The 288,358-nt window shown below is 41.1% G+C and overlaps 1 protein-coding gene and 1 non-coding gene across 3 annotated transcripts; both read left to right on the forward strand.

The window, feature by feature from the left end:
* The first annotated feature begins 14,233 nt into the window (after positions 1-14,233).
* LKAAEAR1 (LKAAEAR motif containing 1) lies at positions 14,234-178,021 on the forward strand. 2 transcript variants are annotated; one of them, XM_053710062.1, is made up of 4 exons: positions 14,234-14,364; positions 87,061-87,416; positions 173,549-173,671; positions 176,579-178,021. In XM_053710062.1, exons 2-4 carry the CDS (start codon positions 87,096-87,098, stop codon positions 176,639-176,641), a joined length of 507 nt encoding a protein of 168 aa, XP_053566037.1. In that variant the 5' UTR covers positions 14,234-14,364; positions 87,061-87,095; the 3' UTR covers positions 176,642-178,021. The 2 variants fall into 2 exon arrangements, with proteins under 2 accessions (XP_053566037.1, XP_053566115.1); XM_053710140.1 differs by lacking the exon at positions 14,234-14,364 and adding an exon at positions 56,716-56,768.
* A 75,510-nt stretch (positions 178,022-253,531) lies between these two features.
* Positions 253,532-253,642, forward strand: LOC128646405 (U6 spliceosomal RNA). Its single transcript, XR_008400329.1, has one exon. It is a non-coding gene; the product is annotated as a U6 spliceosomal RNA (small nuclear RNA).
* The last annotated feature ends 34,716 nt before the right edge of the window (positions 253,643-288,358 follow it).

Genomic DNA, 288,358 nt, shown 5'->3' on the forward strand with positions numbered 1-288,358 from the left:
CCAAAAGAATATCCAGGTCGCAAGCAGAAATCAGGATACCAGGGTGGGCAAGGCAATACCAGTGGTGAGGCAATGGTAGGGTTGCCAGCTATCCACCACAAATATACTGGACAATCTCTTGGTGACTAGGCACAATGGTAGATGAGGTCACACAATGCTTCATCCGAAAAATGGAGCGATGTATATTTTTAATATGTATATACAGTATATATATATATATATATATATATATATATATATATATATATATATATAATTTTTACAACTGAACAGTCATTTTATCCCATGGCTGCCAGTAACATAGAAATAAATTATTTTACCTCATCGGCTGCGTCACCCCAAATAAACAGTAGTGATTTGAGTGTCTTATTATTATTATTTATTTATAAAGCGCCAACATATTATACAGCGCTGTAACATTAAAGGGACAGTAAACAATAGCTTCAACCTTCAATTTGTTTAAAGTATGTGTGCTATAAATCAAGCTAATGTGGCTGCAATACTTATAAGGTTATACAGGGAGTGCAGAATTATTAGGCAAGTTGTATTTTTGAGGATTAATTTTATTATTGAACAACAACCATGTTCTCAATGAACCCAAAAAACTCATTAATATCAAAGCTGAATAGTTTTGGAAGTAGTTTTTAGTTTGTTTTTAGTTATAACTATTTTAGGGGGATATCTGTGTGTGCAGGTGACTATTACTGTGCATAATTATTAGGCAACTTAACAAAAAACAAATATATACCCATTTCAATTATTTATTTTTACCAGTGAAACCAATATAACATCTCAACATTCACAAATATACATTTCTGACATTCAAAAACAAATCAGTGACCAATATAGCCACCTTTCTTTGCAAGGACACTCAAAAGCCTGCCATCCATGGATTCTGTCAGTGTTTTGATCTGTTCACCATCAACATTGCGTGCAGCAGCAACCACAGCCTCCCAGACACTGTTCAGAGAGGTGTACTGTTTTCCCTCCTTGTAAATCTCACATTTGATGATGGACCACAGGTTCTCAATGGGGTTCAGATCAGGTGAACAAGGAGGCCATGTCATTAGATTTTCTTCTTTTATACCCTTTCTTGCCAGCCACGCCGTGGAGTACTTGGACGCGTGTGATGGAGCATTGTCCTGCATGAAAATCATGTTTTTCTTGAAGGATGCAGACTTCTTCCTGTACCACTGCTTGAAGAAGGTGTCTTCCAGAAACTGGCAGTAGGACTGGGAGTTGAGCTTGACTCCATCCTCAACCCGAAAAGGCCCCACAAGCTCATCTTTGATGATACCAGCTCAAACCAGTACTCCACCTCCACCTTGCTGGCGTCTGAGTCGGACTGGAGCTCTCTGCCCTTTACCAATCCAGCCACGGGCCCATCCATCTGGCCCATCAAGACTCACTCTCATTTCATCAGTCCATAAAACCTTAGAAAAATCAGTCTTGAGATATTTCTTGGCCCAGTCTTGACGTTTCAGCTTGTGTGTCTTGTTCAGTGGTGGTCGTCTTTCAGCCTTTCTTACCTTGGCCATGTCTCTGAGTATTGCACACCTTGTGCTTTTGGGCAGTCCAGTGATGTTGCAGCTCTGAAATATGGCCAAACTGGTGGCAAGTGGCATCTTGGCAGCTGCACGCTTGACTTTTCTCAGTTCATGGGCAGTTATTTTGCGCCTTGGTTTTTCCACACGCTTCTTGCGACCCTGTTGACTATTTTGAATGAAATGCTTGATTGTTCGATGATCACGCTTCAGAAGCTTAGCAATTTTAAGAGTGCTGCATCCCTCTGCAAGATATCTCACTATTTTTGACTTTTCTGAGCCTGTCAAGTCCTTCTTTTGACCCATTTTGCCAAAGGAAAGGAAGTTGCCTAATAATTATGCACACCTGATATAGGGTGTTGATGTCATTAGACCACACCCCTTCTCATTACAGAGATGCACATCACCTAATATGCTTAATTGGTAGTAGGCTTTCGAGCCTATACAGCTTGGAGTAAGACAACATGCATAAAGAGGATGATGTGGTCAAAATACTAATTTGCCTAATAATTCTGCACTCCCTGTACTTACCATCCATCTGGTTGTACTCCCGGCCACCCACGGAGTTCATGTTTTTTTCATCATCTAACAGCGGGGAAGCGCTGTCAATCAAAATGTGACAGCCCGCCCTGTATTCCTATTCCCAGCGCGCTCACAGCCTACTTCAGCACATGCGCTAATGTAGCGCAGCTGCTCACTGTACAATGAGTGAATTGCAATTAAAGCCTGTAAAGTTTGGTTTAACCCTTTAAGTGCACATTTGTATGCACAAACAGACTTGTCATGTATACACCTCATAAAACAAAGACTGTGTTGGGAGCATTACTTCAGTGTGATCTGTTCCATTCACCCTGTGGTGACTGCAATACCTGTTCAGTTTTGTTTTACAAATAATTAACTGTTGCACGTTTATGTTGCTTCCTCTTCCTCATACGCGAAAGATTGTGACATTTCCAAGGAACAGAAAGCCACTGGCAGATCACTTCACCTCTAAACTGAGAAACCTTTTGTAGTGTATCCAACTAAGTGCCCTCATTACTGTTACTGCTTCTCTATAATGTATTACTGCACTTAAATATCTTAGTTTACTGTATTATATCCCTCCTGTTCTGTTTCATGTGACTAAAGAAACCATTATGTTTTTAAAGCTGAACTTTTTTTTTACATTTTCTTCTGCAACTCCTAAAAAAATCACAGAGGACCATTGCAGCACCAAAAAAGTACAAGCACACCATACAGGATCATTTTCACTGCACACGGAACTTTCAGAGCCAACAGAATTACAGCATATAAAAATACCAGAATTGCATATAGAATCATAAAAGGAAAGAAGAGTATCCCACATAAATACTATGTTTTCTGAAATGTCAGTAACAAAAAAAATCACCTGTTTGGTGTCCGGGGCTTAAAGAGTACACTCACCCCTTACACCAAAATACAAGTTCATATATTCATACAAGAGCACTTGCCTGATGTGCTGTAAGAAAGCAGCCGTCCATAGAAGAATCCGGGAGTACCCAAAGAATCTGTACTGTTTAGAGGATGAGAGCTTACTCAGCAGGCATCCATTGCCAAACTCCAATCAGCGTTTCTGTGCGGACTTCTGAATTCGGTGTTCTAAAGAAACTGGTATACCATAGGAATGTGTATACCACCTCACTTCTGGTGATGTATTATCAGCTGTTGGAGGGGTTTGGCTCTCACTGCGCATGCGCAAAAAGCCCAACCTCATACAAACAGCTGTTTAAGGCCATTTCATTGACAACAATGGGTAGAGGAATTCTATGGACCATAATCTGCAATGAGCATGCACACACGGCAATACTCCTCAGTGATCCATCATGCGCCGCCGACTTGCAGAAAAAGGTGTCAGTTGACACCAAAACATTTGTCAAATTATGGTTTTAATTTTGTAATAAAGGCTATATATTTCTATTAAGTCCGGTGAGTGCTCCAATATTTTTTACATATGCACTACATTTATATAGATTCATTCACAAATATGAAAAGCACTCTTCAAAATTCCTTATCAACCAGTTATATAATAGTAATATTCAAAAGAAAACTCAGTATTCCATTAATTTCTTGAAAATATCATATTTTAAAGCAAAAAAGCAGTTTTCTTTTGAATATATATACCGGTATATATATATATATATATATATATATATAAACATTTGTCACATTAACGAAGTGACCTCAGTGCGCGCATGCGCAGTGAAGGCTATTAGCCTCTATAAATTATGATTACGGGCCATATATTTCCTCGACCCGTTGCGTAGTTTACATCAGCTGTTTGGAGGAGGTTGGGACTCTTGCTCATGCGCATTGAGCGCCACACCCCTCCAGGAGCTAATTCACGTCACCAAAAGTGACGTGGTATACACATTCTTACGCGGTATACCAGTTTCTTTAGAACACTGGCGCTCAGCTTGAGCGAGTGTGACATCACACTGACGATAATGAAACTGGAACACAGGGGTGCTGAGAATCCCCAGAGGGAGAGGAGACTAAAATGACTGGTAATGAGTAGCTCGAAGAAAGGTAGGAATAGTCTCTCTCTGGTAAAAATGTAATTCTTAATTAGGCAACAAAAATCTCTAAAAAAGATCTGGTTAAACTGAAACCATCACGGATATTCAGTTACAGAGTGCATAGGAGGGCGTAGCACCTGCTGGTTGACATGTTTTGGCGAAAGCCGTAATCATAACCAAGGTATCCCTTTCTCTTGGTATCTTTATTTGAAAAGCAGGAATGTAAGCTTAGGAGCCAGACCATTTTGGTTCAGCACCCTGGGTAGAGCGTGCTGATTGGTGGCTTCATTTAGCCACCAATCAGCAAGCGCTACCCAGGTGCTGAAACACACATGATGAAAGACTATCGTGCATAGAATAAAGTCCAAAAAATTCCACGAGTATATATAATATAGGCTGTTTACAAGAATAATGTGTCCAAATCAAATCTCTTCTAGGATCAAGATAGTCCCAATACTCTTGGTACATTATAACCAAATGAAAAATAACGTGTACAGATAAAAAGATAATATATGCATCCATTTTTATTTTTCCTGCTTTTGCTATAAAATAATTCTAATTATTGTGCTTGTTTCATTCACCTCAGAGAGGGACATGCTTCTTGGATGAGGAGGCTTGTGACTTAGTAGAGGAAATCTGAGGGTAGTGTCATGTGATGCCATGGGCAGAATTAGGCTGACAGTGGGCAGAACTAGATGGGGAGCAAATTGTGGCTATTGGTTCTCAGAAACTCAGGACTTTTAAAAGGTCCTGGGGATCTGCAGAAGGGAGAGCTGGGCAGAGCTCCCAAGCCATCACAATCCTGTAAGAGAGTCTGAAGCACATGTGAGTATTCAAGTGGTCTATTCATTGATTGTAAAATTCTGCTGATTGTGTGAAAGTGGCAATTTTAATTATTTTAAAAGCATTTATTTTGTATGCAGATTTCTTGCATTGTACCTCTTAATTTCTGATATACTGTATACTAAAATAAAATTGACTGTCCCTTTATCAAAGGCTAATAGATGTATTCACAACAGGGAGTGTCCCAGACCACTGTCTGTTACTGCTTTCTGCACCTCAGAGACCCAAGCCACACGTGAATAGCTCGGTGTAACACATCATAATACCATATCTGGCATTCCAGGAAATTCTGGATTTCTTACTCTTTCATGACTGGGTAGATTAATAGCATGAACAAGCAATGCAATAACATGAACATCTAGCACTGAGCAAAGAAAATGAAAGTTCCTGTCATCCTGTAATCTATTTTAAATGTTATATATACAGAATTAATTAAAAAAAAACAGCTTCAATGCCATAAGAAATTAAATCCATTCATCAATGTCAAAGTCCCCTAAGGCAGCAGAAAATGGATCCTATTTATTGCAATGTGGTTTATAGGACACACAGAATGTGGTGTGTAGTTTTGTATACACATACAACTGAAGTATATTTATAGAATGGCATTAAAGCACAGCCTCCTCACATACCATTTATTTTGCTTCTATGTTTTCACTTAGCTCAGTTCTCTATCCCACATCTCTCTTTGTCTTTCCATCCTTGTATTTCAACCAAAACAGTACTGTAACCAAATAGTCTGCAATCAGCTGAGCTTGCAGAAATGCATACTGTTGTATAATGTATCTACCGATCTACAGTATGTCCAAAGGTTTGAATCAACTACCACAATATGCTTTTATTTAATCAATCTGATAAAATATACAGTATTTCACAAACAGAAATACAACACTTCCTGTTATAAAGTAAAAAAAAGTGTGTGTTAGTAAATAATAAAGATAAAAATTTCTCAATATTTTGTATGACCACCATTTGCCTCAATGACTGTTTTAATTCTGTATGGCATTGAATCTACATGTGTGGGCTGAATTTTACAGTCCACGTTTCTCCAGCACTACTTTAGTGCATCCCAGGGAGTCTCTAGAGAGGTCATAGCATTTTTCAACTTTTTCTTTATCAAATGTTCCTAAACATGTTTATAGGGCAGTTTCTAGAGAACTTGGCTCCATTATAAAATGCAACCTTTCATGTCTCAGTGTCACCCAAAGACATCTACAAGCATTGGCACACACACAGGCACACATAGACATCCACAAGCACAAACATCCATATGGACAATCAGGCACAAAAACATATAGAAAGACAACCACATATACATTGAGATAGATGTTTTGCGGTAAAAAGTTTTAAAAGTTTCATTATAATGTCAGCAGCTGAGTGATATAGTGATGGATATCTGTTTTCAAACTGGATTTCTCAATCCCCTCACAATACTTTTACTCTGGGATTTGACTTTGACACAGATTCAGCAATGCAGAAAACAGTGCACTATCCCCCTGGCTTTTACAAATTTCCTTTTAATATAGACACAGGCTCAGCAATTTAGGACCCAGATATTTTACAGAGTATTATAAGTAAAAAAGGCTATAAATAAAAAAAATCAAAGTTCCTAATGTGCCCTGTAAATAAATCTAATATTTAAAAAATTGGCACTTTTAACAAGTATGAAAAATATAAAAAGTTGATTTATGAACAGAGGCCTCAATAAAGAAAATGTTTGGACTCCCATACAGTTGAAATATTAAGAAAGAAGCAATGATGCAATACCTAGAATGTCTAGACTCTCCCAACACAAATAATTACATTTTTTAAATATATTTTTTAGATATTTGCAGGACAGTAATTTCTCCCTTCCTTAAAAAATATATAAAGACCAGTGATTGGTCATTTTCATACTTTTTATATAGAGAACAGGGCAGACTTTTTTTTTTACAGAGCAGTAACTGCCCTATTCATACACTGATTTAGCAAATCTAGTCATATTTAACCCTTTTACATAGGCTAGATGCAGAAATCTAACCAATTTCATAAATTCCTTAAACTTCTTTATTTAGAAGCCAATATACTTTAATGCTATCACCACATAATAAATACTTAAATGCCTAGATTACAAGTATATATTAGCACTGTTGAGAGCAAACAATAGTCAAGTTAAATCAATAGCGTTCTTAGGGCTCTATTTATGAAGCAGCGGATGCTGCTTTGGAGGCCAATCGTTTCAGGCTCGCGATCATAAGACCACTGCTCCATAACTTGTCCTCCACCTTTTATGCGGATTAAAATCATCCCAGTACGATTGAAATGATTGACAGCCCCTGCTAGCAGCCAGTGAGCAGGGGGCGGCATTTTCACTAGAAATACTTGTGCAATGATAAATGCCGACAGTGTATGCTGTCAGCATTTAGCGATGTTGAGGGGACACGATTCACTGTAGCGAATCATGTCCACTCGACTGATAGTAAGTCTACCCCTTATTCTTTTGTTCCTATTACAAATTGAAAGCCTCAGGTGCTTGAACATCTGGAGGTCAGATAGCACAGCCTCTCTAACTCCCTCACCTCAGACTTCTATGGGGCACGCTACATAAATTCAGTTCTGGCTTTAGCTGGAGCGCTAACCTAAATGTGTGCTCAGTAAAATTGAGTTAAAGCCAAATAGTCTAAATACATTTTGTTCTTCACCATAAATTTTTTTTTTATTTTAAGACAATATGTGTAGATGTTCACAAGCAGTTAGGAGTTATTTGATGAACTTTGTAATAAAATGATTTACTGTGATGATTGCTATTAAACCTCTGACATTGATTCTAGCATTTTCACTACTACTTACTTCCTGTCTCCGCCCTCTTACTTCCTGTTTTTTAAAATCCACCCCCACACATCTATCTATATGTGCAACACACACATATTCTACATCTTTCCACTCTTAAAGAATATATATATATATATATAAATATATATATTCTTTAATATAAAATTATATATATTCTTTAATATAAAAATCAGACCGAGTAACAACCAGTAAGGCTTATGAGTCTGAAACTTCTTGCCTGGAACTGTCCGTGATTTTTTTTTTAATAGAGTGTTACATCCATTTTGTGAAGTATCATTGTCAATTAGCGCCACAGCACATGGCCGTGTTTTGGGTTCTGAAAAAATGGCACAGATGAGGTGGTTTTAGGACAGTATGATTCAGCTACTTGTAAGAGGTAACGGCGGTTCCCTTCATAGGTCTTACCATTTGAGTGGACAACACAGCTGTTGGGTTGGCAGGCCCTTTCAGAAACCATAGCCAGTTTGTCAAAACCACGCGTTATCTCCATTATTTCCACCTGCACTGGCTCCAGAGGTGACAGGCATCTGGCAGATTTGCCATGACTGATCTTTTTTCTTGGAGCACGAGTAAAGCGACCTGAACATTAGTCTCAACTCTTGGCAGGAGAAGAGATAAGACCACAGGGATCAGAGTCCTAGTGAGTCTTGACAGTAAACGCTACACTAGAGAAGGCATATCATCTATGGGTGTGTTGTGCAGGTTGAGTAGAGCCGTATAAATGTCAGAACCATCATGTGTGCATTTCTCTGGGAGATGCTTGGCCAGGCTGACACCACACTATCAAAAAGATTTATTTCAGGTATTACATCACATTTAGTACTTCATGTTCATCAGTGTCAAAAACAATTACCGGCACACAAATGTAAATATAAAAGGGGAATTTAGTACCATATTTTGACCAAAGCCTGCTCCCGTTCCAATCCATACAAATTTCTGTAGAAAAACACTGTGTAGTGTTTTAGCTTCTTTTCAAAGCTAACCTGTACAAAAGCCACTGTTTGAATTGTGTGAAACCGCACAAATTAATAAATAACAGCACGATCAAGTTAAACACATCAAATAAACAAATAAATAAGAATAAAGCAAATCACTGGGTTTTCAAGTGGATGTTCTCAAACTTCCACAGAGGTAAAGATACACAGCTAAAACAGAATTAAAATATTAAGCCTAATTAATTTAATATTAATGATGAGTTATCGCCTTTTTTTTTTTTTGGATTGCCCAGGATTTTGTTTCTATAAGAGCTCCACATGGTGTCTTTGGAAAGCTCATTACCTGCTCATTTTAATGTTATATTTAAGTTCTGTGGTCTGTTGAACCTTTGTAACTTTATGGCTGTCTAAATATAACTAAATGCACATCAAGGCATCGTTGCTATACTGTTAGAGAGGCTGGAAGTGATCTCGATCGCTTCGAGCTTTTAGATTAGCCGATGACCTACAGGGTACGTCCTTGGTCGTTAAGGACCGTTTTTTGCAGGAGGTACCCTATACATTCGGTCCTTGAGGGGTTAATAAAGTGGTGCTTTTGGATTTGAATATACCGGGTGCAAGGTTAAATTTGCTGATTATATACATACATACACACACACACATACATATGCTTCATGTGACTCTGATAAGTAAAAGATGCTTAAATTCTTCTAGAAAAAAAAATGTGGAGGAAGAATGTTTTTGAGGTTTTTTTCACACTAAAAGGATTCTTCCATTCAGGACTGCCATATATGGGGGGGGAATGTAAATATATATATATATATATATATATATATATATATATCACAGAAATTGATTAAACTCTCCAACTGGACTGTTATTCACCCTATAACCCTGCAAAATTCCCAGCCCTGGCTGCTCAATAGCACAGCCAGCTGCACAGTTTTCAGAGACTCAGCCAGTTATCCTCAGACAAGTCTGGGTATAAAGCCCATAGGGAAATTTACAAAACAAATTAATCAACACAACACACAGAGACAGTCTGGAAACTTTCTTGCAAGCACACAGCTAGTTAGCGAGTTAGTTACTGCATCTGGCCAAATGGGTCAGCCCCAGGACCACATCAACATCTCTTCCCTCCTGGGTCCCTATCTACAGCCAAGCAGAAAACAAAAGGGTGCATAGGCCTTATGTAATCTCCCTTGACACATCCAAAACACAAAAATGGACTGCACTCTCAAACATATATATATGCGCGCAGGTTTAAAGGATGTGTACCCAGTCCAGTCTGAGAGTGTAGTCTACTTCCGTGTTTTGTATATGTTTTGTATATGTCTAGGGTGATTACATAAGTCTGTGCACCCTTGACTTGTTCCCAGTTTGTTTGATTGAGAGCTAGACCTGTGAGTAGGGTTGTCACCTCAGCCATGTTTTCCTGGACACTCATCATATACCATATCAAAACTGTCCAATCAGTTCCCCTACTCCCATGAATGCCAGCTAAATGCCACAATATACCAGGCAAGATGCAAGACTCCCTGCCCCCATACATTTCTTGAGAGATATCACAGCTCACTTTAACATATATATATATATATATATATATATCCTATATTATAAAAGGCCAAGGCCAAGTGTGTTTGTCTGAAGCCGTCATGCGCAGTAGAGACAAACACACTTGGCCTTAGATCCTCGCACGCGCACCTCCGAGCTGAGAAAACACCTCGCAGTGCACAGCTGAGAATAGACCTTCGCACGCACATCCACCCGACCTTGCACGCGCACCTCCGCAATTGACATAGCAGCGTGAGGATTAGGAGACTTTGAGAGAGAGAGAGAGAGAGAGAGAGAGACCTCTGTACTGCACAACATGGCCCGTGTGACTAGGACTAGTATATATATATATATATATATATATATATATATATATATATATATATATATATATATATATAAGGTAAGTGAGTTAAGTCCAGCACCATAGGTTTTGCAAATTTTCAGTCTGTGTGCTCATCACCAAGGAGTATCAGCCAAACTCCAATATATACAGTCAATGTAAGAAGCAAGGTAACAGCACCACAGTACAAAATTCTTCTTTTATGGGTGAAAAATATTCTTTATTAAGGTATAGCAACCATAAAAGCAACGTTTCGGACCTACATGGTCCTTAATCATGCATATGTTAAAAACAAATGAACAGACATTAAAAAGGGTATCAGAACCAATCAGGTTTTGATTCTCAATGTTAATTGATTTAACCCATACCTGTCCAGGTTTCCAAATTTCATTAACACAGTGACCTCTAGTGGTACCAGAATGTATTCCATCATTAAAAAACATAAAAACAAACACAAATCATAATCTCTATTCAGACCATATGGGTGTAGTGTATTTAAGCGTTTAATCCACCATACTTCTTTTAGTATAAATTTTAATTCCCTATTGCCCCCTCTTCTGTGGTGAGGGATATGGTCAATTACTTGAAAGCGAAGTTGACTTACTGTGTGACCCATATTGGTAAAATGTGCAGATACTGGAAGTGATAGGTCCATTGATTTAATAGATGCTTTGTGTTGACTAAACCTATCCCTGGTGGCCTGGGTGGTCTCGCCAATATAGCAAAGGCCACATGGGCATTTAAGTAAATAAATTGCATAATTGGTTTGGCATGTATATAGCCCATTAATTGTGTATTGTTGTCTTTTATCATTTTGTGCTAAAAATTTCCCTTTTATGACAGAGTTACACTGAGCACCATGTAGACAAGGATAGCAACCTTTATTTGGTGTAGTCAGATAATTAATATTAGAGGGTTTAATTGTACCCACATCAGCCTTTACTATGTGGTCCCTAAGATTTTTTACCCTTCTATACGATGGCGTAGGGGGTAGTTTGAAGGATTCAACCTCTGGATTGAATTTTGACAAAAGGTGCCAACATTTCCTCACTATTTTAAAGATGTCATTACTTTTGTCACTAGGTTCCATTGAAAGCACCAATCTATCTGTTCCTTTCTCTGTTGTATTTTGTTTTTTATAATGTATTTTATCCAATTCTTGAATACTTTTATTGACACTTTCCCTTGGGTAACCACTTTGGATTAATTTATTGCCCATAGATTTTAATCTTTCTGGCAATATCTCCTGATCTCTAACTATTCTTTTAGTACGCAAAAGCTGGCTCCTTGGTATAGATTTAAAAACAGTTTCAGGGTGAAAACTTTCATATTGCAACAATTTATTTCTATCTGTTGGCTTTACATATAGATCTGTACTTAATGTGTTGCCATATTTATATACAGTTGTATCTAGAAAGTTAATCTGTTGTGTAGAGAAGGTCAGTGTAAATCTTAGGCCTGTCATTGAGGCATTGATGTCCTCAACAAACTGTAGCAAGGACTCCAATGAGCCCCCCCCCCCCCATATGCCAAAAATATCATCTATATACCTTAACCACAGCTTACAACAGCTGATTACTGTAGACAAATTTGTTCTCAAAGCCAATCATGAACAAATTGGCATATGAGGGGGCTACATTGGAGCCCATAGCAGTTCCCCGCTTCTGCATATAATAAATGTCTTGGAAAAGAAAGTAATTGCAATACAGGACAAGTCTCAACATATCAAAAAAATCAATCTGAGATATATTATATAGACCTCTATAACTCAAAAAACTTTTTACGGTCAGTAGGCCTGCCTCATGGGGGATAGAGGTATACAAATTTACCACATTCAATGAGAAAATTAACCATGTCTCCTCTATTTCAATCCCTGTGAGTTTTGTGAGGAAATCATTTGTGTCTTTGATGAAGGATTTTTGCTGTTTAACAAATGGGAAAAGGACTTTATCCAGAAAAATGGAAACATTGGAAAATATAGAATCTGTGCATGCCACAATGGGGCGTCCTGGTGGGTGAAATACATTTTTATGAACTTTGGGCAGTGTGTAAAAAATTGGTGTTATAGGATATTTATTATACAGAAAATCATAAACCTGTTTAGAAATAATATTATGGGCCAAAGCTCTATTGAGTATACCCTTAAGCTCTTTTTGTATTTCATTTAGGGGATTATGATCCAATATTTCATAACCCACCCCCCATCTGATAACTGTTGTAAAATTTCCTGTATATAATAGTCAGTGTCTAGCACTATTATTGCTCTGCCCTCATCAGCATTTTTTATGGTGATATTTTTGCTGTTTTTCAAAGTAGATATAGCCTCCCATTCCCCTTTAGTGAGGTTATGTTGTCTTGTATATGGATTTAGTCTAGTTTTCTTCATAAGGGTGGCAACATCTTGTTGGACAAAGTTAACAAATGTTTCTACACCTGAGTTGCTTGTTGGGGGTACATTTGAGGATTTTTTTATGCAAGTTTAGCATTTTAAGATTCAAACATTCACTCTGCATATTATCTTCATTTATTGTATTTGATTCACCTACATTGACTATATTTTTACCACCAAACATAGATTTTAACCTTAAAAGCCTGAAAAATTTGTACAGATTTTTGTCCATTTCAAACTAATCACAATCTTTCACAGGGTGATATGAGAGTCCTTTCATTAAGAGACTGTGTTCATTATCTGAGAGCTGATATTTTGAAATATTAATGACCAAATTTTTTTCAGCATCTATCAGTGAACTGGCGTTAGGTATTAAGGGGTTAACCTCAGACAATATATTATCTGTTGCATTAGCACAACACTCTAAAAGGTTAACATCGGGCAGTTCAATTCCCCTTATTAAATTTTCAGAAGGTACTGAGATGTTAATAACAGGCAGTTCGTTCACTAATATTGCGATAGACAATAGGGGGTTAACAACCGGCAATTCATTTACCTCTATGGTTGTTTTCTCATACCCCGGCGGTATCTGGCTCCTCTCCGTGATCGCTGCGGCTGCCCTTGCTGATTCCAGGAGCTCCGTGTGTTCATCCGGTATTCCCTTTGATCGGCAGTGATTCTGCCCTCCCCTCCGGTGTCTCCTTCTGAGCCTGTGTCTAAAAAACTCTCACCAGATGATGAGCTCTCTGCCTTTTCCTGTGCGGTTGCAGTTCTCTGCTGTCTCCTCCAGCGTGGGCCCTCACGTGATCGTGACGTCTGGTCATGTGACCACTGGTATACTCGATTATTTGCGTAATCCATTTCGTCCCTTGTGAATTTGATTCTTTTCCTTTCTTCAAGATCTAAACGATATTGTGCCAGTAATGCATCTACTTCTTCCTTGGTGGTTTTCAGCATATCCAAGGTGAGTTTTGTTTCCATTGATCGTTCCACATCTGCTTTTCGATTTCCAGCTGTAGGCATTCCACAGTCAGGACAATTAAGTCAAATGAGCACTTGTTCAAAATGCTCTCAAACTTGCTTTTATAGATTTCATTATTAGACAGAATGGTGGGTCTTAATTTAACTCTTAAGCCTCTAGGGATCCTCTTGATGCAGTAATACTCTGCAAGTGTCACAGAGTGTAATTCTAGAGATATTCATTTTCTTTTTGTTCTCTCATACTCTTTTTTTGTGTCCACTTCTGCAGTATTCCTTAGAAAGTTCCTTGATCCCAGGGCCAGAGAAGTAATGCGTGCTGCATCAATGTCTGAATAAGAGAAGGCTGCTTATCCTCCATTGAACTTTCACTCACTACAGGTGCTTGCGACTCTGCTGATTCCATAGACAAAAGGTAAGTGAGTTAAGTTCAGCACCATAGGTTTTGCAAATTTTCAGTCTGTGTTCTCGTCACCAAGGAGTATCAGCCAAACTCCAATGTATACAGTCCATGTAAGAAGCAAGGTAACAGCACCACAGTACAAAATTCTTCTTTTATAGGTGAAAAATATTCTTTATTAAGGTATAGCAACCAAATTTCATTAACACAGTGACCTCTAGTGGTACCAGAATGTATTCCATCATTAAAAAACATTATAAAAACAAATACAAATCATAATCTCTATTCAGACCATATGGGTGTAGTGTATTTAAGCGTTTAATTAACCATACTTCTTTTTGTTTCAATTTTAATTCCCTATTGCCCCCTCTTCTGTGGTGAGGGATATGGTCAATTACTTGAAAGCGAAGTTGACTTACGGTGTGACCCATATTGGTAAAATGTGCAGATACTGGAAGTGATAGGTCCTTTGATTTAATAGATGCTTTGTGTTGACTAAACCTATCCCTGGTGGCCTGGGTGGTCTCGCCAATATAGCAAAGGCCACATGGGCATTTAAGTAAATAAATTGCATAATTGGTTTGGCATGTATATAGCCCATTAATTGTGTATTGTTGTCTTTTATCATTTTGTGCTAAAAATTTCCCTTTTATGACAGAGTTACACTGAGCACAATGTAGACAAGGATAGCAACCTTTATTTGGTGTAGTCAGATAATTAATATTAGAGGGTTTAATTGTACCCACATCAGCCTTTACTATGTGGTCCTTAAGATGTTTTACCCTTCTATATGATGGCATAGGGGGTAGTTTAAAGGATTCAACCTCTGGATTGTATTTTGACAAAAGGTGCCAATATTTCCTCACTATTTTAAAGATGTCATTACTCTTGTCACTATGTTCCATTGAAATGAATTAATATTAATTATCTGACTACACCAAATAAAGGTTGCTATCCTTGTCTACATTGTGCTCAGTGTAACTCTGTCATAAAAGGGACATTTTTAGCACAAAATGATAAAAGACAACAATACACAATTAATGGGCTATATACATGCCAAACCAATTCTGCAATTTATTTACTTAAATGCCCATGTGGCCTTTGCTATATTGGCGAGACCACCCAGACCGCCAGGGATAGGTTTAGTCAACACAAAGCGTCTATTAAATCAAAGGACCTATCACTTCCAGTGTCTGCACATTTTACCAATATGGGTCACACAGTAAGTCAACTTCGCTTTCAAGTAATTGACCATATCTCTCACCACAGAAGAGGGGGCAATAGGGAATTAAAACTGAAACAAAAAGAAGTATGGTGGATTAAACGCTTAAATACACTACACCCATATGGTCTGAATAGAGATTATGATTTGTATTTGTTTTTATAATGTTTTTTAATGATGGAATACATTCTGGTACCACTAGAGGTCACTGTGTTAATGAAATTTGGAAACCTGGACAGGTATGGGTTAAATCAATTAACATTGAGAATCAAAACCTGATTGGTTCAGATACCCTTTTTAATGTCTGTTCTTTTGTTTTTAACCTATGCATGATTAAGGACCATGTAGGTCTGAAACGTCGCTTTTATGGTTGCCATACCTTAATAAAGAATATTTTTCACCTATAAAAGAAGAATTTTGTACTGTGGTGCTGTTACCTTTCTTCTTACATGGACTATATATATATATATATATATATATATATATATATATATATCATATAAAATAATTTTTAATTCTAAAAATATAAAAACTATCGACTAGATTACAAGTTTTGCGTTATGAGTAAAAAAGCAGCATTAAGGCTCATAATGCTGCTTTTTCACTACTGCTGCTATTACGATTCTTGTAGGTACAGCTGTCCCGCACACTTTTTTGGCCGTACCCCAAATTAACTTACGCAATTTGCGTAAAGTCTTTTTTCAATGGGACTTCCATTGTGCCGGTATTACAACCTTTTTTTTTAGGCCAAAAAGTGAGCGGTACAGACTATCCCTACAAAGCTGTAGCATAAAACTCAAAACTAAAGTGCTAAAAAGTACACTAACACCCATAAACTACCTATTAACCCCTAAACCGAGGCCCTCCCGCATTGCAAACACTAAAATAAAATTATTAACCCCTAATCTGCCGCTCCAGACATCGCAGCGCATAGAATAAACATATTAACCCCTAAACGCCCGCACTCTCACCGCACAAACACTAGTTAAGTATTATTAACCCCTAATCTGCCGCCACTAACATCGCTGCCACTTATCTACATTTATTAACCCCTAATCTGCCGCCCCCAACGTCGCCGCCACTATACTAAATTTATTAACCCCTAAACCTAAGTCTAACCCTAATCCTAACACCCCCTAACTTAAATATAATTAAAATAAATCTAAAGAAAACCTACTATTAATAACTAAATAATTCCTATTTAAAACTAAATACTTACCTGTAAAATAAACCCTAAAGCTAGCTACAATATAACTAATAGTTACATTGTATCTAGCTTAGGGTTTACTTTTATTTTACAGGCAAGTTTGTATTTATTTTAACTAGGTAGAATAGTTACTAAATAGTTATTAACTATTTACTAACTACCTAGCTAAAATAAATACAAATTTACTTGTAAAATAAAATCTAACCTTAGTTACACTAACACCTAACCTTACAGTACAAATAAATAAATTACCTAAATTAAATACAATTAACAAAATTAAATACAAATACCTAAATTACAACAACAAAAACAACACTAAATTACACAAAATAAAAAACAAATTACAAGATATTTAAACTAATTACACCTAATCTAATAGCCCTATCAGCTCTTTTACCTGTAAAAAAAAAATACAACCCCCCCAATAGTAAAACCCACCACCCACACAACCAACCCCCCAAATAAAACCCTAACTAAAAAAACCTAAGCTCCCCATTGCCCTGAAAAGGGCATTTGGATGGACATTGCCCTTAAAAAGGAATTTAGCTCTATTGCTGCCCAAACCCTAATCTAAAACTAAAACCCACCCAATAAACCCTTAAAAAAAAAAACTAACACTAACCCCTGAAGATCCACTTACAGTTTTGAAGAGTCAACATCCATCATCAATGAAGCCGGGAGAAGTCCTCAACGAAGCCTGGAAGTGATCTTCCAGACGGGCAGAAGTCTTCATCCAGACGGCATCTTCTATCTTCATCCATCCGGCGTGGAGCGTGTCCATCTTCAAGACATCCGGCGCAGAGCATCCTCTTCTTCTGATGACTCCCGACGAATGAAGGTTCCTTTAATTGACATCATCAAAGATGGCGTCCCTTAGATTCCGATTGGCTGCTAGAACTCTATCAGCCAATCGGAATTAAGGTTGAAAAAATCCTATTGGCTGATGCAATCAGCCAATAGGATTGAACTTCAATCCTATTGGCTGATCCAATCAGCCAACAGGATTGAGCTCGCATTCTATTGGCTGATTGGAACAGCCAATAGAATGCGAGCTTAATCCTATTGGCTGATTGACTAGTTTTTTTCAACCTTAATTCCGATTGGCTGATAGAATTCTATCAGCCAAACAGAATCTAAGGGACGCTATCTTTGATGACGTCACTTAAAGGAACCTTCATTCTTCGGGAGTCATTGGAAGAAGAGGATGCTCCGCGCTGGATGTCTTGAAGATGGACTCACTCTACGTCGGATGGATGAAGATAGAAGATGCCGTCTGGATGAAGACTTCTGCCCGTCTGGAGGACCACTTCTCCCGGCTTCGTTGAGAACTTCTCCCGGCTTTGTTGACAATGGATGTCGGCTCTTCAAAACTGTAAGTGGATCTTCGGGGTTAGTGTTCTTTTTTTTTTAAGGTTTATTGGGTGGGTTTTAGTTTTAGATTAGGGTAGCAATAGAGCTAAATGCCCTTTTAAGGGCAATGCCCATCCAAATGCCCTTTTCAGGGCAATGGGGAGCTTAGGTTTTTTTTAGTTAGGGTTTTATTTGTGGGGTTGGTTGTGTGGGTGTTGGGTTTTACTGTTGGGGGGGCATTTGTATTTTTTTTTACAAGTAAAAAAGCTGATTTCTTTGGGGCAATGCCCCACAAAAAGCCCTTTTAAGGGCTATTGGTAGTTTAGGCTAGGGGTTTATTTTATTTTGGGGGGCTTTTTTATTTTGATAGGGCTATTAGATTAGGTGCAATTAGTTTAACTATCTTGTAATTTGTTTTTTATTTTGGGTAATTTAGTGTTTGTATTTAATTTTGTTAATTGTATTTAATTTAGGTAATTTATTTAATTGTACTGTAAGGTTAGGTTTTAGTGTAACTAAGGTTAGGTTTTATTTTACAGGTAAATTTTGTATTTATTTTAGCTAGGTAGTTAGTAAATAATTAATAACTATTTAGTAACTATTCTACCTAGTTAAAATAAATACAAACTTGCCTGTACAATAAAACTAAACCCTAAACTAGATACAATGTAACTATTAGTTATATTGTAGCTAGCTTAGGGTTTATTTTACAGGTAAGTATTTAGTTTTAAATAGGAATTATTTAGTTAATGATAGGAAGTTTTATTTAGATTTTTTTTAATTATATTTAAGTTAGGGGGTGTTAGGGTTAGACTTAGGTTTAGGGGTTAATAACTTTAGTATAGTGGCGGCGACATTGGGGGCGGCAGATTAGGGGTTAATATATGTAGGTAGGTGGCGGCAATGTTAGGGTGGCAGATTAGGGGTTAATAATATTTAAATAGTGTTTGAGATGTGGGAGTGCGGCGGTTTAGGGGTTAATATGTATATTAAAGTGGCGGCGATGTCCGGAGCGGAAGATTAGGGGTTAATAAGTATAATGTAGGTGTCGGCGATGTCGGGGGCAGCAGATTAGGGGTTAATAAGTGTAAGATTAGGGGTGTTTAGACTCGGGCTTAATGTTAGGGTGTTAGGTGTAAACATAAATTTTCTTTCCCCCTAGGAATCAATGGGGCTGCGTTACGGAGCTTTACGCTGCTTTTTTGCAGGTGTTAGACTTTTTTTCAGCCGGCTCTCCCCATTGATGTCTATGGGGAAATCGTGCACGAGCACGTACAACCAGCTCACCGCTGACTTAAGCAGCGCTGGTATTGGAGTGCAGTATGGAGCTCAATTTTGCTCTACGCTCACTCCTTGTCTTTTAATGCCGGGTTTATGAAAACCTGTAATACCAGCGCTGTAGGGGAGTGAGCGGTGACAATAACGTGCAAGTTAGTACCGCACCCCTCATAACGCAAAACTCCTACTCTGGACGTATACTTTTTAATAAATGACAGACAGATCATCATATTACAAAAAGACAAAAAAGTGAGGTGTTATAAACAGGAAAACCCAAAAGTAACAAAATGTATTTATTGAAGGAAAACAACTGTAGGATGACAGAGTGAAGTACTGACCTTAATTAATGGGACATTCCAGCCAAAATTTAAATGTCCATAGATGAATTACATCTTTGAATATAAACATATTTGCAATATAAATGTATTGGCCAAAATGCTTCTAGCAAAAGTTATCACTGTTTTAGTGTAAACATTTGTCTCTGCATGTACATGTGAAGCATTGCTGGATATTCTCAGTGCCCCGGCATTTTAAATATTGCAGCTGCTCAGAGCACCAGCTGGGCTTGTATCATGTTGGCAATTAACAAATTAATTTATTTGAGCCAATTAGTGCAGTGTCTGCCACAATTCACGTGCGTGCTCACAATGTTATCTATAGGGTTTACCTAAACTAGCTCTCCCCTGCTGTGAAAAGCAAATACAAAAGCATGTGATTAGAGGTGGCCTTCAAGGGCTTAGCAATTATCATATGAGCCTTCCTAGGTTTAGCTTTCAACTAAGAATATTAAAAGAACAAAGCAAAATTGGTGATAAAAGTAAATTGGAAAGTTGTTTAAAATTACATGCCCTATTTGAAACATGAAAGTTTTTTTTGGACTTGACTGTCCCTTTAACAGGTCCTAACGCTGCTTTTTCCCTACTGCTGCTATTACGGGTCTTGCAGGTTTAGGGGCACTGCACACTTCTTTGGCCTTACCGGAAAACTACTTACATAAACTTCGTAAAATCTTTTTTCTATGGGACTACCATAGCGCTTATATTACGAGTCTGTCTTGGGAGGCCAGAAAGTGAGCGGTACACCCTACCCCGTCAAGAGTCCTAAAGCATTTAGAAGTCAGTAGTTAAAGGGACACTGTACCCAAATTTTTTCTTTCGTGATTCAGATTGAGCATGAAAGCAACTTTCTAATTTACTCCTATTATCACATTTACTTCATTCTCTTGGTATCTTTATTTGAAATGCAAGAATGTAAGTTTAGATGCCGGCCCATTTTTGGTGAATAACCTGGGTTGTCCTTGCTGATTGGTGGATAAATTCATCCACCAATAAAAAAGTGCTGTCCAGAGTACTGAACCCAAAAAAAGATTAGATGCCTTCTTTTTCAAATAAAGAGAACGAAGAGAAATTGATAATAGGAGTAAATAAGAAAGTTGCTTAAAATTGCATGCCCTTTCTGTATTACAAAAGAAAAAATTTGGGTTCAGTGTCCCTTTAAGAGTTTTATGGTACAACGCCGTAACATAAAACTCATAACTAAAGTGCTAAAAAGTACACTAACACCCTTAAACTACCTATTAACCCCTAAACCGAGGCCCTCCCCCATTGCAAACACTAAAATAAAATTATTAACCCCTAATCTGCCGCTCCAGACACCACCGCTACCTACATTATATTTATGAACCCCTAGTCTGCTGCCCCCAACATCGCCGACACCTACATTATATTTATTAACCCCTAATCTGCCGCCCCCAATGTCGCCGTAACCTAACTACACTTATTAACCCCTAATCTGCCACCCCCAACGTCGCCACCACTATAATAAACATATTAACCCCTAAACCGCCGCACTCCCGTCTCGCAAACATTAGTTAAATATTATTAACCCCTAATCTGCCGTCCCTAACAATCTAATAGTCCTATCAAAATAAAAAAAGCCCCCCCAAAATAAAAAAACCCTAGCCTAAACTAAACTATCAATAGCCCGTAAAAAGGTCTTTTGCTGGGCATTTCCCCAAAGTAATCAGCTCTTTTACCTGTAAAAAAAAAAATAGAAACAACCCCCCAAACAGTAATACCCACCACCCACACAAACAACCCCCCAAATAAAATACTATCTAAAAAAACCTTAGCTCCCCATTGCCCTGAAAAGAGCATTTGGATGGGCATAGGGTGAAAACTGCTCTTTAGCACCGCATAGCCTCTAACGCAAAACTCGTAATCTAGCCATCAGTTATTACCATATACTAGAAGCACCTTAGGCTCTCTGAGCAAGTTCTGTGATTAAAATGCTGGTGCATGGTGCATACTTAAATGCACTTTTGAAACAGCTATAGCTTTTAATAGAAGCATTTTTGCTAATACATGTATATTACAAAAATGTTTTTATTCCAAACTGAAATGCATCCATGTAGAATCCAATGTTGGCTGGAATGTCCCATTAAATCAGTCTATCTAATCCACATATATAGAAACAACATCAGCACAGTTTTATTCTCTTTCATTTTTCAGTGCACATAACTAAGATACTCAGAAGTGTCTGGACCCAGTAGATCTCACTTTATATCTTGGGTGACATAGGAGTGAACTCAGCACTGAATGTTTTACAGGAGGGAAAGTACATTGTTTATTATACAGACCAGAAGAGGTTCCTGCATAAAAAAGGCACTAGCATTTCCTTTTTTTGCACAGGGGCACCAGCTAGTGACAAACACATTACTTACTGAGAGCTGTAGTAATAAAGCATGCTCTGCAGTCAATGTTGTTAACTTGTTAAAAAGCAGTAAATTACCAGATCACATTAAAAACAAAATAAAAAGTTCAAATAAACTGCCAGCAAAATGTGGGAAGCTATTATCATTACCAGCACTCCTCAGTCACAACAGTCAACATTGTTAATGTTATGTTCTCTGTGTAGTCAAGATTAGAACATTCAGTTGTGTGCTGTTACCTTGTGTCTGTGTCTTGCACATATCACTGAGGCGCTGCAGCAGGTACTTTAGACAAACTTTTATTCAGCTACAACAACATGGCTTCTTCACTAACAGGTTTATCAGTAAAACTAACATGGCTTCTGATGATGTCACAGAGACCCAGACACACCCACAGGGTGTGGTGAGCTGAGCTTAAAGCTGCAGCACTTTTAACATATAATGATGAGACAAGGTTAGTGCAAAGATACAGTAAAAACTGCAGTAATCTTAACATCCCCTTTTTGCTCAAAAAAATTAAAAACAAATATAAAAATAAAGAACAGACAATGGATAATATTGTAACATATAACAAGTAATAGACATACATGTTTATAACTGAACCATACACTTAAACTTAGAACAGTTTATCTCTATAGTCTATGTGCACAAGACCTAGGTTGCAGCCTAGATTTTAGTTAGTTATGTTTTCTGCGCTAAGTCTGCCTTCGGATTAAGTCATTCCTTGCTGAATAATCTCTTACTGAATCCTCACATTGCTATCTGGAAAGTGGCCTTTTGTGTCTAGAGGGCCGTAGAGTATTTTGTTCAGGAGAAATTGTCTGTGGAGGAGTACCAAACGGTTGTTGATCACCTGTGATATTTTGTTGTTGGACAGAATCATTCTGAGGTTGTGTTCATTGTATTTTTATCCTCAGAAGACTCAGGTGGGCACCAAACTCCATGCAAGATATCCTCACCATCTGAATCCTTGGATATTTGTGTAGCTGGTTGAGATCTGTGTCTCATTTGTCAACTTGAACCATTCTGTTGCCCATGCCTTGTATTATGACAGCTGGAATCCATTTATTCTGGCCATGGTAATTTCTAACCCATATGCTGTCATGAAGAACAAATTCCGAAACACTAGAAGTGTTAAACTCTTGTTTGGAATGTTCTAGTCTAACTTTATCTTGTTTGGAATGTTCTAGTCTAAGTTTATCCAGTGGAGTTCTCAGGCGTCTTCCAAACATTAACATTGCAGGTTATAGCCCAGTAGTGGCATGGGGTGTGTTTCGATAGTTAAACAAAAAGTTAGAAAGGGAGTTTGGATTAAATTTTGATTTGTGAGAGACAGCTATGTGGCGTTTTAAAGTTTGTACAAATTTTTCAGCCTGTCCATTAGAGGCTGAAAAATATGGAGCTGTCTTACAGTGTTTGATGTTATTTGTAGTTAGAAATGTTTCAAATTCATGTGATATGAACTGTGGACCATTGTCTGAGACTAAAGTTTGTGGCAGTCCAAATCTTGTAAACATACTGGAAAGAACGACAATGGTTTGTTTTGTTGTAGTACTTGACATTTGAACTATTTCTGGCTACTTGGAATGGGCATCCACAGCCACCAAATAAATGTGTCCATCCACTGGCCCTGCAAAATCAACATGGATTCTTGTTCAAGGTTCATTTGGCCATGGCCAAGTTTTTGAGGTGTCCCTGCTGGGATTCTGCTGTGTCTGTGCACATGCATTGCAAGCAGCTACATAAGAAGCAATATCTGTATCCAATTTAGGCCACCAAAAATATTCTCATGCTCTTTGTTTCATTTTTACTGCACCCTGATGTGAGCTGTGTAGTAACTTTAATGCTAATGTTTGCAGTAAAGTCGGAATTATCACTCGTGACCCCCTAACAGACAGCCAGAGTCATGCACAATTTCCTTCTTCCTTGTAAAATATGGTTGAAGGTCAGAGCAAACTGCTTTAGGCCACCCATGTTGAACAAAAGACTTAATTTCCTGTAAGGTAGAATCAGAGCATGTATAAGTAGCAATCACTTTGGAATTTAGATTTAAAGGCTGTGGAGGGGTTTCTATGATTTCCGAAAATGCTGTCATGTGATGTACCCTTGGTAATCTTTAAAACATATCCACATTCGTATGATCACTGTGTCATCGATATTTAAGGGAGTAGTTGTAAGCCACCAGCTGAAGTGCATAGCGCTGAAGTCGAGCAGCTGTTGTGTTGGAGATACCCTTCTGAGGGTGCAGAATGGACAAAAGTGGTCTGCCATATATATACTGTAAATGTGGAATTTCTTCACAGCCCAAATTATTGCTAAAGCTTCCAGATCAATCTGGGCATAATTTCTCTCAGATGGAGTTAGAGATCTGGATGCAAAAGACACAGGACATTCAGAACCATCGGGCATAATGTGTGAAAGTACTGCACCCAAACCATATGGTGAAGCACCACAGGCTAATACCAAAGGCTTCTTAAGGTCATAGTGGACAAGGAGTCTTGATTCCAGAAGAAGTTGCTTAGAGCGTTCAAATGCTCATGTACATAAGTCAGTCCAGGCCAACTGGTTTTTACTATCTAAAAGGCGGTGTAGTGGATACAGTAAATGAGCCAAATTTTATAAAGATCTGTGATAGTAATTGAGCAACCCCAAATAAGAACATAGCTGAGATACATTAACAGGGGTGGGAGCATGAACCAGCGCTTTCACTTTTTCAGCAGTTGTGTGGAGACCAGTCTTGTCCACTACATGTGCACAATATTCTAAACTCTCGCGGAAGAACTCACACTTTTCCATGTTAACTTTCAGTCTGAATTCCTGTAGGCGCTGTAAAACAGCTTCAACATTGGCTTTATGATCAGCATCATTTTCACCAGTTAAGCATGTCATCTAACATACAGTGGGTATGTGGAATACCTGCCAGGATCTCATCCATTATCCGTTGCCACACTGGAGGTGCTGGGGCAATTCCAAACACCATCCGTGCATACTGAAAAAGTCCTTTGTGAGTGTTGATAGTTAACAGGTGTCTGGAGTATGGATGTACCTCTAACTGTAAGTACGCTTGATGCAAGTCAATTTTTGTAAATATTTCACCCCCTGCCAGAGAACTAAACAATTCTTTAATCCGTGGTAAAGGATACTGATCCACAAGTAATTGAGGGTTAAGGTCCACTCTGAAATCTCCACAGATGCAAATGTCCCAATTTTTTTCTGACAGGAACTATTGGGGAAGCCAATTCACTAGTAGAAACTGGAATAATAATACCCTGATTTCATAGTCTTTCTAGTTCTGCTTCAATTTTAGGTTTAAGTGCAAATGGTACAACTCTTGGTTTACAAAATTTTGGAATAGCATTTTCTTTTAGGTGAAGCTGAAACTGCTTGTCTTTCACTAAACCTAAGGTCCCATCAAATACAGTCTTATATTTGTGCTTTAGTGAATTAATCCAAGAAGAATTTGAATTGCCACTTTGGTCCAGTAGTTTGTTAAGTGGTAACTGTTGTGGTAACTTTGGCATGCCCAATGCTTGGATCCAGGATCTGCTAAACAAAGGTGGTCCTCCTTTAGGTAAAATGTAGGGCCTTGCTTTTTAGTTATACCATTAAATGTCACTGTAGGTGATACACACCCAATAGGCTTTATTATTTCATTTTAATATGTTTGCATGGTGACAGCTGATGGTTCCAATCATCAGCTGTTATAACAGAGACTGCTGCTCCTGTATCAACTTCCATAATGAGAGGTTTACCTTCTATATTCACCTTTGCTTGCAGTTCTGGAATTGTATTTTTAAGGTTGTAGATTTGTAATGTGTATAATGGTATGTCTTCCTCTGAATCAGTGTGTGGTGTATCTACTTGCACATGAAAAGCTGCACGTGACTTGCTGCCTTTCTTACTTTTATCATATCATTTTTATAATAGGACAGAGTCTATTATCATCCCTAAGAACACAACTCTTTTCGCTGGAACCAGAGAACTCTTTTCCACATTTACCTTCCACCCGTGAGACCGGAGGAAGGATAGTAACATATTCATGTGAGAGGCTGCCTTTAAAAAGGAAGGAGCCTGAATTAGAATGTCGGCCAGATAGGGGACCACTGCTATCCCCCTTGACTGGACCACCGCTAGAAGGGCCCCTAGAACCTTCGAGAATATTCTGGGAGCTGTGGCCAGGCCGAAAGGCAAAGCCACAAACTGAAAGTGACGATCCAGAAATGCAAACCTCAGAAACTTGTTATGATCCCTGTGGATGGGAACATGTAAGTAAGCGTCCTTCAAATCTATGGTCATCATATACTGACCCTCTTGGATCAAAGGAAGAATTCTCCAAACGGTTTCCATCTTGAATGACGGAACCTTGAGTAATTTGTTGAGACATTTTAAGTCTAGAATCGGGCGGAAGGTTCCCTCTTTTTTGGGAACCACAAACAGGTTTGAGTAAAAACCCAGACCCTGTTACAACTTTGGAACCGGTAAAATTACCCCCAGGGTCGAGAGGTCTTTGATACACCTCAAGAACGCTTCTCTCTTTATCTGGTCTGCAGATAGTCTGGAAAGGTGAATCCTGCCCCTGGGGGGACAACTCTTGAATTCTAATCTGTAGCCCTGAGACACAGTTTCCACCGCCTATGGGTCTGGAGCGTCCCTTAACCAGACCTGAGCGAACTGAGAAAGTCTGCCCCCCATTAGATCAAGGCCTGGATTGGGGCAACCCCTTCATGCAGACTTAGAGTCGGTAGTGGGCTTCTTGGCCTGCTTGCCTTTACTCCAGGAATGAGTTGGTTTCCAGGCTGGCTTGTTATTATCCTGTTTAGATGAAGATGAGGAAGACTTTCCTCTAAAGTTGCGAAAGGAACGAAAATTACTCTGACGTCCCTTCGGTTTGCTCCTCATATCCTGGGGCAGAAAAGACCCTGTAACGTCAGAAATTATTTTTGGTCCAAAATAAGCTCTTCCCCTTGTAAGGAAGAGCCATCAGTTTATCCTTAGATGAAACATCAGCTGACAAAGACTTCAACCATAAAGCCCGTCTGGCCAAAACAGCAAAAACAGAAGCCTTAGCTCCCAATCTGAGGACCTGAAGAACTGCATCAGCAATATAGGAATTGGCGAACCTGAGAGCTCTGATTCTGTCCTGAATCTCGTTAAGAGGCATTTCCTCCTGTAGAGAATCTGTTAATGCATCAAACCAATATGAGGCAGCACTGGTCACCGTAGCAATACAGACCACTGGTTGTCATTGGAGACCAAGATGTGCATAGATCTTCTTAAAATAAGCCTCCATCTTTTTATCCATAGAATCCTTGAAGGCAAAACTGTCCTCAATAGGTATAGTAGTCCTCTTGGCCAGAGTGGAAATGGCACCCTCTACCTTGGGTACAGAAGAACAAACTTCCGTAATGGAGGAATCTACTGGAAACATTTCCTTAAACACAGGAGACAGTGTAAAAACCACTCCTGGTTTCTCCCACTCTTGAGCTATGATTTCCTTAGCCCTATCTGGGACCGGAAAAAACTCTGAAGAGGAAGGAACATCAAAGAAACTATTAAGTTTGCTGGACTTTTTAGGCGTTACTATTGCCTGAGTATCAGAATCGTCTAAATTTGCTAAAACCTCCTTTAATAGCACCTGGAGGTGTTCTAGCTTAAATCTGAAGAAAGATCCTTCACTATCAGAGAAAGGCATTACACTATCTGAATCTGAAATCTCACTTCTGAGCGAGAATCCTCCTTATCCTCTGATCTTAAAGGAAACTGAGGGTCAGCATTAAAAACAGATACCCTGGTCTCTGAAACCTTAGATTTCCTCTTGCGCTTCCCTGAAAATCTGGGAAACTAGGCTAAGGCTTCAGATATCGCTGAGGATACCTGTCCAGCAATCTCTGCCTTTAAAAATGCTCCACTGGGAGTTAAAGGGACAGTCTAGTCCAAAATAAACTTTCATGATTCAGATAGGGCATGTCATTTTTCAAATTTACTTTTATCAGCAATTTTGCTTTGTTCTCTTGGTATTCTTAGCTAAATGCTAAACCTAGGAGGTTCATATGCTAATTTCTTAGACCTTGAAGGCCGCCTCTAAACTGAATGCATCTCAACAGTTTTTCACCACTAGAGGGTGTTAGTTCATGTGAATCATATAGATAACACTGTGCTCACCACGTGGAGTTACCTAGGAGTAAGCACTGATTGGCTAAAATGAAAGTCTGTCAAAAGAACTCACATAAGGGGCAGTCCGTAGAGGTTTAGATACAAGGTAATCACAGAGGTAAAAAGTACATTAATATAACTGTGTTGGTTATGCAAAACTAGGGAATGGGTAATAAAGGGATTATCTATCTTTTAAAACAATAAAAATTCTGGTGTAGACTGTCCCTTTAAAGAGGAACCGCAGGACACAGTCTAAGCTGCCATATAGGCTTGGGATGAAATAGGGGAAGGGCCCTGGCATTACCTGGACAACATCCTCCTGAGAGACATAAGGCGTAACATTAAACAACTTGTTTTTACACTTAAATGTCTGTTTTACACAGGAAGAACAGAACTGCATTGGAGCTGCAATTTTTGCATCTAAACACAGTAAACAGGGATTAAAATAAGTGGACTCCAGAGATAACTGATAATTATCCTCTATTCAAATTCTCTAGCATTAATGCTCAACCAGAATTTAGCAGACAAAAAGTAATTAAGTCTTTAATAAAAGTTTTAATAAAAATACAGGTAGCCCTCAGTTTACGCTGGGGTTAGATTCCAGAAGGAATGGTTGTAAATCGAAACCATTGTAAATTGAAACCCAGTTTATAATGTAAGTCAATGGGAAGTGAGGGAGATAGGTTCCAGGCCCCTCTCAAAATTGTCATAAGTAACACCTAATACATTATTTTTAAAGCTTTGAAATGAAGACTTCAAATGCTAAACAGCATTATAAACCTAATAAAATAATCACAAAACACAGAATATATCATTAAACTAAGTTAAATGAACAAAAACATTTGCTAAACAGCATTATAAACCAAATAACATAATCACACAACACAGACTTCACTTGCATTTTACAGTTCTTTCTATGCATTCCAATCTGGACTGATTTATAGACAGGAAGATCTTGTTCCTTTGAAATCTGCTCGATAGCTCAGGTCTGGTTAAACTAATTAATTTCAGCTTGCTTGGCTTTGCTGCAACACAAGCGGACAGCTCCACCTACTGGCTATTTTAATAAATGCACTGCTTCTCAATGCTTTTCAATAGTAGTCACATGACTGGAAAAAAAGGTTGTTATTCTGAAACGGTGTAAATTGAACCGTTGTAAAACGAGGGCCACCTGTACCTCCCTCCGCACCTCAGTATACCGAGGTGCCCTTACCACCACTTGCGGATCAACCCTGCAACATATTCACTTGCGCTCCTCAGGCGCTCCACACTACACAGCAAGAAAATCACACAAAGCAGAGACGGGCAGGCCCGATGACGTCACAGACATCAGAAGGCACAAAAACATTCCCGTGGTTTAGACAAGAAGGTGGGCGAGGTTGAAAAAACCGCCCGCAATCTGAAAATAAACAGTTTAAACTAACAAAAAACTGAGCAGCCAAAAAAACACACAAAAAAGAGCCCTGAGACTCTTAAGTCCCACATGTCTCTCCCAAACCTGTGCCTGCGAGCATTTCATAGTACAACACCCATCCCATAAGTGAACTATCCGTACCTTACATTATAATAAACAGGAACTCTTAAGTGCCCCTCTCCCATAGAAAGGAAAATAACACTTACCTGTTATGCTGTCTGACATGACGACAGCTCATAATATGAGAGGACACATTCTCCTCACAGCGACTAGGATAACATCGATAGCCAAGTAACCAACTTAAATATCTAAGATCAGGGCAGCCTAGGTAGAGAAACGGAGCAAGCACCACTTTACAAGTTCCCCATCGCTTTAAAACCACCACAGCTCGACTGCAAAGACTAACATGGGCTAGGTTATACCCTTGCAGCTTGATTGAAGTCTCAATCTTCTTTAAAATATAATTTTAATTACACACTAACAATTCCCCTCCTCCATGCACATAGAGGCAAAGAGAATGACTGGGGGTTATGGGTAGGAAAGTGATACTTAAAGGGACAGTCAAGTCCAAAAAAACTTTCATGTTTCAAATAGAGCATGTCATTTTAAACAACTTTCCAATTTACTTTATCACCACTTTTGCTTTGTTCTCTTGGTATTCTTAGTTGAAAGCTAAACCTAGGAGGTTCATATGCTAATTGAAGGCCGCCTCTAATCTAAATGCATTTTGATAGTTTTTCACCATTAGAGGGCATTAGTTCACGTGTTTCATATAAATAACATTGAGCTCTTGCACGTGAATTTACCATGGAGACAGCTCTGATTGGCTAAAATGCAAGTCTGTCAAAAGCACTGAAATGAGGGGACAGTCTGCTGAGGCTTAGACACAAGGTAATTACAGAGCCCTATCAAAATAAAAAATCCCTCCCAAAATAAAAAAAAACCCTAGCCTAAACTAAACTACCAATAGCCCTTAAAACGTGTATAATTATAACTGTGTTGGTTATGCAAAACTGGGGAATTGGTAATTAAGGGAGTATCTATCTTTTAAAAAACAAAAATGCTGGTGTTGACTGTTCCTTTAACAGTTTTTACTGTGGTGCTCTTTGCCTCCTACTGCTGGTGAGGAGTGGTATCCCCAACAGTAATTAAGATGGACCCATGGACTCACCACATCTTTAGAAGAAAGTGTTTGTTTTTTTCAAATTACTCATCATATTTTATAAAAAAAAATGTATAGTAAATTATAAGATATGATGAAAATAATGGTCTCTTTAGAAAGTCCATTTAATGTCGAAAAAAACGGTATATAATATGTGTGGGTACAGTAAATGAGTAAGAGGAAATTACAGCTAAACACAAACACTGCAGAAATGTAAAAATAGCCCTGGTCCTTAAGAGTAAGACAATTAAAAAATGGTCTTGTCATTATGGGGTTAAGGGGCGGGTGGCAACCCTATCTGTGAGTGCTATTGAACCCCCAGTGTCTTAGGATGTGTACCCAGTTCAAGTCTGAGAGTGCAGCCCCCTTTTGTGTGTGTGTATATATATATATATATATATATATATATATATATATATATATACATACATACATGCATACATAGTCCTAAAGCCCGTTCACACGGGACATTTTTTGCAGTACAGCGGTCCCACCCCTAACGCTCTCTCCCTCCCCCTCTCTTTTGCTTCCTCTCTCTCCCCCCTCTCTTTTGAGCTCTCTCCCCCCTCTCTTTTGAACTCTTTCCCCCCTCTCTTTTGCGCTCTCTCTCTCCCCCTCTCTTTTGCTCTCTCTATCCACCTCTCTTTTGAGCTCTCTCTTTCCCCCCTCTCTTTTGAGCTCTCTCTTTCCCCCCTCTCTTTTGAGCTCTCTCTCTCCCCCCTCTCTTTTGAGCTCTCTCCCCCCCTCTCTTTTGAGCTCTCTCCCCCCCTCTCTTTTGCGCTCTCTCCCCCCTCTCTTTTGCACTCTCTCCCCCCCTCTCTTTTGCGCTCTCTCTCCCCCCTCTCCTTTGCGCTCTCTCTCTCATCCCCTCTTTGAGCTCTCTCCCCCCTCTCTTTTGAGCTCTCTCTCTCCCCCTCTCTTTTGCGCTCTCTCTCCCCCCTCTCTTTTGCACTCTCTCTCTCCCCCTCTCTTCTGTGCTCTCTCTCCCCCTCTCTTTGGCGCGCTCTTTCTCCCCCTCTCTTTGGCGCTCTCTCCCCCTCTCTTTTGCGCTCTCTCTTCCCCATCTCTTTTGCGCTCTCTCCCCCATCTCTTTTGCACTCTCTCCCCCATCTCTTTTGCGCTCTCCCCCATCTCTTTTGCGCTCTCTCTCCCCCCTCTCTTTTGCACTCTCTCTCTCCCCCCTCTCTTTTGCACTCTCTCCCCCTCTCTTTTGCGCGCTCTCTCCCCCCTCTTTTTTGCGCTCTTCCCCATCTCTTTTGCGCTCTCTCTCTCCCCCCTCATTTGTGCTCTCTCTCCCCCTCTCTTTGCGCTCTCTCTCCCCACTCTCGCGCTCTCTCCCCCCTCTCTTTTGCGCTCTCTACCCCCTCTCTTTTGTGCTCTCTCTCCCCCCTCTCTATCGCTCTCTCCCCCCTCTCTCTCCCCCCTCTCTCCCCCCTCTCTCCCCCCCTCTCTCTCTCTCCCCCCCCCCTCTTTCTCTCTCCCCCTCCTCTTTCTCTCTCCCCCTCTCTCTCTCTCCCCCTCTCTCCCCCCCCCCCCTCTCTCCCCTCTCTATCTGCCCCCTCTCGCGCTCTCTCTCCCCCTCTCTTTTGCGCTCTCTCCCCCCTCTCTTTTGCTCTCTCTCCCCCCTCTCTCCCTCTCCCCCCCTCTCTCTCTCTCCCCCCTCTTTCTCTCTCTCTCCCCCTCTTTCTCTCTCTCTCCCCCTCTTTCTCTCTCTCTCCCCCTCTTTCTCTCTCTCTCCCCCCTCTTTCTCTCTCTCTCCCCCTCTTTCTCTCCCCCTCTTTCTCTCTCTCTCCCCCTCTCTATCCCCTCTCTATCTCTCTTCCCTCTTCATCTCTCTCTCGCACAACTGCACCCAGCCACGCCCCCTTCATGGCCATTCATGTCTGGCCACGCACCCTTCATGCCCTCCACGCCCTACGCTCACGTTCGGCCATGCCCACTTCTGCCGCAGATCAGCTAGGGACTCAAAGGCCAGGTGTGTTTGTCCTCGTGCTGTCTCTACTGCGCATGACAGCTTCGGACAAACACACTTGGCCTTTTATATTATAGGATATATATATATATATATATATATATATATATATATATATATATATATATATATATATATATATATATATAATTCTCCAGTGTAAAGACGGCAATCATTGGGATTCAAAAGATAAAAAGTAACTTTTATTTAGAACATGTTAAAATTAGGGTTGCCATCTGTGCGCTATAAAAATACCGGACAACCTATAGGTGACTGGACACGGGTTGTAGCTGGGTTCACACAATGACCCCACAAAAGCTCAACCTTAGGTCCCACCCTTGATCCCACCACATATATTTTTCACAACTAAGCAGTCATTTTATCCCCTTGGTTGCCAGTAACACATGTACGATGTAGTGATGTGACCCCTTAGGCTACCAGAAGTAAACACCCAGCAATGATTGAACAAATCCCATGTTTGCTTAAAACACATATAATAGAAAATGAACAGTGTAACTTCTTTTTGAGCCATATTTCTAATGCTTAAAGGTCTAGAAGGCCCTTTACATTTAGCTGACAGGGGTCTTTAAATGTCCAGTATTTTAGTACAGATTGTACTGGACAGCCTGCTAAAATACTGGACACCCTATTTATATGGTTCAGATCAGCTATAATTAATATAAAATTTATACAGACATAGAGGCTCCTAAATGTGGGGACTCTCCTATTAAATAATGACAGACCTAGCACCTGTAGTTTCTTAGCTACACTGCGCAATTACATATGCTAATGTCATGATCCGGTGTACATGCGCTCAGAACACAGACCCTCGGGGCAGTGGTAGGGACTTGAAGACACCGACCCCTGACCCGGGGAAGAGTATCCTGGACGTGGATAGATGATATTCTGTGATTCATAGTTGCTAGAAGTTATTGTAGAATAAATGGAGAGTGTAACATTTGTATACAATATATTCTGAGTTCACTGTGACTTATAGTTAGTTAATAGAAGTAACTGCAGGATTCAATGAAAGAAAAATATAGCAAAGTGGAATGTTCAGGCTTCAGAGTAATCTGGTAAAAGATTGATACTTAGATGCAAACTAAGGATTGTTGCAGGTTCACAGTACATAATATTATATAAAGCTGTATGTCAGAGTTAAAGCACAGCTGCACAGGTACTTAGACAAGCTGCAAGTTTAGGCATTAAAGGGACACTGTACCCAAATTTTTTCTTTTGTAATTCAGAAAGACCATGCAATTTTAAGCAACTTTCTAATTTACTCCTATTAACAATTTTTCTTCATTCTCTTGCTATCATTATTTGAAAAAGAAGACATCTAAGCTTTTTTTTTGTTTCAGACTCTGGACAGCACTTTCTTTCATGTAATTAGCAAGAGTCCATGAGCTAGTGACGTATGGGATATACATTCCTACCAGGAGGGGCAAAGTTTCCCAAACCTCAAAATGCCTATAAATACACCCCTCACCACACCCACAATTCAGTTTTACAAACTTTGCCTCCTATGGAGGTGGTGAAGTAAGTTTGTGCTAGATTCTACGTTGATATGCGCTCCGCAGCAAGTTGGAGCCCGGTTTTCCTCTCAGCGTGCAGTGAATGTCAGAGGGATGTGAGGAGAGTATTGCCTATTTGAATGCAGTGATCTCCTTCTACGGGGTCTATTTCATAGGTTCTCTGTTATCGGTCGTAGAGATTCATCTCTTACCTCCCTTTTCAGATCGACGATATACTCTTATTTATATACCATTACCTCTGCTGATTTTCGTTTCAGTACTGGTTTGGCTTTCTACAAACATGTAGATGAGTGTCCTGGGGTAAGTAAATCTTATTTTCTGTGACACTCTAAGCTATGGTTGGGCACTTTATTTATAAAGTTCTAAATATATGTATTCAAACATTTATTTGCCTTGACTCAGGATGTTCAACATTCCTTATTTTCAGACAGTCAGTTTCATATTTGGGATAATGCATTTGAATCAATTTTTTTCTTACCTTAAAATTTGACTCTTTTTTCCCTGTGGGCTGTTAGGCTCGCGGGGGCTGAAAATGCTTCATTTTATTGCGTCATTCTTGGTGCGGACTTTTTTGGCGCAAAAAATCTTTTTTGTTTCCGGCGTCATACGTGTCGCCGGAAGTTGCGTCATTTTTTGACGTCCTTTTGCGCCAAAAATGTCGGCGTTCCGGATGTGGCGTCATTTTTGGCGCCAAAAAGCATTTAGGCGCCAAATAATGTGGGCGTCTTATTTGGCTCCAAAAAATATGGGCGTCGCTTTTGTCTCCACATTATTTCAGTCTCATTTTTTCTTTGCTTCTGGTTACTAGAAGCTTGTTTATTGGCATTTTTTCCCATTCCTGAAACTGTCATTTAAGGAATTTGATCAATTTTGCTTTATATGTTGTTTTTTCTCTTACATATTGCAAGATGTCTCACGTTGCATCTGAGTCAGAAGATACTTCAGGAAAATCGCTGTCTAGTGCTGGAACTACCAAAGCTAAGTGTATCTGCTGTAAACTTTTGGTAGCTATTCCTCCGGCTGTTGTTTGTATTAATTGTCATGACAAACTTGTTAAAGCAGATAATATTTCCTTTAGTAATGTACCATTGCCTGTTGCAGTTCCTTCAACATCTAAGGTGCAGTATGTTCCTGATAACATAAGATATTTTGTTTCTGAATCCATCAAGAAGGCTATGTCTGTTATTTCTCCTTCTAGTAAACATAAAAAATCTTTTAAAACTTCTCTCTCTACAGATGAATTTTTAAATGAACATCATCATTCTGATTCTGATGACTCTTCTGGTTCAGAGGATTCAGTCTCAGAGATTGATGCTGATAAATCTTCATATTTATTTAAAATGGAATTTTTTCGTTCTTTACTTAAAGAAGTACTAATTGCTTTAGAAATAGAGGATTCTGGTCCTCTTGATACTAATTCTAAACGTTTAGATAAGGTATTTAAATCTCCTGTGGTTATTCCAGAAGTTTTTCCTGTTCCTAATGCTATTTCTGAAGTAATTTCCAGAGAATGGGATAAATTGGGTAATTCATTTACTCCTTCTAAACGTTTTAAGCAATTATATCCTGTGCCGTCTGACAGATTAGAATTTTGGGACAAAATCCCTAAAGTCGATGGGGCTATTTCTACCCTTGCTAAACGTACTACTATTCCTACGTCAGATGGTACTTCGTTTAAAGATCCTTTAGATAGGAAAATTGAATCCTTTCTAAGAAAAGCTTATCTGTGTTCAGGTAATCTTCTTAGACCTGCTATATCATTGGCTGATGTTGCTGCAGCTTCAACTTTTTGGTTGGAGACTTTAGCGCAACAAGTAACAGATCATGATTCTCATAATATTATTATTCTTCTTCAGCATGCTAATAATTTTATCTGTGATGCCATTTTTGATATTATCAGAGTTGATGTCAGGTTTATGTCTCTAGTTATTTTAGCTAGAAGAGCTTTATGGCTTAAAACTTGGAATGCTGATATGGCTTCTAAATCAACTCTACTTTCCATTTCTTTCAAGGGTAACAAATTATTTGGTTCTCAGTTGGATTCTATTATCTCAACTGTTACTGGTGGGAAAGGAACTTTTTTACCACAGGATAAAAAATCTAAGGGTAAAAACAGGGCTAATAATTGTTTTCGTTCCTTTCGTTTCAACAAAGAACAAAAGCCTGATCCTTCATCCTCAGGAGCAGTTTCAGTTTGGAAACCATCTCCAGTCTGGAATAAATCCAAGCCTTCTAGAAAGGCAAAGCCTGCTTCTAAGTCCACATGAAGGTGCGGCCCTCATTCCAGCTCAGCTGGTAGGGGGCAGGTTACGTTTTTTCAAAGAAATTTGGAGCAATTCTGTTCACAATCTTTGGATTCAGAACATTGTTTCAGAAGGGTACAGAATTGGTTTCAAGATGAGACCTCCTGCAAAGAGATTTTTTCTTTCCCGTGTCCCAGTAAATCCAGTGAAAGCTCAAGCATTTCTGAATTGTGTTTCAGATCTAGAGTTGGCTGGAGTAATTATGCCAGTTCCAGTTCTGGAACAGGGGATGGGGTTTTATTCAAATCTCTTCATTGTACCAAAGAAGGAGAATTCCTTCAGACCAGTTCTGGATCTAAAAATATTGAATCGTTATGTAAGGATACCAACGTTCAAAATGGTAACTGTAAGGACTATCTTGCCTTTTGTTCAGCAAGGGCATTATATGTCCACAATAGATTTACAGGATGCATATCTGCATATTCCGATTCATCCAGATCATTATCAGTTCCTGAGATTCTCTTTTCTGGACAAGCATTACCAGTTTGTGGCTCTGCCGTTTGGCCTAGCTACAGCTCCAAGAATTTTTACAAAGGTTCTCGGTGCCCTTCTGTCTGTAATCAGAGAACAGGGTATTGTGGTATTTCCTTATTTGGACGATATCTTGGTACTTGCTCAGTCTTTACATTTAGCAGAATCTCATACGAATCGACTTGTGTTGTTTCTTCAAGATCATGGTTGGAGGATCAATTCACCAAAAAGTTCATTGATTCCTCAGACAAGGGTAACCTTTCTGGGTTTCCAGATAGATTCAGTGTCCATGACTCTGTCTTTAACAGACAAGAGACGTCTAAAATTGATTTCAGCTTGTCGAAACCTTCAGTCACAATCATTCCCTTCGGTAGCCTTATGCATGGAAATTCTAGGTCTTATGACTGCTGCATCGGACGCGATCCCCTTTGCTCGTTTTCACATGCGACCTCTTCAGCTCTGTATGCTGAATCAATGGTGCAAGGATTACACAAAGATATCTCAATTAATATCTTTAAAACCGATTGTACGACACTCTCTAACGTGGTGGACAGATCACCATCGTTTAATTCAGGGGGCTTCTTTTGTGTCTCCGACCTGGACTGTAATTTCAACAGATGCAAGTCTCACAGGTTGGGGAGCTGTGTGGGGATCTCTGACGGCACAAGGAGTTTGGGAATCTCAGGAGGTGAGATTACCGATCAATATTTTGGAACTCCGTGCAATTTTCAGAGCTCTTCAGTCTTGGCCTCTTCTGAAGAGAGAATCGTTCATTTGTTTTCAGACAGACAATGTCACTACTGTGGCATACATCAATCATCAAGGAGGGTCTCACAGTCCTCTGGCTATGAAAGAAGTATCTCGAATTCTGGTTTGGGCGGAATCCAGCTCCTGTCTAATATCTGCGGTTCATATCCCAGGTATAGACAATTGGGAAGCGGATTATCTCAGTCGCCAAACGTTGCATCCGGGCGAATGGTCTCTTCACCCAGAGGTATTTCTCATCTAAACAAGAAACTTCCCAGGTATCTGTCCAGATCCCGGGATCCTCAGGCGGAAGCAGTGGATGCATTATCACTTCCTTGGAAGTATCATCCTGCTTATATCTTTCCGCCTCTAGTTCTTCTTCCAAGAGTAATCTCCAAGATTCTGAAGGAATGCTCGTTTGTTCTGCTGGTAGCTCCGGCATGGCCTCACAGGTTTTGGTATGCGGATCTTGTCCGGATGGCCTCTTGCCATCCGTGGACTCTTCCGCTACTACCAGACCTTCTGTCGCAAGGTCCTTTTTTCCATCAGGATCTCAAATCCTTAAATTTAAAGGTATGGAGATTGAACGCTTGATTCTTGGTCAAAGAGGTTTCTCTGACTCTGTGATTAATACTATGTTACAGGCTCGTAAATCTGTATCCAGAGAGATATATTATAGAGTCTGGAAGACTTATATTTCTTGGTGTCTTTCTCATCATTTTTCTTGGCATTCTTTTAGAATTCCGAGAATTTTACAGTTTCTTCAGGATGGTTTAGATAAAGGTTTATCCGCAAGTTCTTTGAAAGGACAAATCTCTGCTCTTTCTGTTCTTTTTCACAGAAAGATTGCTAATCTTCCTGATATTCATTGTTTTGTACAAGCTTTGGTTCGTATAAAACCTGTCATTAAGTCAATTTCTCCTCCTTGGAGTTTGAATTTGGTTCTGGGGGCTCATCAAGCTCCTCCGTTTGAACCTATGCATTCATTGGACATTAAATTACTTTCTTGGAAAGTTTTGTTCCTTTTGGCAATCTCTTCTGCCAGAAGAGTTTCTGAATTATCTGCTCTGTCTTGTGAGTCTCCTTTTCTGATTTTTCATCAGGATAAGGCAGTGTTGCGAACTTCTTTTGAATTTTTACCTAAAGTTGTGAATTCTAACAGCATTAGTAGAGAAATTGTGGTTCCTTCATTATGTCCTAATCCTAAGAATTCTAAGGAGAAATCATTGCATTCTTTGGATGTTGTTAGAGCTTTGAAATATTATGTTGAAGCTACTAAGTCTTTCCGAAAGACTTCTAGTTTATTTGTTATCTTTTCCGGTTCTAGAAAAGGCCAGAAAGCTTCTGCCATTTCTTTGGCATCTTGGTTGAAATCTTTAATTCATCTTGCCTATGTTGAGTCGGGTAAAACTCCGCCTCAAAGGATTACAGCTCATTCTACTAGGTCCGTTTCTACTTCCTGGGCGTTTAGGAATGAAGCTTCAATTGATCAGATTTGCAAAGCAGCAACTTGGTCCTCTTTGCATACTTTTACTAAATTCTACCATTTTGATGTATTTTCTTCTTCTGAAGCAGTTTTTGGTAGAAAAGTACTTCAGGCAGCGGTTTCAGTTTGAATCTTCTGCTTATGTTTTTCTTTAAACTTTATTTTGGGTGTGGATTATTTTCAGCAGGAATTGGCTGTCTTTATTTTATCCCTCCCTCTCTAGTGACTCTTGCGTGGAAAGATCCACATCTTGGGTAATCATTATCCCATACGTCACTAGCTCATGGACTCTTGCTAATTACATGAAAGAAAACATAATTTATGTAAGAACTTACCTGATAAATTCATTTCTTTCATATTAGCAAGAGTCCATGAGGCCCGCCCTTTTTTTGGTGTGGTTATGATTTTTGTATAAAGCACAATTATTCCAATTCCTTATTTTATATGCTTTCACACTTTTTTATCACCCCACTTCTTGGCTATTCGTTAAACTGAATTGTGGGTGTGGTGAGGGGTGTATTTATAGGCATTTTGAGGTTTGGGAAACTTTGCCCCTCCTGGTAGGAATGTATATCCCATACGTCACTAGCTCATGGACTCTTGCTAATATGAAAGAAATGAATTTATCAGGTAAGTTCTTACATAAATTATGTTTTTTTATTGGTGGATGGATTTATCCACCAATCAGCAAGGACAACCCAGGTTGTTCACCAAAAATGGGCCGGCATCTAAACTTACATTCTTGCATTTCAAATAAAGATACCAAGAGAATGAAGAAAATTTGATAATAGGAGTAAATTAGAAAGTTGCTTAAAATGTCATGCTCAATCTGAATCACGAAAGAAAATTTTTGGGTACAGTGTCCCTTTAATTACTGTTTGTGCATTTAGATGCAAACTTGGTTTGTTGCAGGTTCACAGTACATATTATTATAAAGAGCTGTATGTCAGTAATTAGCAGAGCAGCACAGGTGAAAGTTAAGTTTAAGACATCAATTACTATTTGAACATATATTGGAGAATCACAGGAAAGCTTTTAATTGAACACATAGATGCAGAGTTCAGAATATGTTAACATATTTGCAGCAGGATATTTCAGCAATGACAACTTGTAGCAGATAAATAGTTATAAAGTTCTGAGTAAGATGCTGTTGTAATTATAGAGTGATGGTAAGCAAAAGCATAGTTGATTTATAATAAAGTTCAGAGATTGTTAAGTATCTGTGTCCAGGAAACAGAATGGAGATATTTTTGATACTTGCGGTTTGATGATATTTTGCATAGGTAATAGAAAATGCTGTATCTTGGAATAGTTGCTAAGTTCATGCAGGAAACAGTCACAGACCTCTGTTCAGGATCACACTTCAATGTTAATGCCAGGCACATTAGACCTGAGAAGGCTTAAAAAGAGGCTGAGGTAATCAGGTGTATGAATGATTAATCAGGCAGGCAGGCAAGCTGAATGTGAATACTGCCCAAATGCAGCAGTCAGAGAAGGATTTCTTAAAGGGATAGTGACATTAGGCTGAGATATGTTACAGCTAATTAGTATGGCTGGTAACCCCAGAGGTAATCACATGACATGATCCTGAGGCTCAGCCATTGCTCTGTAGATATTACCAGACCAAAGCAGTTCAGGTCATTTTAATAATCTATTCCCAACATATAAGCACTGGAAACTCAGGATTTATAAAGGGACAGTAAACACATTGTAATTAGAATGCATTTCTGTTACTGTCCTATAGAATAACATATCAGCCAAGTGTAAACATGTGTTTAACAAAATAAAATCCTGTTTACTGCAATTGGTTTTCAATAGAAAAACTGCACCCTATACTCACCTTATTTGGAGGAGCCAAATAAGTTTGAGTTGGCAGACAACAATCATTGCCATTAAGTTAGTATAAAGTGAATTGTTTTGCAGTTGTTATCTATTAAAGCCAATTAGGAAAATATTTGTTGCAGAGTTATCTCTGAAAAGTCAGCAGGATGCCGTTCCAACTCAATGTACAATTTTCAGAGCTAATTACATGAAAAGGGGCAAAATAAATAATGAGTATATTCCAAAGTTGTTTTATTATGCATAATTAAACATCTTATGTTAAAGCTACACTAATAACAGGCTAAACTGACAATCATGGTATAATGTGATGCCTGGTTGTCATAGTGACAGCCTTAGGGGAGTGGCTTATGTGATGCAGCAGTTATGTCACAAAAACAACTGACAACACAATGCAGCCACCCTCATAACTGCTGCTCACTTTACTAGAGTTGCCAGACTGATCCTGCTGAGCTTCAGTAATTACTGACATTTAAATATTAGTTATCTAATATCTTTATTTCACAGCTAGCACATTACATTACAGCTTGGCTTTACAACTACAGCTCTGTATATGTGCTGGTGAGAAGAACAGTGACTACCTCCAACACAATGCAAATGGCATCCGGTGGGAGCTGCAGGTATGAACACCAATTACTACAGGTAGTGTTACCATGATCACCCCAACTCAGTAACTGAATAATGCTAAGTCATCTTTTTATACACTGTAAAATAATACAGATAAAATACAGAAGTAATAGCTTTAACTTTGTAGCTTCCTATGGGCACCAGTACTCTGAGACAAAACATAGCATACAAACCTTGCATAATAATAATAAATATTATCTTCACACCTTTATTTAAAAATAAATATAATTTATTAAAAATAATATAATAAATATAATATTATTAAATATATTTTTTAAACATATTATAGCATTATAAGCATTATAGCCAAAACTGTAGGACACACCAATGCCTTTCTATGCTTCCTCTACATATCTTTATAAGACTTGCAGCTGGCAGTAAAGGCTTTAAAACCAGCTTTAAGTTTGGTAAGAATTACTGCCTCATTAGTCTGCAAATGCTCTAAAGCAAGGACTTCTAGTAAAGGCCTAGAATATAAACCCCACGGCATGGGTCTGCAATTTATACGCTGCACACTCACTCGTACTGGGACCCTCATTAAACACTGTACTGTGAGGTGCTGCATCTGATGCAGCTGTTTTTTCCTGCTTGACCCGGATGAAGAAAAGGCAACTGGGGATCTGAAATAAATTCAGATCAGACTGATGCACATCTGGCCAGCAGTATTCGCGCTGATGGCAGATGTCCTCACGCTGCAAACCAACTGGTGCGGGGACCCACTGTACTGTAAGGTGAAGCATCTGATGCAGCTGTTTGTTCTGCTTGACCCGGATGAAGAAAAGACAACAAATTCAGATCAGACTGATGCCCATCTGCCAGCAGTATACGCGCTGATGGCAGATTTCCTTCAAGGATTTTTATATTACTAAACTGTAAGTATCTAAGGTAAGATTTTCTGAGATTAACAAGTTTGTAAGCTCTTTGAGCAAGGCATCCCATTACCACATTAGATTGTAAATACAGATCCTGCTCCAAGAGCCTACAGACATGTGCAGTGAGGTCAGATCATTCCTCACATTTCTGTCACGCTTTTTCTTTACTTTCCCATTTCATAGAAATCTTTAGCTTTAATTTGGTTCTGTATGTTTAAAGCTTTCTGTACTTTTCAAGGCTTATTGATATAAAATATACAAATCATCTTTGTGACACTAGAACTTGAGTCATAACACCAACAATAAAGCATAATTACACTTACACTGCTATAACTTTAATAAACTGATATTAAATCAAATTGAATGGCTTAAATCCATTCTTACTGCACATATCTGTATAATGTAATAATGTTAAGGATCTTGGTGAAGACCAATAAACACCTTGCAGCTGGTTTACAATTTTATCTGAGAACTGCAGAAACCTGGAAAAAGGACTACTATATCTGTGAAACTAAACCTGAATGTCTACAGTCACCGTGGGACAAGTACTATTGTTGGATTTTTGAAGCAGAGAGTCCTAGTGAAGCACAAGATTTGATAGGTCATGGGATGGTCCTGTATTTTATACCTCAAATTAGAAATTGAAAACAAAAGTGCATTATAAGGTACAGTGTGTCATGCACCTATGTTCTTGCATTGGATGAAAAATCCTTACAAGATGTGCATAGACTGATTCATATCTGGCAAGTAGTATAACGAAGACTGGAATACTCTATGGCAGTGGCAGGAAGATTGAAGATTTCAGAGGGACTAGTGTTATGTCACATGCTGAGTGCAGTCTTACATCAGGGATTTATTTTATTTCTATACACTGTAAGTACCCATAGGTAAGTTCTCCCTAAATACAAGATTGTAAGCTCTTTGAGCAAAGCACTGAAACACTAGATTGTAAGCTCCTTGGAACAGGGTCTGCACTTACACTCATGGAAATCCTTTAGAGCAGGGACTCCCATTGTACCAAATAAATGTATTGTTGTTAATAGAGTGAGATAAACTCTCCATTTAGTTCAGCAAGGAATAAATATACAATGCATAGAATATATAAATTATCCCACAGAGTATTACTAATTCAAAATGAATTTTAATATGGCACCCCTAATGCTCCTTTCAGTTTAAACCAGTAGTATAGCAAACTGTGAAATACATGAGGCTTAAATAACACAGCATCAACCATAGGCAGCCTTTTTCGCTACTTTGGAACTCTTTCTCACTCAAGTCATTATGGTTGATGCTGATGTCCTCGAGCATTCCACCCTTTGCTACAGGGCTGCCCATTATATTGAAATGGATTTTGAATTGTAAGTGTTGCAATTTTGCACAGATAAGTATATTTATTTTTTGCTTTGATTAATACAATGGAGGAATGAGCCCCAAACGGGCCAAACAGGCTGTCTATGGTTTGTGCTGCTGTTCTGCTCAAGCATTAATTTCACGCTTTGTAAGTGTGGTTACGAAAATTAATGTAATCATCAGCAAAACTGGCATATAGCCGTAAACCTAAAATCAATGCTTGAGTCCAATAACATAGCACCTACATCATACTGAAGAGCCCCAACGAGGGCGAAACAACCTGCCTATAGTGAAAAAACACTTTACATTTGTAGTATTACAATATATTATTCCCCTGCAAGACACCACTCTTTTTGCACTGGGTTTGTATGTAAGCAGAACTATCATAGAATAATAAGGCCTCCATATATCATAAGATTCGAGATTTTGCCTGATTTCCAAGTGCCCTTGACATAGTAAAAGTGTTCCTACCTAAAACTATTAAATGGTCAGATGTTCTGCACATATCTGCAATAAATATGTTTGTATATTTAAATATGAGGACACAAAGAATATCTGTTAATGATAGCAGCAACTGGATCACCCGAATCACCCAGCAGCAACTGGATCACCGAAAACTCCTAGCAGTTATGTCCATGATTAATTCAGTGCAGGCCTCCATATACCAAGTTGCCTACAAGCTCATCATACTGTAACACACCTAGTAAAGAAGGCTTATTTACAGTATACTGAGAACTTGAAAAACAGCCCTATTAAAACTCAGAAATGAGCTATTTAGATATTTTAAATTGCTCTTTTATCTGGTGTCAGATCAAAGTAATTGCCGAAGAAAGAGGATAACTACATTATTTGTTTACAAACTGAATAATAAAGTATGCATTTTTGCACATGTCTAGTAAATTCTTTGCCTTGATAAAAAATATAATGTTCTAATTCTTGAAAGCATTTATTGTTAAATGTTTGCAGTACACTACAGGTTACATTGTATGGGACCTACTAAAGGGATATATAACCAATTTTTGTTCTTTCCGGATTCAGATAGAATATTACAGGCAATTGTAAATGATTTTCCAATTTACTCCTATTATCAAATGTGGTTAATTCCCTTGATTTACGTTGCTGAATTTACAAAACACATCAACATTTAAAAGTACAGTTACACTCATAATAACACTGATACAAAAATATTAAATATAAATATAGCATTAAAAAGTTATAAGGGCTCAAAGATATGAGGTCTCAGGTGTTATATATATATTTAAAAAAAAAAGACTGAAAAGGGCTTTAACATAGAGATACATTGATACACATGCCTAAATATGTATATGTATGTTTATGTATGTGTGTATACAGTATATATATATATATATATATATATATATATATATATATATATATATATATATATATATATATATATATATATATATATATGTGTGTGTGTGTGTGTGTGTGTGTGTGTACATATGTATTTATATTTGTATATATGTATTTACAGAATATAAACACTTAAATACATATGCATACATATATAGACATATATATATAAGTGCATTGGAGCCCTTTGCAGTTAAGTAGATGAAAACATGTAAAACATATTTATGTAATATTTATAAGTGTTTAACTGTGCATTTACTATATAAATCTCACATTCCAATGTTTTTGCACAATGGGGAATATGTTCTATGTATTTTTAAATAGATATTCCTATATATCTGTATATATCTAGACCTATATATAATCAAGTTTATATACATATATATGTGTGTATATATATATATATATATATATATATATATATATATATATATATATATATATATATATATATATGTGTATGTATGTATAAATATATATTTGTGCAAATATCCATCAGATATACATTTAAGTATCTCTTTAAGAATACATAGAACATATTCTGATATCCGCAGAACATTAGATTATGAAAGGTGCAATATTATCTTCTTATATGCTTTTAAATAACCGACATCGTGTTTGTGTGACTTGTGGGTGCTAGGTATTTTTCAGCTACATTGAAGTCTATGGGGGAATGCGATTTTGTATTCGCAACTTCTCAAAGTCTATTTTTTACTGTGACATTATGAACATGAGAGAGCAAACTTTTTACTTTCAACCCGTAATATGAGCCTGAAACTCTGAGAGCAAAAAATAATTAAGCAGTCATTTTATCCCCTTGGTTGCCAGTAACACATGTACAGAGCAGTGATGTAACCCCCTTGGCTGCTAGAGGTAACGAACCCAGCAATGATTGACCACCCTCATGGTTGCCTGTAACACATATAATAGAAAATGCACAATGTAAATTCTTTTTGAGCCATAGTTTTAATGCATAAAGGCCTAGAAGGTCCTTTACATTTATCTGACAGGGGTCTTTAAAAAATACTGGACATTTGGGGGGGCGGAGCCAGCAGGCGGCCAAGATGGCTGCTCTCTGTTAGAGCTCCTAACGCAGAACGAAGAAAAACCCGCATAAAGCTGGTCATAGGAACATATACAGTGGCCAGATGTGAAGGAGAGTTTGGGAAACCTGCCCGGACCTAAATGATACCAATCTGAGCAGAAATCTCCATATACACGAATTGCAGGGTATTTAACATTGCCTGAGGCTTCAACGGAGGTGATAGTGGTGGCAGGAAAGCTCTGGTCTCTAGTCTGGGCTCATAAGCCACTATATACTTGAATGCACAGATCTCTGCTGTAGAAGGCCACACAAGTGACATGAATCAAGCATAGGAGCGACTGTCAGGAGCACCGTGGCCTCAAAGACGTAGTGAGTACATGCGGCCATGATTGCAAACAAACTTATCACATAACTATGTGTAGGTGCGGACATGATGGAACCGATATAACTGTGTTGAGTATGGTGCGCACGGCAGATGACCTAACCTGAGAGGCAAAACAAGCAAAATTCACACTGCTTGGTTGTACAAAACACCTTTTAATGCAATGTCCAGCTGCACACACTATAACGGCATAAGCTTATATAAAGGCTCTATGGGGGCGGAGCCAAGCACCATCAGGAATGACCGCTCAATAAAGAAGACCAAGGAGAGCCTAAAACATGCAAACACTGCACACAACTATGCAGGAAAGTTGAGCGGTAACACCCTGAGCCCAGCAACTACACAGAAACATCATCCTTACAGTCCTGTCTGGGCAGCATACCTGCGATCTACACAACAGCTGACCGCCACAGGAACAAGATCAATGGTGGTTTCTAGCTGCGTCACAGCGCCTCTAGCACTAATGGCATTAGCCCAGACCTACTTATTCTACCGCAAGCGAAGAAGCCGTGTGGGGCAAGAAACTTAACCCTGCGTATGGCTTTATCTCCACACTGCATAGCTCCAAACAGCTGTAGCGACACTTGAATAAAATACACTTAGTGCCTGCCTGACTTCAGTTGTAGATGATAGTTATGGATCCGGAGCGCTTCTTAATTAAACTCTACCGGCTGCTAGACAGACATTATGCTGCCCTAGAGATAATACTGTATACAGGGCTCTAACATACCAATGACCACATTCGTGAACTGTTCAACCTACATCTACTTTCATGGGGGCTCACTACTCACCCCTGATAACAGCGGACCTATACTTTTATTTTTGGTTTATGTCGCTACCTGTTTAAATATGGCTTCCACAGAAAGACTAATATACCCTGATGTTCGCCCATGGCTTAAAAACTGGGGACCTTATATATAAAATACACTGTTGTTGCCTACTATAAACTTGTGTATGATGTCTACTCCACAGCTTAATGGTACGTAGCTGTGCAGGACTTCACATGGTAAAATATTTCTGTCTAACTGCCCAGGTTGTGTTAGACAATGTGCTAGTATGTCATGATATTTTTAGGGAGTTCTATACAGTCTCATACTATGACGATATTGTATCTGACAACATGTGAGGCTTTTAGGTATACTGTCCCTTAAATACTAGCTCCCATATATTGCCGACACCAATGCCTTTCGCACTCAACATAGCTTAGACATGATATACGCTATTTAAATTTGAGTTTTTCTAACTACATTTATATTATATATATGTTTGCTGATGTATTTAGTCTGATACGCCACTTACTAGTTAGGATTGATGGCTTCAGTCTCAAACCTATTGTTAAGATATTTATTGTTTGAATGTTTGTTGAGATATTTCACATACTTTAAAAAAATCCTACATAGACTAGTCTATAGAGTTAAATGATAGGTGCAGTGTGTGCTAGGTGCTATATATGCTGGGCTCTGTTTGTACTAGATATTGGGTGTGTTGGGTACTGTAGGTGCTGCGTGGGCTAGGTGCTGCGTGTGCTAGGTGCTGCGTGTGCTAGGTACCATGTGTGCTAGGTGTTTCGTGTGCTAGGTGCTGCGTGTGCTAGGGGCTGCGTGTGCTAGGTACTATGTGTGCTAGGTGCTGCGTGTGCTAGGTACTATGTGTGCTAGGTGCTGCATGCACTAGGTACTATGTGTGCTAGGTGCTGCGTGTGCTAGGTACTATGTGTGTGCTAGGTACTGCGTGTGCTAGGTACTATGTGTGCTAGGTGCTGCGTGTGCTAGGTACTATGTGTGTGCTAGGTGCTGCGTGTGCTAGGTACTATGTGTGTGCTAGGTGCTGCGTGTGCTAGGTACTATGTGTGCTAGGTGCTGCGTGTGCTAGGTACTATGTGTGCTAGGTGCTGCATGTGCTAGTTACTATGTGGGCTAGGTGCTGCGTGTGCTAGGTACTATGTGTGCTAGGTGTTGTGTGTGCTAGGTACTATGTGTGCTAGGTGCTGCGTGTGCTAGGTACTATGTGTGCTAGGTGCTGCGTGTGCTAGGTGCTGCGTGTGCAAGGTGCTGCGTGTGCTAGGTGCTATGTGTGCTAGGTGCCGCGTGTGCTAGGTGCTGCGTGTGCTAGGTGCTGCGTGTGCTAGGCACTGCGCGTGCTAGGTTCTATGTGAGCTAGGTGCTGCGTGTGCTAGGTACCATGTGTGCTAGGTGCTGCGTGTGCTAGGTACCATGTGTGCTAGGTACCATGTGTGCTAGGTGCCGTGTGTGCTAGGTACCATGTGTGCTAGGTGCTGCGTGTGCTAGGTACCATGTGTGCTAGGTGCTGCGTGTGCTAGGTACCGTGTGTGCTAGGTGCTGCGTGTGCTAGGTACCATGTGTGCTAGGTGCTGCGTGTGCTAGGTACCATGTGTGCTAGGTGCCGCATGTTCTAGGTACCTTGTGTGCTAGGTGCCGCGTGTGCTAGGTACGATGTGTGCTAGGTGCCGCGTGTGCTAGGTACCATGTGTGCTAGGTGATGCGTGTGCTAGGTACCATGTGTGCTAGGTGCTGCGTGTGCTAGGTACTCTGTGTGCTAGGTGCTACATGTGCTAGGTGCTCTGTGTGCTAGGTGCTGCGTGTGCTAGGTACTATGTGTGCTAGGTGCTGCGTGGGCTAGGTGCAGCTGCGTGGGCTGGGTCCTGCTGCTTGGGCTAGGTGCTGAGTGCCCTAGGTACTGCGTGTGCCAGGTGCTGCGTGCGCTTGGTACTGTATGTACTAGGCGCTGCGTGTGCTAGGTCCTGTGTGTAGTTCCTAAGCAGTCATCTCCTACAACTAACCCTGACATTATCTAATAGTCTTGCCTCTTCTTTAAAATAATCACCCACTCCTTTTGTCGTCTAGTATGTTTGCAGAATCTGCTCCTCAATTTATGTGATTGATTTTATTTATATATTGTAAAGCAACTTATACAAACTTTGCTCTTTGGAGTACTAAATTTAAATTTATTCTACACGCCTCATCCCCCGCTCCCCCCATAGCTAGAGCCCACGTCAGGGTTCAACCTAGGTGAATTACTTTCACCTCAATTCCTTGCAATTTACTTACGACTTACGATGTATCAATGTTTTGATGGCTATTGCAACCGGACCTGCGTGTCCGAACCTTTTCTTTGTGTATGTTTGAACAGGGGTCCTGCTTGTCCCCAAGTGTTACCTTTCATTCTAAAACTGAATAAAAATTCATTAAAAAAAAAAAAAATACTGGACATTTAAGTGTCCAGTATTTTTGTACAGATTTTATTGGACAGCCTGTTAAAATACTGGACTGTCCGGTTGAATACTGGACACTTGGCAACCCTAGTTAAAATAAGGAAAGGTCCATATTTTAACAATATGTTTTAAATAAAAGTTATTTTGTATCTTTTGAAACATAGTCAGTGGCCTCTTTACATTGGAGAATTATGCATTTGAAAAACAGACTTTGCACCCTAGTTTTTGCTATGTGAGTTGGATATTGGGAGTGCGGATCCTTTTTGGAATATATATATATATATATATATATATATATATATATATATATATATATATATATATATATATATATATAGCAAAATGTCGAAATGGCTGCAGCACTCCAAGTTGTATTTTAAAATTTTATTACAAGCAGTGACATACAGGCGACGTTTCGGGCTTTTGCCCTTTCTCAAGCCAAGTGATTAGTAAGTTGTCAATACACATTTTATAATTTGTGGTGGGATTACCGTTCAATTTAGTATATATTTTACTTTCTGCAACGCAATTTTGAAGCTGGCATATTAAGTGAAAATGAATTATCTTTTCTAACTACTGACCATCCCATCATACTAGTTTTGTACTTGCTCCCAAAGGTGCATAAAACACTTGTTAACCCACCAGGCAGGCCCATTGTGTCTGCCCGTGGTTCAGTGCTCACCAATTTGGCTGTCTACGCTGACTCACATTTACAGAATGTGGTTAAAAATACAAAATAGTATCTAAAGGACTCACCAAGTCTTCTTAGAATTCTTAAAGAATTCTCTGACCTACAGATTAATGACATTCTGGTCACCATAGACGTTGACAGCCTCTACACTGTTATCCCCCATCTGGGAGGTGTGGAGGCTGTCAGGTCCATGGTGACAGATAATATACACTACAATGGACCACCAGTAGAATTCCTATGTGAATTGCTATCTCTCTGCTTGAAGAAGAATTACTTCAAATTCGAGAGCAATTTCTACCTACAGACAGCGGGGACTGCCATGGGTTCGAAAGTGGCACCCACGAACATATACATGGCTTGGTATGAGCAAGAACTCATGAAGCCCTTTGATCATCCATATAAGAGGTATTATACTCGCTATATCGATGACGTGTTTTTGATATGGTGGGGCAGTGAAGCTATGTTGCGTGAGTGGGTGTCAGGTCTGAACTCCATGGCAAGCCCCATCAGGTTCAAACTGGAATTGGACCAAATGAGTGTACATTTTTTGGATTTGAATATTTTTAAGGTTGATGCCTGCGGTGAACTTTGGTTCGGAACATCGTTATACACGAAACCGACGGACCGCAATTCACTTCTTGATGCTAGAAGTTTTCACCCCAGGCACCAAAAGAAGGGTGTCCTCACCTCACAGCTCACCCGCATAATCAGAAACAACAGCGAGATACCCCAAATGCATACCCAGATGGAGGAAATGGGGAAGAAGCTTTTGGCAAGAGGTTACACCACAAATGAGATACGTGATGTCCAGGAGAAGCTGCTACATACAGGTACTACTGTGAGTACTGGGACTCTGGACATACAGCCTAAGGAACAGTTGAATATGATCACAACATATGTTCCCAATTGTAAAAATCTTAATGGAGCAGTAAGGAAACATTGGCCCTTGGTTTAAAGCGATCCCACCCTGCCGTTTCAAAAGATGTCGGCACCTAGGATGGTATACTGCAGAGCTAAAAACTTGAGGGATATCCTTGTTAAGGCTGATCCAACTACACACTACAAAAAGGATACCTGGCTGAAATCTTCAAAGAAGGGCTGTGTCACCTGTAATGGTATGTTGAGGGGTGATACCTTCCAGCACCCACATAACAACCACAGATTTAAAATCCATCATCACCTGACATGCACTAGCACCTATGTCATATACATCCTGATTTGTCCATGCTTCAAGGTGTATGTGGGCAAAACAGTCACCACCTTTCGTGAACGAATGGCCAACCACAGGTGTGCCATACGTGAGGCCCTTAAACAGGGTGAATCGGATCAGCCGGTAGCTCGGCATTGCATTGAATTTAAACATACTGTTTCAAGCATACGCTGCATGCTGATTGACCAGGAACCCCCTCCAACTAGGGGTGGCAACCGGGCTAACAGATTACTGCAACGAGAGAGTAGATGGATTTATCGCCTTGACACATTGGCACCTAAGGGGCTGAATACTTACTTGGTCTTTAGCCCATTTTACTAAGTAGCCATCCTTAAGTAAAGATCTGGGTAGGCTGTATTATAATCTTCAAAACTTTCTTATCTGCCAAATTACTAAAATAGACGCAATGGGGTCTCGCTGTCAATCTATGTTTCTAACATACTCCTGTTAGGCTTGATTTTTAACACTTCAAAAATTTTGGTACAATGTTGTTAGATATTGCTCTTCTCTATTATATACTAATAGGGTTTTATTGACAAGGTTTTTACCATCTATTTTCTATCATTAGGTCTATCATGTGTACTCTCATATCCTCTTTGTGCTTTCTAGTATGCTTTATTGCACTATATGTGGGCTTCGTGTTATGGTTAGTATTTATGTTTCTTTGATGCTTTGTTTTAGCATGTCCAATGTTAGGGCTTTTTCCCCCTACACAGATTCTGATTTAAGTCCATAACACGATCACCACATTCATCTGACTGCTATTGTTCTATTTCAGCCCGTTCACACTACGCGCTGTTTGTTTATAGCAGTTGCTATGACAACCACTGAGCTATTCTGCTGTGAGTGTAAGGTTGCGCATGCGCGTGAGTCTGAACGGACATGACGTATGTCTTTGCCGCCGCCGCCTCCTGTACACGCTTGCCCTGTTGCTGTGGTTACGGTGGTAGCCACGTCTTGATGTTGAATACGGCGTTGCGTGTCTGTGACGCACATGGAGCTGATCTCGATTGCGGTGGTTTGGCGGTAAAATATCTTTTGTATATGGTGTATTTAAGGAATGCCAGTTTTATTGTTTGTTAGGTGGTTGAGGTGCTCTGTTGTATTTTTTAGGGTGACATTTGACAAAGGCACAAGATATGTGCCGAAACGTTATGTCTTTTTAAGTATCCTATACTATAAAAGGCCAAGTGTGTTTGTCCGAAGCTGTCATGCGCAGTAGAGACAGCACGAGGACAAACACACCAGGCCTTACAGTCCCTAAGTCTCTGTGCGAGCAGAAGTGGGCGTGACTGAGCGTGAAGGGGGCGGGGTCGATCGTGGAGGGCCTTGAAGGGGGCATGGCCGAGCGTGAAGGGGGCGGGGCCAGGCGGCCGTGCAGACTGAGACTCTGAGAGCTCAAAGCAGCTCAAAAGAGGGGAGAGAGGGGGTAAAGAAAAGATAAGAAAGGTGAGAGAGAGATCAAGAGGGGAGATAAAGAGAGCACAAGAGAGACAGCAAAAGAGAGGGAGAGAGACAGCAAAAGAGAGGGGGAGGGAGAGCAAAAGAGAGGGGGAGGGAGAGCAAAAGAGAGGGGGGAAGAGAGAGAGGGGGAGGGGGGGGAGAAAGAGGGGGGGAGGGAGAGAAAGAGGGGGGAGAGAAGGGGGGGAGGGAGAGAAAGGGGGGGAGGGAGAGAAAGGGGGGGGAGGGGGAGAGAGAGGGGAGGGAGAGAGGGGAGGGAGAGAGGGGAGGGAGAGAGAGGGGGAGAAAGAGAGGGGAGGGGGAGAGAGAGGGGAGGGGGAGAGAGAGGGGGAAGGGTGAGAGAGAGGGGAGAGAAAGAGGGGGGGAGGGAGAGAGAGAGGGGAGGGAGAGAGGGGAGAGAGTATAGAGAGAGAGGGGGGGAGAGAAAGAGAGGGGGAGAGGGGAGAGGGAGGGGAGAGAGAGAGATAGACGGGAGAGAGGGGGGGAGAGAGAGCGTAAAAGAGAGGGGTGAGAGAGAGCGCAAAAGAGAGGGGGAGAGAGAGAGCGCAAAAGAGAGGGGGAGAGAGAGCGCGCAAAATAGAGGGGGAGAGAGAGCGCAAAAGAGGGAGGAGAGAGAGCGCAAAAGAGGGGGGGAGAGAGAGAGCGCAAAAGAGGGGGGGAGAGAGAGAGAGCGCAAAAGAGGGGGGAGAGAGAGAGCGCAAAAGAGGGGGGGGAGAGAGAGAGCGTAAAAGAGGGGGGAGAGAGCGCAAAAGAGAGTGGGGAGAGAGAGAGCGCAAAAGAGGGGGAGAGAGATAGACGGGAGAGAGAGAGAGATAGAGGGGAGAAAGAGATAGAGGGGGGAGAGAGAGCGCAAAAGAGAGGGGGGAGAGAGAGCGCAAAAGAGAGGGGGGAGAGAGAGAGCGTAAATGAGAGGGGTGAGAGAGAGAGCGCAAAAGAGAAGGGGAGAGAGAGCGTAAAAGAGAGGGGTGAGAGAGAGCGCAAAAGAGAGGGGGAGAGAGAGAGCGCAAAAGAGAGGGGGAGAGAGAGCGCGCAAAAGAGAGGGGGAGAGAGAGCGCGCAAAAGAGAGGGGGAGAGAGAGAGCGCAAAAGAGGGGGGGGAGAGAGCGCAAAAGAGGGGGGGGAGAGAGCGCAAAAGAGGGGGGGAGAGAGAGAGCGCAAAAGAGGGGGGGAGAGACAGAGCGTAAAAGAGGGGGGAGAGAGAGCGCAAAAGAGAGTGGGGAGAGAGAGAGCGCAAAAGAGAGGGGGAGAGAGAGCGCAAAAGAGAGAGCAAAAGAGAGGGGGAGAGAGAGAGCTCAAAAGAGAGGTGGAGAGAGCTCAAAAGAGGGGGAGAGAGAGAGCGCAAAAGAGGGGGGGGAGCGCAAAAGAGAGGGGGGAGAGAGAGCGCAAAAGAGGGGGGGAGAGAGCGCAAAAGAGGGGGGGAGAGAGCGCAAAAGAGGGGGGGAGAGAGAGAGCGCAAAAGAGGGGGGAGAGAGAGAGAGTAAAAGAGGTGGGAGGGAGAGCGCAAAAGAGAGGGGGGAAGGAGAGAGAGCGCAAAAGAGAGGGGGAGAGAGAGCGCAAAAGAGAGAGCAAAAGAGAGGGGGAGAGAGAGAGCTCAAAAGAGAGGTGGAGAGAGCTCAAAAGAGGGGGAGAGAGAGAGCGCAAAAGAGGGGGGGGGGGAGCGCAAAAGAGAGGGGGGAGAGAGAGAGCTCAAAAGAGAGGGGGAGAGAAAGCGCAAAAGAGAAGGGGGGAGAGAGAGCAAAAGAGAGGGGGAGGGAGAGAGCGCAAGAGGTGGGACCGCTGTACCCTGCAGAGAGAGGAGGGGAGAGAGCGCAAAAGAGAGGGGGGAGAGAGAGCGCAAAAGAGAGGGGTGAGAGAGAGCGCAAAAGAGAGGGGTGAGAGAGAGCGTAAAAGAGAGGGGGAGAGAGAGCGTAAAAGAGAGGGGGAGAGAGAGCGTAAAAGAGAGGGGTGAGAGAGAGCGCAAAAGAGAGGGGGAGAGAGAGCACAAAAGAGAGGGGGGAGAGAGAGCGTAAAAGAGAGGGGGAGAGAGAGCACAAAAGAGGGAGGAAAGAGAAAGCGTAAAAGAGGGGGGGAGAGAGAGAGAGCGCAAAAGAGGGGGGAGAGAGAGAGCATAAAAGAGGGGGGAGAGAGAGCGCAAAAGAGAGTGGGGAGAGAGAGCGCAAAAGAGAGTGGGGAGAGAGAGCGCAAAAGAGGGGGAGAGAGAGAGCGCAAAAGAGAGGGGGGAGAGAGAGAGCTCAAAAGAGAGGAGAGAGAGAGAGCTCAAAAGAGAGGAGGAGAGAGAGAGCTCAAAACAGAGGGGGAAAGAAAGCGCAAAAGCGGTGGGGAGAGAGCAAAAGAGAGGGGGAGAGAGAGAGCGCAAGAGGGGGAGAGAGAGAGAGCGCAAAAGAGGGGGCAGAGCGCAAAAGAGAGGGGGGAGAGAGAGAGCTCAAAAGAGAGGGGGAGAGAAAGCGCAAAAGAGAAGGGGGGAGAGAGAGAGCAAAAGAGAGGGGGAGGGAGAGAGCAGGAGATGGGACCGCTGTACCCTGCAAAAAATGGCCCGTGTGAACGGGCTTTAGGACTAGTTTGTAATAAAGGATGCTCTTATTATAAAGCCCAGTGAGTGCCTGCTTTCTTCCTGGACATTTTATCTATTACTAGCAGTGAGTACACCTTGGCATTCTTCATGGATGGGGTAAGCTTGTGCACTATGTACATTTTGCATACACTAAATAAAATTTAGCATATAAGTATGGATTCGGACAAGTTGTGAACTTGTGCACTTCCTGCTTGCTGTGTATCTATCCAACTCTAGTCTCTGGCGCTGCTTCTCTAACCACGGAGAAGGGACTCTGCTTTAGAGGAGGAGGGAGTCAGGAAGAGGTGTTTGCTGTGACAGGCCGCACAGCTTCAGCAGGAGGGTGAATAGAGATAGACAGAGAGGAGGGAAGCTGGACGAGCAGTTGTTTTGTGACAGGCAGCTCCTGTGTCTAAGGTACTGCAGCGAGAAGCAATTCATATTATTACTGAAAGCATTCCTCTTGCTGCGCATGGTAAGTTCTCCTGGTTCCCAGTAACACCGGGGGATATCAGGTGACCGGGAGACAATGTAATTAAACGTGTGTCACACAGTAGGAAAGTTTGAGTTGACAAGACTGATCCCTTAATCTTATTGGCCAGAGGAATGCCAGTAATTACAAGAGTGGGGTGGGATCAAATGTTGCCTTAGTAACTAAACTCCACGGCAACGTTTGTCAACAAGAATCTTGATGAGGTATGCGGTGACTGTGAGCTGTAAAAAAGGGAGAGGAGAGTAAACGTCAATGTGGAGAAGGAAACAAACAATATAAGGTACCAGAAGTTGGAAGTAAAATAAGCTAGGGATTTTGGGGTGTTGTGTCGGTAGCAAAAAAATCAAGATGTGGGTGTAGATGGGTGTAAGGTAATAGGCTCCATATAAGTGGCATGAAAAAAAAATGCAAGGCGTGACAATAGTCTTAGTGCAGGGACAGGGAGAATAAGGTGAAACCATAAAAGGAGGAAAATGAAGCCTTGCATGGGAGATCTAACAACACTGAAAAGAAATTGAAGGGACATGAAACCCATTTTTTTTCTTTCTCGATTTAGGAAGAGCATATCATTTGAATCAACTTTCTAATTTACTTTTATTATCTAATTTAGCTTCATTCTCTTGATATCCTTTGTTGAAATGCATATATAAATAGGCTCAGTAGCTACTGATTAGTGGCTGCACATAGATACCTGGTGTGATTTGCTCACCAATGTGCATTGCTGTTTCTTCAACAAAGGATATCTGAAGAATGAAGCTAATTCAATCATAGAAGTAAATTGAATGTTGTTTAAAATTGTTTTCTTTAGCGGAATCATGAAAGAGAGAATTTGGGGTTTAATGTTCCTTTAAAAAGATCAGAAACTTAAGTTAAAATAGAAAATATATCTCAACTCAAATAAAGAGCCAGGGATCCTAGCTTGATGGAAGAGAGAGAGTAGATCAATGAAAACAGGAGATAATGAATCAGATATAAATAATACCAAGCAACAGCAGAGAATCAATAGACAGCAAGAGAAAATTTTCTCAAGGCAAATATAATATAGGAGAGAAGGCAGAATGAATATTGACCCTAGACTTGTGTGTGTTTATTCCATGCAAATGGGTTAAATACACATTAGAAATACCACTCTGGACTCTCAGAGCAATGCTGGTCTAGAGTGGGAAACACCGCTGATCTAATCAGCACCACTAGTTTCACATCTAAATCATGTGACTTGCACTGCTGATTGGATCAGCAGCATTTTCCACTCAGGACCAGCAGTGCTCTGCTAGTCAGGAGCAGTAGTTCTACAGTGTGTTAGATTATTAGATTAGAGCATGTCATTTTTTTTTTTTACTATAATGACTTTAATAATGAATAATATTTTTATTTTTTTTACTATTATTATTATTTTTATTATCAATTATTTGTAATGTGTTGCTAAATTTGAGCAGTCAATATATGACTAGGGTTAATAAGAAAATCAATCCAGTGCTACTGAATTTTGCAGCACTACACAAATGATGATAATAATCAATGATAATAATAAAATACAAATACATACAAACTAAACTAAATAAACAAAGACAAGTTGAGGAGTGCTCTGCTCCGGATTAATTAATTGTATGGGCGATTTAATTTTAAAGTGAATGTAAAGTTTCACGACTGAGTGCCTGGTTTTTAAAAATACTATTAAAAACAGGGGCACTTTCATTCATGAAACTTTACATTTCACCGGTTTTGTTAAAATACTTAGCTTTCCTTCTTGCAAGCCGGAGCAACGATTCCCCCCCCCCCCCCGCCCGACGCTCGTTTCTTCATACGTCAGCAATGAAGAATCCAGCTTCCTCCAATCATAGCGTGGCCTCAGGCAATGTCTGCTCTGTGGGGAAGATGTGATTGGAGGAAGCCGGATTCATCATTACTGACGTATAAAGAGACGAGCGTCAGGCGGGGATTACGCTGCTCCGGCTTGCAAGTAGGAAAGGTAAGTATTTTAACAAAACCATAAAAATGTAAAGTTTCATGAATGAAAGTGCCGCTGTTTTTAATAGTTTTTTTAAAAACCGGGCACTCATTCGTGAAACTTTACATTCACTTTAAAGTAAATGTCAACTTTCAAGAATGAGTGCCCGGTTTTTTAAAATACTATTTAAAACAGGGGCGTTTTCATTCATGAAAGTTTACATTTCACCCGTTTTGTTAAAATACTTACCTTTTCTTCTTGAAGCCGAAGAAGTGATTCCCCCTCCTGCCGCTCGTCACTTCATACGCTAGCAATGACGAATCCGGCTTCATCCAATCATGGCGTTGCCTCAGGCAATGATTTCCCTGGGGGGGAAGCTGAGATTGGAGGATGCTGTATTGGTCATTGCTGACGTATGAGCAGCAAGAGGGGGAATCGGTTCTCCGGCTTCAAGAAGAAAAGGTGTTTTATCAAAACCAATGAAATGTAAACTTTCATGAATGAAAGTGCCCCTGTTTTTAATAGTATTTTTAAAAACCGGGCACTCATTCTTGAAAGTTGACATTTACTTGAAGTTTCATTTTACTTTCAAATGGGTTGGAAGAAGAAAGAGAAAATAAATAAGTCTAGAAAATAAAATAGAGATACTGTATATATCTGAGCTAAAGACCAGAAAATCAAGCAATCTGATCCTTAGAGGACAGTGAGAAGAGGAACATTAAATGAGTTACCTAATTGTAGAGAGGACACTATGGTGAAGGATATAGGAACGCATTCTGGAGTGAAAGAGAGAGCAGAAATATATGTCCTAAGAGACAAAGCAATGGAACTTGATATAAGAATTCTGAAGACAGGGTAAGCTGAAGCCTGGTTGTCACAAATATTGTTGCAGAGACAGCATCAAAATCTAAACGCAGCGAAGGGGGTAAGTAGCGCAGCAAATATAAATATATATGTATATAAACATATACAGTATTTGTGTTAATATATGTATATACACATATTAACACATAAATATAAATATGTCTATATGTATATAAGCATATACATATATATTTACTGGGAACACACACTTCCCATAGACCGCAATGAAAAGGTACTTTTCAGTGCTATTTTTTAGCACGCCGGCCAACTTTAGCCCCAAAATACTGCCTAGTGCAGTTATTTTATTAAAAATACTAATAAAATACACTAAACTGTATTTTAGGGGCATTTGGTGCAAATTTATAAAATTAACCAGATAAGTAAACTTTCATCCATGTACAAGTGTTAGAATATATGATTAAAACTATTGTTTTATTATAACAAAAAATATGTTGCCATGTATAAACACATATATGCTTCATTCCATTGGTCTTCAGTCCGGTCTGTCCGAGAACCTTTAAAAGCACATCGTGGGGGGTGGGACCCATGGTTAGGTTCCCAGAGATGTTTGCGGCGCCCAAGACTCTGATTAGAACAGAGCTCTCTGGAGCATATTTGCCCTTGGCCATTATTGCATAATATGATTGGTCCGTATCTCCATGAGGTCACCGGATGCACAACCATTCGGCTAATGTTGTCATTTTGTTGCTAGCGCCTTGTCTACAGACACCTCTGGATGAATTATAAAGCATTAAGAGTTCCATAAACTGTCCTACAAGCTTCATGATTAGCTGTATACCCCTTACTAGTAAACTGATTGGAGGAATTATATGTCTACCTATACATGTAGGCCAAGCATTATCATACAGGGGTGAGACCTAAATATAAATGTAAGAGAATATGGACCTAGTGATTTTTTATTTAATCTGCCTAAATTATTATAGACCTAAATATGAAGAATATCTTAAAGCTTATGTATAATTGATTGGAAACTCAAACGTATATAGGTTCTGCAAATATATATATTTTTTTAAATTGATGCAAAGGATCCAATGCACTGAAAGGCTCCAAATAATAATATTTGTGAGTTTGACAGAGCATACAATTTTAAAAAAAAGTTTACAGCTCTATTATCAAATTTGCTTAATTTCCATGGTATTCTTTGTTGAAGAGATACCTAGGTAGATGTCTGGAGCACTGCATGGCAGGAAATAGTGCTGCCCTCTAGTTTTGCAAGCTGCCACATAGTGCTCTAGTCACCTGCACATTCCTGAGCTTTTCAACAAAAGATCCCAAGAGAACAATGAACATTTGAGAACAGAAGTAAATTAGAAAGTTATATAAAATGATATGCTCTATCTGAATCACGAAAGAAACATTTTGGGTTTCATGTCGCTTGTATATCGCTCTGTGTTTAACCCTTGCAAGGGGATTAAACACATAGTTAAAATAATCTCTAGAGCAGAAATGCACTACTGGGAGATAGCTAAACACATCTGGTAAGCCCATGACAAGAGAGAGATGTGTGAAGCAACCAATCACCAGCTAGCTCCCAATAGTATAGGACATATACACATTCTTTTTAACAAAGGATACTAGGAGAACAACTAAATTGAAAATAGAAGTGAATTTACGTTTCTTAAAATGACATGCTCTCTCTGAATGGTGTAGGTTTAATTTTTACTTTTTTATCCCTTTAAGTTAGAATTTCTTTAAACAGCCAAGATTTGTGGCCCTGAGTAAGCAAATACTTTGGCCAGTCAAGTGTTTTAATAGTCCCTTAGGTCTGTCAATTATCCTGTGTGTCTCAAAGATCAATGTATTTTAGCCTAGAGGTGGTCTTTCTCAAGATGATGCAGCACAGTAATACATTTATTTGCAGGTTAGCCCAGAGGCAATAATATAACCCAGCCATTTTTTCTAACCTTTCAGTATTCATCTATCTATCACACTTTGCAGCACATGGTTTCTAATCTCTGCAATGGACTTGTTTCTTTTTTCTACCAAGTTAAACTAATTTACACATTTCTGAAGCCCCATATTTATAATCATTTGCAAAATAATTTAAAATTTAAAGTGTATTTGTATAGAAGCTTATATTTATATTTATATCAATAGAACTAAAAAAAATCTATTATGGTACCCAGATTAGTCCACATCATAAATTGTAATTAATCCATTTGTAGTAAATATCTTACTGACAAGTTAAATGAGTTATGATCAATCAACAACCAGGGAGACCTATTATTTTAATGGCTCCCTCACAGAAACCAAACACACTACAGACACCTTTCTAAAACAATATGTCTAGTAATAGTTTTGATAGCAACGTAATGCGCCACACACCATTCTCAAGAAGTGCTAGTCATACAAAGAATTAACTTTTTATTTACATATTTTGTCTTTTTTGCTATGAACCTAAAAATCCCAAGTAAAACTGAACATAAGAAAAATAAGAGCAAAGTAGATCTTGGTTTCTTAAATGTCCTAATAATTAGTAAGGTAAGGTGCATATATTGTTACAAAAGCTTCTTTCTCAGAGTGCAGTATTTCATAAATCAGAGCATTTAGCTTTAAAGGGATATACAGCTACAATTAGATTATGCTCTAATCCAGGGGTGTCAAACTGGCGGCCCGTGGGCCTCATGCGGCCCTCCACCTGTTTATATGCGGCCCACGACACCTCCATGAAAAATATTAAAAATAATAATTATACTATGCTTATTGCTTAAAGAGCGAGCGCTCTTACTGTTAGGGATGTGCATACGTGCAATGTTCATTCAGCTCTCCATTACAATAACTGTATCCTTTTGTTCCTGGGATTGCGATTCACTTGTATAGGGAGCAGCTGCGCTACGGTAGCGAGATCATCAAAGCTCCTGAAACTTTAAAGAACCACGTTGTTAAAAAACAGATACGTGGAAAATGATTTATTGGACACATGCAGCAGTATTTTATGTATGCTCATTACTATGGCAGCACTGATTTCCTGTCCATTCCATAATTTTCTCTATAAACTAAAAATCATTTACTTTTTATTTGATAAATATACATTTTCAAATGGGTAAATAAATTCTCGGCAGCTATCACTGCATGCGGACAGCATTGTGATCCACTGTTTATAATACACAGGAAATGGTATACTATATATAGCAATGACAAGATATGTAGGTAGTGTGCGGCCCACAGGAGTTGCACTTGTATGGAAAATGGCCCAAGACTCAAATAAGTTTGAGACCCCTGCTCTAATCCATTAGAGCATTTTCTCTTTGCACTTATACTTGTCTATAATTATTTGTTAAACCTCTTCAAATGTGATGGGCTGCTATTCACATATACAGACCCTGATTGACTCAGAGGCTCTGAAAGAGCTGATTTAACTCTGAATTACAGCATTTACTTATTGTAGCTTTATGTCCCTTTAAACTACTGGATGTTTTCTAAGGAAGACTAAAAACATGCTCTTGTGTGTGGTGATATAAATTTAAAAGCTATGGACAATTTTATCTGTACATTATATAACAAAATACTGTAATGCCATTTTTATGTTATAGGAAAAAAATGTGAAAGAAAAATTACTCAGCTAGTTTTGAATTAGATATTAGAATTTATTTTAAAGGATAGTAAACCCAATTTTTTTCTTTCATGATTCAGATAAAACATGCAATTTTAGGCAACTTTCTAATTAACTCCTATTATCAATTTTTCTTCATTCTCTTGCAATTTTTTTTTAAAAAAAAAAGCAATAATCTAAGCTTAGAAGCCGACCCATTTTTGGTTCAGCACCTGGGTTGTGTTTGCTAATTGGTGGCTAAATGTAGCCACCAAACAGCAAGCACTATCCAGGGTGCTGAACCAAAAATGGGTTGGCTCCTTAGCTTAGATTCCTGCATTTTCAAATAAAGATAGCAAGAGAACGAAGAAATATTTATAAAAGAAATAAATTAGAAAGTTGCTTAAAATTGCATGTTCTCTCCCCCAGTATCTCCTTCTGTGTCACCCAGCACGCTCGCACGTAATTTTTTTTTTTCTTTTGTATGGATAAGTATATCACTTCACCATCACTCACGGGCAAAAACAATTTAGGCATGGCAGCCAAAAACAAGGACCGCAGGAATAAGAACCCTCCAGGGAGACTTGCAGATCCCTCTACAGAAACGACTCCCTCAAAATTCCAAAATTTATCGACTCCATATGAAACACAAAATCTCGTTGCCAATATACTAGAAGCCATCACTCCAAAATTTGACTTATTAAAAAACGAAATTAGACAGGATATCTCACTACTGACCCTGGAGGTCAGACAATTCTCTAAAAGAATTCAAAAAGCAGAGCAGAGAATTTCAGACCTAGAAGATACAACAAGCTCAGATTTTTCTAAAATTGAAGGTAATCAGTCTGAGATTTCGAAACTCCAAGCTAAAGTCAAAGATCTAGAAAATAGATCAAGGAGGAATAACCTCAGGATTATAGGCTTTCCAGAGTCAGCTAAACAAGAGGAGCTCATGCAGGTTATGACACATGTTATGCCGCAATTGCTAAAAATCCCCCCAACACAAGCACTCATTCCAATTGAAAGAGTTCACAGATTGGGGAGAGCTCCTGATACCTCAACCAATCTGACCAGACCCAGACCAATTATCGCAAAATTCCTGAATTTTCAGGACAAAATGTTGTTCCTTCAATTCTATCGTAAAAACCAACCCATTTTTCATAACGGAAATAAAATTTTGTTATTTCAGGATTTCTCTATAGAGACCTCCTTAAAGAGGAGGGAGCTCTCCCCGGTCTATGGCAGGATGTTGAAGCTGGACTGGCAGGTCACTGTCATTTTCCCAGCCAGACTCAAGCTCATACTTGAAGGTCAAACGTTCTTTTTTGATTCGGCAGCTGAAGCTGAGAAAAAAATAGCTGAATATGGGGCTAATTGATAAATTCACACTAGTTAGACAGATAGCAAGAAATAATGACTGTATTTGTTATTATGCTGCCTTTAGGGGCAGGTTTTCTTTGCCTTTTTTTTTTTATCTCTCTCTCGCTTATCTCCCCTCCTTTCTTCGTTCTCTCTCCTCCACCTCCCTTTCCCCCTGTGTCCGCCCCCCACTCCCTAGGATCAACCTACACACAATTATTGCCCTTTAGAGGCACACAAACAATTTTATGAATAAAGATATTAAAATTACCTCATGGAATATAGGTGGGATTGTATCACCCATTAAACGAAAAACAATCTTGGCACACCTACAAAAAATCAATACCCTCATAGCGTTACTCCAGGAAACACACCTTAACACAGAGGAATCGCTAAAACTGAAATCTTCCTGGGTGGCCGAATGTATTTTTGCTCCCTCAGCGAACAGGAAAAAAGGAGTGGCAATTCTTATAGGGAAGAAACTAAGCTATGAAAAATTAGACACATTGATCGACCCGGACAGCAGATTTATAATATTAAAATTGAAAATTTTAAACTCGATATACACCATATGTAATCTGTATGCGCCCAATATAATCCAATATTGGTTGTGGGATTCTCTCCAATCGAAAATCTTGCAAATAGCGGAAGGTCACGTAATTATAGCAGGGGACTTCAATATGTCCCCACGAGCCCCATTAGACAGATTGAGATATGGGGTGACGCAGAAGATAAATAAGAAAGATAAGATGGAAAGCAAACTATTCAAATCTATTACACGTAATCTAGCAGTCAGAGATATCTGGAGGGTGCAGAACCCTGACAGTAGAAACTATACATGTTACTTCAAAACAACTAAATCCTTATCAAGAATTGACCTCATGTTAATTAACGATAGTCTCTATCACAGGGGGGTCAAAGCACATATTTCAGAAATTTTGATATCTGACCATACACCAATCACGCTGAACATCCCAGATCCGAAAGCCGGTTTCAGAAGACAGGGTTTTTTTTATCCTAAATACCTTAATAAGTTCAGAGATTGGCTCAAGGAGAAGTGGGAAGATTATTTTCAAAATAATAAAGATTCAGTTTCTAGTCCAATGATTCTATGGGAAGCAGCAAAAGCGGTATTGAGGGGAGACATAATTGCATACACAGCAAATATCAAAAGGGAAGTCCGCCTGAGAGAAAGACAGGTAATCACCACGGTAACTAATGCTTATAACAGATACTTGAACCTATCCTCCGATGAGAACTGGAAGAGATACATCAAAGCTAAGGAGGATAGAGACACTTTTTTAATTCTCAACTCAACACAAGCGGACCTAAGATATCAATCTAATCTTTACAAATTCGGTAATAAATCAGGCAAATTAATGGCTAAACTGGTAAAGAACTCGAGAGCCTCAAAAACAATTGAAGCATTACAAGCTAATAGCAAACTACTCACCTCACCAGAGGAATTAACCGAATCCTTTTTTCAATATTATAAATCAATTTATACGGCCAATCCAGTAAATACAAACATAAGGGAGAGATTTTGGGAAGACATCGTTATCACGAAAATATCTCCTGAATTCAACCTGACACTGAACTCCCCAATAACAGAGCTGGAAGTAAGCCAGGCAATTCAAGCTTTGAAAGGGGAGAAAGTGCCGGGTCCTGACTCGCTACCAAATGAATTCTATAAAAGTCTGGATAAAGCAATCACTCCGCAACTGACTATTCTCTTTAATTATCTGTTTCAACAGAACAATCCAATACCCTCTAGCTTCCTAGCATCACATACCATCCTTATACCTAAAGCCGGTAAAGACCCACAATGCAGAGAATCTTACAGACCTATCGCATTGTTGAACACGGATTATAAAATATTCGCTTAAATTTTGGCCAAAAGAATGCAAAAAGGTTTAGCTGAGGTTATTCATAGCGATCAAGTGGGGTTTCTTTTAAAAAGGAGTTCTTCATCTAAAATCAGGCAACTTCTTCTATCTATTGATTATTTTAGAAACAGTGAAAGGAAGTCAGCTGAAAGTCTTCCGGATGCAGCGATAATAGCGATCGACGCTGAGAAGGCGTTCGATCGAGTCAGCCATGACCACATTCTAACCACACTGAAACAATATGGTTTCCAAAACAAATTCTTGAACTTAGTAAACAATTTATGTACTCAGGCATCATCAAAACTAGTCATGCATGGGCAAGAGTCAAAGAGTATTCGCCTGGAGCAGGGTACGAGGCAGGGCTGTCCGCTCTCTCCTCTTTTGTTCGATCTGGCGATCGAACCCCTAGCGACAAAAATCAGAAAGCACATTGAAGTTATTAAGATCTATAATCATGAGTTGAAGGTGGCTCTATATGCGGATGATCTGTTAGTGTATGTTTCCAATACTTCTAGGAATATCCCAAAACTGCTTAACATAATCTAACAATTTGGCCAATTTGCAGGGTATAGAATGAGTAAACAAAAAAACAGAATTACTCTGGCTAAAAAAGACAGATACTCCATATTTAAATAACCCACTTAAGACAGTTCTTGAATCACTTAGATATTTGGGGATCCTAGTCTCGTCCAACCCTCAGGAGTGGTATTAATTAAATATCACCCCAACTATTGCACGCGCTATTACACTTATGAGAGACTGGCAGAATTTGCCTCTCTCTCTCTCTCTGGGCGTATTGCTCTATACAAAATGGTAATCCAGCCAAAGATATCATACACTCTTCAAAATCTCCCGCTTTTCGTAAAAACACAAGACATTAAGAAATTTAACATGGCGCTTCGGAAATTCATATGGCAGTCAAGGAAACCTAGAATCTCCCTGCAGAGGTTATACTTGGCAAAGCAATTTGCTGGGCTGGCTCTCCCAAATTTATATCTTTATAACTTCGTTTTCTTAGGCCGAATTGCGGCAGACTGGGTGGCAGAAGCCGATTATTTTACGGATAACGTGTTAGAGAATAGCATAATTTATCCTTTGAAGCCAGTATCTCTACTACACACACCGATTCATTTAATACCTAAGCAGGTGAAAAATCTTAAAACACTGTATGTAATAATTCAGGCATGGAAAAAGATTGGAGTATTATTGGGAATAAACACTAACATCCCCAGATACCAAACTTTTATAGGTAACCCAGAATTCCAAGAGGGCTCGCAAGCACCACACTTGAAAAAATGGCAGGAACAAGGACTCAGATTTGCTTCACAGCTATATCATTCAGAGTCAGGAATCATTAAATCCTTCCAAGAACTGAAATTGGAATTCAATCTTGGCAATCAAGATTTCTTTGCCTATTTGCAAGCTAGGCACTACACTAGTCAATTGTATGTCCAATTTTACTGGAAATGGACTTGGGGGAAATTAGAGTTGTGGCCTGCCTTAATCAAGGCAGGTCATTGCTCTATTTCTCCATGGTATACCTATCTTAACTCCCAGAAAGGCAGCTGTAATGTAGAGAAACTAGCTCAAAAATGGTCAGACCATTTGTCTATGAATATAGACAAGGAAGCACATATTATGAGATCCCTCACGCTACTTTGTGGTACCACTATAGCTGAAACCTGGAGAGAATCCCACACAAAGCTTTTATATCAGATATATTATACACCGGATAAAGCCTATAGATGGAACAACACTGATTTCAATAAGTGTCCAAAATGTAGTCTATTTGCCGCAGACTTATTGCATATGGTGTGGTCATGTCCAAAAATTAAACAATTCTGGCACAGACTAGAGTATTGGTTATTAAAGGTGGTGAAAATAAAACCTCTTAAACTTACTCTTCTAACCATAATCTTTTTGTCAAGTAATAAGGAAGATTTCAGAGATGCTAAAATTCTAAACCTAGTTATTCTGGCCGTGAGAAATTTGATATTTAAAAAATGGAAAACTAAATTCATACCCACAATGAATGAGGTAAAGAACTACCTTAAAAAACAATATCGGATAGAACAACTCGCCACAGACCTGAATTCAGAGAGTGAAATCGTAGCTTTTTTTAGTAAATGGTCAAAATTCATTAAAAGTTTCTCTCCGGCTGAAATAGAGTATATGATAACCCCATTCCAAGACTCTGAAATATTTCTATTGGGCATTTGGTAGTGGGGGATTTGCGCGGTGGGGGGATGGGGAGGGGGTGGGGGAGGGAAATTCTGCGTAGCTTTAATTCCAATTTTAACTCTTTTTTTTTTTTCTCTCCCCTGTTTTCTTTTTGTTTCATTTCTTTTTTGTTGCTTCTTATGGTTTCTATGGTTTTTTCCTGCTATAAATTTAAAAAAAAAACCTCCAACAATGTTTCAAAAAATTAAAGTGAAAAAAGCCCATAGATGTTATTCAACCGGTAAAAGGTGTAGTGTGGATATGTCTTTTCTTATGAGGCACTTATATATCTATTAGGTTGAATAGACACAAACATTGCAATGTTGGTTATTTTTCTTTTTTATTATTGTATGGTTTGTATTATTGCTGAATACGTTACATTGTTGGTGTAAAAATTAAATAAAAAAAAATAAAAAAAATTGCATGTTCTATCTGAATCATGAAAGAAAATATTTGGGTTTACTATCCCTTCAAGTGTCAGCCATTCTGGCAGTATATGGGTTAAAAAGACAAGCGGTGCATAATATCTGCAAGATCATAATTAGTTACATGATCTCTACATATGCTACCAATAACAGAAATAATGTTTTGCCTTTAAAAGCAATAAACATATATCCCCCAGTTCTCTCCTACACACATGACACTAATAGAATAAATGCTATTTTTATGACTATTAAATCTAAATCCCAAAACATAAATAAAAATATACTTTTAATTGGTCGGCCTTGATTTGCTTTTTTTTCCTCCCACTGTGTGGGTAATTAGACACATCCCAGACATGAAGTGCCCACGCATACGCTCCTCGGTCACCCTCAATGGATCCAGCTGTAATTAGATAGACATGAGCAGTGCCTGTCTATAACATTATTAATTATATTATGCTTTATATATAGCAGAAAGGTTCATACTGCAAAACCCTAGAGAAAATCAAAGTCTATATGGCTGATTTTAGAAACCAAATGTTTAAAAACAATTAAAAAAGGCAGCTCAATATATTTCACTCTTTAGAAAAGAGTACAAAGAGACTTATTACCATTTATTTGTGTCACCTATAAGTCATATCATTTAGGTGCCAGTGTACTCCAAGCAGGAATGTAGAATGCTACTCCTGCAGTTGCTCTTTAGTCTTGATAGCAATAGCTAGGTACGACAGATGTTCTTGCACCATACGGATTCTTCAAATCATCTCACCAGGACCTATTTATACAAGGTTTTACCTGGTCATTCTGATCTGTAGAATTATATTTTTTATAACTTAGTCCTTAATATAAAGTTAGGCATCAGAATGTGAAACCTCCTCATATACAAAATTAAAAAAAAATAGTAATCTGCTGAAAACATTAATACAGATTCCTCCAAATGTACAGTTTAGCAATAAAGTACAAGGAAAATCTCCTCTGAATTATGTCCAGCCAAAATTGAAATGCACACGGGTAAATTTCAGTTTTGAATAGAATAATTTTTTAAATATATATGAATGAGCAAAAATACTTCTAGCAAAGGCTGTAGTTGATTAAACAGTGTATTTACATATGCTCTGTGCACCAGCATTTTAATCTCAGCACCTTTCAGAGAACCTAAGGTGCTTGTATCATATTGCTGACATAAAGCAAGCCCCACTGTCTCTCTGAGCATCTGCAATATTTAAAATGCTGAAGAACTAAGAATATCTAGTTAAGCTTCACATGCACGTGAAAAGAAAAATGCTAAAACTTAAACAGTGATTCATTTTACTAGAAGCATTTTTGCCAATATATGTACATTGTAAATATGTTTCTGTTCAAATATGTAATTTGTGTATGAGCATTTCAGTTTTGACCAGAATGTCCCTTTAACTTCATAGGTATATTTTTTGCCATGTTGGGACACAAATCTTTAAAGTCCATAAGTAATCTCATTATCAATGCTCTGATTTAATATAGCATGGAATTTTTTACTTGAACATGGATGCTTCTAGTAGCAGCACCTGTGAAAATGAATTAGTAGCAAGACATTACATCTGACAATGTTTATTCTCTTAAGCCACCAGCAAGGGTCATATGGGAGCAAATACTCATCAGTTTAAACATTGTGCTTGACAAATACACACTGACAGTTCCAACAGCAATGCTGTAGTATAGGTGGGAAGAAGCAGAAGGTGTCGTAATCCAGGCTTGAAACATGTTCAGAGAGAACAAACATTTTCAGATAGATTCCAAAAGATGCGCCACATATTTTCAAGTAGACCTGTGCATTTGTTTCATTACACATGTAGATTTGTTAACAAAATGAATATCCGAACGAATGCACCACAACATTTAAGAAAACAAATAAAATACTGCTGATATTTGCCAGGATTAATTTGTTTCCTTTAAATTACCTGAGAGGTTAAAAATACCTATTGAGCTCTGTGCTAATCCCGACTCTTCTTCACAGAGCCCAGGCCGTGCTAATATAAAGCTTTAAGTCTCCTATTACTTCAGACTTTTTTTAGTAGCAACTTCACTAAATATGGTTACAATATGTCTGATGGAGGCATAAAAATAATCTACTTGAAGAACTACCAAACAGTGACGATCCTGCAAATGTTTGGTAGTTCGGATTCCTGTTAAAAATGACAGTCATGTGGACAACTATAAAAAGGACCTGTTTCCCCCAAGTGTGGTATTAGTGTATACTTTCATTGCTAATTTATTTGTGCACGCCAGCGTAACACTTAACTGATGACATGCAAATATATGGTGAACTATATATAGAACACGCACTCAAAAAATAATCTTTGGTTACAAAAATGTAACCGACTTGTAATACCAGATCAAACACTATTAATTCTGTGTGGCTGAGAGAAAAATAATGCACCGCGCACAAGCAGCTGTGTTCAGCTTGTTAATATAGCCTGTAATCATTGCCCTTAACAAAAAGTTGTTGACAGTAAATCATAATAAACGTGACACAGAATATATCCTTTTAGATAATGATCACAGATTACCACTTTACACATTATGACTGAACTGGCACCATGTGTTAATCTTATACACAACAGTGTAGGATTTCCCCAGGTAGTACAGCTTGATTTAATACCTGCCAGCCAAACTCAGGAATTATATACCGTATTTAGTGCAGTATATTTGGGAGCAAGTGGTATAGGCTGTGTCAAAACAGATACTTTATTTCCTTATCTCTTCTATAACAGCCGTCTTCCCCTCCTCTCTCAGCATCAAACATCATTTTCTACAAATCGGTAATGGGACTATTTCTAACTGAACTCTACCAATTAGTTAATAGTGAAATACTTGACAGAAATCAATAGTATCTATTTACTGTCATACCAGACATAACATCTGCTCCTATGACTCAGTACTGATATTTCAGGACATATATGAAAGTTCATGCTTACATCAGTCAGGAAGTATAACTGGGTGTCTCAATCTACTGCTCTAATTCCTTGTCACTCACCTCTTCTCACTGAAAAGCATCTGTGATGTCATAGTTAGATAGCTTCTAAAACAATGGATAACTAGATGTGTCTATATCCTATGCTGAGTTTTATTGCCCAGAAATCATGCACAATGCTGTTAATGGTTATTTAAGATAGCAACATAGATCACATAAATAAGTAATTCATCTATTTACATTGTCATTTTCCTGTCTGCAAAGATAGAAAGTAATAGATTACTACAATAAAGAGAGGTGATCATCTTTTGAAAAGAGTCTTCTATAGTTGCATCCACATCAGTGAGTAAGTTAGAAGGGTATGTAGGAAACAGTGTGTCACATTGCCTCAGGGGACAACTGGCATCTGCTGCTTCTGCTGGAGCTGCAAGTTCCCAGTTAGTACATACATCTACAAAGGACCGTGTACGTTTTCTCTGTTTAAATAGATTTGGCAGTGTGCTAAGCATTGTCTTGGGACACTGGAGATGCTGTATAAGGGTTGGTTGGTCTTTGATCACCTAGACAGTTGTTTATGCTCAGTGCTGGCCTGCTACCTTTCTACGGTACCTGCCTTTCCATATCTGCTAGGAATTCCTACGTATAGTTCTAGTCAGCAATAACCAGCCTGACTATAATACCAGTGTTGTTCCCAGGACCTATATTAGGGCTAGATTACGAGTTGCTGCGATAACTGTTATGCAAGAGCAATAAAGGGTTTATAGCGGCTCTTTGCGTGCGTCGGAAGTAGTGTGCACATTACAAATTAAAAGTAAACATGTTTGCTTGAGTGCAGTAGAGTTTAACGCATGTCAGGATAGCGGGACTTCAGAGCTCTGGTTAACTGTTACGCAAGTCAAAAACGTTGCACAAAACACATCAAAAATACATTTAAAAGTTCAGTTACACTTTCTAATAAAAGATATTTTTAAAAAAATGCATAAAAAGTGCTTAAAGATATGAGGTCTCAGTTTTTAGAAAAAAAAAGGGCCTTTACATAGAAATACATAGATATACATATGTGTGTGTACATATATATTTATATGTGTATATTTACAGACATATATATATATATATACAGATATAAACCTATAAATACATATGTGTATTGGAACCCTTTGCAGAAAAGTAGCTGAAAACTTGAAAAAAACATATTTATGCAATATTCATATTTAATAAAGTGTTTAACTTTGTATTTACTGTAAATATTTCACATTCCAATGTTCTTCACATATGGGAATATGTTCTAAGTGTTTTTAAATAGATATTTATATATATATATATATATATATATATATATATATGTTTATATCTATACGTATATATAATCATATATATAGGTTTAGATATATATTTTACCAGAAACCTATCAGATATATATAGAAATATGTATTTAAGAATAAATCGAACATATTCTGCTAAGTGAAGGACATTGGAATGTGAAATATTAATATTTCATGTCGGGTTAGCGCACTTGAGAAAACGTGATCGGGTTAGCAAGCAAGTAAGGATGTTAACGCGGGTGTGATATTCAAAGTATGCCTTTTTTGTCCATAGTGCGCCGCTTGTAACCTAGCCCTTAGTGGTCACACCACCTGACTTATTTTACTGACCATCTCGGCTAAAGTTGAAGTCAATATTAAGTGAACGTTAGCTAAAATGTAATGTTTTCAATGTTTTGTTCACAAATTATCATTAAATCAATTTATGTTAAATTATGTAATTAATTTGTACTTTTAGTAGATTAAGTAACATTTATAAATAATACATTTTTTTCTAATATTGTGAAATATTAATCTGCCCCCACCCTGCTTCTTCATCATGCCACCTGTCTGGCACTGAATAGCTTTTTGTCATACCTGCCTATCTTTAGTACCTCTTGGCCATAATGTTTCTGTTGTATGTGATTTCATGAAGCAGTATGATAGGCATCAGTCTTATTGAACTCTTCTTTTTTTTTTTTAAGTTGTAAATATTTATTGATCTATAAACATATACATGGTAAAGAATTTTCAAAGCAAAACAAGCATTGTACAGATCAAAGAACGAATTGTATATGTTAGCATTAGTATTTCTAACAGGTAAGTAGTTATCAGACATGTGGTATCCATTTTAGCAAAAATTGCGTCTAGAATGGGATACCTTTCATAAAATATGGCTTCCGTAATCTCTATAAGCTTAAGTAGTGAGTTCCTCAGCAGTTTGAAGGTGTTGCTTAATAATGGGTTTTATGTAGGATGTATAGGCAGAGACGTTTTATGGTTATTTATTTAAATATTCTTCCCATAAAAAAATAATTGAGTGATAATCTTCTATACATTTAGACTGTATGTAAAAGTGTTTCCCTAGGCAAAGTAGGTGAGTTACTGTGTTTCTCCAACGGATGGTAATGTCATCTGTTTCCAAATCTTTGATGATCCCCAGGAGCACCATCAAATCTATCATAACCTGCCAAGAGACGGACGCCCACCAAAACTCACGGACCGGGCAAGGAGGGCATTAAGCAGAAAGGCAGCACAGAGACCTAGGGTAACCCTGGAGGAGCTGCAGAGTTCCACAGCAGAGACTGGAGTATCTGTACATAGGACGACAATAAGCCATACGCTCCACAGAGTTGGGCTTTATGGCAGAGTGGCCAGAAGAAAGCCATTACTTTCTGTAAAAAACAAAATGGCACGTTTTGAGCTTGCGAAAAGGCATGTGGGAGACTCCAAAAATGTATAGAGGAAGGTGCTCTGGTCTGATGAGACTAAAATTGAACTTTTCGGCCATCAAAGAAAACGCTATATCTGACGTAAACCCAACACATCAAATCACCCAAAGAACACCATCCTGTGTCATGCTGACGGGATGTTTTTCAGCAGCCGGGACTGGGAAACTGGTCAGAGTTGAGGGAAAGATGGATGGTGCTAAATACAGGAATATTCTTGAGCAAAACCTGTACCACTCTGTGCATGATTTGAGGCTAGAACGGAGGTTCACCTTCCAGCAGGACAATGACCCCAAATACACTGCTAAAGCAACACTTGAGTGGTTTAAGGGGAAACATGTAAATGTGCTGGAATGGCCTAGTCAAAGCCCAGACCTCAATCCAATAGAAAATCTGTGGTCAGACTTAAAAATTGCTTTTCACAAGCGCAAACCATCCAACTTGAAGGAGCTGGAGCAGTTTTGCAAGGAGGAATGGGCAAAAATCCCAGTGGTAAGATGTGGCAAGCTCACAGAGACTTATACAAAGCGACTTGGAGGTGTGATTGCCGCAAAAGGTGGCTCTACAAAGTATTGACTTTAGGGGGGTGAATAGTTATGCACATTGACTTTTTCTGTTTTTTTTGTCCTATTTGTTGTTTGCTTCACAATAAAAAAAAAAAAAACATCTTCAAAGTTGTGGGCATGTTCTGTAAATTAAATTATGCAAATCCTCAAACAATCCATGTTAATTCCAGGTTGTGAGGCAACAAAACATGATAAATAATTGGAACAGCCAATAGAATGCAAGCTTAATCCTATTGGCTGATGCAATCAGCCAATAGGATTTTTTCAACCTTAATTCCGATTGGCTGATAGAATTCTATCAGCCAATCGGAATCTAAGGGACGCCATCTTGGATCACTTAAAGGAACCTTCATTCGTCGGGTAGTCGTCGGAAGAAGAGGATGCTCTATGTCGGATGTCTTGAAGATGGACCCGCTCCGTGCCGGATGGATGAAGATAGAAGATGCCATCTGGATGACCACTTCTGCCGACTTCGTTGAGGACATCTTGCCGCTTGGATGAAGATTTCTCCCGGCTTCGTTGACGATGGATGTCGGCTCTTCAAAACTGTAAGTGGATCTTCAGGGGTTAGTGTTAGGATTTTTTAAGGGTATATTGAGTGAGTTTTATTTTTAGATTAGGTGTTTGGGCTGCAAAAGAGCTAAATGCCATTTTAAGAGCAATGCCCATCTAAATGCCCTTTTCAGGGCAATGGGGAGCTTAGTTTTTTTTAGTTAGGGTTTTATTTGGGGGGTTGGTTGTGTGGGTGGTGGGTTTTACTGTTGGTGGGTTCTTTGTATTGTTTTTTTACAGGTAAAAGAGCTGATTTTTTTGGGGCAATGCCCCACAAAAGGCCCTTTTAAAGGCTATTGGTAGTTTAGTTTAGGCTAGGGGTTTTTTATTTGGGGGGGGGCTTTTTTATTTTGATAGGGATGTTAGATTAGGTGTAATTAGTTTAAATATCTTGTAATTTGTATTTTATTTTCTGTAATTTAGTGGGGTTTTTTGTAATTTAGCTAATTGTATTGAATTTAGTTAATTGAATTTAATTTAGGTAATTTATTTAATTGTAGGGTAAGGTTAGGTTTTATTGTAAGGCAGGTTAGGTTTTATTTTACAGGTCAATTTGTATTTATTTTAGCTAGGTAGTTATTAAATAGTTAATAACTATTTAGTAACTATTCTACCTAGTTAAAATAAATACAAACTTGCCTGTAAAATAAAAATAAATCCTAAGATAGATACAATGTAACTATTAGTTATATTGTAGCTAGTTTAGGGTTTATTTCACAGGTAAGTTTGTATTTAGTTTTAAATAGGAATTATTTCGTTATTAATAGTCGGTTTTATTTAGATTTATTTTAATTATATTTAAGTTAGGGGATGTTAGGGTTAGACTTAGGTTTAGGGGTTAATAACTTTAGCATAGTGGCGGCGACGTTGGGGGGGCGGCAGATTAGGGGTTAATAAATGTAGGTAGGTGGCAGCGATGTTAGGGGCAGCAGATTAGGGGTTAATAATATTTAACTAGTCTTTGCAATGCGGGAGTGCAGTGGTTTAGGAGCTAATATGTTTATTATAGTGGCAGCGATGTACGTAGCGGCAGATTAGGGGTTAATAAGTATAATCTAGGTGTCGGCGATGTTGGGGGTGGCAGATTAGGGGTTAATAAGTGTAAGATTAGGGGTGTTTAGACTTGGGGTTCATGTTAGGTGTCAGTATATTTATGAAAATCTAAGTAGTGCTCTCCAAATAATACATCAGCTTATGGCAGGGTTATAACACAATACAAATAATAATTATCCTTAAAAATAGAAACCCTTAACCAACATGCATCTACTAGAAACCATACAATTAATATAAATACCTGAATTCTTTTATTTAGTTAATATCCATGAACATTTTGAAATATATTTGCAATACCAGAATATGACACAATATTATATACGTTAAAACCAACTATTAAGATATGCTATCCTTCTTATAAAACCCAGAATTTTTTTTCTTTAAAACCAACCTTTCATTCAGAGCTGCATTTAAAATATTACAATGAGACTAAAATCTTTCGCTTTTAACATCCAAGCAATACAATCCTAATACAATATTGATTTAAAACATCAGAACTTTCACAGATAGGTTACTTAGTCTACCAGATACAAATTTAAACAATAATACAATATACACTTCTGAATTATTATTATATATTTGCATAGATAAACAATTTAAGATTGGGATTAGTTTAACAATACATAGGCTATGAAATGCTAACTTGAAATATAAACTATTTCCTTAAATCTGCTTATTATAATTTAACTGTAGTGACTATGCATATAACTTATCTTACCAATAACCTTGTATACTTTACAGAATAAACCAGTCGATATCCAGTTTCCAGTGTTTCTCAACAGATCCAATTTCACCTCAGAAATTCAAAATTGGGGATATTGCATATGGAGTCCAACAGTAGTTGTGTGCTTTAATAATAACCACAGTAGTTATTCCTTCAGGATTAGCCAGCCACCCCTATCAGTCTCTATGCTTGGGGTTAAATCATCTGATTTCACCCCTCCCCTTTCTTGATCATTATCAGTCATTGGTGAGTATTGGAAACGCCCACGGAAGCCTTGTCTCGGATTGGTTCTTTGCAACTGAACATGGATTGGTTTACTTGGCAAAGTATGTTGTCAAGGAAATGCATCCTTGCAACAACCAATCATCTCATGGCTGCAATTTCGCATCATAACACTAGGTGGCAGCAGACAGCACAACACAGCAATACATGCAATACTATTTCTAAACATTTTACACTTAATTCAGTATTTCTATGAAATGGTTATTCATTTTATCATAATTTACTGCAACAACTACTCACAATATTTGTTTTGGATAAGTAATATCTTATGAATTTTCTGATCATTTTGATATGAAATAGAGTATATTATATTAAAATAATGTGTCCTGTTTCTGAAATTAATGGCATTTATACATCTAAAATGTTTTCAGAGTTGTGTTTAAGCTTTCAAAAACATCTAGTGTATATAATCATATGACATGATTCAGATATCCCATGCAGGCATTCCATCTGAAAAATAGAAAAATTATGTTACATATAATTAAATAATGGGATTATTACAGCTTGAATCTATTTTTCATATATCTATTAACTGCAGCAATTATTTATTTAATATAAAACGTACTATTTCAACATATATATACATATATGGGCTATTGGCATTATTTCTTCTTCAAAATGTATTTAATTTTACTTAAAGTCTAAATACAGTTGTTTTGAAATCACAGTGTAAGCCATGTGCTTTCTCTGTGTTATCTTAACCCAGACGCAATATTTAACATTTTGTATATTCCAGTGTTAGTAGCCACACAGCATGAGTCACTCAACAAATCTGTGCTAATTATCAGTCCCTTTTGGAAAATGCTTGCATTTTTCACATCTCTTCAGACGGATCGGCATCTCCATTGGAGGAAGCCCATATATGGGCATGTATCCTGATCTAGGTATCAGAATGCTGTCTTTTAATAATAGTTCCCAGGCAATCACACACTCTGTGGCCCTCTCTGCATCGGCTATCGATGGCCGTTATCGTTGGTGGGTGGGAGCTCATCCAAGGAGGCGGGTGGGCAGTCATTGGTGGAGGAGGGGGGAGGGATCTTGTGCGGGTGCGTGCGTGTGCACAGGCGCGTGCACGGGCGGGCGCGTGCACGTGAGATCTGTTTCAGCATCAATATGCTGTAGATCTGGAGGGTGGGAGAGAGGACTGGGGAGGGTGGGATTTGAAAATCAATGCATCTGGGAGAGGGTGGGGGGTTGGATGTTGAGGGGGGGCAGCTACACTACAGAAATAAAGAACATATTTAATAAAATAAAAAAATTTAAATGCATTATTATTTTTCAAACTGGGTACTGGCAGACAGCTGCCAGTACCCAATATGCTGCACAATAAAGGCAGAGGGGGGGGGTTAAAGAGCTGTTTGGGGGGGATCAGGGAGGTTGGGGGCTAAGGGGGGTCCTACACAGCAGACAATTTTTTATTTTTTTTAAAAAAACTTAAAACCCCCAAAAAAACTTTTATTTTAGTACTGGCAGACTTTCTGCCAGTACTTAAGATGGCGGGGACAATTGTCGGGTGGGGGAGGGAAGGGAGCTGTTTGGGAGGGATCAGGGGGTGGGATGTGTCAGGTGGGAGGCTGATCTCTACACTAAAGCTAAAATTAAACCTGCAAGCTCCCTACAAGCTACCTAATTAACTCCTTCACTGCTAGACATAATATACGTGTGATGCGCAGCGGCATTTAGCGACCTTCTAACTACCAAAAAAGCAACGCCAAAGCCATATATGTCTGCTACTTCTGAACAAAGGGGATCCCAGAGAAGCATTTACAACAATTTGTGCCATAATTGCACAAGCTGTTTATAAATAATTTCAGTGAGAAACCTAAAATTGTGAAATATTTAAAGTTTTTATTAATTTGATCGCATTTGGCGGTGAAATGGTGGCATGAAATATACCAAAATGGGCCTAGATCAATACTTGGGGTTGTTTACTACACTAAAGCTAAAATTAACCCTACAAGCTCCCTACATGCTCCCTAATTAACCCCTTCACTGCTGCGCATAATACACATGTGGTGCGCAGTGGCATTTAGCGGCCTTCGAATTACCAAAAAGCAACGTAAAAGCCATATATGTCTGCTATTTCTGAACAAAGGGGGTCCCAGAGAAGCATTTAAAACCATTTGTGCAATAATTGCACAAGCTGTTTGTAAATAAGTTCAGTGAGAAACCTAAAGTTTGTGAAAAAATTTGTGAAAAAGTGAAAAAAATTTTTTATTTGATCGCATTTGGCGGTGAAATGGTGGCATGAAATATACCAAAATAGGCCTAGATCAATACTTTGGGATGTCTTCTAAAAATATATATATATATATATACATGTCAAGGGATATTCAGGGATTCCTGAAAGATATCAGTGTCCCAATGTAACTAGCGCTAATTTTGAAAAAAAGTGGTTTGGAAATAGCAAAGTGCTACTTTTATTTAGTGCCCTATAACTTGCAAAAAAAGCAAAGAAGATGTAAACATTGGGTATTTCTAAACTCAGGACAAAATTTAGAAACTATTTAGCATGGGTGTTTTTGGTGGTTGTAGATGTGCAACAGATTTTGGGGGTCAAAGTTTGAAAAAAATGTTTTTTTTCCATTTTTTCCTCTTATTTTATAATTTTTTTAATAGTAAATTATAAGATATGATGAAAATAATGGTATCTTTAGAAAGTCCATTTAATGGCGAGAAAAACGGTATATAATATGTGTGGATACAGTAAATGAGTAAGAGGAAAATTACAGCTAAACACAAACACCGCAGAAATGTAAAAATAGCCTTGGTCCCAAACGGTCAACAAATGGAAAAGTGCTCTGGTCACTAAGGGGTTAAAGTAATCTTTATGAGTTCCCTGTGTAATTGAAAAAGTGGGGGAGAATTAAACATGTTTGAAGTCAGTTTGTCTGATAGAAATGAATCATTTCTACTGACCAGTCAGATCTGAATGAATATAATTGTATTGCATAGCCTTACAATATATGATTAAAATATATATATTTATTAACCTTACATATACCTTGACATAGGGTGTTAGGTGTAAACATAAAATGTGTTTCCCCATAGGAATCAATAGGGCTGCGTTACTGAGCTAAACGCTGCTTTTTTGCAGGTGTTAGACTTTTTCTCAGCCGACTCTCCCCATTGAGGTCTATGGGGAAATTGTGCACAAGCACGTACAACCAGCTCACCGCTGACGTAAGCAGCGCTGGTATTGGAGTGCGGTATGGAGCTCAATTTTGCTCTACGCTCACTTCTTGCCTGATTTATAAAAACCTGTAATACCAGCTCTGTAGGGAAGTGAGCGGTGACAATAATGTGCAAGTTAGCAACGCACCCCTCTTACCGCAAAACTCCTAATCTGGACGTATACTTTTTAGGAAACTGTAGTTACTTAACTAAGCAGTTTTAGTTAAATGTAAAACAAACAATTCAAGATGCATAAAGTGACAGAAATTTGTATCTTTTAGACATACACCAAACCTGCAGTGACATTAGTTAAAGGGACAGTAAAGTCATAATTAGATTTAGACAGAGCATACAATTTTAAACAACTTTGCAATTTACTTATATTATTTAATTTTCATCCTTCTCTTGATATCCTGTGCTGAAAGGTTTATCTAGGAAAACTCAGGAGCATCAAACATCCTAGGGTCTAGATGCCGATTGGTGGCTGCATATATATATACCGATTGTCATTCAGTTAGAAACAAATATTGCATTGCTGCTCCTTTAACAAATGATACCAAGATAATTAATCACATTTGATAATAGAAGTAAACTGGAAAGTTGTTTAAAATTGTATGTTCTACCTAAATCATGAAAGAAAAATGTGTGTTTCATGTCCCTTTAAAGAGACATTGTAATGTAAGAATGACATACTCTAATTCATTAGCACTGCTCACTGCTAGAGAGCCACAAACACAGCAGCTCTTGAACTGATTGTCAGGTGTGTGCCGCTGCTAGTAGGTTCACCAGCAATATTCTGTGGGGACCAGCAGTTTTTTGTTGTACCCGAGTGGCACTTTAATTGTGTATCTAACCTCTTTGTAAGAGTTAAGCACATAAAATTCCAAGTAGTAGTTAAAAAAAATTGTATGTTTTAAAAAAAACAGAGTATGTATTTTTTGCACTATAATGTCCCTTTAAGGAATTGCTTAAAATGTAAACTTTTTTTATTAAAATCAGGTTTGATTATCACACAATTTGTTTTTAGATTTTAGGTTTAAAATGCTTACGCTTAGAACAGACTCCAAACAATGTGTCACATCACATCTGATAATGTGTGATTTGACTATTCTAATATAGCAGATAAATCCCTTATAAGATCATAACTATGTATATCTATGCAGAAGTAATTTATAAACATTCAGTTTAGCTGGAAAAATGGAGTTGAATTGTTTGTTTGTTTGTTTAAAGGGGGCCATGTTACTGAAATGTTTGGGAATCACTGCACAACAGCTGAAGCATATAGGTCAGTGATGGCGAACTTTGGCACTCCAGATGTTTCAGAATTAGATTTCCCATGATGCTCAGACACTCTGAAGTCGAGTTGAGCATCATGGGAAATGTAGTTCTGAAACATCTGGATTGCCAAGGTTCGCCATCACTGATATAGGTAACTCCGTTTCAGATTGCAATTTTCCCTTTATCTCCTGTGAGAAGCTGATTAAGATTAAGTATCCCGCCTGCCATTCAGTTAGTTTGGCTGCTCTCAGGTCTTTCTGTTTTGTGATACATCAGAAAGTTCTTTTCCTTCTGTGTTTTACACACATTTTGCCTGTTAGAGATACTGAGTATTTAGCAGGCTCAGCCTCAATACCCAGGGGAGCAGAATGCCTGAGAATCTCAGTTTCTAAATAGAGATGGCTTAACCCTGAATAAGGAATTTGCAAATCTACAGCAGCTCCTATAAAACAAGCAATCCTTCCAGCATGTCCTGAATCAAGAAAACAAGACTATTTAAAGGCATCCCAAGGGAATTCTCAAACATATGTAGTAGAAAAGCGTTCATTTCCCTAGCAGCTCATTCCTAATTTCCTTTGGCAATCACTAAACACATTTCTTAGTGAAGATAATTTCTTGCAGCTTTTTTTTCTAGAACAACTTTTTGTAATTGGCCATGGTTGACTGAACAAAGCGAAGAGCATGTTTATATTGCAGACCTTAAAATGAAGCAAAATGTGTAATTACTAAGCCCACAATTGTTAGGTTCCAAGTATCTCGAATTAGGTTTTATCAACCTTTGTTTAGAATGTTATAGGTTTTAATTTATAGTTTTTGAAGGCATAAACACTTTGGATTTAATACAGCTTTAAACTAATCCTCAGTGGCGTCACTAGGGGGGTGTGCACCGCACCCGGGTGACACCCTCCAGGGCTGACACTACCGGCAATAAATTTTTTTTATTTTTTTTTTATTGAAATTCAAAGAAATACAATGAGAGAGGCATATATTTTTTATTAGAGGTGCCAGCAGTTTTGAACATTAGTGTGACTGGGGAAGTTGTAGACACACTATCAAGCCTCTTCGGCTGCAAGTTCTCTCAAGAACTTGCTCGCCGAGATTTATCAAGCAGCGGTCACTAGACCACTGCTTCCCTAACATCTTCGACACCTCTATTGTGCCGAAATTCAATCTCCTCGGTCGAATCCGACCGAGGAGATTGACAGCTCCTGCCCACGCGTGATTGGCTGTGCGTGGGCAGGGGGCGGGATTGCGCGCGAGCACAAAATTGCGCTCGTGTGCAATGTTAATTACCTGCGGTTAATTTCGCACCGCCATAGGCGAGCTGAGGCGTACAGGGGCGCGTATAAGCGCCCCTGTACGCCTCAGCGTTGATAAATCTAGCCCTTAAAGGGACAGTCAACATCAGAATTTTTGTTGTTTTAAAAGATAGATAATCTTTTTATTAATCATTCCCCAGTTTTGCACATCCACCACGGTTATATTAATATACCTTTTAGCTCTGTGATTACCTTGTATCTAAGCATATTCTGACAGCCTGATCACATGACATTTTATTTATTATCTATTGACTTTCATTTTAGCCAATTAGTGCAGTGTCTGCCACAATTCACAGGCGTGATCACAATGTTATCTATATGGCATACAGGAACTAGCTCTCCCCTGTTGTGAAAAGTAAATACAAAAACATGTGATTAGAGGCTTAGAAATTATCATATGAGCCTTCCTAGATTTAGCTTTCAACTAAGAATACCAAAAGAACAAAGCAAATTTGGTGATAAAAGTAAACTGGAAAGTTGTTTAAAATTACATTCCCTATTTAAGTCATGAAAGTTTTTTTTGGACTTGATTGTCCCTTTAATTTATTTTGCCCCTTAAGCCCGCACCGCAATTTCCACAAATAGTTTTCCCGGCTGCTTTTGCTTGTTTCTACTTTGCTCCTCCCGTGCCCAATTTCGCTATGAATGTTGTGGGGCTTGCGAAGTTGCGCTGCTAGAATAAACCTGCCTGCCTATCTGTGCTCACTGCTTAGTGACGTGTGGAGCAGTGGAGTCACTCACTGCTGTGCTGTCTCTCTAAACGGGAACCAGGAAATCGTGAGGGGGATGCCTGGCACCTGACCGCATGACTGTCTGACACTGTCTCTAAAGTGAAGGAGCCACGTATGATGCCCACCAGACTGGTATGGTTACGGTACACTAAGTGCACACTGAAGAGGTAGGAGGGGAGGGCTGGCAGGGTTTCTGGGGGTGGGCAGAGAGCAGAGGTAATTGGCCATAAGAAGCGGTAGGCACGCGGTCCGGGACTGTGCACTGACAGACTTGGAGTCAGAGAGCAGAATTTTCATAGTTTGCGTGCCTAAACCTTTTCTTTAGTGATTTAATTTTAGAGTCACTGTTTATCTTTCATTTGATGCTCTGCTGAGCCAGGGAGCAGTTCTAGGCATGAGCTTTATAATTAATGCAGTAGAGTTTACATATTTTGTATGTGTGTGTGTCTGAGTTTTTGTGTGTGTGTCTGAGTGTTTTTGTGTGTGTTTGTATGTGTGTGTGCCTGTGTTTTTGTGTTTGTGCGTGTCTGCTTTCTGTCCATTGGAGAAGTTTGCCTTTTCTATGAAATCCTCTTCTTGCAGTAAAAAAAAAAAAACACATTACTGGGGGATGGGGGGTGGGGATGACACCATAACTTACCGACCCAGGTGACACCAACCCTAGTGACACAACTGCTAATCCTTGCTCACTCTTTGCACAACACTGAACAATGAAAGATAAACTTGAAAAATAGTTATGTTTAAAACACCGTGGCTGTGTTAAACCTTCAAATGAAACATTTCACATGCTATTTGTGAAATTGAACAATAAATAACTAGATACGCTTTAAGGAGAAAATGCTTATGTCTTCAGATAAAATCCACTTGAAGGTGGAAAAACTGTGCTCTGTGTTACACAAGATAAGAGTTGCAAATTTAGGAACAGATTACTAGTGGAGCACTAACAGTTACGTGTTTGTGTGCGGGAGTTTGTGCGCGTCAGGTTTTTACAAGTTGAAAGTAAACACTATAGGGGATATTTATCAAAGGTCTGGCTGACCTGATCCAAGAGTGCAGATCAGGTCTGCCAGACCTTGCTGAATGCGGAGAGCAATACGCTCTCCGTATTCAGCATTGCACCAGCAGCTCTTGTGAGCTGCTGGTGCAACGCTGCCCCCTGCAGATTTGCGGCCAATCAGCCGCCAGCAGGGAGGTGTCAATCAACCCGATCGTACTCGATCGGGTTGATTTTCGGCGATGTGTGTCCGTCTGCTCAGAGCAAGCGGACAGGGTTATGGAGCAGCGGTCATAACTCGCTCGCCAGAAACACGGACCCTCAAGCTCCATCCGGAGCTTGATAAATGGGCCTCAATCGCTTGAGTGAAATTCAAGTTAATGCTCCTCGTATCAGCTCATTCCACAGAGCTCTGGTACTCGATCGGGTTGATTTTCGGCGATGTGTGTCCGTCTGCTCAGAGCAAGCGGACAGGGTTATGGAGCAGCGGTCATAACTTGCTCGCCAGAAACACGGACCCTCAAGCTCCATCCGGAGCTTGATAAATGGGCCTCAATCGCTTGAGTGAAATTCAAGTTAATGCTCCTCGTATCAGCTCATTCCACAGAGCTCTGGTTAACTTTCGCAAAACAAAAAATTGTCACAAAACACATAAAAAAAAACATTACAAAGTACACATACACTCATAATAACACCATCTAACAAACAATATAAATATTTTAAATTGCACAAAAAAGTTATAAGATATGAGATCTCAGGTGTTAGAAATAAAAAGGCAAGCAATGGGCTTTAACATAGCAATACCTACATATACATGTCTAAACATGTATATGTATGTAAAGCAGTGCCCTAAAGCTCTTTTGCTCCCCAATATAAAAAAAAAACTATTGTAAAAACAAAACCTATCCTAAAAAAACGAAAAAACACCAACCCAATAAAAGCCCACCACTAAACCCCAAAGATGGTACTCACCCAACTTGAATCCGGCTCCTACGTGATCGCCAACCTAGGGGTTGGGGGTAACTTTTATTGTAGAATGGGGATGTATTTTTTTGTGAAAAAGAGCTAAATTGTTTTAGGGCAATTACCTACAAAAAGCCCTTCTAAGGGCCAATGCTATAGTAACTTTTAGTGTTAGTATTGGGGTTTTTTTATTTTGGGGTGGGTTTTTTAAGGGGGGCTTTGATTTTAGAATAGGTATAACTGGGTTTTTTATGTTTGGTAATTGTTTTCATTTTATGTAACATTCGGTTTTTTATTTTCAGTCATTGTTTAGTTTCTTTCTGTATGTAATGTTGGGGTTTGCAACTTAGGGGTGTTAGGTTAGGGATTTAGCTGTTAGGAAGTTAGGGGGTAGTTTGCGATGTGGGGGTGTGGCGATTTATGGGTTAATAGTGTAGCAGAGAGTTTGCATTGTGGGGGTGTTACGTTATTAGGGGTTAATAGTGTAGCGGGGCAGTTTGTGATGAGGGGTGTGGCGGTTTAGGGGTAAATAGTGTAGCAGAGAAGTTTTTGATATGGCGGTGTGGCCTTTTAGGGTTTAATAGTGTAGTAGAGTCGTTTGCGATGTGGGGTTGTCAGTTTAGGGATTAATAGTGTAGCGGAGTACTTTGCAATGTGGGGGGTGGCGGTTTAGGGTTTAATAGTATAGTTTAGTGCAGTCTTTACGCAAACTTTCAAGTCACGTAAAAAGATTGAGCATAAAATGCGATTGTGTTAAAAAAATATGGGGAGAGTAAATTGCTTGCGCGTACACACAAATGAATTTGCTGTAATTTAAACACTACGCCACTTGTTATATGGATTCGAGGGCAAAAAACACAGCGATCTCACGATTGTGTGCCACTTGTAATCTAGCCTATAATTGGCTGTGTTCATATTTCTAGACAGAATACTACAGTGCTTCAGTTACCACAAAATAACAATCACCTGTTATTCTTTTTTTTAGGTTTTATCTTCCTCTTGCTCGGGATCTTGGTGACTATGGCTTCTGGAAACAGTGATCGTAATGAAAAATTTGCTGCTAAAAAAAGTAAACCTATAGCTCAAGGAGATATGAAAAAGATGGTTTCTGTGCAGAAAGCAAGATACTTGGCTTATGAGCAGCCCAGCAAAGAAGTGGAGGCCTCGCTACACCTTACTCAAACTCGGTTGAAAGAGCATGCATTGAAGTCCTACAGTGAGCCATCTAGGAAGACGCAGGACCCCGAGCAAGAAAAACAAGCCAAAGTGATAGGGCAGCTGAAAGCCGCAGAGGCACGAAGCCGCATACGTCTAATGAGATTTCGCTTCCAGTGCATGAGAGTAAGCCATTCCTCTAATGTATATAAAGGGAACTTGCTGACCTCTTAACCAAGGTTGTACAGATCATTGTAGTTAGAAGAATATAATATAACAATACCAAAGATCTAATAAGTTTGTAATGTATTTTTAGAGCAAACTGTTCATTATCTCTCTAGACACAATCTGAAATACAAAACTTTTTTCCCCTCTTTTATTCATTTACCTCCATGAATAGTAACCAGACCAGAGATAATAACATATAATATGCAAGGGCTGCCCTTTTAGATGTGACCTGCAATAAATATACATCACTAATGGTTTTCCCTAGAGGCCTTCATGCTTTTAGTTAAATTTGAATCAGTTTCATTATGTCAAGACAAGCACAGGTTTATCATGTTTATTGGAAATCTGTAAGCCAATGAAGCTTTACCCGAGTGCTTACACTTGAGTGACAGATTTTTGAATTAAATGGTTGAAAGCAATCACAGGATTGGATTACGTATTTCTCTCAGTAGAGAACTGGCAAAAAACGGAGCAAAGGAAAAATAGCTCTATAAGTATTAATGAAAATAAGTCATTTTTAAAATCCATTTGTATTATTTTATTTTTCCTTTGATAAAGTGATTTTTTTATGATTGTTGTAAAATACAAAATGTCCATGGATTGCAAATATTGTAGCTCAAATAGTTATTTTTGTTTCCCACTTTCTTTAAATGATGCCTTAACATCTTTACAGTGTTATGGGGTATGGTTTCTCTTTATTAACAAGCATTTCAAAGCTGTGATTTTTGTCCCTTGTAGACATGACCTGTCAGCCAGTGACCACAAACATAACTTTAGCTTGTTCTTGTCAGCCAGTGACCATCATTATAGGAATATAGGTTGTCCCTGTCAGCCAGTGGTTGTAAGTATAGCTATAGGCATTGTCCCATTAGCTAGCAACCAGAAATAGCTCTGGCAGCTGTCCCTGTCAGCCAATAACCAATATTTTAACAATGGAACTTTTTCCTGACAGCCAATGATTGTTCGTAAAACTGTTAGTTGTCCTTGTTAGCCAATGATCATTAATCTATCTATGGAAGTTGTCCCTGACAACCAGTGACTATTAAAATAACTGTAAGATATCTCCCTGACAGCAGCAATCATTCAGCAAAATTACAAGTTTTGCGGTACGGCAATACCGCTGAAAAATTGGCCATTGTGCGCGGAATATGCCGGTCTCCCGTATTACAAGTCGCGTCAGTATGGCTTTACCGCTGGCATTTTAGCCTTTACGCAACTCTCCCATGTTGCTACTAATAAAATAAACCTATTTACCCTTAAACTGCCATCCCCCACAATGCAATAAACCTAATTAAACTATTAACCCTTAAACCCCAATCCCCACAACGCAAATAACTAATTTAATCACTAAGCCCCCTAACTTAACACCCCCTAAATTAACCCCTTTTAAGGGCAATGCCCATACAAATGCCCCTTTAGGGTAGGGTGACCATATTGCCGCTTTAAAAAGGAACACATATGAAAAATACGTATGTCAGGGTTCTTATACAAAACATTTCTTTAAACAGACCTGACATACTGTATGTATTTTTCATATGTGTCTCTTTTTAAAGCGGCAATATGGTCACCCTACTTTAGGGGCAATGGGTAGCTTAGGTTTTTTTAGTGTTAGATTTTTTTTATTTTGGGGGGTTTGGTGGGTGGGGGGTTTTACTGCTAGCGGGGACTTAGTATTTTTTGAGGTAAAAGCTGTTTAGCTTAGGGCAATGCCCTACAAAAGGCCCTTTTAAGGGCTATTGGTAGCTTAGTGTTAGATTAGGGGGTGTTTTTATTTTGGGGGGATTTTTTATTTTTATAGGGGTATTAGATTAGGTTTAATTTTTTATTTTTGATAATTTGGTTTATTTTTTTCTGTTTTTTTAGACTTTTTTTATTTTTTGTAATTTTAGATTTATTTATTTTAATTTAATCTTAGGGGGTTTTTAAATTAATGTTAGGATTTTTTATTTTAATTTTAATTTAGTATTTTTTTATTTTATGTAATTGGGGTTAATTTAGGGGCTTAGTGATTAGATTAGTTATTTACATTGTAGGGGAATGGCAGTTTAGGGGTTGATAGTTTAATTAGTTTTATTGCGTTGTGGGGGCCAGCCACCCCCCACAACACAATAAACCTAATAAAATTATTAACCCCTTAATCACCACCCCCCACATTGCAATAAACATAATTAAACTATTAACCACAAAAACCGCCATCCCCTCACAAAGCAAATAACTAATTTATTCACTAAGCCCTCTAACCTAACACCCCTTAAATTAACCCCAATTACATCAAATAAAAAATACTGTTAAACTTAAAATAAAAAATCCTAACATTACTTAAAAAAACACCTAAGATTAAATTAAAATAAATAAATCTAAAATTACAAACTATAAAAACGTTTACATTTACAGAAAAAAATAAACCAAATTATCAAAAATAAAAAATGAAACCTAATTTAGTACCCCATATAAAAACAAAAAAGCGCCCCCAAAATAAAAACACTAGGCTGTCAATAGCCCCTTGGTATATTAGTGTTAGATTAGGGGGTGTTTTTATTTTGAGAGGGCTTTTTTTATTTTTATAGGGGTATTAGATTAGGTTTAATTTTTTTTTTGATCATTTGGTTTATTTTTTTCTGTAATTTTAGGTTGTTTTATTTTTTGTAATTTTATTTATTTTAATTTAATCTTAGTTGTTTTTTTTTTTAAATTAATGTTAGGATTTTTTATTTTAATTTTAACTTAGTATTCTTTTATTTTATGTAATTGGGGTTAATTTAGGGGTGTTAGGTTAGGGGGCTTAGTGATTAAATTAGTTATTTGCATTGTGGGGGGGATAGCGGTTTAGGGGTTAATAGTTTAATTAGGTTTATTGCGTTGTGGGGGATGGCTGTTTAGGGGTTAATAGGTTTATTTTATTAGTAGTGATGTGGGGGACCGGCGGTTTAGGGCTTAATAGGTTTATTTTATTAGTAGCGATGTGGGGGCCAGCGGTTTAGGGGTTAATAGATTTATTATAGTAGTAGCGATGTGGGGGGCGGCGGTTCAGGGGTTAGTAGGTTTATTTAGGTATTAGCGATGCGGGGTGGCGGTTTAGGGGTTAATCACTTTGTCAGCGATGGTTGGGGGCGGATTAGGGGTATTTAGACTAGGCATTTATGTTAGGGTGTTAGGTTTTTACATAACTTTCTTTTCCCCATAGACATCAATGGGGATTGTGTTACCGCGATCGCAGGTGTTAGTTTTTTCTAACACTTTCTCTCTATTGATGTCTATGGGGGAAAACAAGCTCGTCAAGTCAGGCCTTGGGTTTTGTGCGGTATGGAGCTTATCGCACTATACTGCACAACAAAAGAAGTTTTTTCAGTAACTTGTAATAGCAGCACTATGGAGAGTGTGACACCGCTCATTTACGCACCCGGTTTAGCGCACAACTTGTAATTTTGGCAATTAATAGCTATGGGAATTGTCCCTGTTAGCCAGTGAACCTTAATATAGCTGTAGGTGTTGTCCATGTTAGCAAGTAATCAACAAAATAGCTATGAGAATTATCCTTCTCAGCTAGTGACTTAATACAGCTGTAGGTTTTGCTTCTGTCAGTCAATGAGCACTAATATATCAGTATGATTTGTATACAGAATATTATTTTATGCTTAAATGTAAACTGTTTTAACTTGTTTTTCAGTGTCCCATTTTCATGCTAAACTATTTAAATTAATAATAAACCTGCATATAAAAAGGGGCTTAATTATGAATATAACAATCAGGTTTTTCCGAACTGAATAATTCACAGAAGTGTCAGCCTGAAAATCTCATTCAGTTTTATAGTCTATGTCCTTGTATTGTTCGTTGGTGCTATAGTTCTATCAGAAGATTTATAGCTCCTGCTTATACTGTTATTTTATTGTGTAGGTTGCAGCACTAGAGTGTGAGCAAAAACATTACTGGGCAGGCAGTGGATCAGAACATACATCATAATTTGTTGAATAATTTGTATGTATAGAGCTCTGTAAAATGAAAAATGGTAGTTCTTATATAGCTTTATACCAGGCATACTTACTGCAGCAGGCCATATTTATAGTATAATCTCACTTATAATGTGCAGCAGGCCATATCTACAGTATAATCTTACCCAATATGTAAAGCAGGCCATATTTACACTATAATCTCACCCAATATGTAAAGCAGGCCATATTTACACTATAATCTCATCTATAATGTGCAGCAGCCGCAGGCCATATTTACATTATAATCTCATCCATAATGTGCAGCAGGCTATATTTACAGTATAATCTCACCCACAATGTACAGAAGCCGCAGGCCATATTTATAGTATAATCTCACTTATAATGTGCAGCAGGCCATATTTACAGTATAATCTTACCCAATATGTAAAGCAGGCCATATCTACAGTATAATCTCACCCAATATGTAAAGCAGGCCATATTTACACTATAATCTCACCCAATATGTAAAGCAGGCCATATTTACACTATAATCTCATCTATAATGTGCAGCAGCCGCAGGCCATATTTACATTATAATCTCATCCATAATGTGCAGTAGGCTATATATACAGTATAATCTCACCCACAATGTGCAGAAGCCGCAGACCATACTTACATTATAATCTCATCCATATTGTGCAGCAGGCTATACATACAGTATAATCTCACCCATAATGTGCAGCAGGCTATATTTACAGTATAACCTCACCCAATATGTAAAGCAGGCCATATTTACAGTATAACCTCACCCAATATGTAAAGCAGGCCATATTTACAGTATAATATCATCTATAATGTGCAGCAGCCGCAGGCCATATTTACATTATAATCTCATCCATAATGTGCAGCAGGCCATATTTACAGTATAATCTCACCCATAATGTGCAGCAGCTGCAGGCCATATTTACATTATAATCTCATCCATAATGTGCAGCAGGCCATATTTACAGTATAATCTCATCCATAATATGCAGCAGGCCATATTTACAGTATAGTCTCACCCATAATGTGCAGCAGGCTATATTTACAGTATAATCTCACCCCATATGTAAAGTAGGCCATATTTACATTATAATCTCATCCATAATGTGCAGCAGGCCATATTTACAGTATAATCTCATCCATAATGTGCAGCAGGCGATATTTACAGAATAATCTCATCCATAATGTGCAGCAGGCCATATTTACAATATAATCTCATCCATAATGTGCAGCAGGCCATATTTACAGTATAATCTCACCCATAATGTGCAGCAGGCTATATGTACAGTAAAATCTCACCCCATATTTAAAGCAGGCCATATTTACAGAATAATCTCATCCATAATGTGCAGCAGGCCATATTTACAGAATAATCTCATCCATAATGTGCAGCAGGCCATATTTACAATATAATCTCATCCATAATGTGCAGCAGGCCATATTTACAGTATAATCTCACCCATAATGTGCAGCAGGCTATATTTACAGTAAAATCTCACCCCATATTTAAAGCAGGCCATATTACAGTATAATCTCATCCATAATGTGCAGCAGGCCATATTTACAGTATAATCTCATCTATAATGTGCAGCAGGCCATATTTACAGTATAATCTAATCCATAATGTGCAGAAGCCCATATTTACAGTATAATCTCATCCATAATGTGTAGCAGGCCATATTTACAGTATAATCTCATCCATAATGTGCAGAAGCCCATATTTACAGTATAATCTCATCCATATTGTGTAGCAGGCCATATTTACAGTATAATCTCATCCATAATGTGCAGCAGGCCACATTTACAGTATAATCTTAACCATAATGTGCAGCAGGCCATATTTACAGTATAATCTCATCCATAATGTGCAGCAGGTCATATTTACAGTATTATCTCATCCATAATTTGCAACAGGCCATATTTACAGTATAATTTTACCCATAAAGTGCAGCAGGCCATATTTACAGTATAATCTCATCCATAATGTGCAGCAGGCCAAATTTACAGTATAATCTAATCCATAATGTGCAGCAGGCCATATTTACAGTATAATCTCATCCATAATGTGCATCAGGCCATATTTACAGTATAATCTAATCCATAATGTGCAGCAGGCCATATTTACAGTATAATCTCATCTATAATGTGCAGCAGCAGGCCATATTTACAGTATAATTTCACCCATAATGTGCAGCAGGCTATATTTACGGTATAATCTCATCCATAATGTACAGCAGGCCATATTTACAGTATAATCTCATCCATAATGTGCAGCAAGCCATATTTACAGAATAATCTCATCCATAATGTGCAGCAGGCCATATTTACAGAATAATCTCATCCATAATGTGCAGCAGGCCATATTTACAATATAATCTCATCCATAATGTGCAGCAGGCCATATTTACAGTATAATTATTATTCTTTATTTATAAAGCGCCAACAGATTCCGCAGCGCTGTCCATGGGTACAAAGATAAAAGTACAGTACAATACAATATAGAAGACACCAAAGTTTAACAAAACAAATACAGGGGGAATTGAGGGCCCTGTTCCCGTGGGAACTTACAATCTAGATGGTAGGAGGGTGAGAAACAGGAGGTGGGGACTGCAAAGGTGAGAATGATGTTAGTGTGGAGTTAGATGGGGCAGCAGTTAGGCAGGTAGAATTCATTTTTTACTGATTTAGAGATAGGCTTCTATGAACAGAAAGGTCTTTAGGGAGCGTTTAAAGGAGGAAAGGTTAGGGGAAAGTCTAACAGCTCTGGGAAGTGCATTCCAGATGGTTGGTGCTGCACGAGAGAAGTCCTGTAGCCTGGCATGGGAGGAGGTGATGGTAGAAGATGCAAGGAGCAGGTCATTGTTGGATCTTAGGGGGCGGGCTGGAGTATATTTCTTGATGAGTGAGGACAGGTAGGGGGGGGGGGGGCTACGTTGGTAAGGGCTTTGTAGGTCAGGGTGAGAATTTTGAATTTAATTCTGCTGTGGATGGGTAGCCAGTGAAGGGACTCGCAGAGAGGTGCAGCAGATACAGAGCGTCGGGAGAGGTGGATTAGCCTAGCAGAGGCATTTAGGATGGATTGAAGAGGGGAGAGGCCAGTTAGTAGGTGTGACAAAACCAATCTCGCCACTGTACATTGGAGGGCCTGTTATGGAACATTCTTTGGGCTGGAGGTACATGGGCTTAAGGATACCCAGAGACTGCATGGAAATATGGAATTTTATATGCTGGACACCCCATGTACTTTCATAACTCTGTCTTATGTCTATGTCACCCTGTATCCATAAATACAGGATGGGTACAGGGTGTGAGTGCCCCTTGTGGGAGCAATTGTGACTCTATAAGCCAAGTGGGCATAAAAGACTTTATAGCTAATAAGAACTGTTCCTATATTCTGTAATAAGATGTATTCTATGTATGTTTAAGATCTGATTGTGTCTCAGGAGTCTGTCTAGGTAAACTGATTGTGTCCTTGTGTGATTATGTTAACTAGACTGCCCAACATCAGATTGTCTGAGTACTTAATATGTTAATCTGTTTTACCTGTGAATAGACAATTCTTAGAGGTTTGATGCATTGTTCATATGTTTGCTTTACTGTTTAACCAATGCCCTCTGTAACCTGAAGCCAGGGTTATATTCAACCCCCCCCCATCTGGGGTCAAAACCTGTATAAATACTAGGCATTCAGCCTTTAATAAATATATTCTGTTTAAACCTGAAAACTGGCTGGTTTGTGAATTGCTGATTCTCTATGCAGGACGTTGTTCCCTGGTATTAACCCTTGGTATCCTGTTGGTACCGTAACAATTGGTGGCAAGCGACGGAATGAACCTTATCGTCCAGAAGAGCAACTACACAAGCTAGTAACCTCAGGAAGAGGGGGATTATTACAATACTGACTAAGATGGAAAAGAGAAAAGTACATTTTTCAGCTTTTAAAAACTTCCTGGAAACAGAAGGAGAGATTGATGGGTACCTTGCGGATTTTGAGAGGCAATGTGCACTACACAAGGTACCCGCAGAGGACTGGGTCACGATATTATCTGGAAAATTATCCGGCCGGGCCAGAGAGGCTTTTCGGGCCATTCCAGATGAGGAAGTCAGGGATTATAATACTGTAAAAGAGGCTCTGCTCTCCAGGTATGCGGTTACACCGGAGGCATACCGGAGGCGGTTCAGAGACACTGTTAAATTAGCTGGTGATTCCTACCTTGAGTGGGCATGTAAGGTGCACCGCACAGCAGCTCACTGGATAGCGGGGTGCCAAGCCATATCTGGGGAAGAGGTGCTGCAGCTATTCCTGTTGGAACATTGCTTCGACAAGTTACCCGCAGGAGTTCGAGAGTGGGTTCGGGACCGTAAACCCTCCACCCTGCAGGAAGCGGCTCGCTTGGCAGATGAGTATAAGGATGCCCGCAAACTGGACACTGCTACCACTAAGCCCCCTGCTAGAGTGGAGTACAGACCCCCAGTCACCCCAGCAGCTGCCAGTTACCAAACCCCGGCGCACCGCTATACCACACGGCCTCCGGCCACGAACTACCCTCAGAGAGCCCTGTTCAATTTGCGGGGCTACTCACAACCGATTCGATGCTTTGGATGTAAGCAACTAGGGCACAAAAGACCAGAGTGTCCCCTAAACGCAGCGAACCAAGCGCAGTCCTGGAGAAGACCCGCCGGCGGAATCCCACGTAATCCTCAGCCTGCGGCCCGCTACGTAGAGGCGCAAGAATGCTGGAGCATCCTACATGAGGCAGACCTTGTGCAAGCTGCCCACCGGAATAACCGGCAACTGGTTAAAGTGAATGGGAAGAAGGTCAGTGGTCTACGGGATACTGGTGCTACCATGACCTTGCTTCAAAAGAACTTGGTGTCTGAGAAATAGTACACTGTAGACACTGTGGCTGTGAGGGTAGCAGGGGGCAATGTGTTCAGCCTACCTGTTGCCAGGGTACATTTGGATTGGGGAGTGGGCGCTAGACCTGTGAATGTGGGGGTCAAGAAGGACTTACCTGCTGATGTTCTTCTTGGAAATGACTTGGCCCCCCTTGTTTCTGCCTACGCTCCTATGGGTCCCGCTGATGTTAACTCTGTGACTACCCGTGCCCAGATCCGTGCAGCAGAGACTGACCCACCTGCTGCTAAGCCCCAGGACGCTGAGCTCAGTAAATCTCTATCCGCTATTGATATGTGGAGGTCCCATTACAATGCGCTGATGAAGGAGAAGAGGAGTGCAGAGGAAAAAGCACGTTTAGAACTTGAATCTCTGCTAGACAAGCTGCACCGACAGACTGCAGAAAACACCAGCTTGAGAGTGGGACATGAAACCTTAAAGACAAACTTAGCGACACTTGAGGAGAAGCTGACGCTGGCTCATAGTGAGGTGCAGCAACTCAAGGGCACCCTATGTCAGTATGAAGGGATTGTGGATACCTATAAAGAGCAGGTACAGAAAACTCGTAAAGAAGCTGATGGGATTTTGAAGGACTGTTTGGCCCTGGTCTGGGCACTGAGGAATTTGAACCCTTGTTTGTATGGACAGGAATTCTCTCTCATAACGGGAATACAGATGGATTGTCCCAGCAAACTGACATGCCTACCAGGCGCTCTGGTGGTATATGGCACAGTATATACCCTGGACAGCCAAGCATGACAAACCAGAGGGAGAGGAGTTTGATGGTCCTGTCCCCCAGCAGCAGAGGAATATACAGGGAATTGGGAGCCCAGACTCCATTCCCCAGCGGCAGGCTGCGTTACAAGGGGTAGGGACAGTTGGTCCTGTCCCCCAGCAACACGGCTGTTTAGCCAAAGGGGAGACGATTGGTCTCCCCCTCCAGCAGCACAGCTATGTATCCAAAGGGGAGACAGTCGGTCTCCCCCTCCAGCAACCAGGCTCCCACCAGGCTACTTCCATGGTAGTGCTGGCACCCGGGCAGAGTACAGCTGGTCTCTGCCCACCTCGCAACCCACCAATTCAGCGTACCAGTCCCCCACACAGCTGTGGTGAGGCACCTGGACATGGACAAGTTTTCCCCGTACTCAGGTGTAGTAACCATTTATTGTGGGTGGGCTGTACTACTAATTGTGTTTTATGGGTGGGTTGCTGGACTAACCAGGGCACTGACCGACAGGAGGTCAGATACCCTGTTAGTCTGTTTGGAAAAGGGGAGAGATGTGACAAAACCAATCTCGCCACTGTACATTGGAGGGCCTGTTATGGAACATTCTTTGGGCTGGAGGTACATGGGCTTAAGGATACCCAGAGACTGCATGGAAATATGGAATTTTATATGCTGGACACCCCATGTACTTTCATAACTCTGTCTTATGTCTATGTCACCCTGTATCCATAAATACAGGATGGGTACAGGGTGTGAGTGCCCCTTATGGGAGCAATTGTGACTCTATAAGCCAAGTGGGCATAAAAGACTTTATAGCTAATAAGAACTGTTCCTATATTCTGTAATAAGATGTATTCTATGTATGTTTAAGATCTGATTGTGTCTCAGGAGTCTGTCTAGGTAAACTGATTGTGTCCTTGTGTGATTATGTTAACTAGACTGCCCAACATCAGATTGTCTGAGTACTTAATATGTTAATCTGTTTTACCTGTGAATAGACAATTCTTAGAGGTTTGATGCATTGTTCATATGTTTGCTTTACTGTTTAACCAATGCCCTCTGTAACCTGAAGCCAGGGTTATATTCAACCCCCCCATCTGGGGTCAAAACCTGTATAAATACTAGGCATTCAGCCTTTAATAAATATATTCTGTTTAAACCTGAAAACTGGCTGGTTTGTGAATTGCTGATTCCCTATGCAGGACGTTGTTCCCTGGTATTAACCCTTGGTATCCTGTTGGTACCGTAACAGTAGGTTATTACAGTAGTCAAGTCGGGAGATTACCAGGGAGTGGATTAGCTGTTTAGTAGTTTCAGCACTCAGAAATGGACGGATTTTGGAGATAATGCGTAGATGGTTGCGACAGGAGGAAGAGAGCAATTAGATGTGGGGAATGAAGGACAGATTGGAGTCAAGTGTAACTCCTAGGACACGGACTTGGGGTGATGGGGAGATAGTGGTATCACCAACAGTGATTGAAAAGTTAGGAACCGGGGTAGAATTAGAGGGGGGATTAGAAGGAGCTCAGTCTTGGACATATTGATTTTTAGGTGGTGAGAGGCCATCCAAGAAGAAATGCCAGATAAGCAGACACCAATGTGAGCAAGGATAGAAGGAGAGAGTGAAGGGGCGGATAGGTAGATCTGGGTATCATCAGCATAGAGGTGGTAGTTGAAGCCATAGCTACTGATAAGTTTTCCCAGTGAGGATGTATAAATAGAGAAGAGTAGGGGACCCAGAACAGAGCCTTGAGGTACTCCAACAGACAGAGGCAATGGAGAGGAGTCGCCACCAGCAAAGGAGACAGAAAAGGACCTATTAGAGAGATAAGAGTGGATCCAGGAAAGGGCAGTGTCAGAGAGCCCAAAGGAGCTGAGAGTCCGTAGGAGAAGGGGATGGTCAACTGTGTCAAAGGCAGCAGACAGATCAAGTAAGATAAGTATTGAGTAGTGGCCATTTTTTTTAGCAGAAAGAAGATCATTAGTAACTTTGGTGAGGGCAGTCTCAGTTGAGTGTTGGGAACGGAAGCCAGATTGTAAGGGGTCAAGCAGTGAGTTGGAGGACAAGAAGTGGGTTAAGCGATCGAAGACTAGTTTTTCCAGGACTTTTGAAGCTAGCGGAAGCAGTGATATGGGGCGGTAGTTTGCAGGAGAATTGGGGTCGAGGGAGGGTTTTTTGAGGATGGGGGTGACTTTTGCATGTTTGAAGGAAGATGGGAATGAACCGGTAGTAAGGGATAGGTTAAATATGTGAGTAAGAGCTGGAGTGAGGGTAGAAGACAGAGACAGTATTAGATGTGAAGGGATAGGGTCAAGTGGGCAGGTAGTGAGGTGTGAGGAAGACAATAGGGAACTCACTTCATTCTCAGAGGTAGGGGGGAAGGTGCTGAGAGTGGTGGAGGGGGTTGCCAGGGGCGGAGATGGAAGGTTGCAGATTTGTGTTGGGATATTACTTCGGATGGTAATTGTTTTGTTGAAAAAGTAGTCTGCCAGGTCTTGAGCACTAAAGGCAGATGAAGGGGGTGGTGAAGGTGGGTAAAGGAGAGAGTTGAAAATGGAGAAGAGACGTTTAGGGTTTGTGGAGTGAGTAGATATAAGAGAAGAGAAGTAGGTTTGCTTGGCTAAGTGAAGGGCAGAGGAGTAAGAATAAAGAATGAACTTATAGTGAAGGAAATCTGATTCAGAGCGGGATTTCCTCCAGGCACGTTCAGCAGCACGGGAGCATTTTTGCAGGTAGCGTGTTTGGTTAGAGTGCGAGGGTTGGAGCTGACGACGTGGGGTTTTGCGTATTTGGGGAGGAGCGAAAGTGTCCAGTGCCGAGGAGAGAGTATTGTTATAGTGGGTTGTAGTAAGGTCAGGGCAGGATATTGTGGAAGTGTGGGGGAAGTGTTTTTGAATAAGGTTGTAGAGTTGTAGAGGATCCACAGTGTGCAGATTTCTACAGGTGCGGGGTGAGGAGGAGAAGTAGGTTTAGCCTGTATATTAAGCTTAAAGGTGAGCAGATGGTGGTCTGAGATGGGAAATGGGAGACAGGTGGTGTCAGAGGGAGAGCAGAGGTAGGAGAATACTAGATCAATAGAGTGTCCGTCGCGGTGAGTAGGGAATATGGTGGATTGTGAGAGACCAAAGGAGTTTGTGAGTGAGAGAAGTTTAGAGGCAGCAGGGGCAGATGGGTTATCAATGGGGATGTTGAAGTCCCCCAGGATTAAAACAGGTGTATTTGTAGAGAGAAAGTGAGAGAGCCAGGCAGCGAAGTTATCAAGGAATTGGGAGGTTGGTCCAGGGGGGCAATAGATAACTGCCACCCTGGTGGAGAGGGGGGAGAATAGTCGGATGCAGTGAACTTCAAAGGAGGAAAAGGAGAGAGATGGATGAGGCTGCAGGTGCTGAAAGGAGCAGGAGGGGGAGAGTAAGATTCCAACACCGCCACCATGTCTCTTACCTGGCCTAGGTGTGTGGCTAAAGTGGAGACCACCGTGCGTGAGAGCAGCAATGGAAGCAGTGTCAGAAGATAATAACCAGGTTTCAGTAATTGCTAGAAGATTCAAAGCATTAGAAATAAAAAGGTCATGAACAGTTGTGAGTTTGTTTCAGACAGAGCATGCATTCCAAAGAGCACAAGAAAAGAGAGGAGATAAGCACTGTGGGTTAATAGAGATGAGATTGTTAGGATTGCGTGACCTAGAGTTTTTGCAGTGGGGGACTGAGTGAGAGTGTAAAAGTGTGGTGATTGCTGCAGGGCCAGGGTTAGGAGAGATGTCACCAGCAGCAAGCAGTAGGAGGAGTGTGAGTGACAGAAGGTGAGAGGGGGACTTGTAGTAGCGGGTATGATTAGACACAGGAGAGTTAGATGGGGAAGTATTTCTAAGGAGACAGAGTAGTTCATGAGAGGACAGCATAGGGGATGAGAGAAGGGAGGGTGAGATAAGGATAGTGTGGGGGTTATTGTTGCTAAAGGGAAGTGCAGTGATTTTTAGGAAAAGGGCAGACAGAGATAGCAGAAAATACATGGAAAGCATTGTGCAGGTGTATAGTTAGTAGGTTTTACCTGTTTGTGGGACTGCAGTTTCCCCCTCCAGTTCTTAACTCGGCACTTGTAACACAGGGCATTTAGAAGCACAGGCCACAAAGAGCCAAGTGTTCACTTATTTCTATATAAATTGTAATGATTTGAATCAGGACAGCTGTGCACAGGCAGACTAGTTAGGAGACTGGAGTTATACACACTTGCAAATTAGATTGGGGGAAGACAAATGGTTGGGAAGCACACAGATATTGTACAAAGGAACTGATAACAAATCTAACAAAAAATCATAAATCCAGACAGCAGGAGAGATGCATACCAGTGTATTTTAGCAAATTAAAGGGATACAGAGGGGCAACCAGGCAGATGAAGGAAGCAGGAGAGATGCATACCAGTGTATTTTAGCAAATTAAAGGGATACAGAGGGGCAACCAGGCAGATAAAGGAAGCAGGAGAGATGCATACCAGTGTATTTTAGCAAATTAAAGGGATACAGAGGGGCAACCAGGCAGATAAAGGAAGCAGGAGAGATGCATACCAGTGTATTTTAGCAAATTAAAGGGATACAGAGGGGCAACCAGGCAGATGAAGGAAGCAGGAGAGATGCATACCAGTGTATTTTAGCAAATTAAAGGGATACAGAGGGGCAACCAGGCAGATAAAGGAAGCAGGAGAGATGCATACCAGTGTATTTTAGCAAATTAAAGGGATACAGAGGGGCAACCAGGCAGATAAAGGAAGCAGGAGAGATGCATACCAGTGTATTTTAGCAAATTAAAGGGATACAGAGGGGCAACCAGGCAGATGAAGGAAGCAGGAGAGATGCATACCAGTGTATTTTAGCAAATTAAAGGGATACAGAGGGGCAACCAGGCAGATGAAGGAAGCAGGAGAGATGCATACCAGTGTATTTTAGCAAATTAAAGGGATACAGAGGGGCAACCAGGCAGATGAAGGAAGCAGGAGAGATGCATACCAGTGTATTTTAGCAAATTAAAGGGATACAGAGGGGCAACCAGGCAGATGAAGGAAGCAGGAGAGATGCATACCAGTGTATTTTAGCAAATTACAGTAAAATCTCACCCCATATTTAAAGCAGGCCATATTTACAGTATAATCTTACCCATAATGTGCAGCAGGCCATATTTACAGTATTATCTAATCCATAATGTGCAGCAGGCCATATTTACAGTATAATCTAATCCATAATGTGCAGCAGGCCATATTTACAGTATAATCTAATCCATAATGTGCAGCAGGCCATATTTACAGTATAATCTAATCCATAATGTGCAGCAGGCCAAATTTACAGTATAATCTAATCCATAATGTGCAGCAGGCCATATTTACAGTATAATCTAATCCATAATGTGCAGCAGGCCATATTTACAGTATAATCTAATCCATAATGTGCAGCAGGCCATATTTACAGAATAATCTCATCCATAATGTGCAGCAGGCCATATTTACAGAATAATCTCATCCATAATGTGCAGCAGGCCAAATTTACAGTATAATCTCATCCATAATGTGTAGCAGGCCATATTTACAGTATAATCTCATCCATAATGTGCAGCAGGCCATATTTACAGTATAATCTCATCCATAATGTGTAGCAGGCCATATTTACAGTATAATCTCATCCATAATGTGTAGCAGGCCATATTTACAGTATAATCTCATCCATAATGTGCATCAGGCCAAATTTACAGTATAATCTAATCCATAATGTGTAGCAGGCCATATTTACAGTATAATCTTACCCATAATGTGCAGCAGGCCATATTTACAGTATAATCTCATCCATAATGTGCAGCAGCAGGCCATATTTACAGTATAATTACACCCATAATGTGCAGCAGGCTATATTTACAGTATAATCTCATCTATAATGTGCAGCAGGTCATATTTACAGTATAATCTCATCTATAATGTGCAGCAGGCCATATTTACAGTATAATCTCACCCATAATGTGCAATCTGATTTATAGACGTGCAGAGACATAAAATGTATTTCTTGAGGATTGTTCATAAAGAAAAGAAAAATCTTTTGTTACGTTGGATATTTGTTTATGGGGTAACTCAGAGTTTGTTAAGAAGTTACAAGCCAACAGCAGCACAAATAAAGATTGTTTGTTTTTTAAAACTTGTGTTTTTAACATGGTCAGAATTGTCACAAACAAATGTGAAGCTTTACATACTTATTGGCTGACCCAGGAGTCAACTAAATCATTATTGAAAAGTGTAAATTTAAAGCTTTCCCTTCTCATTTTTTAGGACTTTTTAACTACATGAACGAATCAACTATTTTTTTGTTGCAGGCATTTCTTTATTTATTTATTATTTATTTATTGTTAAATTGGCCATTCATTTTTAATTTTTAGGTGAATGCAACCAATATGGAAATAGTCATTTTTTTACATTCTTCTAAATGTAAATGCACATTTACTGACTAGTAACTTGCATACCCTAAAGCTTCCAGCCAATAATGCACAAATTCTTGGACATTTATGGGGTGACAAAGGGGGTAAAAGCCCACCCCTTGAATTTTACTGTTTATATCCAAGCATAAGCACCAATTTAGTCAAATTTATGATGCCAACATTTGTAAATGATGTGCAGTGCATATGCATAACAAGCAACTATCTCCTGATGCACATATTGACTCTGATGTTATGTCCAGAGCATTTTATTTATTCATTGTTGTCAATGTACTGTCCTGGAATTTAAAAAAATCTGCAAATGCCCAAAAAGCAGAAGTTTGTTGCCACTTAAAAACCAATGATGGCTTAGTCTGTAGTAATATCTGAAGGAAGCAGGAGAGATGCATACCAGTGTATTTTAGCAAATTAAAGGGATACAGAGGGGCAACCAGGCAGATGAAGGAAGCAGGAGAGATGCATACCAGTGTATTTTAGCAAATTAAAGGGATACAGAGGGGCAACCAGGCAGATGAAGGAAGCAGGAGAGATGCATACCAGTGTATTTTAGCAAATTAAAGGGATACAGAGGGGCAACCAGGCAGATGAAGGAAGCAGGAGAGATGCATACCAGTGTATTTTAGCAAATTAAAGGGACACAGAGGGGCAACCAGGCAGATGAAGGAAGCAGGAGAGATGCATACCAGTGTATTTTAGCAAATTACAGTAAAATCTCACCCCATATTTAAAGCAGGCCATATTTACAGTATAATCTCATCCATAATGTGCAGCAGGCTATATTTACAGAATAATCTCATCCATAATGTGCAGCAGGTCATATTTACAATATAATCTCATCCATAATGTGCAGCAGGCCATATTTACAGTATAATCTCACCCATAATGTGCAGCAGGCTATATTTACAGTATAATCTAATCCATAATGTGTAGCAGGCCATATTTACAGTATAATCTTACCCATAATGTGCAGCAGGCCATATTTACAGTATAATCTCATCCATAATGTGCAGCAGCAGGCCATATTTACAGTATAATTTCACCCATAATGTGCAGCAGGCTATATTTACAGTATAATCTCATCTATATTTAAAGCAGGCCATATTTACAGTATAATCTCATCCATAATGTGCAGCAGGCCATATTTACAGTATAATCTCATCTATAATGTGCAGCAGGCCATATTTACAGTATAATCTCATCCATAATGTGCAGCAGGCCATATTTACAGTATAATCTCATCCATAATGTGCAGCAGGCCATATTTACAGTATAATCTCATCCATAATGTGTAGCAGGCCATATTTACAGTATAATCTCATCCATAATGTGCAGCAGGCCACATTTACAGTATAATCTTACCCATAATGTGCAGCAGGCCATATTTACAGTATAATCTTACCCATAATGTGCAGCAGGCCATATTTACAGTATAATCTCACCCAGAATGTGCAGCAGGTCATATTTACAGTATTATCTCAACAATAATTTGCAACAGGCCATATTTACAGTATAATTTTACCCATAAAGTGCAGCAGGCCATATTTACAGTATAATCTCATCCATAATGTGCAGCAGGCCAAATTTACAGTATAATCTAATCCATAATGTGCAGCAGGCCATATTTACAGTATAATCTAATCCATAATGTACATCAGGCCATATTTACAGTATAATCTAATCCATAATGTGTAGCAGGCCATATTTACAGTATAATCTCACCCAGAATGTGCAGCAGGTCATATTTACAGTATTATCTCATCCATAATTTGCAACAGGCCATATTTACAGTATAATTTTACCCATAAAGTGCAGCAGGCCATATTTACAGTATAATCTCATCCATAATGTGCAGCAGGCCAAATTTACAGTATAATCTAATCCATAATGTGCAGCAGGCCATATTTACAGTATAATCTAATCCATAATGTGCATCAGGCCATATTTACAGTATAATCTAATCCATAATGTGTAGCAGGCCATATTTACAGTATAATCTCACCCAGAATGTGCAGCAGGTCATATTTACAGTATTATCTCATCCATAATGTGCAACAGGCCATATTTACAGTATAATTTTACCCATAAAGTGCAGCAGGCCATTTTTACAGTATAATCTCATCCATAATGTGCAGCAGGCCATATTTACAGTATAATCTAATCCATAATGTGTAGCAGGCCAAATTTACAGTATAATCTAATCCATAATGTGCAGCAGGCCAAATTTACAGTATAATCTAATCCATAATGTGCAGCAGGCCATATTTACAGTATAATCTAATCCATAATGTGCAGCAGGCCATATTTACAGTATAATATAATCCATAATGTGCAGCAGGCCAAATTTACAGTATAATCTAATCCATAATGTGCAGCAGGCCATATTTACAGTATAATCTCATCCATAATGTGCATCAGGCCATATTTACAGTATAATCTAATCCATAATGTGTAGCAGGCCATATTTACAGTATAATCTTACCCATAATGTGCAGCAGGCCATATTTACAGTATAATCTCATCCATAATGTGCAGCAGCAGGCCATATTTACAGTATAATTTCACCCATAATGTGCAGCAGGCTATATTTACAGTATAATCTCATCTATAATGTGCAGCAGGTCATATTTACAGTATAATCTCATCTATAATGTGCAGCAGGCCATATTTACAGTATAATCTCACCCATAATGTGCAATCTGATTTATAGACGTGCAGAGACATAAAATGTATTTCTTGAGGATTGTTCATAAAGAAAAAAAAATCTTTTGTTACGTTGGATATTTGTTTATGGGGTAACTCAGAGTTTGTTAAGAAGTTACAAGCCAACAGCAGCACAAATAAAGATTGTTTGTTTTTTAAAACTTGTGTTTTTAACATGGTCAGAATTGTCACAAACAAATGTGAAGCTTTACATACTTATTGGCTGACCCAGGAGTCAACTAAATCATTATTGAAAAGTGTAAATTTAAAGCTTTCCCTTCTCATTTTTTAGGACTTTTTAACTACATGAACGAATCAACTATTTTTTTGTTGCAGGCATTTCTTTATTTATTTATTATTTATTTATTGTTAAATTGGCCATTCATTTTTAATTTTTAGGTGAATGCAACCAATATGGAAATAGTCATTTTTTTACATTCTTCTAAATGTAAATGCACATTTACTGACTAGTAACTTGCATACCCTAAAGCTTCCAGCCAATAATGCACAAATTCTTGGACATTTATGGGGTGACAAAGGGGGTAAAAGCCCACCCCTTGAATTTTACTGTTTATATCCAAGCATAAGCACCAATTTAGTCAAATTTATGATGCCAACATTTGTAAATGATGTGCAGTGCATATGCATAACAAGCAACTATCTCCTGATGCACATATTGACTCTGATGTTATGTCCAGAGCATTTTATTTATTCATTGTTGTCAATGTACTGTCCTGGAATTTAAAAAAATCTGCAAATGCCCAAAAAGCAGAAGTTTGTTGCCACTTAAAAACCAATGATGGCTTAGTCTGTAGTAATATCTACAAATCCGTGCAACACTACAGTAAAACCATTTTCTCTAATTCTTGTTTTATCAACATAATATTATAAATATATACTTGTAATTATACTGTGTCCCATTACAATAATACCCAGCTGATAGATTAATTTAAAACATTAAAATACATTTGTTCTTCAACAAAATCATATGTAAAGCTACTATATATAGAGAGGCATTATAGAAAGCCCCCCCCCCTTCACATACTTTATGGTCCCCAGTGATGTCAAATCTGACAGAAATATCCGGGTTATATTCCTAGGAAACATCTGCTATTTATAGCTTTTCTTTTGACACTTTCATCTATATCCAATGCTCAGATCTTAGGAAATGTATTTCTAGATTTACCAACCCCAATCAAACTGAAATTCATATGTTATTTGATGGACAGATTCACTTAAGCGAACATTCCATGTTTTACTTACCAGACCTGGTGATCAATTATTTTCTTCCCCCTCTCTATCAGTCAATGGGGATAAGTTGACAGTGTACAACTGATCATGTTGCATTAGTTTCAAATGTAATATGTTTTTAATTTCTTTTCAGGAAAAAAGTATTTTCATCATGTTATTATCATGTATTTGTAAAGCACCACAAAAAAATTGATTGCACTGAATACATAACAAGAGATATACAATAACAATGATTTTGTTAGCAATAATAAAAGATACATAAAAACAGACTAAACTAAACAAATGAATACAAGAGGAGGACAGTCTACAGGTTGAGGGTGGGGAGGCATGAGACTTGGGATAGCTTGCCATATGGATTGTAGTTGTATCAGTGAAACAAGGCACTTCAAGATTAGAGACAATGGCCTCAATTTAACAAGCTGCTACTTAACCTATCCGTGACACTTTTTGTGGCGTATAGCAATCATCTCGATCCAATCAGATTGGGATGATTGACAGCCCCCTCTTGCGAGCAATTGGCTATTGTGCAATGTTAACTGCAGCCCGCTTGCCGCAAGGCTTTGTCGGACAAGAGGCAAGATTGCATATGTGGCGTCGGGTGCAAATCCCGGCATCACCTATTTTTAATCGGATCGAGCGATCACACATACAGCGCCGCATACAAGTTACGCACGTATATTTCACCCGTCGCCCGCTGTTTTTACACCCATAAACTAACATAGAACTGGTGTCGGCAGTCAGTATCACATATTCAGCGCAAGGACGAGAATGGAGAAATTTTACTCCATATTCACCTCGCCACACATAGGCAGGCGCAGCAAACCTTGCACTGATTATGAAAGTACTGTAACTCCTTAGAAGCCTTAACAAACACCTAACCTATGCACAATATCCACCCGTAATCCGCCATCCCCCACCACAATAACTAATAAAAGTATTAACCCATTATCTGCCATCCCCCCATCGCAATAACTAATAAAAGTATTAACCCCTAATTCGTCATCCCCCACCGCAATAACTAATAAAATGTATTAACCTCTAAACCACCATCCCCCACAGCGCAAACTACCTAATAAACATATTAACACCTAAACCGCTAACCCCCCACAACGCAAAGTACCTAACAAAAGTATTAACCCCTAAACCGCCAACCCCCCACAACGCAAACAACTAATTAAAGGACCAGTCAACACAGTAGATTTGCATTATCAACAAATGCAAGATAACAAGACAATGCAATAGCACTTAGTCTGAACTTCAAATGAGTAGTAGATTTTTTTTCTGACAATTTTAAAAGTTATGTCTTTTTCCACTCTCCCTGTACCATGTGACAGCCACCAGCCATTCACAAATGCATACACACTTATTCTTGCACATGCTCAGTAGGAGCTGGTGACTCAAAATGTTAAATATTAAAAGACTGTGCACATTTTGTTAATTGAAGTAAATTGGAAAGTTGTTTAAAATGGCATGCTCTGTCTGAATAATGAAAGTTTAATTTTGATTGAGTGTCCCTTTAACCTAGTAACCCCTAAACCGCCAACCCCCCACAACTCAAAGTATGAATCTAATAACTAAGCCCCTAATATAATACCCCCTAAGTTAACCCCAATTAAAATAAAATTATATAGGGGGCGGAGCTTAGCCACAGAGCTGAATGGCAGCAAAGAGTTAGAGCTCTTAGGCCTGGCATCTTTGGAGGGCAGCAATTAATATGTAACGGTGGCTAAATTACCTCAATCTGAAAGCAGTGGTGATCTGAACAGATGGACCAGCTAGAGAGATACATCTGAAACCTACAACTGCAGATAAGTGACAGGCTACAGGGGCCTTTACACGGACCTCGGCACGCCACGTGGCTTCCGCAAATAGACTCATCAGTGTGCGATACGGACAGAGCCCAAACCTCAGGCACCGGGCAGTATAACAGGCAAGTGTTAACACGCACCCCACGATTTGGCCAATACTGCTGACCGGGAATCACCCAGCACATCGCACACGCGGAGGTAAATAAACACTACCAATTGAACTGCAGGAGCGGGCCATGTGGGGTATCCCCTAATATATGACACGCCACAACACAGAGAAGGCAATATAAACAGACAGGGACGCTGCAGGGCACACTTGATTGATTGTAAAGAAAGCACAACAGTGGTATAAGAGGGTGTTGGCAGGAAGCCAATAAGAAATAAACACGAGACATTTTTTTTCTCTCTTATCCACAATAAACCTGCATGAGCAAACTGCAGGCCCCTTCATTAGACAAAGATCCCTGATTTGTACAATTTAACAAGCAGGAAGGGACATCTCCTTTTATCTACGTGGTTATGTCTCAAAAGAAGGGCCAAAAAATGGAAAAGAGCATTAATAACAAAACGATAGGGCAGTATCTGAAAACAATAGAACATTCTACATCCTCACAGCCTGATGCATTAGAGGACAGTCAACCTATAACCCCAGCACAGGAACCCATAATAGAAGCACTACCTACAGGCTATGTCACCAAAGCTGATTTGAGTCTGCTATCCTCTAAAGAAGACATAAGAGTGGCAATGCATGAAGTACGCACACTGTACAAAGACCTTCATAGAGATATTTCTACCCTTAAAGGCAGAGTTACAACAATAGAGGAGCAAAGCTCTACAGTTTCAACTGGACTTAAACAGCTTACAAATAAGGTTGCGGCACAAGAGAACTCTATTGATGCATTAAATGAGAAAATAGAGGACTTAGAACACCATAGCCACCGCAATAACTTACGAATTAGGGGGACACCGGAATCTATAGCCCCCACTGCAATTATAGGATACCTGCAAGACCTTTTCAGGACCATAAAGGGGACACCTGGGGCCCCAGACATACCAATTGAAAGAGCCCACAGGGCAATCAGGGCAAAACCCCCACCCAAGGCACCACCTAGGGACATTATCGTTAAATTACTTCACTTCCCTGATAAAGAAGACATCCTGAGAAACTCCAGAGCAAAACAGCCAGTCAGCCATGCTGGTATTAATATACAAATATTCAGTGATATTAGCCCTATCACCCTGCAAAAACGTAGGTCCCTATCATTCCTTACATCGGTCTTACAGGCACACAAGATACCTTATAGATGGGGGTTCCCTGTTTCCATAGTTGCCACTCGAGACAATAGGACAGCACTGTATAAATCAGGAGAAGACCTTATCAGATTCTGCACACAACTCTTCATTGAACCACCAACCCCCCCACAACTAGCCGAGGAGGCAGCACATAGGTCTCAGGGAGGGACACAAGAAGAAGATGGAACACCTACACAAGCTGCAACCCTGCACAAAGAAATTGGGGACTGAAACAAACTGGAACACACTGACCCCATGGATACTGTTGCTGTCTGTTCCTGGGAAGCTGCAATCCTGCTTTGAAGGCGCAAGTATACTGGCATTGTGTACCCTGATATATTTGCACAGTTGTCAGAGACTAGCAATAGAGACATTATACATATATAGTTATTTAAGTTACCTTTAAATGTTGTTAACAAAAATGTTGTGCTTGCCACTAGGACAGCAATATGGGAATGATGTTGTACTCACTTATAATTTGTCAACTGGTTGAGGGGAATGCTCCTCGAGGAGGGGACAAGTTCGAGAGCAGCTATAATTTAATCAAACACATACGGCTAGATTTGGAGTTTGGCGGTAAAAGGGCTGTTAACGCTCCGCGGGTTTTTTTCTGGCCGCACCATAAATTTAACTCTGGTATCGAGAGTTCAAACAAATGCTGCGTTAGGCTCCAAAAATGGAGCGTAGAGCATTTTTACCGCAAATGCAACTCTCGATACCAGAGTTGCTTACGGACGCGGCCGGCCTCAAAAACGTGCTCGTGCACGATTCTCCCATAGGAAACAATGGGGCTGTTTGAGCTGAAAAAAAACCTAACACCTGCAAAAAAGCAGCGTTCAGCTCCTAACGCAGCCCCATTGTTTCCTATGGGGAAACACTTCCTACGTCTGCACCTAACACTCTAACATGTACCCCGAGTCTAAACACCCCTAACCTTACACTTATTAACCCCTAATCTGCCGCCCCCGCTATCGCTGACCCCTGCATTACACTTTTAACCCCTAATCTGCCGCTCCGTAAACCGCCGCCACCTACGTTATCCCTATGTACCCCTAATCTGCTGCCCTAACATCGCCGACCCCTATGTTATATTTATTAACCCCTAATCTGCCCCCCACAACGTCGCCGACACCTACCTACACTTATTAACCCCTAATCTGCCGAGCGGACCTGAGCGCTACTATAATAAAGTTATTAACCCCTAATCCGCCTCACTAACCCTATCATAAATAGTATTAACCCCTAATCTGCCCTCCCTAACATCGCCGACACCTACCTTCAATTATTAACCCCTAATCTGCCGACCGGAGCTCACCGCTATTCTAATAAATGTATTAACCCCTAAAGCTAAGTCTAACCCTAACACTAACACCCCCCTAAGGCCTAGATTTAGAGTTCGGCGGTATCCGTCAAAACCAGCGTTAGAGGCTCCTAACGCGGGTTTTTTACGCACTCCGGTATTTAGAGTTTATTTACCGCGACTCAAAATACACCTAACGCTCAACTTTCTACCGCCACCTCAGACCCAGTAGTAAACATATACCGCACAAAAAAACATCCACGAATCACAAAACAAATATTACACAAAGTACACTTACACTCATACAAACACAACACTATCTTTATTTTTCGGAATTTTTATTTTTTCTTTAAAATACAAAGGATTAAAGTTGCGAGATCTCGGGTGTTTGAAAAAAATCCACACAAATCCATTTTCCCATTGACTTACATGGACATACGGGAAAAGACCCTCATATACCTACATCTAACGAATAACATTATCACAAACATACACTCATCGATGCATACAAACAATATACACCACATTACATACACAAAATATTTATTTATTACAAAAAGAACACGATTTAGTTACTTTTTCACACAAGCTCATGACGTCACTCACTTTACGAGGAAAACCAGTCTTAGAAAAAAAAATATAGAAATCTTTGGAGCCTCCATTGACTTCTATTGGGAAGACGTGCTCGTGCACGCGAAACCCTCATTTCCCTAACGCACGCAAATAGCGTAGACGGAAAAACTCCAAATACCAGCGCTAGAAAATACATGCTTTTATGCGTTAGACCCAGCTATGATAAATAGATCAAGAAATGACTATTTCCCTATGGTGGATTTATGTTTTTTAATATTAAATATTCACCACACCATAAATATTTTTAACACTTTTAGATTACATCAACTACAAATCCCCATCACTAGTAACACATTATTATTTCAATAAAATTACATTTACAATTAAAATAAAATTCAATACACATTTCTGGATTCACAAACACTACACAATGGGAAACATCTCTCATTTACCTTTATTATTGCATTTCTGTTATTCAACTCATATGCTTGCAGCAACTGCATATCTACATAGGCTTAACACATGATCACTCATGGATGCACATACATTACTTTTAACATTCACTCATACATGTGCATTCAAATGATGGGGGAAAAACACATTACATTCTCTCGAGGAATCACAAAACACAACATATGGATTTTACTGTACTTTTAACATCATGATTCCATCACCAGAAACCATTAGGAATTACCTACAACAAGAACATCATTACACCAGATTACAGATGTCACTTTATGGGAAGGAACAACAATGCCAGACCGCTATATAGAAGTCAGCATATGTGGGACACAATCACAATATATACGTACATGTACATAACACGCATCACCCATCACGCAACCACAAAGCACACATTTAGATTTTATTCAGCACACAATAACAATGTAGCACAATACAACAACACAATGAGGATTTCACAACTACATAGGCAGGTTAATAATATCATGACGTCATTAGAAGATTCAACCATACACATCACAGATTCACCACTGTACCGCCCCTTTAGGAACTTTAACACTCAATACTACAATACAACATATACGTAAAACACACTTTTGAACAGCATTATTATGGAGATTTCAATGGGACAATTCAGAAATATTGTCAGATCGCACATCAATTATATATATAATACTACAGATGACAGCCGGAAGTTATTCAGTATTCGTGCAATTTTTATGGGACGCATACAATATCGTCAGATCGAAAATCACTTATATATACAATACTACAGATGACAGCCGGAAGTTATTCAGCATTAGTGCGATTTGAAAGGGACGCATACAATATTGACAGCTCGGCAATCACTTATATATATAATACTACAGATGACAGACGGGAAGTTCGGAATTATTATTGCGATTTTAAAGGGACGCGTACAATATTCACATCTCGGCAATCACTTATATATACAATACTACAGATGACAGCCGGAAGTTATTCAGTATTAGTGCGATTTGAAAGGGACGCGTACAATATTCACATCTCGGCAATCACTTATATATACAATACTACAGATGACAGCCGGAAGTTATTCAGTATTAGTGCGATTTGAAAGGGACGCGTACAATATTCACATCTCGGCAATCACTTATATATACAATACTACAGATGACAGCCGGAAGTTATTCAGTATTAGTGCCATTTGAAAGGGACGCATACAATATTGACAGCTCGGCAATCACTTATATATACAATACTACAGATGGCAGACGGGAATTTCGGAATTATTATTGCGATTTGAAAGGGACGCGTACAATATTTTACAGCTCGGCAATCACTTATATATACAATACTACAGATGGCAGACGGGAAGTTCGGAATTATTATTGCGATTTTAAAGGGACGCGTACAATATTGACAGCTCGGCAATCACTTATATATATAATACTACAGATGGCAGACGGGAAGTTCTGAATTATTATTGCGATTTTAAAGGGACGCATACAATATTGACAGCTCGGCAATAACTTATATATACAATCCTACAGATGGCAGATGTTCCTTTATCATTTACAAACAATATTGCAGCAACATTGATCGATCACATTCGATGCACATTATACACAACTATGCACTTTCATTCATGTTAGCCTGGACGTGTGCTTGTTACTATAACATCGCGTTTAGGAAATATTGATTACGCATATGAACAAACATTACAAACATGCACTGTATGTGTGATATTTGACACTTTCACATTGAGAATCATTGTTTGAAACTAACATTTCAGCAAACAACAAATAAACGCCCACTGTGAAAGCATTCGCGCCGCTCACATACAAACAGGTGAATACAATCAGCAATCATTACAAACTCACTACCATTGGACTAATTGTACTATAAATCCCCCAAACAACATGGCCAATGCATCACTTGTGATCCACATCAGATCAAGTGCTTACCTTGTTACGCTGTTTTGAAAGATGGATGACGATGACATGGTAGACGCTGCTGGTGGTGCTATTGGCGAACTAGCTGTTGGTCGAATCAGGCAGCCTCGGCGGCTCAGACCGAGACGAAGGGGTCGTCTGGTTCGAGGTCCTCGTGTCTACAGGGTGAGACCCACCTTGGAAAACATGAGTGACTTTGAGGTTTTTGATAAGTATCGGCTCGATCGCGAACAGCTCATTGGCCTTTACGAGCTTCTTAAACCTCATTTGGAGCCACGTATACAAATAAGGACTGCTGTTCCCCCCATGAGTAAGATGCTAAGCTGTCTATACGTCCTGGCCTCCGGGAGTTTTCAATCCGGAGAACTGTACATGCATGGCCTGGCTCAAGGTACATTCTCTGGGGTGTTTGATAACTTTCTGAACGCCATGGTACGTATCAGTAAGCAATACATAGGATTCCCACAGAATGATGGTGATTGGAGGCGCCTGAAGCGGGAATTCTTTGATATTGCTCAATTGCCCAATGTCTTGGGAGCCATTGATTGTACCCACATTGCGCTGCGTGCTCCAATTGATGACTTGCCCTTCAGAAATCGCAAACATTTTCATAGCCTCAACGTGCAGTATGTTTGTGACGCACGGATGAGGATTATGCATGTGTATGCGAATTTTGGAGGTGCTTGTCATGATGCCCGCATCCTCTCTCTGTCGTCCCTGTGGAGACAGTTTGAGGAAAGACAAATGCCCCCTGGTTATCTCGTTGGTGAGTATTTGTGCACAACATGGTTAATTATTTTGACAATTGCCCCTGTATTTTTTAACTGTTAGCGTCATGTTCAGCTATAGGATTAAATTTAACCATTTGTTATTTACCGACGCTAATGTCTATTTTTATTGAAATGCAGATATGTAGCATGTCTTACCTTAAGTGTTCAGATAGAGAATGCAATGTAAACATGTAGTTAGCATTTTACACAAGGTTTGTTTTAGGAGAAATACGCATATGTAGCATGTCTTAGATGAAATGGCAAGATATTATCTCATGCAATTTAACCCTGTCATTGTCTTTTTCTGCTAATGTCTATTTTTATTGAAATGCAGATATGTAGCATGTCTTACCTTAAGTGTTCATATAGAGAATGCAATGTAAACCTGTAGTTAGCATTTTACACAAGGTTTGGTTTAGGAGAAATACGCATATGTAGCATGTCTTAGATGAAATGGCAAGATATTATCTCATGCAATTTAACCCTGTCATTGTATTTTTCTGCTAATGTCTATTTTTATTGAAAAGCAGATATGTAGCATGTCTTACCTTAAGTGTTCATATAGAGAATGCAATGTAAACATGTAGTTAGCATTTTACACAAGGTTTGGTTTAGGAGAAATACGCATATGTAGCATGTCTTAGATGAAATGGCAAGATATTATCTCATGCAATTTAACCCTGTCATTGTCTTTTTCTGCTAATGTCTATTTTTATTGAAATGCAGATATGTAGCATGTCTTACCTTAAGTGTTCATATAGAGAATGCAATGTAAACATGTAGTTAGCATTTTACACAAGGTTTGGTTTAGGAGAAATACGCATATGTAGCATGTCTTAGATGAAATGGCAAGATATTATCTCATTCAATTTAACCCTGTCATTGTCTATTTCTGCTAATGTCTAGTTTTATTGAAATGCAGATATGTAGCATGTCTTACCTTAAGTGTTCATATAGAGAATGCAATGTAAACATGTAGTTAGCATTTTACACAAGGTTTGGTTTAGGAGAAATACGCATATGTAGCATGTCTTCGATGAAATGGCTAGATACAGATTTATATATAATTTTTTTTTTTTTTTTTATGTTTCTGACAACTTTTAATATGGATTATGGTTTTTAAAAAATATATTTATACAACAATATACTAGTTTAAGTATTCTGTTTGAATTATGTTCTGTTCTAAATTTATAGGTGATTCTGGGTACATGAGCCGGCCTTGGCTCATTACCCCCTTGCGTAGCCCAACTGATGTGTCTGAGGAGCGCTACAATAGGGCTCATAAGAGAACCAGGGCGGTGGTTGAAAGGATGTTCGGGCTCCTGAAGATGAGATTCAGGTGCCTGGACCGTTCTGGAGGAGCACTCCAGTACAACCCAAAGAAGGTGGCTAAGATCGTTGTAGCCTGTAGCGTCCTGCATAATATTGCACAGCGGGCTGGGATGCTGCAGGCCGTCCCGGTGGACAGAGACCTCCTCAGAGATGAGGAGGATGATCCTGTTCTAGAGGGGGAATTCCAGGACGAGGGACTTGATGTCAGAGCAGACGTCATCAACCGCCACTTTAGACGGTAAATAATAGAAGTTACACTGGAGTATTTTCAATAGATGTGAACTCTAGGGAAATGACAAGTAGAGAATTGTGCAAACATGTTAGTATTGATAAAATGTTATAATAATATTTATTTCTCATAATATAGGTGATGCTCTGGGCATTGGGTCCTATAGCGAGTCTTTGCCACCTGGTTTTTATAGAGGACATCAGATGGTAAGTAGAAATGTATGGACTGTTGCTGGCATGATTTGTACACAAATACATAATATGGCATAAATTTTTAAAAATATAACTTTGTTTACACATTACTTATGTACATAATCAGAAAGGGATACTCTAGAATGACTATGGTTCAATGTCACACAGAGGTTTGTTATGCTCAATATGACTCATCTTCACACTTGATAGAAAATAACACAGGTTCATACACAGGCTTAGTAAGCTAGTGATAGATATTTATTATGAAATGGGGGGTGGGAGAGGGGTACAGAACTGATTCACACACTTGTATGAAATCTTTATATATAATTTCTTACATTAGGGAGATGACTTAATATAAAGACTGAAAGGGAACAATTTGAAGCCTGACAGTGAAGATTTCCAAGACTGACAGTGGGGAAAAAGCCAAGATTGAAATTGAAGTATACCAATGGGATCATGTCTGGCATATTTAAATTCTGCTGACCTTGAAAACCATACAAAGACATGTTCACATGGTAAGTGCAAACTATTTGATAGAATAAGGCTGTGGAGACATCCTATTGGAGACACTTAGATGATTTTCTATTTTGTAGATGGTATTTCCCAGTCCTCTATTTAATGAACTGATGAATAAGACACCTATTGAAGATCAACTGTTTACCCCTGAATTGACATTCAAAGACCATGCATTGTCCAGGTTGGTGTACCAATGCATGCTAGTGAAGACTGTAGAATATTAGTAGCTTACATACATTAGTCATATTTAGTTCTTAATTAGATATTTAGGGATCACAATCAGACACTTAGATGATTTTACTTTTTTAGATGGTATTTCCCAGTCCTCTATTTAATGAACTGATGAATAAGACACCTATTGAAGATCAACTGTTTACCCCTGAATTGACATTCAAAGACCATGCATTGTCCAGGTTGGTGTACCAATGCATGCTAGTGAAGACTGTAGAATATTAGTAGCTTACATACATTAGTCATATTTAGTTCTTAATTATATATTTAGGGATCACAATCAGAAAAAGGAATACATATTATAGTTGATATAGAGGTATTTGAATGGACATGAAATATTACATTTATGTTCAGCATACATATATTGTTTACATGTGATATACATTATTATGTATAAATTTTATTTTTGAAATTTAAATATTATTTTTAATCAACAATATAATGGTGTATGTATTTCATTAATTTAAAATGAATGTAATGATTATCTTTAAAAAATGTTGATCAAAGTTAGAGCATAGACACCATATGATTTTAAATGTATTTTATGAATATTTTACAACGTGTGTATTAACTTTGTTCCATTTTTATTATTTGTCATTTCAGATTGGCATCTGATGACTTCATGGAATATTTATTTATTTTCTATTAAATATATATTTTTTTTTTAGCAGATTCTAATATATATCAATATAATCTGTAAATAAATAAAACTTGGACTCCCATGACTGGTAGTTGGCTATTTGACAAGCACATGCATAAGAGAAAATAATGCATTAATAGTAGAAAATAAAATTCTTCAGAGAATATTAAAAGATATATTTTAACATTAATTGGGGAGTCATATTCTTCAATGCTTTTATATTGAAAAAGTATATATTAAAAATATTTAGGATATGTATTAATATTATGATTGTTTTAACATTTAATAAGGTGAAGTGGTTCAATTACATGAAAGTGACAGTGTTGTTGAATGTAAAAAGAATTGTATAAGATCATGTATCTTCCTTAGGTATCTCAAAACATTATTAGAAAATATTTTACAATTATTACATTTATAAATGGTAGGTCATTTAACTTTATAATTTTTAATAATTAGTTATTGGATGCCAGGTTAATCTATGTAATTTTCTAGTGGAGTCATTTAACTATACTTAGTAATATTATGTATTTATTACAATCTTACCTCTTGGGTTAGACATCAAATATCTATATAGAATGTAATTTCCCCTTTAGTTTATTTTGTCAATGTTAAATAAAAATACAATATGTTTGGGTCCTTAAAGGGGTCATTCAAAATGTATATTTTGTATACATTGTTACAAATATCATACAAGAATTTAAACATATTTAGAATGTACTATAGAATTACATTCAGTCTTTAAATATACTTGTTAAAATAAAAATAAATGCACATATCTTAGTGAATGATATAAGGCATCTATATGCAAACAACAATCAGCATCAAAATAGCCTATGTAGAGATGTATTTAATCCACGAATATATATAATTACAATATAATGATTGAATAACAAAACATATTAAGTTGGTCAAATATAAGATTATGATACAAAATGCATACATAACATATAGCTTAATGTCCCTCTACGCTGAAGGCTAAAAAATACCTCATTTAATAAATATATTTCAGTCAGTGTGTAAAACAATCTAGAAGTTAATCTAAATTTGCTTTACTCATATGTTAGACTCATTTAGCAAAAGGAAGGTGCCTAGGTTTATGATATATTAAGCATTATTGTGAAATGTTTATTTAAAGGGACATGAACTCAAAATATACTTAAAGGTAGCCATTTAAAAAAACAATGATTTATACATTCTGAATGAGTATTCTATTTTAATCAACTTTAAAACTTGTCTCATATTATGAATGCTCATTGTGATGTTGCTATCATTACTTTAGAAATAAGGCAGTAAATAGCTAATTTATTTGCTTCAGTACTCTGGACAGAACTTGATTGTTTGGAATAATTGATGCAACAATCGTCAAGGACAACCCAGGTTTTTATTAAACAATTGTCCGTAATATAAAATATCATTATTGATTTTCAAAGAAACATAACAAGATAACTTAACATTTGATAATCGTATTAAATAATAAAGTTTATTAACATTTCATGCTCAATCACCAATGGTAAATTTGTTTGGACAGTGTCCCTTTAAGAGCTTGAAATAGTGTATTTACTTCTCTTCCTATCTTGACATACTTTGCTTGAAAAGCATATCGAGATAGGCTCAGTAGATGAAGATTGGTGGATGCACAGAGATGCCTTATGTGATTGGCTCAACCATGTGCATTTAAATTTCTTATGTTGAGGATATATAAATACTAAGAGAAAATGATTTACATTTTAAAGTCTAAACAATCTTCTATCTCTACAGATCATTTGATACAATTGTTTGTAATGTCTCTTTAAAACTAAAGACGCCATTGCACAATAACATATATGAGCACTTCAGAGAAATACAAGCTCGAGGTTTATTTGCGAATAACAAAGCTGTAGTTTAACATTTATAAACAGATTATCAAAGTTACTGACATTCTTCCCGGAATTTTAACATTAATAAATATTGCGTGGGAAACGCATCTTCAAACACCAGATTAGCATATTTAAACATTAGTGTAATGTCACGCAATAGCACACAATCAATGTGCATTATAAATACATTTAATAGAGCAATGTCAATACTTCACAATCAATTTATTTAAAGAACAATAAAGACATACAATATTAAATGTGTATTTGTATTAAAGAAACAGACCGTTATTAAACCGAGAAATGTCTACAACATTAATAATGTGACAGGATGAGATTTTAAAGAGTATTTAATCATTAATATTTCACGGATCACGGATATTAAATCTGCGTCACACATATCCGCATGACAGGCCCATGAGTTACAAATAAGTCTACATGAAAAATGAAGTTACAGCACCACCAAGCGGTATGTGTAAGGAAGTTACTAAGATATGAAACATTAAGGAACGGCCAATCAGAGTTCATCACACAAACACAACTTGAGTCAGGATGGTCTCACAGACATTATAACAATATTTCAATATTTTATCCAATCAGATGTACAGATAAATTGTCCCATGGTGCATCTCATGTTTACTTCACCATATAAAAGTCCATTACACGTTGCCATCTTTGTCAGTTCTCTAATGCCTGCAGGCAATATATATTATTATTATACAACCCAGCAGGCATGTCAGTTCCCAGGTTCACCAAGGAGGAGAGCGCTGCACTGGTCCACGCCGTCAAGGACTTTTATCCCCAGCTGTTTGGGAACAAGAGGAGCTCGACAGATGCGCCTGTTAAGAAGGCCCTCTGGGAGTCTATCACCAATGCGGTTAGATTGGTGTGTGACGTCCAGAGGACCCAGGATCAGATCATGAGGAGATTCGGAGATATGAGGTTGCGTTTATCGAAAAAAGTCAACCTCATAAGGGACTGGGTACAAGCCCGTAAAAGAGGGGGCCAAAGAAAGGCCCCGCGGAAACTGTACCTACTCCCTTATGAGGTGACTTTATGCGAGCTCCTCAATCTCCGGGTCCCCAAAAGATTTAGATCCTCGCCATCCTCGGCCTCCTCTTCTTCCCTCCCAGCTGCGGGATCTGAAAGTCCTGACGCGGGGGACAGGGCAGATGCTTCTCCGTCCGGTGGCCTGGGAGGACCCGATAGAGAATCTGAACCAGGTAATTATCCAACTTCATATAATATTTATAATGTTAAAAATCCAAAATGTGTATTTAGTCAGATACTAAACCTATACAGATCTCACAACATACACTACATATGATGTTTAGATATCTGATTTTACATTAGTGATACATGAAATTGGAATGATGTTTATTGCGCTCTACAGAATATGCGTCACAGAGCGGAAATCTAATTTCGCATCCACGTTAACATGGGTTTGCGGAAAGTGGCATTGCTTTATACATGTTGGTCAAATGACGGATGCGTAATTCCGCTTGGAATCATTGCGCAATGATCGCGAAAATGGCATTTCTCATCCACGTTAACATGGGTTTGCGGAAAGTGGCATTGCTTTATACATGTTGTTAAAAATTAAATGGAAAATCTTAGATTAGTGAAGAATACAGTATTCTTATTTTAAATATTATATCTAATAAAAAACGAATAATACTAATAAATTATAACATATGGCCATCAATTGATGATTATGTAATAACAAGCATATATTCTTAAAGATACAGTAAACAACACAACTGATTGAAAATAAGAGTCCAGGATATATTTATCATTCATTTAATTGCGGAAACTATTAACTCATGGGACTACCAAAGGATTAATATTTTTCTATTGATTTGTTATTAATGTAAATATTTTAAACATGGCATGATTAGTATTAATGATATGCAATCCTCATTTAATATATTACAGATATGGATGTGGCTGCTGGATCCTCAAGCCAGGGCTTGTCACAGTATGGTATGTCTCATTTTAATTGACATTTGTCTTAGAAACATGGAATGAACATTACATACTAAATACACATTGTTCTATATTTATATGTAATGTCTATTTAATAGATGAAAATTATATAATTATTCGGATATACTTAAATAACATATTTGATTTTAATTGCATGCTCAATACCATTCATTACATCAACATATGGAGTAGATAATTCATTAACAAACAACAACATTGTGGAATCTATTTAATTTTAGATTAAAGGGATACTGAACTACAATTATTAATATTGTCTTTCACATACAGTATGCAATATTAATAAACATAAAATATAATACTATCATCATATGTGACATATTCTATTGCTAAATGTATTTTAAAATAAATAAAGTACGTTTATGTGCATCTAAATATTTGTTGACCAACCTGGGTTTATATTGATGATTGGTGGATACCTTCAACAAACAATATTTATTGAATCCAATATTCCTTATCTGCCTTTAAGATTAATATCGAACAACATTCGAATTATAATAGGAGTCAATGTTAAATCATTTTTTACAGTTTGAACATAGAAATCAATTATTTAAATTAATCATGTCAGTGTCCCTTTAAGACAAAATAGATTCATTCATCATTACATTATTTTTATTAAAAACTATTGATATATAAATCTAATTATCTGTTGGAGTTACTTTATATATATCTGCATACTCTAACAGCACCATGATTACATATTTGTAATAATAAAGTTTGTTATGTATTGTGATAAATATGTGTTGTGTCCTAAACAAGATTACTGTACATTGAAAAAATGGCTCGATGTGACACATGTTTGTTTAGATTTGTCAACAGATGCTCCTCAATATGTGGTTTGTGTGTATTCTTGTAACTTCTTAAGGACATATGACGGAATTATTCCGTCATAAAACAATTGAGCTAAGTGAAAGCTGTGTCCTTAAAGGGTTAAGAACATTGATCATTGGGTATATTTAGATATGCAATAGCAGCATCTGAGATGAATTTGATGTCTAATGTAGTCTGACATTAAACATATGTTGAATACAGATATGTTTACAGAATCCCCTTGATTCAATCAAGCATTTTCTGGTGTAATGACTGCTCTATTCTTCACATTTTAAAGTTGATTAATGTTAAAATTCTAGACAGATGTGATTTAGTGATATCCAAAATGTGTTTAATAATATATATCTATATCATTCATAGAGAGAGTTGGTGTGGGGAGCCCACAGGAATCCAGCAGTGACATAGAGCCGCCTTTGCGGTCTCCTGGTAAGTCCATTGACTCATTTATATGTAATTGAAGGTGTATTGCTAATCAATATTATGATCATGATTCCGATGAAGCATAACATTATAAAAAATCATAGAATTTATCTTCTGATTATATATTTATTTTTTATATTGAGCGATTAATAATTTCTACTTTATTATTCTACACATTTGTTATTCATAAGATGTCTAACATATGTTTTTTTAAATTTTTTTTTTTTTAACAACAGTCATCAAGTGATACACACATGAGAAATCTTAAATGTTCTATGTACTATGCTTTTATGAATTTAACATTAAGACAAACAATACATTAATATTCTGATTTATTGACAATAACAAATCTATTGTCATTTGTATGCTCCATCAAAATGATGTAAATCATAACTTTGTGTGTGTATATCTTTAATGCAACATTGATGTGCGTATTTGAGCAACAGTAACATATGTTATAATATCTGATCTTAAGGTGTACACAACATGTTATGTTTTACAGAGATTGATGTCACATGTGGGATGGAGGAGGAAGAGGCTGCCTTGGAGTCTGATGGTATGTGAAATATATCTATCATGTTTCCAACATGTTTCTTTTTTTGAAATCATTTTATTGAAGACATTCAAAGTCTACAGCTTTTTCCCTTTAAAAAGGAATATTATTTGTCTGTTCAAATACACTACTGCCCCCTTTCTATATCAGGCAGCATGAAAATCTGCTTGTATATATTTTTTTAAGAATATATAATTCATGCCATCATTATGTCACATGCATATTCCATGCCAAAACACAATAATAAGTTTCACATTGTACAGACAGTCATTGAGATTCATCTGAGTGCCTATATAGATACCATATCCTCATTTCAGAATAGTTTACAGATTCAAACACACTTCGAGGTATATTGAAAACATAATCAATTTTAAATGCGTTGATTTGATGTCAGGATGTATGAGATGTTAATATATTTATTTTACATTTTCAGATGGATCCACCACTTCTGGTCATCTGGATTCCGCCCCTGCCCAGTCACAGACCCCTCCCCGTGCACACACCCCTGACCATGGCCACACCTCTGCACACACCCAGAGCCCTTCCCATCACCAAACCCATGACCATGCCCCGACCACTGCCAGCCCTTCCCATATTTCATATCCTGTCCCTCCCAAAAAACGCCCATACACCCCCCTTCGCCGCTCTCCCCGTATTCTGGCCCGTACAGCTGCCCAGACCCAAACTCCCCACTCCCCAGCTGTACGGCCTACCCTGGAGCAGCAGCTCACCACTCCCCAAGCCATTCCCATCCCTCCCCGAGCCAATCCCATCCCTCCCCCCTGTTTAAACCTTCATTGTCCTGGGTGTCAGATTGTCCTTCCCAGGCACAGCTGTAAGTATCATTCTAAATACACTTTATAAGATACTTAAAGGTACAGTGAAGTTAAATTGGTTAAATTGTGATTCAAATCCAGCATGCAATGTTAAGCCAATGTATAATAGAATACTCTTATGAATTATTCGTCATTCTCTTGATATATTTATTGAAAACAACTTATTCCTATAATTAGTTTAAACAATAAAATAAATGTGGCCATCATTTCTTTATTGTTGGATGAATGTATCCATCAACCAGCATGCACAAACAAGGTTCATCAACAAATATTGGCTTCCATAAAAACCAACATTCTTGCATTCAAAATATAGCTTGACAATTAAAACATATAATGAATATGTGTAATTTCTAAAGATTTGTCATGTCATGCTCTATCTGAATCAGTCCATTAAATATTTAGGTTCAGTGTCCCTTTAATTGGATATCACTACATATACCAAACACCACTACTTGGATACAAAATTTTATGTCCAAATGTGGATACATTATCTCTTGTCTAACCCAGTGGGAATGTAATTTCTTCTGGTTGCTATGTTTACACAGCTTGTCCTCAATGCCAAAATGTTTAAGGATATGTGTGCCTACCACAGTCTAAATTGAATTTTTTAATTGCTAATGTAAGTACAATGTAAATCCTTTAACAAGATTTGATACACTCAAGCTGTATAAGTGGATCATCTAAAACCAATTAAAGGGTTCAACATGTTTGAGTAACATGAGCCTTTAATGATTTCTGTCTGTCTGAATAACCTAATTCATGTGTAAAGAATATATGAAAAATAATTGATGTAAATAATTATTTGTCTTTATGATGACAATGTATGTATTAAAATCTTTTATTCTGTTGTGTAATTATCCTTAATATTAATTTTTATTTTATTTTAGGCTGTGACTCAGCATGGCTCATGCTAGAAGGGATAGCAAGAGTAGAGCAGGCCGTGTTGAGGAACGCAGCTGTCCTGAGAGGGATGAACGACACCATGCAGGCCCAGCTCCGGGTTCAGGACTTGACTCTGCGTGAAATTATGCAATTACGTTCAAGGCCTGAATCTGGAGCTGGACATGCACAGGACAATGAAGAGGATGACCAGTAAGTGGAGGATCTGGATATGCTCCATGGTGGCAGATAATAATCCTCTGTCCACATGTTGAATTTGTATTTATATTGTTGCCATTTGGCCTTTTTATCATTTTTTTGTTGTGCCTGTTGCACTCTTTTACCTTGTCATGTGTCTCCAATGAGGCTATGCTGGCCCTTGGCAACTCTCTTCATGGACTGTGATGCACTGTGTTACCTTGCCATGTGTCTCCAATGGGGCTATGCTGGCCCTTGGCAACTCTCTTCATGGACTGTGATGCACTGTGTTACCTTGCCATGTGTCTCCAATGGGGCTATGCTGGCCCTTGGCAACTCTCTTCATGGACTGTGATGCACTGTGTTACCTTGTCATGTGTCTCCAATGGGGCTATGCTGGCCCTTGGCAACTCTCTTCATGGACTGTGATGCACTGTGTTACCTTGTCATGTGTCTCCAATGAGGCTATGCTGGCCCTTGGCAACTCTCTTCATGGACTGTGATGCACTGTGTTACCTTGTCATGTGTCTCCAATGGGGCTATGCTGGCCCTTGGCAACTCTCTTCATGGACTGTGATGCACTGTGTTACCTTGTCATGTGTCTCCAATGAGGCTATGCTGGCCCTTGGCAACTCTCTTCATGGACTGTGATGCACTGTGTTACCTTGCCATGTGTCTCCAATGGGGCTATGCTGGCCCTTGGCAACTCTCTTCATGGACTGTGATGCACTGTGTTACCTTGTCATGTGTCTCCAATGGGGCTATGCTGGCCCTTGGCAACTCTCTTCATGGACTGTGATGCACTGTGTTACCTTGTCATGTGTCTCCAATGGGGCTATGCTGGCCCTTGGCAACTCTCTTCATGGACTGTGATGCACTGTGTTACCTTGTCATGTGTCTCCAATGGGGCTATGCTGGCCCTTGGCAACTCTCTTCATGGACTGTGATGCACTGTGTTACCTTGTCATGTGTCTCCAATGAGGCTATGCTGGCCCTTGGCAACTCTCTTCATGGACTGTGATGCACTGTGTTACCTTGTCATATGGCTCATATATTCCTTATTTTTACAAGATTATTTATAAACGTTGTGTATGTTTTCTTACATACTAATAAAATAAATTTTATTTCACAAATCTTTGTCCTCATTCTTCCTGTTATTTTTTGCAAGCTCTAGTTTATGTTGTTTATCCTTAAAGGGACCTAACAAATCTATTTGTTATAATGAAATCATATATGTAAGACAATAGTAAATGACTTTAAGATTAACATCTCCAATGTAATCTTATTATTTGTGTTTATATTATTTTCTCTTAGCTCTATCATTGCCTGATTATGATTAGCAGAGTAATTTCTTTATATATGTATATATATTTTTGTATTTGTGTATATATGTATATTTAAATGTTCATATCCATGTGTGTATTTATAAACTCTGCATGAATTGATGCACCTTTACCAAATGATCTGAGTATTGATACAATGATATAATCCCTGTAAAGTGTTCATTTTATTTAAATAGTATTGACTATGTGTATGCTCTTTTTAAAAACAAAATAATGTCCCTTTAAGTGATGTTGATCACTATTGTAAATGAATGTATTTCCATTTGTAAAGCGTTTTTGTCCTTTTTACAAGAACAAGGACATATAGTTTTATTAATAAACAATCTTATTGTAATGTTGACAGCACCTGTATTTCATTTTCAAATCTATATTATTGTCAAAGTGTAACCAAATCAATCTCTGTGTGTAATACAAATAATGTAGATGATGAATATTAGTTAACTAATATGTTAACAAAATACATCTCCTCCCATATATGGCTATAGGTAGGCTGACCATAATTAAACTTGAATAAATGACACGTTTAATCAATACATGTATAACTATTGTTATTCAACAACAATCCAAAGATATCTTAAAACATCAATGGCATATGTATTTCTCATGTGTATCTTTTAAATGTTAAAGATATACACCATAGCTATAGTTCAAGGGACAGTCAAGTCCGAAAAGATGATTCATAATTTGGTGACATTCCTAGATAGCAATCTACACACATACTAGTTCCTAAAATATAAATACGTTTCTTAATGATATGCCAAGATGTCACTGAGTCCTTGTATTGTCTGCGGTTTTTCAGCGATCTCGGATGCGCCATGTTGCTTAAGACGTCACCTGCCAGGCTGTCCAATGATTCCTTGTATTGACTGACGTTCTTACGTGATCAGGAATATGCCTTTTATTGGATTGCGTTTTGACGCGATCAAGGATGCGCCTTTTTTTTTTGGGCGTTCTTACGTGATCAATAATGTGCCTTTCATTGGATGGCGTTCTTACGTGATCAAGGAAGCGCCATGTTAAGACGGCACATGTAAAGTTAAAAAAACGTGTGATTGGATTGCGTAGTCCCGCAATATTTGTGCACGTTAAAAACGTTTGTGACTGCATGCAATTTTAAAAAGCTTGCGAATATGTATTATTTGCATCATGTTACATTGTTGACCCGTAGCTGATAAAGACCAACACATTCTCTTTTGCTGGATGTCTGGTTGAATCAACGAACGAAAGCAAAATGTTTTCATGCATAGGATATTTCTAGGCAAGTGCAAATCTCTACAGTCCATGTTTAATATGTTTGTCAACAATGTTCCTTTTTCTTAAAAATTAATGTTGTGTTTAATGTTGAACATATCTAATTAATAAATATGCGCTATTGTGTTTGAATAAAGTAATCAATATGCATTTATCATATGCTAAATATATGATGCCGACTTCTTCTAAATGTAATTTCGTTGTATATTTTATGAAAGGTTCATTAGACACTCACATTATAAATAAAAATATTTGATTTTGTCTCTAGTTAGATAGTCCATTGTTTAACCAATAGGTTTATTTTGTCTTGTGTTGTAAGAAAATGTAAGTAATTTTCTTACTCCTCGCAAAGCCAATGAGTTTCATGTGAGTACCATCTCCAGCTTTGTCCAGTTTGTGTAAAGGTTCTTTTCATATGTTAATGATGGGGTATTGTGTTTTACGGTTGTAATGGTGGTTCATCTATATTTAAAATATAGCTAACCCTATTTTATTTGCAAGTGTTTGAAGCTTTTTAATATTGCTATCAGTATATGTTAATCTTGTTGTTTGTAGTAGTGTCTATTACATACAGTTATGTAAAAAATATAGGATACTGTCCCTTGAATGCAAATGTTGTTTTTTTGTATCATGTATGAGATCCACATAGTTTAATCTTCAAATATATTTTTGTTAGCATATTTCACCCCCCCACTCCTAAAAGGACTTTAAACCATATTCATTGTTAAAATAAAAATAGTTACAATAAAATATTAACACAATAATGTCTCTTAAAGAAAATAGACTTTATTTAACACGTCAATATAAATGTGATTTTCAAATATTTTTTTTGACAAAGTACATGTAGATATAGCAACAAGCTTAAAATGTGTTAGCATATGTAATGTTGTTAAAGGGACAGTTTCGAAAAAAAATATTTTTACATTATTCGAAAAGTCAATTCTGTAATAACAAGGATATCAAATGTTTCTCAACAATTGAACATTTGCTATCTAAATTTGCTATCTAAACCTATGAGGTTGGTGTGCTCATTTCTTAAATCTTGAAGAGTGCTTGTAATCATTATACAATTTGAGCACTAGAGGGCATTTGGATAGCATTTGTATATGTAAAATCTTGTGCTCATACAGCATATTATTGACCATGTATTGATCATTGATATCTAAAATGTTGTTATGTCAGAACAACAAATAAGTGGTCATTTTTCATAGTCATAGATACAAGGGTAAGCACATAAGTCACACATGTATTTCTCCATGTTTTGTTATTTCAAACTTTATAATGCGTAATACAGTGTTTTCTTTGTAATCAATAATTTTCTGACTGTCCCTTTAAGCTGTGTTATTGGCATTCAAACAGTAATATGCCATCATGGATAATTGTTATGGTAATTTAGTTAGCGATTCGGGAAACAGTTTGGACATCACATCACAGAAACCAATCAATATCATGAACAAGGATAGGTATGTGATGATGTGGTTTTCACACACTTATAACCCACACTCTGCAAAGAATCTTCCTCCATGGACCCGGTCCCATAGAAGTCGATTATATACAGAGTGTGGTCCACAAGTGTATGAAAACCACATCATCACATACCTATCCATTACACAAAAAAAAAAATTTAAGATGGAAAAAAATACTTACTTCCTCTTCCTTCCCCTCTTCCCACGGGGCTGAGGCTCTGGGAGAGGCAACTGCCGACTCCGAAGAGTCCTCCTTGGAGCTGTTGTGGGAGGAGTGGAAGGAAGAGTACTGGGACGACCAAGGTGAGGAGTAGATGGCTGAGGAGGAGGAGGAGAAGATGGCTGAGGAGGAGGAGGAGAAGATGGCTGAGGAGGAGGAGGAGTAGATGGCTGAGGAGGAGGATGAGATGGGCCGGCAGGAGGAGATGGCCCAGCAGCAAGAGGCCCAGCAACAAGAGGCCCAGCAACAGGAGGTAGACCAGCATGCGCCTCCCGGAAAAATGTGAACATTTCCTGATGAAGATTGAACATTCTTGTTTGTCCTTCTTGTATTGTATTCAGTATACTGATTATTTCGTTTTGGCCTTGAATTATTTGATTCTGCCCATCAAGTATTCTGCGTCGTCCTTCTATGTTTTCTATCCGGGAGGTACGCATCTGGTCTATGTACTCCAGTAGAACCCGCACCTCCGCTATTTCTTCTTGTTGTGCCTGTTGAACCCGTGCACGGCGGGGTGCCCGTGCACGGCGGAGTGCGGGTCTTTGAGGGACCTCGGGTTCCGCGGCTTCAGCGGCATCCTCCTGTGCTTCCGGGGCCTCTTGATCATCTCCCGTGCGCTGTTCGTCACGGGGGGCCTCTTCCCTCCGAAGTGGGAATTCCTCACCACCACTCTCATCCCGGGGAGATGCAGGAGGCTGTGCTGCCTCGTCCCCAGACTCTGTATATTAAAAAAAAATTAAAAAAAGAAATGTATATATTAGCATATTTGCAAATAAAGGTTTAAATGACTTAGCTTACGATACAATTACAAATGCAGAATCATTAATCCACTTTGAAATCTAACAAACAATCAATACGATTTCCGCTTTTTCTAAACAGTGTTTGTGATATCTGGTCAATGTGAATGTTTTTGCGTTTGTTTTCAGTCTGTTTAAATGCACACCTAACCTATAGCCTAGATACTGATGTAACCGCTAAGTAATAGAATGCGTGTAAACAGCGTAATAGCATTAATCGGATCCTTAACACATGAAACCCAATGTTTTATCTTTCATGATTTATAAGCATACATTTAGTATCAACTTTCGAATGTACTTTTGTTATCTAATTAGCTTCATTCTCTGGATATTCTTTGCTGAAAAGCATATCTAAATATGTTTATAAGATTCTGATTGTTAGCTGAATATAGCTGCCTCCTGTGATTGTTTCACCGTGTGCATGGCTATTTCTTCATTAAAATATATCTCAAGAATGAATCAAATTATGTAATATAAGTACATTTGAATGTTTTGTCAAATTGTATTCGCTACCTCAATCATGAAAGTAAATGTTTGCGTATAGTGTCCATTGAAATACATTCGTATGTGAAATTATTGTTCAATGAGCTTACCGTCAGATGAGAGTGGCAGGTTCCCGGTATCGATTCCTCCGATACCGACTACTTCCACCTCGGAGATGCTGGGCCGCAACATTTCCTCCCATCTGCAGTACTCCATTTCAAGGGCAGGGCCGCCACCGGTCCCTGCGGCATGTCGGGCCTCCAGGCTTAACTTTTTTTTAAGTTCAAGTTTACAGTCCCGGTACCGATGTTTGATGGAATCCATATCCCGGTTCCGGCAACCCACTGCATTGACTGCATTCCGAATCTCGTTCCAGAGCCTCCTCCTGTCAGTCGGGGTAGTCTTCTGGTGCTGCAGCATCCTATACCTGGCCATATAGGCCTCTACGAGGGCCTCCTTCTCCTCCATCGTAAACCTCGCCTCCCTAGTCGCCTTGGCCTTCCCCTGTGACGATGCCCTCTGTTTCCCGGACTGTGAAGCCCTACTCTGACCGCCACTGGGCCCAGCCACTTGGTCATCTTGAACCAAGTGGCTGGGTCCACCCACCGCTTCCACCCCCGCTTCCTGCCCCCCTTCCTGCCCCCCTTCCTGACCTGTTCCTCTCCCCCTCCCTCTACTCCCCCCTCTACCTGTCCCCTGCCTGGCCTCCATCTCCTCCCTAAACTAAACCCCAAATAATAAAAAAAAAGTGAGTGTGATGAAATGAAAGGGGGTCAAAATAAAGAACTAAAAAGACAAAAAAGGTGCTTAAAGTGTGAGGGATGTAAAAAAAAACAAAGAGGGTAAGGAGTATTTAAATAAACGAAAAGAATAAGACTAAAAGGAGGATATGTAAACTAAATGTAACTAGGGGATGGGTATGGGATGGGTATGGGGTATGGGATAAGAGTAAATGGGATGAAAGGGAATGGGACTACAAGGAATGGGGTATGGAGTGTAGTATGAGGGGGTAGGGGGTATGGAGTGTATGTAGTGTTATTGATAAGTGTATGTATGTATTGAATGTGTTTGCGTGTAAATGTGTTAAGTGTACAGATAAATCACTCGCTCGCTAACTAACACTACTTCTAATTCTCAATAACAAACACTCCCACTAACGCTCACTAACTACCACTAACTGACGCTCACACTAACAACTATCACTAATAACTCCCACTAACTCACTCACGCTCCCACTAACAGACTCTCTCCCACTCCCGCTAACTCCCACTAACTCACTCACTCTCTCACGCTAACACTACCAACTGACTATCTCACGCTAACACTACCAACTGACTATCTGACGCTAACACTACCAACTGACTCTCTCACGCTAACACTACCAACTGACTCTCTCACACTAACACTAACTCACTCTCAAAAAATCGCAAAATCTCTATTCTTAAATCTCCAAAGACCCACCAGCAACACAGTCAAAGAAGCCCTGCTTGTGTGGTGCTTATATACCCTGTGTAAATGTTTAATGATGTCCCAATTTCCATTGTAATTAGTGTTCAGGTGTGCTTTATTAGCAATTAATATTATTGCAATGTGTATTAGGTGTGTTAATTTGCGCATGCTCATTTTGAGTTGGTATTTGTGGAATGTGTAGAATGCGATGATGTCATAGTGGTCGTTTTCTCTAACATTGTCCAATAGTATTCTTTTTAAATGTGAATTTGCGATGGTGTGTTCTTCGTGAAGTGTTGTATATGTATGTTTTTCATAATATATAATGATATTGAATGCGATTTTTTTTTTAGTGTATGTATATATTTTTTAATCCTTGTTGTTATTGTGCGATTTTCCGCATCTTAAAGTATATGCGTATTCCACGTATAAATAGTATTAAAACTTCCCCCGCTTGTGAATGTGTAATGCTTGTGTGCTTTGTTGATTGATTGATGTTGTGACATTTGCGGCGTGTTATTGTTGTGCATGATGTGGTATGCGTCATATGACCGAGCTGTGCGTATTTCTCGCGAGATCGAGTGTTAGGTGAAAAAAGCTATTTTTTGCCTTTCCCATTGATCTCTATGGGAGACTGTCTAACGCGGGCAGGATTACGCGTGTGACATACACGCGTTAGGAGCATCGTTAGATGGTCTTATATTAACTCTAAATACCGGAGTCAAACAATGCCGTGCGTTAGACATAAAACACGCGTGGCGTTAACAGCCCATCTACCGCCGAACTCTAAATCTAGCCGTATGTTAAATATAATTTTTATCTAACGAAATAAATTAACTCTTATTAAATAAATTATTCCTATTTAAAGCTAAATACTTACCTGTAAAATAAACCCTAATATAGCTACAATATAAATTATAATTATATTATAGCTATTTTAGGATTAATATTTATTTTACAGGCAACTTTGTAATTATTTTAACCAGGTACAATAGCTATTAAATAGTTAAGAACTATTTAATAGTTACCTAGTTAAAATAATAACAAATTTACCTGTAAAATAAATCCTAACCTAAGATATAATTAAACCTAACACTACCCTATCAATAAAATAATTAAATAAACTACCTACAATTACCTACAATTAACCTAACACTACACTATCAAGAAATTAATTAAACACAATTGCTACAAATAAATACAATTAAATAAACTATCTAAAGTACAAAAAATAAAAAAGAACTAAGTTACAGAAAATAAAAAAATATTTACAAACATAAGAAAAATATTACAACAATTTTAAACTAATTACACCTACTCTAAGCCCCCTAATAAAATAACAAAGACCCCCAAAATAAAAAATTCCCTACCCTATTCTAAAATACAAAAATTACAAGCTCTTTTACCTTACCAGCCCTGAACAGGGCCCTTTGCGGGGCATGCCCCAAAAATTTCAGCTCTTTTGCCTGTAAAAAAAAACATACAATACCCCCCCCCCCAACATTACAACCCACCACCCACATACCCCTAATCTAACCCAAACCCCCTTAAATAAACCTAACACTAATCCCCTGAAGATCTTCCTACCTTGTCTTCACCATCCAGGTATCACCGATCCGTCCTGGCTCCAAGATCTTCATCCAACCCAAGCGGGGGTTGGCGATCCATAATCCGGTGCTCCAAAGTCTTCCTCCTATCCGGCAAGAAGAGGACATCCGGACCGGCAAACATCTTCTCCAAGCGGCATCTTCTATGTTCTTCCATCCGATGACGACCGGCTCCATCTTGAAGACCTCCAGCGCGGATCCATCCTCTTCTTCCGACGACTAGACGACGAATGACGGTTCCTTTAAGGGACGTCATCCAAGATGGCGTCCCTCGAATTCCGATTGGCTGATAGGATTCTATCAGCCAATCGGAATTAAGGTAGGAATATTCTGATTGGCTGATGGAATCAGCCAATCAGAATCAAGTTCAATCCGATTGGCTGATCCAATCAGCCAATCAGATTGAGCTCGCATTCTATTGTCTGATCGGAACAGCCAATAGAATGCGAGCTCAATCTGATTGGCTGATTGGATCAGCCAATCGGATTGAACTTGATTCTGATTGGCTGATTCCATCAGCCAATCAGAAAATTCCTACCTTAATTCCGATTGGCTGATAGAATCCTATCAGCCAATCGGAATTCGAGGGACGCCATCTTGGATGACGTCCCTTAAAGGAACCGTCATTCGTCGTCTAGTCGTCGGAAGAAGAGGATGGATCCGCGCTGGAGGTCTTCAAGATGGAGCCGGTCGTCATCGGATGGAAGAACATAGAAGATGCCGCTTGGAGAAGATGTTTGCCGGTCCGGATGTCCTCTTCTTGCCGGATAGGAGGAAGACTTTGGAGCACCGGATTATGGATCGCCAACCCCCGCTTGGGTTGGATGAAGATCTTGGAGTCAGGACGGATCGGTGATACCTGGATGGTGAAGACAAGGTAGGAAGATCTTCAGGGGATTAGTGTTAGGTTTATTTAAGGGGGGTTTGGGTTAGATTAGGGGTATGTGGGTGGTGGGTTGTAATGTTGGGGGGGGGGTATTGTATGTTTTTTTTTACAGGCAAAAGAGCTGAAATTCTTGGGGCATGCCCCGCAAAGGGCCCTGTTCAGGGCTGGTAAGGTAAAAGAGCTTGTAATTTTTGTATTTTAGAATAGGGTAGGGAATTTTTTATTTTGGGGGTCTTTGTTATTTTATTAGGGGGCTTAGAGTAGGTGTAATTAGTTTAAAATTGTTGTAATATTTTTCTTATGTTTGTAAATATTTTTTTATTTTCTGTAACTTAGTTCTTTTTTATTTTTTGTACTTTAGATAGTTTATTTAATTGTATTTATTTGTAGCAATTGTGTTTAATTAATTTCTTGATAGTGTAGTGTTAGGTTAATTGTAGGTAATTGTAGGTAGTTTATTTAATTATTTTATTGATAGGGTAGTGTTAGGTTTAATTATATCTTAGGTTAGGATTTATTTTACAGGTAAATTTGTTATTATTTTAACTAGGTAACTATTAAATAGTTCTTAACTATTTAATAGCTATTGTACCTGGTTAAAATAATTACAAAGTTGCCTGTAAAATAAATATTAATCCTAAAATAGCTATAATATAAATGTAATTTATATTGTAGCTATATTAGGATTTATTTTACAGGTAAGTATTTAGCTTTAAATAGGAATCATTTATTTAATAAGAGTTAATTTATTTCGTTAGATAAAAATTATATTTAACTTAGGGGGGTGTTAGTGTTAGGGTTAGACTTAGCTTTAGGGGTTAATACATTTATTAGAATAGCGGTGAGCTCCGGTCGGCAGATTAGGGGTTAATAATTGAAGGTAGGTGTCGGCGATGTTAGGGAGGGCAGATTAGGGGTTAATACTATTTATGATAGGGTTAGTGAGGCGGATTAGGGGTTAATAACTTTATTATAGTAGCGCTCAGGTCCGCTCGGCAGATTAGGGGTTAATAAGTGTAGGCAGGTGGAGGCGACGTTGTGGGGGGCAGATTAGGGGTTAATAAATATAACATAGGGGTCGGCGATGTTAGGGGCAGCAGATTAGGGGTACATAGCGATAACGTAGGTGGCGGCGATTTGCGGTCGGAAGATTAGGGGTTAATTATTTTAAGTAGCTTGCGGCGACGTTGTGGGGGGCAAGTTAGGGGTTAATAAATATAATATAGGGGTCGGCGGGGTTAGGGGCAGCAGATTAGGGGTACATAAGTATAACGTAGGTGGCGGTCGGCAGATTAGGGGTTAAAAATTTTAATCGAGTGGCGGCGATGTGGGGGGACCTCAGTTTAGGGGTACATAGGTAGTTTATGGGTGTTAGTGTACTTTAGGGTACAGTAGTTAAGAGCTTTATAAACCGGCGTTAGCCAGAAAGCTCTTAACTCCTGCTTTTTTCAGGCGGCTGGAATCTTGTCGTTAGAGCTCTAACGCTCACTGCAGAAACGACTCTAAATACCGGCGTTAGAAAGATCCCATTGAAAAGATAGGCTACGCAAATGGCGTAGGGGGATCTGCGGTATGGAAAAGTCGCGGCTGTAAAGTGAGCGTTAGACCCTTTAATCACTGACTCCAAATACCAGCGGGCGGCCAAAACCAGCGTTAGGAGCCTCTAACGCTGGTTTTGACGGCTACCGCCGAACTCTAAATCTAGGCCATAGTTTCTCTGAGTCTTTGGATGGCTGCATTAGCAGCATAACTGTACTTGCACTGTTCATTTGTATAGCGCTAGGTATAGAACATGGAACACTAACACATTTATTTCTACTTGGGATTTCATAACAGGAATCCTGGACACACATACACACATCACCTGTTCTTAGCCACATACACACGTTCATTGACAAACACTTACACCACCTCAACACTGCTTCCTGAACATACAACGCAAACATAACACACATCTCTCGCGATCACCCACACACCACTCACCAGCCACGCAAAGCGCTATCGTTATAAGATGTGGTTACCTAACTTATTCCTAAACATTGTTCACATGCATGCTGAGTCCGCCCCTAGGAAGGCAATGTGGGAATAATACCACCCTTTCTCGTAATTGGGCACCCGGCTTCGGGGGGTGCCCTCCAAGAAGGGGGCAAGTTTGATATTAGTTATAATATATTAGAACACAAAAGTTTGCCTTTCTAATGTTATCCGAATGTTTATTAACTGTTTTACTGTAATTTTACTGTTCTAGGATATGCATAATGTTATAAATGGAATGCTGATGGTTAATACTTCTTTTTCCATCCGAAACATCCTGACGGGAGGTCCCGAAATACACACACACCTAGTTTTCACTTCAAACACTCATCTCCCTGCAAACACATACACCACATCACCCCTGCTCCCTGTATATATAGCACAATTACATCACATATGTCTGACGACTGGCTTAGTACCATTACCTAGTTACACAATACACTACGAACCACTGCAAGAAACTAGCTCTAAGCCACATATCCTAAATAACTCTTAAATTTAAGAATGGCTGTCCTCCAGTTCTTGCCAGGACACATCCTCACTAGTGTACTTAATTCTCATAGTGCACTTCAGCTAGGAGATTCTTTATCTCTTATTAGCAATTCTATTTCTTTAAAAACCTTTCACTGTTAAGCAGTCTAGACCAACAATCTGTAGTCTTTTTTAAACAGTCTTGGATCACTTGGCCTAAGGGCTACTTACTTCTCTACCTTTTCTTACCTATCACTCATTTCACCCTACACCCATCTAACCTTATACCCTACTTTCCTGTACATTTTCTCCCCCCCTCCTTCCCCCCCTTTTTTTTTTCTTTTCCCCAATCTACAATGCAAACTCCACGCTCTCATAGACAGGACCACACCTTGACCTTAGTGACCATAAACACACATGGACTAAATAGCCCAGGAAAGCGCTCAATAGCAATGCGAGAATTCTCTAAACTCCGTAGTTCAATAGTCTTCTTGCAGCAGACCCATTTTCAGAGGGGAAGGGAGCCCAAAGGAAGCCCATCTCAGAAATACCCAGTTGCCTTTTTTGCATCAGGCCCCCTAAAAAAGAATGGAGTGGGAATCTTGATGCACAACTCAATAGATTTCCAAACATTATCCACACATAAAGACCCAGAAGGCAGATACCTACTTTTGGTGGGTCTTCTGTTTGGCAGACCTATCTCTCTCCTAAATGTGTACGCTCCTAATGTACAGCAACACCGTTTCTTCAGAAAATTATCAGGGTTGCTCCTGGACCAAGCAAAGGGCGCAGTGTTCCTGGGCGGGGATTTTAATGTCCCATTACAGCCAACATTGGACACATCTAACTCAGGATCTAGTGTCCCTAAATTGACATTGAAATCGATTAAAACCACGCTGTCTAATTTAAATCTCCATGATGTGTGGAGAACATTCCATCCGACAGGGAGAGATTATACTCACCTTTCCAATGTCTTTCACAAATATTCTCGCATTGACTATTGGTTTACAGATTCACTTAGTCTCTCTATAGTGCACTCATGCCACATAGGAAAGATTACATGGACAGACCATGCACCGGTAGTATGTGATATTGTATGGCCAGAAGCCCCCTTGACTGACTATATCTGGCGCCTGGACGACCACTTACTCTTAGACCCGACTGTGGTAACCTCACTTGATACTACCATAACAGAATATTTCACATTCAACAATCATACAGACACCTCTCACACCACAAATTGGGAGGCGCACAAGTGCGTCATAAGAGGCGAATTTTTAAAGCTAAAAGCTAAAAAAATGAAAGAGAGACGAATCAGGTACGACCAACTCCACTCAACAATTTCTCAGTTAGAGACATTAAACAAAGTAAACCCACGAGACGCAGACATCTCTTGCAGGCTACAGCAGGCCAAACACGATCGCAGGGATCTATTAACAGCTGAATCCCAGCAACAAGCCCTACGCCTGAAACAGTTGTATTTTGACCAAGGGAACAAGCCGGGCAAGCTTTTGGCCAGGTCAATAAAGCGTAAAAGACTCAAAACCTTTATTCATACACTCACAGATGGGAGAGGAACGGCGGTACAAGATAGCAAGGGGATAGCAAACACATTAAGAGATTTTTACAATAGTCTTTACAATCTAAATTCCCCAACACTAACACCTAATGCACAGGTTGATACAGACACAAAGGACTTACTAACTACCGACTACTTACAAAACCTGCCATTACCCAGACTGACAGCAGAGGACTCTGGGTCTCTAGATACACCCATTACCCCAGAGGAAATATGTGCAGCGATAAAAAATCTACCAACAGGGAAAAGCCCGGGACCTGATGGTCTGTCACCCAAATACTATAAAACATTCAAGGATACCCTTGTCCCCCACCTACAGGCACTGTTCAATAATTTAACTGAAACTAAAACTCTCCCTACCCCCATGCTCGAGGCCCACATAACAGTCTTGCCGAAGCCCGGCAAGAAACCAGATAGACCAGGGAATTTCAGACCCATATCCCTCTTGAATACTGACATCAAGATTTTGGCAAAAGTGCTAGCAACAAGACTTAATAAGTTCCTTCCCGATCTAATATCCCCCGACCAAGCAGGCTTTGTCCCTGGACGCGAAGCCAGGGACAACACCCTAAGAGTCCTTCAGTTAATCAGCCACGCCAAACAATAATCAATCCCGCTGACTCTGTTCTCGTCGGACGCCGAAAAGGCGTTCGACAGAGTAGATTGGCGTTTCCTCAAAAAAGTATTGCTCAAAATGAATTTCGGCACCCCCTTTCTTAACATGGTATTCTCTTTATATTCCAACCCCAGCGCTAGAATAAAGGCCAATGGCACGCTGTCAGATCCATTTGTTATAACGAATGGCACACGACAAGGGTGTCTGCTTTCCCCCGTCCTGTTTGTGCTATCAATCGAGGCATTAGCGGTCTCGATAAGGCTCAATCACAACATTACGGGCGTTGTGGTGGGGGACAGGGAGCATAAAATGATCATGTATGCCGATGACATACTATTCACTATTTCCAACACTGAATCTACCCTTCCAAATATATTAGCGGAACTACACAGGTACGGCCAGATCTCTAATTTCCACCTTAATGTAACAAAATCGGAACTCCTAAATATTTCTGCCACACCGCAAACCATCACCCTAATGGAAGAAACCCTTCACATACAAATAGCCAAAAAATACATGAAGTACCTAGGTATCAATTTAGCAAGTAAAGATAACGACATTATATTGTACAATTATCAAAAGCTTAAAAGTGAGATCGCGAACGATCTTCAACTTTGGAGCAACAAACCCATCTCCTGGTTGGGCAGGATGGGCATAATAAAAATGAACATCCTGCCACGGATCCTATATATTTTTCAAGCTCTACCTGTCCCGCTGCCCCCTACCTACCTTAACCAATTACAAAAAATAATTGACAACTATATCTGGCAGGGAAAAAAGAGCAGGATAAATAGGCAAACACTGTACATGCCAAAGCATCGAGGAGGCATGGGTCTCCCCAATCTCAAGTTATATCGCAGAGCGATATTACTACAACACATAGTAGACTGGAGTCATAATAACACACAGAAGGCGTGGGTGCAAATAGACAATCAGATCTTTTCTAAAGGAAATATGGCCACTATGGCATGGATAGCACCGCGCTATAGACCTCAGATCTTGAAATTTTACCCCGTCACAAGGGAGACATTTAAAGAATGGGACAAAGCCATCTCAGTACCTGGACATATTTCCACACCATATTCCCCACTTCTGCCCCTGAGGGAACATCCTGGGATCCCATTGGCACATCAAAGAATAGCACATAGACAACCATATAAGCTGAGAGAGGGGGTCTTACATTTTGCACTAGAAGGGGGGGGGCATAGTCTCATTGGAAGCCCTTCAACAATGGGATGAGATTCTGTTCTCGTCTTGGTTTGAGCATTCCCAAATTAAACACTTCATAATCACTCACAGACACAAGAGCAAGCTAAATAGGGAACTCACGCCTTACGAACTTCTGTGCGTCCAACAAAACCCACCAAGACACACCATTTCCCTAATATACAAGCTGTTGCTTGTGAATGATGACCAGGCACTACCTACATACACACAAGCATGGGACAGAGAGACCAACACAGACACTCAGCCTGCCGACTGGAGCCGGGCATTTCAGATCGCTGCTAGAGCATCTTCTTCTGCTACTATACAGGAAATGCATTTTAAATTCTTGAGCAGATGGTACCTGACCCCGGCCAGACTGCATAAAACTAATTTACAGATTACCGATAAGTGCTGGAGAGGCTGTGGCATGGGTGGCACAATGTTCCACATATGGTGGACGTGCCCGGTGATAGTGCCATACTGGGAGGCAGTGCTCTCTGCGATCTCAGATATAATAGAAACCACCTTACCACCTCATATACACTCTCTAATGTTTCTGGGCATCCCCAAAATTCAAAACATGGCCGCAAGGGCATTGCTTCTGATAATGATTAATGGGGCAAAAAAGCTCATCCCAAAAAACTGGAAATTAGCGGCTCCTCCGACGCTGAATGCTTGGCGAACACAGGTAGCAGATCTAATCATGCTGGAGCATTTTCACTTCATGAAAACGAACAAACTAGATTTACACATCTTACTGACCGAGACCTGGGAGAAATCCAACCCTCCTGCTCGACTGACTGTGCTCCCTTTGACTGAAAGCACATAAACAGACCGAGTATAATATGCAACATTTAACACACATAACTGCATAGGTGCGGCCCTGTTCTGCATTCCACCCAGCCCTTTTCCCTTTTCCCCCCACCCCCCCCCCCTTTTTTTTTTTTTCCTTCCCTCTTTCATCCCCCTCCTTCCCCCGCCCCTACCCATTCCTCTTACTTCTTACTGCTCTTCATCTTCTTTCCTTTCTTATATTCTATTCTTTCAAAAATCAAACACTGTACCCACAAGACATGTTATGTAAAATTCTTTTATATATTGAACATGATTGCCCATACACATACCCACTATATCACAGCTCACACTGGGCTCAGTCAATTATGTTTGGTCCATCCTGGGCAACTCTGTTGGTTTGATACTTCATATTTGTAAAAGAAACGTGTCAAATTTTCTTACCAATTATGCCTGTGAGACAGTGTATTTACTTTTTTTCCTTTTGAAGTTTTATTATTTGCATTTTCATTTTGATGTATCTTTGAAATCTTCATTAAAAATCATTATAAATATAAAATACAATTATATAAAATAAAAAAGACTACCATAAAAATGAATTGAAAATTACCAAAAATAAAAAATCCTAATTTAAATTAAAGTAAAAATCCTAATATTATATGAAAATAAAAAAAACTAAGATTAGATAAAAATAAAAATACTAAGATTACATAACAAATAAAAAAACTAATGTTACGGTTACCCTTAGTCTCGCTGAGAGATGGACCGCTTAGTAGCCTGGATCCCTATTGCTAAAGGGGGGAGAAGCTGCTTTCCATAGTATTCTATATGAGTCTCGCAAATATAGAATAATCTCCCTTAGCTGCAGTACAGCTAGGATACCCTTCTGCCCACAAAAACGAGTCAACGCTGCGATTGAGGGTCAAACAATAACTCAGGACTGGGATGCCCAGCCTGCTTTTTATTAAGGTTACATGCACACAGGGCACTCCCAGGGGGAGAGGGGGGGAAGCACAAAATCCCCCATCACACATTTAGATAGAGAGCACTGTCCTTTGACAGGCCACAATAGGATTACAGTACTTAAGATAACAAGTTTACAAGTTCATCTTATCAATTAGCAGTCTGGCTCCAGAGGTGATTAGACAATGGGATTGGTTATCCCTAAACTTAGAGCTGAGGCCAGCAAATGTGTATTTAGGCAATAGTTTCTAAAAGCTGAAAAAAAAAGAGTTAACTCTTTATGAAATGATACTTGTTACGGTTTTCTTGGAGCCCTTCTTAGGCGCTGGCTTGCTGGTTCAGGCATTGCTGCTGGGAAATAAGCTCTTCACAACAAAATAACTAATGCTTCTGTAACAGTGCTCCCTTTCTGTGGAACACTCTGGCAGACACGGTCTGACCCCTTTTCGGGGCAGACTAAGGCTGTCCAGACCGCTGGTTATGCGGGGCTGAGGTCGGTTTGTCTGGACAACCCGTCGGCGTTGCCATTCTGTTTCCCAGGTCTGTAAGTAATGGTGAAATTGAAGGGTTGCAACGATAAGCTCCAACGTAATAGCCTGCCGTTATCTCCAGAGACCCGGTTCAGCCACACCAACGGGTTATGGTCGGTGACCAGAGTGAACTCCTGACCATATAAATAGGGAGTCAATTTCTTTAATGCCCACACCAAAGCCAAACACTCCTTTTCGATCGCTGCATAGCTGACTTCGCGGGGCAGGAGCTTCCGGCTCATGTAGGCAACTGGATGCTCCCCTCCATCTTCGCCTACTTGGCTGAGGACAGCTCCCAGCCCGAACATGGAAGCATCTGTATGGACGATAAAACGTTTGTTAAGGGCTGGGGCCGCCAAGACAGGACCGTTAATTAGAGCATTTTTGAGAGCCTGGAAAGCCGTTTCACAGTGGGGAGACCACAGGACCTGTCAAGGTAAGTTCTTCTTGGTCAAGTCAGTCAGGGGTTTGGCAAGTGTGCTGTAGTCTGGTACGAACCGTCTATAGTACCCTGCCGTGCCCAGGAAGGCTAGGACCTGAGTCTTAGTGATGGGGGTGGGCCAATTGGCGACAGCTTCTATTTTGGCCGGCTCTGGTCGCTGCTTTCCACACCCCACCCGGTGACCCAGGTACTGTACCTCGGCCATCCCAAAGTGGCATTTTTCTGGCTTCAGAGTCAGGCCAGCAGCCCGGATCTGATCCAGAACCATTCCCACATGAGCTAAGTGGTCCTCCCAGGACTCACTGTGGATCGCTATGTCGTCCAGGTAGGCGCAAGCAAATCTCTGGAAGCCATCCAGGAGCCTATCCACCAAGCGCTGGAATGTAGCTGGGGCATTCTTCATCCCAAACGGCATTACCCTAAACTGATATAAGCCGAATGGGGTGACGAATGCCGACTTGGGGATAGCCTCCGGGGCCAGGGGAATCTGCCAGTAACCTTTGCAGAGGTCAATAGTGGTCAGGTAATTTCCCCTGGCTATACGATCGAGTAGCTCGTCTACCCTGGGCATAGGGTACGCGTCCGTCACAGTATTTTCATTGAGCCTCCGATAGTCTACGCAGAACCGGGTGGTCCCATCTTTCTTGGGCACCAAGACAACTGGGGAGGCCCATGGACTATCGGAGGGCTCAATTACCCTGAGCTGGAGCATCTCATCGATCTCCTTCTTCATTCCTGTCCTAACTGCTTTGGGGATTCGGTACGGAGCCTGGCGCAAGGGAGCTTGTCCCGGAGTATCTACCTGGTGGGTGGTTAAAGTAGTGTACCCTGGCTTCGGGGAGAAGGTGAGGTGTTTGGACTAGAGGAGTTGGTTGAGCTGCTCCCTTTCAGTGGGGCTAAGTCGGTCCCCTATCTGAACTTGCGCCACTATACCTGTGGGGAGACTCTTTTCTAATAGGTCTGGAATGGGTAAACTGTCGGGGTCTTCCTGAGGGGAACAACATACGGCCGTCACGTTCTCTGGTCGCTCAAAATATTCCTTGAGCATGTTTACATGGAATGTCTTTCTAAGATTGTTGTCATGGCAGCTAGCTATCACATAAGTGGTGTCTCCCCTTTTCTCTACGATCTGGTAGGGACCCTGCCAGGACGCCTGCAATTTGTCTGTCTTCACCGGCTTAAGTACTAACACCTTTTGTCCTATGGTGAAGATTCTCTTTCGGGCCCCCCGATCGTACCATACTTTCTGTCTTCTCTGGGCCAACTGGAGATTAGCCCGCACGGATTTGGCTAATTGCTCCATTCGGTCCCTGCGTTCCAGCACGTATGGCACAATGGGGACACCGTCAGCCTCCATCTCTCCCTCCCAGTGCTCCCGTATCAGGTTTAGGGGTCCCCGTACCTTTCTTCCGTAGAGCAACTCGAAGGGAGAGAACCCTGTTGTTTCCTGGGGCACCTCCCGATAAGCAAATAGGAGGTGCGGCAGGAAGCGTTCCCAGTCTCGGTATTCCTGAGTGAACGTCTTGAGCATTTGCTTGAGGGTCCCATTGAACCTCTCACACAGCCCGTTCGTCTGGGGGTGGTATGGGGAGCTCAGGAGGGACTTAATTTTGCAAACCTGCCAGAGTTGTTGGGTTAATTCAGCCGTAAATTGGGTGCCTCGGTCGGATAGGATTTCTTTTGGAAATCCTACCCGGGAGAACACCTGTACTAGTGCATTCGCTACCGTATCCGCTTGTATGTTGGATAGGGCGACAGCCTCTGGGTACCTGGTAGCGTAGTTCACTACGGTAAGAATGTAGCGCTTACCGGAGGGACTAGGGGTAGCCAGTGGTCCCACTAGGTCAATAGCAACCCGGCTGAAGGGTTCCTCTACAATGGGCATATTTACTAGCTGGGCTTTAGGGTGATCGCCTCGCCTTCCTACTCGTTGACACACATCGCAGGTGTTACAGTAAGTTCTAACGTCAGCGTGCACCCCTGGCCAAAAGAACGTGTGAGTAATGCGGTGTAGGGTACGGGTTACGGCTAGGTGGCCTGCTAAGGGGATGTCGTGGCCTATTTTGAGGATTTCTTGACGGTATTTGTGGGGCACTACCAGCTGTCGCCTACGCTGTCCCCTTTTCTCTGTCCAGCGGTATAGTTTCCCTTTTTCCCATAAGAATGTTTCGTTATCTGCCCCGCCCCCTCCGGTCTCTGCTCGTTCCCGGTACTTTTGTAAGGTCGGGTCAGTCTTAGACTCTGCCTCGAAAGCATCTGGGGTGTCCCAGGGTATGGGGCCTAACCTGTCAGGCAAGGTCGGGGTAGGTCTTACCTGTGTCTCCCGCACTGGTGAGAGCTCTCGCTCCGTCCGGGCTTGGGCCCGTGTAGTCACTGGGTCCGCCTCGTTGTTGCATACTGGAGCATAGGCAGAAGTCATGGGGCCCAAATTGTTGCCCAGTAGTACTTCGGCAGGTAAATTATCCATTAGGCCCACGTTCACAGCCCCCTTTCCCGCTCCCCAATCAAGATGCACTTTAGCTGTTGGAATTTTGTACACATCCCCCCCCCGCCACTCTAACGTCCACAGTCTGTCCGGATCGCTTGTGCTCTGGCACCAAATGACTCTGTACCAGCGTGATAGTAGCCCCTGTGTCTCGCAATCCCTCGGTAGATCGCCCCTCGAGCCATACCCTCTGCCGATGGTGCTGGCGGTTATCTGAGGCAGCATATACAGGGTCTGCCTCGTGAAGCGGCCCCACATATCCCTCCATAGGGGCCTCTTGGTTAACACAGAGGGCCCGGGCCGGACGATAGGACCCAGAGGGGTAATTGTAATTCCTGGGTGTCTGGTGCGTATTAAGGGGGCAGCTAGCCATGAAATGCCCTGGTTGCTTGCATCGGTGGCAAGTCGGTCTGGGACGCTCAGAGCTGTTATTGGGTGGTCCTGAGTGTCGGACGGGCCCTGTGGGCACCGGGGCTCGGAATTCAGCACGAGGGGGTGCACGGTAAACCTCTCTGGGTTCGACCCGTGCTGGAGCTCGGTAGTTCATGGGTTCGTGAAGACGGGAGTCATAATGTTCATCGGCCAATTTGGCTGCTTCTTCTAAGGTAGAAGGCCGCCTGTCTCGCAGCCATTCCTTCCCTTGCTGTTCCATGCCATTATAAAAATGTTCTAAGAGAAACAATTGTAAAATTTCCTCCCCAGTCATCGCTTTACTTCCTCTCAGCCAGTGATTTGCCGCTCTCCGCATTCGGTGCGCCCATTCCATATGGGTATCGTTAGGCTTCTTTTCCGTGCCCCGAAACTGTCGGCGATACGTGTCCGGAGTTACAGTGTACCGTCGCAACAGTGTCTCCTTAACTAGCTCATACTGTGTCACTTCCTCAGCACCCAGAGTACGAAAGGCTTCCAGGGCTCGCCCGGATAGTTTCCCAGACAATATCGTGGGCCACTCTCTGTTGGGAATCTGGTGCAGGGCACATTGCCTTTCGAAGTCCGCCAAATATTCATCAATCCCTGTCTCGCTCTCTAGAAAGGGTCGAAATGCTGCATAGGGTATCTTGGGCCTCCCAGCATTTTCGACAGGGATGATTACCTGCGGGGCTTCAGCATTGCGGTGTGCGTTCGCTAGGTTGAGTTCGTGGGCTCGAGTCTCTCGTATATCCTCGTCCGCCTCCGCCATCAACTGCTGTACCAATTCCATGGAGGGGTTCGGCCCGTATAATGAGAGCCTTTCCCGAACAATCCTGGTTTTTTTGTCACTAATCGTGGTCGGTGTTTCCGCCATTGTGAAGCGCTGATCCAGTTCGGTCAATTCTGCGATCAGCTCTCTCCTCGGCCGGTTGCTGGCGTACCCCCCTCTGCTTTCAAGTAAATCCTTTAGGGTTGTACGCTTCAATTTTTCGTAAGCGCTCTCCATCCGTTCTGTACCTCTCCTAGGAAATCCAGGAAAATCCCGCCGCTGCCGCCAAATGTTACGGTTACCCTTAGTCTTGCTGAGAGATGGACCGCTTAGTAGCCTGGATCCCTATTGCTAAAGGGGGGAGAAGCTGCTTTCCATAGTATTCTATATGAGTCTCGCAAATATAGAATAATCTCCATTAGCTGCAGTACAGCTAGGATACCCTTCTGCCCACAAAAACGAGTCAACGCTGCGATTGAGGGTCAAACAATAACTCAGGACTGGGATGCCCAGCCTGCTTTTTATTAAGGTTACATGCACACAGGGCACTCCCAGGGGGAGAGGGGGGGAAGCACAAAATCCCCCATCACACATTTAGATAGAGAGCACTGTCCTTTGACAGGCCACAATAGGATTACAGTACTTAAGATAACAAGTTTACAAGTTCATCTTATCAATTAGCAGTCTGGCTCCAGAGGTGATTAGACAATGGGATTGGTTATCCCTAAACTTAGAGCTGAGGCCAGCAAATGTGTATTTAGGCAATAGTTTCTAAAAGCTGAAAAAAAAAGAGTTAACTCTTTATGAAATGATACTTGTTACGGTTTTCTTGGAGCCCTTCTTAGGCGCTGGCTTGCTGGTTCAGGCATTGCTGCTGGGAAATAAGCTCTTCACAACAAAATAACTAATGCTTCTGTAACAACTAAGATTACATAAAAATTAAAAAAAGTAACGCCTAGCTTACGAGTTTTGTTGATAAAAACTTGCGGGGCTAACAAGCCTTTTTTTTCCAGCGCTCCCTTAAGCCAACGCTGGTATTATGAGTTTTCTGAATGGCTGCGTTAGCCTCAGAAAAGTGAGCGTTGAGCCAAATCTAGCTCCACTTCAACCCTCAATACCAGCGTTGCTTACGGTAGCAGTAAGCTGGAAAAACATGCTCGTGCACGATTTCCCCATAGGATACAATGGGGCTGAAAAAAAAACTAACACCTGCAAAAAAGCAGCGTTCAGCTCCTAACGCAGCCCCATTGATTCCTATGGGGAAACACTTTCTAAGTCTACACCTAACACCCAAACATGAACCCCGAGCCTAAACACCCCTAATATTACACTTATTAACCCCTAATCTGCTGCCCCCGCTATCGCTGACACCTGCATTATACTATTAACCCCTAATCTGCCGCTCCGGACACCGCCGCCACCTACATTATCCCTATGAACCCCTAATCTGCTGCCCCCAACATCGCCGACACCTATATTATATTTATTAACCCCTAATCTGCCGCACCCAACGTCGCCGCCACCTACCTACACTTATTAACCCCTAATCTGCCGACCGGACATCGCCACCACTATAATAAATGTATTAACCCCTAAACCGCCGCACTCCCGCCTCACAAACACTATAATAAATTTTATTAACCCCTAATCTGCCTTCCCTAACATCGCCGCAACCTACCTACAATTATTAATCCCTAATCTCCCGCCCCCAACGTCGCCGCTACTATAATAAAGTTATTAACCCCTAAACCTAAGTCTAACCCTAACACCCCCCTAAGTTAAATATAACTAAAATAAAACGAAATAAATTTACTTTAATTAAATAAATTGTTCCTATTTAAAAATAAATACTTACCTATAAAATAAACCATAAGATAGCAACAATATAACTAATAATTACGTTGTAGCTATTTTATGATTTATATTTATTTTACAGGCAACTTTGTATTTATTTTAACTAGGTACAATAGCTATTAAATAGTTAATAACTATTTAATAGCTACCTAGTTAAAATAATTATAAAATTACCTGTAAAATAAATCCTAACCTAAGTTACAAATACAGGGAGTGCAGAATTATTAGGCAAGTTGTATTTTTGAGGATTCATTTTATTATTGAACAACAACCATGTTCTCAATGAACCCAAAAAACTCATTAATATCAAAGCTGAATATTTTTGGAAGTAGTTTTTAGTTTGTCTTTAGTTTTAGCTATTTTAGGGGGATATCTGTGTGTGCAGGTGACTATTACTGTGCATAATTATTAGGCAACTTAACAAAAAACAAATATATACCCATTTCAATTATTTATTTTTACCAGTGAAACCAATATAACATCTCAACATTCACAAATATACATTTCTGACATTCAAAAACAAAACAAAAACAAATCAGTGACCAATATAGCCACCTTTCTTTGCAAGGACACTCAAAAGCCTGCCATCCATGGATTCTGTCAGTGTTTTGATCTGTTGACCATCAACATTGCGTGCAGCAGCAACCACAGCCTCCCAGACACTGTTCAGAGAGGTGTACTGTTTTCCCTCCTTGTAAATCTCACATTTGATGATGGACCACAGGTTCTCAATGGGGTTCAGATCAGGTGAACAAGGAGGCCATGTCATTAGATTTTCTTCTTTTATACCCTTTCTTGCCAGCCACGCTGTGGAGTACTTGGACGCGTGTGAAGGAGCATTGTCCTGCATGAAAATCATGTTTTTCTTGAAGGATGCAGACTTCTTCCTGTACCACTGCTTGAAGAAGGTGTCTTCCAGAAACTGGCAGTAGGACTGGGAGTTGAGCTTGACTCCATCCTCAACCTGAAAAGGCCCCACAAGCTCATCTTTGATGATACCAGCCCAAACCAGTACTCCACCTCCACCTTGCTGGTGTCTGAGTCAGACTGGAGCTCTCTGCCCTTTACCAATCCAGCCACGGGCCCATCCATCTGGCCAAGACTCACTCTCTTTTCATCAGTCCATAAAACCTTAGAAAAATCAGTCTTGAGATATTTCTTGGCCCAGTCTTGACATTTCAGCTTGTGTGTCTTGTTCAGTGGTGGTCGTCTTTCAGCCTTTCTTACCTTGGCCATGTCTCTGAGTATTGCACACCTTGTGCTTTTGGGCACTCCAGTGATGTTGCAGCTCTGAAATATGGCCAAACTGGTGGCAAGTGGCATCTTGGCAGCTGCACGCTTGACTTTTCTCAGTTCATGGGCAGTTATTTTGCGCCTTGGTTTTTCCACACGCTTCTTGCGACCCTGTTGACTATTTTGAATGAAGCGCTTGATTGTTCGATGATCACGCTTCAGAAGCTTTGCAATTTTAAGAGTGCTGCATCCCTCTGCAAGATATCTCACTATTTTTGACTTTTCTGAGCCTGTCAAGTCCTTCTTTTGACCCATTTTGCCAAAGGAAAGGAAGTTGCCTAATAATTATGCACACCTGATATAGGGTGTTGATGTCATTAGACCGCACCCCTTCTCATTACAGAGATGCAAATCACTGAATATGCTTAATTGGTAGTAGGCTTTCGAGCCTATAAAGCTTGGAGTAAGACAACATGCATAAAGAGGATGATGTGGTCAAAATTCTCATTTGCCTAATAATTCTGCACTCCCTGTACACCTAACACTACACTATCAATAAATTAATTAAATAAATGAACTACAATGATCTAAACTAAAATACAATTAAATAAACTAAACTATATTACAAAAAAACAAACACTAAATTACAAAAAATATAAAAATATTACAAGAATTTTAATCTAATTACACCTAATCTAAGCCCCCTAATAAAATAAAAAAGCCCCCCAAAATAATAAAATTCCCTACCCTATACTAAATTACAAAAGTAATTAGCCTTTTTACCAGCCCTTAAAAGGGCTTTTTGCAGGGCATTGCCCCAAAGTAATCAGCTCTTTTACCTGTAAAATAAAATACAAGACCCCCCCCAACATTACAACCCACCACCCCTACTCTAAAACCCACCCGATCCCCCCTTAAAAAAAACTAACACTACCCCATTGAAGATCACCCTACCTTGAGCCGTGTTCACCCAGCCGGGCACCGATGGGCCAAAAGAGGACATCTGGAGCGGCAGAAGTCTTCATCCGATCGGGGCAGAAGAGGTCCTCCATCCAGCAGAAGTCTTCATCCAAGCGGCATCTTCTATCTTCATCCATCCGGCGCGGAGCGGGTCCATCTTCAAGACATCCGACGCGGAGCATCCTCTTCTTCCCGACGACTAACGACAAATGAAGGTTCCTTTAAATGACGTCATCCAAGATGGCGTCCCTCGAATTCCGATTGGCTGACAGGATTCTATCAGCCAATCGGAATTAAGGTAGGAAAAATCAGATTGGCTGATGTAATCAGCCAATCGGATTGAAGTTCAATCCGATTGGCTGATTGGATCAGCCAATAGAATGCAAGGTCAATTCTATTGGCTATTTAAAGACCTAGGCCTCTATTTATCAAGGTCTTGCGGACCTGATCCGACAGTGCGGATCAGGTCCGCCAGACCTTGCTGAATACGGAGAGCAATACTCGATCGGGTTGATTTCCGGCGATGTCTGTCCGCCTGCTCAGAGCAGGCGGACAGGTTATGGAGCAGCGGTCTTTGTGACCACTGCTTCATAACCGCTGTTTCTGGCGAGCCTGCAGGCTCACCAGAAACACGGGGCATCAAGCTCCATTCGGAGCTTGATAGATAGGCCCCCTAGTCTGCACTTCAGTAGCTCTAATGCCAATCCTGTGGGCTCTCTCCACTATTATTTATCTTGTTAAAAGCATTTGCATACATTTTGGGATTTCTTTTGATGCTAATTTCTCTAAATAATCATTTAAGTATTTTTCTGGAACGCCAAGTATTCTAATATTATTCCGTCTCGCCCTATCTTCCAGTGAGTCTAGACTAACCTTTTAATAGTTGTTTCTTTATCAACTAGTTGATCCTCCAAATTATAGATTCTATTCTCAGCCTCTTCCATTCTCACATTAAACTGTTTTAAATCATTAGATATCTCCGAGATGTCTTTCCTTATATTTTCAAATTGCGGTAACATTAAATTCGACATCTGGGTAATAATTGATTGAGTTTCTAAGCTCAAGACTGACTGTTCCCCTGATTCGGTAGTGCTACTATCAGTACTATATTTATTTTTGTTTCTTACCCTATTTTTAGCCGCCATCATAGGAGATTTGCCTTTAAATTTGTGAACATATTTCTCCACGTGTTACTGAGAAAAAGCAACAAAACAACATTTTTTTTATTTTATGTAATTGTATTTTAATTGGAGTTAATTTAGGGGTTGTTAAATTAGGGGGCTTAGTTATTAGATTAATACTTTGCATTGTGGGGGATTGGCGGTTTAGGGGTTAATAGGTTAATTAGTTGTTTGCGTTGTGGGGAGTTGGCTGGTTAGTGGTTAATAGTGTTAATAGGTAGATTGCATTGTGGGGGGTTGGCGGGTTAGAGGGTTAATAGGTTTTTATAGTATTTTGCGTTGTTTGGGGGTGGCAGTTCAGAGGTTAATAGGTTTATATAGTATTTTGCATTGTGGGGGGATGGTGGATTAGGGGTTAATAACTTTTTTATTAGTAGTTGTGATGTGGGGGGATGGACGATTAGGGGTTAATAACTTTTATTAGTAGATATAGAGGTTTTGACATGTTGCTTTATTTATATTTTTAGACGGGTTAGATTTCTATGTGAGATTTTATTTTAAACTTAGGCGCGGCAGTTCATATACTGCCGTAAGTCACTGGCGACTACAGAAATGTGTATTTACGTACATTTCTGAACCTTGCCAGTTTATTCGACTTACGGCAGTATATGATCTGCCAGTACGGTTTATGTGATTCACTCGATGTGGGAGGTGAACTTGCGGGCGACGGGGGTTTCAGCAGTTGTGCTGAAACCAACGCCGCATATGTAATTGCGCCTAAGGTTCAAGACAGCAAACCTCATCCGCCCAGCCTTTGATAAATGGAGCCCAAGATGGTAAGTCACTGTACATAGGTGGCGTTTCAAAGAGCATCTGAAATTAAACAAGATTGGAGACAGTCATCACAATCACAATCCTTTAGAACTGTTTGGGGATTATTGGTGGATAAATTATTTGATAAGCTTTTCTAAAGGATTGTGATCAAACTCATAGAGGCCAATTTAGCAAATGTCTGTCGGACCTGATCCGACAGTGCGGATCAGGTCCGACAGACATCGCTGAATGCAGAGAGCAATACGCTCTCCGTATTCAGCATTGCACCAGCAGCTCACAAGAGTTGCTGGTGCATTACCGCCCCTGCAGACTCGCAATGGGCGGCTAGCAGGGGGAGTCCATGAGATCCACCCTATTTTTTGGTGGTTATGTTTTTTTTTTTGTTTAAAAGCACATTATTTCTTCTGTTATGTGTGATCAGTCCACGGGTCATCATTACTTCTGGGATATTATCTGCTCCCCTACAGGAAGTGCAAGAGGATTCACCCAGCAGAGTTGCTATATAGCTCCTCCCCTCTACGTCACCTCCAGTCATTCTCTTGCACCCAAAGACTAGATAGGAGGTGTGAGAGGACTATGGTGATTATACTTAGTTTTTATAACTTCAATCAAAAGTTTGTTATTTTACAATAGCACCGGAGCGTGTTATTACTTCTCTGGCAGAGTTTGAAGAAGAATCTACCAGAGTTTTTCTTATGATTTTAACCGGAGTAGTTAAGATCATATTGCTGTTTCTCGGCCATCTGAGGGAGGTAAAAGCTTCAGATCAGGGGACAGCGGGCAGTTGAATCTGCATTGAGGTATGTAGCAGTTTTTATTTTCTGAATGGAATTGATGAGAAAATCCTGCCATACCGTTATAATGACATGTATGTATACTCTACACTTCAGTATTCTGGGGATGGTATTTCACCGGAATTACTCTGTAAAAGTACATTAAACCTTTTAATAGGTATTTAATTCATGTTAAACGTTTTTGCTGGAATGTAGAATCGTTTGCATTTCTGAGGTACTGAGTGAATAAATATTTGGGCATTATTTTTTCCACTTGGCAGTTTGCTTGTTTTGATTATGACAGTTTCGTTTCTCTCTCACTGCTGTGTGTGAGGGGGAGGGGCCGTTTTTGGCGCTCTTTGCTACGCATCAAAAATTTCCAGTCACTTACTCTTTTATTTTCTGCATGATCCGGTTCATCTCTAACAGAACTCAGGGGTCTTCAAACTTCTTTGAAGGGAGGTAGATTCTCTCAGCAGAGCTGTGAGACTTATGTAGTGACTGTGTTTTAAAACGTTGCTCTGTGATTTTTATGTTTAAAATTTAATTAGTGTTACTTTACTGATGGGAACAAACCTTTGCTAACAAGTTGTGTTGTTTTTAAAGAGTGATGCTATAACTGTTTTTCAGTTCATTATTTCAACTGTCATTTAATCGTTTAGTGCTTCTTTGAGGCACAGTACGTTTTTGTTAAATAAGATTGTAACCAAGTTGCATGTTTATTGCTAGTGTGTTAAACATGTCTGATTCAGAGGAAGATACCTGTGTCATTTGTTCCAATGCCAAGGTGGAGCCCAATAGAAATTTATGTACTAACTGTATTGATGCTACTTTAAATAAAAGCCAATCTGTACAAATTGAACAAATTTCACCAAACAGCGAGGGGAGAGTTATGCCGTCTAACTCGCCTCACGTGTCAGTACCTGCGTCTCCCGCCCGGGAGGTGCGTGATATTATGGCGCCTAGTACATCTGGGCAGCCATTACAGATAACATTACAAGATATGGCTACTGTTATGACTGAAGTTTTGGCTAAGTTACCAGAACTAAGAGGCAAGCGTGATCACTCTGGGGTGAGAACAGAGTGCGCTGATAATTCTAGGGCCATGTCTGATACTGCGTCACAGCTTGCAGAGCATGAGGACGGAGAGCTTCATTCTGTAGGTGACGGTTCTGATCCAAGCAGATTGGATTCAGATATTTCAAATTTTAAGTTTAAATTGGAAAACCTCCGTGTATTACTAGGGGAGGTCTTAGCGGCTCTTAACGATTGTAACACTGTTGCAATACCAGAGAAAATGTGTAGGTTGGATAAATACTTTGCGGTACCGGCGAGTACTGACGTTTTTCCTATACCTAAGAGATTAACTGAAATTGTTACTAAGGAGTGGGATAGACCCGGTGTGCCGTTCTCACCCCCTCCAATATTTAGAAAGATGTTTCCAATAGACGCCACCACACGGGACTTATGGCAAACGGTCCCTAAGGTGGAGGGAGCAGTTTCTACTTTAGCTAAGCGCACCACTATCCCGGTGGAGGATAGCTGTGCTTTTTCAGATCCTATGGATAAAAAATTAGAGGGTTACCTTAAGAAAATGTTTGTTCAACAAGGTTTTATATTGCAACCCCTTGCATGCATCGCGCCGATTACGGCTGCGGCAGCATTTTGGATTGAGTCTCTGGAAGAGAACCTTAGTTCCGCTACGCTGGACGACATTACGGACAGGCTTAGAGTCCTTAAACTAGCTAATTCATTCATTTCGGAGGCCGTAGTACATTTAACCAAACTTACGGCTAAGAATTCAGGATTCGCCATTCAGGCACGTAGGGCGCTGTGGCTAAAATCCTGGTCGGCTGATGTAACTTCTAAGTCCAAATTACTTAATATACCTTTCAAGGGGCAAACTTTATTTGGGCCCGGTTTGAAAGAAATTATCGCTGACATTACAGGAGGTAAGGGCCACGCTCTACCTCAAGACAAAGCCAAAGCTAAGGCTAGACAGTCTAATTTTCGTCCCTTTCGGAATTTCAAAGCAGGTGCAGCATCAACTTCCACTGCACCAAAACAGGAAGGAGCTGTTGCTCGTTACAGACAAGGCTGGAAACCTAACCAGTCCTGGAATAAGGGCAAGCAGGCCAGAAAACCTGCTGCTGCCCCTAAGACAGCATGAACCGAGGGCCCCCGATCCGGAACCGGATCTAGTGGGGGGCAGACTCTCTCTCTTCGCCCAGGCTTGGGCAAGAGATGTCCAGGATCCCTGGGCGCTAGAGATCATATCTCAGGGATACCTTCTAGACTTCAAATTATCTCCCCCAAGAGGGAGATTTCATCTGTCAAGGTTGTCAACAAACCAAATAAAGAAAGACGCGTTTCTACGCTGTGTACAAGATCTATTATTAATGGGAGTGATCCATCCGGTTCCGCGGTCGGAACAAGGACAAGGGTTTTACTCAAACCTGTTTGTGGTTCCCAAAAAAGAGGGAACTTTCAGGCCAATCTTGGATTTAAAGATCCTAAACAAATTCCTAAGAGTTCCATCGTTCAAAATGGAAACTATTCGGACAATCTTACCCATGATCCAAAAGGGTCAGTACATGACCACAGTGGATTTAAAGGATGCTTACCTTCACATACCGATTCACAAAGATCATTACCGGTATCTAAGGTTTGCCTTCTTAGACAGGCATTACCAGTTTGTAGCCCTTCCATTCGGATTGGCTACGGCTCCAAGAATCTTCACAAAGGTTCTGGGTGCCCTTCTAGCGGTTCTGAGACAGCGAGGAATTTCGGTAGCTCCGTACCTAGACGACATTCTGATACAAGCTTCAAGCTTTCAAACTGCCAAGTCTCATACAGAGTTAGTTCTGGCATTTCTAAGGTCGCATGGATGGAAAGTGAACGAAAAGAAGAGTTCTCTCTTGCCTCTCACAAGAGTTCCATTCTTGGGGACTCTTATAGATTCTGTAGAAATGAAGATTTATCTGACAGAAGACAGATTAACAAAGCTTCTAAATACATGCCGTGTCCTTCATTCCATTCAACTCCCGTCAGTAGCTCAATGCATGGAGGTGATCGGCTTAATGGTAGCAGCAATGGACATAGTACCCTTTGCACGCCTACATCTCAGACCGCTGCAATTGTGCATGCTGAGTCAGTGGAATGGGGATTACTCAGATTTGTCCCCCACTCTGAATCTGGATCAAGAGACCAGAAACTCTCTTCTATGGTGGCTTTCTCGGCCACATCTGTCCAGGGGGATGCCGTTCAGCAGGCCGGACTGGACAATTGTAACAACAGACGCCAGCCTTCTAGGTTGGGGCGCTGTCTGGAATTCTCTGAAGGCTCAGGGACAATGGAGTCAGGAGGAAAGTCTCCTGCCAATAAACATTCTGGAATTGAGAGCAGTTCTCAATGCCCTTCTAGCTTGGCCCCAGTTAAAGACTCGGGGGTTCATCAGGTTTCAGTCGGACAACATCACGACTGTAGCTTACATCAACCATCAGGGAGGGACAAGAAGCTCCCTAGCAATGATGGAAGTATCAAAGATAATTCGCTGGGCAGAGTCTCACTCTTGCCACCTGTCAGCAATCCACATCCCGGGAGTGGAGAACTGGGAGGCGGATTTCTTGAGTCGCCAGACTCTTCATCCGGGGGAGTGGGAACTTCATCCGGAGGTCTTTGCCCAAATACTTCGACGTTGGGGCAAACCAGAGATAGATCTCATGGCGTCTCGCCAGAACGCCAAACTTCCTCGCTACGGATCCAGATCCAGGGATCCGGGAGCGGTTCTGATAGATGCTTTGACAGCACCTTGGAACTTCAGGATGGCTTATGTGTTTCCACCCTTCCCGCTGCTTCCTCGATTGATTGCCAAAATCAAACAGGAGAGAGCATCAGTGATTCTAATAGCGCCTGCATGGCCGCGCAGGACTTGGTATGCAGATCTAGTGGACATGTCATCCTGTCCGCCTTGGTCTCTACCTCTAAGACAGGACCTTCTGATTCAGGGTCCATTCAAACATCAAAGTCTAACTTCTCTGAAGCTGACTGCTTGGAAATTGAACGCTTGATTTTATCAAAACGTGGTTTTTCTGAGTCGGTTATTGATACCCTGATACAGGCTAGGAAGCCTGTTACCAGAAAGATTTACCATAAAATATGGCGTAAATACCTATACTGGTGTGAATCCAAAGATTACTCCTGGAGTAAGGTTAGGATTCCTAGGATATTGTCTTTTCTACAAGAAGGTTTAGAAAAGGGTTTATCGGCTAGCTCATTAAAGGGACAGATCTCAGCTCTGTCCATCTTGTTACACAGGCGTCTGTCAGAAGATTCAGACATCCAGGCCTTTTGTCAGGCTTTAGCTAGGATCAAGCCTGTGTTTAAAACTGTTGCTCCGCCATGGAGTTTAAACTTAGTTCTTAACGTTTTACAGGGTGTTCCGTTTGAACCCCTTCATTCCATTGATATAAAATTGTTATCTTGGAAAGTTCTATTTTTAATGGCTATTTCCTCGGCTCGAAGAGTCTCTGAGTTATCAGCCCTACATTGTGATTCTCCTTATCTGATCTTTCACTCAGACAAGGTAGTTCTGCGTACTAAACCTGGGTTCTTACCTAAGGTTGTCTCTAACAGGAATATCAATCAAGAGATTGTTGTTCCATCCTTGTGTCCAAATCCTTCTTCAAAGAAGGAACGTCTTCTACACAATCTGGATGTAGTTCGTGCCCTCAAGTTCTACTTGCAGGCAACTAAAGATTTTCGCCAAACTTCTTCCCTGTTTGTCGTTTATTCTGGACAGAGGAGAGGTCAAAAAGCTTCTGCTACCTCTCTCTCTTTTTGGCTTCGTAGCATAATACGTTTAGCCTATGAGACTGCTGGACAGCAGCCTCCTGAAAGAATTACAGCTCATTCCACTAGAGCTGTGGCTTCCACTTGGGCCTTTAAGAATGAGGCCTCTGTTGAACAGATTTGCAAGGCTGCAACTTGGTCTTCGCTTCATACTTTTTCCAAATTTTACAAATTTGACACTTTTGCTTCTTCGGAGGCTATTTTTGGGAGAAAGGTTCTTCAGGCAGTGGTTCCTTCTGTATAATGAGCCTGCCTATCCCTCCCGTCATCCGTGTACTTTTGCTTTGGTATTGGTATCCCAGAAGTAATGATGACCCGTGGACTGATCACACATAACAGAAGAAAACATAATTTATGCTTACCTGATAAATTCCTTTCTTCTGTTGTGTGATCAGTCCACGGCCCGCCCTGTTTTTTAAGGCAGGTACATTTTTTTTTTTAAATTATAATTCAGTCACCACTACACCCTTGGCTTCTCCTTTCTCGTTGGTCTTTGGTCGAATGACTGGAGGTGACGTAGAGGGGAGGAGCTATATAGCAACTCTGCTGGGTGAATCCTCTTGCACTTCCTGTAGGGGAGCAGATAATATCCCAGAAGTAATGATGACCCGTGGACTGATCACACAACAGAAGAAAGGAATTTATCAGGTAAGCATAAATTATGTTTTTTTCTAGTTCCTCTTTTTGTATGCTTTTTTACATCTTTTCACACCTCACTACTTGGCTATACGTTAAACTAAGGTATTAGTGTGGTGGGAGGTGTATTTATAGGCATTTTGAGGTTTAGAAAATTTCCCCCTCCTGGTAGGAATGTATATACCATACGTCACTAGCTCATGGACTCTTGCCACTATGAAAGAAATTAATTTATTAGGTAAGTTCTTATCTCACTATATCTAAGTTTTATATTTTTCCCAGAATTGTTACAATTGTTCCTTGAATGCTGAAGAGATGAATTGCTATGTCAGCGCACACAAAACACATTACTTATTTTCAAAGGATACATCTTTTATTGTAGAGCTCAGTACCTGAATGCACTTTTCAATGTTTAAAGGAACATCAAAGTGACATTAGACACTAAATTAATGATAGATAGAATGATGCATTCAAATAAAAGATTAGTCTGAGAATAACATGTAGATTTTTTTTTTTTTTTTAAACTTTCTTTAGCTGTTTAAATATTGGCAAAATAAGAGTTTAAGTGTCCATAAAAAAATGGGCGCTGCCATATTGTAACAGGTTAAGTTTTCTGCTATGGCCAATTATAGACAGTTATAAATAGGTCACTAGAGTGTGCAACCAATCCAATGTCTGTGTGGAATATAACAGTGTTCTGCACTTCCATTTCTAACAGGAACTGAAAAGCTCACAATTTCACAATGGAATAACAGGAAAAGGGGACAAAATAAATAATGAAAATATATTGCAGAGTTTTTTTTCTTTATAAGATTGAAGTTCAATCTGATTGGCTGATCCAATCAGCCCATAGGATTGAGCTCGCATTCTATTGGCTGATTGGAACAACCAATAGAATGCGAGCTCAATCCTATTGGCTGATTGCATCAGCCAATCGGATTGAAGTTCAATCCGATTGGCTGATTGCATCAGCCAATATGATTTTTCCTACCTTAATTCCGTAGAATCCTATCAGCCAATCGGAATTCAAGGGACGCCATCTTTGATGACGTCACTTAAAGGAACCTTCATTCAGTCGTCGGCCGTGGACAGAAAAGGATGCTCCGCTTCGGATGTCTTCAAGATGGACCCGCTCCGGAAGGATGAAGATAGAAGATGCCGCATGGATGAAGACTTCTGCCGTCTGGAGGACCTCTTCTGCCCCGATCGGATGAAGACTTCTCCCCTCTGGAGGACCACTTGTGCCCGGCTGGGTGAAGACGGCTCAAGGTAGGGTGATCTTCAGGGGGTTAGTGTTAGGTTTTTTTAAGGGGGGTTTGGGTGGGTTTTAGAGTAGGGTTGGGTGGTGGGTTGTAATGTTGGGGGTGGTATTGTATTTCTTTTTTTACAGGTAAAAGAGCTGATTACTTTGGGGCAATGCCCCACAAAAGGCCCTTTTAAGGGCTATTTGTAATTTAGTATAGGGTAGGGAATTTGTTTTATTCTGGGGGGATTTTTTATTTTATTAGGGGGATTAGATTAGGTGTAATTAGTTTAAAAATTTGTAATTTCTTTTTTATTTTCAGTAATTTAGTGTTTGTTTTTTTTCGTAATTTAGTTTATTTAATTTAATTGTATTTAATTGTAGGTAGTTTAGGTAATTCATTAAATTATAGATTAGTGTTAGGGGTAATTGTTATGGTTTATTTTACAGTTATATTTGTATTTATTTTAGCTAGGTAGTTATTAAATAGTTAATAACTATTTATTAACTATTGTACCTAGTTAAAATAAATACAAAATTGCCTGTAAAATAAAAATAAATCCTAAAATAGCTACAATGTAACCATTAGTTATATTGTAGCTATATTAGGGTTTATTTTATAGGTAATTATTTAGTTTTAAATAGGAATAATTTAGTTAATATTAGTAATTTAATTTAGATTTATTTAAATTATATTTAAATTAGGGGGTTAGGTTATGGGTTAGACTTAGGTTTAGAGGTTAATGCATTTAATATAGTAGTGGCAACGTTGTGGGTGGCAGATTAGGGGTTAATAAATGTAATTTAGGTGTCGACGATGTTAGGGACGGGGTTAATAAAATGTAACTAGTGTTTGCGAGGCGGGAGTGCAGCGTTTTAGGGGTTAATACATTTATTAAAGTGGCGGCAATGTCCGGTCGGCAGATTAGGGGTTAAAAAATTTTATTATAGTGTTTGCGATGTGGGGTGGGGCTTGGTTTAGGGGTTTATAGGTAGTTTATGGGTGTTAGTGTACTTTGTAGCACTTTAGTTAAGAGTTTTATGTTACGGCGTTAGCCCATAAAACTCTTAACTACTGACTTTTAAATGCGGTAGGAGTCTTGACAGGAGAGGGTCTACCGCTCACTTCTTCCAAGACTCGTAATACCGGCGTTAGGCAAATCCCATTGAAAAGATAGGATACACAATTGACGTAAGGGGATTTGCGGTAGCCTCTAGTCGCGGAAGAAAAGTGAGCGGTACACCTGTACCTGTCAGACTCGTAATACCAGCGGGCGTTAAAAAGCAGCGTTGGGACCTCTCAACGCTGCTTTTTAAGGCTAACGCCAAACTCGTAATCTAGCCGTAACAGAGCAGAAGACTGGTGAAAATCCTTAGTCGCCTGTAGATAGAATTTAAGAGCATGCACTACATCCAGGTTGTGCAACAAACATTCCTATGAGAAGAAGGATTAGGACATAGTGAAGGAACAACAATTTTCTGATTAATATTTCTATCCGAAACCACTTTAGGAAGGAAACCTAACGTAGTACGAAGAACCGCCTTATTGGCATGAAAGATAAGGCGAATCACACTGCAAAGCTGAGAATTCCGAGACTCTCCGAGCAGAAGAGGTAGCAATAAGATTCCAATTCCACCCGTGGAAACGTAAAAAGACAACAAGATCTCAGTATGCTTGTTGAAAGATGACACCTGAACCAATCAGTCGTCCAAGAAGGGCGTCACAACCACAAACTGAAAATGTTTGTCTAGAAAAGAGGAACTCAGGAACTTATAATAATCCCTGTGAATAGGGACATGAAAGTAAGCATCCTTCAGTTCTATGGTCGTCATGTAGTTTCCATTTTGAAGGATGGTATCCTGAGAAGAATTGTTGAGACACTTCAGGTCTAAAATAGGTTGAAAAGTTCCCTTTTTCTTTGGGAACCACAAAAAGATTTAGATAGAATCTTAGGCCCTGTTCCTATACAGGAACTAGAACTATCACTACCAGGGAGTAACGATCCTGAATACATAACAAGAAAGTCTCTCTTTATCTGGACTGCAGATAATCTTGAAAAGAGAAACCTACCCCCAGGAGGAAAAATTAAGAATTCTATAGGTAATATTGAGATACTATGTCCACAGCTCCAATCTGGGACATCTAGTATCCAGGTTTGATAAAACAGATAAAGTCTGTCTTGAACTCTGGTCTCTCATGTTGTATCCAAGTGACTTTACACTGAGCCACCAGAGGGCTTTCCTGATCAGGGACAAACCCTACATGCTGAGTTAGACTGAGATGCAGATTTTCTTTTTAATGACACGGTGAGTCCACAATTCATCTCTAATTACTATTGGGAATATCACTTCTGGCCAACAGGAGGAGGCAAAGAGCACCACAGCAAAGCTGTTAAATATCACCTCCCTTCCCTCCAACCTCAGTCATTTTCTTTGCCTATGTTAAGAGCAAGGAGGTGGTAAAGTTTAGGTGTCTGGAAGAAGATTCTTCAATCAAGATTTTATTATTTTTCAGCAGTGCAAGTTTGTTCTGCTTTTTCCTGGGATTTAGCCGTAGCCCATGCCAGTCTCTTCAGTAGAGCAGTGGTGGCTTTTAAGCAATTGGGAACTTGTGGGGTATAATCCTCACTGCACCTCCCAAATAGTTATTGCTGCTCTAACTTGAAAGCCTGAGTGAGATCACTCAGTCTTTTCCTTTTTCCACAGGTCCATGTGAGGGAGGATGCCTCTCAAACCTAGTGAGCTGTCCTGCTGCCAGGCAGATTACATAGAGGTAAGTGCTAATTTTATTTTTCTAGGGAGTATACAGAAAAATATTGGCTTTTTAATAGTTAATTCTGTTGGAACATCAGACTCATCCTATTGTGAGTTCATAGGACAATGGGAGGTAGTTTGTGCAGGCACTGGGGACGAGAGGAGCAGGGACTATAAACTCATTTCCGGAGTGTCGGATGTGGCCTTCCTTGTTGCGGTTCCGCTTTTCTGTATTAGCGGTCTCCGGATACCCAGTGGAGCAGCTCCGGATATCTCTCTAACATATTATCTCCAGCAGTCAGCAGGACAGGTAGGCACCTCAGCAGGGCTGGCTGAGGTGTAGAGGCTGTCTGAGGTGCTCTAAGACCAACGTTTATTTTTTGCAATATAAAAAAATTGTCATTTAAAATTTAAAGGGACAGTAGCGTTTTTTGTGACATAATTTAAAAGACAAATAAAAGTATTTTATTTTTCATTTGTTTAATTCTTGGGTAAAGATGGACCAAGAGGCCTTGCAGGATGTTACTTGTTCTTTATGTTTTGATGCTAATGTGGAACCACCAATCCCTTTTTCTTCCTCATGTATTGAGAGAACATTGAATTACAGGGATAGACTTTTTGATTCTGAGCCAGCATTGTCTAAGGCTGATGCTGTTCAGGAGTCTCCTGAAAATGTTCAAGATATGCCGCAGCTTTCTCCTCAAATGTCCCAAACTTTATCGTCTACACATGCAGTGCCCTGTGTCAGGTTTCTGACACAGTCGTGACGATTACGAATGTTCCTTCCCAAAAATCTGATGAGGAAGATACTTCGGTGGTATCTGAGGGGGAAATTTTAGACTCAGGCAGTGTAATTCCTTCTTCTGATGCTGAAGTGGTATCATTCAGATTTAAGCTGTAACACCTCCGTTTGTTACTCAAGGAGGTTTTGGCTACCTTGGACGACTCCGACACTACTGTCATAGTCAATCCTAAGAAGTCTAGTAAACTAAACAAGTATTTTGATGTACCTTCCATGGTGGAGGTTTTCCCTGTACCAGATCGGGCTACAGAGATTAGGGAATGGGAGACACCTGGTATCACTTTTTCTCTATCCCTAATTTTTAAGAAGATGTTTCCTATTGCTGACTCTCTCAAGGAGTTTTGGCAGATGGTCCCCAAGGTTGAAGGGGCAATTTCCACTTTGGCTAAGAGAACTACTATTCCCATAGAGGATAGCTGTTCCTTTAAGGATCCTATGGATAAGAAGTTGGAGGGGTTGCTTAAAAAGATGTATGTACACCAGGGTTTACAATGGCAACCTGCGGTGTGTATTGCTACCGTCACCAGCACGGTGGCATACTGGTTTGATGCGTTGTCTGATTCTATTCAGACAGACACTCCCCTTGAAGAGATCCAGGATAGGATCAAGGCCCTTAAGTTGGCCAATTATTTTATTATGGATGCTTCCCTACAGGTTATTAAGCTGGGAGCAAAGATTTCTGGTTTTGCTGTACTGGCCCGTAGAGCCTTATGGTTGAAATCCTGGTCTGCAGAAGTTTCATCTAAGTCTAAGCTTTTGGCAATTCGCTACAAGGGTAAGACCTTGTTTGGGCCCGGTTGGCTGAAATTATTTCTGACATTACGGAAGGAAAGGGTAATTTCCTCCCTCAGGATAAGAGGAATAAGCAGAAGGGACGTCAGAGTAATTTTCGTTCCTTTCGAAACTTCAAAGGTAAGCCTTCCTCTCGCTCTGCCAAGCAAGATCAGTCCAAACCTTCCTGGAGGACCAACCAGTCTTGGAACAAGGGGAAGCAATCTAAGAAGCCCATTATTGACTAAAAGTCAGCATGAAGGGTCTGCCCCCAATTGGGGACCAGATCTTGTGGGGGGCAGACTTTCCTTCTTCGCTCAGACCTGGGTTTGGGATGTTCCGGATTCCTGGACGGTGTACATCGTGTCCCAGGGATACAAACTAGAGTTCAAGACCTTTCCTCCCAGGGGCAGGTATCTGCTCTCAAGATTATCTGTAGACCAGATAAAAAGAGAGGCATTCTTACACTGTGTCCGAGACCTTTCCGACCTGGGAGTGATAGTGGCTCTTCCATTTGGCCTTGCCACAGCTCCCAGAATTTTTTCAAAGGTCCTGGGATCCCTGGTTGCGGTGCTCTGGTTGCGGGGCATTGCAGTGGCGCCTTATCTGTACGACATTCTGGTTCAGGCGCCATCCTTTCAACAAGCGAACTCCCACACAGAGATGTTGTTATCCTTTCTGCGGTCTCACGGATGGAAGGTGAATTTGGGAAAGAGTTCCTTAATTCTAGCTACTAGGGTACTTTTCTTGGGAACCATAATAGATTCCCTATCAATGAAAATATTTCTGACAGAGGTCAGGAAATCAAAGATCTTCGACTCTTGTTTGGCCCTTAAGTCCTCTCCTCGGCTGTCAGTGGCTCAATGTATGGAGGTGATCGGTCTGATGGTAGCTGCCATGGACATCATTCCGTTTGCCCGTTTCCACTTCAGACCTATGCAGTTATGCATGCTCAGGCAATGGAACGGGGATTATGCTGTCTCTGCGATTACATCTGGATCAGGCGACAAGAGATTCTTTTCCTTGGTGGTTGTCTCAGCAACATCTCTCCCAGGGAACCTGCTTCTGCAGATCCACCTGGGTGATTGTGACAACGGACACCAGCCTGCTGGGATGGGGAGCAGTCTGGGGCTCACTAAAGGTTCAGGGGACATGGACTTGGGAGGAGTCTGTTTTCCCCATAAACATTCTAGAGCTGAGGGCAATCTTCAATGCTCTTCTGGCCTGGCCTCAGTTAGCTTCAGCCTGGTTTATCAGGTTCCAGTCGGACAACATGACTTCAGTGGCTTACATCAACCATCAGGGAGGAACTCAGAGTTCCATGGCCATGACAGAGGTAGCCAAGATTATTCAGTGGGCGGGGACCCACAACTGTTGTCTATCTGCGATCCACATTCCAGGAGTGGACAATTGGGAAGCGGATTTTCTGAGCAGACAGACCTTTCACCCGGGGGAGTAGGAACTTCATCCGGAGGTGTTTTCCAACTTGATTCTCAAATGTGGTCAGCCGGAGCTGGATCTCATAGCATCTCGACAGAATGCCAAGCTCCCGAGATATGGGTCGAGGTCAAGGGATACTCAGGCTGTACTGATAGATGCTCTGGTGGTTCCTTGGAATTTCAGTCTAGCATACCTAATTCCTCCGTTCGTTCTCCTTCCACTGGTTATTGCTTGAATTAAACAGGAGGAGTTGGTGATCCTCATTGCACCGGTGTGGCCTCACAAGATCTTGTATGCAGACCTAGTGGAGATGTCTTCTCTTCCACCTTGGAGACTTCCACTGAGGAAGGACCTTCTACTTCAAGGGCCCTTCTTTCATCCAAATCTCGTTTCTCTGAAGCTGACTGCTTGGAGATTGAACGCTTAATTTTATCTATGTGTGGTTTTTCAGAGTCGTTATTGAGACCTTGATTCAGGCTCTTAAGCCTGTAACTAGGAAGATTTACCATAAGATATGGTGTAAATATCTGTATTGGTGTGAATCCAGAAGCTACTCTTGGAGTAGAGTTCGGATTCCTAGAATTTTGTCCTTTCTCCAAGAAAGTCTGGAGAAGGGCTTATCTGCAAGTACTTTGAAAGGTCAAATATCAGCCTTGTCTATTTTGTTGCATAAACGTCTGGCTGATGTACCAGATGTGCAATCTTTCTGTCAGGCCTTGGTCAGAATCAGGCCTGTGTTCAAACCTGTTACTCCTCCCTGGAGTCTTAACCTTGTTCTTAAAGTTCTTCAGCAGGCTCCGTTTGAGCCTATGCATTCCTTAGATATTAAGATGTTATCTTGGAAAGTTTTGTTTCTTGTTGCAATTTCTTCTGCTCGTAGAGTCTAAGAGCTCTCGGCGTTGCAGTGTAAATCCCCTTACCTTATTTTTCATTCAGATAAGGTAGTTCTGCGTACTAAGTTAGGGTTCCTTCTTAAAGTGGTTTCGGATAGGAACATTAATCAAGAAATCGTTATTCCTTCTTTGTTTCCTAACCTTTCTTCTCATATAGTGCGTCTGCTGCACAACCTAGATGTGGTGCGTGCGTTGAAATACTATTTACAGGCGACTAAGTATTTCCGCCAGTCTTCTGCTTTGTTTGTTGTTTTCTCTGGGAAATACAAGGGTCAGAAAGCTACGGCTTCTTCTCTTTCTTTGTGGCTGAAGAGTATAGTTTATATAAAAAATATACCAAACATCACAATCAAAGAAAATGTGAATATAAATGTGATGATTCTAAACAGAACCCAAAACAAAAGTTCATATAAGGATATTTGTTTTTCTTGTGCAGACTTCTGTATCTCTTGTGTCTTTTCTGTCCTTGAAGATTTCTCAAAGGAAGGGAGAGAGAAATAGCAACATAGTGTAATTCTGGGATGGTTATCAACAATGTGTCAGGTTTGTGGCCAAATGTCTACTCATATGTACTTGAGCTTACGACCAAGTTCAGGGGAATGCGCACACCCACTTTATACTGGTGGGTAAACAGTACTCTCACGATGAATATGATATAAAAATATTTATTTAAAATATAATAAAAACGTCACAAATGCGATACACAACAACTGATACAGAGGTTAATAGAGCCTTATATCTTGATATTGCTCATAAAAGTCAACTCCTACTGCAGGATGTCAGCGGATTCAGGCAGCAGAAATTTAACCGCTACACTGATCCCCTTCAACCCAAATGGGAGTGGCTCCTCCTACAATTGTAACCGCAAGTGTATAGACGCCCAGGAGAGTAGAGAAATCCAACGATCATTTCGCTTTGCAGCTTTTTCAAGGATATAAAAATTTAGAATCATCACATGAAGAGTATAGTTTGTTTGGCCTATGAAACTGCTGGACAGCAGCCTCCTGAGAGGGTCACAGGCTCATTCCACGGGGGCTGTTTACTCTTCATGGGCATTCAAAAATGAAGTTTCTGTGGAACAGATTTGCGAGGCTGCAACTTGGTCCTCTCTACACACTTTTTCAAAATTCTATAAATTTGATACTTTTGCCTTGGCTGAGGCTTCTTTTGGGAGTTATATACACAAAGAAAGAGAAGAAGCCATAGCTTTCTGACCCTTGCATTTCCCAGAGAAAACAGTGGTGCCTTCCATTTAGGTACCCTGTCTTTTCCCTCCCTTATCATCTGTGTCCTCTAGCTTGGGTATTGATTCCCAATAGTAATTAGAGATGATCCGTGCACTCACTGTGTCATTAGAAAGAAAACAAAATTTATGCTTACCTGATATTTATTTCTTGACAGGGTGAGTCCACGGCCCGCCCTGTATATTTAGACAGGTTTTTGTGTTGTAAACCTCAGGCACCTCTGCACCATGTGTTACTTCCTTTCTCTCTTTTTCCTTCGGTCGAATGACTAGGGTTTGAGGGAAGGGAGGTGATATTTAACAGCTTTGCTGTGGTGCTCTTTGCCTCCTCCTGCTGGCCAGGAGTGATATTCCCAATAGTAATTAGAGATGATCCGTGAACTCACCATGTCAAGAAAGAAATACATTTATCAGGTAAGCATTAATTTTTCTTTTTTTTATTGCTTTCCCTAGATCCAAGACTGCTAGGGTGTCCAAGAAGACTTGGACTGTTCCTGCTTGGAATAGGAAGATTTCCTTTTAAACTACGAAAGTCATGAAAAATACTCTGACATCCTATAGGTCTGTCTTACTTATCTTGTGATAGGAAAAACCCTTTTCCACCCGAGATATCAGAAGTTATATCTGCCAGACCAGGTCCAAACAAGGTCTTACCCTTGTAGGGAGCGCCATAAGCTTGGACTTAGAGGAACATCCACTGACTAAGATTCTCAGAAGTTAAGGAATTGGCTACCTTGAGAGCCATAATGCTGTCTTGGAACTCCTTAAAAATTAAATCAGACAAGACGTCGTACCAATAAGATGCCACACTTGACACAGGGGCAATACAAACTGCAAGTTGTCATTGATCTTCAAATAAACCACCAGCTTTGTCCTTAAAAGAACATCTATTCTCCAAAAGGGTAGTAGAACTCTTAGCCAGTGTAGAAGGCCCCTTCTACTCTAGGCACCGTGCACCTGAATCTTAAATGGAGTCAGTGAAAGGAAAAATCTTTTTAAAGACAGGAGGCGGGGAAATAGGTATCCCTGGTTTCTCCCATTCCTGTGCAATAATCCCTGTTGCATGGTCAGGAACAGAAAACACTTTCACAGAGGAAGGAACATTAAAGTAACTATTAAGTTAACTAGATTACTTAAGGTTGACAATGACAGACGTATCGAAGTCGCCCAGGAAAGCCAAACCTCTTTTAACAATACACGAAGGTGATCATGCTTAAATCTGAAGAATACAACTTCAGCATCAGATAAAGGAATTATACTGTCCGAATCTGAAATTTCGCCCTCAGAGCTACCGACACATCCTCCTTATCAGGCTTATGAGGAAGGGCAACCTGTGCAGCCATAGATAGGACAGACACCTACTATGTCAGACTTTTAAATTCCTCTTGCATTTTCCATTAACATAGGAAAATAAACAGAAAATGCCGCAGATACCGCAGAAGATACCTGTGCATCAAAATCTGTATGTAATTAAACTCCTCCAGGAGACTTAGAGGAAACGCAGGGCTCTATATGTGTAGCCATTAAGGCTTGGGACGTTAGAGGAGAAGCTGTGGCAATGCCTAAACAGCATCAGCCTGAGAGACATGAGGCTTTCAAACATATTTCTATAAATTTAAAGTTCCTTCCAAAAGGATCAAATATCATTATGATTAAAATGTGCGCTGTCACTTTAATAGAAATAAAACTTTAGGACAGGGTAAGGAAATAATAATTATGAACTGGCCGCTGTACCCATCTATACTCCTGTCTTAGCAACATAAAGGATACCTCCTTTAATTATAAAAAGGACTTATAGACAGAAGCCTCATTTTGAGACAATACAAAAAGAGTATGCACTGAAATATAAACTGTAAATGCGGCTTTATTTTTCCTAAGCGCCTTCTTTCCTAAAACAAAACTAATAGCAGGCTGTTAATTTCAAACAGGGATCACCCCTGACACTGCAAACAAATCTGCTGCTCCTTCTCAGTTGGAGAAGGAGCCGGTGTTATGGAGGCAAGCTCAGAATGAGGAGAAAATGGTGCCGCTCCATAGAGGAGAAGGGGGAGCCATAACGTCTTCAAAGAAAATAGGCACGCAGTCTCTCACTCTAGTGCTCAAAATAAAACTTATAAGGCAGTGAACAAAATTAAAATTCCTTCCAAAGGAATACCTGTTTGCGAATCCAGGCTGGTATTTATACCAAAAAGCCTCTAGCAGTCCCACATGAAAAGATTGACAAGACAGCACCACTCCATATATTACTTAGAGTGGTAGGTCTCGAGTCGGGTAAAAAGAAACAACGCAGCCATTTGTAAGCTTCTTCCCGATCTCTCAGAAACAGAGCCGCATAACTAATAAGGGACTATCTTTTCAAAGGGAATTAAAATAAGGGCATAACCTAAAGCCCCACACAGTACAGACACCTTATTCTCAAGGATAATTAATACTGCAATTTTTTGGGCCTAAAAAAAACAAGTTAACCCTTTAATAAGCCTCCATAAAAGAGATAACCAGCAGGCTCTCTCACACACATATATAAAGTGCCTGCACCCTGCCCTTAAGATATCCTTAAGATATCCTTGCTAAGGATATACTGTGTCCGAATGAATATTGCAGGACAAATTCTCAAAGTTCCAGTCTCCCACAAGCAGCTCTAGAAGACAAAAAGGCACTTACCTGCATCTAGCCGTCCGGCAGGAGGACAGCACACCCAGTATGAAAGGACGCCACTCCTTACTGTGTAAAAAGAAAGAACAGAGTAAACCTACTCTGGCTTTCCATACTAGGGCAGCAACATGTTAGGAAAACGCAGTGAGGCCCACCTCACAAGTTCCTAAATGCTTTAAAGCCACCACTGCTCTACTGAAGAGGCTAAAGTGGAATACAGCTAGACGCAATCTTGAGAAGTGAAAGATCAGAGTAAACCTACTCTGGCTTTCTAACACTAAAATCTTGCTTGAAGTAAAGAAATCCAATGCTCTTCAGACACCAAAACTTCACCTCCTCCATGCACCAAAGGTAAAGAGAATGACTGGGGGTTGTGGGAAGGGGAGTGATACTTAACAGCTTGGCTGTGGTGCTCTTTGCCTCCTCCTGCTGGTCAGGAGTGATATTCCCAACAGTTAATAATGATGCCATGGACTCACCATATCTTAGGAAAGAAAAATATTTAGCACTGTCTCTACAAAGGCTAATTAAATACAGAGCTCACCTAGCTATACCAATAGTTTGAACTTGTGTTTGATTTACTGAATAAGAATATTAAAATATATGTCTTTATTTAGAATTTTATTTATATTTCTTTGGTCTTATGATTTTTTAAGCCCCATCCCTGCTCCTGCCCACCACATAACTTTTGCCTCAGGGGGTTCCTTCCCTCTTTTGAATTTTGAAATGTTGGGAGGTCAGCACTGTATATCTCCGTGAGGTAATTACCAAGAATATTAATAACAGTTCAGCTTTAGTTAAATATAAAATAAAATATTTTTAGTGAAGAAGGATGTTCAGATTGGGCTAGGACAGGGTTAAAGGGACAGTATACACTCATTTTCATATAACTGCATGTAATAGACACTACTATAAAGAATAAGATGCACAGATACTGATATAAAAATCCAGTATAAAACTGTTTAAAAACTTACTTAGAAGCTCTCAGTTTAGCTCTGTTGAAAAGGCAGCTGGAAAGCCCACTGCAAGTGGCAAATAAGACACTCCCCCCTCCCCCTTCTTTTGCATATGAAAAGACCCTTTACACAGACAGGAGCAAGCTGGAGAAGGTAGCTGACGGTATTATGATAAAACTTTTGGGCTTGGTTAGGAGTCTGAAAATCATAGCAATGTTATTTAAAAATAAGCAAAACTATACATTTATTTAAAAAAACAACTTTATGGGCTATATAAATAGATCATCTACAAAATATTTATGCAAAGAAAAAATGAGTGTATAATGTCCCTTTAACTATCCTTATGAAATGTTCAGCTTCAAGTGTCATGAGAATGTTGAGCTTACAATGACACTTGTGCATCTGCAGGCCCAGGAATTAAAGCATCTGATCGCATGCCAGCCCACGGCTCGGGACGCCATCAGGCTGGAAGTGTTCCTCCCATCACGGCCAGACACAGGGATTTACAAAGACTCGTTGGACAGAGTCCAGGTCAGCCATCTATTTAAAAGGGACATTAAACACTAAACAAATGCTAGCTAGAATGATGCATTCAAAGAAAAGATTAGTCTAAGAATAACATGTAGATTTATTTTTTAAAGTTTCATTAGCTGTTTAAATATTGACAAAATAAGTGTAAAGTTTTAGTGTCTATAAAACAACGGCAGCTGCCATGTTGTAACTTAGGTTACCTTCCCTGCTGTTGCCAATTAGAGACAGTTATAAATAGGTCACTAGAGTGTGCAGCCAATGTTTGCGGGGAATATAATAGTGTTCTGCAGTTTCATTTCTAAAAAGAACTGAACAGTTCACAATTTCAGGATGGAATTACATGAAACGAGGACAAAATAAATAATGAAAGTATATTGCAGATGTTTTTTTCTATATACGATTTATCATTTTATATTACCTTCTCAAAGTGTTTAATGTCCCTTTAATACGTGCTGTGGGTCATTAATCAGGTTACAGTGAGGTTCTGTACATCAATAGAACTACAGTGACAGTTGAGGAGCAGCAAGGGACAGTCAACACTAAAATTGTTATTGTTTAAAAAGATAGATAACGCCTTTACTACCCATTCCCCAGCTTTGCACAACCAGCATTGTTATATTAATATACTTTATCACATTTAAACCTCTAAATTTCTGCCTGTTTCTAAGCCACTATAGACAGCCTCTTATCACATGCTTTTTATTGCTTTTCATAACAGGAGACTGCTAGTTCATGTGGGCCATATAGATAACAATGTGATCACGCCCAGGGAGTTATTTAAGAGTCAGCACAACACAGTACTAATTGGCTAAAATGCAAGTCACTAGATAAAGTCATGTGATCAGGGAGCTGTCAGAAGATGCTTAGATACAAGGTAATCACAGAGGATAAAAAAATATTAATACAACCATGTTGGCTATGCAAAACTGGGGAATGGGTAATAAAGGGATTATCTATCTTTTAAAACTATAAAAATTATTTTGTAGACTGTCCCTTTAACTGAAGTAATGCTTTGATTTGTATGCATTAAAACTATTTGGAATATTATAATTACAATGTAGTTAAAAAAATTGATGTGAGGTCCAGATCCTAATGTCTGTGTATTAAAATGATGTTAACCTGATATCTCTATAAAGAGAAAATAAATTATGTGTAATTGTGTATTAAAGGGACATTAAACTCATATAAGGTATGTGGTGCATATAAAGGAACATGTTAATAAATAAATATATATATATATATATATATATATATATATATATATATATATATATATGTACAGGTATATCCCGCTCATACAGCGGGTTAGGGACCGGAGCCTCGCTGTAAAGTGAAAACTGCCTTAAAGTGAAACAAGACGGTTTTAGCTTTCTTTTCACTTGCCAGTGTGTTTAAAAACTTGAAAACATGTTTGAACTAACATATATTAGGGGTGCAATAATGCTACGCTTAGTTTAACACTCACACAGCACAGTATTCAATTAGTACTCAATAAATACTGTACCTGTAATATAGTGACAATTACTGTAGTAAAACTTGCCAGACTATAACACTGAGACACAGATTGCACTGTAATGCTGTAAAAAGGGTGAATTGCGCATAACAAAACGGTGCCAGTCACTTTTCTTGCAATCTCACAAAGATTACAGCACTGTTTCAAAATCCTTGGAGGTTGAACTTCAGCTCCTCAAAGCGCTGTATTAGCGAAGTGCTGTAAAGCGAAGCGCTGTAAAGTGAAGTATACCTGTATATAACTTTTTTTGTTAAAAAAGATTAAAGCAACAAAAAACACTATAGGGATAAAGAAAAAACATTTGCATTATACATTTATTATTTATTTTGCCCCTTTCTGTGTTATTTAATTTTGGAAATTGATAGGTTTTGTTCGAATTTTAATGTTTGTGTATTAAGAGGAGGTATGAGGTCATTGTAATAATGTCTGTATATTAGAAGGTGGTAAAATGAAGGTGTCTTAAAGTGTTTGTGTATTAGGAAATGGTAAGAGTTAAGTGTTCTGATGTCTGTGTGTTAGAAGGAGGTGAGAGATAAGTGTTCTAATGTCTGTGTATTAGGAGGTGGGGAGAGGTAAGTGTTGTAATGTATGTGCTATTCTGAGGTGAGATGTAAGTACCTGATGTATGTGTATTACTAGGAGATGAGAGGTAAGTGTCCTGATGCCTTTGTATTAGGAGGAGGTGAAGTGTCTGGTGTCTGTGTATTAGGAGGTGATGGGAGGTAAATGTTTTGAGGTCTGTTTATTAGGAGATAGTGAGAGTTAAGTGTTCTGATGTCTGTGTATTAGGAGGTAGTGTGAGGTAAGTGTTCTGCTGTCTGTGGATTTGGAGATGGGGAGAGGTAAGTGTTGTGATGTATGTGCTATTCTGAGGTGAGATATAAGTGCCTGATGTCTGTGTATTATTAGGAGAGTCCTGATGTCTGTGTATCACATTGCGGTGAAAGGTAAGTGCCCTGATCTCTTTGTATAAGGAGAAGATGTGAGGTAAGTAATCTGATGACTGTATTAGGAGGACATGAGATGTAAATGCATGATCCCTTCGTAGTAAGAGTAGTTGAGGGCTACAAGTTATATCTGTGTATTAGGAGGAGGTGAGAGGTAAGTGTGCAATGTCAGTGTAATAGGAGGAGATGTGAGGTAAGTAATCTGATGACTGTGTGTATCAGTATATGAGGGGTAAACGTTTTGGATGCCTGTGTACTGTATTAGTAAAAGGTAAGTGTCCCAATGTCTGTGTATTGTTAGGTGGGCTGTATATGTCATTTTTCTGTGTATAAGGACAAGGTCAAATAGGACTATATGATGCACTTGCATTAGGAGTGGGTGATAAGTACTGGTACTATTGTCTGTGTACAAATCCATTTTAAATTATATTTTTCGTTTCTATATAGAGAGAACGGGTTGAAGAGCTCCTGGAAGATGGCTTTGGGCTTCTCACTAATAGGATACCGTGATCTCTCATCAGCTGCTTGAGACTCAGGACAGAGAGCGTCTCCTGCTCCCACGTACATCTAACATGGATAATCCATTAACTCTTAACTGGACGCCCTCTTTCATGACAATAAATTATGTCTCCATTAAACTGAGCAGAAGATTAAGTGTTTTGCTGCCTCTGACAACAAGCTAAAAGGCACTTGTGACAGTATTGTTATGCCTTTGTGTTCTTTCAATACATAGTGTGATGTTCATTCTACAGATGCCACATGTGCCTTTATCCAGAGCACTTTACATAATGACAGATACAACTGCCTGTGATGCTGTACAGGATATGTCACAATGCCACCACACGCAAGATGACAATTTGTGAAAACAAAAATCCTCATATGATTCTTTGTCTCTAGAAACCCCACTTATGTAAAGTTTTCCAGCATGGGGGGCTGTGTGGCCTGTATCTTGTATCCACTGACTGCCGTCATTCTAGTGGGCATCACTAACCCTGGGCTTGGCTGACACCTGCTGGTTGAGTTTTAAACCACAGCCCCTGCCCCCAACCACAGCCCCCACATTCTGTCATTTTAACCCCCTGGTGCTTCGTAAGTACACAGCCATCCCCTTTTGCAGCCAAAAGATACATTTAACCTCTTCATCTCTGTAAGATTCAATCCCTTCAAATTAACAGTTTTATCTTGCAAAGTGACTATATGCTTGGTTCACCCAATTGTGATTTATCTTCTCTGTGAGCTTCAATACAAGATAGTCATCCACCCCCTTACCTCCCCAGTGGTATACCCCCCCTCATGTCAGTACTGCTAATATATGCCATAGCTGTGATTTATAGAGCATTGCTGTGAGCTTGCCACTACAGCCACTATAGAGGTGAATGTTAATTCTCTCCCTAAGGATCCTTATCTCTGCAGCTTCCTAGGTAATTTAAATAACTATACATGAAAAAATAATCCCACAGACAAACTGCATGAATTCAATAACCCACTGTGTCCCTCAGGACATGAGATTCATTTATGTGGCCCACAAAATGCTCCAAGGATGACCAGGAGATCTGAAGATCAAACCTGGTTTGCAGTTTTTACTATTCCAGGCTTATAGGCTGTGAATAGTTCCTAAGTGAAAGCATATAAGTCCCTCCATACATTTAGCGCCACCTCCCATCTTTGTGTTCCATGACCTTATGCTTATTTAGTATTGCTATACTTATTTTCAAATGAAACATCCAATGCAATTTAAATGTGCAATTTTATGTGTCTCTTGGTATTTACAGCAATGGCAGCAGTTTTTACTTGTCCTTTAACTTAATAATTGTGTAGAAATTTTATTACTGAGATTTGTCTTTTATCTGATTGCTTGCAACCAGCGTTTTAAAGGTTGACATTGTCAAACTCCATTTGACAGAGTCTAATTCTTAAACTATTTATTTTCTACAGGGCGCATTTGTTTTAAAGCTTATGATGGCTAAATAGAATTTTAAAAAGACAGGCATAAACTATAACAGCAATGAAGAAAAAGAGATTGGTTTGAAATAAGTCATTTTATTTAAAGGGCCATTAAAGTGGGAAAAAATGACATGCTCTAATTGTTAGAGCATGACATTTTAACACATAGTTTAAGAACCTCTCAGGAGCCACAGAGCACTGCTTGTACTGAGAGGACACAGCTGCTGACCCAATCAGCAGCAGTTGTCGTATGACCCAGCTATGTCACTACTGCTGTTGATTGGATGGACGGCAGTTTCCATTTAGGACCAGCCGTGTGCTGCAGATCTCAAGGGGTGTGTTAAAGGGACAGTCTACTCCAAAAATGCTATTGTTTTAAAAGATAGATAATCCCTTTATTACCTATTCCCCTGTTTTGCATAACCAACACAGTTATATTAATATACTTTTTACTTCTGTGATTATCTTGTATCTAAGCATCTTCTGACAGCCCCCTGATCACATGACTTTTTATTTATTATCTATTGACTTGCATTTTAGCCAATTAGTGCAGTGTCTGCCACAATCCACGGCGTGATCACAATGTTATCTATATGGCTCACATGAACTAGCTCTCCCTGATGTGAAAAGCAAATAAAAAAGCATGTGATAAGAGGCTATCTTTAGTGGCTTAGAAACAGGCAAACATTTAGAGGTTATAAAGTATATTAATATAACAATGTTGGTTTTCTATCTTTTTAAACAATAACAATTCTGGTGTAGACTGTGGGGCATGTGTATCAACTCCGTATGGAGCTTGATGCCCCGTGTTATGAAGCAGCGGTCACAAAGACTGCTGCTCCATAACCTGTCCGCTTGCTCTGAGCAGGCGGACACACATCTCCGGAAATCAACCCGATCGAGTACGATCGGGTTGATTGACACCCTCCTGCTGGCAGCCAATTGGCCGCGAGTCTGCATTTTGCGGCGTTGCACCAGCAGCTCTTGTGAGCTGCTGGTGCAATGCTGAATACGGCGAGCGTATTGCTCGCCGTATTCAGCGAGGTCTGGCGGACCTGATCCGCAGTGTCGGATCAGGTCCGCCAGCCCTTGATAAATAGGGGCCTGTGCCTTTAATTATGTGTTTGCTATGTGGCTCTTAGAGCATATAATTTTTCCACTATAATGTCCCTTTAAATATACAGGTGGCCCTCGTTTTACAACGGTTCAATTTACACCGTTTCAGAATAACAACCTTTTTTTCCAGTCATGTGACTGCTATTGAGAAGCAGTGCATTTATTAAAATAGCCAGTAGGTGGAGCTGTCCACTTGTGTTGCAGTGCAGCCAAGCAAGCTGAAATTAATGAGTTTAACCAGACCTGAGCTATCGAGCAGATTTCAAAGGAACAAGATCTTCCTGTCTATAAATTAGTCCTTTGCATACAAAGAGAGAAGCGCTCTACCAGGAACGAACAACAGCTCAGTGGCTTGTTCTATGGCGATTTACCACCCGGAAGCAGCCTCTTTTAGACCAGTGTGCTTTTCACAGAAGAAAACTTTCCTGAAGTATATCAGTCTGATCCCGCCAAGTAAGGTCAGTCCAGCCCCGAAATACCAGGCAATTCTCCTCTGAACAAGGAACATGACAACCCCAGACGATCGTTTCGGCCTTCTATGGGCCTCGTCAGTGAGGTGCAGCCACATTCCTCTAAGCACACTGGGCAAGGAGTCCACGTCTGGTTTCCCCCATCACCCATAGGGAGACTTCCCCAGGGTCATAATAATTTGCATACAAAGAGAGAAGCGCTCTACCAGGAACGAACAACAGCTCAGTGGCTTGTTCTATGGCGATTTACCACCCGGAAGCAGCCTCTTTTAGACCAGTGTGCTTTTCACAGAAGAAAACTTTCCTGAAGTATATCAGTCTGATCCCGCCAAGTAAGGTCAGTCCAGCCCCGAAATACCAGGCAATTCTCCTCTGAACAAGGAACATGACAACCCCAGACGATCGTTTCGGCCTTCTATGGGCCTCGTCAGTGAGGTGCAGCCACATTCCTCTAAGCACACTGGGCAAGGAGTCCACGTCTGGTTTCCCCCCATCACCCATAGGGAGACTTCCCCAGGGTCATAATAATTTGCATACAAAGAGAGAAGCGCTCTACCAGGAACGAACAACAGCTCAGTGGCTTGTTCTATGGCGATTTACCACCCGGAAGCAGCCTCTTTTAGACCAGTGTGCTTTTCACAGAAGAAAACTTTCCTGAAGTATATCAGTCTGATCCCGCCAAGTAAGGTCAGTCCAGCCCCGAAATACCAGGCAATTCTCCTCTGAACAAGGAACATGACAACCCCAGACGATCGTTTCGGCCTTCTATGGGCCTCGTCAGTGAGGTGCAGCCACATTCCCTCTAAGCACACTGGGCAAGGAGTCCACGTCTGGTTTCCCCCATCACCCATAGGGAGACTTCCCCAGGGTCATAATAATTTGCATACAAAGAGAGAAGCGCTCTACCAGGAACGAACAACAGCTCAGTGGCTTGTTCTATGGCGATTTACCACCCGGAAGCAGCCTCTTTTAGACCAGTGTGCTTTTCACAGAAGAAAACTTTCCTGAAGTATATCAGTCTGATCCCGCCAAGTAAGGTCAGTCCAGCCCCGAAATACCAGGCAATTCTCCTCTGAACAAGGAACATGACAACCCCAGACGATCGTTTCGGCCTTCTATGGGCCTCGTCAGTGAGGTGCAGCCACATTCCTCTAAGCACACTGGGCAAGGAGTCCACGTCTGGTTTCCCCCCATCACCCATAGGGAGACTTCCCCAGGGTCATAATAATTTGCATACAAAGAGAGAAGCGCTCTACCAGGAACGAACAACAGCTCAGTGGCTTGTTCTATGGCGATTTACCACCCGGAAGCAGCTTCTTTTAGACCAGTGTGCTTTTCACAGAAGAAAACTTTCCTGAAGTATATCAGTCTGATCCCGCCAAGTAAGGTCAGTCCAGCCCCGAAATACCAGGCAATTCTCCTCTGAACAAGGAACATGACAACCCCAGACGATCGTTTCGGCCTTCTATGGGCCTCGTCAGTGAGGTGCAGCCACATTCCTCTAAGCACACTGGGCAAGGAGTCCACGTCTGGTTTCCCCCATCACCCATAGGGAGACTTCCCCAGGGTCATAATAATTTGCATACAAAGAGAGAAGCGCTCTACCAGGAACGAACAACAGCTCAGTGGCTTGTTCTATGGCGATTTACCACCCGGAAGCAGCCTCTTTTAGACCAGTGTGCTTTTCACAGAAGAAAACTTTCCTGAAGTATATCAGTCTGATCCCGCCAAGTAAGGTCAGTCCAGCCCCGAAATACCAGGCAATTCTCCTCTGAACAAGGAACATGACAACCCCAGACGATCGTTTCGGCCTTCTATGGGCCTCGTCAGTGAGGTGCAGCCACATTCCTCTAAGCACACTGGGCAAGGAGTCCACGTCTGGTTTCCCCCATCACCCATAGGGAGACTCCCCAGGGTCATAATAATTTGCATACAAAGAGAGAAGCGCTCTACCAGGAACGAACAACAGCTCAGTGGCTTGTTCTATGGCGATTTACCACCCGGAAGCAGCCTCTTTTAGACCAGTGTGCTTTTCACAGAAGAAAACTTTCCTGAAGTATATCAGTCTGATCCCGCCAAGTAAGGTCAGTCCAGCCCCGAAATACCAGGCAATTCTCCTCTGAACAAGGAACATGACAACCCCAGACGATCGTTTCGGCCTTCTATGGGCCTCGTCAGTGAGGTGCAGCCACATTCCTCTAAGCACACTGGGCAAGGAGTCCACGTCTGGTTTCCCCCATCACCCATAGGGAGACTTCCCCAGGGTCATAATAATTTGCATACAAAGAGAGAAGCGCTCTACCAGGAACGAACAACAGCTCAGTGGCTTGTTCTATGGCGATTTACCACCCGGAAGCAGCCTCTTTTAGACCAGTGTGCTTTTCACAGAAGAAAAACTTTCCTGAAGTATATCAGTCTGATCCCGCCAAGTAAGGTCAGTCCAGCCCCGAAATACCAGGCAATTCTCCTCTGAACAAGGAACATGACAACCCCAGACGATCGTTTCGGCCTTCTATGGGCCTCGTCAGTGAGGTGCAGCCACATTCCTCTAAGCACACTGGGCAAGGAGTCCACGTCTGGTTTCCCCCATCACCCATAGGGAGACTTCCCCAGGGTCATAATAATTTGCATACAAAGAGAGAAGCGCTCTACCAGGAACGAACAACAGCTCAGTGGCTTGTTCTATGGCGATTTACCACCCGGAAGCAGCCTCTTTTAGACCAGTGTGCTTTTCACAGAAGAAAACTTTCCTGAAGTATATCAGTCTGATCCCGCCAAGTAAGGTCAGTCCAGCCCCGAAATACCAGGCAATTCTCCTCTGAACAAGGAACATGACAACCCCAGACGATCGTTTCGGCCTTCTATGGGCCTCGTCAGTGAGGTGCAGCCACATTCCTCTAAGCACACTGGGCAAGGAGTCCACGTCTGGTTTCCCCCATCACCCATAGGGAGACTTCCCCAGGGTCATAATAATTTGCATACAAAGAGAGAAGCGCTCTACCAGGAACGAACAACAGCTCAGTGGCTTGTTCTATGGCGATTTACCACCCGGAAGCAGCCTCTTTTAGACCAGTGTGCTTTTCACAGAAGAAAACTTTCCTGAAGTATATCAGTCTGATCCCGCCAAGTAAGGTCAGTCCAGCCCCGAAATACCAGGCAATTCTCCTCTGAACAAGGAACATGACAACCCCAGACGATCGTTTCGGCCTTCTATGGGCCTCGTCAGTGAGGTGCAGCCACATTCCTCTAAGCACACTGGGCAAGGAGTCCACGTCTGGTTTCCCCCATCACCCATAGGGAGACTTCCCCAGGGTCATAATAATTTGCATACAAGAGAGAAGCGCTCTACCAGGAACGAACAACAGCTCAGTGGCTTGTTCTATGGCGATTTACCACCCGGAAGCAGCCTCTTTTAGACCAGTGTGCTTTTCACAGAAGAAAACTTTCCTGAAGTATATCAGTCTGATCCCGCCAAGTAAGGTCAGTCCAGCCCCGAAATACCAGGCAATTCTCCTCTGAACAAGGAACATGACAACCCCAGACGATCGTTTCGGCCTTCTATGGGCCTCGTCAGTGAGGTGCAGCCACATTCCTCTAAGCACACTGGGCAAGGAGTCCACGTCTGGTTTCCCCCATCACCCATAGGGAGACTTCCCCAGGGTCATAATAATTTGCATACAAAGAGAGAAGCGCTCTACCAGGAACGAACAACAGCTCAGTGGCTTGTTCTATGGCGATTTACCACCCGGAAGCAGCCTCTTTTAGACCAGTGTGCTTTTCACAGAAGAAAACTTTCCTGAAGTATATCAGTCTGATCCCGCCAAGTAAGGTCAGTCCAGCCCCGAAATACCAGGCAATTCTCCTCTGAACAAGGAACATGACAACCCCAGACGATCGTTTCGGCCTTCTATGGGCCTCGTCAGTGAGGTGCAGCCACATTCCTCTAAGCACACTGGGCAAGGAGTCCACGTCTGGTTTCCCCCATCACCCATAGGGAGACTTCCCCAGGGTCATAATAATTTGCATACAAAGAGAGAAGCGCTCTACCAGGAACGAACAACAGCTCAGTGGCTTGTTCTATGGCGATTTACCACCCGGAAGCAGCCTCTTTTAGACCAGTGTGCTTTTCACAGAAGAAAACTTTCCTGAAGTATATCAGTCTGATCCCGCCAAGTAAGGTCAGTCCAGCCCCGAAATACCAGGCAATTCTCCTCTGAACAAGGAACATGACAACCCCAGACGATCGTTTCGGCCTTCTATGGGCCTCGTCAGTGAGGTGCAGCCACATTCCTCTAAGCACACTGGGCAAGGAGTCCACGTCTGGTTTCCCCCATCACCCATAGGGAGACTTCCCCAGGGTCATAATAATTTGCATACAAAGAGAGAAGCGCTCTACCAGGAACGAACAACAGCTCAGTGGCTTGTTCTATGGCGATTTACCACCCGGAAGCAGCCTCTTTAGACCAGTGTGCTTTTCACAGAAGAAAACTTTCCTGAAGTATATCAGTCTGATCCCGCCAAGTAAGGTCAGTCCAGCCCCGAAATACCAGGCAATTCTCCTCTGAACAAGGAACATGACAACCCCCAGACGATCGTTTCGGCCTTCTATGGGCCTCGTCAGTGAGGTGCAGCCACATTCCTCTAAGCCACACTGGGCAAGGAGTCCACGTCTGGTTTCCCCCATCACCCATAGGGAGACTTCCCCAGGGTCATAATAATTTGCATACAAAGAGAGAAGCGCTCTACCAGGGAACGAACAACAGCTCAGTGGCTTGTTCTCTATGGCGATTTACCACCCGGAAGCAGCCTCTTTTAGACCAGTGTGCTTTTCACAGAAGAAAACTTTCCTGAAGTATATCAGTCTGATCCCGCCAAGTAAGGTCAGTCCAGCCCCGAAATACCAGGCAATTCTCCTCTGAACAAGGAACATGACAACCCCAGACGATCGTTTCGGCCTTCTATGGGCCTCGTCAGTGAGGTGCAGCCACATTCCTCTAAGCACACTGGGCAAGGAGTCCACGTCTGGTTTCCCCCATCACCCATAGGGAGACTTCCCCAGGGTCATAATAATTTGCATACAAAGAGAGAAGCGCTCTACCAGGAACGAACAACAGCTCAGTGGCTTGTTCTATGGCGATTTACCACCCGGAAGCAGCCTCTTTTAGACCAGTGTGCTTTTCACAGAAGAAAACTTTCCTGAAGTATATCAGTCTGATCCCGCCAAGTAAGGTCAGTCCAGCCCCGAAATACCAGGCAATTCTCCTCTGAACAAGGAACATGACAACCCCAGACGATCGTTTCGGCCTTCTATGGGCCTCGTCAGTGAGGTGCAGCCACATTCCTCTAAGCACACTGGGCAAGGAGTCCACGTCTGGTTTCCCCATCACCCATAGGGAGACTTCCCCAGGGTCATAATAATTTGCATACAAAGAGAGAAGCGCTCTACCAGGAACGAACAACAGCTCAGTGGCTTGTTCTATGGCGATTTACCACCCGGAAGCAGCCTCTTTTAGACCAGTGTGCTTTTCACAGAAGAAAACTTTCCTGAAGTATATCAGTCTGATCCCGCCAAGTAAGGTCAGTCCAGCCCCGAAATACCAGGCAATTCTCCTCTGAACAAGGAACATGACAACCCCAGACGATCGTTTCGGCCTTCTATGGGCCTCGTCAGTGAGGTGCAGCCACATTCCTCTAAGCACACTGGGCAAGGAGTCCACGTCTGGTTTCACCCCATCACCCATAGGGAGACTTCCCCCAGGGTCATAATTAATTTGCATACAAAGAGAGAAGCGCTCTACCAGGAACGAACAACAGCTCAGTGGCTTGTTCTATGGCGATTTACCACCCGGAAAGCAGCCTCTTTTAGACCAGTGTGCTTTTCACAGAAGAAAACTTTCCTGGAAGTATATCAGTCTGATCCGCCAAGTAAGGTCAAGTCCAGCCCGAAATACAGGCAATTCTCCTCTGAACAAGGAACATGACAACCCCAGCGATCGTTTCGGCCTTCTATGGGCCTCGTCAGTGAGGTGCAGCCACATACCTCTAAGCACACTGGGCAAGGAGTCCACGTCTGGTTTCCCCCATCACCCATAGGAGACTTCCCCAGGGTCATAATAATTTGCATACAAGAGAGAAGCGCTCTACCAGGAACGAACAACAGCTCAGTGGCTTGTTCTATGGCGATTTACCACCGGAAGCAGCCTCTTTTAGACCAGTGTGCTTTTCACAGAAGAAAACTTCCTGAAGTATATCAGTCTGATCCCGCCAAGTAAGGTCAGTCCAGCCCCGAAATACCAGGCAATTCTCCTCTGAACAAGGGAACCATGACAACCCCAGACGATCGTTTCGGCCTTCTATGGGCCTCGTCAGTGAGGTGCAGCCACATTCCTCTAAGCACACACTGGGCAAGGAGTCCACGTCTGGTTTCCCCCAATCACCCATAGGGAGACTTCCCCAGGGTCATAATAATTTGCATACAAAGAGAGAAGCGCTCTACCAGGAACGAACAACAGCTCAGTGGCTTGTTCTATGGCGATTTACCACCCGGAAGCAGCCTCTTTTAGACCAGTGTGCTTTTCACAGAAGAAAACTTTCCTGAAGTTTATCAGTCTGATCCCGCCAAGTAAGGTCAGTCCAGCCCCGAAATACCAGGCAATTCTCCTCTGAACAAGGAACATGACAACCCAGACGATCGTTTCGGCCCTTCTATGGGCCTCGTCAGTGAGGTGCAGCCACATTCCTCTAAGCACACTGGGCAAGGAGTCCACGTCTGGTTTCCCCCCATCACCCATAGGGAGACTTCCCCAGGGTCATAAATAATTTGCATACAAAGAGAGAAGCGCTCTACCAGGAACGAACAACAGCTCAGTGGCTTGTTCTATGGCGAATTTACCACCCGGAAGCAGCCTCTTTTAGACCAGTGTGCTTTTCACAGAAGAAAACTTTCCTGAAGTATATCAGTTGATCCGCCAAGTAAGGTCAGTCCAGCCCCGAAATACCCAGGCAATTCTCCTCTGAACAAGGAACATGACAACCCCAGACGATCGTTTCGGCTTCTATGGCCTCGTCAGTGAGGTGCAGCCACATTCCTCTAAGCACACTGGGCAAGGAGTCCACGTTGGTTTCCCCCATCACCCATAGGGAGACTTCCCCAGGGTCATAATAATTTGCATACAAAGAGAGAAGCGCTCTACCAGGAACGAACAACAGCTCAGTGGCTTGTTCTATGGCGATTTACCACCCGGAAGCAGCCTCTTTTAGACCAGTGTGCTTTTCACAGAAGAAAACTTTTCCTGAAGTATATCAGTCTGATCCCGCCAAGTAAGGTCAGTCCAGCCCCGAAATACCAGGCAATTCTCCTCTGAACAAGGAACATGACAACCCCAGACGATCGTTTCGGCCTTCTATGGGCCTCGTCAGTGAGGTGCAGCCACATTCCTCTAAGCACACTGGGCAAGGAGTCCACGTCTGGTTTCCCCCATCACCCATAGGGGAGACTTCCCCAGGGTCATAATAATTTGCATACAAAGAGAGAAGCGCTCTACCAGGAACGAACAACAGCTCAGTGGCTTGTTCTATGGCGATTTACCACCCGGAAGCAGCCTCTTTTAGGACCAGTGTGCTATTTCACAGAAGAAAACTTTCCTGAAGTATATCAGTCTGATCCCGCCAAGTAAGGTCAGTCCAGCCCCGAAATACCAGGCAATTCTCCTCTGAACAAGGAACATGACAACCCCAGACGATCGTTTCGGCCTTCTATGGGCCTCGTCAGTGAGGTGCAGCCACATTCCTCTAAGCACACTGGGCAAGGAGTCCACGTCTGGTTTCCCCCATCACCCATAGGGAGACTTCCCCAGGGTCATAATAAATTTGCATACAAAGAGAGAAGCGCTCTACCAGGAACGAACAACAGCTCAGTGGCTTGTTCTATGGCGATTTACCACCCGGAAGCAGCCTCTTTTTGACCAGTGTGCTTTTCACAGAAGAAAACTTTCCTGAAGTATATCAGTCTGATCCGCCAAGTAAGGTCAGTCCAGCCCCGAAATACCAGGCAATTCTCCTCTGAACAAGGAACATGACAACCCCAGACGATCGTTTCGGCCTTCTATGGGCCTCGTCAGTGAGGTGCAGCCACATTCCTCTAAGCACACTGGGCAAGGAGTCCACGTCTGGTTTCCCCCATCACCCATAGGGAGACTTCCCCAGGGTCATAATAATTTGCATACAAAGAGAGAAGCGCTCTACCAGGAACGAACAACAGCTCAGTGGCTTGTTCTATGGCGATTTACCACCGGAAGCAGCCCTCTTTTAGACCAGTGTGCTTTTCACAGAAGAAAACTTTCCTGAAGTATATCAGTCTGATCCCGCCAAGTAAGGTCAAGTCCAGCCCCGAAATACCAGGCAATTCTCCTCTGAACAAGGAACATGACAACCCCAGACGATCGTTTCGGCCTTCTATGGGCCTCGTCAGTGAGGTGCAGCCACATTCCTCTAAGCACACTGGGCAAGGAGTCCACGTCTGGTTTCCCCCATCACCCATAGGGAGGACTTCCCCAGGGTCATAATAATTTGCATACAAAGAGAGAAGCGCTCTACCAGGAACGAACAACAGCTCAGTGGCTTGTTCTATGGGATTTACCACCCGGAAGCAGCCTCTTTTAGACCAGTGTGCTTTTCACAGAAGAAAACTTTCCTGAAGTATATCAGTCTGATCCCGCCAAGTAAGGTCAGTCCAGCCCCGAAATACCAGGCAATTCTCCTCTGAACAAGGAACATGACAACCCCAGACGATCGTTTCGGCCTTCTATGGGCCTCGTCAGTGAGGTGCAGCCACATTCCTCTAAGCACACTGGGCAAGGAGTCCACGTCTGGTTTCCCCCATCACCATAGGGAGACTTCCCCAGGGTCATAATAATTTGCATACAAAGAGAGAAGCGCTCTACCAGGAACGAACAACAGCTCAGTGGCTTGTTCTATGGCGATTTACCACCCGGAAGCAGCCTCTTTTAGACCAGTGTGCTTTTCACAGAAGAAAACTTTCCTGAAGAGATCTCAGTCTGATCCCCGCCAAGTAAGGTCAGTCCAGCCCCGAAATACCAGGCAATTCTCCTCTGAACAAGGAACATGACAACCCCAGACGATCGTTTCGGCCTTCTATGGGGCCTCGTCAGTGAGGTGCAGCCACATTCCTCTAAGCACACTGGGCAAGGAGTCCACGTCTGGTTTCCCCCATCACCCATAGGGAGACTTCCCCAGGGTCATAATAATTTGCATACAAAGAGAGAAGCGCTCTACCAGGAACGAACAACATGCTCAGTGGCTTGTTCTATGGCGATTTACCACCCGGAAGCAGCCCTCTTTTAGACCCAGTGATGCTTTTCACAGAAGAAAACTTTCCTGAAGTATAATCAGTCTGATCCCGCCACAGTAAGGTCAGTCCAGCCCCGAAATACCAGGCAATTCTCCTCTGAACAAGGAACATGACAACCCCAGACGATCGTTTCGGCCTTCTATGGGCCTCGTCAGTGAGGTGCAGCCACATTCCTCTAAGCACACTGGGCAAGGAGTCCACGTCTGGTTTCCCCCATCACCCATAGGGAGACTTCCCCAGGGTCATAATAATTTGCATACAAAGAGAGAAGCGCTCTACCAGGAACGAACAACAGCTCAGTGGCTTGTTCTATGGCGATTTACCACCCGGAAGCAGCCTCTTTTAGACCAGTGTGCTTTTCACAGAAGAAAACTTTCCTGAAGTATATCAGTCTGATCCCGCCAAGTAAGGTCAGTCCAGCCCGAAATACAGGCAATTCTCCTCTGAACAAGGAACATGACAACCCCAGACGATCGTTTCGGCCTTCTATGGGCCTCGTCAGTGAGGTGCAGCCACATTCCTCTAAGCACACTGGGCAAGGAGTCACGTCTGGTTTCCCCCATCACCCATAGGGAGACTTCCCCAGGGTCATAATAATTTGCATACAAAGAGAGAAGCGCTCTACCAGGAAACGAACAACAGCTCAGTGGCTTGTTCTATGGCGATTTACCACCCGGAAGCAGCCTCTTTTAGACCAGTGTGCTTTTTCACAGAAGAAAACTTTCCTGAAGTATATCAGTCTGATCCCGCCAAGTAAGGTCAGTCCAGCCCCGAAATACCAGGCAATTCTCCTCTGAACAAGGAACATGACAACCCCAGACGATCGTTTCGGCCTTCTATGGGCCTCGTCAGTGAGGTGCAGCCACATTCCTCTAAGCACACTGGGACTTGGCGGGATCAGACTGATATACTTCAGGAAAGTTTTCTTCTGTGAAAAGCACACTGGTCTAAAAGAGGCTGCTTCCGGGTGGTAAATTGCCATAGAACAAGCCACTGAGCTGTTGTTCGTTCCTGGTAGAGCGCTTCTCTCTTTGTATGCAAATTATTATGACCCTGGGGAAGTCTCCCTATGGGTGATGGGGGAAACCAGACGTGGACTCCTTGCCCAGTGTGCTTAGAGGAATGTGGCTGCACCTCACTGACGAGGCCCATAGAAGGCCGAAACGATCGTCTGGGGTTGTCATGTTCCTTGTTCAGAGGAGAATTGCCTGGTATTTCGGGGCTGGACTGACCTTACTTGGCGGGATCAGACTGATATACTTCAGGAAAGTTTTCTTCTGTGAAAAGCACACTGGTCTAAAAGAGGCTGCTTCCGGGTGGTAAATCGCCATAGAACAAGCCACTGAGCTGTTGTTCGTTCCTGGTAGAGCGCTTCTCTCTTTGTATGCAAATTATTATGACCCTGGGGAAGTCTCCCTATGGGTGATGGGGGAAACCAGACGTGGACTCCTTGCCCAGTGTGCTTAGAGGAATGTGGCTGCACCTCACTGACGAGGCCCATAGGAGGCCGAAACGATCGTCTGGGGTTGTCATGTTCCTTGTTCAGAGGAGAATTGCCTGGTATTTCGGGGCTGGACTGACCTTACTTGGCGGGATCAGACTGATATACTTCAGGAAAGTTTTCTTCTGTGAAAAGCACACTGGTCTAAAAGAGGCTGCTTCCGGGTGGTAAATCGCCATAGAACAAGCCACTGAGCTGTTGTTCGTTCCTGGTAGAGCGCTTCTCTCTTTGTATGCAAATTATTATGACCCTGGGGAAGTCTCCCTATGGGTGATGGGGGAAACCAGACGTGGACTCCTTGCCCAGTGTGCTTAGAGGAATGTGGCTGCACCTCACTGACGAGGCCCATAGAAGGCCGACACGATCGTCTGGGGTTGTCATGTTCCTTGTTCAGAGGAGAATTGCCTGGTATTTCGGGGCTGGACTGACCTTACTTGGCGGGATCAGACTGATATACTTCAGGAAAGTTTTCTTCTGTGAAAAGCACACTGGTCTAAAAGAGGCTGCTTCCGGGTGGTAAATTGCCATAGAACAAGCCACTGAGCTGTTGTTCGTTCCTGGTAGAGCGCTTCTCTCTTTGTATGCAAATTATTATGACCCTGGGGAAGTCTCCCTATGGGTGATGGGGGAAACCAGACGTGGACTCCTTGCCCAGTGTGCTTAGAGGAATGTGGCTGCACCTCACTGACGAGGCCCATAGAAGGCCGAAACGATCGTCTGGGGTTGTCATGTTCCTTGTTCAGAGGAGAATTGCCTGGTATTTCGGGGCTGGACTGACCTTACTTGGCGGGATCAGACTGATATACTTCAGGAAAGTTTTCTTCTGTGAAAAGCACACTGGTCTAAAAGAGGCTGCTTCCGGGTGGTAAATCGCCATAGAACAAGCCACTGAGCTGTTGTTCGTTCCTGGTAGAGCGCTTCTCTCTTTGTATGCAAATTATTATGACCCTGGGGAAGTCTCCCTATGGGTGATGGGGGAAACCAGACGTGGACTCCTTGCCCAGTGTGCTTAGAGGAATGTGGCTGCACCTCACTGACGAGGCCCATAGAAGGCCGAAACGATCGTCTGGGGTTGTCATGTTCCTTGTTCAGAGGAGAATTGCCTGGTATTTCGGGGCTGGACTGACCTTACTTGGCGGGATCAGACTGATATACTTCAGGAAAGTTTTCTTCTGTGAAAAGCACACTGGTCTAAAAGAGGCTGCTTCCGGGTGGTAAATTGCCATAGAACAAGCCACTGAGCTGTTGTTCGTTCCTGGTAGAGCGCTTCTCTCTTTGTATGCAAATTATTATGACCCTGGGGAAGTCTCCCTATGGGTGATGGGGGAAACCAGACGTGGACTCCTTGCCCAGTGTGCTTAGAGGAATGTGGCTGCACCTCACTGACGAGGCCCATAGAAGGCCGAAACGATCGTCTGGGGTTGTCATGTTCCTTGTTCAGAGGAGAATTGCCTGGTATTTCGGGGCTGGACTGACCTTACTTGGCGGGATCAGACTGATATACTTCAGGAAAGTTTTCTTCTGTGAAAAGCACACTGGTCTAAAAGAGGCTGCTTCCGGGTGGTAAATCGCCATAGAACAAGCCACTGAGCTGTTGTTCGTTCCTGGTAGAGCGCTTCTCTCTTTGTATGCAAATTATTATGACCCTGGGGAAGTCTCCCTATGGGTGATGGGGGAAACCAGACGTGGACTCCTTGCCCAGTGTGCTTAGAGGAATGTGGCTGCACCTCACTGACGAGGCCCATAGAAGGCCGAAACGATCGTCTGGGGTTGTCATGTTCCTTGTTCAGAGGAGAATTGCCTGGTATTTCGGGGCTGGACTGACCTTACTTGGCGGGATCAGACTGATATACTTCAGGAAAGTTTTCTTCTGTGAAAAGCACACTGGTCTAAAAGAGGCTGCTTCCGGGTGGTAAATTGCCATAGAACAAGCCACTGAGCTGTTGTTCGTTCCTGGTAGAGCGCTTCTCTCTTTGTATGCAAATTATTATGACCCTGGGGAAGTCTCCCTATGGGTGATGGGGGAAACCAGACGTGGACTCCTTGCCCAGTGTGCTTAGAGGAATGTGGCTGCACCTCACTGACGAGGCCCATAGAAGGCCGAAACGATCGTCTGGGGTTGTCATGTTCCTTGTTCAGAGGAGAATTGCCTGGTATTTCGGGGCTGGACTGACCTTACTTGGCGGGATCAGACTGATATACTTCAGGAAAGTTTTCTTCTGTGAAAAGCACACTGGTCTAAAAGAGGCTGCTTCCGGGTGGTAAATTGCCATAGAACAAGCCACTGAGCTGTTGTTCGTTCCTGGTAGAGCGCTTCTCTCTTTGTATGCAAATTATTATGACCCTGGGGAAGTCTCCCTATGGGTGATGGGGGAAACCAGACGTGGACTCCTTGCCCAGTGTGCTTAGAGGAATGTGGCTGCACCTCACTGACGAGGCCCATAGAAGGCCGAAACGATCGTCTGGGGTTGTCATGTTCCTTGTTCAGAGGAGAATTGCCTGGTATTTCGGGGCTGGACTGACCTTACTTGGCGGGATCAGACTGATATACTTCAGGAAAGTTTTCTTCTGTGAAAAGCACACTGGTCTAAAAGAGGCTGCTTCCGGGTGGTAAATCGCCATAGAACAAGCCACTGAGCTGTTGTTCGTTCCTGGTAGAGCGCTTCTCTCTTTGTATGCAAATTATTATGACCCTGGGGAAGTCTCCCTATGGGTGATGGGGGAAACCAGACGTGGACTCCTTGCCCAGTGTGCTTAGAGGAATGTGGCTGCACCTCACTGACGAGGCCCATAGAAGGCCGAAACGATCGTCTGGGGTTGTCATGTTCCTTGTTCAGAGGAGAATTGCCTGGTATTTCGGGGCTGGACTGACCTTACTTGGCGGGATCAGACTGATATACTTCAGGAAAGTTTTCTTCTGTGAAAAGCACACTGGTCTAAAAGAGGCTGCTTCCGGGTGGTAAATTGCCATAGAACAAGCCACTGAGCTGTTGTTCGTTCCTGGTAGAGCGCTTCTCTCTTTGTATGCAAATTATTATGACCCTGGGGAAGTCTCCCTATGGGTGATGGGGGAAACCAGACGTGGACTCCTTGCCCAGTGTGCTTAGAGGAATGTGGCTGCACCTCACTGACGAGGCCCATAGAAGGCCGAAACGATCGTCTGGGGTTGTCATGTTCCTTGTTCAGAGGAGAATTGCCTGGTATTTCGGGGCTGGACTGACCTTACTTGGCGGGATCAGACTGATATACTTCAGGAAAGTTTTCTTCTGTGAAAAGCACACTGGTCTAAAAGAGGCTGCTTCCGGGTGGTAAATTGCCATAGAACAAGCCACTGAGCTGTTGTTCGTTCCTGGTAGAGCGCTTCTCTCTTTGTATGCAAATTATTATGACCCTGGGGAAGTCTCCCTATGGGTGATGGGGGAAACCAGACGTGGACTCCTTGCCCAGTGTGCTTAGAGGAATGTGGCTGCACCTCACTGACGAGGCCCATAGAAGGCCGAAACGATCGTCTGGGGTTGTCATGTTCCTTGTTCAGAGGAGAATTGCCTGGTATTTCGGGGCTGGACTGACCTTACTTGGCGGGATCAGACTGATATACTTCAGGAAAGTTTTCTTCTGTGAAAAGCACACTGGTCTAAAAGAGGCTGCTTCCGGGTGGTAAATTGCCATAGAACAAGCCACTGAGCTGTTGTTCGTTCCTGGTAGAGCGCTTCTCTCTTTGTATGCAAATTATTATGACCCTGGGGAAGTCTCCCTATGGGTGATGGGGGAAACCAGACGTGGACTCCTTGCCCAGTGTGCTTAGAGGAATGTGGCTGCACCTCACTGACGAGGCCCATAGAAGGCCGAAACGATCGTCTGGGGTTGTCATGTTCCTTGTTCAGAGGAGAATTGCCTGGTATTTCGGGGCTGGACTGACCTTACTTGGCGGGATCAGACTGATATACTTCAGGAAAGTTTTCTTCTGTGAAAAGCACACTGGTCTAAAAGAGGCTGCTTCCGGGTGGTAAATTGCCATAGAACAAGCCACTGAGCTGTTGTTCGTTCCTGGTAGAGCGCTTCTCTCTTTGTATGCAAATTATTATGACCCTGGGGAAGTCTCCCTATGGGTGATGGGGGAAACCAGACGTGGACTCCTTGCCCAGTGTGCTTAGAGGAATGTGGCTGCACCTCACTGACGAGGCCCATAGGAGGCCGAAACGATCGTCTGGGGTTGTCATGTTCCTTGTTCAGAGGAGAATTGCCTGGTATTTCGGGGCTGGACTGACCTTACTTGGCGGGATCAGACTGATATACTTCAGGAAAGTTTTCTTCTGTGAAAAGCACACTGGTCTAAAAGAGGCTGCTTCCGGGTGGTAAATTGCCATAGAACAAGCCACTGAGCTGTTGTTCGTTCCTGGTAGAGCGCTTCTCTCTTTGTATGCAAATTATTATGACCCTGGGGAAGTCTCCCTATGGGTGATGGGGGAAACCAGACGTGGACTCCTTGCCCAGTGTGCTTAGAGGAATGTGGCTGCACCTCACTGACGAGGCCCATAGAAGGCCGAAACGATCGTCTGGGGTTGTCATGTTCCTTGTTCAGAGGAGAATTGCCTGGTATTTCGGGGCTGGACTGACCTTACTTGGCGGGATCAGACTGATATACTTCAGGAAAGTTTTCTTCTGTGAAAAGCACACTGGTCTAAAAGAGGCTGCTTCCGGGTGGTAAATTGCCATAGAACAAGCCACTGAGCCGTTGTTCGTTCCTGGTAGAGCGCTTCTCTCTTTGTATGCAAATTATTATGACCCTGGGGAAGTCTCCCTATGGGTGATGGGGGAAACCAGACGTGGACTCCTTGCCCAGTGTGCTTAGAGGAATGTGGCTGCACCTCACTGACGAGGCCCATAGAAGGCCGAAACGATCGTCTGGGGTTGTCATGTTCCTTGTTCAGAGGAGAATTGCCTGGTATTTCGGGGCTGGACTGACCTTACTTGGCGGGATCAGACTGATATACTTCAGGAAAGTTTTCTTCTGTGAAAAGCACACTGGTCTAAAAGAGGCTGCTTCCGGGTGGTAAATTGCCATAGAACAAGCCACTGAGCTGTTGTTCGTTCCTGGTAGAGCGCTTCTCTCTTTGTATGCAAATTATTATGACCCTGGGGAAGTCTCCCTATGGGTGATGGGGGAAACCAGACGTGGACTCCTTGCCCAGTGTGCTTAGAGGAATGTGGCTGCACCTCACTGACGAGGCCCATAGAAGGCCGAAACGATCGTCTGGGGTTGTCATGTTCCTTGTTCAGAGGAGAATTGCCTGGTATTTCGGGGCTGGACTGACCTTACTTGGCGGGATCAGACTGATATACTTCAGGAAAGTTTTCTTCTGTGAAAAGCACACTGGTCTAAAAGAGGCTGCTTCCGGGTGGTAAATTGCCATAGAACAAGCCACTGAGCTGTTGTTCGTTCCTGGTAGAGCGCTTCTCTCTTTGTATGCAAATTATTATGACCCTGGGGAAGTCTCCCTATGGGTGATGGGGGAAACCAGACGTGGACTCCTTGCCCAGTGTGCTTAGAGGAATGTGGCTGCACCTCACTGACGAGGCCCATAGAAGGCCGAAACGATCGTCTGGGGTTGTCATGTTCCTTGTTCAGAGGAGAATTGCCTGGTATTTCGGGGCTGGACTGACCTTACTTGGCGGGATCAGACTGATATACTTCAGGAAAGTTTTCTTCTGTGAAAAGCACACTGGTCTAAAAGAGGCTGCTTCCGGGTGGTAAATTGCCATAGAACAAGCCACTGAGCTGTTGTTCGTTCCTGGTAGAGCGCTTCTCTCTTTGTATGCAAATTATTATGACCCTGGGGAAGTCTCCCTATGGGTGATGGGGGAAACCAGACGTGGACTCCTTGCCCAGTGTGCTTAGAGGAATGTGGCTGCACCTCACTGACGAGGCCCATAGAAGGCCGAAACGATCGTCTGGGGTTGTCATGTTCCTTGTTCAGAGGAGAATTGCCTGGTATTTCGGGGCTGGACTGACCTTACTTGGCGGGATCAGACTGATATACTTCAGGAAAGTTTTCTTCTGTGAAAAGCACACTGGTCTAAAAGAGGCTGCTTCCGGGTGGTAAATTGCCATAGAACAAGCCACTGAGCTGTTGTTCGTTCCTGGTAGAGCGCTTCTCTCTTTGTATGCAAATTATTATGACCCTGGGGAAGTCTCCCTATGGGTGATGGGGGAAACCAGACGTGGACTCCTTGCCCAGTGTGCTTAGAGGAATGTGGCTGCACCTCACTGACGAGGCCCATAGAAGGCCGAAACGATCGTCTGGGGTTGTCATGTTCCTTGTTCAGAGGAGAATTGCCTGGTATTTCGGGGCTGGACTGACCTTACTTGGCGGGATCAGACTGATATACTTCAGGAAAGTTTTCTTCTGTGAAAAGCACACTGGTCTAAAAGAGGCTGCTTCCGGGTGGTAAATCGCCATAGAACAAGCCACTGAGCTGTTGTTCGTTCCTGGTAGAGCGCTTCTCTCTTTGTATGCAAATTATTATGACCCTGGGGAAGTCTCCCTATGGGTGATGGGGGAAACCAGACGTGGACTCCTTGCCCAGTGTGCTTAGAGGAATGTGGCTGCACCTCACTGACGAGGCCCATAGAAGGCCGAAACGATCGTCTGGGGTTGTCATGTTCCTTGTTCAGAGGAGAATTGCCTGGTATTTCGGGGCTGGACTGACCTTACTTGGCGGGATCAGACTGATATACTTCAGGAAAGTTTTCTTCTGTGAAAAGCACACTGGTCTAAAAGAGGCTGCTTCCGGGTGGTAAATTGCCATAGAACAAGCCACTGAGCTGTTGTTCGTTCCTGGTAGAGCGCTTCTCTCTTTGTATGCAAATTATTATGACCCTGGGGAAGTCTCCCTATGGGTGATGGGGGAAACCAGACGTGGACTCCTTGCCCAGTGTGCTTAGAGGAATGTGGCTGCACCTCACTGACGAGGCCCATAGAAGGCCGAAACGATCGTCTGGGGTTGTCATGTTCCTTGTTCAGAGGAGAATTGCCTGGTATTTCGGGGCTGGACTGACCTTACTTGGCGGGATCAGACTGATATACTTCAGGAAAGTTTTCTTCTGTGAAAAGCACACTGGTCTAAAAGAGGCTGCTTCCGGGTGGTAAATTGCCATAGAACAAGCCACTGAGCTGTTGTTCGTTCCTGGTAGAGCGCTTCTCTCTTTGTATGCAAATTATTATGACCCTGGGGAAGTCTCCCTATGGGTGATGGGGGAAACCAGACGTGGACTCCTTGCCCAGTGTGCTTAGAGGAATGTGGCTGCACCTCACTGACGAGGCCCATAGAAGGCCGAAACGATCGTCTGGGGTTGTCATGTTCCTTGTTCAGAGGAGAATTGCCTGGTATTTCGGGGCTGGACTGACCTTACTTGGCGGGATCAGACTGATATACTTCAGGAAAGTTTTCTTCTGTGAAAAGCACACTGGTCTAAAAGAGGCTGCTTCCGGGTGGTAAATTGCCATAGAACAAGCCACTGAGCTGTTGTTCGTTCCTGGTAGAGCGCTTCTCTCTTTGTATGCAAATTATTATGACCCTGGGGAAGTCTCCCTATGGGTGATGGGGGAAACCAGACGTGGACTCCTTGCCCAGTGTGCTTAGAGGAATGTGGCTGCACCTCACTGACGAGGCCCATAGAAGGCCGAAACGATCGTCTGGGGTTGTCATGTTCCTTGTTCAGAGGAGAATTGCCTGGTATTTCGGGGCTGGACTGACCTTACTTGGCGGGATCAGACTGATATACTTCAGGAAAGTTTTCTTCTGTGAAAAGCACACTGGTCTAAAAGAGGCTGCTTCCGGGTGGTAAATTGCCATAGAACAAGCCACTGAGCTGTTGTTCGTTCCTGGTAGAGCGCTTCTCTCTTTGTATGCAAATTATTATGACCCTGGGGAAGTCTCCCTATGGGTGATGGGGGAAACCAGACGTGGACTCCTTGCCCAGTGTGCTTAGAGGAATGTGGCTGCACCTCACTGACGAGGCCCATAGAAGGCCGAAACGATCGTCTGGGGTTGTCATGTTCCTTGTTCAGAGGAGAATTGCCTGGTATTTCGGGGCTGGACTGACCTTACTTGGCGGGATCAGACTGATATACTTCAGGAAAGTTTTCTTCTGTGAAAAGCACACTGGTCTAAAAGAGGCTGCTTCCGGGTGGTAAATTGCCATAGAACAAGCCACTGAGCTGTTGTTCGTTCCTGGTAGAGCGCTTCTCTCTTTGTATGCAAATTATTATGACCCTGGGGAAGTCTCCCTATGGGTGATGGGGGAAACCAGACGTGGACTCCTTGCCCAGTGTGCTTAGAGGAATGTGGCTGCACCTCACTGACGAGGCCCATAGAAGGCCGAAACGATCGTCTGGGGTTGTCATGTTCCTTGTTCAGAGGAGAATTGCCTGGTATTTCGGGGCTGGACTGACCTTACTTGGCGGGATCAGACTGATATACTTCAGGAAAGTTTTCTTCTGTGAAAAGCACACTGGTCTAAAAGAGGCTGCTTCCGGGTGGTAAATTGCCATAGAACAAGCCACTGAGCTGTTGTTCGTTCCTGGTAGAGCGCTTCTCTCTTTGTATGCAAATTATTATGACCCTGGGGAAGTCTCCCTATGGGTGATGGGGGAAACCAGACGTGGACTCCTTGCCCAGTGTGCTTAGAGGAATGTGGCTGCACCTCACTGACGAGGCCCATAGAAGGCCGAAACGATCGTCTGGGGTTGTCATGTTCCTTGTTCAGAGGAGAATTGCCTGGTATTTCGGGGCTGGACTGACCTTACTTGGCGGGATCAGACTGATATACTTCAGGAAAGTTTTCTTCTGTGAAAAGCACACTGGTCTAAAAGAGGCTGCTTCCGGGTGGTAAATTGCCATAGAACAAGCCACTGAGCTGTTGTTCGTTCCTGGTAGAGCGCTTCTCTCTTTGTATGCAAATTATTATGACCCTGGGGAAGTCTCCCTATGGGTGATGGGGGAAACCAGACGTGGACTCCTTGCCCAGTGTGCTTAGAGGAATGTGGCTGCACCTCACTGACGAGGCCCATAGAAGGCCGAAACGATCGTCTGGGGTTGTCATGTTCCTTGTTCAGAGGAGAATTGCCTGGTATTTCGGGGCTGGACTGACCTTACTTGGCGGGATCAGACTGATATACTTCAGGAAAGTTTTCTTCTGTGAAAAGCACACTGGTCTAAAAGAGGCTGCTTCCGGGTGGTAAATTGCCATAGAACAAGCCACTGAGCTGTTGTTCGTTCCTGGTAGAGCGCTTCTCTCTTTGTATGCAAATTATTATGACCCTGGGGAAGTCTCCCTATGGGTGATGGGGGAAACCAGACGTGGACTCCTTGCCCAGTGTGCTTAGAGGAATGTGGCTGCACCTCACTGACGAGGCCCATAGAAGGCCGAAACGATCGTCTGGGGTTGTCATGTTCCTTGTTCAGAGGAGAATTGCCTGGTATTTCGGGGCTGGACTGACCTTACTTGGCGGGATCAGACTGATATACTTCAGGAAAGTTTTCTTCTGTGAAAAGCACACTGGTCTAAAAGAGGCTGCTTCCGGGTGGTAAATTGCCATAGAACAAGCCACTGAGCTGTTGTTCGTTCCTGGTAGAGCGCTTCTCTCTTTGTATGCAAATTATTATGACCCTGGGGAAGTCTCCCTATGGGTGATGGGGGAAACCAGACGTGGACTCCTTGCCCAGTGTGCTTAGAGGAATGTGGCTGCACCTCACTGACGAGGCCCATAGAAGGCCGAAACGATCGTCTGGGGTTGTCATGTTCCTTGTTCAGAGGAGAATTGCCTGGTATTTCGGGGCTGGACTGACCTTACTTGGCGGGATCAGACTGATATACTTCAGGAAAGTTTTCTTCTGTGAAAAGCACACTGGTCTAAAAGAGGCTGCTTCCGGGTGGTAAATTGCCATAGAACAAGCCACTGAGCTGTTGTTCGTTCCTGGTAGAGCGCTTCTCTCTTTGTATGCAAATTATTATGACCCTGGGGAAGTCTCCCTATGGGTGATGGGGGAAACCAGACGTGGACTCCTTGCCCAGTGTGCTTAGAGGAATGTGGCTGCACCTCACTGACGAGGCCCATAGAAGGCCGAAACGATCGTCTGGGGTTGTCATGTTCCTTGTTCAGAGGAGAATTGCCTGGTATTTCGGGGCTGGACTGACCTTACTTGGCGGGATCAGACTGATATACTTCAGGAAAGTTTTCTTCTGTGAAAAGCACACTGGTCTAAAAGAGGCTGCTTCCGGGTGGTAAATTGCCATAGAACAAGCCACTGAGCTGTTGTTCGTTCCTGGTAGAGCGCTTCTCTCTTTGTATGCAAATTATTATGACCCTGGGGAAGTCTCCCTATGGGTGATGGGGGAAACCAGACGTGGACTCCTTGCCCAGTGTGCTTAGAGGAATGTGGCTGCACCTCACTGACGAGGCCCATAGAAGGCCGAAACGATCGTCTGGGGTTGTCATGTTCCTTGTTCAGAGGAGAATTGCCTGGTATTTCGGGGCTGGACTGACCTTACTTGGCGGGATCAGACTGATATACTTCAGGAAAGTTTTCTTCTGTGAAAAGCACACTGGTCTAAAAGAGGCTGCTTCCGGGTGGTAAATTGCCATAGAACAAGCCACTGAGCTGTTGTTCGTTCCTGGTAGAGCGCTTCTCTCTTTGTATGCAAATTATTATGACCCTGGGGAAGTCTCCCTATGGGTGATGGGGGAAACCAGACGTGGACTCCTTGCCCAGTGTGCTTAGAGGAATGTGGCTGCACCTCACTGACGAGGCCCATAGAAGGCCGAAACGATCGTCTGGGGTTGTCATGTTCCTTGTTCAGAGGAGAATTGCCTGGTATTTCGGGGCTGGACTGACCTTACTTGGCGGGATCAGACTGATATACTTCAGGAAAGTTTTCTTCTGTGAAAAGCACACTGGTCTAAAAGAGGCTGCTTCCGGGTGGTAAATTGCCATAGAACAAGCCACTGAGCTGTTGTTCGTTCCTGGTAGAGCGCTTCTCTCTTTGTATGCAAATTATTATGACCCTGGGGAAGTCTCCCTATGGGTGATGGGGGAAACCAGACGTGGACTCCTTGCCCAGTGTGCTTAGAGGAATGTGGCTGCACCTCACTGACGAGGCCCATAGAAGGCCGAAACGATCGTCTGGGGTTGTCATGTTCCTTGTTCAGAGGAGAATTGCCTGGTATTTCGGGGCTGGACTGACCTTACTTGGCGGGATCAGACTGATATACTTCAGGAAAGTTTTCTTCTGTGAAAAGCACACTGGTCTAAAAGAGGCTGCTTCCGGGTGGTAAATTGCCATAGAACAAGCCACTGAGCTGTTGTTCGTTCCTGGTAGAGCGCTTCTCTCTTTGTATGCAAATTATTATGACCCTGGGGAAGTCTCCCTATGGGTGATGGGGGAAACCAGACGTGGACTCCTTGCCCAGTGTGCTTAGAGGAATGTGGCTGCACCTCACTGACGAGGCCCATAGAAGGCCGAAACGATCGTCTGGGGTTGTCATGTTCCTTGTTCAGAGGAGAATTGCCTGGTATTTCGGGGCTGGACTGACCTTACTTGGCGGGATCAGACTGATATACTTCAGGAAAGTTTTCTTCTGTGAAAAGCACACTGGTCTAAAAGAGGCTGCTTCCGGGTGGTAAATTGCCATAGAACAAGCCACTGAGCTGTTGTTCGTTCCTGGTAGAGCGCTTCTCTCTTTGTATGCAAATTATTATGACCCTGGGGAAGTCTCCCTATGGGTGATGGGGGAAACCAGACGTGGACTCCTTGCCCAGTGTGCTTAGAGGAATGTGGCTGCACCTCACTGACGAGGCCCATAGAAGGCCGAAACGATCGTCTGGGGTTGTCATGTTCCTTGTTCAGAGGAGAATTGCCTGGTATTTCGGGGCTGGACTGACCTTACTTGGCGGGATCAGACTGATATACTTCAGGAAAGTTTTCTTCTGTGAAAAGCACACTGGTCTAAAAGAGGCTGCTTCCGGGTGGTAAATTGCCATAGAACAAGCCACTGAGCTGTTGTTCGTTCCTGGTAGAGCGCTTCTCTCTTTGTATATAAATTAGTCCTGTTTGGAATGCATAGAAAGTACTGTTTGCAGAAAAATGCAAGTGAAGTCTGTGTTGTGTGATTATTTTATTAGGTTTATAATGCTGTTTAGCAAATGTTTTTGTTCATTTAACTTAGTTTAATTATATATTCTGTGTTGTGTGATTATTTTATTTGGTTTATAATGCTGTTTAGCATTTAAAGTCTTCATTTCAAAGCTTTAAAAATAATGTATTAGGTGTTACTTATGACAATTTTGAGAGGGGCCTGGAACCTATCTCCCTCACTTCCCATTGACTTACATTATAAACTGGGTTTCAATTTACAATGGTTTCAATTTACAACCATTCCTTCTGGAACCTAACCCCGGCGTAAACTGAGGGCTACCTGTAATGTTTATTGACAGATTTAAAAGCTTTACAATCTACTGGCCATTTGCTTTCAAACCACATGCTGCTTTAATTAAATTTTCCGTTTAAGTGTAATGTACTTATGTTGAAATCTGCTTCCCAGTAATGTGTGCGTCTCACAGGTGATTGTTTACAAACACAAGATCTGCAGGAGGGAGAGTCTCGGCAGAAAATTCCAGGGCAACTTTGTAACCTTCTGTTGCATTAAGCATTGCTGTCAAGCACTGACATGAAGAATGATATGAGAACTTAGTCCTCAGATTAACCAACACCCAGAAGCTATTTCATTGTTAGTTCGTATGGTGAAAAAAATAAAGCACAATGTTACAGCTATCTTTTTTTTCACTTCATTGTTGTTAAAGCTGCAGCTACTGAGCAGAGACCTTAAAGGGACAGTATACTATAATATTGTTTTTCCCTTAATGTGTTTCCAATTACTTTTTTTACCAGCTGCAGCTGAGTATAAAATGTATGAGATTTAGCTTTTTTATTTTTAAAATTTTATTTATGACCAATACTGGGTACAAAGATACAAATTACATCAACAGCCCGCCTCGCAGGGTGAGCTAGAAAGGCAGACATAACAATACAGTAAGCTGAGGTTTCATACATTGACATATATGTGACTTTGAGAATGTTCAGTGGGTCAGCCGGGGTTCCCATGGCTATAGATTTGCACCACAATATTGTTTTTTTTTCCAATATTATTAAATTCAACATAAAATAACACATAGATCAAACAACCTAACAAACAAACAAACAATCAAACAAAACAAACAGGCAACACATACCCAGTCCTAGCCTGAAAGCGGTACACATAGTTTAATAAAGCTAGATTAACCTCTAAGTCAAATTAAACTAGGCTGAACTAGATAGGGGTAAGTGCATGGTACTAGGATGGTTGTCATATTACCTCTGCATGTCCAATTTAACACACAAATGTAGTCAAGGCTGCAATGGGACTCATAAAAGTAATAATTCACGGGGGGCGGAGCCTTGCCACGGACTAAGATGGCTGCATTGTGTTAGAGCTCTGTAGTCCCCTTAGTTTTCAATCTGCAGTCAGCGTTTTCCTACAGCCTAACAAATTATATAACAACACCCATTAGGAGCAGAAAGAACCTGGGGATAACTTGGGCGAAATTTGCAAAGAGGATGTGAGCGCAGCCAATGCAAGTTGCTGCAAACAGATAAGAAGCTATCGAGAAGAGGGCACTAGCGGGGAAAATAAAGTAAATGGAAGCCTGCGCACGATCGGGTGCGGGAGAAGGAGCATAATCTGCACTGCGGGCTTGCCGAATCATCCCACGGCATTTACTCGCGATCTCACAACCCGGACCGCTAAGCACTGAGGCAGATCACACAGGCGGTGCATCAACTCTGGCCACGAGGTCGGACGGAGGCCTACCAGTTTGGAGCAGACGGCCGCCGGGCACGCAGACAGTTTGAGCGGAGCTGAGCACACCCTCACCCATTGGTAAGACAGAAGCACGGCATAACCCTGCAGTCACTCCTATACTTAGCCAGGCGATTGCGGGCAAACATAGACTGAGAGTCAGTGACCAGATAGAGGCCCATACCCTTTAAATAAAAGGAGAAAGGGGCATAGAAAGACTCAACCAGCCACAGAAATAAAGCTAACAACACTCTGATGCAGGGGCATGGCAGCTCACCGACATTATCAAACGGTATGCATAAATAAACCTGGGAGAGTGGAAAACATAAAAAGGAGGCCACAATAAGTCAGCACAGAGGCCTATAAGTCACACAAATGAACTCCCTAGGCAATTAAATTGAAAACTTTGATTGAGGGTGTCTGAGTGCTAAAACAACCACTAGTACTGCAATCTATATATCCCTGCACCATTAAAATACATCAAGCAGAAGAGAACTGAGCCACTCTGTCCTGGGCCTCCTGCTTAAACTGCACTTAGTGAAGGGGGGAGCCTTGGCCACGAATATTGCCCACACTGAAGGGAATATAAAAATTAAAACAAAGCAAACATAATAATAAAAACTAACATTAGTGCAGCACACTCTCTGTCTGGCGCAGCGACTGCACAGCATAAGTGAGGGACTAAGGGACCCACCCTGCACAGACCACTGCTCCAAAATATGGCTGCCAAAAGAAATGCTAAACTGCCTAGGAGCACACAGTCCACTGCTCTAGATAACTATTTAATTCAAGTTGAGCCAACCATATCTACAATAGATGCAGAGAGTAGTGCACCCATACAGACAGTGTCAGCCCAGGTACATGATCCAGGCACTCACAATAGGTCGCTAAACTATTTAACTAGAGAAGATATCAAACACTTATCCTCAAAGGAAGACATCAGGGAGGCGATGCAGGACTTCAAGACTATGTTTGGGGAGCTGAAAAGAGACATTATGGTTGTGGACCGACGTGTCACACAAATTGAAGAGAGACAAGAGACCCTCAGTTCAGATTTACAACATCAGACCAGTCAAATGCAGGCCCAAGAAGGCACAGTCCAAACACTTATGGACCGCATAGAAGACTTAGAGAATAGGAGTAGGAGGAACAATCTTAGGTTGCAGGGCATAACAGAAGCAGTTGACCCTCCTGCCCTACAAAGGTACATTCAAGACTTTATCAAACATCTCAAAAATAATGACTCTGCCCCAGACATAACGATAGAAAGAGCACATCGGGCCCTACGCCCCAAACCACCAAATAGGGCGCCACCTAGGGATGTTATAATGAAACTACTGTCCTTTAAAGATAAGGAAGAAATTCTAAAACTGGCCAGAACACAGCACCCACTCGAGTTTAGAGGCTCGGATATACAAGTCTATTCCGATTTGTGCCCAACCACTCTACAGAAACGAAGAGACCTGAGGTTTGTTACTGCGATCCTAAAAGAGAAGGGTCTACCGTACAGGTGGGGATTCCCTACTTGTCTGATTGTTACAAAAAACAATACCTCCCACGTGTTGAAGACTATAGATGACCTCCCAAACTTTAACCAAGCATTGGGTATAAACATTCGCCCACCACAGGAAGCAGCTGAGGATCCACAGGGCCCACCTGGCTATATCCCAAGGGTACACTAAAAGACCCTAGATTGATGGGACAGTGCCAAGAAAGAAAGGACTGTACAACTATCACTGAAAAGTGAGACATAATGAACATTTCCTGAGGCAATACCAGAAGAGTCCTTAACCCCTTAACGACCGAGGACGTGCAGGGTACGTCCTCACAAAAAAGGCAGTTAACGCTTGAGGACGTACCCTGCACGTCCTCGGTGTGGAAAGCAGCTGGAAGCGATCCTGCTCGCTTCCAGCTGCTTTCCGGTTATTGCAGTGATGCCTCGATATCGAGGCATCCTGCAATAACCATTTTTAGCCATCTGATGCAGAGAGAGCCACTCTGTGGCCCTCTCTGCACCGGACATTAACGGCTAGGTTCGTTGGTGGGTGGGAGCCAGAGTGGGAGGCGGGTGGCGGCCATCGATGGCCCTGGATGATGCTGAGGGGGGCGGGATCGGGGGCGGGTATGCCCGGGGGCGCGCGCGCGTGCACAGGAGGGTGGGGGCGGGCGCGTGCACGGGAGGGAGCGGGTGGGAACCGCTGCACTACAGAAAAAGTAACAGTAAAATGGACAGAAAAGGGGAAAAAAAGTTGGACAAAAAAAAGATCAGGCAGGTGGTGGGGGTTGGTCTGTGGGGAAGGGGGAAGCTACACTACAGAAAATAAAAATAAAAACAAAAAAAAAACTTTTTATTTTGCAAAATGGGTACTGGCAGACAGCTGCCAGTACCCAAGATGGCCCCCAATAAGGCAGATGGGGAGGATTAGAGAGCTGTTTTGGGGGGGGTCAGGGATGTTGGGGGCTAAGGGGGGATGCTACACAACAGCATATGTAAATATGCTTTAAAAAAATAAAAATTAAAATAAAAAAAACTTTTATTTTAGTACTGGCAGACTTTCTGCCAGTACTTAAGATGGCGGGGACAATTGTGGGGTGGGGGAGGGAAGGGAGCTGTTTGGGAGGGATCAGGGGGTCTGATGTGTCAGGTGGGAGGCTGAGCTCTACACTAAAGCTAAAATTAACCCTGCAAGCTCCCTACAAACTACCTAATTAACCCCTTCACTGCTAGCCATAATACACGTGTGATGCGCAGCAGCATTTAGCGGCCTTCTAATTACCAGAAAGCAACGCCAAAGTCATATATGTCTGCTATTTCTGAACAAAGGGGATCCCAGAGAAGCATTTACAACTATTTGTGCCATAATTGCACAAGCTGTTTGTAAATCATTTCAGTGAGAAACCTAAAATTGTGAAAAATTCAACTTTTTTTTTTTATTTGATCGCATTTGGCAGTAAAATGGTGGCATGCAATATACCAAAATGGGCCTAGATCAATACTTTGGGTTGTCTGCTACACTACACTAAAGCTAAAATTAACCCTACAAGCTCCCTAATTAACCCCTGCACTGCTGGGCATAATACACGTGTGGTGCGCAGCGGCATTTAGCGGCCTTCTAATTACCAAAAAGCAATGCCAAAGCCATATATGTCTGCTATTTATGAACAAAGGGGATCCCAGAGAAAAATTTACAACCATTTATGCCATAATTGCACAAGCTGTTTGTAAATAATTTCAGTGAGAAACCGAAAGTTTGTGAAAAAGTGAACGATTTTTTGTATTTGATCGCATTTGGCGGTGAAATGGTGGCATGAAATATACCAAAATTGGCTTAGATCAATACTTTGGGATGTCTTCTAAAAAAAATATATACATGTCAAGGGATATTCAGGGATTCCTGAAAGATATCAGTGTCTCAATGTAACTAGCGCTAATCTTGAATAAAATGGTTTGGAAATAGCAAAGTGCTACTTGTATTTATGGCCCTATAACGTGCAAAAAAAGCAAAGAACATGTAAACATTGGGTATTTCTAAACTCAGGATAACATTTAGAAAATATTTAGCATGGGTGTTTTTTGGTGGTTGTAGATGTGTAACAGATTTTGGGGGTCAAAGTTAGAAAAAGTGTTTTTTTTCCATTTTTTTCTCATATTTTATAATTTTTTTATAGTAAATTATAAGATATGATGAAAATAATGGTATCTTTGGAAAGTCCATTTAATGGCGAGAAAAACGGTATATAATATGTGTGGGTACAGTAAATGAGCAAGAGGAAAATTACAGCTAAACACAAACACCGCAAAAATGTAAAAATAGCCCTGGTCCCAAACGGACAGAAAATGGAAAAGTGCTGTGGTCATTAAGGGGAGACTATACAGGTCGTATATGAAAAATGACTTTGTTGTTTATGTGTAAGATGCCTGCCACTGTTTAATGTTTTTAACTTAGAATACCTTAGAACTGAGCAAGAATGTTGTAGCAAAAGTTAAGCCTGTATACAAAGGTGTTGTTTAGCTAGTTTTAAAATATGCTCTTGCTGTTTGAATGTATTACTGTGCAATACCCAGACTATTATTATATGGACGGATAAGATAACAACAAATACTAATTATCATATGGTCTTGACGTCTACACACCTATTAACCACAAATCACGACTCAATAGCGCATATCAGTGACACATGCATGTGAGACCTAACAATACAACACCAGAGACCACAGCAGAGTTATATGACACACACACAGACCACAAGTGCCGCCATTGGTACAACAAAGGATACAGCACCAATCAAGAAAGGCATAGGCAGACATTGGAGACAAAAGGACACTCCCACACATAGACACTTGGGACAATGACCGGGAAAAATTTCTGCTTGCAAAAACAAAAAAAAAAACAAAAAAAAAAAGTACTCCTGTTATTTTTACTAACTCCTTTTTTTTATTTCATTTGGAAAACGTTGACTTAATAAAAATGTGTTAAAAGTTTATATACAGATTGAAAGCAAGGGGACAACTACCCCCAGTTGATTGTAGTTTCTGTTACTTGTTAGTATCACGAAGTAGTAAACGTTCTACTTCGCTCCTCTACTACCTCTCCTCTCACCCCTTAAGAGGCAGCAGCCTTCACTCCTAACAGCTGATCACCTACACTATCAATTTCAGACTCACTCTCTTCCCTTTATCTAAACTTTACTTCTACAACTTTTCTGGCCTGCTTCTCTCCTCTTTCCTCTCCCACCCCCCAAATCTTTTAATTTCCCCCCCCCCCACTTTTTTTTTCTTTTCTCTCATCTCTCCTCCCACCCCCCCACCCCACCCTCCCTTACGCTTAGGCTACCCCACACAAAAGGGGAGCTGCTCTACCATGGCACCTAATCAGAGACGCATGCAAACACACCCAATAGAACTGATTTCCATCAATGTCAAGGGCCTAAACAGCCCTAATAAACGATCTATAGCACTTAGAGATTTACAGAGAATGGGTGGCGACATCATATATTTGCAGGAAACCCATTTCGCAGTGGCCCACAAACCTACCTGGAATAGCCGCCAATACCCAACTGCATTTTTTACATCTGGCCCAAAAAAAAAGAACGGGGTGGGTATCAATCTACATTCTAAACTACCTTTCCAGTTAACACAAATACACAGAGACCCTGAGGGTAGATGTTTGATTATGACCGGCTCCCTCTATGGCAGGCCGATTACGTTAGCCAACGTGTATTGTCCAAACCACTCTCAACATCAGTTTCTCTCAAAAGTAGTTAAAAAAATTCTAGAAATGAGAATTGGAATTTTATATTTGGGAGGGGACTTTAACGCCCCCCTTGACCCCACTCTAGACACATCCGATGGTATCTCCAGCGTCCCCCACAGGACACTCAAACACATGACCGCAACACTGACGGAATTAATAGTACACGATATATGGCGTGCACATCACCCGCAGGGTAAAAACTATACATTCAACTCGCACCCGCATAGAAAGTACTCTAGAATTGACCACCTGTACACAGACACCACTGGCCTCACGATAACCCAAAGCAGTAACATTGGCGCAATAACCTGGTCGGATCACGCTCCAACTAGCTGCTCAATCTTGTGGCCCAATGTCCCGGTCACACCATATGTGTGGCGGTTGGACGACACATTGCTTGACGACCCTGTTTTCAGGACAGATATACATAAAGAAATAACAGAATTTTTCCAACTTAATGACGATGGCCATACGGCGGGTACCACTGTCTGGGAAGCACACAAATGTACTATTAGGGGTCTCCTGATCAAAAGGAGATCCGGTCTTAACAAAATCAAAAGGGAGCGCTACCAGACGCTACTGTCTCGAGTAGCACAAGCAGACCAAAATCATAAATCACAGCCAAGTGACGAGTCCAAAACAAAGATGTTGGCAGAAGCTAGGGGAAATCTTTTGCAGTATCTGCAAGAGGAATACCAAAAAAAGGCGCTGATGTTGAGACAATTATATTTTGAACACGGGGATAAGGCAGGGAAACTGTTGGCCAGGGCGATAGCAAGGAAGAAACTTAAGGCATATGTGCATCATATAATTGATAAAGGGGGGGAGATGAGAACAGGGGCAGAATCCATCGTGGACACTTTCAAAAATTATTATGAAACACTATATAACATAGCAAGTAAAGAGCAAGGGGGGCGGGAACATCTACACCCGCCGTGAGATGAAGACACTATACTAAGGTACCTAGAAGGGACTGAACTTCCTAGACTCACAGACCAAGAGAGGGATTCATTAGATATTCCAATCACTGTGGAAGAAATTAAATATGCAGTCAAGGATCTCCCCTCGGGGAAAAGCCCGGGGCCGGATGGCTTTGGACTTAAATATTATAAAGTCTATATTGACATACTGGCCCCTACCCTTGCAAAGCTTTTTAACGCACTGCCCCAAGACCCCAGGTTTCCAAGTTCAATGTTGGAGGCATACATCACAGTGATACCTAAGCCGGGGAAACAGCAAGACAATCCGGGAAATTTCAGACCAATATCACTTCTGAACTCAGATGTCAAGATACTCGCAAAGGTCTTGGCTAACAGAGTAAACAGATTCCTCCCCGGCCTGGTATCAACCGACCAGGTGGGTTTTGTCCCTGCGCGTGAGGCAAGGGACAACACCTTGAAGGTATTACAGATGATCACGCACGCCCGGCTGCATGATATGCCACTCTCCCTGGTCACTACTGATGCTGAGAAAGCGTTTGACCGGGTGAGATGGTCATTCATGAGGCTGACATTACAAAAATTTGGCTTTGGAGCTAACATTGTAAAAATGATCATGTCCCTGTACTCTTCCCCCAATGCGAGAGTCAGGGTAAACGGCACGCTCTCTAACTCGTTTAACATTAATAACGGCACCAGGCAGGGCTGTCCCCTCTCGCCGCTCCTATTCGCTCTTACAATTGAGGTTTTGGCAAGCAGAATCAGAAATAACACACACATCAGAGGATTCTCAATGGGTGGTAAAGAGCAGAAACTTTCAATGTACGCCGACGATGTCCTATTGTCGATCTCAAATTCACCGGAGTCATTGAAAGAGGCCATGACAGAGTTGTCGACGTTTGGAAACATGTCAAACTTTTTGCTTAATCCGCAGAAGTCGGAAATATTGATTGTCAAGGAGCGACTCGACCTAACTGAAACACTTCGGGCTAACTGTCCGATCAAACTAGCACAACATTCCATCAAATATTTGGGACTAAAAATAACTCCCAACATACAAGAAACAATAGATATGAATTATAAAAATATCAGGGATGAGATTATAAAAGACCTAGCTAACTGGAAAAACAAGACTATCTCATGGATGGGACGCATCGGTGTGGTCAAGATGAATATCTTACCAAGGGTCTTGTACGTGATGCAAACCATACCGGTTTCTCCATCTGTACAATACATACAACAAATTCAGAAAGCTATAGAAGCCTACATATGGAACGACATCATGCCTAGAATCAGAAGGCATACCACATACCTGCCCAGAACTGGTGGTGGTTTGGGAGTGCCCCTTCTGAAAGAGTACCAGAGAGCCATCGCTCTGCAGAGACTAGTAGAGTGGTGCCAGAACTTGCGAAACAAAGCATGGATTCAGATTGACAATGATATAATGGGACGTGGGAATGTGGGAGCGTTGGCCTGGATCTCAGCCAAGAACAGGCCAACAATTATTGCGCAATATCCACTGATGCTGGAGGTATTTGAGATTTGGGATAAGATACTTATGAAAGAACCACATGTGTCCACTTTCCATTCGCCAACTACCCCGATTAGAGAAAACCCAGACTTGGGCATAGAGTATAGGACACATGTAACTGGTGATTTCTATACCTTAGCAGAAACCTCCATAACCAACATCTTACAACAGGGCAAGCTCAAAACACAATCTGAATTGTCAGATTGGGCACCCGAGATCTTCGCTTCGTGGTTTAGAGTGGCGCAGATGCAACATTACATAACAACGCACAGAGATAGGGTGGCCCTGAATAGACAAAGAACATACTACGAGACATTGTGCACAATGACCCAGGCCCCATCACACCTAATCTCACAATTATACAAAATCCTACTCACAAAGGGAGAAACTACCCTGCCGACTTACACAACAACTTGGCAAGCCGATCTAACCCAAGACATAGAAATGAAAGATTGGATCAAGATCTTTGCAAAAGCCAAAAAAGCTTCAGTCTCCATGAGAATACAGGAAACACATTACAAGCTTTTAAGCAGGTGGTACATGACTCCCCAAAGACTGCACAAAATTTATCCACACGTAGATGGGGGATGCTGGAGGGGTTGTGGGGAAGAGGGGACGCTGATACACATATGGTGGACATGTCCTCACATACAGCCCTATTGGGAGGAAGTATTAGGAGAAATGAGTAAAAAATTGGGGATCATAATTCCACCAAAACCTTCCTATCTGATATACCACGAATTACCCAAAGTGGTAGGAGAAGACAAATATCTGCTCCTCTTGTTAATGCTGAATGGAGCAAAGGGTCTAATACCTGCTCATTGGAAAAAGCAGCAGGGACCGACTTTGCAGGAATGGAGACACAGAGTGGGGGAACTGCTCAGACTGGAGCGATATCATTATCTCAAATCAGGTAAATTAGCCACACACGAAATGATGACACTGGTATGGGAGGGCAGAGGGATATAATGAGAGATAATATGGTGTAGCGGTCTGCATTGGTGGGCATAATGAACTCATTGACACCTCATTACAAGGAAATCACCACCCTGCCCCCCCTCCCCTTCCCCTCTCCCCTCCCCCCTCCCTTTTTTTTTTTTTTTTTTCTCTTCTCTCTGCTTTACGTACTTTCTTCCCACTTTCCTCCACTCTTCAAGCCTTACGAAATGGTAAGTAAGGTAGTAACAACAGGAATTAATCCAGTCTCGGTGGTATGTAATAGAATGCCGAGTAGCTGCAAGATATATGAAACCAAAGATCCTGATGTTAGATTCCAAAGTATTTGTTTGCTTATTAATATGGACTCTATAACATGGCGAGCGAATTGGCCCGCCGAAACAAGCTCAAGAACTATAACCCAGCCTAGAGCAATCCTACAGTGAAGAGAAACAGACTATTTAACGAATAACTATAATCAGCGAACAGCCTATAAGAATTAAGTAGTTTTGATATGTCTAGTACCATACGTTATGTAAATACTTTATTCATGATCTGAGAAATGTTTCTATTTTGATAATGTTGTTCTTAACTTCTCCTCAATAAAGCTTGTTTGAAAACTCAAAAAAAAAAGTAATAATTCACTCTGTTTATATTATGGTGTTAGGGGGTTAGTTACATAAGAGTAGATAAGGGAACAGCCAGAAGGCTTGCGACACATAAAAGGGGTGGTAATATTGTCTTATTTCTCCTTTGATATAGAGAAGAGGAATAGTGATTTTGGAGATTTATAAACCTCCAACAGAGATCTTGAATAATCCTAAAAAGGATTGCATCACCTGTCTAAGCCTGATAAAGTCAGTAGGGCATCTATGATAGTGTTAAAGGTCTAAGCCTGCTGTACCCAATGACAGAAAATTTAGCCAGTGACCTAAATACTAGAATATGAGGTAGCTACTAGGACCAAGCACATAACTGTTGTCACTGTATGATGCACTGTCCTGTCCCCCCGATATGAACCAACGCTTCCAGAACCAATATGGTAGAAACAAACCCCTGTCTATAACACGTATGTTAGTTGATTATGTGAGTGCTGCAGGAAACTTAGCAAAAAAAAGGGATCTTTTAGGTCAGAGAGCGTCTGCGGTCCAGTAGTAAATTATATGCAAAGCCGGTAATAGCAGATTCATATATTGTGGTATATTAATCCCAATAAGGTAAAATCGTAGCTAAGGAGGAGGGTCTGAGGGGTCTACGTTTCATAGCCTGGCAGTAATCACACAGATAAACAAACAAACAAACAAGGGGGGACAACCAATCATATTAACTAGAGAATGAAGACATCGCTATGATTATGCTATGATATATATAGAAATAAGGCAAAGATAGATTATATATAGCTTAAATAGATACAAGCAATTGACATGCAGAGCGTAATGGGTATAAATGAGCAATGTGACCGCACCACATCCGAGCCACTCCTGTTAAGGTACATTTGACTTTTCACAATCAAAAAGGCAACTAAAGAGTATTGACATAGAGGCTGTCTTAGAAGCGGTTATACCTTCATGCAGCTTACGTATCATATAACTGACACCTATAAAAAGAGGATTATAAACTGTCCAACCATATCACAAGCAAAAGTTCAGTTGGGGTTCCATGTGAAGTTTAACACGCTGTATAACATGACATCCTAGTTTGTCCAGTTTAAAGGAGTGTTTTTGAAGCGTGTTGGTCAAGATACCATAGAGATCAGCTCACCCATAGTCCCCCACCCTAGCCGATGCCAGCCCTGCCCAAGACTCTCAATCCGTGACACGGATCTGGAATCCCTCTAGCATGGTACTTGCAGTAGCGCAGAAGGCATTGAGGGGTGCGTGCAGATGCGGCTTCCATGTATGAACTCACAGGATAAGAGACGTTGTAAAGAGTTCTCTCTACCAAGTGCAGACTTAGATCCACGCTTAAGGCTGGGATGGAGATCTGTATTGGAGGACTCGGTATCCCTCCCCCTGTATCCAGAGGCGATCTAGTAGCAGGTAATGGTGGGTTCAGGCGGGAGGGAACCGTTCCGATGCTCAGCATTGCTGCGGTTAGTTTATTCTGAGGCAAATCAGGAATCAAAAGGCCACAGTCCGCTCCCCGTGGGCCGGTTGCAGCACCGTTTACCATGCAGTGAGCATTGCACCTTTTGTGCGTTGTGGTAGTGTTCCTTTTTGATGCTGGTTCGAGACTGCAGTGAGAGCTGTCATCTCCCATGTCAGAGCGAGTGCCGTCCAGCCATGCTGCACCCCAAGGTGAGTGGTGTCGCGGTGGGAGCAATAATTGAGGGTCTTTCTCAGCAGATAGTATGGCAGTAATCTGTGTTGAGTGTAGTCCCTGAGCAGACCGGAGCTCCTCAGAGAGTATTAGGCAAGAGCTCAGAAGATTATTTAGATGCGGTAGGAATATTTCTATCAGTTCTTTCGCTATGGTATCCATCTTGGAGAGTAAAAGACACCTTTACTGTGTCTCAAACAAACTGTTAAAGTGCCTTCCGGGGGAGAGAAGATGTCAATTCCTCTATCCACGATGTTTCTCGGACACAAAGATTGTCAAGATAGATGTGGATGGCGTTAAATTCAGGCTGCAAGAAGGATTTTTAGCAGAGCTTCAATATCTTGCTGCCATCTTGGTATGCCGCCCAAGTGCCCCTCAGATTTAGCTTTTTAATGTTTATTTGTGTATAGGAATTTGCTGATTTTGTGTTTTTCAGCCACAACCTAATAAAGTAGGTTGAGCTTGTACATATAATCTGATCTCATTACTTTATCACATTGTGTACATATACCTGCTTCTTTATCTTATCTCTGTCCATAAGCCAATCACCAATACTTGAGAGAACAATGGAAAATTAACATTTTATTACCTTATTCTTCTATAACCCACTGAGAGAGTAATTTCTTCTAATGGCTGTGTTAACACAGCTTGGCTTTGAGGCCAAAAACTTTCAGGATAGGTGGGGATACAACAGGCTAAATCAACGATTTCAAATGCCAATATACAGGGAGTGCAGAATTATTAGGCAAATGAGTATTTTGACCACATCATCCTCTTTATGCATGTTGTCTTACACCAAGCTGTATAGGCTCGAAAGCCTACTACCAATTAAGCATATTAGGTGATGTGCATCTCTGTAATGAGAAGGGGTGTGGTCTAATGACATCAACACCCTATATCAGGTGTGCATAATTATTAGGCAACTTCCTTTCCTTTGGCAAAATGGGTCAAAAGAAGGACTTGACAGGCTCAGAAAAGTCAAAAATAGTGAGATATCTTGCAGAGGGATGCAGCACTCTTAAAATTGCAAAGCTTCTGAAGCGTGATCATCGAACAATCAAGCGTTTCATTCAAAATAGTCAACAGGGTCGTAAGAAGCGTGTGGAAAAACCAAGGCGCAAAATAACTGCCCATGAACTGAGAAAAGTCAAGCGTGCAGCTGCCAAGATGCCACTTGCCACCAGTTTGGCCATATTTCAGAGCTGCAACATCACTGGAGTGCCCAAAAGCACAAGGTGTGCAATACTCAGAGACATGGCCAAGGTAAGAAAGGCTGAAAGACGACCACCACTGAACAAGACACACAAGCTGAAACGTCAAGACTGGGCCAAGAAATATCTCAAGACTCATTTTTCTAAGGTTTTATGGACTGATGAAATGAGAGTGAGTCTTGATGGGCCAGATGGATGGGCCCGTGGCTGGATTGCTAAAGGGCAGAGAGCTCCAGTCCGACTCAGACGCCAGCAAGGTGGAGGTGGAGTACTGGTTTGGGCTGGTATCATCAAAGATGAGCTTGTGGGGCCTTTTCGGGTTGAGGATGGAGTCAAGCTCAACTCCCAGTCCTACTGCCAGTTTCTGGAAGACACCTTCTTCAAGCAGTGGTACAGGAAGAAGTCTGCATCCTTCAAGAAAAACATGATTTTCATGCAGGACAATGCTCCATCACACGCGTCCAAGTACTCCACAGCGTGGCTGGCAAGAAAGGGTATAAAAGAAGAAAATCTAATGACATGGCCTCCTTGTTCACCTGATCTGAACCCCATTGAGAACCTGTGGTCCATCATCAAATGTGAGATTTACAAGGAGGGAAAACAGTACACCTCTCTGAACAGTATCTGGGAGGCTGTGGTTGCTGCTGCACGCAATGTTGATGGTGAACAGATCAAAACACTGACAGAATCCATGGATGGCAGGCTTTTGAGTGTCCTTGCAAAGAAAGGTGGCTATATTGGTCACTGATTTGTTTTTGAATGTCAGAAATGTATATTTGTGAATGTTGAGATGTTATATTGGTTTCACTGGTAAAAATAAATAATTGAAATGGGTATATATTTGTTTTTTGTTAAGTTGCCTAATAATTATGCACAGTAATAGTCACCTGCACACACAGATATCCCCCTAAAATAGCTATAACTAAAAACAAACTAAAAACTACTTCCAAAACTATTCAGCTTTGATATTAATGAGTTTTTTGGGTTCATTGAGAACATGGTTGTTGTTCAATAATAAAATTAATCCTCAAAAATACAACTTGCCTAATAATTCTGCACTCCCTGTAAGAGTAATTGAAATACTTGTAAACAATTTAATACACTCCAGTAGGTGAAGTGGATCATAAGGAATAATTTAAAGGGGAGAACATTTTTGAGTAAACTGTCCCTTTAAATATGTGCTTAAAGGGACATGAACCCCACATTTTTTTCATGATTTAGAAAGAGCATACAATTTTAACAACTTTCCAATTTACTTCTATTATCTCATTTGCTTCATTCTCTTGATATCCTATGTTAAAAAGTATATCGAAATAGGCTCAGTAGCTGCTGATTGGTGGCTGAACAAAGATGCCTCATGTGATTGGCTCACCCATGTGCATTGCTATTTCTTTAACAAAGGATATCTAAAGAATTAAGCAAATTAGATCATAGAAAGTAATCTGGAATTTTGTTTAAAATTGTATTCTTTATCTGAATCATGAAAGAAAAATGTTGGGTTTCATGTCCCTTTAACACCTTTGCAGGCAGGGGTTAAACATACAGGGCCTGACTATTTAAAATTCCCGGGCATGGAGTAAAATATGCTGACCTTCTCACTCAATTCTCTTAAAACAAGTTTGAACCTGGAAGACCTATCTAATGGCTGTCTTTTTCCCATTGAAAGTAATGAAGCACTCGACTGGAATACATAATCTTGCAGAGGCAGGTGAATGTGACAGGGAGCATCTGCCATTGATAAAAAAAAAATGTAAGCACATACAAATCAAATTATACATTTTTAAGCATACTTTACTTTGCATTTACTTCTAGTTTTACATACAGATCTTTTTTCTATCAATCAAATAGGTGCATTACGTGCTTTGAGACAAACTTGCCCGCCTTCAGTAAGACCTGTAGGCAGAAAATGCTTAAAGAATATGACGAGACCGATGAGAATATTTCAGAGATGCCCAAGGAACACTCCTGTAGAACCCCCTTGCTAGGGCTGCAAGACTAATTTTTAAGTAGAAAAATAAAGTACGCTTTTCATTTAGTACTCTGGTATGATTTTAACTTTGTATTTTGAAACAAAAATATAATTTTTACTGTGTACATTTAAGAGATATCAAAGGGAGAGTAAAGTCAAAATTAAACTTTCATGATTCAGGTAGAGCAGGTGATTTTAAAAAACTTTCCCATTTGTGTCTATTATCAAATTTGCTTTGTTCTCTTGATATCCTTTTTTTAAGAGTAAAGCTAAGTAGGCTGACAGGAGCTCAGAAGTGTGCACGTGTCTTTAGCAATGTATGGCAGAAGTGTTTGTATCTATGTATAACATTGCTATAAACAATGTCAGCACCCATAATTAGATGGAGGTGCATGAAGTGTATTTAGTATTTAATGTCCCTTTAAATATGATTATCCTTGCTTAGGTAAAATAAGAATATGACAACTTAATGTAAATTTGGATGATGTATATTATTAATATGAACTTCAATGGGTGCTATTAAAGAGACATTCCAGACAAAATTTAAATCCACATCTATGCATTTCAGTTTTGAATAGAAGCCTTTTTGTAATTTACTTGTATTAGCAAAAATGATTCTAATAAAAGTTATAGCTGTTTAAAAAGTGTGTTTAACCCCTTAACAACCGAGGATGTGCTAGGCATGTCCTACATGGGGCGTCGGTTAGTGACCAAGGATGTGCCTTGCACGTCCTCTGGGGTTTCAAGCGGTGGAAGCGATCGTGATCACTTCCAGCCGATTTCACAGTATTGCAGTGATGCCTCGATATTGAGCCATCACTACAATACCTTTTTTTACCAGATTTTAGAAACTATTTAGCATGGGTGTTTTTTGGTGGTGGGTAGAGGTATAACAGATTTTGGGAGTCAAAGTTAGAAAAAGTGTGTTTTTTTCAATTTTTTCATCATATTTTATAATTGTTTATAGTAAATTATTTGATATGATGAAAATAATGGTATCTTTAGAAAGTCCATTTAATGGCGAGAAAAACGGTATATAATATGTGTGGGTACAGTAAATGAGTAAGAGGGAAATTACAGCTAAACACAAACACAGCAGAAATGTAAAAATAGCCCTGGTCCCAAACGGACAGAAAATGGATAAGTGCTCTGGTCACTAAGGGGTTAAGTATGCACTGTGCACCAGCATTTTAAACACATCACTTGCTCAGAGAGCCTAAGGTGCTTGTATGATATGGTAATGACTCAGTTTGTTAAGTGCTGACATGATACAAGCCCCACTAGTGCTCTGAGCAGCTGCAGTATATAAAATGCTGGTGCACTGACAATATCTAGCTATGCTTCACATGCACGTGCAGTCAAAAATATTAACACTAAAACAGTGATAACTTTTACTAGAAGCATTGTTGCTAAAACATGTATATTGTAATTATGTTTCTATCCAAAGATGTAACTCATCTATGTCCCTTTAATACAATTTTTAATTTGCATTTGTTTTAAAATCACATATTTATAGTTTGCTTTTTAAAGTGTTTTATTATTATTATTATTATTATTATTATTATTATTATTATTATTATTATTAAACACTATATTGCATTGTCATTTTATTTCTTTCTACCCAGCAAGGTAATATTTGCCAACAGAGAATCCCATGAAGGACCTCATAGCACTAATGGAATTGTGCCTAGGTGAGAGCCTTAGAGAATAGGGCCCATAGGTAGCTAAGGTTAGTAAAGTTAGTAAAACAAAAAATGCAGTTTCTAAAGAATTTGTTTGCATGAGAATTCCCCTTTACATTGAAAAATGGGGCAGACAGTGAAGCTGGTGCAGTTGTACAAGGACCCTTAGAGCAGAGTGGGATATTAACCCAAGCTCATCAATCTTTTTATCTTTCTTAAAAGGAAAAGAAAGAAGGTTGCATACTCTAATTACTGTGCCTATTTATTGTGATGGAATTAATAGCCCCCCCTCAGCTAAACCCGTTACTGCCTGCATGAATCTAATTAGCTCTGGCATTAGAGAGATGTCAGGTGGGAAGCAGTCGCGTTGACAAAATGAAGAATCTGCAGTACCATGGTGGTCAGTTCTAGGTTTCGCATATATTTGTGTGGGCTGCAGGAGACATACATTTAAAGGGATATGAAACCCCAACAATGTTCTTTTGTGGTTCAGACAGAGCATACCATGTTTAAAAAATGTTTCCAGTTTACTTCTATTATCAAATTTGCTTTGCTTCCATGATATTCTGTGTTGAAGCAATACCTAGGTAGGCATCTAGAGCACTACATGGCAGAAAATAGTGCTGCCATCTACTGCTTTTGCAAATGGATAACATTTTTGAAAACCTGTTGCCATAAAGTGCTCCTCAGTATACGGCCATGCTTTTCAGCAAAGGATACCAAGAGAATGAAAAATAATAATAGAAGAAAATTTGAAAGGTGTTTAAAATCTCATGCTCAATCTGAATCATGTAAGAAAAAATGTTGGTTTCATATCTAATCTGAGATCCAATTTGAGCATATTTCCTGGAGCTGCAGAGGAATAGTCTGATCTGAAATCCAATTTGGCATATAACTGGCATGATGGGTCTAATGTGCGCATATAGCTGGCATGATGGGTCTAATGTGCGCATATAGCTGGCATGATGGGTCTAATGTGCGCATATAGCTGGCATGATGGGTCTAATGTGTGCATATAGCTGGCATGATGGGTCTAATGTGCGCATATAGCTGGCATGATGGGTCTAATGTGCGCATATAGCTGGCATGATGGGTCTAATGTGCGCATATAGCTGGCATGATGGGTCTAATGTGCGCATATAGCTGGCATGATGGGTCTAATGTGCGTATATAGCTGGCATGATGGGTCTAATGTGCGCATATAGCTGGCATGATGGGTCTAATGTGCGCATATAGCTGACATAAAGTGCACTGCAGGCACCATGAATCTGTGTTGAGGATTCATTTGGGCATACAATTGGGATAAAGAGGCTTTAAGGATTGTGCATCTATCTAATCTGGAGTCTCCCTTGGACAAAGAGCTTGCATGCAGAGGGCTGCAGAGTCCATGTATTTTGGGCATGTATCTGGTAAAAAGCAGTGCAAGGGGCCAGGCATCTAGTATGAGGTCTTATATAGGCATATTGCTGGAATGAGGGGTTGTAGGGAACAAGTATTCACACTGATGCCTCGTTTGAGCATGTAGCTGGTATAACAAGGGTTCCAAGTCATGCATATGATATTATGTCTGTCTTGGGTTTTCTCTGACATAAATGGAATAAAAGGGATATGTAAGTGATGTCACCACAGGATATATAGTTGGCATCGGCATATTTCTATTCTGTAGTCTGACATTGGTAAAGAACTGACATAAGGAACATGTATCTGATTTAAAGTTAAGAGCATAATGGACAAAATTTTGTTACTGTTTTTGGTTATTAAATAAATATTTTATGATATAATAATCAATGTTTCAACTTTAATTAATATTACGTGGGGGAAATATTTCTTGCACTGAGGCCCTCTGTCAATTAGTTCTGAACTTCTACCACTGGTCATGCATCTTGCTAAAGAAAATATTGTATGAATGTTTAGGGCACTAATTAAAGAAAAAATTCACACAACCCAGAACAGCCAAACAAGCTAGAGAGGTGATAAAGGAGCTTTCCAAGTCAATTGCCTAATGGCAAACTCTAGGTGTAAATCCAGGTTAGGGGAGGAGCTATATAGACAGCTCTACTGTGGGTGATCCTCTTGCAGCTTCCTGTTGGGAAGGAGAATATCCCACAAGTAATGGATGAATCCGCGGACTGGATACACCTTACAAGAGAAAGTTACCTTAGCGCCTGCCCATCTCTACATTTTGCAGGATTGCCAGGAAGAGCAGATATATTTCATTAGTTTTCAGTTGCTTCTGTTAAGATTTTCAGACCAACTCACACCAATATACCTCTTTAAATAAATAGTCCATCTCTGAGTCTGGTGATTAGGAAATAGGACACATTCCTTTGTTGTCTACTCAAAGTGGCAACACCAGGCGTCTATAAAGGTCACATGTTCTACAAACGGAATACATTAACTACTGCATTAGAAACTGGCCTGCAATTAACACATTCTTCTCTAGATTCCCCAATGCACTAGAAGGAAGGGAGAGGGTTAACAGCTTATCAAACCACTTTAGACTCACTGTTAAAATAGCATCATGAGAAGAGCAGCAGGACTGCATGAAATGCCAGGTTCTGGCCTCTGTTGGCACAGACATAAGGGGCTTTGCAGCACCCTGGGAAGCAGTTGTGTTACTAATAAGCTCCTAAAGCTACAGCAACAAATTGCTCCAGAGAGTAGAGGGTAAAAAGGGAGCACATTGACATTGTCGTGTTTTTTGTTTCTTTGTAATTTAATGAACAGACATGCTGCATAAACCAATGTATGATAGTAAAAAACAAAACAGGCAACCTGCAAAAAATAAGGTCTTTGCAAAAAATATGCAGTACATAGATACACTTATATAATACTGTATAGCAGCCTTAAAGGGACACTGTGTAGTTCCTTTTTTATGTACACACTACAAATTAATCGCTGCATTGCAAGATCTACACACAAAATAAATTATTTAAAAACATTTAAAATTGAAATTTTGTTAGCTACGTTTTAATTGATTTGCAGTCTAGTGGCACACCCCTTTTAAAGCCTCTTTGAGTGTTTACCTTATCTCTTTTGCAGTGGCCTATTAGGATAAAAATAAATGAGCTCCTGCACATATTCAGCAATCACTTTGCAGCATATCAGCACTCTGATTTTCAAGGAATGCACTCCAGTCTCTCTGGTAAGAGTAGAAAACTGCAATTTTCAGATAAAACTTAAAGGAAAATTAAGCAAAATTAAGTTATTTGCAAAGTTTGTTTCACATACAAAATTAACCCATATTTTGTATGGGGAAGTCATAGGGTTATCAAAGGACCTAACTGAAAACGTTTAAAATGATCATGTTCGAAATTCACTGCGCATCACTTCACCTATTTTTTCACAGGACTCGATCACAATTTTTTTTAAAAAACGTATCAAATGATGTATCTACAAAATCTACAGAACTGTGCTCAAACCCCATAGTTATGTGAGGTGTTCAAAATAGGACATCTCACAGCCAGACTGCTAGCAATACAAAAAAGTCATTACAATAATTAAATCACTTTGGCAAACATGCTTATGTCTTTTTTTTGTAGTGTGTAATTTATTCTTTGTAGTATAGATATATATACAGTATATATAGTAAAGTAGTCTTGTTAGATAGAGCAAAAGCTGTCCTACTTCTGATCTTGCAGATTAGAACGAGAAGCAGGATGTGGGCCTTCCAGGGCATTCTAAAGATGTGGTTGAGATTTTTCACCTACACGTAAGGGAGAGAAAGGATATAGCAGAAATGCTTCTAGTAAAAGTTTTTCTGCGGCATACGCACATATCCTGTAAGGGGCCATGCATCAGTTGTCATACATCGCACCTTCTCAGAGAGTTGGCAGTGGTGTGTTTCTTCTCAATACATCATTTGTGTCATACAAACCACTGCTGACTCTCTGAATACTGGTGCATGGCCCTCACAGGATATGTGTGTATGCTGCAGAAAACAATAAAAACCTGAAGCATTTATGGTAATGGTATATTACAAAAGAACACCATGACCCCATTCCACTCATCCCCAGCTCATGCACAGTGTATGCACTTCAGTTATGAATGCATAGGTACTGCAGGTGAGGTGACCAGAAACAGGAATTGTATCTTTTATTTAACTTTTTTAGGATATAAAGGGACATTAAACACAAAGGGCCAGAATACAAGTGGTGCACTAATGATAGCACTATCGCTGTACCACCCTAACATTAGCACGCAACTTGATATTACAAGTCCATGCTAAATCCCATTTACCAGAGAAGGGTTAACGTTTCCGACGTCTCTCTAGAGCAACCTATACTTTCAATGAATATCGCAAACCCGCTAAATAGCGCTCATATTACAAGTTGAAAGTTTTCGCAAAACACATCCAAAACGTAATAAAATAAATTACACTCATATATAAACTTTTTAATAAAAAATATAATTTAAATATCAATAAAAATGTTTTTAGAAGATTTAAAAAGATATATTGTACTTGTTAAGGTGTTTGACTGGAAAGGGCTCCAATGTGTGTATGTGTAATACGTGCACTAATCCGATCCTGAATTCCATGCCTGAAAGTATATAGTATAAAGTTTTCCACGTTTGATTTTGGAATTCCAAAATATTGACAACCATAATTAGGGGAGGTGTATAAAATGTATTTAGGGCCTGATTACGAGTGGCGCGCTAACAGTTATGCGCAAGTGAAAAGAGGTTTATTGCGGGTGTTTGTGTGAGTCGGGTAGTATAGCGCTCGTATTACAAGTTGAAGGTAAACGGAATTGCTTGAGCGCAATTGAAGTTCATGCGCGTTGGGGTAGCGTGTCCTCAGAGCTCTAGTTGAATTTTTCGAGAAACAAAGTTTCACAAAACACATCAAAAATACATTACAAGGTGCAGGAACACCCATAATAACACTATCTGATAAAAAACACAAAAAAGTTATAAGGGTTTAAAGATATGAGGTCTCAGGTGTTAGAAAATAAAATACAGGCAAAGGGCTTTAACACTGAGTTACATACATATACATGTTTAAATATGTATGTGTATGTATGTATATACAGTATATATATAAGAGTATTGCATTGAGAATATATTTGCAAATTTGGTATACATGATACATTGCACTGCATGTGAAGTGGGATGTTATATTGGAGAAACAAGCCAAAAACTGCACCTTCGGATGAATTTACACAGACACTCAATGAAAAATCCCTGTGAAACAAAATACTGCACCCCTGTTGGTCACCATTTCACCCAACCTGACCACTCCATCCAAAACCTCAAAATCAACACACTTTTGCCATTATTATTATTCCTCTTTTTTTTATTTTATTTTTATTCCCCCTGTATACATAATTTTGCATCTTTATACATATATATTCCATGTTGATATATAACTTTATGTCAGTATATGCTCTATGTAAAGCTATACATGTCCCCGTCTTTTCTCCTACACTGGACTGGACACTGTCTGCCTCTGTCTCCTAAGCCCCCTCATGATTTTTACGACACCCCCTGCTCTTCCTGCACTCAGACCTCTATAACACTTTCTGTCTTTTTAGCTATCCTGTGTTTTAAGATATAATCTGTAAATTCCATTGAATTCGTCAGTATTGCTTCAGACTTGAGAAAGGAAGTTATTCTTCTGAAAGCTTGTCAACTTATGAATGTATAGTTAGTCCAATAAAAATAGTATCATTGCTCAATGCAATACTCTTGTTCTTTTGATATCTAAATCTCTGGACTAACATGGCTACTCCAATCAACGTGTGTATATATATATATATATATATATATATATATATATATACTGTATATATATATATATATATATATATATATATATATATATATATATATGTAAAATATAAAGGTTATTTGGTACATCCAGTCTTTGATTCCATAATAGGAGGATTTTGGCACAACCCCAAGGCAGTTGGTTAGGGTACCCCATCATAGCATTTGAACTACTGCATATCTATGACATAGGGGCCTATCTATCAAGCTCCGAATGGAGCTTGATGCCCCGTGTTTCTGGCGAGCCTGCAGGCTTGCCAGAAACAACAGTTATGAAGCAGGGGTCACAAAGACCGCTGCTCCATAACCCTGTCCGCCTGCTCTGAGCAAGCGGACAGACATCGCCACAATTCAACCCGCTCGTGTACGATCGGGTTGATTGACACCTCCCTGCTGGTGGCCCATTTGCCCCGAGTCTGCAGGGGGCGGCGTTGCACCAGCAGCTCTTGTGAGCTGCTGGTGCAATGCTGAATACGGAGAGCATATTGCTCTCCGTATTCAGTGAGGTCTGGCGGACCTGATCTGCACTGTCGGATCAGGTCCGCCAGACTTTGTTAAATAGAGGCCATAGCCTCCATGGACTATGAATCACTAGGTCAAAGAACTATACATTGGGACCCCACCGTGTAAACTCCTAGACAGTCGCGGTACTCACTCTCTATTCCAGACCTTGATTGCCACTTATAACAGGGGACCAATGATAAGCTAATTGAGGTCCCACTGTATGAGTTAATCCACACTCAGGCACAAGGTACATAAGCTGATAACAATGGTTAGTTGCTGTATCCTTTAATCAGTTTACAAAAGGTGTGTGCATATAGATATTTGTATGCACAGGTAGTTGTATATGTGGGTGTGTATATATATATATATATATATATATATATATATTTGTATATATATATTTTGAACAACAGAAATCCAGTCACATACGATGGGTAGGTTAATATAGATGTAATGGTCTAGTGTAGAAACTCAGGATCTGCTAAGATGCACTTGATACACTAATACTATTTCTAACTCTTTATTATCACACTTCATGATTGTCCCCTAGGGATAAGCCTGGACACATACATTCATACACCCATGCTGAACTTACTCACATCTCCCTATATACATGGTTTGAATCCGCATTGTCCCTTTTATCATAGATGCTTGAGTTACATATAACCATTTTATAGCCCATGTTGGGGTTCTGTACATATAGTATATGATATTCTTAGCCTCTCATGTTTCCACACTACTAGGCATAGTTGTTTTTACGCATATATGTGACAGTAATAAGATATATTATCCTGCAGGGTGAATGGTCTCTGAACATATCTCTAGATTTATATCTCACAATACGTATGACACACAAGATTAAATAACCCTGAAACTACTACTGCCGCATTAAGCACACGCCCAGTAGTTTACGTCAGCTGGCTATGCACGGGCAGAAAGCTATGCTGCCACAATTATGACCTTTGATAGCTATGGAGATAAATCAAACTGTAAGTACACAGGCTGTTTGGTGATCCAAACATACAGCACATACGGACAATTATATTTGTAGACACACCAAGGCAGTTTTATTCACACTGATTAGGCTGGTTGTAGTTTATGCAAACGGTATTGAAATGTCATTTAACCCTGATCTGATTTAGCTGTAGCCTGCTTGTTTGACACAGCGATGTCCTTGAAAGACTATGGCCTCTAGTTATCAAGCCGTCAACCTCAAATGCGCTTGCATTCCGCAGCGTATTTGTGGCGAGGCTGATTCGCTGTAGTTATCAAGCACTAGAGCCCGGCAAAAGTAGAATATAGTGACGTAAGCTTCGATCCGCCGGACTCAGTCCGACACAGATCGATTCTTACGTCACTCCAGATGTTCCGAACGCAAGTTCGGCACAATCTGACTACTTTTGGGAGTTATCAAAAAACTAGCAGGTACGCTCGCCCCTATTCCGGGCCAGCGTACCTGGTTTTCAATCCGCCACCCTGGAGGTGGCGGATGCCATAGGAATCAATGGGAGTCTGACCATAGCGAAAGCTCATGTTCGCTGCTGCCCGACATCCCATTGATTCCTATGGGAAACGTCTGCACCTAACACCCTAACATGTACCCCGAGTCTAAACACCCCTAATCTGCCCCCCCTACACCGCCGCAACTAAATAAATGTATTACCCCCTAAACCGCCGCTCCCGGAGCCCACCGCCACTCTAATAAACTTATTAACCCCTAAACCGCCACTCCCGGACCCCGCCGCAACTATAATAAATATGTTAAACCCTAAACCGCCGCTCCCGGACCCCGCCGCAACTATAATAAATATGTTAACCCCTAAACCGTCGCTCCAGGACCCCGCCGCCACCTACATAATACCTATTAACCCCTATCCTGCCCCCCTACACCGCCGCTACCTATAATAAATGTATTAAACCCTATCCTGCCCCCCTACACCGCCACCACTATAATAAAATTATTAACCCCTAAACCTAAGTCTAACCCTAACCCTAACACCCCCCCAACTTAAATATTAATTAAATACATCTAAATAAATATTATTCTTATTAACTAAATTAATCCTATTTAAAACTAAATACTTACCTTTAAAATAAACCCTAATATAGCTACAATCTAACTAATAATTATATTGTAGCTATTTTAGGATTTATTTTTATTTTACAGGCAAATTTCAATTTATTTTAACTAGGTACAAAAGCTATTAAATAGTTATTAACTATTTAATAGCTACCTAGATAAAATAAATACAAATGTACATGTAAAATAAAAACTAACCTAAGTTACAATTACACCTAACACTACCCAGAATTACACCTAACACTACAAAATCATTAAATAAATTATTCCTATTTAAAAATTAATTTTTTACCTGTAAAATAAACCCAAAGATAGCTACAATGTAATTAATAATTACATTGTAGCTATTTTAGGATTTATATTTATTTTACAGGTAACTTTGTATTTATTTTAACTAGGTAGAATAGTTATTAAATAGTTATTAAATATTTAATAACTACCTTGCTAAAAGAAATACAAATTTACCTGTAAAATAAATCCTAACCTAAGTTACAATTAAACCTAACACTACACTATCATTAAATAAATTAAATTAATTAACTACAAATACCTACAATTAAATACAATTAAATAAACTAACTAAAGTACAAAAAAATAAAAAAAAATAAGTTACAAAAAATAAAAAAATATTACAAGATTTTTAATCTAATTACACCTAATCTAAGCCCCCTAATAAAATAACAAAGCCCCCCAAAATAAAAAAAATGCCCTACCCTATTCTAAATTACAAAAGTTAACAGCTCTATTACCTTACCAGCCCTTAAAAGGGCCTTTTGCGGGGCATGCCCCAAAGTAATCAGCTCTTTTGCATGTAAAAAAAAATACAACCCCCCCAACATTAAAACCCACCACCCACATACCCCTACTCTAACCCACCCAAACCCCCCTTAAAAAAACCTAACACTAAACCCCCTGAAGATATCCCTACCTTGAGTCGTCTTCAGCCAGCCGACCCCCGATGGAACAGAAGAGGACATCCGCAGCAGCCAAAGTCATCATCCAAGGGGCGCTGAAGAGGTCTTCCATCCGATAGAAGTCTTCATCCATGCGGCGTCTTCAATCTTCATCCATCCGGAGCGGAGCGGAGCCTTCTTCAAACGAGCAGACGCGGAGCCATCCTCTTCCAACGATGCCTACCCGACGAATGGATATTCTTTTAAGGGACGTCATCCAAGATGGCGTCCCTCGAATTCCGATTGGCTGATAGGATTCTATCAGCCAATCGGAATTAAGGTAGGAAAAATCTGATTGGCTGATGCAATCAGCCAATCAGATTCAAGTTCAATCCGATTGGCTGATCCAATCAGCCAATCAGATTGAGCTTGCATTCTATTGGCTGTTCCGATCAGCCAATAGAATGCGAGCTCAATCTGATTGGCTGATTTGGGTGGGTTAGAGTAGGGGTATGTGGGTGGTGGGTTTTAATGTTGGGGGGGTTGTATTTTTTTTAACATGCAAAAGAGCTGATTACTTTGGGGCATGCCCCGCAAAAGGCCCTTTTAAGGGTTGGTAAGGTAATAGAGCTGTTAACTTTTGTAATTTAGAATAGGGTAGGGCATTTTTTTATTTTGGGGGGCTTTGTTATTTTATTAGGGGGCTTAGATTAGGTGTAATTAGATTAAACACTTGTAATATTTTTTTATTTTTTGTAACTTATTTTTTTTATTTTTTGTACTTTAGTTAGTTTATTTAATTGTATTTAATTGTAGGTATTTGTAGTTAATTAATTTAATTTATTTAATGATAGTGTAGTGTTAGGTTTAATTGTAACTTAGGTTAGGATTTATTTTATAGGTAATTTTGTAATTATTTTAACTAGGTAGCTATTAAATAGTTAATAACTATTTAATAACTATTCTACCTAGTTAAAATAAATACAAAGTTACCTGTAAAATAAATATAAATCCTAAAATAGCTACAATGTAATTATTAATTACATTGTAGCTATATTACGGCTAGATTTAGAGTTTTGTCGGTAACGACCTGAAAAGCTAACGCCGGCTTTTTTCTGGCCGCACCATAAAAATAACTCTGGTATTGAGAGTCCACATAAAGGCTGCGTTAGGCTCCAAAAAAGAAGCGTAGAGCATATTTAACGCAGCTTCAACTCTCGATACCAGAGTTGCTTACGCAAGCGGTCAGCCTCAAAAACGTGCTCGTGCACAATTCCCCCATAGAAAACAATGGGGCTGTTTGAGCTGAAAAAAAACCTAACACCTGCAAAAAAGCCGCGTTCAGCTCCTAACGCAGCCCCATTGTTTGCTATGCGGAAACACTTCCTACGTCTGCACCTAACACTCTAACATGTACCCCGAGTCTAAACACCCCTAACCTTATTAACCCCTAATCTGCCGCCCCCGCTATCGCTGACCCCTGCATATTATTATTAACCCCTAATCTGCCGCTCCGTAAACCGCCGCTACTTACATTATCCCTATGTACCCCTAATCTGCTGCCCTAACATCGCCGACCCCTATATTATACTTATTAACCCCTAATCTGCCCCCCACAACGTCGCCTCCACCTGCCTACACTTATTAACCCCTAATCTGCCGAGCGGACCTGAGCGCTACTATAATAAAGTTATTAACCCCTAATCCGCCTCACTAACCCTATAATAAATAGTATTAACCCCTAATCTGCCCTCCCTAACATCGCCGACACCTAACTTCAATTATTAACCCCTAATCTGCCGACTGGAGCTCACCGCTATTCTAATAAATGTATTAACCCCTAAAGCTAAGTCTAACCCTAACACTAACACCCCCCTAAGTTAAATATAATTTACATCTAACGAAATTAATTATCTCTTATTAAATAAATTATTCCTATTTAAAGCTAAATACTTACCTGTAAAATAAATCCTAATATAGCTACAATATAAATTATAATTATATTATAGCTATTTTAGGATTAATATTTATTTTACAGGCAACTTTGTAATTATTTTAACCAGGTACAATAGCTATTAAATAGTTAAGAACTATTTAATAGCTAAAATAGTTAAAATAATTACAAAATTACCTGTAAAATAAATCCTAACCTAAGTTACAATTAAACCTAACACTATACTATCATTAAATTAATTAAATAAAATACCTATAATTACCTACAATTAAACCTAACACTACACTATCAATACATTAATTAAATACAATATCTACAAATAACTACAATGAAATAAACTAACTAAAGTACAAAAAATAAAAAAGAACTAAGTTACAAAAAATAAAAAAATATTTACAAACATAAGAAAAATATTACAACAATTTTAAACTAATTACACCTACTCTAAGCCCCCTAATAAAATAACAAAGACCCCCAAAATAAAAAATGCCCTACCCTATTCTAAATTACTAAAGTTCAAAGCTCTTTTACCTTACCAGCCCTGAACAGGGCCCTTTGCGGGGCATGCCCCAAGAAGTTCAGCTCTTTTGCCTGTAAAATAAAACATACAATACCCCCCCAACATTACAACCCACCACCCACATACCCCTAATCTAACCCAAACCCCCTTAAATAAACCTAACACTAAGCCCCTGAAGATCATCCTACCTTGTCTTCACCTCACCAGGTATCACCGATCCGTCCTGGCTCCAAAATCTTCATCCAACCCAAGTGGGGGCTGGCGATCCATCATCCGGTGGCTGAAGAGGTCCAGAAGAGGCTCCAAAGTCTTCATCCTATCCGGGAAGAAGAGGTGATCCGGACCGGCAACCATCTTGATCCAAGCGGCATCTTCTATCTTCATCCGATGACGACCGGCTCCATCCTGAAGACCTCCACGCGAACCCATCTTCTTCCGGCGACGTCCAACTGAAGAATGACGGCTCCTTTAAGGGACGTCATCCAAGATGGCGTCCCTCGAATTCCGATTGGCTGATAGGATTCTATCAGCCAATCGGAATTAAGGTAGGAATATTCTGATTGGCTGATGGAATCAGCCAATCAGAATCAAGTTTAATCCGATTGGCTGATCCAATCAGCCAATCAGATTGAGCTTGCATTCTATTGGCTGATCGGAACAGCCAATAGAATGCAAGCTCAATCTGATTGGCTGATTGGATCAGCCAATCAGATTGAACTTGATTCTGATTGGCTGATTCTATCAGCCAATCAGAATATTCCTACCTTAATTCCGATTGGCTGATAGAATCCTATCAGCCAATCGGAATTCGAGGGACGCCATCTTGGATGACGTCCCTTAAAGGAACCGTCATTCTTCAGTTGGACGTCGCCGGAAGAAGATGAGTCCGCAGTGGAGGTCTTCAGGATGGAGCCGGTCGTCATCGGATGAAGATAGAAGATGCCGCTTGGATCAAGATGGTTGCCGGTCCGGATCGCCTCTTCTTCCCGGATAGGATGAAGACTTTGGAGCCTCTTCTGGACCTCTTCAGCCACCGGATGATGGATCGCCAGCCCCCGCTTGGGTTGGATGAAGATTTTGGAGCCAGGACGGATCGGTGATACCTGGTGAGGTGAAGACAAGGTAGGATGATCTTCAGGGGCTTAGTGTTAGGTTTATTTAAGGGGGGTTTGGGTTAGATTAGGGGTATGTGGGTGGTGGGTTGTAATGTTGGGGGGGGTATTTATGTTTTTTTTTACAGGCAAAAGAGCTGAACTTCTTGGGGCATGCCCCGCAAAGGGCCCTGTTCAGGGCTGGTAAGGTAAAAGAGCTTTGAACTTTAGTAATTTAGAATAGGGTAGGGCATTTTTTATTTTGGGGGTCTTTGTTATTTTATTAGGGGGCTTAGAGTAGGTGTAATTAGTTTAAAATTGTTGTAATATTTTTCTTATGTTTGTAAATATTTTTTTATTTTTTGTAACTTAGTTCTTTTTTATTTTTTGTACTTTAGTTAGTTTATTTCATTGTAGTTATTTGTAGATATTGTATTTAATTAATGTATTGATAGTGTAGTGTTAGGTTTAATTGTAGGTAATTATAGGTATTTTATTTAATTAATTTAATGATAGTATAGTGTTAGGTTTAATTGTAACAGGTTAGGATTTATTTTACAGGTAATTTTGTAATTATTTTAACTAGGTAACTATTAAATAGTTCTTAACTATTTAATAGCTATTGTACCTGGTTAAAATAATTACAAAGTTGCCTGTAAAATAAATATTAATCCTAAAATAGCTACAATGTAATTATAATTTATATTGTAGCTTTATTAGGATTTATTTTACAGGTAAGTATTTAGCTTTAAATAGGAATAATTTATTTAATAAGAGTTAATTAATTTCGTTAGATAAAAATTATATTTAACTTAGGGGGGTGTTAGTGTTAGGGTTAGACTTATCTTTAGGGGTTAATACATTTATTAGAATAGCGGTGAGCTCCGGTCGGCAGATTAGGGGTTAATAATTGAAGTTAGGTGTCGGCGATGTTAGGGAGGGCAGATTAGGGGTTAATACTATTTATTATAGGGTTAGTGAGGTGGATTAGGGGTTAATAACTTTATTATAGTAGCGGTGCGGTCCGCTCGGCAGATTAGGGGTTAATAAGTGTAGGCAGGTGGAGGCAACGTTGAGGGGGGCAGATTAGGGGTTAATAAATATAATATAGGGGTCGGAGATGTTAGGGCAGCAGATTAGGGGTACATAGGGATAATGTAGCTGGCGGCGCTTTGCGGTCGGCAGATTAGGGGTTAATAAGTGTAGGTAGCTGGCAGCGACGTTGTGGGGGGCAGATTAGGGGTTAATAAATATAATATAGGGGTCGGCGGTGTTAGGGGCAGCAGATTAGGGGTACATAAGGATAACGTAAGTGGCGGTCGGCAGATTAGGGGTTAAAAAAATTTAATTGAGTGGCGGCGATGTGGGGGGACCTCGGTTTAGGGGTACATAGGTAGTTTATGGGTGTTAGTGTACTTTAGAGCACAGTAGTTAAGAGCTTTATAAACCGGCGTTAGCCCAGAAAGCTCTTAACTACTGACTTTTTTCCTGCGGCTGGAGTTTTGTCGTTAGATTTCTAACGCTGACTTCAGACACGACTCTAAATACCGGAGTTAGAAAAATCCCATTGAAAAGATAGGATACGCAATTTACGTAAGGGGATCTGCGGTATGGAAAAGTCGCGGCTGAAAAGTGAGCGTTAGACCCTTTTTTGAGTGACTCCAAATACCGGAGGTAGCCTAAAACCAGCGTTAGGAGCCTCTAACGCTGGTTTTCACGGCTAACGCCAAACTCTAAATCTAGGCCTTAGGGTTTATTTTATAGGTAAGTATTTAGTTTTAACTAGGAATAATTTAGTTAATAATAGTACTTTTATTTAGATTTATTTAATTAATATTTAAGTTAGGGGGGTGTTAGGGTTAGGGTTAGACTTAGGTTTAGGGGTTAATAATTTTATTATAGGTTGCGGCGGTGTAGGGGGGGCAGGATAGGGGTTGATAAATTTATTATAGGTGGCGACGGTGTAGGGGGGGCAGATTAGGGGTTAATAAGTTTAATATAGGTGGCGGCGGGGTCTGGGAGCGGTGGTTTAGGGGTTAAACAATTTATTTAGTTGCGGCGGGGTACGGGATCCGCAGGATAGGGGTTAATAAATTTATTATAGGTGGCGGCGGTATAGGGGGGGGCAGGATAGGGGTTAATAGGTATAATGTAGGTGGCGGCGGGGTCCGGGAGCGGCGGTTTAGGGGTTAATACATTTATTATAGTGGCGGCGGGGTCCGGGAGCTGCGGTTTAGGGGTTAATACATTTATTATAGTTGCCGCGGGGTCTAGGAGCGGCGGTTTAGGGGTTAATAACTTTTTTAGTTGCAGGGGGCTCCGGGGGCGGCGGTATAGGGGGTAGAACAGTATAGTATAGTGTGGGTGCTTAGTGACAGCTTATCAATAAAGCTGGGAAAAAGCCGAAGAGCAGCGAGATCGGATGAGTGATAACTATCACAGTCCGCTGCTCATCACCCCATACTTGGTGCGCGGCTTTTTGACAGCTTTTTTGATAACTTTGGCGAACGTATTCAGGTCCGCGGCGGCGATGTGAGGCGAGCTTAGGCGGGCGTATTGGGGCCGGCGAAGGCAGGTAAGTAGACACGTTGATAACTAGAGGCCTATGTATACTATGAGGGTTATGATATAAGGAATACTATAAGTTGAAAAGTTAGAGCTGTTTTTGAGTTTATGCTGATAAATGTTATCTATTATTTCCAGTGATATGTATACACGAATATATGTATACACTTTATTTCATTGTTTGTTTATTGCACTGATGTCACTATTTATGGATTGACTTTTGTTTTGTGTTTTTTTATATATGCATATATATATATATATATATGATGATAAGTTGAGATACTTATAAACTGGTGTGTTATATTGATTACCTGGCAACCAGGATGTTGTCATGACAACACAGTTTTGGAGCAATTTTCAGTAATTGTTTGATGGGTGGGGCTTAGTACCTTTATATTGGTAGTGAAAGGCATATTTGTGCATGTAACGTCTTAAGGGTTATGCTGCCTGACTGAAATGTAAAGCTGTGCAGTGTGTGAGTTTGCAACAATTGTTGCAATATGTGGGGTGGGGACTCTTACCTGTTATAAAAGTGCATGGATGCTGGAATACTTCCTCTTTCTTGTCTGCAACTGCTGGAGAAAGGTTTTTTCTGTTTTTGCTGGCAAAATGGTGCGGCCTAGGCGTCAGTCTGTTCCTCCAAAGCGGATGAGGGAGTCTTCGCCAGTGACACGGCGAGTATCTGTGAGGGGGAGAGGTGGCAGTTTGGTTAGTGAGGTAGTAGGCCCTAGCCCTTCTCAAGGGGTGGGCCTCACCCCTTCCCGGGACTCTGGGGAGCCCTCGGGAGTGTCTTCCTCCCCTTCCCTTTTCCCGGGGTCCCAGGGGGAAGATTTGGAGGATTCGGGGTTGGGTTCAGGGGGAGGCGGGGGGGTGGAAAATTCTCCGGTTGGCTCGATCGGCCTCCCGGAGGTGTTTAGGGCCCGGCAGCTTGAGTCGGGCGGGGGGCCAGGTGTGGGGCGGGTAGGCCCGGATCAGGGGCGCGTGGCGCAGGGCCGTGGGTCAGTGAGCGGGCCAGAGGGCCTAGTTGCGCAGGGCGTGGGTGTCGGCCCGACTTCAAGCGGGAGGCCTTTGGGCCTACCCCGCGTGTTGCAGGGTGAGCAAGAGGGCCTAACTTTAGGCGGCGGGCCTTCGGGCCTATACCGCATGGTTGCGCCTGGTGGCCCAGTGGGTTCCCCCCCTACCCCGGTGGCTTCCGGTGGCGGACACTACGGCCTGCAGGGTGCCCCCTCAGTCAGTGGTGGCCCCGGTGGGTCTGCGGCCCCTCTTTGGGACGGGTACTTACCTAACTTACCTGTCCCAGAGGCGGCACGGGCGGCGGTCGTGGCCTTAATCCAGGCCCTTTCGGCGGGAGCAGGTCCGGGCGTCGCGGCGGGTATGGAGCAGTCCGGCATCGTCCACGGTGGTCCGACGGGGGTTCCGGCGGTCGGCGGCGTGGTCCAGGCTGGAGCGGTGGGCGGGGCTTCTTCCCTCGGTGGAGGCCTTCGGTCGGTGGTAGGCGCGAGTGACATCACTTCCGGTAGTCGCGCTAGTGACGTCACTTCCGGGCGCCGCGCGTGCGACGGCATTTCCGGTTTCGGGCGCGGCGGAGTCAGGTCGACGGATGGAGGCGCGGAAGGTGAGTCGGGAGCCCGGGGATCCGGGAGGGGCAGCACCGGACAGGCCGCGGCGGTGAGGGGGCATGGGGGGTCAGGCACTTGGCAATTGGAGACACTTGTGGGGGCGCATGGTAGGCATATGGGTGCTGGCATTAGCGGGCCCGAGCCGCGGGCTGGGACATCCATGGGCCTTGGGGTTTTTGGCACTGGGGGACCTGTTGGTGTGGGGCACCGGGGCGGGGAGGGCCTGGCAGATATGGCAATGCCGAGTGTGAGTGGAAGTGGTGGGCCGGAGTTTGGCCCCGTTGTGGGCAGTAACCAGGTGGTTGGTGGGTCGCATGTTGGGCATGAGCCTCTGGGGAGAGGACAACAGGATGTGATGGGGGAAATTTTCAGGCTGGCCTCGATATTGGCCCAAGGGGCGCACGCTGGTCCATCTAGGATGGGGGGGGCAGCAGCATACAGTTCAGGTCAGCGCTGGGGGGGTGGATCCCGGTCATGTGGGAGTTGTGGGCAGAGGGAGGGCGGGTGGACACGGGCCTGTGGTGGGAAGCGCAGGGGCTGGTGGAACAGGGCAGTTGGGAGCCGGGGCCCAGGTGGGTGGCCTGCAAAGTAGTTCTGTAGTGGGTGGGGGTGGTGCCCGTTCCTTGATCCCTGGTGCTCCCGATTCTGTTTTGTCTCCGCAGGTTAGCGGGGATGCTGTGGTGGCAGTTTGCCAGGATGCTAGGCGAGAAGTGTCTCAGAGGACCGGTCCAGGCCAGGAGGCTTTTCCCTCGGTGGCGGCAGGAGCAGGTGAGATTGCATTGTGTGGGGTGCTGGGGGAGGGTGCGGGTGGGTCATCTAGTGACACTGGCTCTGAGAGTGACGACTCCTTAGGGCCAGTGTCTAAACCTCAAAAACGGGTATTGAAATATCTTCGCAGGTTGGTAGCTGGGCAACAGAGAAAGGAGTCGAGGCTAGCTCTGGGTGGGGGAGCGCAGATGGGGGGCTCAGGGGGTGTTGTTCAGCAGGTAGGGCCAGGGGCTGTGAGCTTGGCGGTGGCAGACAGGAAAGTGGCGCTGCAGGGAGATGCCTACCCCGGCAGCGTGCACTCATTGCATTCTCACCTTAAAGCTAAGACGATCAAAAAAATTAGAGATGGCAAATATGTGCACATTTTCGATTTGTCGCTGGAGGCCCATAAGGCCAAGGAGAGGAGCGAGGACGGCTCAGGTCCAAAAAAGGTCAAGAGACCGGAGACAATGGACGAGTGGCGCACGTGTTTTAGAGTTTTGGCTTCTTGCCTAGTGGAGGCGAAGCCTGAGCTGCGGGTTGACGTGTTAAAATACATGGAAACTATCGAGTTCGTACATAAGACGTATAAGGACGGGGTGTGGCGGTCTTATGACGCGGATTATAGGCGTAAGATGGTAGGGAACCCTTTGCTGACCTTTGGCACCACGGATGTGCATTTATGGCAGCGTCTGGGTGCGGAGCGCTCTCCCTCCCCCCCTTCAGGCGCAAGGGCCGGGGGGAGTAGGCAGATGGGGGGAGTCAAAAGGAAAGGGCGGGAGTGTTGGAGGTTTAACGACGGGAAGTGTGACCGGGGAGCGAACTGCTCCTTTCGACTGCGGAGCTAGTCATCCAGGGACCGAATGTGCTAGACGAAAAGAGACGGGGGGCCGCGGAGCCGGCAGAGGGGCTGCTGGGGCAAAGGGCACCAACGCCGTTGAGGGTGGCCGCCCTTGAGCCATGGCTCAGGGCGTACCCGGACAGGAGGGCAGGGGATCTCCTCCTGGCCGGATTGCGGGAGGGTTTCCTCATTCCAGTGGTAGGTCCGGTAGTTGGGGCGCGTCAGAAGCGGAACCTCAAGTCAGCGTATGACTACCCTGACGTAGTGAGGGATAAACTGGGCAAAGAACTGAGTTTAGGTCGCATGGTGGGCCCCTTTCGGGAGCCACCCATGGAGGGTTTGGTGGTTTCCCCACTTGGGGTTGTGCCGAAGAAGGAAGCGGGGAAATTCCGGTTGATTCAGCATTTGTCATACCCGAAAGGTAATTCGGTCAATGACGCAATCAACCCAGAGGTTAGCTCAGTTTTTTATCAGTCGTTTGACCAAGCAATGGTTTTGGTGCAACAGGCTGGTGTTGGGGCACTCTTGGCAAAGCTTGACATTGAGTCGGCCTTCCGCTTGTTGCCTATTCATCCGGCATCCTTTCGGTTGATGGGGTGCTGGTTTGAGGGTGCTTACTATGTGGATCGTTGTCTCCCAATGGGTTGCTCGGTCTCATGCGCCTTTTTCGAGATGTTCAGCACATTCTTGCACTGGGCGGTGTTTTCAGAAGCGCGGGGTGGGCGGATAGCCCATTACTTGGACGATTTTCTGCTGATAGGTAGAGCTGGGTCGCTCGAGTGCGAGCGGCTCATGTCGGTGATGAGAACACTATTTGCGCAATTTGGGGTCCCATTGGCAGAGGACAAGACCCAGGGGCCATGCACTTGCCTGACGTTTCTGGGTATCGAGATCGATACTTTAGAAAGGCAGTGCAGGTTGCCAAACGATAAGGTGGTGCGAATGCTGGCCGCGGTTTCTTCGGCCGCGGCGGCGGACCGGCTAGCGATAAAGGAGTTGCAGTCTTTACTGGGCTTGCTCAATTTCGCATGCAAAGTTATCCCGATGGGCAGAGTATTCAACAGGAGGTTGGAGGGCCCTCTAAAAGGGGATAGCGGGAGCCGCAAGTCATGTGCGGTGTCTCCGGATATGAAGGAGGACTTGAGAATCTGGGAATTGTTCCTGAAGGATTTCAATGGGGTCCTGTTATGGAGGCAAGTGAGGACCTCTAGCCAAGCTTTGCATCTGTTCACAGATGCGGCGGGGGCAATGGGTTATGGGGCTTACTTCAATGGCGCCTGGAGTGCCGGGGAGTGGCCTGTGGCCTGGACGGAGAGGGGTTGGGCTAGGAACCTTACTCTCCTGGAATTGTTCCCTATTGTCGTAGCCATTGAGTTATGGGGGCGACAATTAGCAAACCAGAATGTAATATTCTGGTGCGATAATTTGAGCGTCGTGTTTGCTTTCAACAATCTTTCAGCCTCTTCCCCTATTGTGGTGCGTTACCTTCGGTGGGTGGTGCTGCGGTGCTTGCAGCACAACATCGACATTACGGTGCGGCATGTGCCGGGGGTCGATAATGTATTGGCGGACGCGTTGTCGCGAGGCCAATGGGAGGCATTCAGAAAGCTGGCACCAAGGGCAGCAGAGGTTGGTACTCCTTGTCCTTCCTTTCTTTGGCAGGTGGCGGAAGGGGGGACGTATTGACTTCAATGGTTCAGGCGTCGCTGGCACCTGCTACCTGGAAGGCCTACGGCAAGTACTGGGCCAAATGGGAAGTTTTCCTTAAGGGTAAGGGCGTTCCGGTGGAATCCGGATCGCCAGCTTTGTTGCTTGAGTGGATGGTGTGTTTGAAGGAAAGTGGCTGTAGAAAAGGATCCATGCAAGGAAGGCTAGCTGCCTTATCCTTTTTCGCTAAATGGAAGGGTATCCAGGATGGGACGAATGCGTTTCTGGTTAGGCAGGTAATGAAAGGCTGGGGCAGGATAGAGGCTAAGTCGGCAGATCGGCGAGAGCCCATTACAATTCAGTGGCTGGGGGCCTTATTGGCAGCGCTGCCGGAAGTGTGCGCGGATGAGTATGAGGTTGCTTTGTTTAGGGCGGCGTTTGCGGTTGCTTTCTTTGGGGCCCTGAGAGTAGGCGAGATAGTTAGTCCAACCAGGTCGGCGGTAGGTTGCGGTATCCAAGCGCAGCATGTCAGGTTTGACTTGAAAGCGCTATTGTTATTTATCCCTAGATCGAAGACGGATCAAGACAGGAAAGGTGTATGGTTGTCCATGCAGCAGCAGGACTTTGTGGGGTGTTGCCCCGTCCGGCTCGCTTCTGAATTTTCGGCGAACAGGCCAGGGAGTTCAAGGCAGTTTTTTATTCATGCGGATGGGTCTAACCTGTCCAGATTCCAGTTTCGGAGGGTGTTGGAGGAAGCCGCTAAGAGGTTCGGCTTGGACCCTGGGCTCATCGCTCCCCACTCCTTTCGCATTGGAGCAGCCACCAGCGCGGCTGCGGCTGGGGCGTCAGAGCGGGAAATTAAGAAACTGGGAAGGTGGAGTTCCAAACGGTATAGGACATACATTAGACCCCTTCAGAGTAAAGTGTAGATAGTGAAAAAGGGGAGGGGTGGGTATTAAAAAATGGGCGGGGACTTAGTAATGAAAATTTTTGTTGATTTTAGGTGTAAGAGCCCCTCCGTGTAGAGCGTGGATAGTCGGCCACTCGTACGTTCACTGGGCGGCCATTCACGCTTTGAAGCGCCCGGGCGGCCAGCAGCTGGGATTTCGTCCAGATGCGGTTTCCATTAGATGGCTGGGAAAAAGGGGAATGTTGTGGAGTGATTTGCCAGGTCGCCTGGAGGAGGCCTTCCTTCGTTGGGGACGGCCTTCGTTGATAGTGTTGCATCTGGGTGGAAATGATGTGGGGAGTTTGCCTGTGCTGGAGTTGGTGAACATCATTCAATCAGATGTACGTTGGTTGAAAGTGCGTTTCCCGGGGGTACGAGTGGCTTGGTCAAATGTGATTGCGCGCTTGCAGTGGCGGCATGTGAGAGTGCACCGTTCAGCCTACCGTATTCGGAAGAAGTTGAACAGAGATGTGGGGAGGTTGATCGTGGAGGAAGGTGGCTTTGTGATCAGGCATGATAACATCTTGGGGGACTGCAAGCGGCTGTACAGGCCGGACGGGGTTCATTTAACTGAAGAAGGGTTAGAGCTATTTTTGGCTAACCTAGCTGGCGCGTTGAGGCGGCATGTCAGTTAGCTATCCCTAGGTGTGGCGGCAAGAGCTCCATTATGGGAGGCAGGTGTGGTATCTCTTGTGGCGGGGTCCCGGCCAAATAATTTTTATGGTTTCCGCGAGGGTGTGGTCGAGCTAATGGGAGGGTCATGATGTTGCAAGTCGCAGCTTGTAACGCCTCTCCCCGCGGGCCTGCTGACCTAGAAACCCCTTGTGGATGATGCCAGCCTCTGAAGGGCAATGCTCAGCAGGAGCATTGCAACAACCAATCCGGGCCGGTGACCTCACTACGCTGGTTGTATATATATATATATATACTAAATTATGGATAGGCTTAGAATATAGTTTAGCCTCAGATGCCGCCACCCATAGATAAGCCTTAAGCTTCCCAAGTTAATAAGTTTAGAGTTTGCCTGGTTAGGTTTTAATAAACGCGACCTTGCTTCACGGTCTTATACCTCCAAATATGTGTCTGTGTCTTTATTGGGTAAGGTGGGAATGAAGTCATGGCGATTTGACCCTTATGGTAGTGAAAGGCATATTTGTGCATGTAACGTCTTAAGGGTTATGCTGCCTGACTGAAATGTAAAGCTGTGCAGTGTGTGAGTTTGCAACAATTGTTGCAATATATGGGGTGGGGACTCTTACCTGTTATAAAAGTGCATGGATGCTGGAATACTTCCTCTTTCTTGTCTGCAACTGCTGGAGAAAGGTTTTTTCCCCGCCCATCCCTCCCTTGTTGTTAACGTGTTTGATATTTTTTGCAGGAAAGGGGGGCGGCACTGAGTGAACAGCTGCCATTAGAGTGGTTTTGTTAGGACTTTGGCAGGGGCATGCCTACTCAGGCTAGCTGATCTTAAGTCCAAAGTGGTAATTTTTGGCTTCACATCATGGGTGTTTGTTGTGCGTCTTACGCCTAAATGATGACCCTAAAGGGTATGGAGCAATTTGCTAGCATAAGAGTAGAAATTATCGGCTGGCGTGGCGGGGTCCCGGCCAAATAATTTTTATGGTTTCCGCGAGGGTGTGGTCGAGCTAATGGGAGGGGCATGATGTTGCAAGTCGCAGCTTGTAACGCCTCTCCCCGCGGGCCTGCTGACCTAGAAACCCCTTGTGGATGATGCCAGCCTCTGAAGGGCAATGCTCAGCAGGAGCATTGCAACAACCAATCCGGGCCGGTGACCTCACTACGCTGGTTGTATATATATATATACTAAATTATGGATAGGCTTAGAATATAGTTTAGCCTCAGATGCCGCCACCCATAGATAAGCCTTAAGCTTCCCAAGTTAATAAGTTTAGAGTTTGCCTGGTTAGGTTTTAATAAACGCGACCTTGCTTCACGGTCTTATACCTCCAAATATGTGTCTGTGTCTTTATTGGGTAAGGTGGGAATGAAGTCATGGCGATTTGACCCTTATGCACATTGTTCACTTGCACTTTTGTCTGGCCTGAGGAAGGGGTCTGTGAACCCCGAAACGTTACCACAATAAATATTTAAAATTCTGTATCTAAATCCAGTGAGTTCAGTCCTTTATTGAAACAGACTTGAATTACTATCGACTTGGCACTCTGGTTGATGACCCTAGTGCATTGGAGCCCTTTGCAGTTAAGTAGATTAAAACATGAAAAGGCATATTTCTGCAATATTCATATTTAATAAAGTGTTATGCTATGTATTTACTGTAAATACCTGTATTTCACATTCCAATGTTCTGTACATAGCAGAATATATATTGTATGTATTTTTATATAGATATTCCTATATATATATATCTGTATATATCTATATATAATCATATTTATATATATATATAGGTATAGATATATATTGTAGCAAAATAACATTATATATATATATATATATATATATATATATATATATATATATATATATATATATATATATATATATACTGTATATATATTTATACAACATATTCTGCAATGTGAAAAACATTGGAATGTGAAATATTTAGTTTCATGTCGGGTTAGCTCACTTGAGAATATGCAATTGGGTTTGCGTGCGAGTAGGGTGTTCATTTTTTGTTTTTGTTTTGTAAGAGCAGGAGATGCAGACTCCATTAGCAATCATTTGTATTGCTTTTTAACTGTACTGATGAGACTTCTTAGAATATCTCGCCTGAGCGCCCCATATGATGTCAATTTATTGAAGAGAGTTTCCACTTTCAGTGAGGGGCCAATGCCGGTCTTATTTGCAGATCCCTAAGCCATATGGTATTTGCCTCCTCATATTTCTCTTCCCTATGAATACCTTACTGATCCATCAATGTGTGAGGGCAAGTATATTATGTGTGTATATGAAGGTTCTGTTCAAATGTGTTATTCATTTGTATGCAAATGTGTTTTGTGCAAGTCTGTTGGATGGTAACAATGAGGAGGGAAGTTCTCTGCAAGGCCTCCTGTCACTGCTGAAATTCCAAATCAAGCACAACAACACCTAATGTGCCCCATAAGCCACTCCCCCTAAAACTAAATATGGTCATTTAATAATAATAATAATAATAATATAATCTAACAGTGATTCAGATAGAGCATACAATTTTAAACAACTTTTTAATTTACTTCTATTATAAAGTTTTCTTCACTCTACATTTCTCTTATTTTGTTGAAATGTAGGGAGGTAATCTCAGGAGTGTGCACGTGTCGGGAGCATTATATGGCAGTAGTTTTGCAAGAATGTTATCCATGCCATTTAGTGCTCCAGACACTTACCTAAGTATCTCTTCAACAAGGACCTTTCACTTTTGTTGCCAGTTGCATACATAAAGTAATACATGTACCCCCTTGTAGAGTAGTGATGTGAACCCCCACTGGTTGAGAGTAACCGACACTAAGCTGTAAATTAACCTAGTGACAGTGATTTTGTTCCCTGTGGCTGGCAGAAGCACATACTGAGATGTGATTTTACACTTCATGACTTCCAATAGCAAACAAAGAACAGTGACTACCAGTAACGCAATTAGCAGTGATCCCATCCCTTCCTGCTGCTAGTAACACACAGGGCAGTGATGTTTGCAGTCGTTCTTGGCTGCCAGTAACACGTAGAATAAGTTAACCCTGTATGCTAGTAACATAAGTACAAGCCAGTTATTTAAACCCTTTTGTCTGACTTTGAGTAATACAATATTTTTCCCTTTCCCTCTCTGTGACAGAAGTGCATAGAGTAGTGTTTTAAGTTTCATGCATACCAGTAGAAGCAGTAAGTTTACATTTATGTGCCAGTACTAAAGAATAGAGAATTTTATCTAGCTCAGGAACCTGAAAAACAGGACATTTAAGTGCCCAGTAATTTTAAATAGATTTTAGTGGACAGCCGGTTGAAATACTGGACTGTTCAGTTCAATACTGTACACCTGGCAACCCTAGGGCATCCACTTTAATTACCATCAATCTTCTGACTCTGCTGTCTCCTCATCACACTAATGCAGTCCATAGTTGCCAACATTTCAAAAAAAATTCCAGGGACACTTTGTAGCAGAGTATTGACGACCTACTGTTCAACTGCTCCACTATATCTATTTATCATCTATCTATCTGTATATATGTATGTGTATATATGTATGTATATATATATATATATATATATATATATATATATATATATATATATATATATATATATATATATATATATATATATATATATATATATATATATACACAAACAACAAATGTTGTGCAAAAGAGATTTTCAGGGACATTTCCAGGGACAAAAAAAATCCAGGGACATACAACAAAATCCAGGGACTGTCCCTGGAAATCAGGGACTGTTGGCAACTATGGCAGTCATGTAAACCAGTGATTTTTAACCTTTTTTTTGCCGTGGCACACTTTTTTACATTAAAAAATCCTGTGGCACACCACCATCCCAAAATTTTAAAAAAAATCACACATTGTAGCCTAATACAGCATATATATATACACATACACACAAACACACACATACTGTATGTATTGTGCTGTTATGCCATGCCTCCTACAAACTACCCCTGCACTGGGAGTAAAAAACAAGCAAAGTTTAAAAAATATGTCACACTGTTGTCAGTCTGCTGTGGCACACCTGAGGATCTCTCACGGCACACTAGTGTGCCACGGCACACTGGTTGAAAACCACTGATGTAAACTACCAAATATTCTGGGTCAGTGACAGACTTACAGCTGGACTTTTGCATAACAAGTACATTATTTATGAATATAAGATTAGCATTGTTTGTTGATTTGTCTCTTCCCTTAGATCACTTGACCAAATGTTACAAATTGCCATGGAACCATAATAAACTGAGATGTAACTGTGATAAATAACTCACAGACTGAATCGAAACAGTGGGCAATTACTTTTTCTTTTTTCTTCAATAATTCAAATGAATAGAATATGGAATTAAGTTTCCCAAGTGATGTCAGCATAACCCCCCACCACCAATAAAAAGATGGTGAGGAGGGACAGTGCGATAGTGGGGGCTGGAAAAATATCTGTCTATAGGGGCTGCCAGAAAAGCCATACAGGGAAATGAGAAAACCAAAAGGAGGAAGTGGAATAAAACAGCTCAGCACCCTGCTCTCCACACATTAACCCTTGAATTCTATCAGCAGTAATATGACAACAACTCCTTACTCGTTTAGAAATTTCTCAGTTAGACAACTCCAAATCCTAAACTGTCACTTAGGACATGATTATCTAAAGCTCTCTGAGTTTACAAGATTCTCTAAGAAATCTCACCAGTACTATGAAACACCATGTGGAAGTCTCTAAAGGCAATTTTCAACTTGAGAACAGTGTGTATTGCAAAGGGGCATTCCCTCCATTTAAAGTGACAATAAACACTAAATAAATGCTAGATAGAATAATGCATTCAAAGAAAAGAGTAGTCTGAGATTAACATGTAGATATATTTTTAAAGCTGTTTAAATAGTGACAAAATAAGAGTAAAGTTTTAGTGTCAATAAAACAATGGTAGCTGCCATGTTGTAACTTAGGTTACTTTCTCTGCAGTGGGCAATTAGGGACAGTTATAAATAGGTCACTAGAGTGTAATATAAAAGTGTCCTGCACTTCCATTGCTAACAGGAACTAAAATGCTCACAATTTCAGAATAAAATTACAGGAAAATAGGACAAAATAAATAATGAAAGCACAGACACATCTCATTTTATTGCACTTTGCAGATATTGCTCTTTTAACAAATTGAAGGTTTGTGGCAACCCTGTGTAGAGCCATTTTTCCAACATATATACAAATATAAACACATAAATACACATGAACACATATATTTACACATCTATATATACACACCACCAGCAAAAATATTACGACTCGCTGAAGTCTCAGATGATGGCTACAATTTTTTAACAATAAAGTATTTTTTATTATAGTATGTACATTGCTTTTTAGACATAATGCTATTGCAATCTAATTGACTACAATATTGTGTAAATATAACGTTTATAAGCACCGAGAAACCTAAAAAATAGTGTGAATCACTGTATTGCTATATTATTATTATTAGACTTCATTTATGAAGCGTCAACATATTCCGCAGTGCTGTCCATGGATACAATTCATTTATATAAAACAATGATATAAAACTTGTAAAAGAAAGGACAACATTTTTTAAACACATACAGGAGGAATTGAGGGCTCTATTCCCGTGGAAACTTACAATCTAGAAGGGTAGGGGGTTGAGAAACAGGAGGTGAGGACTACAAGATTGAGAAGGATGTTAATACAGAGTTAGATGAGGGAAATGTTAGGTAAGTGAAATTAATTTATTATTGAGTTGGGTGGTAGGCTTCTCTGAACAGAAATGTCTTCAGGGAGCATTTAAAGGAAGAAAGATTAGGGCAAAGCCTGACAGCACGAGGGAGAGAGTTCCAGAGGGTAGGTGCTGCACGACAGAAGTCCTGCAGTCTAGCATGAGAGGAGGTGATAGTTGCTGATGCAAGGAGCAGGTCATTGTTGGATCTTAGTGGGGGGGCTGAAGTATACTTGTTTATTAGAGAGGATAGGTAGAGGGGAGCGGCGTTGATGAGAGCTTTGTATGTAAGTGTGAGAATTTTGAATTTAATTCTGCTGTGAATGGGGAGCCAATAAAGGGACTCGCAGACAGGTGCAGCAGATACAGAGCGACGGGAAAGGTGAATCAACCTGGCAGAGGCATTTAGGATGGATTGAAGGGGGGAGAAGCGGGAAAGAGGAAGGCCAGCAAGTAGGTTATTGCAGTAGTCAAGTCGGGAAATAACAATTGAGTGGATTATTTGCTTTGTGGTGTTAGCGCTCAGAAAAGGGAGAATCTTGGAAATATTGCGTTGATGGTTGCGGCAGGTTGTAGAAAGTGATTGGATATGGGGGACGAAGGATAGATTTGAGTCAAGTGTAACTCTGAGGCAGCGGACTTGGTGCGATGGGGAAATGGTGATGCCGTCAACAAGGATAGAGAAGTCAGAAGTTGGCGTAGAGCTTGAGGGGGGGGGGATAAGAAGGAGCTCAGTCTTGGACATGTTAATCTTTAGGTCGTGAGAGGCCATCCAGGAAGAAATACCAGATAAGCAGTCACTGACATGAGAAAGGACAGAGGGAGAGAGAGAGCAGGGGTGGAGAGGTAGATCTGGGTGTCATCAGCATAGAGGTGATATTTGAAGCCGTAACTGTTGATAAGTTTACCCAGCAAAGAAGCATACACAGAAAAAGACCTGTGAGAAAGATAGGAGTGAATCCAGGAAAGAGCAGTGTCACAGAGGCCAAAAAAACTAAGGGTCTGTAGGAGGAGGGGGTGGTCAACTGTGTCAAAGGCAGCTGAGAGGTCAAGTAAGATGAGTATAGAGTAGCGGACAATATTTTTAGCAGAGAGAAGATCAATAGTAACCTTGGTAAGGGCAGTCTCAGTTGAGTGTTTGGGGTGGAATCCAGATTGCAGGGGGTCAAGCAAAGAGTTGGTGGACAGGAAGTAGGTTAAGCAATTGTAAACTAGTTTTTCAAGGAGTTTTGTAGTTAGTGGAAGCCGTGATATGGGGTGGTAGCTTTCAGGATAATTAGGGTTGAGGGAGGGTTTTTTGAGTATGGGAGTGACTTTTGCGTGTTTGAAAGATGGGAATGAGCCGGTAGAGAGAGATAGGTTGAACATGTGAGTAAGAGCAGAACTGAGGGTGGAAGACATGGAGGGTATTAGATGGGAAGGGATAGGGTCGAGCGGGCAGGTAGTGAGGCGTGAGGAAGATAGTAAGGAAGAAACTTCATTCTCAGTGGCTGGATGGAAGATGCAGAGGGTGACAGAGGGAGTAACTGGGCCTGTTGTTGGAATATTGCAGGCTGGTTTTGGGTGTTGCTTCGGATAGTACGTGTTTTGTCCTGCCAGGTCTTGAGCACTAAAGACAGATGGGGGGGGGGGGGGTGGAGCAGGTGGGTAGAGGAGAGAGTTAAAGGTGGAGAAGAGTCGTTTAGGGTTTGAGGAAATTTTCCTTCAGACACGTTCAGCAGTACGGGAGCAATAGCATGTTTGCGGAGCATGCCCGGGCTGTAACTGATGGCGTGATGTTTTGTACAGTTAGGGAGGGGCAAGTATGTCTAATGCAGAGGAGAGAGTTTTGTTATAGTGGGCTGTAGCGAGATCAGGGCACTTTATTGCAGTGGTCAGGAACTGAATCTGCAATATCTCTGATATGCGCCTGTATATTGTAGTGTGTTTTCATATATATATATATATATATATATATATACACAATTTATATTTTTATTACCATCACAAAGAGTTTAAAGTAAGTAGATGCATAAAAATAAAATAAAACAAATTCATTACATTTTGAAATAAAAAGTAAAAAATGGTGTATTGTTAAATCACAATAATCATACTTTACAGAAAAAATTATATTGAAATTATGCAGGAAAAAATATTTAACAATAACAAATAAATATCTAATAAAACTACACTGCAGATGCAAAAAAAAAATACTTTAAATTCATTAATTTCATTAAAAGTGTATTGTTTTCTTTAATGTAAAATGAGTATCCCCCACCACCGCTAGGGGGAGGAACAGGGGTGTTAAAAGGTGGCCTCTAGTTATCAACGTGTCTACTTACCTGCCTTCGACGGCCCCAATACGCTCGCCTAAGCTCGCCTCACATCGCCGCCGCGGACCTGAATACGTTCGACCAAAGTTATCAAAAAAGCTGTCAAAAAGCCGCGCACCAAGTACGGGGCGATGAGCAGCGGACTGGGATAGTTATCACTCATCTGATCTCGCTGCTCTACGGCTTTTTCCCAGCTTAATTGATAAGCTGTCACTAAGCACCCACACTAAACTACACTGTTCTACCCCCTATACCGGCGCCCCCGGAGCCCCCCGCAACTAAATAAAGTTATTAACCCCTAAACCGCCGCTCCTAGACCCCGCCGCAACTATAATAAATGTATTAACCCCTAAACCGCCGCTCCCGGACCCCGCCGCCACCTACATTATACCCTATCCTGCCCCCCTATACCGCCGCCACCTATAATAAATTTATTAACCCCTATCCTGCGGATCCCATACCCCGCCACAACTAAATAAATTGTTTAACCCCTTAACTGCCGCTCCTGGACCCCGCCGCAACCTATATTAAACGTATTAACCCCTAATCTACCCCCCCTACACCGTCGCCACCTATAATAAATTTATCAACCCCTATCTTGCCCCCCTATACCGCTGCAACCTATAATAAAATTATTAACCCCCAAACCTAAGTCTAAGTCTAACCCTAACCCTAACACCCCACTAACTTAAATATTAATTAAATAAATCTAAATAAATTTACTATTATTAACTAAATTATTCCTAGTTAAAACTAAATACTTACCTATAAAATAAACCCTAATATAGCTACAATGTAATTAATAATTACATTGTAGCTATTTTAGGATTTATATTTATTTTACAGGTAACTTTGTATTTATTTTAACTAGGTAGAATAATTATAAACTATTTAAGAACTACCTAGTTAAAATAATTACAAAATTACCTGTAAAATAAATCCTAACCTAAGTTACAATTAAACCTAACACTACATCAGCCAATCAGATTTTTCCTACCTTAATTCCGATTGGCTGATAGAATCCTTAAAGGAATATCCATTCGTCGGGTAGGCGTCGTTGGAAGAGGATGGCTCCGCGTCGGCTCGTTTGAAGAAGGCTCCGCTCCGGATGGATGAAGATTGAAGACGCCGCATGGATGAAGACTTCTATCGGATGGAAGACCTCTTCAGTGCCCCTTGGATGATGACTTTGGCCGCTGCGGATGTCCTCTTCTGTTCCATCGGTGGTCGGCTGGCTGAAGACGACTCAAGGTAGGGAGATCTTCAGGGGGTTAGTGTTAGGTTTTTTTAAGGGGGGTTTGGGTGGGTTAGAGTAGGGGTATGTGGGTGGTGGGTTTTAATGTTGGGGGGTTGTATTTTTTGTAGGTATTTGTATTTAATTGTAGGTATTTGTAGTTAATTAATTTAATTTATTTAATGATAGTGTAGTGTTAGGTTTAATTGTAACTTAGGTTAGGATTTATTTTACAGGTAAATTTGTATTTCTTTTAGCTAGGTAGTTATTAAATAGTTAATAACTATTCTACCTAGTTAAAATAAATACAAAGTTACCTGTAAAATAAATATAAATCCTAAAATAGCTACAATTTAATTATTAATTACATTTTAGCTATCTTAGGGTTTATTTTACAGGTAAGTATTTATTTTTAAATAGGAATAATTTATTTAATGATAGTGTAGTGTTAGGTGTAATTGTAACTTAGGTTAGTTTTTATTTTACAGGTAAATTTGACTTTATTTTATCTAGGTAGCTATTAAATAGTTAATAACTATTTAATAGATTTTGTACCTAGTTAAAATAAATTGAAATTTGCCTGTAAAATAAAAATAAATCCTAAAATAGCTACAATATAATTATTAGATAGATTGTAGCTATATTAGGGTTTATTTTATAGGTAAGTATTTAGTTTTAAATAGGATTAATTAAGTTAATAAGAATAATATTTATTTAGATGTATTTAATATTTAAGTTAGGGGGGGTATTAGGGTTAGGGTTAGACTTAGGTTTAGGGGTTAATAATTTTATTATAGTGGCGGCGGTGTAGGGGGGCAGGATAGGGGTTAATAAATTTATTATAGGTGGCGGCGGTGTAGGGGGGCAGGATAGGGGTTAATAGGTATTATGTAGGTGGCGACGGGGTCCTGGAGCGGCAGTTTAGGGGTTAATATATTTATTATAGTTGCGGCGGGGCCCGGGAGCGGCGGTTTAGGGGTTAACATATTTATTATAGTTGCGGTGGGCTCCGGGAGTGGCGGTTTAGGGGTTAATAAGTTTATTAGAGTGGCGGTGAGATCCGGGAGCGGCGGTTTAGGGGGTAATACATTTATTTAGTTGCGGCGGTGTGGGGGGGGGGCAGATTAGGGGTGTTTAGACTCGGGGTACATGTTAGGGTGTTAGGTGTACACACTTCCCATAGGAATCAATGGGATGTCGGGCAGCAGCGAACATAAGCTTTCGCTATGGTCAGACTCCCATTGATTCCTATGGGATCCGCCACCTCCAGGGCGGCGGATTGAAAAACCAGGTACGCTGGCCCGGAATAGTGGCGAGCGTACCTGCTAGTATTTTGATAACTCCCAAAAGTAGTCAGATTGTGCCGAACTTGCGTTCGGAACATCTGGAGTGACGTAAGAATCGATCTGTGTCGGAATGAGTCCGGCGGTTCGCAGCTTACGTCACTATATTCTACTTTTGCCGGGCTGTAGTGCTTGATAACTACAGCGAATCAGCCTCGCCACAAATACGCTGCGGAATTCCAGCGTATTTGAGGTTGACAGCTTGATAACTAGAGGCCTTTGTGTCAAAATACGCAAAACATTTATAACGCTAATAAGAAACACATGCATATGGAAATAGAAAAGGAAACAGGTTCATCTGATTTGTATTTACTGCACTATTTTAAAATGTGCCCCCATGCTGCCTTTCTATCAAACTTCATTACTTTCTATGGCAGGAATCTTGCACCTCTTTTTTTAGATAATTTTCAGAAGACAGCCCCTGCCAGTGTCAGTGAGGTTTTTCACATCCCTGGCATATTAGATAATTGGCAAAATGAAATACAGCAGCACAGTGTGTTGAATCAAAGACATCTTCTTTTATTGCATTCAAATGCAAGGATAACAGCAAAAAACTGACAACTATACAACATGAGGGGTAAAACCCGAAAATTAGTGTCAGTTTTTTGCTGTTATCCTTGCATTTGAATGCAAAAAAAAAGAAGATTTCTTTGATTCGACACACTGTGCTGCTGTACTTTGTTTGTGGATTGTTTAGAGTGGTTGTGGACACTCAGCGTGTATAGACATTGGTGAGTGTGCTGGAATATACATCTGTTTTCCATATTAGATAACTGGGCAAATAGAGTAGATTTATTGTGATATGGAGAACTACCTTAAAGGGACAGCACATATACTAAAGTTGGAGCAATACTGAGAAGATTAGCGTGAACCCTGCTCAAGGATGACGTGCAAATTCCAGACGCAATCCATTTTTTGTATGTATGTATTTTATTATAGTTAACTACAGTTAAAGGGCAATTATAGTAAAAAATTGTATCCTCTAATTCGTTAGAGCATGTCATTTTATCACTAGCGACCCTGCAACCTTACATGTTTAAACCCTGAAAAGGAGTTAAATACATAGTTAAAATATCACATGGGCGCTGCAAACAACTGCTGGTTCCTAAGCAGAAACTGAACCAATCAGCATTGCAAGGCATACTGCTGGGTCATCCTTTGCATGAGTTAAACACCCTGTAAAATAATGGAAAATGCTCTAACAACATTGCAAATGTCCTTTTAATCCTTAGTAAATCAGCTCCATGGGATAACACAGGAATTAGGGGGATTTGTCTACACAGATGTTCTCCAGACTCTTAGTAAACAACAGCCTCTGTCTGCTCTGCCAATGAGTGAGAGAAGCATTATGTACTCCCCCGCATGCCTCAGGGTTTTTACAGAAACAGGCCTTGATTCACTAAGTTTAAAGATAACTTTCCACTGAGACAAATGTTTCAAATCCCTTTCCTAGATAACATTTTATAATATTGTTTATATTGAATGAAAATATTTGTCAAGTATTCAAAGTATTCAGGTGGAGAATTAATATGGTAAATATTTTGGTGGAGAATTAATATAGTGAATATGTAGGTGGAAGATTAATATAGTGAATATTCAGGAGGAGAAATAATATAGTGTCAGAGTATATTTTTTCTTGTTCTTTTCTTGTTCTTTTTCTTTCACCATTTAGTGTATATTTTTTTATTGTAATGGAAAGGGTGGGTAGGAAAGAGATTTCTTACTGGCTATAATGTGCAGCCACCCATACAGAACACAGAATGTATGATTATAAGGAGTGTAGTGGTAAGTTTTAGCACTTGACCAGCCAGGAAGGCAACCCTATAAATTCCAATAGGATCCTGCAGCCAGAACGTTTATTATTCTAATGTTTTCATATCAGACCCTGCGTTAGGAAGCTGCTAGTGTCCTGTATCCAGTTCCTGCCTTCCCTACTTCTGTTTTATTTCTTGTGACTTGTCCCACGGCTTTGCATTTTTGTTCCTGACTGCTATCCTGGCTCTGACTACTTTACTCTGAGTTCTGATTATCTTTTTGTCACTTTGCTTCTGACCTATTACCCAAACTAGCCCTGTTCCTTCATTATTTACATGAATACTGTTGTCATTCAGGTCATTTGGGAAGAAGCACCAGTAAGCATGTGATATTTCTTTCTATTTAGGTCCAGCAAACCTTACTTTGGAAAATTTTGAGCACTTATACAATTTAAAGAAACTTGCTCTACTTAAAAAGGGTATAATAATTTGTAATTTACATTAAAGGGACATAATACTCATATGCTAAATCCCTTGAAACTGATGCAGTATAACTGTAAAAAGCTGACAGGAAAATATCACCTGAGCATCTCTATGTAAAAAAGGAAGATATTTTACCTCACAATCTCCTCAGCTCAGCAGAGTAAGTTCTGTGTAAAAAGTTATACTCAGCTGCAGCCCAGCTGCAGGTAAAAAAAAAATAAAAAAAAATGAATAAATAAATGAACAGCAGCCAATCAGCATCAGCAGTGCTGAGGTCATGAACTCTTTTACTGTGATGTCATGAGATTTGACTTAACTCTCATGAGATTTCATTGTAAACTTCCATACACTGAATAGGGAAATAACATGAGAGTGCACGAGGCTCATCCCTTCGGCTGTCCCAGGACAGACATACTGATATACTGCTTAGAAATCCTTTACAATGGGATGTGGCTACTGAGGAACTTTTGAAGTAAAATATCTTTCTTTTTTACATAGAGATGTTCAGGTGATATTTTCTAGTCAGCTTTTACAGCTATGCTGCGTCACTTTCAAGTGTTTAAACATTTGGGTATTATGGCCCTTTAAGGGATCTATTTGCAAAGGTCCAACTTTCAAGCAAACTTTCAAAAGGTCCGGCTTTTGAATTGTTGAAAAAAGTAAAATAAAGTCGGTTCAAGATGCACACTTCAAGTTAGGATAATTTCACGCATTCACAAACAGCTGGCACGTAAGAAATTAAAACCAACTTGGTCAGATGTGGAATTGACCTAATTTAAACTAAACTGGTTTATTTTAACGTAACATTAAACTTTCATGATTCAGATAGGGCATGAAATTTTAAAACTTTCCATTTTACTTTTATCATCAAATTTGCTTTTTTCTCTTGGTATTCTTTTTTGAAAGCTAAACATAGGTAGGTTCAAACTGATTTCAAACTGAAGGCCACCTCTTATTTCTGTGCATTTTGACAGGTTTTTTTACAGACAGTGCTAGTTCATGTGTGTCATATAGAGAACATTATGCTCACTCCTGTGGAGTTATTTAGAAGTAGGCACTGATTGGCTAAAATTCATGCCTATCAAAAGCACTGAGATAAGGGGGCAGTCTGCAGAAGTTTAGATACAAGGTAATTACAGAGGTAACAAGTGTATTAATATCACAGTGTTGGTTATGCAAAACTGGGGAATGGTAATAAAGGGATTTTCTATCTTTTGAAACAATACATTGTTTAAGTAGACTGTCCCTTTAATTCTGATTTTCTGTAAAGCATTTCTTGAAACCAACTTCAAACTATTCAAGGACAATTTTACTGTCTTCAATATATTCAAAGTCACTTGAAACTAACCATTAAAGAGACAGTATACACCAATTTTCATATAACTGTATCTAATAGACACTGCTATAAAGAAGAATATGCACAGATACTGATGTAAAAATCCAGTATAAAACCTTTTAAAAACTTACTTAGAAGCTCCCAGTTTAGCTCTGTTGAAAAAGTTAGCTGGAACACCCACTGAAAGTGGTTCTATAGCAAAAAGAGCAGACACGCCCCCTGCCTCTTCCTCTGCATATGAAAAGACACTTTACACAAAAAAGAGCAAGCTGAAGTAGGTATATATCAGTATACTTCTAAAACTTTGGGCTTGGTTAGGAACAAAATTATACATTTCGTTCATGTAATTGGCAAGAGTCCATGAGCTAGAGACGTATGGGATATACAATCCTACCAGGAGGGGCAAAGTTTCCCTAACCTCAAAATGCCTATAAATACACCCCTCACCACACCCACAATTCAGTTTTACAAACTTTGCCTCCTATGGAGGTGGTGAAGTAAGTATGTGCTAAGATTTCTACGTTGCGCTTCTCAGCATTTTGAAGCCCGATTCCTCTCAGAGTACATCGAATGTCAGAGGGAGTATCACCTATTGAAAGCAATGATTTTCCTAACGGGGGTCTTTTTCATAGGTTCTCTGTTATCTGACGTAGAGATTCATCTCCTACCTCCCTTTTCAGATCGACGATATACTCTCATATTCCATTACCTCTACTGATAACCGTTTCAGTACTGGTTTGGCTATCTGCTATATGTGGATGGGTGTCTTTCGGTAAGTATGTTTTCATTACTTAAGACACTCTCGGCTATGGTTTGGCACTTTATGTATTAATATAAAGTTCTAAATATATGTATTGTACTTATATTTGCCATGAGTCAGGTTTATGTATATTTCTTTTGCAGACTATCAGTTTCATATTTGGGAAAAAAACATATTCAGTAAAATATTTTTCTTAACTGGGGTATAGTCTTTTTTTCAAATTGACTGTTTGTTCATTAAATTTTTGCGGGCAAAATTAGGCTCGCAAGGTCGCAAAATGCTGATGTTTATTGCGTAATTTTTGGCGCAATAATGTTTTTGGCGCGAAGGTAAGTTAGTTGACGCCAAGTTTCCTTGCTCAAGGTTGCGTCTGCAATGACGCGAGTGTGTCATTTCCGGATGTTGTTGACGCCAAGAAATTTCATTTTGTGTTATGGGTCATACTTGGCACAAAATAATTTCATTATTTAAACCCCATTCCTATGTGCCTCTTGCCTTTTTCTATGTTAGAGGGCTATGCTGTTTGCATTTTTTGCCATTCCTGAAACTGCCATATAAGGAAATTGATAATTTCTTTCATGTAATTGGCAAGAGTCCATGAGCTAGTGACGTATGGGAATACAGTAAATGTCAGAGGGATGTGAAGGGAGTATCACCTATTGAATACAATGGTCTTCCTAACGGGGATCTATTTCATAGGTTCTCTGTCATAGGTCGTAGGGATTCCTCTCCTACCTCCCTTTTCAGATTGACGATATACTCTCATATTCCATTACCTCTACTGTTAACTGTTTCAGTACTGGTTTGGCTATCTGCTATATGTGGATGGGTGACTTTTGGTAAGTATGTTTTTATTTCTTAAAGACACTCTCAGCTATGGTTTGGCACTTTATGTATTAATGTAAAGTTCTAAATATATGTATTGTACTTATATTTGCCATGAGTCAGGTTTATGTATATTTCCTTTTCCAGACTATCAGTTTCAAAATTGGGAAAACATATTTAGGAAGCTATTTTTTCTTACCCGGGCTATAGTCTTTTCTTCAAAATTGACTGTTTTTCATTAATTGCGTCATTCTTTGTGCGAGAATTTTTTTGGCGCGAAGGTACGTTCGGTGACGCAAATTCGCCATTTCCGGCATCTTAGTTGATGCCAGGTTACTTGCACAAGGTTGCGTCTACCATGACGTGAGTTGCGTCATTTCCAGATGTTGTTAGCGCCAAAAAATTTACGGCTAGATTACAAGTTTTGTCTGTAAAAACTTGCGGTGCCAACGCTCCTTTTTTTTCCAGCGCTCACTTTAAACAACGTTGGTATTACAAGTTTTCTGAATGGCTGCTTTAACCTCAGAAAAGTGAGCGTTGAGCAAATTTAGCGCCACTTCTACCTGTAATACCAGCGTTGCTTACGGTAGCGGTAAGCTGGCAAAACGTGCTCGTGCACGATTTCCCCATAGGAAACAATGGGGCTGAGACGGCTAAAAAAAAACTAACACCTGCAAAAAAGCAGCGTTCAGCTCTTAACGCAGCCCCATTGTTTCCTATGGGGAAATAAAAGTTGTCTACACCTAACACCCTAACATGAACCCCAAGTCTAAACACCCCTAATCTTACACTTATTAACCTCTAATCTGCCGCCCCCAACATCCTCGCCACCTGCATTATGCTATTAACCCCTAATCTGCCGCTCCGGACATTGCCGCCACATACATTATCCCTATGAACCCCTAATCTGCTGCCCCTAACCTTGCCGACACCTATATTATATTTATTAACCCCTAATCTGCCACTCCCAATGTCGCCACCACCTACCTACAATTATTAACCCCTAATCTGCCGCCCCCAACGTCGCCGCTACTATATTAAATGTATTAACCCCTAAACCTAAGTCTAACCCTAACCCTAACACCCCCTAACTTAAATCTATTTTTAAGAAATCTAAATAACATTTCTATAATTAATAGTTACATTGTAGCTATTTTAGGATTTATATTTATTTTACAGGCAACTTTGTATTTATTTTAACTAGGTACAATAGTTATTAAATAGTTAATAACTATTTAATAGCTACCTAGTTAAAATAAATACAAAGTTGCCTGTAAAATAAAAATAAATCCTAAAATAGCTACAATGTAACTAATAGTTATAATGTAGCTATATTAGGGTTTATTTTATAGGTAAGTATTTAGTTTTAAATAGGATTAATTTATTTAATTATAGTAATTTTATTTAGATTTTTTTTTAATTATATTTAACTTAGGGGGGTGTTAGGGTTAGGATTAGACTTAGGTTTAGGGGTTAATAACTTTATTATAGTAGCGGCGACGTTGGGGGCGGGAGATTAGGGGTTAATAATTGTAGGTAGGTGGCGGAGATGTTAGGGACGGCAGATTAGGGGTTAATAAAGTTTATTATAGTGTTTGCGAGGCAGGGGTGCGGCGGTTTAGGGGTTAATACAGTTATTATAGTGGCGGCGATGTCCGATCGGCAGATTAGGGGTTAAACATTTTTATTTTAGTGTTTGCGATGTGGGGGGGCCTCGGTTTAGGGGTTAATAGGTAGTTTATGGGTGTTAGTGTACTTTGTAGCACTTTAGTTAAGAGTTTTATGTTCCGGTGTTAGCCCATAAAACTCTTAACTACTGACTTTAATATGCGGTAGGAGTCTTGGAGGTAGAGGCTGTGCCGCTCACTTCTTCCAAGACTTGTAATACCGGCGTTAGGAAAATCCCATTAAAAAGATAGGATACGCAATTGACGTAAGGGGATTTGCGGTATGGAAAAGTACACCTGTACCTGCCAGACTTGTAATACCAGCGGGTGTTAAAAATCAGCGTTAGGACCCCTTAACGCTGCTTTTTAAAGCTAACGCCGAACTCGTAATCTAGCTTTTATTTATTTAAACCCCACTTCCTATATGCCTCTTGCCTTTTTCTATGCTCAGAGGGCTATGCTATTTGCATTTTTTTCCCATTCCTGAAACTGCCATATAAGGAAATTGAGAATTTTGCTTTATATGTTGTTTTTTCTCTTACATTTGCAAGATGTCTCAATCTGATCCTGTCTCAGAAACCATTGTTGGATTTCTGCTGCCTGATAACAGTTCTACCAAAGATAAGTGTATCTGTTGTAAGTTAGCAGAGATTATATCTCCAGCACTAGTATGTAACAGTTGTCATGATAAGCTTTTACATGCAGAGAATGTATCCATCAGTACTAGTACAATGCCTGTTGTACCTTCAACATCTAATGTACATGATATCCCTGTGAATATAAAATATTTTATTGCTGATGCGATTCAGAAGGCTTTGTCTGCTATTTTGTCTTCTAATAAACGTTAAAGGTCTTTTAAAACTTCTCATAAAGTTGATTAAATTTCAAATGACCGACAACATACTGATTTATCCTCATCTGATGAGGATCTATCTGATTCAGAAGATCCTACCTCAGATATTGACACTGACAAATCTACTTATCTCTTTAAGATGGAGTATATTCGTTCCTTGTTATAAGAGGTCTTGATTACTTTTGGATATTGAGGAAACTAGTCCTCTTGATATTAAACTAGTAAACTTTTAAATTCTGTTTATAAACCTCCTGTGGTTACTCCAGAGATTTTTCCAGTTCCTGATGCTATTTCTGATATGATTTCAAATGGATGGAATAGGCCTGGTACTTCTTTTATTCCTTCTGCTAGGTTTAAAAAGCTGCATCCTTTGCCAGCAATTAGATTGGAGTTTTGGGAAAAAATCCCCAAAGTTGATGGGGCTATCTCTACTCTTGTCAAACGTACTACTATCACTATGGATAGTACCCTTTAGATAGGAAACTTGAATCTTATCTAAGGAAAGCTTATTTATATTCTGGCTATCTTCTCAGGTCTGCAATTTCTATGGCTGATGTTGCAGCTGCATCAACTTTTTGGTTGGAAAGTTTAGCACAACAGGAAACAGATCCTGATTTGTCTAGCATTGTTCGCTTGCTTCAACATGCTAATTATTTTATCTGTGATGCTATTTTTTATATCATCAAAATTGATGTTAAATCTATGGGGCCCATTTATCAAAGGGCTTGCGGACCTGATCCGACACTGCGGATCAGGTCCGCAAGACCTCGCTAAATGCGGAGAGCAATACGCTCTCCACATTTAACATTGCACCAGCAGCTCACAAGAGCTGCTGGTGCAACGCCGCCCCCTGCTGACTCGCGGCCAATCGGCCGCCAGCAGGGAACTGTCAATCAACCCGATCGTATTCGATCGGGTTGATTTCCGGCGGTTCCTGTCCGCCTGCTCAGAGCAGGCGGACAGGGTTATGAAGCAGCGGTCTTTAGACCGCTGCTTCATAACTTGTGTTTCTGGCGAGTCTGAAGACTCGCCAGAAACACGGCCCTTCAAGCTCCATACGGAGCTTGATAAATGGGCCTGAAAGTCTTTAGCTATCTTAACTAGAAGAGCTTTGTGGCTTATATATTGGAATGCTGACATGGTATCTAAGTCTAGATTACTATCTCTTTCTTTTCAAGGTAACAATTTATTTGGTTCTCAGTTGGATTCAATTATTTCAACTGTTACTGAGGGGAAGGGAGTTTTTTACCTCAGGATAAAAGATCTAAGGGTAAATCTAAGGCTTCTAATCGTTTTTGTTCTTTTCGACAGAATAAGGAACAAAAAGCCAATCCTTCCCCCAAAGAATCTGGTTCCAATTGGAAACCCTCTTCAAGTTGGAATAAATCCAAGCCTTTTAAGAAACCAAAGCCAGCCTCCAAGTCTGCATAAAGGTGCGGCCCTCATTACAGCTCAGCTGGTGGGGGGCAGATTAAAAAAAATTCCAAAACATTTTGGCAGATTCTGTCCAAAATCAATGGATTCAGAGCATTGTCTCTCAAGGTTTGAGATTCTCTTTTCTAGACCACCATTACCAATTTGTCGCTCTTCCATTTGGCCTAGCGACAGCTCCAATAATTTTTTTAAAAGTTTTACTCTCTGTAATCAGAGAATAGGGTATTGCTGTGTTTCCTTATTTGGACGTTATCTTGGTACTAGCTCAGTTTTTAAATTTTGCCGAATCTCACATGAATCAACTAGTGTTGTTTCTTCAAAGACATGGTTGGAGGATCAATTTACCAAAAAGTTCCTTGATTCCTCAGACAAGGGTCACCTTTTTAGGTTTCCAGATAGATTCAGTGTCCATGATTCTGTCTCTAACAGAAAAGAGACAAATTAAATTGGTTTCAGCTTGTTAGAACCTTCAGTCTCAATTATTCCCTTCAGTGGCTATGTGCATGGGGGTTTTAGGTCTCATGACTGCAGCATCGGACGCGATCCCCTTTGTTCGTTATCATATGAGACCTCTCCAGCTTTGTATGCTGAAGCAATGGTGCAGGGATTATACAAAGAAATCACAATTAATATCCTTAAATCCCAATGTTCAACTTTCTCTGACTTGGTGGTAAGATCACCACTGTATAATTCAAGGGCCTCTTTTGTTCATCCAACCTGGACTGTAATCACAACAGATGCAAGTCTTTCAGGTTGGGGAGCTGTCTGGGGATCTCTGACAGCACAAGGGGTTTGGAAATCTCAAGAGGCGAGGTTACCAATCAATATTGTAGAACTCTGTGCTATTTTCAGGGCTCTTCAGGTTTGGTCTCTGTTGAAGAGAGAACCATTAATTTGTTTTCAGGCAGACAATATCACAACTGTTACATATGTCAATCATCAGGGTGGGACTCACAGTCCCCTAGCTATAAAAAAAGTATCTCAGCTAGGATAAGAGAAATAATGGGACCCAACATACCCCCAAATAATACTACATTAGAATCAATATGTCTAGCAAAAAACTATAGGAGGGGGCTGATTGCTCTATTGTATCCAGCATTTAGTGAAGGAATTGGCAATAAGAAAAGCTCTTTTATGACTAAGTGGGAACAGGAATTGAATCAAACTTGGACATTAGAGACCTGGTTGACAAACCTTGACAGAGGCTTATCATTTTCTCCAAATGCAATATTAAAGGAGAATTATATCAAGGTGGCATTTAAATGGTACATGTACCCCACAAGATTGGCCAAAACCCAGGTAGATGGTTCCCATAGGTGCTATAGGGGATGTGAGGAGGATGGGACATATTTGCACATGTGGTGGCAGTGTGAGAAAGTTAAAAAGATATGGGATTTGACCTCAACATTTTTAAGTATTATTCTTGAGACTGAGATTGAATTATCCCCAGAACAAGCTTTGTTACACTTTCCCACAGGAGGCAATGTCAAATGACACCACAAATTGATAGAAATGATATGTACTATAGTACGGATATCAATAGCGAGATTTTGGAAGGTAGATCCCCCCACATTTGATTATGTCAAGAAGAGAATTGACTATCATTATAATATGGCCAGTGCCTCAGCAGCTATACTGAACTCTAGAAACCAATTTATCCAACAATGGGAACCCTATATAATGTATATGGCAAAGGTAAATAGAGCAAGAACCTTAATCAATTAGATAACACCCGAAACTATGATATTAAGGAATATAGACCTGAGTTCGAAAAGGTTTAGATTACTGAGATAGAAGGCTAGAGTTTGCTCCTCGGGATCTAAAGAGGAAATAAGATAAGAAGTGAGACCATTTATATTGTATTACTTAAACACAGGCGAAGAAAATTAATTTGTAGACAGTATTGTTAATTTTTTCAATTTTATTGTTATTATTGTTGATGAAACATGTATTATTTCTACATTCTGTGAAAATAAATAAAAAGATTTCAACAAAAAAAAAAAAGTATCTCAGATACTTGCTTGGGCGGAATCCAACTCTTGTCTAATTTCTGCGGTATATATCCCAGGTGTAGACAATTGGGAGTCGGATTATCTCAGCCGTCAGACTTTACATCCGGGGAGTGGTTGCTCCTTCCAGATGTGTTTTTCAGATTGTTCAGATGTGTGGGGTCTTCCAGAAATAGATCTGATGGCTTCCCATCTAAACAAGAAACTTTCCAGGTACCTGTCCAGGTTCAGGGATCCTCAGGCAAAGTCGGTGGATGTGTTAGCAGTTCCTTGGTTTACCAACCTGCTTATATCTTTCCGCCTCTAGTTCTTCTTTCAAGAGTAATCTCCAAGATCATCATGGAACATTCATTTGTGTTTTTGGTAGTACCAGCATGGCCTCACAGGTTCTGGTATGTGAACCTTGTCCAGATGTCCAGTTGTCAACCTTGGCCACTTCCTTTAAGACCAGACCTTCTGTCTCAAGGACCATTTTTCCAATTGGAAACCCTCTTCAAGTTGGAATAAATCCAAGCCTTTTAAGAAACCAAAGCCAGCCCCCAAGTCTGCATGAAGGTGCGGCCCTCATTCCAGCTCAGCTGGTGGGGGGCAGATTAAAATTTTTCCAAAACATTTGGGCAGATTCTGTCCAAAATCAATGGATTCAGAGCATTGTCTCTCAAGGGTATCAAATAGGATTCAGAGAAAGACCTCCTGTGAGAAGATTTTTTTTCTCTCACGCGTTCCAGCAAATCCAGTAAAGGCTCAAGCCTTTCTGAAGTGTGTTTCAGATCTAGAGCTTTCAGGGGTAATTATACCAGTTCCGTTTCAGGAACAGAGTCTGGGGTTTTATTCAAATTTATTCATTGTCCCAAAGAAAGAAAATTCTTTCAGGCCAGTTCTTGATCTGAAAATTTTGAACCGTTTTGAAAGAGTGCCAACTTTCAAAATGGTGACTATAAGGACTATTCTGCCTTTTGTGCAGCAAGGTGATTATATATCCATGATAGACTTACAGGATGCATATCTTCATATTCAGATTCATCCAGACTACTATCGGTTTCTGAGATTCTCTTTTCTAGACAAGCATTACCAATTTGTCGCTCTTCCATTTGGCCTAGCGACAGCTCCAAGAATTTTTTCAAAAGTTCTTGGTGCCCTACTCTCTGTAATCAGAGAACAGGGTATTGCGGTGTTTCCTTATTTGGACGATATCTTGGTGCTAGCTCAGTCTGTACATTTTGCCGAATCTCACACGAATCAACTAGTGTTGTTTCTTCAAAGACATGGTTGGAGGATCAATTTACCAAAAAGTTCCTTGATTCCTCAGACAAGGGTCACCTTTTTAGGTTTCCAGATAGATTCAGTGTCTATCACTCTGTCTCTAACAGAAAAGAGACGAATTAAATTTGTTTCAGCTTGTCAGAACCTTCAGTCTCAATCATTCCCTTCAGTGGCTATGTGCATGGGGGTTTTAGGTCTCATAACTGCAGCATCTGACTCGATCCCCTTTGTTCGTTTTAATATGAGACTTCTCCAGCTTTGTATGCTGAAGCAATGGTGCAGGGATTATACAAACATATCACAATTAATATCCTTAAATCCCAATGTTCAACTTTCTCTGACTTGGTGGTTAGATCACCATTGTATAATTCAAGGGGCCTCTTTTGTTTGTCCAACCTGGATTGTAATCACAACAGATGCAAGTCTTTCAGGTTGGGGAGCTGTCTGTGGATCTCTGACAGCACAAGGGGTTTGGAAATCTCAAGAGGCGAGGTTACCAATCAATATTTTAGAACTCCGTGCTATTTTCAGGGCTCTTCAGGTTTGGTCTTTGTTGAAGAGAGAACCATTCATTTGTTTTCAGACAGACAATATCACAACTGTGGCATATGTCAATCATCAGGGGGGGACTCGCAGTCCCCTAGCTATAAAAGAAGTATCTCGGATACTTGCTTGGGTGGAATCCAGCTTCTGTCTAATTTCTGCGGTACATATCCCAGGTGTAGACAATTGGGAAGCGGATTATCTCAGCCGTCAGACTTTACATCCGGGGGAGTGGTCGCTCCATCCAGATATGTTTTTCAGATTGTTCAGATGTGGGGTCTTCCAGAAATAGATCTGATGGCTTTCCATCTAAACAAGAATCTTCCCAGGTACCTGTCCAGGTCCAGGGATCCTCAGGCGGAGTCGGTGGATGTGTTAGCAGTTCCTTGGTTTTACCAACCTGCTTATATCTTTCCGCCTCTAGTTCTTCTTCCAAGAGTAATCTCCAAGATCATCATGTAACATTCGTTTGTGTTTCTGGTAGCACCAGCATGGCCTCACAGGTTCTGGTGTGCGGACCTTGTCCGGATGTCCAGTTGTCAACCTTGGCCACTTCCTCTAAGACCAGACCTTCTGTCTCAAGGACCGTTTTTCCATCAGGATCTCAAATCTTTAAATTTGAAGGTATGGAAATTGAACACTTAGTGCTTAGTCATAGAGGTTTCTCTGACTCAGTGATTGATACTATGTTACAGGCTTGTAAATCTGTTTCTAGGAAGATTTATTATCGAGTTTGGAAGACTTATATTTCATGGTGTTCTTCTCATAAATTCTCCTGGCATTCTTTTAGAATTCCTAAAATTTTACAATTTCTTCAGGATGGTTTGGATAAAGGTTCGTCTGCAAGTTCCTTGAAGGGAAAAATATCTGCTCTTTCTGTTTTATTTCACAAAAAGATTGCTAAGCTTCCTGATATTCACTGTTTTGTCCAGGCATTGGTCCATATCAAGCATTTCATTAAATCAATCTCTACTCCTTGGAGTCTTAATTTGGTTTTGAAAGCTTTACATGCTCCTCCTTTTGAGCCTATGCATTCTTTGGATATTAAACTACTTTCTTGGAAAGTGTTGTTCCTTTTGGCTATCTCTTCTGCTAGAAGAGTTTCTGAATTATCTGCTCTTTCTTGTGAGTCACCTTTTCTGATTTTTCATCAAGATAAGGCAGTTTTGCAAACTTCATTTAAATTTTTATCTAAAGTTGTTAATTCTAACAACATTAATAGGGAAATTGTTGTGCCCTCTTTGTGTCCTAATCTTAAGAATTCTTTAGAAAGATCCTTACATTCTTACATGTTGTAAGAGCTTTGAAATATTATGTTGAAGCTACTAAAGATTTCAGGAAGACTTCTAGTCTATTTGTTGTCTTTTTTGGTTCTAGGAAAGGTCAGAAAGCTTCTGCCATTTCCTTGGCATCTTGGTTAAAGCTTTTGATTCATAAGGCTTATTTGGAGTCGGGTCAGGCCCCACCTCAGAGAATCGCAGCTCATTCTACTAGATCAGTCTCCACTTCATGGGCTTTTAAGAATGAAGCTTCAGTTGATCAGATTTGCAAAGCAGCGACTTGGTCTTCTTTGCATACATTTACTCAATTCTACCGTTTTGATGTATTTGCCTCTTCAGAAGCAGTTTTTGGTAGAAAAGTTCTTCCGGCAGCGGTTTCAGTTTGATTCCTCTGCTTATGTTTTAAGTTTTTTCTTTTCATTTATGAGAAAAATGTATTCTTTTGGTTGTGGATTTAATTTTTTCAGTGGAAATGGCTGTTTTTATTTTATCCCTCCTTCTCTAGTGACTCTTTTTGGAGTTCCACATCTTGGGTATTACTATCCTATATGTCACTAGCTCATGGACTCTTGCCAATTACATGAAAGAAAGCATAATTTATGTAAGAACTTACCTGATAAATTCATTTCTTTCATATTGGCAAGAGTCAATGAGACCCACCCTTTTTATGGTGGTTATGTTTTTTTGTATAAAGCACAATTATATTTCCAATTCCTTTTTTAATGCTTTTTACTCCTTTTTTCTATCACCCCACTATTTGGCTATTCATTAAACTGAATTGTGGGTGTGGTGAGGGGTGTATTTATAGGCATTTTGAGGTTTGGGAAACTTGGAATCAGCCAATCAGATTCAAGTTTAATCCGATTGGCTGATCCAATCAGCCAATAAGATTGAGCTTGCATTCTATTGGCTGATCGGAACAGCCAATAGAATGCGAGCTCAATCTGATTGGTCTTAAAAATCGTCATTGGATGAAACAACATAGAAGATGCGGCTTGGATGAAGATGTTTGCCGGTCCAGATGTCCTCTTCTGCCCGGATAGGATGAAGATTTCTTCCCGAAGATGGACTTCTTCATTTGCCGCTTGGATCAAGACTTCAGCCGGAGGATGGACGTCACTCTTCAGCCCCCGCTTGGGCTTGGATGAAGACATCGGAGGCTCATCTGGACCGATCGGTGAACCCGGTGTGGTGAATACAAGGTAGGGAGATCTTCAGGGGCTTAGTGTTAGGTTTATTTAAGGGGGGTTTGGGTTAGATTAGGAGTATGTGGGTGGTGGGTTGTAATGTTGGGGGGGGGTATTGTATGTGTTTTTTTTACAGGCAAAAGAGCTGAATTATTTGGGGCATGCCCCGCAAATGGTCCTTTTCAGGGCTGGTAAGGTAAAAGAGCTTTGAACTTTTTTAATTTAGAATAGGGTAGGGCATTTTTTTATTTTGGGGGGCTTTGTTATTTTATTAGGGGGCTTAGAGTAGGTGTAATTAGTTTAAAATTGTTGTAATATTTTTCTAATGTTTGCAAATATTTTTTTATTTTTTGTAACTTAGTTATTTTTTCTTTTTTGTACTTTAGTTAGTTTATTTAATTGTATTTATTTGTAGGTATTGTATTTAATTAATTTATTGATAGTGTAGTGTTTAATTGTAGATAATTGTAGGTAATTGTAGGTAGTTTATTTAATTTATTTATTGATAGTGTAGTGTTAGGTTTAATTGTAACTTAGGTTAGGATTTATTTTACAGGTAATTTTGTAATTATTTTAACTAGGTAGCTATTAAATAGTTATTAACTAATTAATCGTTATTGTACCTTGTTTAAAATAAATACAAAGTTGCCTGTAAAATAAATATTAATCCTAAAATAGATACAATATAATTATTCGTTATATTGTAGCTATATTAGGGTTTATTTTACAGGTAAGTATTTAGCTTTAAATAGGAATAATTTATTTAATAAGAGTTAATTTATTTTGTTAGAATTAAATTATATTTAACTTAGGGGGTGTTAGTGTTAGGGTTAGACTTAGCTTTAGGGGTTAATACATTTATTATAGTTGCGGTGAGGTCCGGTCGGCAGATTAGGGGTTAATAATTGAAGTTAGGTGTCGGCGATGTTAGGGAGGACAGATTAGGGGTTAATAATATTTCTTATAGGGTTATTGAGGCGGGAGTGAAGCGGATTAGAGGTTAATACATTTATTATAGTAGCGGTGAGGTCCGGTCGGCAGATTAGGGGTTAATAATTGTAGGTAGGTGGAGGTGACGTTGGGGGCGGCAGATTAGGGGTTAATAAATATAATATAGGGGTCGGCAGTGTTAGGGGCAGCAGATTAGGGGTTCATAGGGATATTGTAGGTTGTGGCGGTGTATGGAGCGGCAGATTAGGGGTTAAAAAAAATATGCAGGTGTCAGTGATAGCGGGGGCGGCAGATTAGGGGTTAATAAGTGTAAGGTTAGGGGTGTTTAGACTCGGGGTACATGTTAGGGTGTTAGGTGCAGACATAGGAAGTGTTTCCCCATAGGAAACAATGGGGCTGCGTTAGGAGCTGAACGCTGCTTTTTTGCAGGTGTTAGGTTTTTTTTTCGGCTCAAAATGCCCCATTGTTTTCTATGGGGGAATCGTGCACGAGCACGTTTTTGAAGCTGGACGCGTCCGTAAGCACCGCTGGTATTGAGAGTTGCAGTGGCGGTAAATTATGCTCTACGCTCCCTTTTTGGAGCCTAACGCAGCCATTCTGTGAACTCTAAATACCAGCGGTATTTAAAAGGTGCGGCCAGAAAAAAGCAAGCATAGCTAACGCACCCCTTCTAACACAAAACTCCAAATCTAGGCGAAAGGGTATGTACATTACCCAAAGTAAATAAAAACAAAATTGGCAACAGATTTGCAACACGTTTCTCAGCTATGCTAGCTGTTTCATCAGGCATCTGAGAAACGTATTTCTCTTGTTAAGTGTATCCAGTCCACGGATCATCCATTACTTATGGGATATTAACTCCTCCCCAACAGGAAGTGCAAGAGGATTCACCCAGCAGAGCTGCTATATAGCTCCTCCCCTAACTGCCATTATCAGTCATTCTCTTGCACCCAACGACTAGATAGGATGTGTGAGAGGACTATGGTGATTATATTTAGTTTTATACCTTCAATCAAAAGTTTGTTATTTTATAATAGCACCGGAGTGTGTTATTCCTTCTCTGGTAGAATTTGAAGAAGAATCTACCTGAGTTTTTACTATGATTTTAGCCAGCGTAGTTAAGATCATATTGCTGTTTCTCGGCCATCTGAGGAGAGGTAAACTTCAGATCAGGGGACAGCGGGCAGATTAATCTGCAAAGAGGTATGTAGCAGCTTATTATTTTCTGACAATGGAATTGATGAGAAAATTCTGCCATACCGATATAATGTAAACTCAGCCTTAAATGCAGTAGCAGCAACTGGTATCAGGCTGTCATGTATGTATATTTTACACTTCAGTATTCTGGGGAATGGCACTTCACTGGAATTATACTGTGTGCATAAGACTTTAGCCTAATTTGCAGGGACTCGCAACAGGCTCTTTAATAACACTTAATTTATGTTAAACGTTTTTTGCTGGCATGTAAAATCGTTTCATTTTCTGAGGTACTGGGTGAATAAAATGTTTTGGGCATTATTTTTTCCACTTGGCAGTTGTTTTATTTAATTTATGACAGTTTACTGATCTCTCTCACTGTTGTGTGTGAGGGGGAGGTAAAAAAATTCAGTCAGAAGCTCATTGTATTTCCTGCATGATCCGGTTCATCTCTACAAAACTCAGGGGTCTTCAAAACTTGTTTTGAGGGAGGTAATCATTCACAGCAGAGCTGTGAGATTGTAGTTGACTGTGATAAAAAACGTTTATTTCTGTAACTTTTTTTTCTGCTATCAGGGTTAGTTATCCTTCGCTAATGGGAACAAGCCTTTGCTAAAATTGTGTTTTTTACAAAGATTTGATGCTATAACCTTTCAGTTTATTAACTTTCAACTGTCATAACTCTTTCTGTGCTTCTTATAGGCACAGTACGTTCTGGAATTGAGAGCAGTTCTCAATGCCCTTCTGGCTTGGCCCCAGTTAACAACTCGGGGGTTCATCAGGTTTCAGTCGGACAACATCACGACTGTAGCTTACATCAACCATCAGGGAGGGACAAGAAGCTCCCTAGCAATGATGGAAGTATCAAAGATAATTCGCTGGGCAGAGTCTCACTCTTGCTACCTGTCAGCAATCCACATCCCGGGAGTGGAGAACTGGGAGGCGGATTTCTTAAGTCGTCAGACTTTTCATCCGGGGGAGTGGGAACTTCATCCGGAGGTCTTTGCCCAAATACTTCGACGTTGGGGCAAACCAGAGATAGATCTCATGGCGTCTCGACAGAACGCCAAGCTTCCTCGTTACGGGTCCAGATCCAGGGATCCGGGAGCGGTTCTGATAGATGCTTTGACAGCACCTTGGACCTTCGGGATGGCTTATGTGTTTCCACCCTTCCCGATGCTTCCTCGATTGATTGCCAGAATCAAACAGGAGAGAGCATCAGTGATTCTAATAGCGCCTGCATGGCCACGCAGGACTTGGTATGCAGATCTAGTGGACATGTCATCCTGTCCACCTTGGTCGCTACCTCTGAAACAGGACCTTCTGATCCAGGGTCCCTTCAAACATCAAAATCTAATTTCTCTGAAGCTGACTGCTTGGAAATTGAACGCTTGATTTTATCAAAACATGGTTTTTCTGAGTCAGTTATTGATACCTTAATACAGGCTAGGAAGCCTGTTACCAGAAAGATTTACCATAAGATATGGCGCAAATACTTATATTGGTGCGAATCCAAGAGTTACTCATGGAGTAAGGTTAGGATTCCGAGGATATTGTCTTTTCTACAAGAAGGTTTAGAAAAGGGGTTATCCGCTAGTTCCTTAAAGGGACAGATTTCAGCTCTGTCCATTCTTTTACACAAACGTCTGTCAGAAGTTCTGGACGTTCAAGCTTTTTGTCAGGCTTTAGCTAGGATCAAGCCTGTGTTTAAAACTGTTGCTCCACCATGGAGTTTGAACTTAGTTCTTAATGTTTTACAGGGGGTTCCGTTTGAACCCCTTCATTCCATTGATATCAAGTTGTTATCTTGGAAAGTTCTGTTTTTAATGGCGATTTCCTCGGCTCGAAGAGTCTCTGAGTTATCTGCCTTACATTGTGATTCTCCTTATCTGATTTTTCATTCAGACAAGGTAGTTCTGCGTACTAAACCTGGGTTCCTACCTAAGGTGGTCACTAACAGGAATATCAATCAAGAGATTGTGGTTCCATCTTTGTGTCCTAATCCTTCTTCGAAAAAGGAACGTCTGCTACACAATCTAGATGTAGTCCGTGCCCTGAAATTTTATCTACAGGCAACTAAGGATTTTCGACAAACGTCTTCCCTGTTTGTCGTTTATTCTGGTCAGAGGAGAGGTCAAAAAGCTTCGGCTACCTCTCTCTCCTTTTGGCTTCGTAGCATAATACGGTTAGCCTATGAGACTGCTGGACAGCAGCCTCCTGAAAGAATTACAGCACATTCTACTAGAGCTGTGGCTTCCACTTGGGCCTTTAAGAATGAGGCTTCTGTTGAACAGATTTGCAAGGCTGCAACTTGGTCTTCTCTTCATACTTTTTCCAAATTTTACAAATTTGACACTTTTGCTTCTTCGGAGGCTGTTTTTGGGAGAAAGGTTCTTCAGGCAGTGGTTCCTTCCGTATAAAGAGCCTGCCTGTCCCTCCCGTCATCCGTGTACTTTAGCTTTGGTATTGGTATCCCATAAGTAATGGATGATCCGTGGACTGGATACACTTAACAAGAGAAAACATAATTTATGCTTACCTGATAAATTTATTTCTCTTGTAGTGTATCCAGTCCACGGCCCGCCCTGTCACTTTAAGGCAGGTAATTTTTCCATTAAACTACAGTCACCACTGCACCCTATGGTTTTCCTTTCTCTGCATGTTTTCGGTCGAATGACTGGTAATGGCAGTTAGGGGAGGGGCTATATAGCAGCTCTGCTGGGTGAATCCTCTTGCACTTCCTGTTGGGGAGGAGTTAATATCCCATAAGTAATGGATGATCCGTGGACTGGATACACTACAAGAGAAATAAATTTATCAGGTAAGCATAAATTATGTTTTTCCTGTCGCTGACTCCTTTAAATATTCATGGCGCATGGTGCTTAAAGGTGAAGGGGCCATTTCTACTCTGGCTAAGAGAACTACTATCCCTATAAAGGATAGCTGCTCTTTGAAAGATCCAATGGATAAAAAGCGGTAGGCTTATTTGAAGAAGATGTATGTTCATCAAGGTCTTTAATGGCATCCTGCAGTTTGTATTGCCAATGTTTCAAGTGTGGCATCTTATTGGTGTGACGCCTTGTCTGATTAAATTTTAGAAGAGACTCCTTTGGAGGAGATCCAAGACAGAATTAAGGCTCTCAAACTAGCCAATTCCTTTATTTCTGATGCTACCATGCAAGGTATTAAACTGGGAGCCAAGACATCTGGCTTCGCTGTCCTAGCCCACAGGGCGCTGTTGCTGATATCATGGTCAGCGGATGTTTCCTCTAAGTCCAAGCTTCTGGAGCTTCCTTACAAGGGTAAGACCTTGTTTGGACCTGGTCTGGCAGAAATAATTTCTGATATTACTGGTGGAAAAGGGTCTTTTTTACCACAAGACAAGAAGAACAGACCTAAAGGACGTCAAAGTAATTTTCATTCCTTTCATAACTTCAAAGGAAAGCCTTCCTCTTCCAAGAAGGATCAGTCCAAGTCTTCTTGGAAAACCACTCAGTCTTGGAACAAGGCAAAGCAATCTAAGAAACCCGCAGCTGTATCTAAATCAGCATGAAGTGTTTGCCCCCAATTCAGGATCAGATCAAGTGGGGGGCATACTTTCTCTGTTTCATCAAGCTTGGATACGAGATGTCCCAGGTGCCTGGGCTGTGGACATAGTATCTCAGGGGTTACAAAATAGAATTCAAAACTTTTCCTCCCAGGGGCAGGTTCGACCTCTCAAGATTATCTGCAGACCAGATAAAAACAGAATTTATGCTTACCTGATAAATTACTTTCTCCAACGGTGTGTCCGGTCCACGGCGTCATCCTTACTTGTGGGATATTCTCTTCCCCAACAGGAAATGGCAAAGAGTCCCAGCAAAGCTGGTCACATGATCCCTCCTAGGCTCCGCCCACCCCAGTCATTCAACCGACGGACAGGAGGAAATATATATAGGAGAAATCATATGATACCGTGGTGACTGTAGTTAGAGAAAATAATGCATCAGACATGATTAAAAAAAAAACCAGGGCGGGCCGTGGACCGGACACACTGTTGGAGAAAGTAATTTATCAGGTAAGCATAAATTCTGTTTTCTCCAACATTGGTGTGTCCGGTCCACGGCGTCATCCTTACTTGTGGGAACCAATATCAAAGCTTTAGGACACGGATGAAGGGAGGGAGCAAATCAGGTCACCTAAACGGAAGGCACCACAGCTTGCAAAACCTTTCTCCCAAAAATAGCCTCCGAAGAAGCAAAAGTATAAAATTTGTAAAATTTGGCAAAAGTGTGCAGTGAAGACCAAGTCGCTGCCTTACATATCTGGTCAACAGAAGCCTCGTTCTTGAAGGCCCATGTGGAAGCCACAGCCCTAGTGGAGTGAGCTGTGATTCTTTCAGGAGGCTGCCGTCCGGCAGTCTCATAAGCCAATCGGATGATGCTTTTAAGCCAAAAGGAAAGAGAGGTAGAAGTCGCTTTTTGACCTCTCCTTTTACCAGAATAAACAACAAACAAGGATGATGTTTGTCTGAAATCTTTAGTAGCCTCTAAATAGAATTTTAGAGCACGGACAACGTCCAAATTGTGTAACAAACGCTCCTTCTTTGAAACTGGATTCGGACACAAAGAAGGTAAAACTATCTCCTGGTTAATATTTTTGTTAGAAACAACTTTAGGAAGAAAACAAGGCTTAGTACGCAAAACCACCTTATCTGCATGGAACACCAGATAAGGAGGAGAACACTGCAGAGCAGATAACTCTGAAACTCTTCTAGCAGAAGAGATTGCAACCAAAAACAAAACTTTCCAAGATAGTAACTTAATATCTACGGAATGTAAGGGTTCAAACGGAACCCCTTGAAGAACTGAAAGAACTAGATTTAAACTCCAGGGAGGAGTCAAAGGTCTGTAAACAGGCTTGATCCTAACCAGAGCCTGAACAAATGCTTGAACATCTGGCATAGCTGCCAGTCGTTTGTGTAGTTAGACAGATAAAGCAGAAATCTGTCCCTTTAGAGAACTTGCAGATAATCCTTTCTCCAAACCTTCTTGTAGAAAGGATAGAATCTTAGGAATTTTTATCTTGTTCCATGGCAATCCTTTGGATTCACACCAACAGATATATTTTTTCCATATTTTATGGTAAATTTTTCTAGTTACAGGCTTTCTAGCCTGAATCAGAGTATCTATTACAGAATCTGAAAACCCACGCTTTGATAAAATCAAGCGTTCAATCTCCAAGCCGTCAGTTGGAGGGAAACCAGATTCGGATGTTCGAATGGACCCTGAACAAGAAGGTCCTGTCTCAAAGGTAGCTTCCATGGTGGAGCCGATGACATATTCACCAGGTCTGCATACCAAGTCCTGCGTGGCCACGCAGGAGCTATCAAGATCACCGAAGCCCTCTCCTGATTGATCCTGGCTACCAGCCTGGGAATGAGAGGAAACGGTGGGAATACATAAGCTAGGTTGAAGGTCCAAGGTGCTACTAGTGCATCTACTAGAGTCGCCTTGGGATCCCTGGATTTGGACCCGTAGCAAGGAACCTTGAAGTTCTGACGAGACGCCATCAGATCCATGTCTGGAATGCCCCATAATTGAGTTATTTGGGCAAAGATTTCCGGATGGAGTTCCCACTCCCCCGGATGGAATGTCTGACGACTCAGAAAATCCGCTTCCCAATTTTTCACTCCTGGGATGTGGATCGCAGACAAGTGGCAGGAGTGATCCTCCGCCCATTGAATTATCTTGGTCACTTCTTTCATCGCCAGGGAACTCCTTGTTCCCCCCTGATGATTGATATATGCAACAGTCGTCATGTTGTCTGATTGAAACCTTATGAATTTGGCCTTTGCTAGTTGAGGCCAAGCTTTGAGAGCATTGAATATCGCTCTCAGTTCCAGAATGTTTATCGGGAGAAGAGACTCTTCCCGAGACCATAAACCCTGAGCTTTCAGGGATTCCCAGACCGCGCCCCAGCCCACTAGACTGGCGTCGGTCGTGACAATGACCCACTCTGGTCTGCGGAAGCTCATTCCCTGTGACAGATTGTCCAGGGTCAGCCACCAACGGAGTGAATCTCTGGTCTTTTGATCTACTTGAATCATCGGAGACAAGTCTGTATAATCCCCATTCCACTGTTTGAGCATGCACAGTTGTAATGGTCTTAGATGAATTCGTGCAAAATGAACTATGTCCATTGTTGCAACCATCAAACCTATTACCTCCATGCACTGCGCTATGGAAGGACGAGGAACAGAGTGAAGTACTTGACAAGAGCCTCTGTCAGAAAAATCCTCATTTCTAAGGAATCTATTATTGTTCCCAAGAAGGGAACTCTTGTTGACGGGGACAGAGAACTTTTTTCTTTGTTCACCTTCCATCCGTGAGATCTGAGAAAGGCTAGGACGATGTCCGTATGAGCCTTTGCTTTTGACAGGGACGACGCTTGAATTAGGATGTCGTCCAAGTAAGGTACTACTGCAATGCCCCTTGGTCTTAGAACCGCTAGAAGGGACCCTAGTACCTTTGTGAAAATTCTCGGAGCAGTGGCTAATCCGAATGGAAGTGCCACAAACTGGTAATGCTTGTCCAGAAAAGCGAACCTTAGGAACTGATGATGTTCCTTGTGGATAGGAATATGTAGGTACGCATCCTTTAAATCCACGGTGGTCATAAATTGACTTTCCTGGATGGTGGGAAGGATCGTTCGAATGGTTTCCATTTTGAACGATGGAACCCTGAGAAATTTGTTTAGGATCTTCAGATCCAAAATTGGTCTGAATGTTCCCTCTTTTTTGGGAACTACGAACAGATTTGAGTAAAATCCCATTCCTTGTTCTTTTATTGGAACTGGATGTATCACTCCCATCTTTAACAGGTCTTCTACGCAATGTAAGAATGCCTGTCTCTTTATTTGGTTTGAGGATAATTGAGACCTGTGGAACCTTCCCCTTGGGGGTAGTTCCTTGAATTCCAGAAGATAACCTTGAGAAACTATTTCTAGCGCCCAAGGATCCTGAACATCTCTTGCCCAAGCCTGAGCAAAGAGAGAGAGTCTGCCCCCCACTAGATCCGGTTCCGGATCGGGGGCTATCCCTTCATGCTGTTTTGGTAGCAGTGGTAGGCTTCTTGGCCTGCTTACCCTTGTTCCAGCCTTGCATTGGTTTCCAGGCTGGTTTGGGTTGTGAAGTATTACCCTCTTGCTTAGAGGATGCAGAATTAGAGGCTGGTCCGTTTCTGCGAAAGGGACGAAAATTAGGCTTATTTTTAGCCTTAAAAGACCTATCCTGTGGGAGGGCGTGGCCCTTTCCTCCAGTGATGTCTGAAATAATCTCTTTCAAATCTGGTCCAAATAATGTTTTACCTTTGAAAGGAATGTTAAGCAATTTTGTCTTGGATGACACATCCGCTGACCAAGACTTTAGCCAAAGCGCTCTGCGCGCCACGATAGCAAACCCTGAATTTTTCGCCGCTAATCTAGCTAATTGCAAAGCGGCATCTAAAACAAAAGAGTTAGCCAATTTAAGTGCTTGAACTCTGTCCATAACCTCCTCATACGAAGATTCTCTACTGAGCGACTTTTCTAGTTCCTCGAACCAGAAGCATGCTGCCGTAGTGACAGGAACAATGCATGAAATTGGTTGTAGAAGGAACCCTTGCTGTACAAAAATCTTTTTAAGCAAACCCTCTAATTTTTTATTCATAGGATCTTTAAAAGCACAACTGTCTTCGATAGGAATAGTAGTGCGTTTGTTTAGAGTAGAAACTGCCCCCTCGACCTTGGGGACTGTCTGCCATAAGTCCTTTCTGGGGTCGACTATAGGAAATAATTTCTTAAATATAGGGGGGGGAACAAAAGGTATGCCGGGCCTTTCCCACTCTTTATTTACTATGTCCGCCACCCGCTTGGGTATAGGAAAAGCGTCGGGGGGCACCGGAACCTCTAGGAACTTGTCCATCTTACATAATTTCTCTGGAATGACCAAATTGTCACAATCATCCAGAGTAGATAACACCTCCTTAAGCAGTGCGCGGAGATGTTCTAATTTAAATTTAAATGTCACAACATCAGTTTCAGCTTGATGAGAAATTTTTCCTGAATCTGAGATTTCTCCATCAGACAAAACCTCCCTCATGGCCCCTTGAGATTGGTGTGAGGGTATGTCAGAACAAATATCATCAGCGCCCTCCTGCTCTTCAGTGTGTAAAACAGAGCAATCGCGCTTTCTCTGATAAGTAGGCATTTTGGATAAAAGATTTGCTATGGAGTTATCCATTACAGCCGTTAATTGTTGCATGGTAATAAGTATTGGCGCACTAGATGTACTAGGGGCCTCCTGTGTGGGCAAAACTGGTGTAGACACATTAGGGGATGATGTAGTATCATGTTTACTCCCCTCATTTGAGGAATCATCTTGGGCAATATCATCATCTGTGGCATTACTGTCCTTACTTTGTTTGGACACTATGGCACACTTATCACATACATTTAAATGGGGAGACACATTGGCTTTCATACATATAGAACATAGCTTATCTGATGGTACAGACATGTTAAACAGGCTTAAACTTGTCAACCAAGCACAAAAAACGTTTTAAAATAAAACCGTTACTGTCTCTTTAAATTTCAAACTGAAAACACTTTATTACTGAATATGTGAAAAAGTATGAAGGAATTGTTCAAATTTCACCACAGTGTCTTAAAGCATTAAAAGTATTGCACACCAAATTTCAGCGCTTTAACCCTTAAAATAACGGAACCGGAGCCGTTTTACATTTAACCCCTATACAGTCCCAGCTATATGCTTTGCTGAGACCCAACCAAGCCCAGAGGGGAATACGATACCAAATGACGCCTTCTATAAGCTTTTTCAGTGATTCTTAGCTCCTCACACATGCATCTGCATGCCTTGCTCTCCAAAAACAACTGCGCATTAATGGCGCGAAAATGAGGCTCTGTCTATAACTAGAAAGGCCCCCATCTGAAAAAGGTGTCCAACACAGTGCCTGCCGTTTTTCTAAACGTTCCCCAAGATTATAATACCAATTATTAGTTAGAATCTGCATAATATGCCTAGTAAAGCAATCGTTTTAGCCCAGAAAAATGTCTACCAGTTTTTAAGCCCTTTTTGAAGCCCTTTATTCTTTTATGTTTAACTAAGAAAATGGCTTACCGGTCCCCATGAGGGGAAATGACAGCCTTCCAGCATTACATGGTCTTGTTAGAAATATGGCTAGTCATACCTTAAGCAGAAAAGTCTGCTAACTGTTTCCCCCAACTGAAGTTACTTCATCTCAACAGTCCTGTGTGGAAACAGCAATCGATTTTAGTTACTGTCTGCTAAAATCATCTTCCTCTTACAAACAGAAATCTTCATCCTTTTTCTGTTTCAGAGTAAATAGTACATACCAGCACTATTTTAAAATAACAAACACTTGATAGAAGAATAAAAACTACATTTAAACACCAAAAAAACTCTTAACCATCTCCGTGGAGATGTTGCCTGTGCAACGGCAAAGAGAATGACTGGGGTGGGCGGAGCCTAGGAGGGATCATGTGACCAGCTTTGCTGGGACTCTTTGCCATTTCCTGTTGGGGAAGAGAATATCCCACAAGTAAGGATGACGCCGTGGACCGGACACACCAATGTTGGAGAAAAGAGAGGCGTTCTTGAATTGCGTTCGAGACCTCTCTTCCTTGGGAGTTATAGTCCCAGTTCCAGTAAGGGAACAGGGTCTAGTATTCTAATCAAATCTGTTCGTGGTCCCCAAAAAAGAGGGGACTTTTTGTCCTATTCTAGACCTAAAGTGTCTCAAAAAGTTTCTCAGGGTACCATCCTTTAAAATGTAAACCATTCATTCCATTCTTTCTTTGGTCCAAGTTCATGACAACTATAGAACTGAAGGATGTGTATCTTCATGTTCCAATCCCCAGGGATCATCACAAGTTCCTGAGATTTGCCTTTCTAGACAAATACTTTCAGTTTGTGGCTCTTCTGTTTGGCCTTGCCACAGCTCCCAGAATTTTCTCAAAGGTTCTGGGGGCTCTCTTGGCAGTGATCAGGTCTCGGGGAATTGCAGTGGCACCATACCTGGATGACATATTGGTTCAGGCGCCATCTTTTCTTCTCTGCAGTCTACTGTTCGGCCATCAGGGTCTAGGATTCTATTCAAATCTGTTCGTGGTTCCCAAAAAAGAAGGGACTTTTCGTCCTATTCTAGACCTAAAGTGTCTCAAAAAGTTTCTCAGGGTACCATCCTTGAAAATGGAAACCATTCGTTCCATTCTTCCTTTGGTCCAAGAGGGTCAGTTCATGATAACCATAGACCTGAAGGATGTGTACCTCCATGTTCCCATCCACAGGGATCATCACAAGTTCCTGAGACACTTTCAGTTTGTGGCTCTTCCATTTGGCCTTGCCACAGCTCCCATAATTCTCTCAAAGGTTCTAGGGGCTCTCTTGGCAGTGATCAGGTCTCAGGGAATTAACTGGACGACAAATTGGTTCAGGCACTATCTTTTCAACAAGCTGACTCTCACATAGAGATCTTGTTGTCTTTTCTACGTTCCCATGGATGGAAAGTGAATCTGGAGAAGAGTTCCCTTGTTACAGCTACAAGGGTAGTTTGCTTAGGGACCATAATAGATTCCCTATCTATGAGAATATTTCTGACAGAGGTCAGAAAATCCAAGATTCTTTCCTCTTGCCTCTCTCTGCAGTCTACTGTTTGACCATTAGTGGCTCAATGTATGGAGGTAATTGGTCTGATGGTCGCTTCCATGGACATCATTCCCTTTGCTCGATTCCATTTGAGAGCTCTGCAGTTATGAATGCTCAGACAATGGAACAGAGACCATTCGGATCTGTCTCAGAGGATAGAGCTAGATCAGTCATAAAGAGACTCTTAAAGATGCAGGGAATATGGGCTCGGAAGGAGTCTGCTCTCCCCATAAATATCTTGGAGTAGAGAGCAATTTGCAATGCTCTGATGGCTTGGGCTCAGTTTGTCTTTAGCCTGGTTTATCAGGTTCCAGTCGGACAATATCACCTCATTGGCTTACATCAACCACCAGGGAGGAACTCGGAGTTCCTTAGCCATGAAAGAGGTGGCTTGGATTGTTCAGTGGGTGGAAGCGCACAATTGCTATCTATCTGCCATTCACATTCCAGGAGTGGACAACTGGGAAGCGGATTTCCTCAGCAGACAGACTTTTTCATCCTGGGGAGTGGGCTCTCCATCCGGAAGTGTTTTCCAGGTTAACCCTCAAATGGGGATGCCGGAGTACGATCTGATGGCGTCTTGACAGAACGGTTCATGTTCAAGAGATCCGCAGGCCGCCCTTATAGATGCTCTGGCAGCTCCTTGGGATTTCAGTCTGGCATATCTGTTTCCTCCATTTGCCCTCCTTCCACGAGTCATTGCTTGTATCAGACAGGAGAGAGCATCAGTAATTCGAATAGCTCCTGCATGGCCTCGCAGGATCTGGTATGCAGACCTAGTGAAGATGTCATCTCTTCCACCTTGAAGGTTGCCTCTGAGGATAGACCTATCTAGCTCAGGGCCCTTTCCTTCATCCAAATCTCGTTTCTATGAAGCTGACTGCTTGGAGATTGAAAGCTTAGTTCCGTCTAAGCGTGGTTTTTCTGAGTCGGTCATTGAGACCATGATCCAGGCTCGCAAGCCTGTTACTAGAAAGATTTACCATAAGGTATGACGTAAATACCTTTATTGGTGTGAATCCAAGGGCTACTCTTAAAGTAGGGTCAGGATTCCTTGGATTTTGTCTTTTCTCCAGGAAGGTCTAGAGAAGGCATTGTCAGTCAGTTCTCTGAAAAGTCAGATTTCTGCATTGTCTATTTTGTTACACAAGCCTCTGGCGAATGTGCCAGATGTTCAATCTTTTTGTCAGGCTCTGGTCAGAATCAGGCCTGTGTTTGAGCCTTTTGCTCCTCCTTGGATCCTTAACCTTGTTTTTAAAGTTTTGCAGCAGGCTCCTTTTGAGCCATTGCATTCCATAGATATTAAGTTGTTATCTTGGAAGGTTTTGTTTCTTATTGCTATCTCTTCTGCTCGGAGAGTCTCAGAAATCTTGGCTTTGCAGTGTGATTCGCCTTACCTTATCTTTCATGCGGACAAGGTGATTCTTTGTACTAAATTGGGGTTCCTTCCTAAAGTGGTTTTGGATAAAAATATTAATCAGGAAATTGTTGTTCCTTCTCTCTGTCCTAATCTTTCCTCTCATAAGGAACGTTTGTTACACAACTTGGATGTTGTGCATGCTCTAAAATGCTACCTACAGGCGACTAAGGATTTTCGTTAGTTCTCTGCCCTGTTTGTTTGTTTCTCTGGAAAACATAAAGGTCAGAAAGCTACTGCTACTTCTCTTTCTCTCTGGTTGAGAAGTATTATTCATTTTGCTTATGAGACTGCTGGTCACCAGCCTCCTGAGAGAATTACGGCTCATTCCATGAGGGCTGTCTCCTCTTCTTGGGCTTTCAAAAATGAAGTCTATGTAGAACAGATTTGCAAGGCTGCAACTTGGTCTTCCCTACATACTTTTTCCAAATTTGAGACTTTTGCCTCGGCTGAGGCTTCTTTTGGGAAAAAGGTTCTTCAAGTGGTGGTGCCTTCTGTTTAGGTTTGCGTGTCTTGTTCTCCCTCTCTAGTCATCTGTGTCCTCTAATTGGGTATTGGTTCCCACTAGTAATTGATGATGTTGTAGACTCTCCATATCTTAGGGAAAAAAAATAAATTCATGCTTACCTGATAAATTTGTTTCTTTCCGTATATGGAGAGTCCACGACCCCACCCTTTATTTTAGACAGTTATGTTTTTACTAAACCTCAGCAGTGGAGGCTCCTCCAATTGAGCACACTCGCACGTGCCCCCCCAGCAGCCCAGAAGAAGAAAAAAAAACAGAAAAAAAATATAATTTTTCCAATAGCCCCCTATTGAAAAAATTATATATTTTTTGACCCCCAGAAAAAAATACAATCCAAACTTATTTTCTTTTTATTATTACATTTATTTATTTACATGTAGTAAGTTACAGTATAATATACAGAATACAGCCTGTAGCCTGGCCCCTGTACTAATTTACTAGTCTATCTAACCCCTAACCGCACGTGCGATAGCTAAGCATTCTAAATTTGCCTGCTGCGCAGCTCCCAGCCTCCCCATAGTATGCTGTTCGCACACTTCAACTTGTGCGAGGGGTGGGAGGTGTTACGAGAGGGACAGGCAGCAGGCCAGCAGCAGCCAGTGACAGAGAAGAGCATCATCACTCACAGTCACGTGATGATGCTTGACAAGCTCCTCCCAGCTCAACGGCGCAAAATCTCATTGCGGATATAGTCGTTGAGCTGAGAGGAGCTCTCTGGGCTGGAGCAGTGGAGTGGAGCCTCCTAGGCGAGCCTCAAGCCTATAAGCAATGCAAATATGTGGACCAGCCGGTGAGTGTATTAAATCCGGTCCACATATTACACTACCACCTGCCCTGGCTCTGTCTGGCTGCTCAGCTCCGCCTCCACACGCCGTGCGCACACAATTTAACTGCGCATAGAGGCTCAGGCAGCAGGAGCTGCAGCAGACCTTGTGTGGCCACGTGAGTGAAGATAGAGCCAAGGAGGACAGGAGTCAGACAGCTGAGGCAGCGCCGGCAACATTTAACGATGACAAGTCGACGCCAGGTAAGTTAATTGTGAAGGAGCCGGTTAGTGCTGGAGGGGGGGTGCCGGAGGCTGAGTACGCAGTGCTATACAAATACCAGAGACACAGGGGGCAGGGCAGCAGATTTTACTATATCCCGTGAGAACCGGCGGAGCTAAGTTCCTCAGTGTAGAGCACCAGTTTCATAAGAGCAGTCTAAGGAGGTAAGAGGCTATTGGATGTATGTCCCCGCGCCCTACAGATCAGGGGATGATAACAGCTGTATTGGGATGGTCAATGCAGCGGGAGGGTGGAGATAATCACTAGTAAGTGCACTGAGGGCGACAACCTATATGTATCCTATGCCTTATGTGATAGTTCTATACCATTACCTTCCTACTGTATATGTGTATGTATGGCCATCTGCTATACCAGTGTCTGGCACTAGTTTATGTTTTTGCTGATCAAAGTCCCATAGCCTGATGAAATCATCCCATTGCTTCACCCTATTACAAATGATCCAGTCAGTTTTACAAGGTGGTGTTTGTCATTGTTTTTATGTTATTGCACAACTCAGTGGCCAACCCACTGTCACACTTTTTTCATTAGTTGTTGAGCATTCATCAGAAATTACTTATACTTTACAGTACAGTACACTTGGGGCAGGCACAAGGTACTGATTTTCATGGTGTGCCGTGTGTCACTGTGTAATATTGTTAGAGACAAAAATATATTCTAACAACTTATTTGTGTTCATACAAATAACACACACAGAAAACTAATGACTGTTGATACTTTTACCTTGGAAACCCTATAAAGATAGATATCTATAATACTTTCTATAGAAATAAGTGTAATACGTTCTTTCTGATCTTTATTAGCAGATTCTAAAAAAAACTGAGGAAAAGGACATTAATGGAAAAATGTTTGAATGTGTATGTGTATGCATGTACTTATGTATGTATGTATGTATGTGTGTGTGTGTGTGTGTGTGTGTATGTGTATGTGTTGTGTATGCATGTACTTATGTATGTGTTGTGTATGCATGTACTTATGTATGTATGTGTGTGTATGTGTATGCATGTACTTATGTATGTGTGCATGCATGTATGTGTGTATGTATGTGTGTGTGTGTTTGTGTGTCTTTGTATGTGTGTATGTATGTATGTATGTGTGTGTATGTGTTGTGTATGCATGTACTTATGTATGTGTGTGTATGTATGTATGTGTGTGTATGCACGTACTTATGTATGTATGCATGCATGTATGTGTGTATGTATGTGTGTGTTTGTGTGTCTTTGTATGTGTGTGTATGTATGTATGTGTGTGTTCACGTTCCAATAAAGTAACTACAGATGCCAAAGGCAAAAGTGTAAATGGAGCTATATTTTTTTAATGAAAGTTTAATTGTACTTATTAACGTGTACTGAGTATGCCCAAAAATGTCAACTTGAAACAGTTATGGACGGTCCACAGAGTCAGTGAGTCTGTGAGTGTTGTAGACTGTACAGCAGGTAGTGATCAGATTCACTGTCTGTGATATATATATACGGGCATTAAAATGAATTTTATTGAGGTAATGGTTATGGTGGCCATATTATGTTATGTAAGGGTAATCAAGGACAAATTTTTTCAGGGCTGCTTTTTATCCCCAGTCTGGCCCTGTTGCTGACCTTTTCCCTTTCATTGGGAACTCTATGGAATCCCCCAGCCCTTTACTGAATTAAGCCCCCCTCCCTGCTGAACTTGTGAATAGAGTTACTATGAGTGAGGTCTGTCTACCTTTATTGGGGAAATGATGAACTTCTGAAAAGACTTAAAAAAGCTGAGCCCAGACTGCTCTCTCTTTTCTTTTTTCTTTTTGTAAGAACCACAAACAGAATTATTAGTGTTTAAAGGGGCAGCTCTCTATAACTGTCACATTACACAGTTTTGTGTAATGACTGATTAAAGCTACATTTATTCAAGCAAAATCTTTTAAGTTATTGTGGCATAAAACAACTTTAGATTGTAATATAAAATATTTAACTGGACATGGAACCCAAATGTTTCCTTTCATGATTCAGATAGAACAATTTTAAACAACTTTCCAATTTACTTCTGTTATCTAATATGCTTTGTTCTCTTGATATCTGTTGTAAAAAAGGATACCTAGGTAGGCTCAAAAGCAGCAATGCACTACTGGGAATTAACTGATGTTTAGTGCCTGCACATATATGCCTCATGTCATTGGCTCACCCAATATATTCAACTAGCTCTCAGTGAGATATTGATGCTCTTTCAATAAAGGATACAAAGGGAATGAAGCAAATTTGATAATATAAGTTATATATAGATATATATACATACACACATACATTAAAATGGGCGGAGCCATCTGAGGGGCGGGGCTAGTGCTCCCCCATCCTCAAAAGTCACCAGCCGCCACTGAACCTCAGGCACCTCTACACCTTTGTGTTACTCCTTTTTCCATTTCCCTACGGTCGAATGACTGGGGATTGTGGGTAGGGGAGTGACACTTAACAGCTTTGCTATGGTGCTCTTTGCCTCCTCCTGCTGGCCAGGAGTGATGTTCCCACTAGTAATTGATGACGTTGTGGACTCTCCATATCCAGAAAGAAACAAATTTATCAGGTAAGCATACATTTTGTTTTTCCATTGTTCTCTCTAAGTATTGTTCTTTGGGTTAGACAGATGTAAGATAAGGACAGAATTGTGTGTACACAAAGTGATAACAATGAGATCTGATATAACGTGCAAGCTCAACCCATTTTAATAGGTTGTGGTTTAAATGCACAAAAATCAGATAATTCATATACACAAATAAACCTGAAAATGCAATTTCTCATACAATTTATACTCTGCAGCTGGTATAAAAAGTCATTGAAAATACATTAAGGGAAAAACTATTTTACAGTATACTGTCCCTTTAAAGTTTAATTAGAAGTGTTTTTTTAAATATACCAGCTTTACCCAACAAAAAAGGTCATTAAATTACACAGCCTATAGACGACACAAGAGTAAACTGCATACTTGGCCATTCTTTTGGTGTGCATGCTCCTAGTGAATGTGATAAGTTGTCATGTGATATCACTGGCACTCAAAAATACAAGGGAAGTGAAAGTGCCTAAATGTGGCCTACCACTTTATAAGCAGCCGATCTTGTGCACTACAAAAGTTATCCTTAAAGAGACACGAAACCCAAATGTTTTATTTCATGATTCAGATAGAGAATACAATTTTAAAAAAAATTCCAATTTACTTATTTTATCTCATTTGCTTCATTCTTTAGGTATCCTTTGTTAAAGAAATAACAACACACATGGGTGAGCCAATAACACAAGGCATCTATATGCAGCCACCAACCAGCATCAACTGGGCATATTTAGATATGATTTGCCACAAATGATATCAATAGAATGAAGCAAATTTGATAATAGAAGTAAATTGGAAAATTGTTTAAAATTGCATGCCCTTTCTGAATCATGAAAGAAAGAAAAAATGGTGTCATCCTTTTAAAGTAAAAAGCTGCAGATTCCTACATAGTTCAGTCAAGTGAAATGTTCTCTTTCCGTTCTTCCGGTTGTACAAGACTTAAAATGTTTTTTACAACAGTAAATCAATGATTTCCTTCCATGCCAGTCCAATTACCGCTTTAAGCAAGGTACAGATTTAGAAAACATTTCTAGTTTTTTACCATTGTTGACAAAAGATATTTGTGAGATATTTAGTAAAATAACAAGAAAGTATTCTTGTTTTCAGAAGATTAGAAAGGAATGGTTAACATTAGCTAACACGTAATGGCTTTTTTTTTTTTTTGCCATTCTAGAATTGAATTTATTTAATTGCAGACCCTTTCTGAAGATGAAAGCAATAGACAAAGTCACTTTGACTTTATGGAGGTTTTTTAAATTGTAGAGTATTCTTTTAGTCCGTTACAACACTATGGGCTAGATTACAAGTGGCGCGATTTTGTTTGAATGGGCTGGTATAAGCAATATTGTGACCTTGCTACCATGTGTATATATGTGTACATACATGTGTATTTATGTGTTTATATATGTAAATATGTATTTGCATACATATATACACATATAAACATATATATAGACATGTATACATATATATATATATATTTATATATATATATATAGAGAGAGAGAGAGAGAGAGAGAGAGAGAGAGAGAGAGAGAGAAAATAACTCAATGGCCTCTAGTTATCAATCCGTCAACCTCAAATACGCTGGAATTCCGCAGCGTATTTGTGGCGAGGCTGATTCGCCTAAGTTATCAAGCCCTGCTGCCCGGCAAAAGTAGAATATAGTGACGTAAGCTTCGATCCACCGGACTAAGTCCGACACAGATCGATTCTTACGTCACTCCAGATGTTCCGAACGCAAGTTCGGCACAATCTGACTACTTTTGGGAGTTATCAAATGACTACCAGGTACGCTCGGCA

Source organism: Bombina bombina, chromosome 1, assembly GCF_027579735.1.
Source record: "Bombina bombina isolate aBomBom1 chromosome 1, aBomBom1.pri, whole genome shotgun sequence".
Classification (NCBI taxonomy): domain Eukaryota; kingdom Metazoa; phylum Chordata; class Amphibia; order Anura; family Bombinatoridae; genus Bombina; species Bombina bombina.

Coding starts and splice junctions, on each gene's coding strand:
- LKAAEAR1 (XM_053710062.1), top strand. CDS start 87,096: ATGGCTTCTGGAAACAGTGATCGTAATGAAAAATTTGCTGCTAAAAAA. Junction 87,417..173,548: donor TTCGCTTCCAGTGCATGAGA/GTAAGCCATTCC, acceptor GTGCATCTGCAG/GCCCAGGAATTAAAGCATCT. Junction 173,672..176,578: donor ACTCGTTGGACAGAGTCCAG/GTCAGCCATCTA, acceptor GTTTCTATATAG/AGAGAACGGGTTGAAGAGCT.